Source organism: Poecile atricapillus, chromosome 23, assembly GCF_030490865.1.
Source record: "Poecile atricapillus isolate bPoeAtr1 chromosome 23, bPoeAtr1.hap1, whole genome shotgun sequence".
In the NCBI taxonomy this organism is placed as follows: domain Eukaryota; kingdom Metazoa; phylum Chordata; class Aves; order Passeriformes; family Paridae; genus Poecile; species Poecile atricapillus.
Genome location: NC_081271.1, coordinates 2,125,694 through 2,402,500, shown reverse-complemented (window position 1 = coordinate 2,402,500; position 276,807 = coordinate 2,125,694). Strand labels below are relative to the sequence as shown.

The following is a 276,807-nucleotide window of genomic DNA, read 5'->3' as shown; positions in this document are numbered from 1 at the left end:
GTTTTACAAACGTGCCACTGAGGGGGGTTTATAAATGGGTAACATTTCTTTAAATCCACTGCAAAGCTGATTTGCAATATTTTAATCACACACCTCATCTGTTTTCTAGCCTGCAGTACCTTTTGTACTGATTCAAGCTGCTTCTTGCAGCTCAGGAAGGGAAGAGACTCAAGTGAAAAAGCACAACCAGGTCCATGTCAGCCAAATTTCCCTATTTATCAGCTGGTACCAGATAACAGAGGATGCAATTTTTGATTTTAACCACCCAGCACAAGTGGAGCTGTAATCAAACACCTGATTTGGCCTCCAGCCAAGCTGGTATTCCTGGCAAACAGCCAAACAAGTAGCTGGGATTTAGCAACAAGTGCCTTTTGTTTGCACAAATTTATGTGGAGTTTGCCCTTGGCCTGTGAGAAACAAAGCAGAGATGGTATTTTGATTTTTGATTTTGCTGTGGATTGGTTATTTGTTTGTTTTTATTTTAGTCCTGCCGCCCAAAATAAAATATAAACATGAGTTTGCCCTCCTTTATAAGGGGCTGGAGATAAAGTTGCCATTTCCAGCCAAACTGGGATAATATCAATTTCCAAGTAATGCTTTGCCAAGGCATTTTCCAGGCCACCTTGCTCCAGCACAGCCCTTGTTGAAATTCAACAGGGAGATTACTCCTCCTTTGGAGGGATTAGAGGAATTGAAGAGTAAGTGCCATTCAATAATCCCATGTAAGTATCTAATCAACCATAATGTAATTACCAGAAAGTTTTAAAAGGTCAAAAAGGCCTCAGTGTGACGTTACTTAAAAAGGAGAAGATTCCTCCTCTGCTCAGGCAGTGACTTCAAAAAGAGAAGTCTAAGAGAAACAGAATGCAAAAGTGGAATATATTTTTAATTTTCCATTAAAAACTGAGGGCAGGAGAGAGGGAACAGCACAGATTTTGTTGTCCCAGAGAAATAATCCCCACAAAACCCTGCTGGAACAGGGCACAGGCACCCTGCTCCCCAGGTAACACATAACAAGATGCTGCTCCTTCAAGTGCGTCTTGAACATGAAATATTGCACATCAAACTTCACAATATTGAGCATTGTTCATTCTCCAACAGCCTAAATAAACTGCTTTTTATAGGGTTTTTTTTTTACACTTAAAGCAACAGACAGAAATGAAGAAATATCTGAACAATCCCTTCTCCCTTCTCCCTTCTCCAGGCCTTGCAAGAGCAGAAAGAACTCCCCAAGCTCAGGACAGGTTGCAGGGGGTGGGAGAAGGGGGCAGAGAAATAAATGGCTTTTTAAAGTGAAGATTTGCAATGATTCCACCAGGTGAAGCAGCAGATGTTGCAGCCATTGACAAACCCCTGCAGGGACCAGGCATCAGCCCTGAACAGCACTTTCAAAGCCTCCAGATCATGTTCCTTTAACTGCAAGAACAGAATCCTGACAGGAAAACCCTCCCACGCTGTCCCACCTTACTTCCCAGGTGGAAATCAAGGGGACAAGGCAAACAAAAGACACCTCAGCTGCATTTTCTCCTTTTCCCAGATAAGGACAATACATCCTTTTATTACCTAGCAGGAATTCTCCCTAATTTTTCTTTTACTTCTCCATGGCAGATAAAATTCTGTCTTTAAAGAGTTGCTCTTGACTCATGTTCAGAGCTGAAGAACTGGAAGGTTTCTGCTTATTTAATTAAATTTTCAACATCCATACAAAACCGTGGAGCAGACTAAGAGGAGAAAAAACACAAGCTTTAATTTAGACCAACAAATCTCAACTGGCCACACTGGGGAAAATGACTGAAGAAAATCAAAGGCAAGCCAAGCACAAAGAGGGGAAAAAAAAAATCCCCCAATAAATGGCTGTACCACGAGTAATGGCTGGAATGGTGTCTGAGAAGAAGCAAAGGGAAGTTCTGTGCTGGAGCACTCAGTTACCTTCTTGAAGAGGCGTCCTGAGTCCTCGCTGACCTGGACAAAGCGTGGGATGATGTTGTTGAGATAAATGTCACTGAGGGTGGTGTGGTCCCTGCTCTCCCTCTTCACCTGGTTGAGCAGCAGGTTCCAGCAGTTCACTGGGGACAGCACGTTCTGATCCTTCCTGCAAGGACACAAAACAGGAACAACTGGACAGGGCTCCACCACCATTCTGGAGCTGTAAATGCAGCTGTGGGGTGGGTGGGATGCTGAGGAGAAGACAGAAAATCCACCCTCAGCTCCCTTTCCCTACATTCCCATGAGCTTTTGTCATGCAACAAACGGATCCTGCAAACGCAAGCTGCACTGTGCCAAGCACAGGCTTTAATTTTTCCCTTTGAATCCAGGATTTTGTGCATAAATCAGAGCCTGAGGGAGGGAGGGCGATGGCTCCAGTGTCTGACAGAAGGTTTCACAGTCCTGTCTCAAGAATTTGGGTCTTAACCACAATAAAAAAAAGATTTCAAGCACCCAGTGAACCATACAGCATCTGCATAGGAAACAAAACGCTGTCTCCTGTGCAAAGCTCATTATGTGAAGGCTTCTCTATCTGTCCCCAGCCACAGACAGCAGCACTCCTAAAAGCAGCTTGATTTTCTCATCTTTGAACTTTCCCCACCTTCCTTCAAATCCAGGTGGAGCCTTAATGACAGCATTTACTTCTCTGCAGCTCTGTTTACCATTCATTTACAGCACAATAATATTTATCTAGAAAAGAGTAAAACCCGTGGTGCAAAGCCCCTGGAGTAAAAGACTCTATCAGATATCTTTCCTCCTAAAAGAAATGCAGTTTAATTTCCACTGGAAAGGGAATATTTTGCACTTGAAAGGACAACAATCTCTGCTGCAAAGAAACATTGGGAAAATGGGAAAACTGAGCCAGGGCAGAGTTTCATTAGCCTTGTCATGACACCAGCAGCTGGATTTGTGCTGCAATAGGGATAATTTTAGATAAAGAGTTTCAGAATAGCTGATCTTGATGATTTTTTTTTTTTTTTAATATTTTTTCTTTTCTTTAACAAAAAATAAATTGGAAAGCTCAGGGCTGATCCAGACTGCTTCACCCACTGACTCCATCTCTGCCCTCTGAAGCTGGCAGAGCTACAAATGAAAATTACCCAGCTACAATGACGAGTTTGAGGATGAAACACAGGAACAAAAAACCCTCAAGACTCTCCACCAAAACCCTGCCTGCAAACCCCTCAGAGCCCCATTCCTGCTCCATCACCAGCAGGAGCTGTGGCTGCAGGAAGCCACAGGGATTTTCCATGGAGGAAAGGGGAGCTGCAGGAGTTAAACACACCAAGCCCAGCTGTCCCAGCCACAGCATCCCCAGCTATTCCAAGGCAGCAAATAGCAGGAATACCAGGAAAGGCTGGCCAGGGAAGTGGCTGGTGGCTGCTGGCGCCACATGGGTTGTTGACACACGCGGTGTGGTTCCACATGAAAGGCCATCCTGCAGGAGAAAATCACCCCAAAGCCCACACGCTGCCAGGATTGTCACCTTTGGGATGCTCAAGCCACACACAGCCAGGTTCTCATTTGAAATTCCTTTAATTTCTTGCTGTCTCTTGGTTTCAGTAACCCCTTCAGTGCCTTGCTGGAACGGGCTCTTGCTTTTGTACAGATGCAGTGGCAGGGAAGGGAGGCAAAACATCTCCATTATTTGCTAGTGACGATTTTCCCAGCAAAAAGCAGATATTCAAGGCAGAAATTGAACAGAAAAGGAAAGAGTTGCTTCAAACCTCGCAGGCATCCTTTAAAACTCCACACACATTAACTTTTAAAGCACCTCTGGAACTGCAGCTTCTCCACGGGCGCAGTTTTCCCAACAGGGAGCAGGAATTGTACAACTGCTCACATTAAAACCTCTCCAATCCTCAGCACAGCAGATGGCAGGGAGCAAACTGGGATTGCCATTAACCATTTTAACCATTTTAACCATTTCAACCCTTGGAGGAGCTGCCAAAGGCACTCTGCTCCCATGTCACCACAGAGGAGGATGGAAAAGGGAAATGTCAACAGGGCCTGGTGGGTAGAACCATCCCAAACTCCATCCCCACACATTCTGCAGGGTGACAGAGTCCCTGTTCACCCTGGAGAGGTAAAACTGATGAAATCAACCCAAAAACTTTAGGATGTGAATATAAACTTTCCCAGAGTGTTGGTGCCTTCACATTGACAATTTTTTGACTCAAACTTCCCCCCAGAGCAGGGGGAGGAGGAAGAAGATGCCAAGATGCAGATTTACTCCAAGCACTGTTTCTCCTGGTGTAAAGATGGTGTATGATAGTGAGTGTGGAGAGTTTATTTAGGTTAGCCTAAATTACAGCAGATCACAGCACTGGGGGCTGGCTGGCAGCAGGAAGAGGAAGCTGTACACAGGTTTTTAGGGAACCACAAATGATGAAGCCCTGTGGTTTCTCGGGTCTCATCTTGATCAGGTCCTGTGCAACTTCCACTTCAAAGGTTTCAGCTGGGTCTCCAAAAGATCATAAGGGAAGATTGAGTCTCGAGTATCTTAATTAAATTACTCATTCATACAAGGGACTGGCAGACAATCCAAGATTGATCTGCTTCAAGGCAAGCAGGGGAGAGCGACAGAAGCCAGCAACACTGAGTTGGGATTGCAAGGAAATAGGAGAAAAGTCATCTTACAAAACAGATTCAAATAAAAAAATAATCACTAACAAAATGAATATTTTTTAAAAATAAATCTAAAACCACACCCACAAACCAGGAATAGGAACCCTGCATTTCCATAAGGAGCACAAGACGAAGGAATGAATCAGATGAGAATGAAAATTTTCATTCAAATGGAGAGAAAGGCCTTGTCCAATCTGGCCTTGGACACTTCCAGGCATGGGGCAGCCTCAGTTTCTCCAGGCAGCCTGTGCAGCCCTTCCCCTCCCTCCCAGGGAGGAATTCCTCCCCAATATCCCCAATATCTCACCTGAACCCATCCCTCCTTGTCCTGTCCTGATGAAGGCTCCAAGGGACATCCCACTGTCCATGGCAACAGAAAACTTCCCTGAGCATCCTTGCTGTGAATGAGGTCTTTAAAACAACACCTGAAGTCTCCTGTTTCACCTCCTCATCTCCCCAAAATATTCACATTTTCCCAAGATGTGTCCAGCAGGCTTTTCCAAGGCTGCTGCATTCCGGGACAGTCAACTCTGCAAACCCTCAGAGCTGGAGCCAGGCCAGAAGTGAGAGCAGAGATTTAATTGTTCCTCTGAATGCAGCCCTGTCTGAATTTTGTCCTCTGGCCACAATCACAGCAACGTGGTGTGAGACCAGCACCACTGAGATGATGAAAAACAGCACAAAAATCCTCCCTGAGGTTTTCCATCCATTTCTGCCGGTCGTGTATCCCCGGCTCTCTGCATTCAGGGAGGTCACTGAATCAATGAATGTTTAATGCTTACAAAAACCTTCCAAATGGGGAATTTTATTCTGACAGGCTCAGAATAAAACGTGCAGGACTTGGTTTCAGCAAAGAGAGCCACCAAAATAGCTTATGATAATGTTTATTAGTATTAATAATAATAATAATGTAAGTGGAGCCCACGTGACACAAATGCTTTTGTCAATTCCCCCCTCACAATCTGTATCATCCCTGCTTTACAGAAATCATTTTACTTTTAGGAAGATTAAAGCTGAACTTCTCTGCAAGCTGCTCATCCACATTTGATTTTCCCTGACACAGCTTGGTGTGAACTGTAAATTTTGAGAATTACAAGCATGGACATCCATGCTGCTCCCTGCCCTTCTCTTCCAAAAGATTCCAGTTATGAACATCTGTTGTTTACAAGTGCTCAGCCTGAAGGTTGCCAGACTTATTCTGCATCTTCTACTTCAAGGCAAAGGCTGCCAGAAAGCCATCTGAATTTCATGCTGGGATATCCTGGACATTCAGCTCTCCAGCTGACAATTGCTACTCAGGATCCTGCTTCCAAAGATTATCTTGATTTAAAATATGGCCTTAAAAATAGCATTGTCTTTTCTTTTTTGGTTTTATTTTTTTCCTTTTTTTTTTTTTTTTTTTCCATTTTCTGCCTCAAAAGCAATCACTCAAGATTTGCCATGGTTTTCATATTGTTAAATGATTATTTGAATAGGCAAATGCCTCCAGGACAAAAATCACATTAAATAGGAGAACTGAAGGCTGGGGTTGGAGGTCCCAGGGTCTGAGTGCAGTGGGACAGAGCCTTTTTGGGGGGCTGGAATTCACACTCAGCCCTGCAGGGAGCCTCAGACCCAAGAGCCAGCTGTGAGATGGCTGATTTACACCTGATTTACACCTGATTTACACCTGATTTACACCTGATTTACACCTGATGCTCTGATTTACACCTCAGGCACCACAGCTGGGACAAACAGGCTCCTGGAGCAACCACAGTTACAAGGCCTGGGCTTTGAAAGGGTATCAGGAATATATATAATATAAACACCAAATATTGTGTATGGCTATTCCCTTTAATAACCTCATTGAAAAAAAAACCCAACACTTTTTGAAAGAGAAGAGGCACAGTGAGGTCTAACAGCCATGGCAGAGAAGTTAAAATCAAGTAAAACCTGGGCTGTATCCAACTGCCATCAACTCCTGTGTCACCCTGGCTAAATCAATCTGTTCCCCTTCTTCAGAGACGTCAGATGAGGATAACACACACCTACCCCTGTAAATCATTTTAAGATGCTCCAGTGAAGCTTCAATCTGAGCCCCCTTTCAGCCCAGGCCCAGCCATCTCCAGCTCAAAACCCACCTGGAAAATTCTCCTGCAAGGAAGGGCTGAGAGCTGGGTTTGTGGAGGCTGAGGAAATTGGGCTGGCTGAGCCTGGAGAAAAGGAGCTTTGGGGTGACCCAGCTGTGCCCTCCCCATGCCTGAAGGAGCTGATGGAGAGAGATGATTTACAAAGGGCTGGAAGGACAAGAGGGATGGCTTCAAACTGACAGAGGGCAGCTTTAGAAGGGATATCAGCAAGAAATTCTTTCCTGTGAGAAACTGGCACAGCTTTCCCAGAGAAGCTGCAGCTGCCTCATCCCTGGAAGTGTCCAAGGCCGGGTTTGGAGCAACCTGGGGTAGTGGAAGTTGTCCAGGGACTGGGTGAGCTTTAGGGTCCCTTCCAACTCAAACCATTCCTGTGACTCAATGCAAACATGGCCACATCTAAGAAAAACAAACCTCGCTGGGCTTTGGGAAGCCCCACGCTGCTCTTTCCTTGAAACCTGTGCTTCTTCCCAGTGTGGAGGAATCCAAAAACTCCAATTTCAGGGGTCAGCACGAAGCCTCCTGCCCTGGAGAGCATTCCCTTGGACAAACCCAAATTCCATAATAGCTGCAGAGCAGGAAAGCACATGCAAATGACAGGGTGGCTGCCTGACAGATTTCCTCCCAGCCCCTGTGTCAGGAGATCTAAAAACGGGATGTGCCACAGGGAGCAGGCAGGGAATGATACGCTACCTTCCACATAATTAGCAGGTTGTGGGGAGAGCAGGTTATTATGGGGTATTTATAGGGTCAGAGGCAGGCAATTACAGAGCAGGCTCCTCTGGCAGATGTGGAATCCCGAGGAGCAGGGAGCTGATGATGGCTGCCTTTGATCAAATGGGGGCTCCCAATGGGATTCCAGCTCCAGCATCTCCACGAGAGATGCCAGCCACGATACTCACTGTGATTCAGCTGGGGACAGGTGGGTACAGCGGGAATTGCTCCCCTATGGATCCCTGTGGCAATCTGGAACTCTTCTGACTGGCAGAGCCGGCACAAAAATGAGCACAGAAATGCTGCATGGCCAGCCTGAGCTGTGCCACTGCTGACCACACACCCAGCAGCCTCAGACTTTGTGTTCTTTTTCTCTTATTCCAACTCTTGACCAAATTTATGTGTGTATTTAGGACTCAGACCTCGCAGGGATGCTGTATTCCAAGAGTAAGGTGTTTTTCTGGCAGGAGCAAGCTGCTGCTAAAGTGAAATCAGCAGCCCTTTCCCTGAAAATCCTGCAGAATTCCATTCAACTCTGGGCAAAAATTCCACATTATAAATTCATTCTAAATCCCCAAGCAGAAGTTCTACACAACTTTGTCAAGCCAAATACAAAAGTGTTTCTGATGGGATGTTTCATATCACGTAATATAAAGAAAATCCCCTCAATTTTCACCAGAAATAACAACAAAATCAACCGAAAACACTGATCATACTGCAAATGAAAATTGTAATTCTAGACACCATCTCTTTAGTGCCATCTTAAAGGCACGTGCAGGATGTGCACAGTTTACAGCTGCAAAAACACTTTCACTCCAAAGGAAAAGAAAAAAAATCCTTCAGATTCTGAGATGGATATGCAGAATAACCCTTCCCCAGTCTGTCAAACAGCTCTGCTCTGGAGCCAGCCTTTCCTGAGGAGGCAGCACAACGTGTGCTCTAAATGAGAACCCAAGTGAATGACATCAAAGCTGTGCAGACAGGAAACTAAAATGGTGCCTCCTTAATGGCTTCCACAAAGAGAGCTGCTGCTGGAAAGGGGAAGCTGCTGCTGTGTCCCCACATCCCCCCAAACACAGCAACAACACAAACACAGGGAGAACGTCCCGACCCAAACAATGCGAAAAGTGACGCCGCGCTTTGGGCGGGGGCAGCCCCAGATGGATCCTCTCAGCCCGAAATGTCCAAAGCAGAAATGATTCAGATCCCAAGGCTGCTGCTGCTGCTGCTGCTCTGTGTTTTTCCCCAGCTGCTGCCCTGACAACACAACCCAACAAGGCTGAGCAGTGCCCCGATGGGAGCCACGGGATGGGAGCCCCCTCCTCACCCACACAGCCCCTGCTCCTGGGAAAAGGGCCTCAGAAGAACCAGGAGGATGTAAACCCATGAAACCAAATTCCATCTGCATCAGTGTCCTGGTTTAGGGCAAATTTGGGAGAGAATTGTCACTCCAGGACAATCAGTCACCCCAAGGCAGAGAAAAGGGGAAGAACATCCAGGAACAAGCCCAGCAGCATGGCCAGACCCACCTGTAAATGATGTTTCAGGCAGGAGAGTCCAGAGATTGTCAGTAAGGACATGTTTAGATTTTAATTGAGTCCCAGCAGCTCGGTGTCCAGGGATTCCCCACCCACAGTGGCACAGCTCTCTTTGGAAGCGCTACTGGCCTTATTTCCCTGCTGTTTGAAGTGATAGTAGCAGAGCTGCAACACAACTCCCACACAGAGCGTGTGTGGGATCCCAAAAACAGAGAACTGACAGCAGGGAACAGATTGGGAACAGCTTCCCTTCAGAAAAGCAAAGCCATCGACACTGAAGGAAATCCTGGCTTTGTCCATCAAATGTGGCACACAGCTTTGCCCACATTTCCCTTTTGCACATTCTCACATCCCATTCCCTATTAACAGCACACATCCTACCAGGAGTTATTGACATCAATGAGCACCCAGAAACAGGGAATGGCTTCTGTGTCCAACACAAACTTGGGGAACGTTTGGCTCTGGAATTCAGAGCAGTGCTGGTGCCTGCATTCACTCTAACAACTCTCACTTCCATTCCTGTCCTGGCAATCAAATCTACAGCAGGGAAAAAAGGGCAGAAACAAAAGGCGAATACTCTACTTGAATTGCTGGTCTTTGGTGCTCCTAGTTTTAGCCAGGAATCTTTCAGCCAACTTCTCCAAATTCCTGGAGTAATCCATCTCAATCTCTGCCTTCTTGCGGAAGAAATCCTGCAAGTCCTGCAGTAACTGGACCCGAAGCTCACACTGCTGGTCAAGGCATTTCAGCTGCTCTACCAATTGGGCACGGATCTCTGCAACAAATAAAAGCACTGCAGATTAAACACAATCCCATCACAGAAAACACCACCAAAAAACACCACAGTTCTCCAGCAAATAATCATTAAAAAATATGTTTCCTCGTTAGTGTGTCAGCCAGGCTCCTTTGTGGTGATTAACTCTATCTGCAGGCAGAAAATGACTGGGGTTGCATCTTGGACACACCAATCCCATGAAATCCATCCCAAACCCCACAGTCTGGTGCACAGCAAAGCTCTGCTGCTGAAAAGTGCATCAGTTACAAGTGTCAAGTGCATTTTTGGCATGGGGAACGAGTGGTCACTGCCTAAAAATGTACTGAATCTCAGTCTGGAAAAAGGACTGAATGCTACAATCCCCCACGTCAGCTCTGCAGATCACTTCAGGGAATTTCTATCAAATTCCTCTGCAAACTTCTCCTGATGCAGAAACAAGACATTGCACATTCTGGGGCACTCCCTGAAGGCACCAAATTCAGATTATTCAGTTTGTTCCTGAGTCTCCAGCTGGGCAGCTCATTATAAACCCAGCCATGAAAGAGATGAAGAAACCCCTCTGGAGAGCCAACACCAGAGCACTTCCCAAAAGGGAATCATCTCCAGGAATAGGCTCCTTTTCCTTTTAAAATATCTGCAAGCAACATATCTCCATCTAAGGACCCCATAAAGCACACAGATATAGGTGTTAATATTATAATGAATTTTTAATATATATTCATAATAATCACAGCATGATTACTATGAATGTCTCTACGTTAACACAACGTTTTACAAACAGTTTTCAAACATTTTACAAACGTAAAAGCTTTTCCCATTAGCCATGTGCTCTCCTTATCCCACTGATCCTGAATTTAAGGGACAGAATAGTAAAATGACTCACTCACGGTCAAACAGGGCAAGAAAACACAGCAGAAGTGTGTCAGTCCCAGCCTAAAAATGCAGAAATATTCAGTGATGCCGCCAGCAAAGGCTATTTGGCTTTTACACAGGCAATAAACTCAACATGAAATCAATAAAATATGCCCTTTCATCTAAAGGTCTTTGAGCAGTCAAACTGTAGAGATTTGCCATGGCCTGACTGCGAGCGCTGCTCCCTCCAAAGCTTTCCTGACGTGTTGTTCCAGGCTGAACCCAGAACCAGCAATAAAATTTCAGGTTTTACAGCTTTCCTCACACCTCCACGCTGTGACTGCAGGCGCCCACGACTCCATCACCACAAGGGAAGGCGAGGAGGGAGCGTTCCCCAAATCCAATTTTTTTTAGGAATCGGCGACTTCACCGCTGATTCCTGAAATCCGGAAAATCACAGAGAGCAGCTTGGCTCCTCTGGGAGTTTGTCCCTTTGCCCAGGAAAAAAAAAAAGCAACAAACAAACATCTGGACCTCCATGGTTTAATTCCTGCCATGCACTCCCAGTATCAGTTTGCTCGGATCGTGCTCACGTCTGCGGGAATGGATTTAGGGAATCCGGGATTCGCCGTGAACAAAACCCCGTATCTTTATTTTAAGGACTCCAAAACCCAAACCACATGTATGAAAACACGGCTCCCAGTCAGGCTTGCCAGAAAGAGGGGAAAAAAAATAAAAAATCTGCACAAATGTGGGGTTTTCAAGCTTGAAGATGACCTGGATTAGCACCGAATTTGGTCGTTCCAAACTTCTCAGCCTGTGGTACCCAGGGGCTTTTGCTGCGAGGAGGAAAGGGAGGAGTCATCACTAATGTGGGGGCAAAGCTGGTCAGATCTCTTTTTTTTCCTCAGGAGAGAATCTTAAAAAACCAGAAAACCTGTGTTTCTTCACCAGGAAACACAGCTACAGGCAAATACATCAACCTGAGCTGTCTGTGCACCTCTGTAACCAAAACCACTCCAGCTCCATCGCTTTCCCAGGGATGCCCCAGCTCAGGTGGGAAGAGTGTGGGGTCACCCCAGGGAGGTCTCTGCACCCTCTAAGGGTGCTGAGGAGAGAAATCCATGAGGAACCTTGTCACTCTATTAGGAACGGTGAGAAGAACGACACAGACTCTCTCAGGAGTTGATCAGGAGAATTTCTCTCAGTTTATTACTTTAGGTCTTTTTTATAGACCAATATGTGGAAAGTACAGAAAATAAACTCTTATTGGTTAGTAAACTAACACATCACCATCATTGGTTAGTGGGACTCACCACCCCTCGACCTTCTCCTGCAAGAAAACAAGGAACAGACAAACAGCACCTGCAAGGCTGTTTTCTGTCTCTGAGGATTGTTTTAATTCCTTCTCATGATTTCCCAGGCAACTTTCTCAGGCAAGACTGAGAAAGCTGTGTGGCCTGCAATTTCCACACGCTCTCTGTTTCAGAGTTAGCATCCATAGAACCTGACCCTGGCTGTGCAGGGAAGCACAATCCACACCAGGTGAAACCTGCACGCTGCATTTACCACAGCCCTGGAGATCCCTTTGCTTCTGAGCTGCCTTTGTTGTTTGCTCCATCCCAGCTGGTGTTTCAGGACTGGCAGGGCCACGGGGATGCTCACACACATCAGACCTGCCAGCATTTATGGAAAACTTTGCTCAATGTGTGCTGCACACCCTCAGCTCGTGGGGCCACAAACCCACTCAAGGATTTGCAAGGCTCTGCACGAGTGACAGGTTTAACCAGGGAAATGCAAACCAGACACCCCCATCCCACCTGAGGCTTTGCCATTAAGACTTTTTAAAGCAAAGGAGGTGATAACAGCACCAAAATTGCCAGGAAGGTGGTGTTTCCTTGCTGCCATCACTCAGTTCTCCTGATCCTTAACCTGATACTCACCTGCAGGTCTGACATCCAAAAAGGAACATTCTTCAACACAAGAAGCATTAGAAAGCTCTTCCTCCCTTTGTGTTTTCTCCTCCACCCTTTCCTCACCAAAAGGGATGTTCCCAACACAGAAACAACTCTGCAACCTTTTCAGAAGCTACTGGACAAAAGACACTAATTTTACGAAGTTGAGGACTCACTGAAAGGGATCCCACCTGAGCAGATCTGGTGTTTTCTGCTAAATACATTAAGAAAGAGAGTCAGGATTCAAACACAGCAAATTTTGCCTGTGACGCTTTTATTTGTGCATTTAGGGACTGCTCATCTGCAATTTTTTGGAAGTCAGCAACCCTTTTAGCATGGATGAACAGCAGACACCTTGTTAGAGATGACTGGGGTAGGGATGGAAATAGCAGATTCAGGCAGACCGTGACCACCCACCCTCCTTGGTGCCTCAACTGATGGATTTGTTATGAGGGCAACAACCCAGCAAAACTGGATGTTCTTTGTTATAGTTACATATATTGTTGGCTTTTTGCAAATATTAAAATGAATATTATGTGTATAAGAATGGAAATTTTTGTTGTGTTAATGTAGTTTTCTTTATTTCTGTTATTGATGAAACTTAGGAATAGTGGTAGAATACATGTATGTTAAGCTATGACATAGCATTAAAACAAAAACTACTTTTGTCTGTATAACCCAAAGACTGAAAAAGATAGCTGGAGACACTTTCTTTTTCCTTTTGTAAATATCTTATCCAGATGAAGACAGCAGTGACCAGAACTCTGGGGGGGAGGAATTTATTGCATTTCTGGTATCAGAGAATGTAAATCTCAATGGTGCCAAGAAGATTGATCTATTGGGAAAGGGGCAAGAGAAAACTAAACAGAAGAACACCAAAGATCCTAAGAAGAATGTCTGAATATGTGTGAGAATTTATGGATATGTGGTAGGGTTCTGTTTTTAAGGGACAATCCTTTGTTAGTAAGGTGTGCTCTCTTGGCTGAATGCAGAGACACCCGGCCAGATCTGTATATTTTACTTTATTTTTTTCTCCTAATTGTTTTTTTTATTAAACTTTTAAATTCTATAAAAATTATGTGAACCTCGTTTTTCACGTTCTCAATTGGAAAACCACCTCCTGGAGCAAAAGGAGAACTACAAAGGAGCACTTCCAAAAAAACCAGCAGCTCTCAAGAACAAGATCAGCAGAGCACGAGTGTTTTAATTAGAAAATCACAACACAGCTCTTGGCTCTGGAGCTGGGACACTTCACACACAGCACCGAGAAGCAGCAACTTCTCCTTCAGTGTGAAATGCGATATCAGCACTTTTCTTTATAAATAAAGGCAGTGTTTTGGAGGGGAGCAGTGACAGCTGATCGTGCTCCCGAAGGGAACAATGAGCCATTCAGGCCTGGCTTATCGAGGCCGTGGCGCTGGGCCGGAGCGAGGCAACCTTGCTCATCTTTCAAACACACACCCCGCAGTCCTCCGCCACAAAATAAAATCAAGAATGCAGGAATTTCCTGAGGCTTTCCAGAGTATAAAGTGTCTGCTTGTTTTCCCACTGCTTACACAAGCAGAAGGTATTTTTTTCGGCCCTGCTCCGAGCACATCCCCTGGCGGAGTCGGGGCCGTGCGTGCTCTAACCCGGGGGTCACCGAATTACACGGGACCTTTTCATGTCTCCAGTCACAACAACCACTCCAGCCCTGAATCCACTGCTTCTGCATCTTTTAATTTGCACAGGTTATTAGGTTAACAGCCACTTTAAACACCAAAAAAAGCCTTTCCCTCTGCTTTCCTTTAGAGCTTGGCAATGCCACCCACGGCGGTCGATGAAGACAAGGAACAACCTCCTGAAAATTCTGCTCCAAGGGTGAATAAGCACACGTTGAATTCAAGGTCAAGATGCCGGTGGCAAAATTAGGATTAAACACCAGGTATTTTTATTGCAAGCCTTGCCCTGTATTGCTGAGTTCTGCCTATTGTATTTCAAGCTCACGTGGCTGACAGCTACATAACGCAAACACCCTCAGCGGCCACACAAAGTTTTCCATCCGCTTCAAACAAACCATTTATTCGTTTCCATCACCAGATTATAAAGTCACCTGGGTCACTGAGGGACAGATCATTGTGTAATTCTGGACAGCTGCATCACCTGACTTTTACCCATTCTGCAGCACCTTTTCAACATCCCATGGAGCATGCAGGAGGCAGGTCCAGCTCACAATGAATTCAGAGGGTAAGGAAGGATCTTCTGCCTTCCAGATTTTAGTCCCATTTGTCATTCCCCACCTAGAGCAGCTGTGGCTGCCCCATCCCTGGAAGTGTTCAAGGCTAGGTTGGATGGAGCTTGCAGCAAGCTGGAAGTGGCTGGAATGAGATGAGCTTTAAGGTCCCTTCCATCCCAAAGCATTCCATGATCCTCAGCATCCTCAAACTCCACCAAACACAACAGATTTCTGCAGAGCTCCTGGCAAGAATTTGTGTTTTCATCAAACAATTCCACCCGGGGCAGGGGGATATCCACAGCGACTGGGGCTCTGGTACAGCACCCAACATCCACCCTCTGAAAAACAATTTCCCAAACTCAACTTTTTAAGGCTTAAGCGTCCTATGAAGTTGGAATACGGAACCAAATCTTCTGTACCAACTTGTTCATTCTCCTACAGGTCACGCAGTGACCTCAGAGCCCAGAGCCCTCCTTCAGGGACTCTAAACAACGTTCCTGCTCCCAGCAGGACCATGTCCCTCCCTAGGAAGGGTTTCAGCTCTTCCCTGGGTAAGCTGGAACCGCTCTGGCTGGATGGCAGCAGGGTGAATCACAGGCTGCCAGCACAGGGCACCAGAGGAGGCACGAGCAGCCCCAGCTGCTGCTCAGTATCTCGCCCATCTCTGCATCCACACTGCGGCTTTCCCAAGGAGTCCCCGCCCCATCCCCAGTGCCACGCTGGATAAAAAGATGACAAGCTTGGGAAAGGAGTGGGATGGCAGCAAAACAGAACCACCAAGCGCCAGCTCCCGCCCAGATGAAACAGAGAGGCTCTCACCCACACGGATCTGCTGCCCTGGGCAGAGCCCAGCTCCAAACCCAGCTGTGCCTGGTGGTCCCGCACCCATCCCCATCCCTTGGCACTGCCACGGGACCTCAGCACAGGCAGGAGCCAGGGCACAGCCCAGGGACAGCAGGATCCAGCCAGGAATGGGAATGGGGATGGGAATGGGAACGGGAATGGGAACGGGAATGGGATTGGGAATGGGATTGGGAATGGGGATGGGAATGGGAACGGGAATGGGATTGGGAATGGGATTGGGAATGGGATTGGGAATGGGATTGAGATTGGGAATGAGATTGGGAATGGGAATGGGATTGGGAATGGGAATGGGATTGGGAATGGGATTGGGATTGGGAATGGGAATGGGATTGGGAATGGGATTGGGAATGGGATTGGGAATGGGATTGGGAATGGGAATGGGATTGGGAATGGGATTGGGAATGGGATTGGGAATGGAATTGGGAATGGAATTGGGAATGGGATTGGGAATGGGAATCCAGCACGGGGTGAGTGGCTCAGCCCTACGAAGGGACCACGCTAAGCTGCACACCCAGCCCAACGCAAACTCATATTTCAGCCCAACGCAAACTCATCTTCCAGCCTCCCCCCACAACACAGGAAAGGCAAGAAAAGCCAAAATGAATTACATCTCCACTTCAGACAAAGCTGGAAGAGTGGTTTTAGATCTTGTGCCTCATCCTTTTTCAATCCCCATCTCCTGGAAGCTGCCACACACTCGGGTGCTGAACATCAGAATGAGATGCCCAGGAATCCACCTCTGGAGACTCCATGGAAATCAAATTAAAGATTGCAGCTGAGTTTAAAGCCAACACCCCATTCACTTTCCAAAAGTTAAAACCATCCAACCCTACAACTTGTGAGTAAAAGCAATAACTGTTTAAATATACAAGTAACTTTCAGAGAATGTGCTGAATCACATATTTTGACATATTCTTACCACATCACTAAATTATTCACATTTCTCCTGCCATCACATATGAGAGGCTGTACTCCAAGAGTGAAGGACTTGGTACTTCTGACTATTTTTATTGTATTTTTATTGGTACATGATTACAAACAGGGCTGTGACTAATGACAGGCCCTGCCCAACAACCCCAACATGTCTGTGAGGTTTAATGACTTAGAAAAGCCTTTATATATTAACAGCCAGAATTCCAGGGAGCAAGCTGTGTGTCACCAGCCAAAAGCTGTTGATCATCACAGCCTTAAAAATCTCCCTGGTAATCTAAAAGCTCAGCTTTGAAGTGAAAATGATAGAAGAGGAGGAAATACAGCCTTTTGTTTAAGCCCAGAGCCAGGAGGGAGATTCAGGTTCACAACCACTGTAAGCCCTGGAAAAGGTAAATACTCTTTCTCCAGCCAGATATTCCATTTGAGAAGTAATAGCAACGGGTAACACAAACTGACAAGAATCCCTTTGTAGTTATAAATATATAAACAGAGCTGGAGGTGGTGGGAGCTGAAATTCTTTCCAACAGAGATTGATGAAATTGTTTGGAGGTGCAAGACGAGCGCTCGGAGATTTGCATTAATGAAGTGAAAGGAGAGGACGCCAGACGTGCTTAAAAGCAAAAATTAAGGCTGGTCTCGGTCTCAGGGAAGAACTGAGGACATTCAGCTTTTATTTCCTCGCCTACACCCTAAAATGTGTGCATCACTAATTACCTGGGGCTCCCAGCTTTGCCAGGCACCACACAAGGGCCACTCACAGGAGCATCTGCCCTGGGTGATGCCTCCAGCAGAGCTGGGACCTGGAAAAATTATAACTTTAAAGAATCCCACTGACCACAGCCAGCCTGGACACTGGTTTTCCATATCCACACCAAAAAAACCCAAACACACCACTCATCTGATATTCCCAAACTGATGGGAGGCTTCAGACCTGCAAAGCTTTTAAGCAGACTCAAAATTCTGCACTGAACCACGCAGACAAAGTTGCCAAGGTATTTAATCCATCCAGTATTCAAATTAAATAGTTCAATGTTGGTTTTTTTTTTTCTGTCTAATGAAGGTTCCCTTTGCTATCATCAAAACACAGCCCATGCTGTTGACTTTTGGGGAGGATGTTTAAAACCAGAACCCAGATTAAATTCCCCTGGGCAGGGATTCATGGCCCTAATTCCAACAGCAGAACGTGAGCAACTCCTCAAAACAAGCCTGATAAGAGTAACATGTTTGAGTACATCAGGTAATAACAGTCTATTTTTAGGTGCTACAACTGTTTATTCAAAAGAAATTAAAGTTTATCAATACACTTCAAATAGCCACGTGCAAACAGCAGGAGCACTGCAGCTCCTCCTCCCCAGGAAGTTTCACAGCTATTTTAGGATTGTCTGTACTCATTTAAAGGTTTTCCCCCAACTGACACCAAGCCAAAATATAAAAAATAAAACCTCAGGCAAAGCTTTGCTTATGCTTTCCCAATTTCTGAATGCTGGAAAAAACACCATGGGCAAGTAGTAAAACTACATTTTATCACTGTTTTGCAGCGTGGAATTACAGAATAAACAATTTAAAAGTCATTTTGACACATGGACTATTATTGCAATCAAAGACAACACACATACACATCCCCCAGTTCATATTTTCAAGATTCAGAGAATAATTTGAACTAAAAAAACTCTTTGTAACCTCCTGTAATGAGCACTCTGAATGTTGTGTGGCCCTGGGAGGCAGGAATTGCTTTGGGCCCACTAAACAACCTGAAATAATATGTTCTCCAAACAATTTTTTCATAGTTATTTCAATGGTTTCCTCTCCTGCAGGGTGACAAAGCCAGCACTGCACAGATAGCCAAAAATTTGGTGAATATTTTTAATATAAAGGGGTTTTTTTTCCCTGCTTTAGTTCCCTTTCTGCTTCTGACCCAGGGCAAACCAAATCTCCCTGAAGCACCAAACTCAGGTTATTTCCCATCAAACTCTCCTACTGCTCATTTACACCTTTCTCTCTGAAAGAAAATACTCTTCCCTCAAACCCTGCTGTGTTAATCATTAAAAAAAAAAAATTAAAAAATAAAAATAATTATAATTAAAAAAGGGTGTTATCAGTGCAAGGAGCTGGAGATGTGCTCCCAGTTATTCATAAAAACAGCAGTAAGGAGTGCAAGGAGTAAAACTAAGCATGTGCTGGACACATTTTCAAATCAAATTCCTCCTGATTTCTCACAAAACCAAGGCTGGTTATGACTAAAATGTAAAAATATGAAATGTTTCTGGATCCCTTCTGAGAGGGAGGGCAGGAGTGGGGATTTCCAGCGGGTGTTGCACAAGGATCACACTCCAAGGATGGGAAATTTAACTCCTGCTCCTCCACCAGCCCCTGGACCACCCTAACCCCAGCACCCTCCACTTCCAGCCCCTCTTAACTCTTTAACACCTTAAACAACACCAAAAAAAAGCCACCAAGGAACAGAACACCCAGTTTGGAGAAGGTTCCTGAGCACTGATCAACCCTGGGCCTCCCCACGGAGCATCGGAGTGCAAGAATGAATCCAAGTGCCCCAAAAGTGTGGGAAATGCAGGAACAGCCTGCAGGAAGCAAGGGTAATAATTCATTTACAAGCCATGAGCTGCCTGGGCGTGGGGAGGGATGGAGGGAGGGAGCCAGGGCTCTTCCCTTCAGAAGAGGATTTGAATGAAGAATGTGGTGTGCTCACAAAGCACCTCAGGTTCCTTTCTACAGGGAGAGGCTGCACTTGCTCTCGACAGAAATATCTGTTTATTCTAGAATGAACCCAGCAGGAAAAGGCAGCAGAACAGGTCCAGGAGACAAAAGCTGAGTTAAGATGCTGCTGACCCCGTGCAGCTCCAGCTCCTCTGCTCAGGAACGTCACAGGGGACAGCTCTGTGCAGGAGCTCCTGGAATCACCTGCAGCAGGAGCTCCTGGATCCATCTGCAGCTCCTGGATCCATCTGCAGCAGGAGCTCCTGGATCCACCTGCAGCTGGAGCTCCTGGATCCATCTGCAGCAGGAGCTCCTGGATCCATCTGCAGCTCGTGGATCCACCTGGAGCTCCTGGATCCACCTTGAGCTGGATCTCCTGGATCCATCTGCACCAGGAGCTCCAGGATCCACCTGCAGCTGGAGCTCCTGGATCCACCTGGAGCTCCTGGATCCATCTGCAGCTCCTGGATCCACCTGCAGCTGCAGCTCCTGGATCCACCCACAGCTGGAGCTCCTGGATCCACCTGGAGCTCCTGGATCCACCTGCAGCTGGATCTCCTGGATCCACCTGCAGCTGGAGCTCCTGGATCCACCTGCAGCTGGAGCTCCTGGATCCACCTGCAGCTGGAGCTCCTGGATCCATCTAAAGCAGGAGCTCCAGGATCCACCTGGAGCTGGAGCTCCTGGATCCACCTGCAGCTGGAGCTCCTGGATCCACCTGCAGCTGGAGCTCCAGGATCCACCTGGAGCTGGAGCTCCTGGATCCACCTGCAGCTCCTGGATCCACCCACAGCTGGAGCTCCTGGATCCACCTGCAGCTCCTGGATCCATCTGCAGCAGGAGCTCCTGGATCCACCTGCAGCTGGAGCTCCTGGAATCACCTGGAGCTCCTGGAATCACCTGCAGCTCCTGGATCCATCTGCACCTGGATCTCCTGGATCCATCTGCATCAGGAGGAGCTCCTGGATCCACCTGGAGCTCCTGGATCCACCTGCAGCTCCTGGACCCACCTGGAGCTCCTGGATCCATCTGCAGCTGGAGCTCCTGGATCCATCTGCAGCTCCTGGATCCACCTGCAGCTCCTGGATCCACCTGCAGCTCCTGGATCCACCTGCAGCTGTGTCAGGGGGGTTTGGATGGGTATCAGGACACAGTTCTTGCCCCACAGGCTGCTCAGGCACTTCCCTCTCTCCAAAACACATCCCTGGAGCAATGGGTGCCAAAACTCTTGGTAAAACAGCCCAGAAATACGTGGCTGTAGTTTTCTTTCCCCCCAAATCTCTGAAGCAGAAAAGTGGATTTTAGGGATATGGGAAAGGAAAAAAAAAAAATCCTTTCTTATTTTAAAACCAATTCTGGCACATTTCTCCCAACCCCTGCTTTTAGCAGCTTCTGCTGTGCTTTCCTGGCTTATTTTAGAGAGTTTGTGTTTGCAGCCCTTCACCTCTGCTCCACACTGTAGTAGCTGTTTAGTAGCCACAACTCCATCCTAAAACCTTACACACATCTTCCTCCTCAGCGTTAAGATTTCCTCTGCTGCTGCTGATTAAAACAGAAGTTAAACAAGGGCTCCTTTGGCCTTCCAAAATTTCTCCTCCAAGAGTTTCAGCTGTGCTGTGTCAAATATTGTGAGGGGTTTATTTTAACGGTGAAACAAGCCCTAAACTGAAGTGAATTATTCATCAGAAAGGTGTAATGTGATCATTATTTCTGGCACTTCCCATATGCTCTCAGTGCCTCAGTTCACTTCAGGAATCCCAATTTCAGCTCTCTGCACATCCCCAGAGTGCCACATTCCAGTGCTGCACACACAGACACATCCAGAGGCATCCACAGCAGCATCCACACACACACAGACAGATGAAATCCTCCACAGTCCTAATTATTTCTTCAGGAAAACAGTCCGGGGATGGATCAAATTCCCCAGACCCAATTCCCAGCTGCCTCTGCAAAAACTTAGTTAATTTGATATTATAATTTTTTATTTATCTGTCAAGGGTGCTCAAAGTTTGGAAGTGCTAAAGGAGCTGGGATGCAAGAACCCAGAAACAGCATTAATATGAAAAATCACTATTTCTTCCCAATTCACAAGACCTCAGAGTTACTGCCTTACACACCATTATTTCATGCAAAGTAACATCAAGCATATTTGTCAAATGAATAAAATTGCTGGAACAAAAGTGGCAATTTACAACTTACATGCCTTAATCTCTTCAATTAAAGGAAAATCCTTTGGTGAATTATGTCAGATATTTAGAGATACAAACAGAATGATTAATGCCGGTGTCTAATTGAATTTCACCTCAGGATTTCTTTGCCTCCCTCTCCTCTCTGGTACCTAACACGTTAACATGAATAAATGATTGAGAAAGAAATGAGGAGAGGAACAAAAGGGGACATGTAAACACTCCTCAAGCACAGCACAGCAAACTCAGTTTCAAAATCACTTCCAGCAAGCTGCCAAATTCCAGGGCTGTCTAAGACAGTGAGAGGAAAGTCAGACACACATGGGGTTGGTTTTTTAATCACATGGACAATTTTCATCCTTGCTCTGTGTTAAAAAGAACCAACACCAATTTACCTTGAATATTTCCTAAAGATGCAAAACAAAAAAAAAAAAAAAAAGGAGACTAGGATGAGGCTTCATTTTAAAATCCATTAATTCTATAAGAGTGAAAGATAACCTTGGGTTGATCCCACCATTCCAGAGGCACCCTGCAATGAAATCCTGGGAATGAAGACCCTTCCCTGGTGCCACCATCCCTTCCAGAGCAGGTGAACCCACCTGGTCGGTCCCGAGAGAGCCAGCCTGGGGCAGGCCAGCAGCCCCTGGAGCTGGAGAGCTGAACCATGAAGGATCTCCTGGGGCTCCTCCTGCCCTTCCTTCCCTCTGGAACAGCAGGAGAAGCTCTCAGTCCATGGAGGAGGAGGAGGAGGATGGTGACTGTCCCCAGGAGTCAACAGGGTGAGTCAAATAGAGCCGCCAGTGCCTCCCTGCCAGGCCCTGTGTGAGCCTTTCTGGGAGGTTTTCAGGGCTATTAATTAACCTGAGCATTCCAGGGGAGCTGAATAATGAGCATCATTACAGACACTTCCCAGCTGACTTGAACAACATCAAAAAGGCCCAGGTTATTTGCCCAGGGTACCAGTGGGCAATGATGACAGAGCTGGTTTCCTCCAGAGCAGCCTCTCATTTTCCCCACCAACACCTGCCATTAAAACACCCTGTAAAATCAAAGGAACTCCTCCTTCAGCCATGATAAATCAGTCTTAACTGTTTGCATAAGAAATCAAATTGGAGCATTGTTTTAATTCAGATATAACACACCTAAAAGCCAGACAGGAGCCTAATTGAAAACCACAAAACACATTTATGTTAAAAAAAAATAAAGCACTCCAGTCTCCCTGGTGCTCTCTGGCTCAGTCTGTTCACATTCCAAAGGAGTTTGCAGCAGGAATACTCAATAAAGCAAAGCCATCCCAAGCAGGATTTTCCTATCCAATCCACAGGACTAATTCCTTCAGGTATAAATATTCAGCTGTGTAAGTGCAGCACTGCTGTCTCAAAAGGAACTCACATTTTACTCCACAGCACCTCTTGTAAAGGAAGAAATGAATATTTGACAGAGCCTGCAAAGCTCAAATTATGTGAATCATCATTTTTCTATCAGTTCATTGTCAGCTCCAGCAACACCCATTAATCAGCACAGCTTAGACCAGAGCCAGAAGAAGGAGATGCTTATTTTTCATAAGCCTTTGTCAGAGAACAGACATTAAAATTCAGGTCCTCCCTTTTACACACACACACACGTGTGCTTTATCATTTAGAAACCATTTGAATTGCTCCAGCATTTACAATAAATGACTCAAGGTTCAATAAAAGACTTTACTACTGTTTGGAAGATACACAGAGTTCTGCCCAGTCTTTGCACAGTAGTAACTTCTACAATAAAATTAAAGTCTTCATCTGAATTTTTTTCTTTTCCTCTCTGATCCCATCCTAGTTCCCCTGGAGAAAAAAAAAATCACCTGGTTTCCAAAAAAAGCTTTTTCCAAAGAAACTGAGGTGCAACCCACCACACAAATTGCAGCCACGCACTGGGTGTCAAAGGGGAAAAAATCCCCGTGTTTTATACATATTTATATAAATGAAACTTAGAATAATTTGAAGCCAGAGTATGAGACACAGATCCAGGCATTAATCTGGATTCCCAGCATCAGCTGGATAACAGAGTTAACACAGTATTCCCTGAAATTAAGCACTGTGCACTGTATTTTCCATTCAGGCTGAGCCTGGCAGGAAAAGACTGCTTTGGGTCTCCTCTGCACAGGTCAAGCTTGACCTGAGCCCTGATTAATTCACTTCATTTTTCACTTGCTTGGTGTCACTACACCAGCACAGTCTGGTCCCTAAAAAACATCACTTAATAAAAAAAATAATTTATAAAAAATCCAAATTTCATAGAGTCACAGAACCCCAGGCTGGGGTGGAAGGGACCTTAAAGCCCATTCTTTTCATGGGCAGGATTAAATTGAGATTTCTCAAAGCCACTGGGACAGGAGGAAGCTGCAATGGGTGTGATTTATTTACCCTGAGCATTTTTGAAGCCCCAGCCATGGGGCAGAGCAGCCCCTGAAGGAGCTGGGGGCAAATTCAGGGGCAGCTTAGTGAGGGAACTTTCTCCATCCTCCTTGAGAAAAAAAACACTGAGGTAGAGAAAGGAAACTTCCTCCAGAGGTCCAACCAACCCTGCAATATCCATGTTTCTCAAGCTCATTAATACACCAAAAATAATGGAGCATTTTGTTTGGGTTTAGGGGTTTTGTTGGAAATATCTATACTTGGCAAAAGCCTGTGTCAGGGAGGTCTAAAAATATTATCTTAACAATACTGAACACACAAATAAATGGTGTAGTAAAACCACCATTGATAAAGTTACACGTGTAACTTTCAATAAAACTTATTTAAATTTGATTTATACACTGACAACATCTCGGATAACTTAGGAAATCCAGTTATTGGCATGGCTGAATTATGAATTATCAATACACGACATTTCATTAACTCTTATTACTCGTTAGGTGTATAAATCATTGATGCCATTAAGCTGTGATTGACATTTGTAAATTCTCATGGTGGAGGACCTTTACTGTGCAGAGACATTCCTGTGAAGAGCCAGGACAGATGGGTTTGTTATCACCATTTAAAATCCAACACTTTCACAGGAACATCAGAATAACTTACAGAGGGAAATGAGCAGTGAAAGCTTCAGCTGCTCTGCTCCTATTTTTGTTTTTTAAAAGCCTGAATGGTAATTTCCCATTAACATGAGAGATCTGTTTTTTCACTCCTATAAAGCCATCAACTCTCCAAACAGAGTAACCTTATCAAAGCAAGCCACTGCACCTTCCAGTCTGACTCACACTGAGACCATCTGGACAAAACATTCAGACAAGAGCTTTAAGAAAAAAAAAACAAAAAACCAGAATCTTGAAACAAATTGCCAGACAGGATTACACAAAACGATCTGCTGAACGTGTTAGAAAGAAAAAAAAAATATATATCTTTAAAAGCAGACAGAGGGGAGGAAATGTGGATCCTTCTGGGATCCACTTCTGGCTTATCTTTTCACCTTGCAGCTCCAGCCATAAAAACCAAGAGCAGAGAGTGCATGGAGGGGTTCCAGGCAGCCCTGAGGTGTCCCCAGGGATATCAGAGATATCAGAGATATCTCCAGAGATATCAAAGGATCACTGGCAGCTCTGGGAGCTGCTCCTGTCCCCTTCAGCCAGCTCTGGACCTGCCTGGCCCATCCACCAGTTGCTCCCAGTTACACCAGCAATCCCCCAGCACCCACAGCGTGCTGCTGTTCCCTGGGACCAACCAGAAAGCAAAAACCACTCAAATCTGGGTATTCTTGCTCATTTCTACCTCAATTTGCCCCGATAGCAATCAGCAATGGCTCCAGCTATTAAATAACCCCCCCAAATCTTGGACTTGATTATCCAGGGGAGTTTTTATCCTTTATCTGCCAAAGCAGACACGCTGATCCAGCCAAGGCACTGGATCCAGCTCGTTGCACATTTGCCTTTCCCATTAACGAGCCCAGAGGTCATTTGCCAAAGGACACACAGATAAAGCAGACGAACTTTCCACTACTCCCCGACAGCTTAATTACTACCCAGAATCTGGAGCAAGCCATGACAACTCTGCATTCGTTTCCACATTTCATTTTTATGGCGCTCCAACATCTGCAGAGGATGCTGTAATTAAAAAGGAATTAAATTATGGTTTAAAAAAGCACCAACAAACCCTGGACACAATCATTTGCCTGAAGAACGTGGATTACACAGCAAGTGCAGATGCTCTGCAGCAAGAGTCAGGGTGCAAGCTTTAAAGTCCTGAATTCCACACGCTGCAGCAGCCAGGGGAGACTAAAATGAATTTTCAGAAAAACCCCTGCATTTCACAGGGTACACTTGGCTGGAAGTGTGATCACTGCTGGACTGGGAATTAATGAGATAAGCATAAGGCATCCATCCTTGCAGCATTCCTGCATCCAAGTAACCCAGACAGAAAACCAGAGGGGTAAAACCTCCCTAGAACAGGATGTCCAGCTTTTCATCTCCTCAAGTGTAGCTAAGAAACCACTGCATGGGAAGGAAGTCAAGCCAATCAATCTGAAGCCAGCCTGATCCTCCCCAGTTCCCCAACCTGAAAATCTTCATTTTTAGGCACGGTGACACTGAGCAGCCTTGCAGATGATGGACAGAAGGACTGGGCTCACACAAACAGCTCCACACTTGCAGCTTGCATCAGCCACAGCTCTCAGAAATGCAAATTATCTCCCTCAAACTCGAACTCGAGAGGCTGAAGAGGAAGGAGTGGAGGTGCCTGGTGACAGCAGCTGCTTCCCCTGTGGCAGCCGCTGGAAGCAGAAGCATGTGGCAGCTTCCTCGCAGAAAGCTCTGCCCTTAAAAATAAAGCTGGAAGAGAAACTGCTTCTGCCACCTGTCCTTTGTAGGGAGGATTTCAGATATCGACAGGAGGGTTCCAACCCCAAAGCACACGATGGACGCGCTCCCCACACCACCACACACATCGATCCCTGCTGCAGCATCCACAAACACCTCAACATCCAGTTAATACCAGCTTGTGCTTTCCTTGATTTCACAACATGCTCAAAATAGAACGAACAGAAAATTCTTTCCTCAAGAGATTTCAGTTCCCTCTTCTCAAAACTGCGTCAGCGGCAGACGACAAGGCCGCTCCTCGTGTGCCACGCTGGGGTCTCCTCTCAGGAGCCATTTCCCTTCAGAACCTCCACTCTCCCCAGGAAAAGAGAAACAGTGAGAGGTCTCCAACAAGAGGAGAAGATCCTGGAGGAGCCGTGGCTCTGAGAATTAAAAACATCACAGCACACAATGGCCCCATCGCGCTGCAGCGGCCGCGGCTTTTCATTCCGGCCATTGTCCGCCAAGAATAGCCCAGAGCTCCACGGCCACATTGTGTGCTCCTGTCCACCTCCCTGCCAGAGCTATTTAAAGCCTAAACCAGCTTCTCCTTGGATGTCAGCTCCAGCTGGGAAGTGTGAGCCAAGGCAGCCTTGAGATTGTGGATTTTAAAGCGCTGCCCGCTCAGCACGGGGTGGAGTTTGTGATTAAAAACAACAGGAGAGGAAAACTTGGTGAGCTAAAAAAGCACCAGGCAGGTGTGGAGAGATGCACAGGACAAGCAGCAGGTCCATGAGGCAGCTCCTTCACAGGATTCAGCTTGGAAAAGACCTCCAGGACCATCGAGTCCGGGCTGTGACCATCCCCACCATGAAATGGCACCTTCCCAACACGATGTGACCTCCAGGCCAGCTCCATTTCCAGCCTGGGGAAGGTTTTAAAGGCAATCCCTGATAGACAAAGGCACAGGGATTTACAGAGATGCACAGTGAACTTATCCTCTCACAATAAATATATCCCAGTTATGCTGCTCCAAGTGTGGCTGCACCGAGCCACAATCCAGCGGTTTTCCACTGAATTACCTGAATTTTCCATTGAATTCCCTGTACAGAGGTGCATTCAGGTACCTGGGGCTGTACAGAGCTCGTTCAGGTGCTCCTCTGGCACACTCCTGGGGTTTGAAATAGTGAGGGTCAATTTTCCATTGGATTTCCTGAATTACCTTGAATTATGAAAATCCCACTGATCCAGCACCGTTCCTGATACAGACAACAGGTACTGCATGAATCACAAATCCCCAGGGCAAGGCAGCCCCAGGAGCTGAAATCAGCAGCCACTCTGCTTTCCAAGAACAAAACAACACCAGCTAACCTCTATCACTTGCAAAGAAATCCAAATATATCAAACCCAGTAGGCACATGCTGGGAATAAATGCCAATGCCCAGGGATGCTGCACATCTCAGCAGGACTTGGTAATTCTTTGTGAATGATATCCCATTGACAAAAAATAAAGCCATGGGCTCAGGCAATGCCTATAAACATTAATTGTTGTGATTTGTAATTGTCACACAAATATCAGCCTTCAAAAAAAACCATTTTACTCAAGCCTCGGGAGCCCCATCAGCACCTCGGTGTTCGTAAGACATCTGTAAATCCAAGGAAGGATTTCTCCTTCAATCTTCAGCTGCACACGGAGCAAAAAGCTCCTCCTGGCTCCAGTTTGGGTCCAAAAGGAGCAGAAAAGTGATTCATCCTCCCACTCTGCATATCCAGGCTCTCATTTCTCTGCCAGAGCCCACCACCTTTGGCAGCACCGAGGCAGGAGTCACCCCCAGCCCTCCCAACACTGGGAACATTTGGTGACATTTCCACTGCTACCAGCAGGGAAGGAATTTGAATCAGGACCTAGAAAAGATGAAGGTTGAGTCATCCACGCCGAGTTCTCGTGTGCCAAAGCGGGTTTTGCTTCTTCCCCTGTTTGCTGCATGTGAATGGTGTACTGAAGAAAATATAATTGAGGAACATCTCAGCAAGCAAAGGGAAAAAACAGCCTCAAAAATGAACCCAGTGATGAATTCTCTTCTACTTGCTGCGTTCACTGGACTTCTGACTTCATCTACAACAACCCTGCCAACAGGAGGAAACTGAAAACAGCCTCTATCCAAATCAAAATGACAGCAATTAAGCCATTAACAAGTGGCTTGATGAGTTCAAGCCATGAGCCTGGAGTATTAAATGGCATTTTAAGCCTTTCTAGGGAAGAACCAATCTTTGCTGTTACAACTCTCCAAAGGCTCGAATGGATGAACAGAACTGATGCTCACAAAATCTGCATCTTGTTGAGCAAGAGAACTAAAATTAACCCAAAAATAAAATCCCCACACCAGCAAGTTAATAGTAGGTGTAGAAAAAATATTAAGACACGCAGTCTGCAGTATTAATTTATTAAGAGTAACCACATTATTAACCAGTAATGGAAGTATCACCACCAGCACAGAACTCCCAGAAAAAGCTGGGATGAACAGCTTGACCTCAAACCAAGCACGTAGGAAATGAAATCACCACGGAACCAGGCACTCACTGAAATTTCAGCTTCAGCCTAATTACTGCCAAGGTAAAGAGGATTTCTATCTGCTCCTGCCACGCTTCTCCCCTTCCTCCAACACATCAAATTGTTCTGTGTGTTCTTCCTTGTGTGTTCTACAGCTCCTGCCCCTCCTCTGGCAAACAGCTCAGAAAGCAGGAGGGAATCCCAGCAGCAGGCACTAAAAATAAGGAGAATGTCTGTGCAGCACAAGGAATCCTCTGATTGCTCTGGCACAGCCCCTCTTCCTCACACACACCCCAAAAATCCATCCCCCAGGAATGGACACTCCAAGGAAACAAAGAAAGGAGCCCACAAATGCTTTGTTGTGCTTGTTCTACCCCCAAAAAAATACATTTAACAGTCACAAACTTCCTCCTGTTTAAATTAAAAATCTTCCCAAGGCTCAAGCTCGGCTGGCTCCAACACCAAGGGCTCCTCACAGATGTAGGGAAGTGGCAACACAATCCCAGCACAGGAGGTGGCAAAATGAGCACCCTTCAAATTCTCACCTGGCCTCTCTTCTTGGCAGCTTGAAACATTTTGAGATTTTAAAATATAAATTCCACATCCAGGACTGGCAAACTGGTATCTCTGCCAGCACTGAAGTTCACACAAGCCTTCCACTCCTAAAAATAAAACTTAAAGAAAACAGCCATTCAAACTCAATCCCAGTGGAGCAAAAAGAACTTTGGGAGAATCACAAAAAAACTGGCGCTTAAAAATAGCAAACCTGATTGTTTGTGTTGGGAGATTTCAGGGGAGTGTTTATTTCCTTCTTAATCCCCAAAACAGCGGGGATCAGAGAGAGGAAAAAAGGGGATGGAGAAAGGAATCAAAGGAAGGGATAACTGCAGACACATTTCAGCTTCCTGATAATCTGATTCCAGACTGCACAAAGTTCTGACTCATTCCTGGAGTTGTTTTTGATTGCTTTTTACAGTTTTATTTGTTTTATTTGAGGGATAAGCTGCATCCCCCTGTCCCTGTGTCCAGCTGATGCAGACTCATCCAACATCACCCTGGGATTTGTCCTTCTGTCCCCTCCAAAAAAACCCAAAGAGGAACAAAAACAAAACAAAACAAAAAATTTTTTAAATAAATTTAAAAATTAAATAATAATAATAAAATAATTAAATAATTAAATTAATAATAATAATTAAATTAAATTAATTTAAATAAATTAAATCTTATTAAATTATTAAATTACTAATTAAAGTATTAAAATTATTAAATTTTATTAAATTATTATTAAATAAAATAAACTAAATAATAATAATTTAATAATTAAATAAATTTTAAAATTAAAATAATTTAAAAATTAATTTTATTAAAAAAATAAAATAGCATGAAGTAAAAGAGCTGTGCAGTTATCTCCTCTGTCCAAGTAATTTTTCTTGAAAAGAAGAGGCACATCCTGTCCAGCCACGCAGGCTGCACTGCCAGACACACAAAATAAAAAAAAACAAGATAGAAAAAAGCTCAGCGTTCTCTCAACACGTTTCAAGATGTGTAACTCAATCCCATAAATCTCTCCAGAGACCTTGATTTAGGTCATTTGGAGTAATTCACTACCATTTAATCTCCTCACCTACTTTTGGGCTGCCTGGAACACAATGGCTGAGCAAGATGTGCTGAAAGCCCCAATTCAGGGACCCAGAGAACACAGACTCCCAAAAAAAAGATCTGGATCAAGGGCAGGAGGATCCCTGTCCTCAGCCAAGGCAAAAAACCAGCTCCCACAAAGCTCTGACAGCTGAAACAAAGACTGGTTTCAACTGGACACTCTTTCAATGATCAGAAATAATCTTTTCAAAATGAAAATGGATTTAATTTTGAAGGAAAACAGCAAATTTTTTTTGCATGCACAATACATATGCAGTTATACCCACGAATTATTTGATTATTTAGCTTTAAGGTAGGTGAGAAATGATGTTTATAAAGTTTAAAATGTGCTACAGGAAGTTTCAGAATCAGAATTCTCCAGAAGACAACCCTGGGTTTTGGGTTTCTTGGGTTTTTAGGGCATCAAAGATGCAAGAATTCTCAATTATAATTATTATATACAATATATAAACTCCTTCATTTACACTAAGAGGCAAGGGAGACCAAAATCTAAGCAGAGATGTTAAGTGAAATTTAGAAAGTGATGCAATAATAAAATATAAACTTCAAGAAATCTTGAATTTCATGATACAAAAGAGCTCTTTAGTGTATTGAAAAGAACATTGGGTTTGGGCTACTTCAAACAAATCCAGACAAATAAATACTTCATACACTGGTGGATAAAAACACAAAGCCAAAAATGCTTTCCCCCCACCTCTCTGGAAGAGAAATGAGGAATTGTGCTCTAAAAAAAGTCAATGGGCAACAAGTTTTGGGGTTATTGCCACAAGCAGGAGCGGTGAGACTTCAGGGGGATATTTATTTTATTAACAAAATCAGATTTTAGAAAGGCACACAGCAAGAAGAAATGAAAAAAAAAGGAGGTGGGAAGGAAAAGGAACCTGTTTTCCTTGTACTTCTCAAGAGCTGGATTTGTCTTATCGCTGTCAAAGACTCCAAGTTAATCTGCCAACACAGCACAACCTCCCCAGGCAGGGCTGGCTGGATGCTGATGGCTTTCATTTCAAAAATAATAATAATAATAATAATAAAAATCTACTTATTCTTCCCATCCCCTGCACTTTCCATGCAGGATCTCAAAGCAACCTCCCTCCTTGCAAGGAGAGGCATCGATATTTTGGGACTGATAAATGTGTTTAAACAGTCAACATCTAAATAATTTCCAGGATGCAGAATCCTTCAATTAAAGGTAACAGCAAATGAGCAGCACTTTCATCCCAACCATAGCAGCTGGTGGAGCTGCTCTGGGTTTGGGAGAGGGTGGGGTGAAATGGGAAATATTTGCATGAAGCCTAATCCTAAAACCACTGCAAATGATGTGAGGGAGCTGAAAAAGGCAACAGAGCTGGGAGAAAATTATAGCTGCTCCTCCAGCTCCCAAGCCAGTGTTTATTGTGGAATTCTGAGCTCTGGAGGAACCTCCAGCAGCACAAAAACAACTTCAGTTCTCATCCCTCCATATGGGATGTTGTGGAATTTCCCAAACCTCCATTTGGGTTTGTCTTGTTCCTCCCCAAAATACTGCTAGAGCCTTGAATCTCAGTTCTGAGCCTCTCATTTCAGGAAGGACAAGAAAATCAAGGAGCAGCCAAGCAGCAAATGGATAAATCACAGCAAGAACGCCCAACAGTTCCAGGGTGTTTACCAGAAAATAGCTTGGAGTTCCAGAACAAAATCAAACAAAAAAGGCCCAACAAAACCAAACCAAAACTCCCTTCCCTGCCAAAAGCTGTCACTGCTTTCAAGACATAAAAGATTGCTCTACCTGTAGGGATTTTCCAGAGGGGCCAGTGCCAGAATATTTTCCCAATTTAAATCTGAAACCAAACTGCTACCTGAATTTCCACAGACAGGTTGGGTGGGGAGATTTTTTAGCCAAGATTTTCAGGGAGAAAGTGTGAAAAGTGGAAATTAGTGGATGAAAGAAGCCCTTCCCAGCTGTAGTCGATGAAATTCATTGTGATGGGGGAAATAATTTGACATTAAGCCAAAATTAAGATTAATTTCTTAAGTATGAAGAGAGTGGTTATAAATGTGTTTGGCATTAGGCAACTGGCCTGAATAAAAGGACTTCTTTTATATTTTTGTGTAAATTAATTTATCATTACAGTCAGAAATTAAACATACAATGGAAGGTAACACCAACATATGGATTGATAAAAGTTCAAACCAACCTCAGAGCAATCCCAGGCAATCTGGATGGCATAAGGAGGGAGAAAAGGCAATTTAGCAGCCAGCAACAAACCTTCACACACACAGGAAACAGAATCAACACTCGAGGGGTCCAAAAGTTGGCTCCAAGGGGTGCTCAGCCTGAATTCTGAGTTTATCCGACAACCCTGGTCAGCACAGCAATCTCTGCCAACCCAAATTCCCTGCTAAGGAACCTCACAAAGACAAAATTTTGCCTTGCAAATAACCAGAAACCAATAATGTCCCAGCTCTGATGAACCTGGCAGAGCTCAGACTATTTAAGCCTCTCCCAGTTTGTCTGTGGGTGCTGTCCATCCTCTCTTTCTCCTTTTTTTTCAAATTTTTTTTTTCATTTTTACAGCATAACTCACAAGCACCAAAAAAAGAAAAGGCAAAAAAAAAAGAGAAAAAAAAGAAACAGAACAAGGAGTATCCAGAGTTTTTAGACAAGGAGGATCCAGAGTTTTTAGACAAGGAGGATCCAGAGTTTTTAAACAAGGAGGATCCAGAGTTCTTAAACAAGGAGGATCCAGAGTTTTTAGACAAGGAGGATCCAGAGTTTTTAGACAAGGAGGATCCAGAGTTTTTAGACAAGGAGGATCCAGAGTTTTTAGACATTCAGCTCCAGGGGGAAAACACGAGAGCACAACTTCATTCATAGCAATTTGAGTTTCCATCCAAACATCATCAGTGTATCCTGTGACCTTTGTAGTGCTGCATTTCTCCCTCCTCTCCCCCTCCCTTTTCCAGCTGCACACTTTAAAGTCCTTTACTGGCAAAGCCTTTTGTTCCTATTTCAGCATCTCTCTGCAGTGCTGGAGCTGGGACACACACGGGCACCAGCAGCAAATCCTGGAGCCTTACTGGGGTTTTATTAAAGGGTAACTGGGATGAAGCCTCCTCCTCCTTCACCAGATGGAGAGAAGAAAAGTTAGGAAGGGTTACACTCATTAAAGAGAGCAAAGCAAAGCCAGGCTGCTTTCCAAAACCACTTCACAGGGATGTTCATTTATTAAATTTCTGAGTGGCTGCTTATCGAACACTGGGGGAAAAAACCTCCCAGTGCTGCTCAGGGATCTGCACCTCCACACTCTGCTCTGTCACTGCCACTCATTCATCCATCCCCTGCACACATTAACCAAAATTGAGACTTTTTTCCTCCCCTTACAGCAACAATGGCTGCCTCTTATTGATGTGTTTTCCTCAGATTTTGACGTGTTTCACACCCATGATAATTTGCTTTATGAGTCACGGGTCTGAGTGTACATTGACCAATAACAAAAACAATATAAAGCTAAATTAATAAATTATTATTACTAAATTAATTCCTATTAATTTTAGCTATTAAATTAGTAGTTTTAGCTATTAAATAGGTAGTTAAATCCAACTTTGATAGTGGATTTGCCCAGTGCTGCAGCCAGGAAAGCAGCCCTGCCAGAGGGAAGGGATTGTCAGCATCTTGGCACATCCAAACAATTCCCTGACTCTGCTTTACAGGCACTGTAAAGACACAGACACAGCTCTGGCTCCCCAGGAAGGTGGAAGAGCATCAGCTCTGCAGCAAAATTCATTTCCACTCACGGATGGTTATTCACAGTGCCACGCATTGCCTGGGGAGGAGTTCACCCCTCACAGCTGTGATTTCCCAGGAAAAGCCTTGACACAGCCTCCTGCAGCCCTTCCCAGAGGATCTGGGCTGGAAGGAGGAGAATTGTCACACACCAGCTGCCCGTGGTTGTCACATCCCTGCCCAAACTGAGCAATCACACCTGGTGGATGAGTGGAAATTTCCTGGGTACATCATCCTATCCCAAAAAAACTCCCTGTGCTTTAACACAAACAATGAAATACCTGAATAACTCCTGGGTTTAGCTCTCCTAGAAGCAGCAGAATCACATAAAATGTGTTTGGGTACCACTCAGAGCAGCAGAACAGCAAGAGCCCTGCTCCAGGGTGTGAACTTGCATAAAGAAATGGATGTTGTGGAATTTCCCAGTTTTTCCCCACCTCAATTCACAAATTTAGAGCGTGTCCTGCAGTGGGACCAGACTGCTGGCCCAAGACACACTCAGAGACTCATTCCCAGGCAAAAACTGTCGTTATTTTAAGTAGGTTCAATTTGCAAGCACTCCCCATCTATAAATTGCATCGTTCCATGGTTTCCTCCCTGCAGGAACACCATCCTCCAATGACAGCAGTACAAAAACAAACCAAAAATCCTTCCCTGCTTGCAAGAAGCCAAGAAGCTCTTCCTGGAAAGTGATTTAAGGAAAAAAAAAAAACAAAAAACAACAAAACCAACATCAGATGGAGCAGGATCAACCAAGTGGCCCTTGCTGCAGCAGTTCAGGGCTGGAGATTGAAATCCACGCTGGGTTTGGAGCTAATCTGGTTATTTGGCTCCTTCTCAAGAATCAAAAAGCCAGGAGCTGCTCATGTGCCACAGGATAAGGCAGCTCCCCTGGCCTAATTCAGCCCATTTCACACAAAGCAATGTAAAGCATTGCTGGAAACCCTGAAACACCAAAGAATTTCCACAGCACCTTCAGAGAAGCTGTGATTAACTCTAAACTCAAAGCAAAACAACTGGGTCAGAAGACTTTAACAACAGCAAATAGTTACACTGACAGCAAAAAATTACAGTGTTTTAAATGGTTCCAGTCCATTTACAGCATCTTGATGGAGAAACACCAGTTGAGCTTCCTCACTTTACATCCCTGCGGTTTCTGACTTCACATGGAGAGTTTCAGTGACCAATATCCAGGGATTTCACAGAAAGAAGGCTGCTTTGCCTCCTGGAGTATTGCAATTTAGGAAGAAAATGGGACAGAGAAAGTAGAAATGGAGGCTGGTCTGTGCTGATGAATTATTGCCACGTCAAGACCCTTTCTCCCCTTTTCCTCCACACTTTCATCCCACAATAAATCCCATAACTGCATTTGCTTCCATCGCCTACAAAGCACTGACAGCATTCCAAGAAGCAAGACACCCGTGATGTTGTAGGAATTCTCAGAGAGAAACCATGAAATCTGTGAAAGTCGTACCAAAAAAATGAACTAAATAAAGTTGTGAGTAATGAATATCAACTGTGCATGGCACAGTGAAAGCCATTCAAGGGAACATGTGCTTGAACATACTTTCCATCTCAACAAAGGTTCAGATTTTTCACTCTTCATAACGACAGCTGAAAAAAAGTTGACCAGGCAAAGAGATTCTTCCAAGTAAATCCCCAAAATGGCCAAAAAAAAAAAAAAAAAAAAAATTAGCAAGGATTTAAAAAAAGAATAAAAGAGGAGTCGAGCCTTTTAACTGACGGGAAAAGGGAAAGATACTAATTTATAACCTCACCACGAAAGGAAATCATTTAGAGCTAAGGAAAAATGTCCTGTCCCTTAGCTGGGAGTCAGGGAAAACTGGCTATTACCAGTGAACTTTTTATAGAATCCTACTGGAGTTACACTGGCAATTCCTTCTGCTTCTGGAGGGAGCTGCAGCACTTCAGAGCATGGAGTGGCTTGGTCAGCTTTGGTCTCCAGCCTTCCAACACCTGATGAAACTGCAAAAAAAGGGATTTTGGAGCTGGAGAGGAAAGAAGGCAGACTCTGCATTCCTTCACCTCTTTCCATCCTCATTAATAATCCATTAGCAGGAGTTGGACACAAAAACACAAACTATTGCTGGAACATCAAGGCAGTCTCCCAACGCCCCCTTTCCCCCTTTTTTTGGCACCAAGGCTGCTTGGCTGGCCCAATCCAGCTCCAAAACTCAAGGGATTAACACTATCAGGAACTGCAGAAAACCAGATGATTCCACAGCAATTCCAGAGCCTGAGTTTGGAGCAAGTCATTGTTGCAAACAAATGGAATCACTTACAGGCACAGAGCTGTGATTAACTGCAAAAACCCCTTAAAAGGTAGTTTTACATTTTAAATGGGAACGTTAATCCAATGCGTGCAGAGTCAAAATATCAGAATTCGGGACTGTTTCACTCAACCACACTGGGGTGAGTGGCTGAAAAGTCTCTTTACAGGGTGTATTAAAAGCACCCAAGCAGTGCAAGGATCAGTCACAGTGTGTGGGGACCAACCTGGTGACCTGAACAGGTGAAGAACACAAAAGAAAAATCAACATTTATGTGTATCAACACCACAGAAAAATCCCAAAGTGCACGGGGTTCAGCAGTGAAATAAATGACAGCGATTTCAGCTCATTGATCTAAAAATCTGAAGACTATTCTGTAAAATAACCCTGCAAGCATTGAGAGAAATGCTCGTTTTTTGTTCAAATCATCACCAAAAGCATCACACTTCCCCTTCCAGCCCCCAAATTACAGCTGCTGACCCCGTCACAGCCACTTCTGCAATCCTTCACACCCAGAAGGGCTGGACCAGTCAGGAGAGTTCACCAGGATTAAATATGCCGAGCATCCCTCGGGAAGATGGACCATACAAATGAGATTTCCACACAGCATTTAAGGCAAAAAATCACCATCAGATCAAACACACTCTCAGATGTTCAACACGGAGAGGAAAAAGGGATTTATCCCAAATTTTTCAGCCATTTTGGGGAGGTTTAAGGGAAAATTTTAGACATTTCAGTAGCCTGAGTGTGATGGCAGCTGGGAGGTTGCCTGAAGTTGTTCTTATCAGGAATCTTCCCTTAGCAAAGACAAACTCGGCTCAGCAACCACGCAGCCACCTCTGGGCTCTGCTTGCTCCTGCTGTAAATTACCTCATCCATTTGTCATATTTTTAGCACTTTTTGGGCTGGGCTGCAAGATCTGCAAGAGCTGCATTTTAACCTTTGCTAGCGACTACTCAAGGACAGAAGTGGTTTATGAGCCCTCGCTGTGTAAAAAAATGTCAGTATTAAATTTCTGCAGCTCAAACCATGGAGCTATTTACTGAAGCTTTATACAAACTAATTAAATATAAGGCTCTCGTGGGACACGAGGAGAAAGAAAAGGAGAATTAAGAGATAAATCACTGGCTTTTCTTTCCTCAGCAAGTGTACACTCCAATTTAATATATTAAACCAAAAAACACCCTGACAGTGCTTGCTTGGGCACAGAGAGGCAGCATCCCAATCTCACACACAGCACAGCATAAATTAATTATCTCTGCCTCACCACAACTTGCACAAAGGAATTGGGAGAGACAATCCAGACAAGGGGATGAGCTTGAGATATCAAAGGCTCCATATGGAGCCCACGGAATCTCACTTTGCAGCTTCCCAGGGCTCCCAGGCTTTGTGAGCACTGAGGTATCAAAGCAGCTTCCCTCCCCTGCCCACCCCAGGTTGTCCTGGCAGGAGAATTCCGACTGCTTGACACGGATTCATGGCAGAGTTTCCTCAAAAAGAAGCTTGAAATCTTTTTCCCTGGAGACTCCAAGGAGTCTCTCCAGGAGCAGAGAGGACAAACCATGGAAGCAACGGAGAAAGGCTCGAGGTTGGCGCAGGTGATGGGGAAAATCAGCGTGTCTGAGCACCTCTGTGGGTTAATTCCCTTCTGCAGAAAGGAATCCCTTCTCCAGATGTTGGAACCCACTGGGCAGCCCAGCACATCCTCTGGTGGTCAGTTACAGGCTCAGAGCAGGAACTCAAGGCTGTGTCCAGCCTGGATCCAGATGGACCCAGCAGAGTGGCCAGGTCAGCAGGGAGGAAGCCCTCGTTCCCTCCACACCCCCGGATGTACTTTGCTGTACTTTGGTTAAAAAATCTTCAACTTCAGGGATTAATTTCATTCAAATGTTTATCTCCCCACGGGAAGAGCCACCTCCAACCCAAAAGATGCTGTTGGGAGACACCAAACACCTAAAGCTCACGGTTACAGGAGAACTGAAAGTTTCACTCATCCACATCCCATCCCTGGGAGTGTCCAAAGCCAGGTTGGACGGGGCTTGGAGCAGCCTGGGACAGTGGAAGGTGTCCCTGCCCTTGAGATGAGCTTTAATAACCTTCCCAACCCAAACCATTCCATGATCCTTTGTCCTGCTGCCCCTTTCTTCAATTAAAAACACCGAGCTCATTCAGCAACAGAAAATCAAAAATTTAGCATCGCGATGATCTATTAATCAAGCCATTCTTTAAATTGTTTCTGATTAACCACTTAAGGCTATTAAATTTTTAAACAAAGCTCCATCATTCCATTAGCAATCATTTAAAGTGCTTAAGGAGGTGTTTGTGGATTAAAGGTTTTAAACCAAGCCTCTAAACACGGTTCCCAGCGTGGAGCGAAGCACAAAAAATGCCGTAAGTTTCTAAATGCCAGCAAAAAATATCCGAGTTTTCTCACCAGAGGAGCAGATGCCACCTCACAGTTCGTGTAGCACGCCAACACGTGATTCATCTCACCCCCACAGCCACAGGAAAAAGATTTCAAACAGAGTTAACACCATTTCCACGCTGTTTCCACCAAAACCTTTCCATAATAACCTTGGCGTGTTTGGTGATGAGGCACCGCCACACTTGTGGATTTCAATGGGTTTAGCACCACCTCATCTTGTGATGGAGAGAGCTGCACACCCCTGGAATCAGAGCTGAGAGATTCCCCAAGGAATCACAGCAGTATCCAGCTCAGAGATGAGGATTCTGCGGGATGGTTTGTGGGGTTTTAAAAGGAGCAAAGCCTCCCCCCGGAGCTGGTACCCAAAGACAACGATTCCCACTGTGGGCAGCTCCTGAGAGCTCAGTGCTGGGTGGAAAAGGGGAGATCCTCTCTGAAATAAAGTGGGGAATGTGGGGCAGGGCTGTCCTGGGCATTTCTGAGCTGTCTGGCTCCTCTTCACCTCCCAGCCAAGGAGATGGAGCAGCGCCTCCATCCCCATTCCCACGCTGGGAGAGCCAAACTGGGACAGGGACGGGATGAGCATCCCGAGGAGAACTCATCGCTGCCCTCCCCTCTAATTCAGGAAGGAAACCTCCTTCTCCCAGCTCCTCCTGATCCCCTCACACGCTTCCGGCCTCCTTAACCTCCGGATCTGAGACAGCAATGTTGTACAAGGCCAAAAAAGCAATAAAAAATCTGTGTGCAAAAAATCACAACCAAAAAATCGCAACACAAAATTTTTTTTGTGTAAAAAATTACAACCCACTTTTGGGAGCACATTCCAGGATTATTTGACAGCCCCAGAGATGAGCTGACTTCTGGCAGCAAGAGTCTTCCCATTTTCTTCCTCTCTAGTGTGAAAAGGAAGGGAAGGATTTCTAATTCATGCGAGAGCTGAGAGGTGAGAGGATGCGCTTTGCTAATTCTAAAGCCTCGTTTCCGTGTTATTCCCAAATATTGTGACTGCGAGCTCGCATCTTTCAGGCACATTTTGATGGGGTAAATAATGAAAGAACCTGCAAGCCTCTAATTTTACACTGACTGCAATTCCCAGTTCCAAAGACAGCTCGAAAACAGGAATAGAAACTAAACCAGTAAAAGAGAAACACGCCCTTCTCCATTTCTAACTTTAAGAACCTGGATATTAAAAAAAAAATAAGTAATCAAAATAAACTCTTAACACAGCTTCATATTTGTTCAAATAAGCATTTTTTCAACAAAAGTACCCAAACTTCCTCCAGGTGCAGGGCACTGGGGTCAGGGTAGGACATACCTTGTAGGACAAGGTGTTTTAATGATTTACAACCAACAAGCAGAGTTCCCCCCCCTCCCCAGCAGGAAAAATAACCTAGCACCTAATTGCAAAACAATATCTTAATTGTCACTTTTAATCTAGGTTTCCTACTCAGATTTAAATCTGGCTGCTTTTTTTTTTTTCCAAATTGCATTGATTTAACTCAATCAACCCTGCCCGAAGGCCATCTTTCCTGCATGCTCTGAGCATACCAAGCAAGTTTTAACCAATTAGATAAATCACTGAATCTCAAAACTTCCTAACAGCCACCTATCAAGCCATGCACAAGCCCTAATTATGCTTTTAAATACGTTTTATCCTAAAAACTTGGCAAAAATAAGCAGCTCAGGGGGGTATTTCACCAACCTTTTTATTTTTTTTTTATTCTATATTTTTTTTAACCTAGGGCACATGATGGCCTGAAACCCAGCCAGCTGAATTCTGCAGGAGCCTTGCAGGGTCACTGCAAACCCCACTGTTTAAATGTGTTTATTATTCCCTGTGATGGTGGGAATAACGCTGCTGCAGGAGTTTTTATTCATTTCTGAGTGTGTGCATTTCTCTCTGTGTGTGTGTACACCCACACCCACACTGCAGCCTCGAGGTGTTACACTCCAGCAAGGAAAAACAGGGAATATTACGGACTCACCAAGCAAAAAAATCCTGAATAATGGAAGTTTCTAGCACAAATAGCTTTCCCAAGGAGCCTGGAGCACAGTCCCCCATCAGCAGCAGTGGAAATATGCTCCTCTGACACTGCACAGATTGTTCAAAGATTCCCATGACAGGCGGAGGATTAAAAAGCAATTCCCTGCCTCTCATATTTCACATGCAAAGCCGTCTCTCGGAACGGCAGGCAGGAAAAAGATGGATCTCCCCGAACTCAAAAAATGGGAGTATTCCATATAAAAAATAAAAAAAAAGCTCTCGCTGTGGTACCTTAAAAACAGCACCACCAAAGCAGGAATTACCCCATAGGGACAGACACAGCACAGCAAACCCGACCCAGCTTTGTATTCCCAAAAAAAACCCTGCAAATTCCAGGCAATCTGCAAATGATTTCCCTCTTCCCCACCCAAACATCCACTGCAAACTCCTACAATCGCCAGGCAGGCTCGCAATGAAGGGATGGAAATAAAACCCTTCCTTACCTTTAACTTGAGTGTCATATTCAGCTATGATCTCCTTATCCTTTTTGAATTTTGCTGGCGACGTCATGTTTTCTTTTCCAAAAAAAAGCTGAATAACCTCGAAAGGGATCCACCAGAACACGAGATATAAAAAGGCAATTTTTGCTCCTCTCAGCACGATGCCTTGGCTCTCCGCTCGTCCTTCCCTCCCCCCCCCCCCCGCAAATAGGGAAAAAAAAAAAAAGAAAATCAAAAAATCAGTCCATGGAGAGAGGGTGTGAGAGGGAGCACAGCAGCAGGAAAATGCAGATGTTGAGATCAGCGGATGGAAGAGGCAGCAGTTTTGTCTCCCTGCACCAAATCCTTGAGCAGCAGCATCAGCCTAGCGAGATCCTGCAGCCCCCAAAGGCTCTTCCTGATCCTCAATAGCACAGCCAGGGAGTGGAAGTCCTTCCGCACATGTTTTGTGTGGGTTTGGTTTGCCCTTTTTTTATTTTTTTTTCCTTTTTTTTTTTTTTCTCCTCTTCTCTTATTTATTTCTTTTAATGGGCTCAGAGATGATGCAAATCAAATCCCAAACGAGAGCAGCAGCAGAGGAGAAGCAGCTTTGGTTTGCTTTGCCTGCAAATACAAATAATAATAACAATAATAATAATAATATATATAGATTTATATATTTAGAAAACGACTGCTCGCAGCCCAAATTTGTGATGGGAAGCAAAGCTGCCCTGACACCCTGACATTGCAAATTGTCCTTTAATGAGCAGCAGCAGCAGCAGTGTGACTGCAGCCCGGCCAGGTGCCCGAGGGAACACGCCTACACCGGGGACCGGGGCACACACCGGGGACCGGGGCACACACCGGGGATAATTTGGGGTGCAGGTCCCGGGAAACCGGGGGGGAATGATTTAGGGAGCGAGTCCCGTGGGGTGATTCGGGGTGCGGCTCCCCGGGGATGCTTTGGGGAGCAGCGGCTCCTTTGGGATGCGGCTCCCGCGGGGTTAATTTGGGGGGCAGGTCCCGGGGGAGAATTTGGGGAGCGGCTCCCGGGGGGAACGGGGCTCCTTGGGGAAGCAGGGGCTCCTCGGGGAGCGGCTCCCGGGGGTCTGGGGGCTCCCGGGCCCCCCAGCATCCCCCGCTGACCGCGGGCTCGGCCCCGCAGCCCCGGGCACACCGGGCGCGCCCCCGCCGAGCGGCTCCGCCCGCAGCTTCTCCCTTTTCGCCTTTTTTTTATTATTTTTGGGGGGGGTGATTTAGGGTTTGTTCCATCGCCCGCTGTGCAGGGCGGGACACAACTTTTCCCCCGTCTTTTCTTTACAATTTGTATTTCTTCCCCGTTTTTTGGGGGAGGGGGGGAAGGAGGGTGGGCAGCGGCCGGAGCCCCCCGCGGAAGATGCGCCTATGGGAGGAAGAAATAAATAAACACGGCACCCGCCGGATCCGCATCCCGCCCGGGAAGAACAATGCGGGCGGCGGGGAAAGGAAGCGTGGGGGGGTCCCGGGGGGGGCCGGGGCAGGGGGGACGCGGCTCGGGGCGCCGGGGAGGCGGCGGGGCCGGCGGCGGAGGGCTGCCCGCGGCCCGCCGGGGGTGGCACGGGAGGGCCGGGGGTCGGGCGGCCGGGCGGGACGATTACCTGGGCACTGCGGAGCCGCCTCCCACAGCCGGGCGTCCTCCGGCCGCTGGCGCCCGCCGCCCGGTCCCCCGCACCGGCCCGCCGCCGCCCCGCCCCGCCCAGCGCCTCGGCCAATGGGCGCGGAGCGCTGAGCGTGAGCGACAGGCGCGATAACCAATCAGAGAGCGCAGTCACCAAGATGAGCCCGCCCTCTCTTCCCGCCGCTTGGCGCCCGTGACACCGCCCCGCCAGCCGAGCGCGGCGAAGGGGCGGGACGACAATGTGAGTGACAGCACATCCGACCAATAGCGGCGAGACAAGGCGCGCGTTTCCGCCAATAGCCAGACGGCAGGGGTGGTGCCACCGGATTTCTCAATGAGTGGGCGTGGCCTGCGGCGCCCAATGGGAGGGCGCGGTCGGGAATTCAAACTGACAGGTGGGAGCGTGGCCGTTGGAGCCGGACCCGGACCGGAACCGGGATCGGGATCGGCACCGGGATCGGGATCGGGACCGGGATCGGGACCGGGATCGGGATCGGGATCGGGATCGGGATCGGGACCGGGACCGGGACCGGCACAGGGACCGGCACAGGGACCGGCACAGCATCGGGACAGGATCGGGACCGGATCGGGACCGCGGTCCCACCCGCCATGTCCGCCACCGGCTGCACCTTCGAGGAGCGGTGTGTGAGCGTGCTGTGCTGCCGGTTCTGCCGGCAGGTGCTGAGCTGGCGGGGCATGCAGGCCGTGCTGCTGGCGGACACCGACACCCACCTCTACTCCACCGACATCCCGCCCTCGGGGTAAGCGCTGGGAACGGGGAAAGGGCGGATCCCAGCGGGGGACGGGTCCTGGCAGCCCCGGCGGTTCTCAGCATCACTGCAGAACCCGGTGTCACCGGGAGAACAGCCCCGCAGAACGCGGGTCACCCCATCCCTACAGCCCCAGCCCCGGGGAACCCGCAAAAAGCGAGGATGTCCCGTCCAGGGCAAATCCGATTTAATCCATCAATCGGGGTGACACCGGCTCGGCAGCCACGGGAAGCTCCTCCCGCTGCTTTCCGAAGCCAGGATTAGAATTTGAAATAAAGACCCGCAAACAGAACAAACCTGATCTGTCACTGCTGCCAGGACTCTCCCGCAGCTCGGCTCAGAGCTGCTTTCCCAGAGAGAGATTTGAATAGTAAGGAAATCAGGTTGTGAAATGACATGGTAATCAGAAAGGATGGGTTGGAGAGGAGATAAGGAATCAAAGGTTTGGGTTTAAACACCCCAGCCTCTGAGATATTGTTGTGTTTCTGAGCTGGGGTGATGTCCCTAATCAGGGTTCTGACAGTGCCACACTGAGCCCGAGAGCCTCTGAGTACCAAGGCAGGCTCTGCTTTTTTGGGCTGCTTTAAGGGGAATTTTGGTGCTTGTGCAATGTCACGTGGCTGTCTTATTAAAGTTTCCATATGAGCAGGGCTGAGAGTCAAAAGGAAAACAGAACCGAGTGGCCTCGGGAGGTTTAAACCACACAGGACCAGCGGCAGCATCGCTCTGCTGTGACTTCACCCCAGCGAGGCTGTGACCACCACAGCCCTAAAACTTCTGCTCATTTCCTTCCTCCAGAACCGTGGATTTCATCGGGAGCTGCTACTTCACAGAAATCTGCAAGTGCAAGCTGAAGAACATCGCCTGTTTGAAGTGGTGAGCGCGCAGCCGGTGCCACTGACGTGTCCCAGCCCCGTGTCCCCTCCTCGCTGTCACCTCCTGCAGCTCAGGAACGAGGGGATGGAGGAACAGATTGAGTTCCCTGGTGCACATTTTGTGCTGCTGGGGACAAACTCAGCCCCTCTGCTCCTGGGCGAGGCTGCCAGGGTATTTCTGGGCGAGTCCCCGCTGGAAATGTGACGATGTTGTCGGGAGGATGAGTCTCCTGAAGGCTTGGGAGCCACCTGCCCCATGAAATGTCTGCCTCAACACTGAGATATCTCTGTGAATAAAGCCCCAGCAAGAAGCAGTTACTCATATTCTAATTAATAGAACATCCTCTTGGCAGATCGGGTTGTTGGGAGCAGATGGAACATGCTGTCGCTGAAGTTCTCGGAGTTCTTTTATCCTCCTTATTAATGCCTGATATTTAAGGGTGAAAACAACAACTCTCAGATAGCTCACAGTTATCTGAGAGAATTCTTTCAGCTCCATAATCAAGATTTTTACCTTTCTTGGATTTGAACAATGTGGGGGGGTTTGTGATAGGGACACAATATATTGGTTTATAGACAGAAGCAGAGATATCTCATCAGAGCACATGAAAATGGATAAATTATTATGAATTCAGTCGAGGAGAGTTGATAAGGGTCAATAACCTGGCCCAGAGGAGCTGTGACTGCCCCTTCCCCATCCCTAAAGTGTCCAAGGCCAGGTTGGAGCACCCTGGGACAGTGGAAGATGTCCCTGCCCAGTGGAACTGGATGAGATTTAAGGTCCTTTCCAACCCAAACCATTCCATAATTCTCAGTTTCATCCCTCGTGCTGCTGGTACCCTCCTGTGCACGGTGTTTGTGTACAGGTGGATTTTAGGCATGAGGAACTCCTCTGCTGGTTGGAATCACCGGCCTCCCAAAGGAAAACAAATAAAGAAATCCACCAGCATTTTGTTGGTATGTAAACTAACCTGGCTTACACAATTTAAGTTACTAAACGCTTCTCTGCGTGCCAAAGATCTAAAACTCAGATATTCTGCAACTCCCAACAGATGTTCCCTAAATATTTAAGATACTTGTTTAACCCTGTTCCCTCAACTCTGTCAGGTTACTGGGGCTGGAAAAAGCCACCAAGATGCCCCTTTTCCCCAGGCTCACTCCTTCCCTTGCCTTTTCCAGTGGGAACATCGTTGGCTACCACGTGATTTGTCCCTGCAAGCCCTGCCTGCTGTCCTGCAACAACGGCCACCTCTGGATATTCCACAGCCAGGCCGTGTTTGGCATCAACAGGCTCGACCCTTCTGGTGAGGAACACCTTGGTCTCCTTCCCTTTCCCTAAAATCCCAACTCCCCACCTGTTGGAGTGTGAGATCCAGAGTGTGTGCTCTTGTTTCTAATACTTAGTTCTAGGATTCAAGGAAATATTCTATGAAATTCATGAAGTATTCTATGGAATTCATGAAATATTCAAGGAAATATTCTATGAAATTCATGAAATATTCTATGAAATTCATGAAATATTCTATGAAATTCATGAAATATTCAAGGAAATATTCTATGAAATTCATGAGCATGTTTTCATGGTGATACATGAAAACAAATATTAGATAGGAAAAGTGTCAGTGTGTAGATTAGAAAGTTTCTTAAATCACTGGGTGAAAAAGTAGTTTAGAGAACAAGAGACAAGATGGAGGTGTTGTCTCTTGTCCTTCTTCTTTCTTCTTCATGTTCTTCTCCTGGAGGTTTTTGGGTAGTAGTGAATGATTGGGTAAAAAATGCCTCAGTGCAGCACACAGGTGTTGCATAGATTTGTCACCCCATCGAGCAGCAAGAGGTTTTATTATTTAATATTATTCAATTTCTGTTCAATAAACAGCTTTTTCCACTTCTCTCCAAGGAATTTTTTTTTCCCTTTCCCAGACCAGTTGGTGGGGAGGGGGCATTTCCCTGGGGAAATCCCCATTTAGAGTTTTCCTCCCTAATTTGCCCTAAACTAGGACACATAGTTAGCATCTGTTAATTGGGTAAATGGATGTATAAAAGACCTTGAAGAGGATCTTTGTTGGCCATTTTACCCCTTTTCTATCATAGTGCACAGAGCTCCTTGTACCTTGTAATGCTGATAAGGAAAAAAATAAACAACTGAGACCCAACAAGAGAAAACTGCCTCCCTCTCATCAATCTTCAGTTCAAAGGGAAAAAGAACCCAAATCCAAAAGTCCTTAATGAGACTCCCACCCTGAGCAGGCTCCACATGGCCAAAGCCACATCCCCCAAAGAGGATGTGAATGAAATCCCTGATCTGCCAAACCACTCCTGGGGGAGGCAGTGAATGAAAATTTCAGTGTAAATCTCCCTCAAGCTCCCCCTCCACGCACATAAATCAGGATTTTCTGCACTAAGGCCACCACCAGTATAAACACAGGTTTATTTATAGTGCTGGGGATGGTTTTACTGGGCTGCCAGGCAGCTGTCCAGGGGCATCTCTTTATTTTGGGTGAGTCACATCATCACTTTGACCCTCCCTGAGCCCTCCTTAGCTGGAATTGCAGCTCCTCCATCCTGGTGGGAGGGATGCCAAGTGTCTGGCAGGGTTGGATCCTCAGGAATGCAGAATTCACCAGGGAAACTCCCTGCCCAAACCTTGCAGTGCCACCTGTGCCTCAGATCGATGCTGTTCACCAATAAATCATTCAGGAGGGGGGTTATCAACCTGAATCAGTTCTAGAAATATTTCTGTGGGCAGGGGTTTATCCTCTGAATTGGGCTGAAAAAAAAAAAATAAAAATAAACAGCAACATTCCCAAGATCACTTTGAAGTAAGATAGAAAATAGATTTATTCATCATGAACGTGACTTCCTGGGCTTTGCAGGGATTATTTTCTCTCAAAACAGACAGTTGTGCAACTTAAAAATAAGGTCAGAATCCAAAAATATCTTTTTTTTTCCCCCCTCCTTTGTCTCTTTCCCACCAGGTGTGAATGTATTGCTCTGGGGCGAGCTGCCAGATTTGGAGGAGAGCACAGAGGAAGAGACATCCTGCACCTCTGAGGAGGAGTACATCAGATAAACCTTCCCTGCAGCATCTTCCCTCTGCTGCTGGCCTGGCTCTTTGCATTGCATTCATTTCATTTTACCTGATGGCTTAAAAAAACAGGAAATCTCGGGGAAAAAAATCCAAAAAATCCAAAAAAAAATTTGAATTCTTCTTGCTCTTTCCCTATAACATTCCCTGGACTCCTGAATCTGCCTGGCATGCACTCCCTGAGCAGAGATACACCTTGGAAATACAAAATCCATTTACTGAGCTCTATTTTGCTTTTTATTCTTAACCCTCTCCAGCTGATAATCCTTTTCTTCTTCCCTAAAGCACTTTTCACAAAACAAAAACCTCTCAGCTGCTTTCAGTCCCCCCAAAAAAACCCTTCAGGAATAATCAGCCAGCTCAGGGGAGTTCTGGAAGAACTCAGCTCTGTGCTCAGCAGTGCCTCAAAGTTTTGCTGCTTTTTGGAGCTTTTGGAGCACCTGAGGTTCCTTGGATGCTCCTAAATGTGCACTGGGAAGCCTCTTAGAGCATTTTCATTTTTATTTTTGAATATTTTCAGCATTCTGTCTTTCCACAGAGATCAAGTTTATGATTTTTTATTCCCCCATAAAATGTAAATTCTGCAGTTCTTTAGTAGAACTTCAAGGCTACACTGGAATTTTTCGTCAGGGCAGCAATAAAACCCATCCACTTTCATATATATATATATATATATATATTCTCCAAAACAAAACTCAGTCATGAAATTTGGTTTTTTTAGAGAAACAAACAAAAAAAAAAGAGATCAGGTTAAATATTTGGTGCTCATTCCTCATTTCCCCTCCTGAGGTGCACAGACAATCTGGTTCCTGTAGGTAACGAATTCAAAGCTCATTTTCTGAGCTGTTAACGAACCATGATGTTTAATTTCTTGTCTGAAATTAATTATTAATTTAATTTCTGAACTGAAATTAATTACTGTCCCTTCAGCTACTCACCTGAAGGCCACCAATAACAAAATTCCAGGTAAATTTCCTATCAGAGAACACAGGACACTTAAATTTGGATTGATGCTGAATAAATCACTCTGCAGCCTCTTGTGATGCTTGAAAGGGGTGCAATGAAGACAGATCTGAATTGTCTCAGTATTTTTACTCATTATATATTTCTTAATTAATGGTACTACCTCTTCTGCACTGTTTAAATGTATATTGGTGTATATTTGTATGTGTGAGTCTTGTTTTGAGTTCCTGTGTTGTGTCTGCCCAGGAAATAAAAAGCTTTGGACTCTGGAGTCATAAATATGGATATATCAGATAATCAAAACAATGAAATAGCATCTTGGATTAAAAGAGTAGAATAATTAGGGTTTTAGTGTTATGAATTTGTTTTGGACAACCCAAAAATCAAATCACTTTTATTGTGATAAATAAAATGTCAGAATAAATATAAATGTCAGATAAATATAATGCCAGAAACCTGACAGTTTCTCAGTCTCAATTAACCCTTCCATAACCCAATATCCCAATTTTTGCCAGGTTTCTGTGATCAAGCTGCCAAGGTGACACCCCAAACATTTATTTTTTTTTTCCCAGCAGAATCCACGAGCTAAAAATACATCAGATTGTTTTTGCATGAGCAACACAATAATTCAAACCTAACTGTGCTTGGTGCCACTCCAGCACTTGTTGTTTGTAACCTTCACCCTTCTGAGTCAGCAGAGCTCCTCTCCCACAGGGAGGCAGAGGATGAATTCCTCCCCATCAAGTCCATAATTCTGTTTTAGTCCATAATTCAGTTTTAATCCATAATTCAGTTTCAATCCATAATTCTGTTTTAATCCATAATTCTGTTTTAATCCATAATTCTGTTTTAGTCCATAATTCTGTTTTAGTCCATAATTCTGTTTTTTTTGCTCCCCATCTGTCCACACAGAACTGGGAGTTTCACCACGAACTGGCTCAATCAGGCCTGTGCAATTAAAACACCTCATCAGCTGGAAATGAAGAATGAGGAAGATTTAAAGGAGTTCAGTCCTTTCTTGGTGACAATAAAGAAGTTTTATTTATTATGTACAAAATCAAACATCCCCTATTGCCCCAGCTGTCATGAATGTCACCAGGGTAATCAGTCATGTCCAGGGCTGCTCCTTTCTCTGAAATTAAAACAAAAAGAACTCAGCAGTTTGTGTTAAAGCCACAGCAGCTCACTCACAGAGCCCCAAAGTTTGGGGCTGAGTTTCCAAGGATCACCATAGATCCTTGGAAATCATAGATTTCCATAGATCACATATAGAAATCATAGATCACCATATATATAGATCACCATAGATCACTTATAGACAGATTGAACCCCAAAGTGGCACAAAACCACATCAATATTTTTATAAACACTCCCAGGTCCTTCACTCTACCCAAAGCTGTGCTTGGAATAAACAGCTCAGGTCTCTGCTTTGTTTTTTTCTCTGGTTTTTGACACATAAAATTACTGGAATCTGCCCTGGATCACTCAGAGGGGGCAGCTGGAAATAAAAACACAGCAGGACAGGTGATGGATGGATCCAGGATGGATCCACCAGCAGTGACAGATCCGTGCTCAGGCTGATCCAGGAGGAGCTGGGAGGGTGTTGCTCCTCTTGGAACAATCAGATTTGATTTCCAACAATCCTGGAAATGGGATTTGATCTCTGCTGTGCAGCCCCTGAATCACAAAAAAAAACCAAGAGCTACATCCTAAGGCTTTTCCTTCTGCTCATCAAGGCACAGAGCAATTAAAGTGTCTCTAATCAGATGTGCTTTGTTTAGGAGGGACTCAACACCAGGCAAAAGGTCCCAGATTTTAGACTCCAAGTCAGGGTTTCTGCAGGGCTCTGGAGTCTGCTGGCAGCGAGAGCTGAGATGGGCAAACCCATAGATCCTTGGAAATCATAGATTTCCATAGATCACATATAGAAATGATAGATCACCATATATATATCACTTTTAGACAGATTGAACCCCAAAGTGGCACAAAACCACATCAGTATTTTTATAAACACTCCCAGGTCCTTCACTCTACCCAAAGCTGTGCTTGGAATAAACAGCTCAGGTCTCTGCTTTGTTTTTTTCTCTGGTTTTTGACACATAAAATTACTGGAATCTGCCCTGGATCACTCAGAGGGGGCAGCTGGAAATAAAAACACAGCAGGAGAGGTGATGGATGGATCCAGGATGGATCCACCAGCAGTGACAGATCCATGCTCAGGCTGATCCAGGAGGAGCTGGGAGGGTGTTGCTCCTCTTGGAACAATCAGATTTGGTTTCCAGCAATCCTGGAAATGGGATTTGATCTCTGCTGTGCAGCCCCTGAATCACAAAAAAACCCCAAGAGCTGCATCCTAAGGCTTTTCCTTCTGCTCATCAAGGCACAGAGCAATTAAAGTGTCTCTAATCAGATGTGCTTTGTTTAGGAGGGACTCAACACCAGGCAAAAGGTCCCAGATTTTAGACTCCAAGTCAGGGTTTCTGCAGGGCTCTGGAGTCTGCTGGCAGCGAGAGCTGAGATGGGCAAACCCATAGATCCTTGGAAATCATAGATTTCCATAGATCACATATAGAAATCATAGATCACCATATATATAGATCACCATAGATCACTTATAGACAGACTGAACCCCAAAGTGGCACAAAACCACATCAGTATTTTTATAAACACTCCCAGGTCCTTCACTCTACCCAAAGCTGTGCTTGGAATAAACAGCTCAGGTCTCTGCTTTGTTTTTTTCTCTGGTTTTTGACACATAAAATTACTGGAATCTGCCTTGGGGGAGCTTCTGGAAATCCAGAGGGGGCAGCTGGAAATAAAAACACAGCAGGACAGGTGATGGATGGATCCAGGATGGATCCACCAGCAGTGACAGATCCGTGCTCAGGCTGATCCAGGAGGAGCTGGGAGGGTGTTGCTCCTCTTGGAACATTCAGATTTGATTTCCAGCAATCCTGGAAATGGGATTTGATCTCTGCTGTGCAGCCCCTGAATCACAAAAAAACCCCAAGAACCGCATCCTAAGGCTTTTCCTTCTGCTCATCAAGGCACAGAGCAATTAAAGTGTCTCTAATCAGATGTGCTTTGTTTAGGAGGGACTCAACACCAGGCAAAAGGTCCCAGATTTTAGACTCCAAGTCAGGGTTTCTGCTGGCAGCGAGAGCTGAGATGGGCAAACCCAGCCCTCTGAGCCACCCCAGAGCTCAGCCCAGCAGCATTTCACAGCTTGTGCAACACAGACTTGTAGGCTCAGGGTCACAGACTTGTTGGGATGGAAACTCTTGGAGCTGGAAATCCAAAAGGCGCTGATGATCTCTAAGTTTAATTTGATTTTTGAGTCATGGGGAGCTGTGTGATCGCTCTGTGATTGATTTTTTTTCTCTTGATCAAATTCAAAATTCAGAATTTTTTATTGATATCAAATTATTGATATTGTTATTGAGCCAACCATTTTCCAGGGGCAGGGGAAAGTCAGAGCAAGACAAATTGACACCCCTCCATATTAAACAAAACAGGGAGAAAAAGCACTTTGAAATCTTCTTTATTCCAGCACAGCCTAAAGCCTCATCACAAACTCACATTTCTGTTCCAGAGGCTTTACAAACAGGAATTCTCCTGGCCCTGGGCTGCAGAGCAGCTGCCTGGGATGGAGCTCAGCATCTCTGTGGGCACAAACTGATCCCTCTGGAGGAACCCTCTCTCTTCTCCCCCAGCAGGTGACAGATGTGTCCCCACTCCTGGGACACACCTGCAGTGCCAGGCTCTGGATCTGAGCAAGAGACAGAAATCACTGAGCTACTTTGGATTTTCTGCTCCTCTGCCTGGCCTGCCACGCTTTGGAGAGAGAAGGGAAATGGGAATTTACTCTAAAGCTTTATTTCATCAAGTTTGTGATGCGAGGATGCTGCTGGGTGGTTTCTGGAAGCAGCCTGTGCGTGGAGTAAACAACCTTTGTGTGCTGATATTTGGATTTTGGGAGTGTCCCCGGGCCAGCACAGCCACGGTGCTGTTGTGCAAGGAGCTGTGAGCACTTGGAGGCTGGAGAAAACAAAGCAGCCAAGGAGGAAAAGCACCAGGGAATGCTGGAGACCAGAGGTGAAGCCTCGAGAGGAGACTCCTGAGCTCCAGCACCACAAGAGACAACGGGGCCACGCTGGTTCCTGCAGCTGTGGATCCCTTCTCCCTGTTCCAACAGGAATTTCTGGGAGAAATCAGCTCTTCCAGCTCACAGACCCACACAAAGGTTTGGGAGGGATCCTGAAGATCATCTCAAGCTCAAACCACCTCGTACCTAAATCAAGGATCCTTCTGTTTGCCAGCGCTTTTGGATCTCCACTGCATCACTGCTTCTCCTCTTGCTCTAGTACACACAAAGCAAAATATCCATTGAAAAGCTACAAAAAAGCACCCCAGGTTATTCCAAACCTGTGCAGATGCAGGATGTGCAGAGCTGAGCTGTGATTTCAACTCATGCAGGACACAGTAGCAGCAGGAGGGCAAAGCTGGAATTAACTCCAAAATTCCACCTTCTCAACAGAGGAAATATCAACCACGCTGCTCTGCCGAGGAGCAGCAGCATTTCCAGAAAGTTCTTTATCCAGAGGGACATCCCAGCTGCCCTGCAGCCTCTCTTGTCACCTCTCCAGGGTGACACCAGCACTATGGATTCCTCATTAGAGAGCAGGAATCGCATCCTGGACACCAACAAAGCAGGGTTACAATAAAAAAATAACACAACAATAAAAAAAACCAAACCAAAAAACCCCAAAGTGAAGAAAGCTGCTCAAACAGAAGCCAACCCAGATCTCTGGTGCTTCTCTTCTGATGTCACCTGGGCTCTGCTGGCTCAGGGGTGATGCCACACGAGGACCCGAGCCCCAGAGCCCTCTCCATGCTCCTGCAGCGTGGCCACAGCTTTGTGCAGCCTCACAGAAAGCCAGGCTGAGGGAAAGAAACTCCTGATCCCTTGCATTTCTCTGCCTGCTCTCCTTTCCTGGAGGGAAGTGCTAATTAAAAGGAAGCCAGCATCGCTGCCGTGTGAGCGCAGCCACGCTGGGATCCCTCCCTGCTGAGCCACGGCTGAAGATGATGAGTTCATCCCTCTCCAGCATATGGCCTGCTTTGGAAGGGGAAATTTCCACTACAACAGGAGCTAACAGCAGAAATGCAGGTGTGCTGGGGCTCTCAGCCCGTTTTCCCCAAAGAAAAGCTGGTTTTGGTTGTGCTGCCAGCTCCTGGCACAAAGGACGGTTCATAGGAGTTAAATTTGAAAGAGGTTCACTTGATTTTGTGTTATCTGCCTTGTTCTCAGAGCCAGTGACAGGCTGGCCAGGCAGCAGAGGGGTTTGGGGACCAAACCACAGGGGGACAAAGCTCCCACCCCTTTTGTCAGCACCTTTCACTGGAGCTGTTCCTTCACCACTGATTTATTTGGTTTGGAGAAGCACAGATTTCATCCTGAGGCCAGCCAGGCTCCGACAGGAACCAGTCTGCTCTGTGATTCCTGCTGTGCTCGCAGAACTCACCCAGAAAGCTCCTCCTGGCAAGGGAAGAGCCAGGAGCTTGTGTGCCACAAGCTGCCTCGGATGTGAGCACTGCCAGCCCTGCTTGGCCACGCCAAAAGCAGAAAAAAACACCCAAAACCACCTGGAGACAGCAGAGATGGGATCAGTTCCCAAACCAGGGCTCAGGATGCACCTTCAAACCTCACATATTCCATCAAAAGTGCGTGTCCAGCTACTCCACCAAGCACAAACCCCTTAAATGGTTAAAATTTAAAATCTCTTTAGAGCTCTGAGCAATTCATTGATTCTCCTGCAGGTGGGCACAGAGCAGTGGATGGTTTTGCACCCCCAGAGCATCAAATCTGCAATAATTTTTCTCCCAGGGCGCTCCCCCAAAGCTGAGACCGTCAGAGAATGATTTGGTTAAAAGCACAGATGGAACAGAGCAGTCCCAGCTGAGGGGAGGTTGTGAAAGCTCCTGCAGGTTCAATCTCACATCCCCTCATGGCTGATGAGAGCCCAAAATGTTGGGAAAATAATTAAGCAATCAGCAATTGTGCAAAGCCCACAGCAAGACTTTCCTCAATGTTGCTCCATTCTTTCTTGGACCCCAGGATGGATGTGGATTTTACTCTGGAAAGTGGATTTTACTCTGAAAAGTGGATTTTACTCTGGAAAGTGGATTTTCCCCTGCTTCAAATTTTACCCAGAGTCCAAATTGCTTTCTTTGTAGCTGAGAATTTAAAATTCAGATGAATACGGTTTTTTTTCTCCTCTCTCCTGCTACCAGAAGGCAGCATTCCTAAGTGTCAGGAAGTCTTTATTCAGCAGAATATGTCCAATTTTTTAATTCCAGTCCTTATGGGAAATCAAAATTTTAAAACTGCTTGAAAGCAGCTGGCTCCATCCTTGATAAGAGCCCTTTTTGCTTTATGGACTGGATTGAATTTTGGTTTGATACAAACGTGAATTGCTGCTTTCCTTTGCTCCCCCCTGATGGCACAAATCCCTTCTCAGCAAACCGAGCTGAGAGTGAGCCACAAAACCCAGAGGATCCCTTCTCCTGCAGCTCCTGGAGCTTCTGGAGCCTCCTCCTGCAGCTCCTGGAGCTTCTGGAGAGCTTCTGGAGCCTTCTCCTGCAGCTCCTGGAGCTTCTGGAGCCTTCTCCTGCAGCTCCTGGAGCTTCTGGAGCTTCTGGAGCCTCCTCCTGCAGCTCATGGAACTTCTGGAGCCTTCTCCTGCAGCTCCTGGAGCTTCTGGAGCCTTCTCCTGCTCCTGGAGCTTCTGGAGCCTTCTCCTGCTCCTGGAGAGCTTCTGGAGCCTTCTCCTGCTCGTGGAGAGCTTCTGGAGCCTCCTCCTGCTCCTGGAGAGCTTCTGGAGCCTCCTCCTGCAGCTCCTGGAGCTTCTGGAGCCTTCTCCTGCTCCTGGAGAGCTTCTGGAGCCTTCTCCTGCTCCTGGAGAGCTTCTGGAGCCTTCTCCTGCTCCTGGAGCTTCTGGAGCCTCCTCCTGCAGCTCCTGGAGCTTCTGGAGCCTTCTCCTGCAGCTCCTGGAGAGCTTCTGGAGCCTCCTCCTGCTCCTGGAGAGCTTCTGGAGCCTCCTCCTGCTCCTGGAGAGCTTCTGGAGCCTTCTCCTGCAGCTCCTGGAGCTTCTGGAGCCTCCTCCTGCTCCTGCCAGGGGCTCACACCGTGGCTTTGGTGTCCCTGGCCATGGCAGGGGTGGCATGAGGTCATTTTTAAGATCTTTTTCCCACCCAAACCATCCTGGGATTGTCCAGCTGGAGCTCCTGCAGTCTGAGCAGGACACCCACAGCTCTCCAGGGCAGGAGGAGGCTGAAGCACCCAAAAAGGAGCAGCAAACCCATCCCTGAGCACATTCCAGGGGCATCCTGGACCTTTCCAGCTCCAGCTCTGACAGTCTGAGCAGGACACCTGCACCTCTCCAGGGCAGGAGGAGGGTGAAGCACCCAAAAAAGAGCAGCAAACCCATCCCTGAGCACATTCCAGGGGCATCCTGGACCTTTCCAGCTCCAGGTTCCACAGTCTGAGCAGGACACCCACAGCTCTCCAGGGCAGGAGGAAGGTGAAGCACCCAAAAAAGGAGCTGGGGGTGCAGCAAAGCCATCCCTGAGCACATTCCAGAGCAGGACACCTGCAGCTCTCCAGGGTAAGAGGAGCATGAAGCACCCAAAAAGGGATCAGCAATTCCACCCCTGTGCCCATTCCAGGGGCATCCTGAACCTTTCACCTCCAGCTCTCACAGTCTGAGCAGGGCAGGAGGAGGCTGAAGCACCCAAAAAAGGAGATGGGGGTGCAGCAAACCCATCCCTGTGCCCATTCCAGGGGCATCCTGGACCTTCCAGCTCCAGCTCTCAGCACAGGAGCTGCCCCCAGGCCATGGGTAAGAGACAGCAGCACCAACAAACCTGCAGGGATGGGGACACGAAACCCAGCTGGATTTACAACTTCAGGCAGCTGTGAGCACGGAAAGGCTCCCCAGGAGGGCACAGAGGGCTCCATCCTCTGCCAGAGGTGAAATGAAGGCAGCAGGGGAGGCAGCAGCTCCCCAGCAGCGGGGAGAGAGGAAGGGATGCTGATATTTTAAAGCATTCACCTTTAGGTTATAAGCAGCTTATCTCAGGCTGTTACATTTGTGGTCTCCTTGGGAACAGAGTCAGACAATAAATCAGATGTGCCAGCGAAGTTCCAAGCAGCCAAAATCATCAGCTCCCCTCGGAATGGCAAACGGGCCCGAGGCTCAGACACACCAGATTAAATTCCACATCAGAAACTCCAAATAAATGCTCACATTGCTGCTCCTCACTGCTCTGTCCTCCTGCGGCCACGGGCTCTGTCAGAACCTTCAGAAAAAGGCAAAAAAAAGAACAAAATCAAGCTGGCATTTATGGGCACACGGTGGCTGCACACATCAGGGCAGCATCTGCATATCGTGCCCAGTCAGCCACAAAAATAAGGCAACCCACCACAAAAATAAAGCAACCCACCACAAAAATAAAGCAACCCACCACAAAAATAAAACAACCCACCACAAAAATAAAACAACCCACTCTTCTCATAGTCTGGGGCATGCAGGAGATTATTCTTGTCTCAGTCTGAACAGAGAAAGGGGGGAAAAAAAGCAATATATGGGTAGAGTGGCTGTAGGAATAAAAACAGCTTGAGGAAAGTCAGCAAGATCAGTGCATGAATGTTCTCAAAGTGAAGAAATCCTGGCAGACACAGGGGGAAAAAAAAGAATCCAGACATTTCACATGTCAGGAATAAAAGCATCAAAATCAGGAATAAAAGCATCCCCACCAAAATCAGGAATAAAAACATCCTCACCAAACCTCGTTTTTAAATTGGTGGAAATTTCTCAACCAGTTCCAAAATGTTTCTGTGCTTTTTTTGGGACTGGAGGAATGTCATGGCAGGAATTGTGGGGATGAAGAGCTCGGTGTCACCCACAGGGGGTCTGGCCAGGGAAAAGCAGCAGCAGAGATGTCAGAGAGTCCCATTTATCCCAAAATCCTGACTCTGGTGGAGTCAGAGCCAGCTTGGGAGGAGATGGTGGGGGCAGAGCCGATGTCTGGGCACAGCTTCACTCGTGGCAGAGGAAAAATCACCTTTTCCTAAAAGGAGAAATGGCCTTTTCCTAAAAGGAGGAATCACCTTTTCCTAAAAGGAGGAATCACCTTTTCCTAAAAGGAGGAATCACCTTTTCCTAAAAGGAGGAATCACCTTTTCCTGAAAGGAGGAATCACCTTTTCCTGAAAGGAGAAATTGCCTTTTCCAAAAGGGGAAATCACCTTTTCCTAAAAGGAAAAATCACCTTTTCCCAAAAGGAGGAATCCCCTTTCACCTGAGCGCTGGGAATGGCTCAATCAATAAAAAAACCCCAAAAATGAAGTGTTTTACAGAGAGCTGGCCATGGGCTGGTGCTGGTGTTTGTGACAGCAGTGACATGTGCCACCCCAGCCTGGAGCCACCTCAGGGTCACCTCAGGCACAGGTGCTGCCCCCTCCCCATCCCTGCTGCCCCCCAAAACTGCCTGTGACCCCCTCCCCATCCCTGCTGCCCCCCAAAACTGCCCCTTCCTCATCCCTGCTGCCCCCCAAAACTGCCCCTTCCCCATCCCTGCTGCCCCCAAAACTGCCCCTTCCCCCTTCCTCATCCCTGCTGCCCCCCAAAACTGCCCCTTCCCCATCCCTGCTGCCCCCAAAACTGCCCCTTCCCCATTCCCCATCCCTGCTGCCCCCCAAAACTGCCCCTTCCCCATCCCTGCTGCCCCCCAAAACTGCCCCTTCCCCATCCCTGCTGCCCCCCAAAACTGCCTGTGACCCCCTCCCCATCCCTGCTGCCCCCAAAACTGCCCCTTCCCCTCTCCCCATCCCTGCTGCCCCCCAAAACTGCCCCTTCCCTCCTCCCCATCCCTACTGCCCCCCAAAACTGCCCCTTCCCCTCTCCCCATCCCTGCTGCCCCCCAAAACTGCCCCTTCCCCTCTCCCCATCCCTGCTGCTCCCAAAAACTGCCCCTTCCCCTCTCCCCATCCCTGCTGCTCCCAAAAACTGCCCCTTCCCCTCTCCCCATCCCTGCTGCCCCCCAAAACTGCCCCTTCCCTCCTCCCCATCCCTGCTGCCCCCCAAAACTGCCTGTGACCCCCTCCCCATCCCTGCTGCCCCCCAAAACTGCCCGTGACCCCCTCCCCATCCCTGCTGCCCCCCAAAACTGCCCGTGACCCCCTCCCCATCCCTGCTGCCCCCCAAAAACTGCCCCTTCCCCTCTCCCCATCCCTGCTGCCCCCCAAAAACTGCCCTTTCCCCCTCCCCATTCACAGCCAGACCCCAATACTGCCTGTGCCCCCGGCTGTCCCTGTGTCCCCCCATTCCCAGCCCATATCCCCCCGTGCCCCCCCATATCCCCCCCATACCCCCCAATCCCCCCATATCCTCCCCCCAAATCCCCCATATCCCTTCGATATCCCCCATATCCCCCCAAATCCTCCCATATCCCCCCATATCCCCCCAATCCCCCCATATCCCCTATATCCCCCCATATCCCTTCCATATCCCCCCCAAATCCTCCCATATCCCCCCATATCCCCCCATCTCCCCCCATATCCCCCCAATCCCCCCATATCCCTTCCATATCCCCCCATATCCTCATATCCCCCATATCCCCCCCATACCCCCCATTCCCCCCAAATCCCCCCAAATCCCCCCAAATCCCCCCCAAATCCTCCCATATCCCCCCATATCTCCCCCAATCCCCCCCAATCCCCCCATATCCCCCCATATCCCCCCATATCCCCCCATATCCCCCCCATATCCCCCCTATCCCCCCCCATATCCTCCCATATCACCTCCATATCCCCCCCAATCCCCCCATATCCCCCCAAATCCTCCCATATCCCCCCAAATCCTCCCATATCCCCCCATATCCCCCCATATCCCCCCATATCCCCCCATATCTCCCCCAATCCCCCCCATTCCCCCCATATCCCCCCCAAATCCTCCCCAATCCCCCCAAACCCCACCATCTCCCCCCATATCTCCCCATATCCCCCCATATCCCCCCATCTCCCCCCATCTCTCCCCATTTCCCCCCAAATCCCCCCCATATCCCCCCATCTCCCCCCATCTCCCCCGGTCCCCCCTCCCAGCTCTGCCGGATCCTCAGCGCCCTCTCCCGTCCCTGGGCTCTGCCTCATTAGAGCCGCCTTTAATTGCATTTTTTTCCTTTATTTCCCTCCCCTTCCTGCCAGTTTAGTTTGGTTTTTGGGGGGTTTTGTGTATTTTTTCCTAAACACCCCCGGCTTCCACATCCCAGCGATTTTCCTGCCCCAAACCCAGCCCCGGGCTCCCCGAATCCATCCCAGGCTCTCGGGGGACAATTCCTCATTTCCCTCTCCCCTTTTCTGATGGAATCGCAGCTCGGGCCCTTCTCAGCTCATTCCCCATCAGAGAAAAAGAAAAGCAGGGGGGAAATAACCGAGCACCAGAAATGGATCCTTTAAAACCTTCCCTGAAGTTTGTTGTTGGTATTTTCATCGAGTTTACAAAACTTTTTGCTGCTGTCTTTGAATTTTGTGGCTGTGGAATGATACCAATATCATAAAATCACCCCAGGAACAATAACTTTTCTGGTGATTTTTTTTTTTAGTTACTGATATAAAACCACAACATTTATTTGGTGCATTTGCAATCGAAATTGGCAAATCTGAACTACTACAAAAATCCTTCACCAAAACAGATTTAAAATACTGTAAATGCCGTGATCAGACCATCACTGGCCAAACCGGGAACCCCTGGAGAAGCCAATCTCTGGAATTTGGCTTCCCATTGGCAAAGCTCCGCTCTTGGTGTTTGTGCTGGATGCTTTACAGGCCTGTGCTCCTGCAGAAGTGGATAAAAGGTGATGAAAAGCCATTTAAATGCGATTAAAGAACTCATTTCCTACCTGGCTCTATGAAAACAATGAAGGAACAGCTCAGGGAAAGGGCGTTTAGCAGAGAGCACGGTGGGCACAGGGTTTCAGAGCACCCCAAAATGCTGAGAATTAAACAGAATTTAAACCTGCAGCCACGAGGGAGCTGATTCCCTTCGATTCCCTCCCTTAACAACCAACCCAAAGCCAGGAAAAACCCGGCAGATGAGGGCAAGGATGAGATTTTCAGAGTCAGCTCCTGTTCATTAACACTCAGGGAGCTCTAAACCTCTCCCAGCAGTGTCAGTGCTGCTCTTCCTCTCTCTCTGGTGACAGATTCTGCTGCTCCACTCCTCTCCAAGCTGAAATCCAAGACAAAACAGCAATAAAATCCTACACGGAGCCTCTCACAGCCTCCCAGCAGTGCCCACTTTGCTGGGACTTATTAACCAGCTCCCAGCTTGTTCCCTGAATAATCGCTTTGCACTTCAAAGCCTCTGCCAGCAGACACAGCTAAACGATGGTGTTCAGCTCAATCATGCATAAAATTAATTAGTTTGGGGGCAGGACGGTGGATATTGGTTGTCAAAAGTTGGGATATTAACACGGGATGGGGTTGCTCGGGGCTCTGGGGACCTTGAACTTCCCCAGCAAATCCTCGTGCTCTGATATTCTGGATGTGGGTGGGGAGAGAAGTGGTGGCTCCCTGCAGGGAACGTTCAGGAATGTCAGAATTATCCCTGGAGGAGCAGAAGGCTGTCCTGGTTCCCAGCAAAGGCAGAGGGATTGCTCCCACACTTGGATAAATGCACATTTGCAAAATTAGACACAGATTAGGTCATATATCAACAGATGCTGCAGAAAACCCCCAGCGTTATAAAATTCCAGAATTCCAGAATGGTTTGGCTTGGAAGGGACCTTAAAGCCCATCCAAGGGCAGGAACAGCTTCCACCATCCCAGATTGTCCAGCCTGGCCTTGGCCACTTCCACGGATGGGGCAGCCACAGCTTCCCTGGGCAAGCTGATAATAATTCCTGTTAATTCCCCTCAAAGAGCTGCTCTGCACCTCCAGCTGTGGCTGAAACATCTGGAAAAGGCATCTGGAAGCCAAGGTGACCAGAGGAGCCCCAGGCCTGGATCCTGCTCCCCTTGGATCAGCAGGAGGGAGAACATCATCTGCCTCATCCCCCAGTGCAGGTCACTCCAGGGAACGGCCCCTTGTCCCCAGCATCTCTGATTTTCTCCTGGGATAATCCTGTCCCAATTAGCTCCTGAGGATTTAAGAATTAATTTAATTATTTTCAAGTCTCCCCGGAGCTGAGGAGCGCCGGGGCCGCTTGGCTGAGCTCGAGGGCTTTAGCAGCGATTTTCACATCTCATCTTAATCCAACACCGAGCTGTAAATCTGTCCCTGGCCGGGGCAGGGCTGGATCTCACCCCGGTGTGACAGCAGCGAGCCCCGCGGTGGGATTTGGTGCCCTGGATGGATGGGGATGATCTGTGAGGAAGGGCAGCAGCTCCAGGTGATGTCCCAGGCTCGGGGCTGAGCTCTTTGGGGCTCTTTAGGGAGGGCAGAGCTCCCCAGGCACTGAATATCCACTAAAAACAGGGATCTGAACGGCAGAGCCACACACACAGCCCCATCCAGCCTGAAAACAGAGCTACGATCAGAACGGGCCGAGTTCTGGGGGTTTTGTTTGCCAATAAACCTCAAACACAAATAAAACCTAAACCCCCAAGCACTTCTCTCCCCCATCCCCACTAAAGCAGGCTGTGACTCCCCACTCTCCCCTCCCCAGGAGGATCCCAGGCTGCAGATGCCAGGATTTGGCTGCTCCCACAGCAATCCCCACACACAAATCACCCGTGGATGCTCCCCCAGCCGTGATTTTGTTCATTTTCCACTGGAGGAACCCCTGGGGTGAGGGAGGGATGCTCCAGCACAGCCACAAATTCAGGTGTGCAGCCCAGCTGAGCTACAGGTGACAGAACCGCGAGCTCGGCAGGCTCCAAAATGTCATTTTTCTGCGACACGGGGCAGCAATTCCCGATTGCAGCAGTGCTAAAAACATCCCCGAGGCCTCTCAGATGCGAACGCTCATGGAAATTGCTCGGAGAGATGCTCAGCAATTAACACCGCGAGTGCGGGGAGCCACAGACAAAGGCATTGTCTGGCGATGTTAAACGAATTTTTTAGAGGCACAGAACCGAGTGCCACAGCCTGATCCAGCCTTTGGCTAAAAGAATCCTCTCCATCTGTGATACACCCGGAGAAATGTGTTACGCTCCCCTTGGTTCAGCGTTATCAGGCGCTTAGAGGCACCGAGCCGGGTGGTTAAAATCAGATTTTTAGGAGGATTCAGCATTCCTGTTCCGAGCTGCTCGAATTTCTCGGCGGACAATGAGGATTTGGTTTTGTCAGAGCTCTTGACCGTCGGCTTTGCTGTCAAAGTCACCCTTCCCTCTTCTCCCAGCTGAGAAATCCTGGTCTGCAAGAGGCTCCTCGGTGATAAAATCCCGGTCATTCCCAAAAGAAATCAGACCTTCAGCATCAGAAGGAAAAGTTAAAAATGGAGATGCAAAGAGAATTCAGCTATTGGAAATTTTAAACGTGATTCCCCACAGAGCTGAGCTCCCGAGCAGGGTGAGGAACATCCCCGCCTGTCACATCAACATGAGCAGGAATTATCCCAAATTCCCACTGCAGCAGAGCCCGCTCAGCATCCCAGATGATGGGAATGGTGTCCAGGGGGACTTTAAACCTCCCAGATGATGGGAATGGTGTCCAGGGAGACTTTAAACCTCCCAGATGATGGGAATGGTGTCCAGGGAGACTTTAAACCTCCCAGATGATGGGAATGGTGTCCAGGGAGACTTTAAACCTCCCAGATGATGGGAATGGTGTCCAGGGAGACTTTAAACCTCCCAGATGATGGGAATGGTGTCCAGGGGGACTTTAAACCTCCCAGATGATGGGAATGGTGTCCAGGGAGACTTTAAACCTCCCAGATGATGGGAATGGTGTCCAGGGGGACTTTAAACCTCCCAGATGATGGGAATGGTGTCCAGGGGGACTTTAAACCTCCCAGGGCAGGGACAGCAGAGCTCAGAGCCAGGCACTGCCAGGGGCAGAATCCATCCCCAGGAGCTGGTCCCAGGTATTCCAAAAAAACCCGTGCTCCCAAAAGCCCTTCTCTTTTCCCAAAACCAATCCCAGGTGTTCCCAACCTGTTCCCTTTCCTAAAACTGGTCCCAGGTGTCCAAGTGTTCCAAAAAAAAGTGTTCCCAAAAGCCCTTCCCTCTTCCCAAAACCAGTCCCACGTGTTCCCAACCCCTTCCCTTTCCCAAAACTCGTCCCAGATGTCCAGGTGTTCAAAAAAAAAAGTGTTCCCAAAAGCTCTTCTCTTTTCCCAAAGCCGGTCCCAGGGGTTCCCAACCCCTTCCCTTTTCCCAAAATCGCTCTCACATGTTCCCAACCCCTTCCCTCTTCCCAAAACCAATCCCAGGTATTCCCAACCCCTTCCCTTTTCCCAAAACCAATCCCAGGTATTCCCAAACCCTTCCCTTTTCCCAAAACAAATCCCACATGTTCCAAACCCCTTCCCTTTTCCCAAAACCAATCCCAGGTGTTCCCAACCTGTTCCCTTTTCCCAAAACCAATCCCAGGTATTCCCAAACCCTTCCCTTTACCCAAAACCAATCCCAGGTATTCCCAAACCCCTTCCCTTTTCCCAAAACCGATCCCAGGTATTCCCAAACCCGTTCCCTTTTCCCAAAACCAATCCCAGGTATTCCCAAACCCTTCCCTTTTCCCAAAACCGATCCCAGGTATTCCCAAACCCTTCCCTTTTCCCAAAACCAATCCCAGGTATTCCCAAACCCTTCCCTTTCCCAAAGCCGGTCCCACACGTCCCTGACCCCCCCGGTTCCTCTCCCTGTGCCGTCCCCAGCCCCTCGGGACGCTCTGTGCCACCGCTGTGCTTTTGTCACCTTCTCCGGAGCCACCTCAGCCTGGCAGGGGATTAAGGAGCATTAAGTGCCCTTCCCGGGGCTGCCATCGCCTGTCAGAGAGCCCGGCCGGGAGCAGATTGGGGATTAACTCCTCTGGATCCCCCCAAAGGCCGAGGAGGGGCTGCGGGGAGCGGCTGGGAGCAGGGAAGGGCCCCCCAGGTTTGTGCAGGATCTGGGGGCCGGTGCCCATTTCCGAACAAATCCTTGGCACAGCAGCTTGCAGGGAGGGGGAGGATTTTTGGAGAGGGGTCACCTCTCGCCAAACCCACTGAGGTTCTCCAGAGGGCTCCCGGTTCCCTCCAGGGAGATCTGCTCCCCCAGAACGCGGCACTTTTGGGGTGCAGAGCTGTGGGGCTCTGGAGCCTCCACACCCCGGCAATCCCGGCCAAGAGAGCACGGTCAGAGCAAGGGAATGAACCCCGAGAGCCGGGAATGGGCCAGGAGAGCCGGGAATGGACCCCGGAGAGCTGGGAATGGGCCAGGAGAGCCGGGAATGATCCCGGAGAGCCGGGAATGAAACCCCGGAGAGCCGGGAATGAAACCCCGGAGAGCCGGGAATGGACCCCGGAGAGCCGGGAATGAACCCCGAGAGCCGGGAATGGACCCCGAGAGCCGGGAATGAAACCCCGGAGAGCCAGGAATGGACCCCGAGAGCCGGGAATGATCCCGGAGAGCCGGGAATGAACCCCGAGAGCCGGGAATGGACCCCGAGAGCCGGGAATGATCCCGGAGAGCCGGGAATGAACCCCGAGAGCCGGGAATGGGCCGGGAGAGCTGGGAATGAACCCCGAGAGCCGGGAATGATCCCGGAGAGCCGGGAATGGACCCCGGAGAGCTGGGAATGGACCCCGAGAGCCGGGAATGACCCCGGAGAGCTGGGAATGGACCCCGGAGAGCCGGGAATGGACCCCGAGAGCTGGGAATGAACCCCGAGAGCCGGGAATGACCCCGGAGAGCCGGGAATGGACCCCGAGAGCTGGGAATGGGCCAGGAGAGCTGGGAATGATCCCCGGAGAGCCGGGAATGACTCCGGAGAACCGGGAATGGACCCCGAGAGCCGGGAATGGACCCCGAGAGCCGGGAATGGACCCCCGGAGAGCTGGGAATGGACCCCGGAGAGCCGGGAATGGACCCCGGAGAGCCGGGAATGAACCCCGAGAGCCGGGAATGACCCCGGGGAACCGGGAATGAACCCTGGAGAGCCGGGAATGGGCCCCGGAGAGCCGGGAATGAACCCCGGAGAGCCGGGAATGAACCCCGGAGAGCCGGGAATGATCCCCGGAGAGCCGGGAATGAAATCCCGGAGGGTGGGGAATGGATCCCGGAGAGCCGGGAATGACTCCCTAAAGCCGGGAATAGAGCCCCGAATGGGCCCGAAGGGTCGGGAATGAACCCCCTAAAGCCGGGAATGACCCCGGGGAGCCGGGAATGGGCCCGGAGAGCCGGGAATGATCCCGGAGAGCCGGGAAAGGGCCCGGAGAGCCGGGAATGATCCCCCTAAAGCCGGGAATGAACCCCCTAAAGCCGGGAATGACCCCGGGGAGCCGGGAATGGACCCCCTAAAGCCGGGAATAGAGCCCCGAATGGGCCCGAAGGGTCGGGAATGAGCCCCCGAGAGCCGGGAATGACTCCGGAGAGCCGGGAATGGGCCCGGAGAGCCGGGAATGGACCCCGAGAGCTGTGAATGATCCCGGAGAGCCGGGAATGACTCCCTAAAGCCGGGAATGAACCCGGGGAGCCGGGAATCCCCAGGAAGGGCAGATCCCGGTGCCTCATCCCCAGCACCTCCTGCCCTCCGAGCCCCGCTCTCTGCTCCGCTCGGGGAAGCGCAGCCCAGGCAGCCGCCAGACCATCGCGGCTCTGTTTCCAAGGAGATTTTCACACTCTCTGATGGAAAGGAGGGAAGGAAAAACACAAACCCACCCGACACATTTCGTGCGAGCTGAAGGCGGCGATGCCGCTGGCACTTCTTATCTGGTGAGCTCGGCGAGCTGAATTACCAGTGGAGATACAATAACGAGGGTTGGTTAATTCGGTTTATTTTGTGCTGTTCTCTACAGAAAAAAAAACCCAAACAAAACCCCCAAAAAGAACAAATAGCAAGAAAAGCAAAGGAGTTGCTGAAATGGCTGAAGGGAAGCGACACTTCAGTGACCAAGCCCGGATTGTGTGAATTTATCTCTTAGCACCCTAAAATTCCTTGAATTGGCGCTCCGAAGGGATAAAAATATCAGGGCGGGTGTGGAATTCCCGGTGTTTGAATTGTTGAAGCCCCTCAGCAGGAGCTGCCGAGTTTGGCTGTGTTTTCCCTGGGCCCGAAAACAGGAGAGAACATTTCATCACCAAACCTTGAACTTTGCAGCAGATTCCCCACGATCCATCATCTCCTAACACATCGCCCCAAGCAGCTGCTCCTCTCCTCTCCTCTCGCAGCCCTGATTGATGCCTCTCCTACCTGCAGGGTGATGGGATCTGAATAACCACGGAATTTCCATCGGGGAAGGGGAGACAGAGCAGAGCTGAGGTCACGGCGAGGTTTTAATTCACTTCACCCCGCACTGAGATATTCAATTAATTCCTGTTTTAAATCCCGTGCCCTCCTTTGTCTGCACAAAGGTTCCCCTCCCAGGCCCCAGTGGGGTTATTCCAGCCCCAATTCCAGCTGCAGGTGCTGATCCCTGAAGCATCCTTGGAGCATCCCTGGAGCATCCTTGGAGCATCCCTGGAGCATCCCTGGAGCATCCCTGGAGCATCCCTGCCCCATGAGACTCAGCCCTGCCAAACTCATCCCCACACTCTGCACCAGAGAGTTCCCCCCTGCCACCAACCCCAATTCCCAAGCGAGGATTTATTAAAAATATTACAAACCAGCCCATCTCTTCGAGGTTTAGGGGTTGAAAATCTCTCTCACAAATCAAATTTTCACTGCATAAATCAATTTACAGGACCTAAGCAGCTTTTCCAGCCTGGCCACGTTGTAACGATGGGAATTCTGTCCCAGGTAAATCCTCCTTTCCCCTCTGTCTGTCCACACCCAACACACACAAATTCCCCCCGCAGCAGAGGACAGGAAAAAAACCCATTTGTTTCCAGCCTTGAAATGTAATTTTGGTTGTTGCTCTCTTTTTTTCATTATTGATTTGAAGGCTGTAAAGCTCTGGCCGTGTCTGGTTTTTAAATGCTAATGATGGTAAGAGCGAAAGGAGATGAGGGAGCAGGGGAGGAAATTGAAGCATTTCACAGCTACCAAAGTCTTTAAACATCCCTGGCCACACAAGGAAACCAACAGGGAGAGCTTAAGGATGATAAACAAGTAATTTGCTGTCTTGAACGCCTGTAGCTTCAATTTTACCTCTGGCAGTTTCCTCTCTTTAAGCAGCTTTCCACACATCTGGTTCAAAATGGGAAGGCACAGCAAAACGAGAAGGGAAAAAAGTAAATTCTGATGGAGTTATCAGCAGCAATAAGGGGCTGGGATTGGAATTGTTTTATTCAGCAGAAAGATCCTGGGAGGTTTTTCTGGACCAGCAGAGTGCCAAACCTCACTGCTGTGGGGTCAGTGGCATCCACCTGTGATTTTGGGGATGTTTTGGGGAGATTTGGGGTGTTTGAGTGCTCAGGGATGTCCCAGACATCATCATCATCATCAGCATCAGCATGGCCATGAGGGATGTTTTAAATCCCTCCAGCTCAGCTGATGTTCAGGGCAGCATTTTGGGCTCAGATCCTTGAAAACCTCGATCCTTTAGCACAACCCCCTCTGGTTTTGTTGCTCTGTTTGCCAGTTTTCACAAGGATTGACAAAAATTCCCAGGGATTTTTCCATGAAAATTCTCCTTTTGCCCAGCAGAGGCCCCGCTCTGGACACTCCCCTTGTGCTCAGCAGATTTATTGATGCTCTCTAATATTAATAAGGAGCAGAAGTTTTAATTAAGTGGGGAAAAACTCCAAATCTGAATGAGGGAAACGGGGGATAAGGAGAAGGTTTCACTTCTTTAAACGCTGGAAGCTCCTCTTCAGTCCCAGGTGAATATTTAGAGGAAATTTAACATTTTTGGGGCATTTCCTGAGGTTTTAGAATGGACCAGAAGTGGTTGGAATCCTTTCAGGTGCACTCGCATTCCCTGGTCCACAACCACCCTGCAGGGAAATTTGTTTTCCCCATACAGACGCCACGAAGTGAGAGAGTCACAAACAAAAATTAAAATGACATCAAGTTTTCAGCATCCAAATTGTCCAGATTTGAGGGGGGAAAAAAAAGACAAAAGACAGATCAAGAGCAATGAGGAAGTTGGGCTTTGAAATAAAAAGAAATATTAAAAAAAAATCAAATAAAAATCAGCAAATAAAAATATATAAATTTAATATAAATATAAATTTATGTATTTTTTTTTTTCAGGAGGAGCCTTTTCATGGCTTCATTTTGACAGAGAGCTGACATTGAATACAACAGGAGATCCCAGGAATTCCCAGCCCTCAGCCTTTCCAAGGATACAACCCCAGGATGCTCCCAAGCAATTGCAACACCATTAATTTTATGGCATCTGAACCAGCACAAAATGACCAAATCTGGCTTTTCCTGACCCGAACCAGAGAAAAAAACAATTTCAGTGATTAAATGCTAAAGACAGCCCAAGCCTGCTCCGTGCTGTCAGCAATAAAATTTAACAGCATCACATACCACAAATGAAATATTTGTGTTGAGGAGGCGGCCAGAGCAGCACATAAACCCCAGCCAGCACATTTATTTTATTTATTTTATTTATTTTATTTATTTTATTTATTTTATTTATCTTATTTATCTTATTTATTTTATTTTTAAAATTTATTTTATTTATTTTACTTATTTTATTTATCTTATTTATTTTATTTATCTTATTTATTTTATTTATTTTATTTTTTTAATTTATTTTATTTTTTTAATTTATTTTATTTTTTTAATTTATTTTATTTTATTTATCTTATTTATTTTATTTATTTTATTTTTTTAATTTATTTTATTTATTTTATTTATTTTATTTATCTTATTTATTTTATTTAGTTTATTTTTTTAATTTATTTTATTTATTTTACTTATTTTATTTATCTTATTTATTTTATTTATCTTATTTATTTTATTTAGTTTATTTATTTTTCATTCTTTAAAATTTATTTTATTTATTTTATTTATTTTATTTATTTTATTTATCTTATTTATTTTATTTAGTTTATTTTTTTAATTTATTTTATTTATTTTACTTATTTTATTTATCTTATTTATTTTATTTATCTAATTTATTTTATTTAGTTTATTTATTTTTTATTTTTTTAAAATTTATTTTATTTATTTTATTTATTTTATTTATTTAACCAGCAAGATACCCACAAAACAAAGTCACCAAATGATTCAGCGATCACAAAACCTCTGTCTGTGCTGCCAGCTGGGACAGGAGCAGCGTTTTCTGTGCTGTGCTTTGATCTAGAACTGCCAAAAATGAGAATTTTAATGCAGAATTATCCTGATAAAGCGAATTTAGGAGTTTAGAAATGCAGGGCTGTTATCCCTGAGGGGGAAGGGAGGGGTGCCACAGTTTAAATCTCATTTCAGGCCAGGAATATCCAGGAGCAGGGGGCTGAAATTGATCCCAACCCTGCCCAGGTTATTAAAAATTATTAAAAAAATTAAATTAAAAAGTTAAAAAGTTATTAAAAAACCCTGCCCCTCCCCGGATATTAAAAATTGTTTTACCCAAAATCTGTGGGGTTTTTATCATCCCACAGCTCCTCCAGGCTCTGCTGCCAAAGCCTGGCTTAAGGGAATGGCCTAAGCTGGGACCAGGCTGGGCTGGGCCCACCTGCAGCTCCTCAGCTTCCTCAGGCAGAAATTCCCTGCTGGAAATCCCAGCCCTGCTCTTGCTGAAGCCCAGGAGCTGCCCCAAAATCTTCAGCAAAGCCACAAATGAAAATCAGTTTATTTTAATAAAAATATAAAAATTTAATTATATAAATATAAAAATATTTATAAATTAATAATAATAAATAATAAATAATAATAAACAATAAATATTAATAATAAATACTAAACATAAATAATAATAAATAATAATAAAAATTTAATTATATAAATATAAAAATATTTATAAATTAATAATAATAAGTAATAATAAATAATAAACAATAAATATTAATAATAATAAATACTAAAAATAAATAATAATAAATAATAAAAAAATTTAATAATATAAATATAAAAAAAATTATAAAAATTATAAAAAAATATTATTTTTTACTCCATCTGCTCAAAAAAATATAATAATAAATTTCTTTCCTGTGGTGGCATGTCTCCCCCTAAAGAAAATTGAATTTTCAGGTTGCAAGGGTTGTGAATTAGCTCAATTTTCTTCTAAAAAAGAAAAGAAAAGAATTCTTATTGTAACTAAACTCAGGTAAATCTAAGTAAAAGCTCTGACTGCAAGGGAATTGCTCCCAAATCAAAATGATACCAGAAAAAATAAAACAACTTTGCCCTTAAAACTCTCTCAGTGTTTCTTTCTCTCTGCAGATTCTGCCCTTCCATCTCTGCCTTCATCTCAGCTTTTCATCCTTTTTAAGTTGTTTTTTTGTTCTTTTTGCACTGCCCTCTGTTAAATCTTCCTGAAAATCACAACCACAGAAAATGAAATTATCCACCAAAAGCACACACAGCTGATCAGAACCACAGAAAATGAAATTATCCACCAAAAACACACACAGGCGATCACAACCACAGAAAATGAAATTATCCACCAAAAGCACACACAGTTGATCAGAAACAGAGAAAATGAAATTATCCACCAAAAGCACACAGAGCTGATCAGAAACACAGAAAATGAAATTATCCACCAAAAGCACGCACAGCCGATCACAAATAGAGAAAATGAAATTATCCACCAAAAGCACACACAGCCGATCACAAACACAGAAAATGAAATTATCCACCAAAAGCACACACAGCTGATCACAAACACAGAAAATGAAATTATCCACCAAAACACACACAGCACCTCCAGCAGGAAATCTCTGATGGGCACTTTATATTAAATGTCTTTTAATTAGTCACAAATTGAGCTCATTTTGGGTTGTTAGAGGTGATCTGCAAATTTATTCAGTAAATAATAGTTTTTTTTAACAAGGAATTTCTGTGGAATGTCAGCAGCCAGAGAAGCAGAGCCGTGTCCAGCACACACCAGGTGAATTTTGGATCACTGCTGGCATCTTTTCCTTGTAGAAAAAGAAAAAAAAAGGCAGAAAATTGATGAATTTCACTTTTTCTTGCTATAATTTAGTGGCCAGTGAGGAAAACAAAGCCTGGGTGTTGCCAAACAGAAGTGGAATTGTGTGGACACAAATCCAGGGGTTTGTGCACAGGGGCACTGAAAATGATTTGGAATCACAGCCCTGCAGGAAAAGATGATCTAAACCCAAAAAAAAGTTGGGAAGGGAAGATGAGGAGGTGCCCAAACTCTCAGGAAGGTGAAATCCAAAAGTCTCTCAGCTCCAGACTCACCTGGATTTTCCCCGCTGGAAAAAAAAAATTCCCATTTCTCCACTGGAATAAATAAAAAAAAAAAAATAAAATGAAAAAATAGAATGAAAAATAAAATAAGTAAATAAAATTAAAATAAATAAATAAAATAAAAAATAAATAAAAGCAAAATAAATAAATAAAATAAAAATTAAATAAATGAAAGGAAAATTAAAATAAATAAATAAAATAAAAAATAAATAAAAGTAAAATAAATAAATAAAATAAAAATTAAATAAATAAAAGGAAGATTAAAATAAATAAATAAAATAAAAAATAAATAAAAGTAAAATAAATAAATTAAATAAAAATTAAATAAATAAAAGGAAAATTAAAATAAATAAATAAAATAAAAAATAAATAAAAGGAAAATAAATAAATAAAATAAAAATTAAATAAATAAAAGGAAAATTAAAATAAATAAATAAAATAAAAAATAAATAAAAAAAATAAAAATTAAATAAATAAAAGGAAAATTAAAATAAATAAATAAAATAAAAAATAAATAAAAGGAAAATAAATAAAATAAAAATTAAATAAATAAAAGGAAAAGTAAAATAAATAAATAAAATGAAAATTTAAATAAATAAAAGGAAAAGTAAAATAAATAAATAAAACGAAAAATTAAATAAATAAAAGGAAAAATAAAATAAGTAAAAACAAATAAAATAAATATTAAAAATTATATAAATATATGTAAATATATATAAATATAAAAAATAAATATAAAAATAAACAAAAATAAATCTAAAATAAAAATATTTTAATATTTATATAATTTATAATTTATAATGTAATAGAATTGTATAATATAATTTTAATAAAATATAATTTTATAATTTATATACATTATTTTTATATAAAAATAAATATAAAAATAAATATAAAAATAAAATAAATTTAGAAAAATAAAAAATAAATAATAATCCAACTTTTTCCAGCTTTTGCTGTGCCCTCCATCCCCCTGTCCAGCCTCTTTCCCTCAGCTCACAGTTTCTTGCACAGAATCTGGGACATCCCCAGCTCCCTTCTCCCTTTCCCATGGATTTTTTCCAGGTTTTGGGGAAGGTAACGGGGTGAATGCTGGCGCTCTGTGGCCGGGCAGAGCCTCACTGCCCATTTCTGGGGTGGTTTTGTTCCAGCTGGAGGAAAACAACAGAACTGAGGCTTCTGTCGCTTCCCAGGGACCATCCCCATCCCTTCCCGCGGAGAGGGGGAGGCACAGCGGATCAAAGGAGGCAGCCCCGGGCTGTTTATTTTATTTTATTTTATTTTATTTTATTTTTTTTTATATTTTATATTTTATTTTATATTTTATTTTATTTTTTATTTTTTATTTTTTATTTTTTATTTTATATTTTCTTTTATATTTTCTTTTATATTTTCTTTTATTTTCTTTTATATTTTCTTTTATATTTTCTTTTATTTTATATTTTATTTTATATTTTCTTTTATATTTTCTTTTATATTTTATATTTTATTTTATATTTTATTTTATATTTTGTATTTTATTTTATATTTTATTTTCTTTTAAATTTTATATTTTATTTTATTTTCTATTTTCTATTTTATTTTATATTTTATATTTTATATTTTATACTTTATATTTTATACTTTATATTTTATTTTATTTTTTATTTTATTTTTTATTTTATTTTTTATTTTATATTTTATTATTTTATTTTATTTATTCCGGTGACAATAAATGATGTTTTCTGTTGTTTGCAGACATTTCTCTGCGGGGCTGAGGCTCAGCTGCCCCAGCCGGGGGGGTCCGGCTCCTGCTGCGGGAGCATCCCCTGGTCCCCAGGCTCCGGGGACAGAGCCCGGGGCAGGGACGCTGCAAAGCGAGGGCAGATTGTCCCCGGCAGAGCAGGGGACACCGGGGATGAGCGCAGGACGGTTCCCATCCTTTGGAAATCCCATCTGGAAAAATCCCCCTGCCCAAAAACAGCGGGGGCAGCTCGGGGAGAGCTCCGGGGGGATCGGGGAGAGCTCCGGGGGGATCGGGGAGAGCTCCGGGGGGATCGGGGAGAGCTCCGGGGGGGCTCGGGGAGAGCTCCGGGGGGATCGGGGAGAGCTCCGGGGGGATCGGGGAGAGCTCCGGGGGGATCGGGGAGAGCTCCGGGGGGATCGGGGAGAGCTCCGGGGGGATCGGGGAGAGCTCCGGGGGGGATCGGGGCTCAGCTCGGGGAGAGCTCCGGGGGGATCGGGGCTCACCTGGGTGGGGCAGCGCTCGGCAGAGGAGCGGGGACACCGGGGAGGGACCCGCAGGGATCCAAAACCCGGCCCGGGGAGGGACCTGCCGGGGTCCAAAACCCCATTTGGAGAGGGACCTGCCGGGGTGTAAAAGCCAGCTTGGAGAGGGATCTGCTGGGGTTTAAAATCCAGCCTGAGGGGTGTAAAACCGAGCGTGGGGAGGGACCTGCAGGGATCCGAAATCCCATCTGGAGAGGGATCTGCTGGGGTGTAAAACCCAATTTAGAGAGGGATCTGCTGGCGTTTAAAACCCAGCCTGGGGAGGGACCCGCAGGGATGTAAAACCGAGCCTGGGGAGGGACCTGCCGGGGTCCAAAACCCAGCCTAAGGGGTGTAAAACCGAGCCCGGGAGGGGACCTGCCGGGATTTAAAACCCAGCCTGACGAGGGACATGCCAGGGTGTAAGACCCAATTTGGAGAGGGACCTGCAGGGATCCAAAACCCAAATTGGAGAGGGACCTGCCGGGGTGTAAAACCCAGCTTGGACAGGGACCTGACAGGCCATAAAACCCAGCCTGGGGAGGGATCTGTCAGGGTACAAACCCAGCTTGGGGAGGGATCTGTCAGGGTACAAACCCAGCTTGGGGAGGGATCTGTCAGGGTACAAACCCAGCCCGGGGAGGGACCTGCAGGGCTATAAAACCCAGCCCCGAGGACACCGAGAGAAGGGGCTGGGACACGCTCACCTGGATGCTCTCCTTGGGATGAAAACACCAAAGGGACGCAGCCTCTGCAGCCTTTCTGCTGCATTTAAGGAGAATTTCTCTTTCCCCTCGGATTTACCTGAGCAGAGGATGTAGAAGGCGAGCAGTGCAGGGAGAAACGGGGATTTGAGGATGTTCAGTGCAGAGGAGAGAGGTATCAAGGGGTGAGCCAGGGGCTCCTGCGCCTCTCTGCTCCACAGGAACATTTTCAGGCCAGGCAGAGGGGGAATTGCAGCTGCCTAACGCAGGGCTGGTGTGACAGGTGATAATAACCAGGCAGGGCAGAGGGGCTGGAGTTCGGGGACACAGGGAAGGGGACAACAGGACATCAGGAGCTCTGTGCTCCCGCAGAGCCTCCCGGAGAGATGGAGCCGGGCTGGGGCTGGAACAGCTCCCACCAGCGCCCACTTGAGCACGGCCAGGGGCTGCTGAGGCTGCCAGGGGACCCCAACCTGACGCTGCTGCACACCCGGGACGAGGAGCTGGCCAAGGCCGAGGTGGGGGTGCTGGGCACCATCCTGGCCGTGGCCACCGTGGGCAACCTGGGCGTGCTGCTGGCCATGTACCGGCTGAGGAGGAAGATGAGCCGCATGCACCTCTTCATCCTGCACCTGGGGCTGAGCGATCTGGGCGTGGCCCTGTTCCAGGTGCTTCCCCAGCTCCTCTGGAAGGTCACCTACCGCTTCCTGGGGCCCGACGCGCTCTGCAGGGCCGTCAAGTACCTGCAGGTGCTCAGCATGTTCGCCTCCACCTACATGCTGATGGTGATGACCCTGGACCGCTACCTGGCCGTGTGCCACCCGCTGCAGTCGCTGCAGCAGCCCAGCCGCCAGGCCTACGCCATGATCGGGGTCACCTGGCTGCTCAGCTGCCTGCTCAGCCTGCCCCAGGTATTCATCTTCTCTCTGCGGGAGGTGCGCCCGGGTTCGGGGGTGTTGGATTGCTGGGCGGATTTCGGGTACCCGTGGGCGGCCCGTGCCTACATCACCTGGACCACGCTGTGCATCTTCGTGCTGCCCGTGGGCGTCCTCAGCGTCTGCTACAGCCTCATCTGCCGCGAGATCTGCAAGAACCTCAAGGGTAAGACCCAGAGCGGAGCCCCAGCCCCGGGGGGAGCCTCGGTGGGCGCCGCTGCTGCCCCCGGAGCCGCGGGGAAGGGCGGGCAGCCGTCGCGGGTGAGCAGCGTGCGCACCATCTCCCGCGCCAAGATCCGCACGGTGAAGATGACCTTCGTCATCGTGGCCGCCTATGTCACCTGCTGGGCGCCCTTCTTCAGCGTGCAGATGTGGTCGGTGTGGGATGAGGATGCTCCTGATGATGGTGAGTGCTGGGGTGCAGAGCCCTGGGGACCCCAGGAGTGAGGTTGGGTTTGTAACGAGGAACAAATTGCCATTTAAATATAAAATAATCATGGGGAAGCTACAGGTTTCCTCCCTGGTAATGCTTAGAAAATACAATTTGCAGAGTCAATTTGTTCCTTTCAGCAGAAAAAAACACTGAGGAGTGATGATTTCTGGCCGTCATCCACAGGGGTGTGCAAAGACATCTTTGCCACGTGTCTTTTCTCTCCTCCGGGAATTTTCAGAGGTTTCAGAAATGGATTTCTGAGTTCATATGCTGAATTTTTTTCCCTGTAAATCTTCAGTAGTTTTCCTAACAGTAGAAGATTGAAAGTCCTCTGGGAGATGCTTTGGGCAGCAAAGAGGCTGAAGGAAAGCCCAGAAGCTGCTGGGTCTCACAGGATGTGCTGCGGCACATTGACACTGCAGAGCCTGAAGGGCAGAACTGCACCAGTGGGAATGAGAGCCAGGAGAGCCCCCAGGTCCTGCCCAGCCCCTGGGGATGTTTCACCTCTCCCTCTTGCCTTGCCAGAGTCCACCAACGTGGCTTTCAGCATCACCATGCTGCTGGCCAGCCTCAGCAGCTGCTGCAACCCCTGGATCTACCTGTTCTTCAGCGGGCACCTCCTGCAGGGCAGCGGGCGCTGCTGGGGCCGGCCCCGGGCCGGGCTGCGCAGACCCAACTCCAGCGGGAGCCTGTGCAGCAGGAAAACCACGATCCTGAGCCACAGCCAGCAGCCCGGGGTGCCACCGCACGGGGACAGCGCCAGGGAGCTGTACCCGCCCTGCCACGAGGCTGTGACGGAGTCGGGCACGCTCTAGGGTGTGACAGCGGCGGGTGTGACACTGCCACGGCCAGGTGTGACACTGCCACGGCCAGCTGTGACACTGGCGGGTGTGACACGGCCAGGTGTGACATTTCTGAGTGTGACACTGGCGGGTGTGACATTGCTGGGTGTGACACTGCTGGATGTGACACTGCCAGGTGTGACACTGCCACGGCGAGGTGTGACACGGCCAGGTGTGACACTGCCAGGTGTGACACTGCCAGGTGTGACACTGCCAGGTGTGACACTGCCATGGCCAGGTGTGACACTGGCGGGTGACATTGCTGGGTGTGACAAGGCCAGGTGTGACACCACCAGGTGTGACACTGCCACGGCCAGGTGTGCCACTGTCGGCTGTGCCACCGGCGGGTGTGACATTGCCAGGTGTGACACTGCCACGGCCAGGTGTGCCACTGTCGGCTGTGCCACCAGCGGGTGTGACACCGGTGGGTGTGACATTGCCAGGTGTGACACCGCCACTGCCAGGTGTGACACTGCCAGGTGTGACATTGCTGAGTGTGCCACTGCCGGGTGTGACATTGCCAGGTGTGACACCGCCACCGCCAGGTGTGACACCACCAGGTTTGACACCGCCAGGTGCGCCACCGTCACTCTGTCGCTGCAGAGCGCGGCTCTCCCCACCTGGTGGCATCGCCTTGTGCAGAAATCGGACTGTTCGGCCCGGGAAAGCATCACCATCCTCCACACCGCGTGTGCTGTGACCTCCGCGGGGTGGACATGGACAGGGCCACTCCGGCCACTGCCTGACCACAGCATCCACCCCACCTCGCGGTCAGGGAAACCTCCGGCTGCATCCCCCGGGAAGAGATCCTGCATCCTCCATCCCCGGGAAGGGATCCTGCATCCTCCATCCCCCGGGAAGGGATCCTGGATCTTCCGGGAAGGGATCCTGAATTCTCCATCCCCCGGGAAGGGATCCTGAATTCTCCATCCCCCGGGAAGGGATCCTGCATCCCCCGGGAAGGGATCCTGCATCCCCCGGGAAGGGATCCTGGATCCTGCATCCCCCGGGAAGGGATCCTGGATCTTCCGGGAAGGGATCCTGAATTCTCCATCCTCCGGGAAGGGATCCTGAATTCTCCATCCCCCGGGAAGGGATCCTGGATCCTCCGGGAAGGGATCCTGCATCCTCCATCCCCCGGGAAGGGATCCTGGATCCTGCATCCCCCGGGAAGGGATCCTGCATCCCCCGGGAAGGGATCCTGCATCCCCCGGGAAGAGGGGATGCTGCACCCGCAAAATCCTCCATGGAGGACTCGAATTTGGTGTTCCCAGCTGCCAGCAAAGCAGCCGGGGCACGGCAGGCGGCAACGCGGCTCCATCTGCTGCAGAGCTCACCGCCTCCTCCTCCTGTCGCATCCCCTGCTGGCCGAGCAGACAGCGGGGACAGAGCTGTCCCTCGCCCCGGGGCACAGAACGGGGCTGCAGAGCTGCTGTGCCCTGGAACTGTCCCTCTGCCACCTCTCCTGGGCCAGGGACAGGGCAGTGGAGTCCCCTGGTGCTGGGCACAGCTGTCCTGCACCGCGCTGTGCCAGCTGGAGCGCCCCAAATGCGGTGACAGCACCCCCGAGGAGCTGCTGGGAGCAGCCCTGGCCCTGCTCCAGCCCAGCTGGGCTCATCCCCACTCCCCCCGGGCCCTCTTTCCATCAGCTTTGCTCCCAGCCCCATCCCGAGTTCAACCCCTGCTGTGTCCCGGGCAGAGCTGCTCTCACCCTGCTGCTGCTTTCGGCTGATTTTGCCGGGATCAGCGGCCCAAAAGCACCCGGGGCTCGGGGAGCAGGGAGCTCGGTTCCCTCTGCAGACCCAGCCTGGCCCCTGCCCTGCTCCCAGGAGCTGCTTTGTGCAGGAATAAATCATGGATGAGGCAGGGAAGAGCCTCCATTAGCTCTGGCAGTCGAGCTCAAAAGCTGCTGAAGGTGATGTCCAGATGTCCCAGCGAAGGTTCCAAATCCCTGCGAACCACGGGCATTATTCCTTCCACTAGCACAGGCTAAAGATGTAAAAATAAGACATTAAGAGTAAAATATTTTGAAATTTTCAATATTTTCACTTTTTAATCGCCAGGCATTTGAATCAGATTTCTCAAAAGCTTCCACTCTCTGTTTTTTGCCTCATCCCCAGTTCTTTATTCACACCTCTCCTGGGTTTTCCAGCGTTATCCAGGAACTGTTGGGGTTTTTGGAACATTTTCCTTCATGTGCCCTTGGAGTTGGGCCAGATCTGCACCACAAGGTCATGCATGAAGCCAGGAGAGCCTGGCTCCCCCTGCCACTGATCGATCCCAAATCAATCATCTCACAACCTTTCATTAAATCACAGCTTTGCTGAGCCCGTTTAAAACGCATTTGGGGCAGCTCCAGCCCTGAGGAAGGGGGGCTGTGCTGGGAGGCAGCGGCTCCATCCCCCTCACAAAGCTCCCACTGGGGCACTATTCCCATTCCCAGGCACTTTGGGAGTTTATTTATTGAAAATTATGAAAAGTGAGGAGCAGGGGGATGGCCCAGGTGGGGAGAGACCGAGCCCAGCACCTGGAGAGGGGAAAAAACATGGAAAACAAAAGGTGGGAGACAGGGAGAGGGAAAATCCAGTGGGAAAACTGTATTTAAAAGGATTTTATGAGGCTGATGGGCAAAACAACATCACTGAGAAGAGCTCCCAGCCAGTTCAGAGGAGATTTTGAGGATCACTGCATCTCCCTCCCTGAACTGCCCATTCTGAGAGGCGAGGGGAGGATTTTCTTTTGTTTTCATGAAAACAGGGGGGGAAAGGCCATGACACAGAAGTGGAGAGCTGATGCCAGGCTGGCTCAGAGGGGCCCTCCCCTGCCCCAGCCCTCAGGAACAGAGCTGCCTTTAAGGAAAACGCCAAAGAAACGGTGCCTGCGGGTCGGGGTGGTACCAGCGGGGCAGCCCGTGCCAGGCGGTGCCCAGGGGAAGGGCACAGAGCTGTGCAGCTGCTGGGGGCTCTGGGCACCTCTGAGCAGCTTCACCCTGGTGTGATGGATTCATCCTGGTGTGATGGATTCACCCTGGTGTGATGGATTCACCCTGGTGTGATGGATTCACCCTGGTGTGATGGATTCATCCTGGTGGGATGGATTCATCCTGGTGGGATGGATTCATCCTGGTGGGATGGATTCACCCTGGTGTCACAGCTTCACCCTGGTGGGATGGATTCACCCTGGTGTGATGGATTCACCCTGGTGTGATGGATTCACCCTGGTGTGATGGATTCATCCTGGTGGGATGCATTCATCCTGGTGGGATGGATTCACCCTGGTGTCACAGCTTCACCCTGGTGGGATGGATTCACCCTGGTGTGATGGATTCATCCTGGTGTGATGGATTCACCCTGCTGGGATGGATTCACCCTGGTGTGATGGATTCACCCTGGTGTGATGGATTCACCCTGGTGTGATGGATTCATCCTGGTGTGATGGATTCATCCTGGTGTCACAGCTTCACCTCAGTGTCACAGCTTCATCCTGGTGTGATGGCTTCACCCTGGTGGGATGGCTTCATCCTGGTGTGATGGATTCATCCTGGTGTGATGGATTCATCCTGGTGGGATGGATTCACCCTGGTGGGATGGATTCACCCTGGTGGGATGGATTCACCTTGGTGTCACAGCTTCACCTCAGTGTCACAGCTTCACCCTGGTGTCACAGATTCATCCTGGTGTGATGGATTCACCCTGGTGGGATGGATTCACCCTGGTGGGATGGATTCACCCTGGTGTGACGGATTCACCCTGGTGGGATGGATTCACCCTGGTGTGATGGATTCACCTTGGTGTCACAGCTTCACCTCAGTGTCACAGCTTCACCCTGGTGTCACAGATTCATCCTGGTGTGATGGATTCATCCTGGTGTCGCAGCTTCACCCTGGTGGGATGGATTCATCCTGGTGTGATGGATTCACCCTGGTGGGATGGATTCATCCTGGTGTCACAGCTTCACCTTGGTGTCACAGCTTCACCCCGGTGTCACAGCTTCACCTCAGTGTCACAGCTTCATCCTGGTGTGATGGATTCACCCTGGTGTCACAGCTTCACCCAGGTGTCACAGCTTCACCCAGGTGTAATGGCTTTATCCTGGTGTCACAGCTTCATCCACGTGTCACAGCTTCACCCTGGTGTCACAGCTTCATCCAGGTGTCACAGCTTCACCTCAGTGTCACAGCTTCATCCAGGTGTCACAGCTTCACCTCAGTGTCACAGCTTCATCCAGGTGTCACAGCTTCACCCCAGTGTCACAGCTTCACCTCAGTGTCACAGCTTCACCCTGGTGTCACAGCTTCACCTCAGTGTCACAGCTTCACCCTGGTGTCACAGCTTCACCCTGGTGTCACAGCTTCACCTCAGTGTCACAGCTTCACCCAGGTGTCACAGCTTCACCCTGGTGTCACAGCTTCACCCTGGTGTCACAGCTTCACCCTGGTGTCACAGCTTCACCCTGGTGTCACAGCTTCACACTGGTGTGATGGCTTCACCTCAGTGTCACAGCTTCACCCTGGTGTGACGGATTCATCCTGGTGTGATGGATTCATCCTGGTGTCACAGCTTCACCTCGGTGTCACAGCTTCACCCTGGTGTCACAGCTTCACCCTGGTGTCACAGCTTCATCCAGGTGTCACAGCTTCATCCAGGTGTCACAGCTTCACCCTGGTGTGATGGATTCATCCTGGTGTGATGGATTCATCCTGGTGTGATGGATTCACCCTGGTGTCACAGCTTCACCCCAGTGTCACAGCTTCACCTCAGTGTCACAGCTTCACCTCAGTGTCACAGCTTCATCCAGGTGTGATGGCTTCACCCTGGTGTCACAGCTTCAGCTCAGTGTCACAGCTTCACCCTGGTGTCACAGATTCATCCAGGTGTGATGGCTTCACCCTGGTGTCACAGCTTCACCCTGGTGTCACAGCTTCACCTCGGTGTACTCCACACCCTTGGATCCCTCGGGGCTGGAGAATGGACAGAAATGTATTTTCCTCTCCTTTGGGTCCACGTTGACATAATCCATCGCAGACTTCACGTTCTTGTAGTCCTGGGCAGAGCCTGGCTGGTGGCCTTTCCCTGGGAACACCAGGGATGTGTAATGGATGTTTTCCTCTGAGCCAGGGCCCTGCAGGAGTAAAATGAACCCCAGGTCAGGCACCAGCAGCCACCAGGAGCCTTGGCCCTTGAAGCCATGCAGAAATTCAGGGAATCATGGAATGGGTTGGCTTGGACAGGACTTTAAACCCATCCCATTCCCCCTGCCATGGGCAGGGACACCTCCCACTGTCCCAGGGTGCCCCAAGCCCCGTCCAGCCTGGCCTTGGGCACTCCAGGGATCCAGGGACAGCCTCAGCTTCTCTGGGCACCTGTGCCAGGGCCTGCCCACCCTCAGAGAGAAGATTTTGTTTCCTCATTTTCCTAAAGTGCTCAGGGATGCTTCCCTCTGAATGGGGGACACTGGAACGCTGCGTGTGACAGAGGACAGCAACCACCCCAGCCCTTATTTCTGGAATTTCAGTGTGGTTTGATGGATTTTCCCCTCCTGATGCTGCTCTGGAGGTCTCGAGCTGGACACAGCTCCAGGTGGGCTGAGGATATTTTTTCCCGTGGTACCTGAGGGCAGGAAGGGTTGTCCGAGTCCTCCGAGGTGTCTGAAGATGTGTCACTGCTCCCTTCAAAACAGGAAACATTTACCACCCCAGCACTTCCCAGGGGGTTAAAGGGAAAAAAAGGATCAAGGGAGGAAAAGCAAAGGTGCTCAGGAGTGAAAATTCCAATGCACAAAGCATCAGTTGGATCCCTCCCAGCCTCAGCTCCCTGGGAGAAACGGGGCAAGGAGAGCCCAGCTGGGCGTGATGGGAAGAGGAGGCAGCTCCTGCTTGGCCCTTCACCCACCCCTTGTTCCACCCCCAAAGAGCCATCACACAAATTCCCAAAATTCCTGTGCCAGGACAGCTCCCCATGGCTGCAGCAGCCCCTTACCTGCATAGGCTGGTGATGGTTTTTGTGCTCTGGGATTTTGTGTCCTGTCCCCTGCTGGTGATGAAGCTGAGGCTGGGCTGGGCTGAGCCCTGGGATGATCCCCAGGGTTGCTGCTCGTCTCCATCCCATGGGAATGTTGGGCTGTGACCAAGAGGAGAGTGAGCCCTGGTTCCTGCTGTGCCCAGCCCACACCTGCTCCAGCAGCCCCTGTGCAAACCAGCACACCCCAAAATAAATATTGCTGTGCACTGGAGCAGCTCAAACCCATAAATTCAATTACTGAGATGAGCCAGGGCCCTGCTCTCCCACCAGGAGAGGCTCCAGTGACAAATCACAGTGTCAGAGCCTCTTCTTGCAAGTTTGGAATGATTTTGACCCAAAGCAGAGCTGGGCTTTGTGCAAGTGTCAGCAGCAGTTGGTGTGAAAGAACTCCCTGCTAGAAATTGCAGCTTCATCTGAATTAATACTCTGGGAGCTGATTCTTGGTATTTTTCCCAGCACTTTACTAAAAGAGCAATAGAAGAAAATGCTTTTGAAGCAACACAAGGTTGTCCAACCATCACTGATGTGTACAACCACAGCACCCACCTCTCACAGCCAGCCCTGAGCAGCTCAGCCCTGCCCCTTTCCCATCCCACACCCAACCCCAAGCCAGGAAATCACCAGGGAAAGCCATTCTTTAATTACCAATTTTCCTGCTGAGCATGATGTAAAGGAGCAGCAAGAGCAGAGCGTGGAGCACCAAGGTGCCAAGTGAGGTGACAGCAGGAATCCAGCTGAAGGAGAGAAAAACATTCATCCTCACGGAAATCACCAAATTCTTTGCATCTTCTTTGCAAATTCTTCTCCCCATGGCTTCAAGGCATGTTTGAGACTCAGGTTTGCTGGCAACTTTTGGTTTTGGCTTTTGTTTTTGGGGTGATGTGCCCCAAAGTGCGGGGCTTGGCTTTCAAGCTCGATTTGAGTTCCTTGCCCCTTTTTTTTGGGGGTTTTCAAAAGCCTCAGGGCCAGGGGGGGAATGTGGTGTTGGAGGGGAGAGAGACATGACAGGCGTGATGGAATTAGAGAATGCTGGAATTATGGAATGGGTTGGATGGGAAGGGACATCTGAAGGTCACCCCCTGCCATGAGCAGGGACATTTTCAGCCAGATGGAGTAGGGAAAAAAACATGGAAAACAAAAGGTGGGAGAGAGGGAGAGGGAAAATCCAGTGGGAAAACTGTATTTAAAAGGATTGATGAGGCTGATGAGCAAAACATCATCACTGAGAAGAGCTGCCAGCCAGTTCAGAGGAGATTTTGAGAATCACTGTGGCTCAGAGCCCCGTCCAGCCAGGCCTGGGATGGTCCCAGGGGTGCTGTGAAGGGCTCTGTGCCCCGGGGTGCTGCACTCACCATGCACAAGAGCTCATCCTCCTGCTGAGGTGTCTCCAGGGGGGACACAGAGAGGCAGCAAGACCTGCTGGAACCAAAAAAAAATGGTCCCACTGAGCCTCACGCTGCTCCACACGAGCTGGAGGTCAGGCTCAGCACCTGGAAGCAGCGGTTGGATGTTGCAGATGTGAAATAAAGGTTATTTATTTTATCCCAGCCTTCCCACTGTGAGAATTCCTCTGGTTCAGAGCCGCAGAGCTCTCCCTTATCACTGAATTAATGGTTTTATACATGGTCATATCTAAGACTTGTCTGGACTTTCTGGGCTCCACCACAACAGAATTGAAATTTATTCTTCTTGCTTTAATCCTCTCTCACGGTTCAGTTTTTTTTCCTTTTCTCTTTTTAATCCACAAAAACCAAACCAACAAACAAACAACCCAGAAAACTACAAGATGAAATAAAAATAAACCACCCAGGGTAGAATTAACCAAAGGAAGGTCATGGGTTGGTGTGAGACTCTTGGATCAGCCAAAGTCCAGACTGAAATATCAGAGGGCCTCCAACACCTCAGTGTCTGAAACACCTCAGATTTAATACTGGGAGAGCTTCAATCCCGCTGAATTTAAGAGGGTTTAAGGCAGAAAACCCAGCCCCAATGCCTGGAATGAGCCCCTTGGCTTGGGACTTCGGGCTGTAACACTCAAAAAGTTTATAACAACAAAAAAGAGCTGCTCATTGTGTAAAAATAGCAATGGGGTGAACTTTCACTGCAAAAAAAAGCACTTTAAATCTTCCCTCAGTGTTATACACTCACTATTTATAAATGGCTGATAGGGAGAGAGCTTCAGCTGAGGCTTTGATACAGTGATTAAAGCAGCCATGATAATTTGATTGATAGGTTGATGGATAAATTGATGGAGCAAAGGCATTATCCATCCTGTGGAGCAGATTCTATCATTTCCTCTATGACACATTTCTGAGCCTAATTCATCAAAAGCTTTCCTGATAACCACCAATCTCCTGTGAAATTCCACTCATGCAAACAGTTTGATGACTGCCAAGCTGAAAGTTCATTTTTTTTTTGCAGGAATTTTCCCCCTCCTTTACTGAAAATATCTGTCCTCAAGTATCCTCCTCAAAGGGCTGCCACTCTTAAAAGGCTCATTTCCTACCGTGGGGCAGGAGATGCTGCTGCAGCAGCAGATAAGGATCTGAAAAATGAGCTGCTCAAAAGGAAATTGCAAAATAAGCCCCAAATATCAGCAGCTTCTGCGCTGAGATGGGTACGGTGAGATGGAGGCGCTGATACAGGGTGGGTATCGAAAAATCAGACTTGAGACAGCAGCCAGTGAGAGCCTGGCACCAAATGGGATTTTTTGGGTGTCTCAGGGAAATTCTGTGAGCCTGAAACCCCCAGGATTTCTCAAGAAAATGCTGAAATCAAGGTTTGCAAGGAGCTGCTCCTTGGCTGGGCAGCCAGGGAGGCACCTGAGTTCTCCCAAAAATGAGTGAAAGCTCCAGAACGCCCCAAATTCTTTAAATTTAATTCTTTAAACTTTAAATTCTCTCACTTGAGCCAGGCCCAGCTGGCCACTGTGTAGGAGTTTAGAAATGCAGGGACGTTTCTCTATCTCTTCAATTCTTTAAAAAAATACATCAATCATATATAATATTGACAGAAAGGCTTCCAAATATCCCTGAGCAAGCCAAAGTTTGGAAGAAATTAAATAGAAAGTAGAGAAATGTTTCTTTGATCACTGAGAAATACAGATTTTAAGTGGGTTTCACACATAAAGATGGAGGAAAAAAGGTGTAGTTTTTAATCCTTCTTCTTCCTTTTTCTCCATGCTTCTGCAGTTTTTAGAAGCAGAAAGAATGATTGGTTTAGAATGTCACACTTTTAATTACGTGAGTAGATATAGAAAACTTATTTGTTGAGATATAATAACAATACAAGTGTCTGTAGTTAATGGGGTAAAAATTGGTATAAAGGTGAAAAGACAGCGTGGTTTGGGGTGGTTTTGTATCATCAGAAGGAAATGAGCCAGGCTGTGGTGATTTAGGCTTGTGCCAAGTTTTTGTAAGGATCCTTCAATAAACACCAGAAACCAGAATCTAATGAGCCCAGGAGTTTTCTTTGAATAATAAAGACTGAGATAAGTGAGACTCCCCATGAGAGAGGATCCCAGGGGAATTCAGCCCAAAAGAGGCTGAGAGAAAAGTAATATCCACAGAGAATTCAGCCCAAAGGAGGCAGAGAGAGAGAGAAAAGTTATATCCACAGGGAATTCAGCCCAAAGGAGGCTGAGAGAGAAAAGTTATATCCACTGAGAATTCAGCCCTAAGGAGGCTGAGAGAGAGAGAAAAGTTATATCCACTGAGAATTCAGCCCAAAGGAGGCTGAGAGAAAAGTTATATCCACTGAGAATTCAGCCCAAAGGAGGCAAAGAGATAAAAGTTCCACACTGGAGCTCAGGGTGGCACCAAGATGTGCCCAGGGGGATTCTCAGCCCAGTTCTCCTCCCGCTGTTCCCCCTCTGCCGCGACAGCACGGCGCCCAACGTGGATTTACCTGGGGGTCAGAGCTCTCCACACCGTCCCTTCCCCACGGCTCTGGGGCAGCTGGGGCCCTGCAGGCAGCAGGATTTGGGATTTGGGGTTGTGCAGGCAGCAGGATTTGGGATTTGGGGTTGTGCAGGCAGTAGGATTTGGGATTGTGCAGGCAGCAGGATTTGGGATTGTGCAGGAAGCAGGATTTGGGATTTGGGATTGTGCAGGCAGCAGGATTTGGGATTTGGGGCCCTGCAGGCAGCAGGATTTGGGATTTGGGGTTGTGCAGGCAGCAGGATTTGGGATTTGGGGTTGTGCAGGCAGCAGGATTTGGGATTTGGGATTGTGCAGGCAGAAGGATTTAGGGTTGTGCAGGCAGCAGGATTTGGGGTTGTGCAGGCAGCAGGATTTGGGATTTGGGGTTGTGCAGGCAGCAGGATTTGGGATTTGGGATTGTGCAGGCAGCAGGATTTGGGGTTGTGCAGGCAGCAGGATTTGGGATTTGGGGTTGTGCAGGCAGCAGGATTTGGGGTTGTGCAGGCAGCAGGATTTGGGATTGTGCAGGCAGCAGGATTTGGGATTTGGGGTTGTGCAGGCAGCAGGATTTGGGATTTGGGGTTGTGCAGGCAGCAGGATTTGGGGTTGTGCAGGCAGCAGGATTTGGGATTTGGGGTTGTGCAGGCAGCAGGATTTGGGATTTGGGGTTGTGCAGGCAGCAGGATTTGGGATTTGGGATTTGGGGTTGTGCAGGCAGAAGGATTTGGGATTTGGGGTTGTGCAGGCAGCAGGATTTGGGGTTGTGCAGGCAGAAGGATTTGGGATTTGGGGTTGTGCAGGCAGAAGGATTTAGGGCTGTTTCAGCAGCATTTTGGGCGCAGAGCGGGGTCCGGCGGTGCCGGATGCGGTCACGCTCTACGCCCAGGTCAGAGGCACCAAGGAGCGCACATGAGGTTCCATGACGCCTCCTCTTTGTCAGTGGGCTCATTTAAATATTTTGGGGTGTTTCTCTGCTGTTTTGCAGCTGTTTTGCTCCTGAACCCCTCCATCAATTCTTCCTCTTCCAGCGGCTTTGTCCCAAAACTCAGCTGAGCTTCCTTGGAGCCAAGCGGTGCCGAGGGAGCTGTGCCCAGCTCAACTCAGCTGCCACCCAAAACGAGCTCAGGGTGATTCCAAACAAACATTTTCCATGAGGATGAAGGATTTACAGCACCTGGCTCCGTGTCTGCTGGGGGAGGATGGGCCTCCACCTGCCCACACTCAGGACAACGTTCTGCAGCCTTTGGGGTGCGAGCAGCAGCCTGGCAAATCCCATCCTGAGAGTTGCCAGGAGGTTTGGGGAATCCTGGGCTGCTGGTTCATAAGAACTGTGGGGTTTGTAGCTCTGGAGGTGCCCTGCAGCGGCCCAGCCTCTTCCCTGGCAGAAAGAAACAAGAAATTGCCTTTTTTTCAAGGTCCCTGACTCTTGGTGACGGTGCCTGTTACGCCTTTAAACATCTCCACCAGCCCAAAGAATCCCTCTGGATTATTTAAAACAAAGATCTCAAAAATCATCACCTACCCCAGGAGCTGCACCACACATGGGGGTGACTTCCCAAATTCCTCTTCCTCCCTGGAACTGCTCCCAAAATCCACCAGCTCCATCAGCAGATGTTGGTCCTGCTCTCCTCACAGCTGCTGAGCCCCAGGTAAATATTTTGGGGTTTATTTAACCGAAACTCGCTTGTTTGTTGGGTTTTTTTTCAGGTGAGAGTTTGCTGCTGCAGCGCTTTCAAGTGCTGGGTGGTGGATAAACAGATTAACAGGTGGGAGAAGTGTTTGATAAAGGGACTAAAAAAGGGTTTTGTAGAAAACCCAGCTGGGGCACGATGGGGCAGGCAGTGGCTCCCCTAAAGGAAATGTGTGAAAGGAAATACAGATAACACATTTTTAGCCTGAGAACAGGTTTTTTAAAGGAGGAAAGTGCTTCACACAGAGCTGGTAAAAGATATATTTTTCACCCAAGGGGAAAAACTGATTTCTGATGCACCTAAGGGCAGGTGTGTGGCCCTTCAGGGGTGGGACACAGCTGGGGACAGCCCCTGCCTGGCAGAGGTCATTTCTTTCTTACCTGGAATATTCCAGGAGCTGGGGTCACCTTTCCTCAGTTTCCCCAGAGCAGCACAGGCTGGCCCTGCCAAGCTGAGGGACACTGAGGCTTGGAAATTGGGCATTTCTTACCTCTGCCTTCCACACATTGAGGTACAGCTGAAATATGTACAAAACAAAGCCTTTTTGACCCAATTTTCTGTGCAAATCCAGCCCAGTTGCTCCCAAAACATAGGGGAAAAAAACCCCACGTTGTTCTACTTGAAATAAAAATTTTGAAGTACCCCTAAGAGTTGAGCATTTAAAATTGCTTCTAAAATAACTCAAAAGTTGAAATAGATTTGCTTAGCTGCAAAAATTTCTAAATGAAAGGTCTGGCCTCGTTATGACTTTCATCTTCCTATTTTAATGCTGAATCCGCTGCCAGGAGTTTGCAGATTATGATGATCCAATTGGGGAATCTTTTCCACAAAATAAAGTATTTCACTTAAAGTGTTGGGCATGTCTGTGCTGCTGCTCACCCTCACATTTATCTCCAAAGCCCAGTGACCCTTCAGGCTGGGTTTTCTGATAGGATTTTTGAGTTATAAACCATGTCTGGAACAATCCACTTGCTGTTTTTGGCTGATCTGGCACTTGCTGCAGCTGCTTTTGTTTTAGGAAGTTTCTTTCTAATCCATGAATATGTGATTAGGACAAGGAGGGAGGATGGTACATTAAACTGCATCTCAAAAGGGGAAATAGAGAATAAATTTGAATAAAAGTCACTGGGTTAAAAAAGAAAATTGCAGCATGGGGGAATGCAGGGAATTTTCATTTGTTTAGGAAAAACAGCTTCATTTGCCATCGGCATCAACTGTGCTGTGCCCAACGTTTTCCTGTTCACATTGAGAAATATTTGATGGATTTTTTAAAGCTTAATCTGCCCACAAAGCTGGGAGTGGAGGGGCTTGGCAGCATCTCCAGGGATGGGGACACAAGATCCCGGTGACAGCAGGACGTGACTCAGCTGTCCCCAGCCACCCTTGCTACCTGTGTCTCATGGATTTAATTTCCTGGGCGAGGGCTTTAATTAGATAAAATTTAATTAGATAAAACAGGCTTGCTGGGACAAATAAAATATCGATTAGCACAGTGCTAAACCCCGTTAATCACAAGAATGGGGCTCACTGAGCAAAACACCCCCTTCAGCACCCGCCATTGGTTGTTTTAGTGCCAAAACCATGGAAAATAAGGAAAACTCAGCATCATCCCAGGCCTGGGAGATGCTGGCAGCAGGAAAAACCTCGCCTGCCCCCCACTCACTCCCCCTGTATCTGAAGGCTTTGTTTGTTCATCAGCATTTTCTATTTGCACTCACAGAGGCTTTAATGAGCCACCCGGCCTGGCTTAAACAAAACTCACAGGGGATGAGTCCATTAGAGCCTGCAGAGCACCAGGGAGATGTCTCCCATGGAAAGCTGCTCATTCCCAGCCTTGGGAAGGGAAAGCTGAGGATTCCCGAGCCGTTCATCAGCGCTAATTAGTCTTTGTCTTTTAAAATGAGGTCAATGGCTGATGGTACAAACACATCCCTGCAGCTGCTGGGGTTTGGGGCACCCCATGGCCATGGGGCTGTGGGGCCAAGGAGAAAGGAAATGTTCCCCTAAAGCATTTTGGGGGGTTTCCACTGCTGGATAAGGGGCTGGTGCTGGGATGGGGACCTCATCCTCCTCCCTCTGCGGGACCTCCACTGCCCCAAAATCAGCCCAAGCCGGTCCTGCTCAACTCCCACGGCTCCCCCAGCGCCGTCCTCACCCAGAAAAGCAAACGTGACCCCGGGGTGCCCGCTCAGCCTCGCCTGGGCCGTGGCCAGTGATTCATCGTGGCTGCCCGAGCCCGCTGTTGACTCTGGCAGGGCCGATATGGAGGTTGGCACCGCGGGTATAAGAGCGGCACCGCGGCGCTGCCGGCACGGGCACAGCCACCGAACCACGCCATGAGGCACCTGCTGCTGCTCGCCGCGCTCTGCCTCGGCCTCGCCGGAGCCCTGAGCAGGTAAAGGGGATCCAGGGTGCAGCCCGGGGTCTTGGGGTCTTGGGGATTCCTTTCCAGGGAATGGCAGAGCTCAGCCTGGGCACCCCGGGAGAGGTGGCACCGTGCTGGGATTTCTGGGGTCTCCATCCCTTTGGGCAGAGCCTGGCAGCAGCAGGAGGGGTCTGCAAAGGGGTCTGTGCAAGCAGGGAGGGCAGGAAAAACCAGCCTGGCCCTGCTCACCCTGCCCAGCATGAAGGGCCTTTCCCTCAGTGACAGAGCTGCCTGTCCTGTCTCTGCCAGGGCCTGGATGCCCTCCTGCCAGCTCTGCCCTTGATTTCCTGTCCCCTAAAACACGTCTAGTGCCCCTCTTCTGCTGTGCCTTGGCTGGAAATTGTTGCAGTGGGGGGATGTGGGCTCTGAACCTTCATTCTGGCTGTGCTGGGACCCTCAGGGTGGGCACAGAGACTGAAGGACAAGGGCAGCACCCACAGGAGTGACCAGAGCCCTCAGGGTGGGCACAGGACAAGGGCAGCACCCATGGGAGTGACCAGGACCTTCAGGGTGGGCACAAGGGCAGCACCCACAGCAGTGACCAGGGCCCTGAGGGTGGGCACAAGATGAGGGCAGCACCCACAGCAGTGACCAGGGCCCTCACAGAAGGCACAAGATGAGGGCAGCACCCACAGGAGTGATCAGGGCCCTGAGGGTGGGCACAAGATGAGGGCAGCACCCACAGGAGTGACCAGGGCCCTCACAGAAGGCACAAGATGAGGGCAGCACCCACAGCAGTGACCAGGGCCCTCACAGTGTCCACAAGGGCAGCACCCACAGGAGTGACCAGGGCCCTCACAGTGGGCACAAGATGAGGGCAGCACCCACAGCAGTGACCAGGGCCCTCACAGTGTCCACAAGGGCAGCACCCACAGGAGTGATCAGGGCCCTCACAGAGGGCACAAGATGAGGGCAGCACCCACAGGAGTGATCAGGGCCCTCACAGTGGGCACAAGGGCAGCACCCACAGCAGTGACCAGGGCCCTCACAGTGGGCACAAGGGCAGCACCCACAGCAGTGACCAGGGCCCTGAGGGTGGGCACAAGATGAGGGCAGCACCCACAGCAGTGACCAGGGCCCTCACAGAGGGCACAAGATGAGGGCAGCACCCACAGGAGTGATCAGGGCTCTGAGGGTGGGCACAGGACATGAACAGCACCCACAGCAGTGACCAGGGCTCTGAGGGTGGGCACAAGGGCAGCACCCACAGCAGTGACCAGGACCCTCAGAGTGTCCACAAGGGCAGCACCCACAGCAGTGACCAGAGACCTCACAGTGGGCACAAGGGCAGCACCCACAGCAGTGACCAGGGCCCTGAGGGTGGGCACAAGATGAGGGCAGCACCCACAGCAGTGACCAGGGCCCTCACAGAGGGCACAAGATGAGGGCAGCACCCACAGGAGTGATCAGGGCTCTGAGGGTGGGCACAGGACATGAACAGCACCCACAGCAGTGACCAGGGCCCTGGAGGTGTCCACAAGGGCAGCACCCACAGCAGTGACCAGGGCTCTGAGGGTGGGCACAAGGGCAGCACCCACAGCAGTGACCAGGACCCTCAGAGTGTCCACAAGGGCAGCACCCACAGCAGTGACCAGAGACCTCACAGTGTCCACAAGGGCAGCACCCACAGCAGTGACCAGGCCTGTTCTCGGCAGGGTGGCCCTGATCCGGCGCCGCTCCCTGCGGAAGGTGCTGCGGGAGCGGGGGCAGCTCTCGCACCTCTGGAGAGCCCAGGGAGAGCTGGACACGAGCAGCGAGGCCTGCGCCGCCTTCTTGGAGACCAACGAGCCCCTCATCAACTACCTGGATGTGAGCAGGGGGCACAGAGGGGTGGGAGCACCCTCGGTTTGTCCCAGCAGTGCCCAAACGCTTCCCACACATCCCACGGCTCCAGGCCATGCCAGGGCTCGTCGCCTGCCCGGCCCTTTGTCCCCGGGAATGGAGGATGAGGACAAGGGAGGGCATTCATGACAGGCACTGCCTGCCCCCTCCCTCCCTCCCTCCCTGCTGCGCTCTGCCCACCCCCCAGAGAGAGATTTACTCCAAAATTCAAGTTACACTGAACTTTTCCCCCTGCTTTTCAGGGCAGAGCCCACCACAGAGCAGAGGTGGAGGGATTTCCCCAGGAGAATCCCATTCCCCAATTCCCCTGTCCCTCAAAGCTCCTGCCTGGTGATGAGGGTCCCCTTGCCTTGCCAGGAAAAGGCAGGGACCTGTACCTGCCGTGCTGCCTTTTGTCCTCAGTTCCCATTGCTGTTCCTTAAATATTTGTCTCCTTTATTCCACCTGGCACGGCACAGACCAAACACTGAGCCCCATCTGTGCCCTGCAGACACCCCAGGCTCCGTTTTGCTGGCATTTCTGCCTGTGCTGGTGGCTCATGGTGCTCTGTTTGGCAGATGGAGTATTTTGGACAGATCTCCATCGGGACACCCCCCCAGAATTTCACCGTGGTGTTCGACACGGGCTCCTCCAACCTCTGGGTGCCCTCTGTCTACTGTGTCAGCAAAGCCTGTGGTGAGTGGGGACCCCCTGACCCCAGAAAGGCCACAGGCCACCAGCCCCAAGGCCTTGGGGACCCTCCTAACAGAGGTGACAGAAATGCAGGGGTGAAAGCAGGGGGTGACAGCCCAGCAGGGGACAAAGGTGGCTTTTTGGAGCTGTCAGTGATCAGCCAGCCCCAGAGAGCCCAGGCTGCTGCTGTGGGACCAGAGCAGCCCCAGAGCTGCCCCAGAGGCCAGCAGGAATTGGGACTGGATCCTGCAGGAATTGGGGAATGGGGCTGGATCCCACAGTGCCTGTGGGGCTGCTGCTGGCTGTACCCAGGAACAGCAGTGCTCATCTCGGGACTCATTAAATGCTGCTGATCCTGCTCCCCCTAACAGCCCTTGCACCCTTAATCAGATTAAAAAATGGGAGAGGTTTTCTCTCCCTCACAGCTCCAGCACGTCCCTCAGCAGAGCCCCCATAACCAGGAGTTTTGGTGACACCACGTTGCACCATATTTTTGCCTCACCGGGGGCTCCTGGCAGCTGTGGCCATGCAAAAAAACGACATTTCTGGTGACAGATCCCATCTCCTTCCCCAGCTGAGCACAACAGGTTCCAGCCAACCCAGTCCAGCACCTACCAGGTGATAGGGACCCCCTTCTCCATCCAGTACGGCACCGGGAGCCTGACTGGGATCATCGGATCCGACCAAGTATCCGTGAGTGACCTTTGGGTTCCCCTGCTCTGGGCAAAGAGCCTGGGACTTTCCCATGGGCTCAGCACCCCCATGGAACCCCCTCCTCCCTGCAGGTCGAGGGTCTGACCGTGAGCAACCAGCAGTTTGCAGAGAGCACCAGTGAGCCAGGAAAAGCCTTCCTGAATGCTGAGTTCGATGGGATCCTGGGGCTGGCTTATCCCTCCCTGGCCGTGGATGGGGTCACCCCTTTCTTCGACAACTTGATGGCCCAAAATCTGGTGGAGCTGCCCCTTTTCTCTGTCTACATGAGCTCGTACGGACATGGCTTTGCTCTGGGATGGTGCTCGGAGGCTGGAATTGCTTTAGGGAGCAGGAGGAGCTGCGAAAATACAGATATTGTACTGAGATAATGAAGGGGGTTTGGTACCAGATTGAGCATTGCAGACCTCTGGCCTCAGATCATTTGTGGGGAGAAAGGTGGGGTAAATCCATGCTAAATGGATAAAAACCCCTCATGTGTCCTCCTCCTCCTCCTCCCTGCAGGAACCCCGAGTCCCCCCAGGGAGGAGAGCTGCTTTTTGGGGGCTTTGACACCTCCCGCTTCACAGGGACCCTGAACTGGGTGCCGGTCACCCAGCAGGGGTACTGGCAGATCCAGCTGGACAAGTGAGTGGGGCTGGGCAGGCAGGGAGGGCAGGGCAGGGCTGGCAGAGCAGGATAAATCCCTCCTGCTCCTTCTCCCCTCTTCCAGCATCCAGCTGGGTGGGACGGTGACTTTCTGTGCCAACGGCTGCCAGGCCATCGTGGACACCGGGACGTCGCTCATCACAGGCCCCACCAAGGAGATCAAAGAACTGCAAAACCTAATTGGGGCTGTGTCTGTGGATGGAGAGGTGAGAGCCAGGGTGGGGACAGGAGGGGACAAAGCCCTGGGGACCCTTCTCTGCTGGAAGGGACCCCCTGGGCAGCCCTTGAGCCCCTGGCTGTGTTCCAGTACGCCGTGGAGTGCAGCAACCTCAACGAGATGCCTGACCTGACCTTCACCATCAACGGGCTGCCCTACACGCTCAGTGCCCAGGCTTACACCCTCATGGTATGGCTGTGGTTCTCTCAACCCCAAATCCCAGCTGCTCCAGTGGCAAAGGTGGCCCAGCCCCACGCCAGGAGCAGGCAGTGTGTCCCCAAGGGTGACAAACCCTGCTGGTTTCTGCTTCACCACCGTTCCTGGGTGTTCCCATGTGCACAAAGCTCACGGCTTCATCTCCAGCTTTCCTCTTCTCCTCCCCCAGGAGTACAGCGATGGCATGGCCTTCTGCACCAGCGGCTTCCAGGGGACAGATATCCCCCCTCCCACAGGACCCCTCTGGATTTTGGGTGATGTTTTCATCCGTCAGTTCTACGCTGTCTTTGACCGTGGGAATAACAGGGTGGGGTTGGCCCCTGCCGTCCCTTAGGGCTGTGACATCCGTGGGGCAGGAGAGGAACGGACCTTGGCAGGGCAGTGGATGTCACCACGTCCTCCTCGGTGTCCCCAGGGGGATGAAGACACCCAGGGGTGCAGCTGAAGAGCCCAGCAGAAGTTCAGTCCACACCAGGACACTGTGATATAGAAATGTCTCGAGCAGCTCTGTGATCTGCTCTGCACATTTTCTGTTTTTAAATCCTGAGCCAATAAAAAATTTAATAAACCCAAACTTCTCATGCTTCTGTGGGCAGCAGAAATCCTGCACATCTCAAAGGGCTGCGCTGGGGGTTAAATCCTCCTTGCCCATGTCCTGCCCTCCTCCCTGGGTGATCCATGGCACTGCCAGGGCTGCACTCCCAGCGTGGCCGGAGCTTCCCTGGGATTCCCACAGGGGCAGAAAGAAGAGGATGCTTTACCCAGGTAGAGCAGAAATCCCTGGAGGTGGCTGTGGCTATCCCTGAGCATCCCAGGGGCCTGTGGGCAGGGCAGGGGCCGAGGGAGCACTGGGAATGCACCTTTCCTCAGCTGGTGCTGGTAAACAAGAAGGTAACGGGGACTGGAAAGCCCCCGGGGCTCTTTCTGTGCCACAAAACTCCTGGAGCAACCGGTGATTTCCAATGAATTTCGCTTTGATTCCCCTGGGGAGTTTACCACGACAACAACGTGCTTGGTGGGTCCTGGAAGGGCAAAGCAGCCACTGAGCCCTGAGCTCAAAGCCTGGGGGGCTGCAGAGGGGCTCCTGGCCATGGGGGTCCCCGGGGTGTCACTGTGATACCCGTGCCTTGCTGACGGGAGTGTGACACTGCACGAGCAGCTGTGGCTCACGAGGGATGCACCCCAAGGCAGCCAGAAAGGGAAGCACAGAAAAAGGTTATTTTTATCCCAGCTTTTGCTCTGTTTTCCCCACTGACCCTGAAGCGAGGCCAGCAGTGCCAAGGCCGGGGTGCTGGAGTGTCCATGTCCCAGCCCAGGCTTGGTGGCTGCTCCATCCTTCCCAGAGCAGAGCAGCCTCCAGGGCTGGGTCTGGGAGCTCTGGAATATTCAGATCTGGTTGTAAACTTTGCAGTTGAGCCTTGTGGTTTGCAATAAAAGGAGATATCTGCCTTACCCAGAGGCACTGATTGTGCTGCTGACCAGTGTGGGCTCTGTGACGTTTCCTGTGTTGACTTCACCCCTGCTGCAGTCCCAGATAAGGTGCTGGGGCAGCTGGACAAAGGTCTCCTGTCCCTCTTCCACCTTAACCCTTAGCACACCAAGGTGCTGCTGAGCACGAGCCCGGGGGCTGGAGGGAGCATCCAGCTCCCCCAGCGTGACAGGGGCCACTCAAGTGTCCCCAGATGGCGGCTGGCAGTGAGAGCTGGAGTTGCCCAGGACTGCTCTGGTGTTGTATTTTTGGGATCTCAGAGCGTTCTTGACAGTTTTGGGGGGGAAGTTGCTCAAATAAATGTGAGCACCCCAATAAAGAGCGACCCTGCTGTCCCCCAAGGAGGCTGAATGGTGCAGGGAACACTTGGATGCTCTTTGCTTCCTTCCCTTTCCCTCATTCCCCCAGCCCTGCAGGGCACAGCCCATCCTCTCCTTGTCCCCCTCAGCCTTTCCCTGGCTGTGTCAGCGCCAGCCTGGGTTTCATCACCTTCCTCACAGTCACAGGCCACAAAACCCACGCCTTTTCCTCGGAAATGCTGACGTGGGGGAGCTGCCAGGACGGGGCTGAAGCTGTGGGGGCTGGAGCTGCTGAGAGACACCTTGGCCATCACCTCCTCCCCACCACTGCTCCCACTGCCTTCACCCAGGCAGAATCTCAGCCCAGAGGGGATTAGGAGAGCAGGAGCTTTGGGAAAATCCCTTTTCCTGTGAAATCAAACAAAAGCCAGAGCTGAGGCTGATGCACCCTGGTGGGTGCAGCCTCCCTGGCCGAAAGCAGAAGTGGCTGTGGGCATCAGCTGCAGTTTGGGATTGACCACAAACCCCAGCAGCGTGGAGAGGCTTTGATCATCTGACAGGGTGAGCAACCCCTGTCCCACCAGGGACACGCAAGAGGAACGAGGGCAGAAGTTGTTGCAGGGGGAGGCTGAACAATAAATTCTCTTTGTGAGAGCAAAGGTGAAGCAGGACGGTGAAAAAGGGCTGAAAACAGGGATTAGGAGAGAGCTGCTCTCTTTCCTATGGAAATGTCAGCTTTTTGCCCACCACTGGTGAGAACAGGCTCAGGTTCTCCTCCCTCAGCCCAGCTCCTCCCAGCACCTGCCCTCTGGGGGGGGAAAACAGATTTTTCTGGCCAGACAGGTCCTAAAATTACATCTGGAGAGGAGGGGGAGGAGGGTTTGTCCTGCTGAGTGCAGTGATCCTCCCTGAGATCCCATCAGGGTCTGTGAGGGGAAAGAAAAGTCTACAAAAATGCTGGAAGTGGAAAACCAAAGCCAGAAGTCTTGGAGGGATCCCAAAACCTGGGCATGGGGACCACCAGGAACTGGGGGGCTGCAGGTTTAGGATGGGGGAGGATTCAGAGATGGGGGACACCCCACTCTCACTGCAAACCCCAGATCCTACAGAATGCTTGGTAAAGGCGCAGGACCTGCCCTTGCACGTTGGAGAGCAGAGCTCAGCCTTTGCAGCCGTGGCCAAGCAGGTTTTCCCACTCCAAAGAGCCCTGGGCACCCGCCTGCTGCTGGGATTGCTCCACGGGGGCAGCTGAGGTCCCCAAAATCCCATTTACTGATTGAACACGTCCTCCTGCAGACGTCACCAGCTCTGTCCCCTCTTTTTGGGGTGTTTCTGGGGTGTCCGTGCTGCCTGTGGGTGTTGGCTGGGACCCCTGGGGGTGCAGGGATGTGGCACCGAGGGGCTGGAAGCGCTCCTGATTCCCACCCTGCCCCTCTCCTGCCTGGAAAAGGAGGCGAAGCCACACGGAGCTCTTCAGAGGGATCCCAGCCCCTCCTCACCCCTCCGCAGCTCCCAAATCCGCTTATCCCATCCCACATATCAGAGCAAAGTCCGGGATGGCTCCAGTGATGCTGCCCACAGCCCCGCCCGCCTTTTATCCTCATCCCTCAGTAATTCCACAGCGGGGAAGCAGATAAAGGGTCCCGGAGAGGTGGCAGAAAGGAAACGAAGGAATTCTGAGCCAGAGGAGAGGCCAAAAGTCAACCCCAAACTCCAGCGGAGGAGGAGAACCTTGTTCCCCTTCCCCATCGGATCCCGAGCCGGGGACAGCGGGCAGAGCCCCGGAATCGAGGGAAAATCCACGGACATCCCAGCGCCCGCCCGAGGCTCCTCGGGATCGCGGGATCTCGGCCCCTTTCTGCTGATGTCACGGAGCGGGGCCCCGGGAGGGCAGGGACCGGCCGCCCCTTCCCGGATCCTCCTCTCCCTCCTCTCCCCTCCCCGGGCCGGCTGAGCGGAGCCGGGAGCCGCGGATGCCCCGGCAGGTGAGCGCTCCGCAGGTGAGTCCCCGGGGGCAGCCGAGACCCGCCGAGCGAGGGGAAACTCCATTTTGAGTTTAAAAACGTCTGGCCTCCCAAAAAGCTGGCGAAAGGGCCGGGAAGTTTGTGTGAGCTGAGCCACGAGGCTCTGCCGGTGCCGAGGATGCTGGGCACGGGGGGCAGAGTGGGGCAGGGGGGGCTGGACCCCACAGCTGAGAGCTCCCCGCTGCTGTTCCAAGGGGGAATGGCGCAGGGCTGGCCAGCGCATCAGGGAAAAATGCAGGGATGAGGCTGCCAGGGTTTCCGTCTGTGCCTCGCCCGGCGGTGTCGGACGCTGCTGCGGGGTTGGGGCTGCTGGAGGATGCTGCTGCCGCCTGGGGAGGGGGTTTCGGGGGTCCTGGCAGGGCTCAGAGCATGTGGGGACGCTGGGACATAATGGGGACACATCTTGCGGGGAGATTTCGGGGTGCTCCTGGGCGGGGATACTCCCTGGGCTGTGCTTGAGGCACCAAGGAATTCCGCCTGGCTGGGGTCTTCTTTAATAAATTTAATTTTCAGCAGGACGTGTGTGCCAGGCCTAGGGGGAGGGACTGCGCTGGAGACGGGGTGGGAGAAGCAGGGAAGTGGCTCCTGGAAGTTTTGAATGGTGATGAACCGACGGGTCTGGGCGTGCTCCGGCTCCTCGGGAGGGACGTGGGCCGGGCTTGGCACGGGAGGTTTTCTGTCCCCACCATGCCTGGAACACAAGGGCTGGCATGGCACGGGGATGGTGACAGCACGGTGAGGACACAGCGACATCCGCGCTGGGAGCAGGGACAGCAGCACGGGCAGAGCCAGGAGCCAGAGCCATCCCCACTGCCCGCTGAGTCTCTCTCCTCCCACAGGGCCTGTCCATGGATGCCAGCAAGAAGGTGGATCTGAAGATCATCATCATCGGAGCTCTGGGGTAAGGAGCAGGCAGAAAAGCGCCCTGAGTGTGCTGGGTGTCCCCTGGCCCTGCCCACCCCCGGGTGCTGCAAAGCCTCACCAGTGTCCCTTTCCTGTCACCAGCGTGGGCAAGACCTCTCTGCTGCACCAGTACGTGCACAAGACGTTCTATGAGGATTACCGCACCACACTGGGTGCCAGCATCCTCACCAAGGTCCTGGCTGTGGACAACACCCCCCTGAAGCTGCAGGTGAGAGGGGTGAGCTGGCACTGCCCACCCTGACCCCTGATCCCAGGGCTGGGTGTGTCCCACCCCGGCCTGAGGTGCCCAAATGCCCACCGGGGCCATGAGGTGCAGGGCTGCATGTGCAGAGCCCGAATTTCAGAGCCCAAATTTCAGAGCCCGAATTTCAGAGCTGATTTTCAGAGCCCAACCTTCAAAGCTTTTCAGAGCCCAATTTCCAGAGCCCGAATTTCAGAGCCTGATTTTCAGAGCTGATTTTCAGAGCCCAACCTTCAGAGCTCAGTTTTCAGAGCCTGAATTTCAGAGTTCAGTTTTCAGAGCCCGAATTTCAGAGCTAATTTTCAGAGCCCAATTTTCAGAGCTCAGTTTTCAGAGCCTGATTTTCAGAGCCCAATTTCAGAGCCTGACTTTCAGAGCCTGATTTTCAGAGCCCAATTTTCAGAGCCTGACTTTCAGAGCCGAATTTCAGAACCCAATTTTCAGAGCCTGATTTTCAGAGCCAAATTTCAGAACCCAATTTTCAGAGCTCAGTTTTCAGAGCCTGATTTTCAGAGCCAAATTTCAGAACCCAATTTTCAGAGCTCAGTTTTCAGAACCCAATTTTCAGAGCCAAATTTTCAGAGCCTGATTTTCAGAACCCAGTTTTCAGAGCCCGACTTTCAGAGTCCAGTTTTCAGAGCCTGATTTTCACAGCCCGATTTTCAGAGCCTGATTTTCATCATCCATGAACTGCACTGGAATCCCATGGGAATTCTGGGGGCTCAGCACCCCCTGGAGCTGCTCCTCTGGGCTGCAGCCCCCACCCTGCCCGTGGGCTGTGTCCATCTGTGCCCTCCTCTTCCCTAGATCTGGGACACAGGCGGACAGGAGCGATTCCGGTCCATGGTGTCGACCTTTTACAAAGGCTCGGACGGCTGCATGCTGGCCTTCGATGTGACAGACAGGGAGTCCTTCGAGGCCCTGGATAACTGGAGAGATGATTTCCTGGAGAAGGTCATTCCCAGGGAACAGGATTTCCCCATGGTCGTGCTGGGGAACAAGATAGACCTCAGTGACCGGCAGGTAAGGGTGGAGGAGGGAGAGGGGGATGAGCAGCGCTGGGGGGATTTAAAAGTTGTACAGATGTGGCACTTGGGGACATCGTTTAGTGCTGGACTTGATGATCTTGAAGGACTTTTCCAACTTAAACAATTCTGTGATTGGGATTCTGGAGGCTTTGAGGACTGATCCTTCACCTCAGAACCAGCCTTTTCCCTGTCCTCACATGAAAACCAGAGCTCCAGGCTGCCACCCACCCCAGGATTCTTGCAGGGAATAAGCAACATCCTCCTGCTGCTCTTTGGGGACTGTCCCAGCAGAGGCAGCAGGAATGACAACCTCAGGCACTGCCAGCAGACGGCTGAGGAGGGTCCCCTGTCCCATCCCCGAGCTCTGGCTCCATCCTCCCGTCCCCAGGTGCCCAAGGAAACGGCCTCAGCCTGGTGCAAGGAGAAGGACATCCCGTATTTCGAGGTGAGCGCCAAGAACAACATCAACGTGGCCGAGGCTTTCGAGACGCTGGCGAAGCAGGCGCTGAGCACGGTGAGCATCCCCCGGTGAGCTGCGAGCGGTGCCGGGGGAGCATTCGGGAGGGAACCGAGGCTGCTCTGCCGGATCCTCCCGTGTGGAGCAGCTCCCGCTGCAGCGCAGAGCCCCGGGGATGAGAAACGCAGCGGTGTTTGATCCCAAATCGATAGGAAAAGGATGGGAATCGCCTTTTCCTGCAGTGCCGGGGAGCCGGCGAGTGGCACCCAGGGCGCGCCAGCACTGTCCTCTAGCGGCCGTGCCACGGGGACATCCGTGTCCCCAACCCTGCTCTAGGTGGCTTTTCCCTGGATTTTGCCTTTAATCCCAAGTCAGGGCTGAACCCCAGCGCTCCGCAGCTGCCTCTGAGCTGGGCTCGCTCATCCTTTCCCTTCTCCGTTTTGTTTTTCCAGTATAAAGGGATTTTTGAGAGTTATTTAACCGACTCCATCAAGCTCACCCCCAATGACAAGCCCAAGCAGAGCTGCTGCTGACCCCGGGGCTGCTGGACCCCTCGATGCCCACGGCTGGAGCCCTGCCCGGGGGTCCGAGCCCCCTGCCCACCCCGGCCTGGCCACGGGGACCGGCTGGACACAGCAGGACCTGCACATCCAGGGATCTGCTGCTTCCCATGGCTCTGGAGCTGCTCTCCCGAGCCTCCCAATATCTGGGTGTCACAGTGTCCCAATGTCTGGGTGTCACGGTGTCCCAAAGTCTGGGTGTCACAGTGTCCCAATGTCTGGGTGTCATGGTGTCCCAAAGCCTGGCTGTCACGGTGTCCCAATGTCTGGGTGTCATGGTGTCCCAAAGCCTGGGTGTCATGGTGTCCCAAAGCCTGGCTGTCACGGTGTCCCAATGTCTGGGTGTCACGGTGTCCCAAAGCCTGGCTGTCACAGTGTCCCAAGGCCTGGGTGTCACGGTGTCCCAAAGCCTGGCTGTCACGGTGTCCCAAAGCCTGGGTGTCATGGTGTCCCAATGTCTGGGTGTCATGGTGTCCCAAAGCCTGGGTGTCATGGTGTCCCAATGTCTGGGTGTCACAGTGTCCCAAAGCCTGGGTGTCACGGTGTCCCAAAGCCTGGGTGTCACGGTGGCCCAATGTCTGGGTGTCACGGTGTCCCAAAGCCTGGCTGTCACGGTGTCCCAAAGCCTGGGTGTCACAGTGTCCCAAAGCCTGGGTGTCACGGTGTCCCAAAGCCTGGCTGTCACGGTGTCCCAAAGCCTGGCTGTCACGGTGTCCCAAAGTCTGGGTGTCACGGTGTCCCAAAGCCTGGCTGTCACGGTGTCCCAAAGCCTGGCTGTCACGGTGTCCCAAAGCCTGGGTGTCACGGTGTCCCAATGTCTGGGTGTCACAGTGTCCCAATGTCTGGGTGTCACGGTGTCCCAAAGCCTGGCTGTCACGGTGTCCCAATGTCTGGGTGTCACGGTGTCCCAAAGCCTGGGTGTCACGGTGTCCCAAAGCCTGGGTGTCACGGTGTCCCAATGTCTGGGTGTCACGGTGTCCCAAAGCCTGGGTGTCACGGTGTCCCAAAGCCTGGGTGTCACGGTGTCCCAAAGCCTGGGTGTCACGGTGTCCCAAAGCTGTCAGGCTGTCACGGTGGCCCTGTCCCCGCTCGGTGGTGCTGCCATCGGGCACCCGATGTCCCTGCGGTGACGCTGCCAGGGATGCGGGCACAGCTCCTCGGCACCACCACGGGTGACCCTGCCCAGTGCACGGCCTGGTGGCCCCACGGCTCTCAGGGTGGGCACAGGCTGGCCTGGAGGGGACACTTGGGGCTGGTGGCTTGGGCACAGGGCCCTTCTATGGAGGCAACAATTCCATGCCTCAGTTTCCCCCTCCTCTCACGCATATCCCCCATCAAACACCTTCCCCCTCCCTCCTCACTGGGGAGGATTCTCAAAAAAAGCACTTTGTCAGGGGTTCTCTCTTTTTTTTTTTAACAAAAAAATAATTAAATATTTCATTTTTATTTATATTTATGTGTTGCAAAACGCTCCCCAGGTCCCGGCACAGGAAGGTGGGGAGGTGGGGGCTCCAGACTTTCCTCTCTGAGCGTGTTCAGCCTCTCAGGGCTGGGGGGGATGCATTTTGGGTCTGGGTTCTTTTTTCCCCAGTGCAGATTTTGGGTGAGGGGAGAGAGGAGGCTGTGCAGAGGTGGCCTGGGGGCGGCTGTCGGCAGAGGGAGCCCGCTGGGAGCGGAGCCCGGCTCCCGCTTCCCTTCCTGCATCCATCCCGCTCCGCTCCGGGCACCTTCCAGCAGCTGGGGCTGCCCGGGGACATCTGAAGCATCCTCCCGGCCGGGCTGGATGGATTCCGATTCCCAGGGAGCTCAGCAGGGACCCTCCACACCCCTGCAGCGCTCCCAAGAGCTTCCCGGAGGGTCGGTGGCATCCACGGGGACAGCACCCAGGGCTGGGGACACAGGACAGCGGCAGCGGCTGCCAGGAGAGCAGGAACGGTGGAAGCCGAGCCAGGGCTGGGCACGAGGGGCTGCCAGGAAAGCTCCAGAACGGTGAAAGCTGAGCCAGGGCTGGGCACGGGGGGCTGCCAGGAAAGCTCCAGAACGGTGAAAGCTGAGCCAGGGCTGGGCACGGGGGGCTGCAGAGCCGCGGCAGGGGCTGCCAGGAGAGCAGGAACGGTGAAAGCTGAGCCAGGGCTGGGCACGGGGGGCTGCCAGGAGAGCAGGAACGGTGAAAGCTGAGCCAGGGCTGGGCACGGGGGGCTGCCAGGAGAGCAGGAATGGTGAAAGCTGAGCCAGGGCTGGGCACGGGGGGCTGCCAGGAGAGCAGGAACGGTGAAAGCTGAGCGAGGGCTGGGCACGGGGGGCTGCAGAGCCGCGGCCGGACCGCCCGGAGAGGAACTGAGAGTTCCCACCCTGCTCCTTACGCAACGCTCCGCCTGTTTATTTGGGCACCGGGCCGGGGAGAGGATTTGTCCCTTCCTACTGGGAGGCGAGGGGCATTAACTATTTCCTCCCCACATTCTGCACGGCTTTTCCCCCACCCTGTGCCTGCCCGAGCCCCCCTCACACGCAGCATCCCCCAGCCCCATCCTGGCACGGGAGCGGGTGCTGAGCGCTGCCCGAATCGTTATTTCTGCTCACACCCTTCCCCCAGCAGCTCCCAGCGCTGGCAAACAAAAACCTGATCTGTTTTACCCCTGCAAGCAGCAGTTTGGGCTCCCGGGGCTGAGCGGGTCACACAAACACAGTCGGTGGAGCGGGTGCTCCCTGAGCCGGGGCTGGGCAGCCTCTGGCACAAAGCCAGGGCTGCTGTGGGTGCTGGAACCGGTGAGTGGCAGGAGCTGGAGCCAGGTGGGAGCTGCAGGTTTGGCTCAGGGTCCACCTGCAGCCCTGGGTGCTCCGGCCAGGGACAGGCAGGAGCTGGGCTCAGACCTTGAGACCTTGGGTGGGCTCTGAGGTGCTGGGCTCAAACTGAGCAGGGCCCAGCACTTTGTGCATCCACTCAACATCATTCCCGACACGGGAATTAGGACTGTGAAGGATGCTGCAGCCTCGGGAGCTGGCAGGATCTCCAGTGGCATCAGCACCCTGCAGAAACCCTGGCTGACACAGCTGGCAGATGTGGAGCCATCCAGCTTTTCCTCTGCCTCCATCCCTGCTGGGGAGGGTGTCCTGATGGCCTGGCAGGCTGGGGACAGGCAGGAGAGCAGGGCAGGGTGGCACAGTGCCAGGCAGGCTGGGGACAGCCAGGAGAGCAGGCAGGGTGGCACAGTGCCAGGGAGGATGGGGACAGGCAGGGTGTCCTGCTGGCCTGGCAGGCTGGGGACAGCCAGGAGAGCAGGGCAGGGTGTCCTGCTGGCCTGACAGCCCAGGGGACAGGCAGGAGAGCAGGGCAGGGTGGCACAGTGCCAGGCAGGATGGGGACAGGCAGGAGAGCAGGGCAGGGTGGCACAGTGCCAGGGAGGATGGGGACAGCCAGGAGAGCAGGGCAGGGTGGCACAGTGCCAGGCAGGATGGGGACAGGCCAGGAGAGCAGGGCAGGGTGGCACAGTGACAGGGAGGATGGGGACAGGCAGGAGAGCAGGGCAGGGTGGCACAGTGCCAGGCAGGATGGGGACAGGCAGGAGAGCAGGGCAGGGTGTCCTGATGGCCTGGCAGGCTGGGGACAGCCAGGAGAGCAGGGCAGGGTGGCACAGTGCCAGGCAGGATGGGGACAGCCAGGAGAGCAGGGCAGGGTGTCCTGCTGGCCAGGCAGCCCAGGGGACAGGCAGGAGTACAGGGCAGGGTGGCACAGTGCCAGGGAGGATGGGGACAGGCAGGAGAGCAGGGCAGGGTGGCACAGTGACAGGGAGGATGGGGACAGGCAGGAGAGCAGGGCAGGGTGGCACAGTGCCAGGCAGCCCAGGGGACAGGCCAGGAGAGCAGGGCAGGGTGGCACAGTGCCAGGGAGGATGGGGACAGGCAGGAGAGCAGGCAGGGTGGCACAGTGCCAGGGAGGATGGGGACAGGCAGGAGAGCAGGCAGGGTGGCACAGTGCCAGGGAGGATGGGGACAGGCAGGAGAGCAGGCAGGGTGGCACAGTGCCAGGGAGGATGGGGACAGCCAGGAGAGCAGGGCAGGGTGTCCTGCTGGCCAGGCAGACCAGGGGACAGGCCAGGAGAGCAGGGCAGGGTGGCACAGTGCCAGGCAGGATGGGGACAGGCAGGAGAGCAGGGCAGGGTGGCACAGTGCCAGGCAGGATGGGGACAGGCAGGAGAGCAGGGCAGGGTGGCACAGTGCCAGGGAGGATGGGGACAGGCCAGGAGAGCAGGGCAGGGTGGCACAGTGCCAGGCAGGATGCTGGCAGGAGCGGCCAGAGGTGCTGATCTGGTAACACTATCCCGCAGCCGAAACCCGATAAAGGACAGGGGGAGGTTTGCAACACGTGGGATTAACAAGGTCAGCTCAAGATTTTCTCAGGGTGAAAATCAAAGGGGAAAATATTTGTCTTGTGTGACTCAGTGAGTTCCTGAGCAGCCACCTGAGTTCCTGAGCTCGCCCTGGTGGAGAGCCCGGCCTGTGGCCGCTGCTGAGGAACCAAACCTGAGCTCTCCTGCCCACAGTTTAATAACCACAGACAGTTGATTATGCCCTGTTTAATAACCAGAGACTTCCCAGCTGCTCTGCTGTCCCTACAGGTCTTCATTCACCCATTGAAACAACAAAAATCAGTAAAATCCCACCCTGATGCTGGTCACCAAACAGGGACCATCCCAACCCTCCTGCAGAAGATCTGCCCTCACTATTTGAGGAATAAGCCCCCCAAATCCTCGACTCCCAGTTTGCTTCAGTGTTCTGAGGTTCAATTTCCCCTGAGAGCTGTTCACCACCCCTCATCCCACATGGAAACCCACCTGGAGCTGGGTGGGATTAAATTCTTTTATTGAAATGTGAGAATTTAAATAAAAGCAGTGGAAAATACCTTTAAAAGAATCAAAAACCCCCAAGTTTTTCAGTTTGGAAGCAGAAGCCCCATTAACCTGGAGCTGGGACTGGGAGTAACGCAGTGGCTTCAAAGCCGACCTGATAAACCCCAGAGGTTCAAAGTTCCAGGTAACCTTTCAAAGGCGTCAGATGTGAAAAACAAAGCCACGGCATCACGCAAAGCCTTATCTCTGTCCCCTGGTGCCACCGGGCCGCAGGGCAGTAAACACCTCCGGAGGTGTCACAGCGCTCTGCAGCCTCCCTGCGCCACCAGGGCCACTCCCGGTCCCTGTCACCCGCTAGCCAAGGGCTCGGGGTGCTGGCCTGGCCTGTGGCACACTGGGATTTCTTTCCAAGGGCACTCCCGGTGCTGGGAATTGTCTGAATTCTCCCTTTCCTCAATCGCTGCCCCGTTGTTCTGCCCACACTGAGGGGGTGACACCGATGGGGTCGGTGGGACTGTCCCCCCAAGGAGGGGCTGTCCCCAAAAGGGACACACAATCAGCCAGGTTTGGAGCACAAAATCCTCACTGCCCACACAAACACAGCAAATGTTGCTGCTTCTCCTTCATCCCCAGCCCAGGGGAGGTGTTGGTGCCGTGTCCCACCCCAGAGGACGCCAAGGTGTGGGGTCACAGGGCTGGGGACAGCGGGGTCTGGGGACACTGCAGGGCTGAGAGACAGCAGGTACAGAGGATGAGGGGCTGGGGACAGCAGGGGCTGGGGACACTGCAGGGCTGAGAGGCAGCAGGTACAGAGGATGAGGGGCTGGGGACAGCAGGGACTGGGGACACTGCAGGGCTGAGAGGCAGCAGGTACAGAGGATTAGGGGCTGGGGACAGCAGGGGCTGGGGACACTGCAGGGCTGAGAGGCAGCAGGTACAGAGGATTAGGGGCTGGGGACAGTCCACAGCCAGCTCTGGGACACTCTGGGACCAGCAGCAGCATCAGGGCTGAGCAGGGTGGCCCCAGCCAGGCCCCACTGTCCCACCCCTCCCTGCCGTCCCTTTGGTCCTGTAAAGCCCCACAGAGGTGCTGAGTGATGTCAGAGGATCCCAGAGAGGGAAAATCTCCTGGAGAAATCCATGAAGGACTGGTTTTATCAGGATGGGATGGTCCCTGTTCCAAGGGCCAAGGCAGGACCGAGGCACAGCTGGGCTCACACGGGAGGGCTGTGGCCCTTGGCACAGGGATGGACAGGATGGACAGACACCACCTTCCCTCGGGAATTCCAGCGTGGTTGGAACCTGGAGAACAGCAGCAGCATCCTGCTGCCTCAGGAGGAGCTCACTACCCCAAACCCCCCAGATTTAGGTTGGAGATAGGCTGGACTCTGTCCTGGGTGAATAAGCAGCTCCTCAGAGTGTGGGTAGACACAAACAATGAGGATCTGCAGCTCCACTCGTGCTGAGTGAAGGGAAAATGTGGATTTGCCTCCTCTCACCGCCCTGGCGGAGCTCCCGCAGGTCTGCAGTGATAAATAATACAGAGAATAGAATTCTTCAATTTTTTCTGAAGTTGCTGAATGGAGTTGAAAGATTAAATACTTCAAATTGTGTTAGAAAGTTTATTCTGGCCCATTTTGGTATCAGCAGCATCCCTGGGGATGGTGTGGACTGGACCAGGGCACCAACAGAGCCTCCCTCGAGCCCTGGGAGAAGCTCAGGGCAGCGAGTCCCTGTCCCACCAGATTCCACCTGGACACTGCCTCCCTCTGGCCCCAAATGCTTTTATTTAACTTTAATGCCCTTTAACCAGCGACTCTTTCAGGGCAGGCTGAGCTGTCCCCTGGCCTCACGCCACAGCTGCAGCACCAACACTCCTAAAACTCCTAAAAAAGGCAAAGCTTTCATCTCAAATCTGTCTGACCAGGGGCGACAGGACCTCCTCCAGGTCCTCACGTCCAGCACCTGAGCTCCTCTGCAGGCATTGACCTCAGAACAATGAGCAGCTTTAGCTCAGGCCTTATCTCCCTCCCATCCAAGCCTTTGGGCCTTAATGAGTTGCCCAAGGGCAAATAGCAGCAGTGATGGGACCCAGCAGCAGTGATGGGGCCAGGATCACTTTCCCCTCCTTGTCCCACCTTGGGGAAGCAAGGAGAAGCCACACGTTCTCCTTCCCACTTCTTTTTTTTTAGGGAAAATTCTTTTTTCTTTTTTTTTTTTTTTTCAGGTTGGAAAACCTCCCTTCTCAGGAATTCAAAGGTTTAAGTGAAAAAAACCTGGTTTGGGTTGATTCTGCTGGGTCAGAGTGGGCAGAAAGCCTTGAGGGTTGGCCTGGAGCCAGCCCCCAGCCTGAATTCCAGGAGAATGGGATGAACCCCTCAGCTTGGGGGCCCCCAATGCTTCAGGACTGCTCCAAGGGCAGGAATTTTTGATGCTGGGGCTGCTCCCAGCCCCAGGAGCTGCTCGTGTCCCTTGGGCAGACTTTGCTGAGCACATTTGGAGTTCCCCTGGAGAAGGCAGATATCTTACACCTATTTTACAAATAAGATAACAGCCCTTGCTCAAGGTGACCTGAGGTTTGTCCAGGGAGCACCGGCCGGTCCCAGGTGAGGACACACAGCTCGGTGCCAGGTGCTCTCTGTGGCCTGGCCAGGGTCATTTTGGGGGTGAGGATTTCTCTGGAGGTCCTTGTGGTGCTCCAGACAGAAATTTGGGTCGGTGGGGTTGGCTCTGAGCACCAGAACCTGCTCTGCTCCCCAGGCCAGGGGGTCCTGCCCCACAAACCCTTCAGTGTGGGGATGTGCCCGTGCCGGGGCTGTGCCGGGGCTGTGCCAGGGCTGACCCCACAGACACGGTCTCAGCAGAAGGGTGGCCCTTCCCTTGCCTCTGGAGATGTCCCCACAGGGCTCAGGCAGGCTGGGAAGGCCTCGAGCAGCTGTGACCCAGCGATTCCCGGGCAGACAAACCCCAAATCCCCAGAGCCTCTCCCCAGCCCCGAACGCCCACGGGCAGCTGAGCCACGGGGGCAGCTCTCGAAGCCGTCCTGCCTTGCAGCCTTCCCTTTGGTGCTGTAAATAATCCTGCTGCCTCCCTCTGGGACGTGGTGTTCCTCATTCCTGCCCGGATCAGGCCCCCGGGACAGCGGGTGACACCGAGCGGGGGTGGCAGCGCCAGCGGGTCCCTTTCAGGTGCCACCTGTGGCTCCAGCCCTGGCACCACACGGAGCCACAGGTGCCACCTCTGCCAGCGGGATGGTGGCATCCAGCCCGGGCCCTGCGTTCCTGGGTGAGCAGGAAATGGAGATAAGCAGCCCTGGGAAGCTCAGAGCTCCAGCCGGGCTCTGTGCGGTCACACACGGGGTGACAGTGACAGTGCCACCCCCTGCCCACCCTCGCAGCAGCTCCGAGCATCCTGCAGCGCTGGGTGTGTCCATCACCTGCTCCAGGAACGGCCACCTCATTCCTGTGGGGATCTGGCAGCCCAGATCTCTGCTTTCCCACCCGGCTGAGGGATTTCAAACGCTCCCGAAGGGACAGACAGACAGACAGACAGACAGGGAGGCAGGACACCCCGCCCTGGCTTCAGCTGTGCCCTGTGCGGGTGTCACAGTCACATCAGCCAGGAGGAAAAACTTCCCAACATCTCTCGACGTGTTCAGCACCTCCCAGATCCTCATGGAAGCCCCAGACTTCTCCAGAGGCTTCCTCGCTCCACCTGCAGCATCTCCATCCCCAATCCTGCCTCCTTCCCACTGCTCTGTTTCCTCGGCAAAACCACCCAAAAGCGAGGAGCAGCCCTGGCTGCAGGGCTGGGGATGGGAGAGGGAGAGAAGGAAGGAGGGAGGGGATGGGAGGCTCCCTGCAGGTCCCAGCATCTCCCAGGAACCGTTCCCCTCTGCCCCAGGGCATGGGCCGCTCGTCCCTGCTGCCCCTCGGGCTTCCACTGAATTATTGCCCCCATTAACTGCAGCGTATCTGCTAAAATTAATCATCTGCAAACAAATCCGCACATTCCAGCACATGGAATGCTGCTATCGGCCCCGGGAGATAACCAGCTCAGCACCCCAGGCTGACCTGGGGAGTCCCTGGGGTGTCTCTCCATGTCCTGCTGCTTCCCAGAGTCTCATCCGTGCCTTGCACACCGTCCTGGATGCTCTGCTGGTGGCCACATCCTCGGGCTGTGCACACCTGGAGAGTTTGGCCAGAGCAGAAAGAGGCAGAATGAGTTGTATTTATAATTACTGCAAATGGAATTTGACCAGGACTGCGCCTCCCACGCCAGAAATGCCCCAGGAGCATCGGTGGCTGCACAGGGCTGGGTTCTTTGTAGGGCAAGACCTCGTTTAATCCTGATCACACCCAGCAGGACTTTGGAATAGCAGCAGGAAACCAAAGGGAATCCGTCTGTGCAGGAGGGACACTGGGGCTGGGGACAGGGAGAGCCTGAAGCTCTTGTGGAATTCATTCCCTGTGGAAAAATTCCCTTGCACACGCTTGAGAACTCCACTGGGTTTTGCCAGTGCTGAGGGGACAAAAACCCAACCAGCATCCCAGTCCAAGCCCAGCAAGTGCAGCACTGAGTCCCTCTGGGGTGGTTTTGTGTCCCAGCGTGCCCACACAGCCCTTTCCTGCCTGTGCCAGGGCTCAGGGGCATTCCCAAGGACCTGGAATCCCGCTCCAGGACCTGCCCAGGGCCTGATGCACAGAGCAGGGCAGGGGATGAGCAGCACCAGCTGCTCCTGCTTCCCTCATGCCAGGAGCCAGCTCTGGACTTTCACCTTTTGTCTTTCTTTGGCGGAGCTTCACTAGGAAAAATGTCCTTTATTGATGGCAAAAGTCCCTTTCGGCACAAACATTCCAGCTAATTAACCCCGCACATTAGCCCTGGATGTTAATTAGCATCGTCTAGGATGCTGTTCCCTCTCTTCCCGCGGTGCAGGATCCCTGTGGATGCTGGAGCTCCGCGTTCCAGGGATTTTCCCTGCGACAGGAGCCTCTGGGAACACTCCTGGGCTGCCCTTCCAAAAACCCCCGCTCGATATGAGTTATTAATGATATTTACGGGATAACTGCTGGGCAATTATTGCCTGTGTCGGTCAGAGGATGATGAATCAGCCCCTTTCCCCGGCACCCTCCGGCAGGGTGTTCCTCTGGAGCACAATGATTGATTTGCACACCGTCAGCTTTCTTGGCAGTGGCTGCTGACACCTCGAGCATCGAGGTACCGGGAATTTTCACTCTGGGAGCGAGCAAAGGCCACACCGCTGCCTTCTCCCTTCTCCTCGCCCCAGCCCTGCCTTCCCTGCCCTTCTGTCTCTCTCTCCCCGCTTTTCCCATCATTTCCCAGCGCCCGGAGGTGGCAGCACATCCCGGTGCCACCCGGAGGAGGGAGGGCAGCAGAGCCACCCCCGTGAGCTCCCCGTGCCAAGCTGCCCTTGGGGACACCGGGAACACCAGAGATCAACTCCTCCACAACAAATAACCCCCTGCAGCTTCCTTCTGGTGGCCAATTCCCCTGGGGACGTGTCCCTGACCCATTCCTCGTCCCATTCCCTGCTGATGTCCCTGTCCATCCCATCACCTGCAGCACCTGGCTGGAACCTGGCTCCTGCACTCTCAAATCCCGCTGGGAGGAGAGGAGAGGAGTCCAGGAGCCTGGAGAGGAGATCAGGATCCTGGACAAGAAAGAGATGAGTCCAGGAGCCTGGAGAGGAGTTTGGGAGCCTGGAGAGGGGTCCAGGATCCTGGAGAGGGGTCCAGGAGCCTGGAGAAGAAAGAGAGGAGTCCAGGAGCCTGGACACAAGAGGAGATCAGGATCCTGGACAGGAGTCCAGGAGCCTGGAGAGGAATCCAGGATCCTGGAGAGGAGTCCAGGAGCCTGCAGAGGAGTCCAGGAGCCTGGAGAGGAATCCAGGATCCTGGAGAGGAGTCCAGGAGCCTGCAGAGGAGTCCAGGAGCCTGGAGAGGAATCCAGGATCCTGGAGAGATCAGGATCCTGGCCCCAGCTCGGCACAGCGGAGCTTCCATGGGTTGGACACCATGGCAGCACGGGATGAGCCTCGTCCCCTACTCTGAGCTCTCCCTGAGCTGTCACAGGAGCTTTTCCAGTTTCAGACGCTGCCTGTCCCCAACCCCTGGCAGCTCCCTGGCCGGGACATCGAGCAGCACCTCAGGGGTGGCTCCCAAGCCGCAGCTCCCGGCCCCTCCCGGCCCCTCCCGGCTCATCGCTGTCCCCTGCCAGGGGCGGCAGAAGAACCTGTCAAACCCTCTGCTGGTGGCCAGGTGTGGCTCCTGCCCGGGGCCCGTGGCTGCGGTTGCAGATAGAGCCCGAGAGCCCATCCCGAGCCTCCCGCACATCCCCGCACCGCATCCCCGCCCAGCCCAGCCCGCTCCGGTGGGCGCACAGCGGGGCTTCCCCTCTCCTCCCCGCTCCTCTCATCCCTTTGAAGCTGGAAACGAGAGACACTCCGCTTTCCGCCGCCGATCCCTTCTCGCAGGCCGGCTCGGCGGGGTCGGGCGCGGCCACAAAGCCCCCCATTGTCCCCCGGGGGCGGAGAGTCGGCCGGAGCTCAAAGGCCGGGCGGCCGCTGCCCACCGAGGCCAACAAAAGCATCTTCTGCACCCCCGGGCCGCGGCAGGGGAGGGAGGTGAATGTGGGTTATTGTCACCCTGAGCACCGAGGGACCCGCCGAGGGGATCAAACGGCCCAGGCCGGAGCGGGGTGAGGGGGGACATCCAAAAAAAGCTCTTCTCCCTCTTCAGATCTGCCTTTATCTCCCCTGGCTATCTCCTGGGCTTAGCCCGGGTGTACCTGCTCGCAATTACCTCCCCAAGCCAATCAGGCGCCGAGCACAGCCCTCGGTCCCCTTGACTGGGGTGATTTATAAATGACTCACTGGCTGCTCTGAGAGCAGACCTCTGCACACCTCCAGGGCAGCAGCTCCTGGGCAGCAGCTCCAGAGCAGCAGCTCCAGAGCAGCTCCTGGGCAGCAGTTCCAGGGCAGCAGCTCCAGAGCAGCTCCTGGGCAGCTCCTGGGCAGCTCCTCCTGGGCAGCAGTTCCAGGGCAGCAGTTCCAGGGCAGCAGCTCCAGAGCAGCTCCAGAGCAGCTCCTGGGCAGCTCCTGGGCAGCTCCAGGGCAGCTCCTCCTGGGCAGCAGTTCCAGGGCAGCTCCTCCTGGGCAGCTCCTCCAGGGCAGCTCCTCCAGGGCAGCTCCAGGGCAGCTCCTCCTGGGCAGCAGTTCCAGGGCAGCTCCTCCTGGGCAGCTCCTCCTGGGCAGCTCCTCCTGGGCAGCTCCTGGGCAGCTCCTCCTGGGCAGCTCCTGGGCAGCTCCTCCTGGGCAGCTCCTCCAGGGCAGCTCCTCCAGGGCAGCTCCTGGGCAGCTCCTCCTGGGCAGCTCCTCCAGGGCAGCTCCTCCAGGGCAGCTCCTGGGCAGCTCCTCCTGGGCAGCAGTTCCAGGGCAGCAGCTCCAGAGCAGCTCCTGGGCAGCTCCTCCTGGGCAGCTCCTCCTGCCACATCTGCGTCCCTCTCGCACCATCGGCCCTTCTCCCGAAGCGCAGGTAACTCCAACAATCGGCCTCTTTGTCTGGGTGGGCGTGGGGGATTTACACTCAGCTTGCACAGCCACTGGGTGTGAGGTGCAGTATTTGGAGAACTGCTACTTCTTCTTTCTTTTTTTCCTTTTTTTTCCCTTTTTTCCCCTTTTTTCCCCCTTTTTCCCCCCTTTTTTCCCCTTTTTTTTTCCTTGTTTTCCCTTTTTTCTCCCTTTTTATTTTTTTCCTTCTTTTTTTCTTTTTTTTCTTCTTTTTTTCTTTTTTTTTTTAATTTTAATTTTTTTCTCCCTTCTCCCCCCTTTCTCTTTTCCTCCCTCCTTCCTCCAAGGGGATTTACGGCAGCAGATTTACTCAGGAATTAGCAACACCAACCATCCAGCAGCTTGATTTATTATGAAGAGAGAGGCTGGAAGAGCCAAATATGCGAATTAATTATTGCTAGAATAAATCCTGCCGTCTTATCCCGCCTGGTTCCTGCTGAGACGTGTGGAGGGATTTACCTGATGCAGGACAGGCACCACTGATGGGAAACTCTCGCTTTCCAGAGCCTTGTTATGACCAGAACTTTCTGTGTGTGGGACTGTGGAAAGTGTCGCTGCCCTGAGGATGTTGCAGCCCAAATTGGGTGTTGCACATCCCGGGATAGAGGGAAGGGATGAGGAGCCCAGAGCCTGGAGGTTGGGAAGCACAGGAATCCAACCCAGGAAAGGGAATTTGGCTGTACAGGCAGGTTAGGAGGGAATTTTAAAGCTGGGAATGAGGAGTGCTCACAGACTGAGACCTGTCACACCGTGTGCAGGGTCTCCAGCTCCTCCAGTGCTGTTTCAAGGGATGTTTGGGTCCAATATGAGCAGGCTGCCTCGTGTATAAACAAGAGGAAATATCCCCTCAGTCTTGCTCCATGGTGGAAAACCTCAGCTCCCACAGCTGGGATGCTTTCTGCTCTGCCCTGATAAAATTTGTCCACACCTTATTTGTAAGCAGGCTGAGAGCTGGAGCTGGGGACCTGTCCTTCTTTCCCTCAGAGATAAGTCCCTGCGGTGACATTTGTCCTGGTCACGCAGTGTTTCTGCCCCGGGTCAGAGATTCCCGGTGCAGAAATGCCGTCCCATCCTCCACCTCCGGGACAGGATGGACGGGGTGACCCCAGAGGTGTTTTTCCTTCTCTGAGAGTGGATCCACCGGGGCAGGAGCATGTGGAGGAGTGAGATTTCAGCAGGCATCCCTGATCAGAGCTGCCAGGCGCTGCAGGAACGCTGCAAACTTTTTAATTCCTCTGGATTTGCGCTGCCCGCCTGCTCTTTGAAAGGTCTGTGTCAGAGACACGTGGAGAGCAGAGACTGTGGCGCTGAGGGACAACAAAATCTCATTTCTCCTTCCTTTAAATGCCCTTTCCAGTTCACTCCTGCCTTTTCCAGGGGAAGGGGATGGAGACAGCGCTTCCAGGGACTGGGCTGAGATGCTGGCACTGCTCTGGCACCCTCAGCCAGGGAGGACAGCAGGGCAGGGAAGCTTTTGGAGGAGCAGATGGGGTTTATGGCCATCCCAAAGCACAGCACCCCGGGCCATGTGCCCAATGCCTCGCCCCAGCCGAGCCCTCCCTCACGGAGCTGCGGCGCTGATGCGGCTCCAGCAGCAATGGAGGGTTGGGGTGGGGTTGGGGACGAGTGGGTAAATCAAACAAACCCCAGGAAAAGTGGGTCCAACCTGGGCTTTGTGCAGGGCAGATCCCCCGTGCCCACAGCAAAGCGCAGGAGCCGAGCTGCTGAATCAAAACATTTCACTTAATAAACACCCTGGGAGCCAAACACTTTGGCTTCACCCTCAGTAGCTGGCAGATGCCTGCAGATTTTATTATTCTGGTTCCCAGTCACAGAGCTAGTTTGGTTAGAAACTCGTGTGAAGTGGTACATCAAACATTGGCACCGGCCCAGCTCCCGCAGCACAAGAGCTCTGCCCGCTGCCTGCGCTGGGCTGGGTCACTCACAATGAGAACAGGGCCATCTGCCTTATGGAAATCACCTATTTAACACTCCAAATATGGGATCTGAACAGAAAGAAAACATTGATTTAGTGCCTGCTGTTCTGTGGGAATGGGGGAATGGGACGGCAGCTCCCGGGGGATGAGGGGCAGCTCAGGGCAGCGGGGTGGGAGGTGGGAGCTGGAGGGAAGCAGAGATGTCTCCTCCCGGTCCCTGTGGCACGGGATCCATCCCATGCCTGCCCAAAATCCATCAGAGCCCCCTAGCACCTCCTCTCACCCCCTTCTCCCTCTGGCTTTTATTCCACCAGCCATCACGGTGGTTCCTCGTGGAAAACCAAAGTTCTGACTGAACTTTATGGATTCTGGCATTTTGCCTTTTCTGAGGAGTGGATATTTTTCATTACTGATTCATATGCTCTTCTGGTGTCTTCCTCTTCTGTTTCTGATGGGTAAAGGTTAAGAAAAGGTTAAAGCCCAGGGACAAATGTGTGTGCCCAGTGCTCCACGACCCTTGCTCCCCTGACCCTGCTTCTTCCCCCTCCCCAGATTACTGGGAATGATTTTTTTCCCCCCAAAATACCAGGAATGTGGGACTGTGGATGTGTCTTTGTCACCGCCAGCTTTTCTTCCTGAATCACTTGTAGGTGAAGGCTGGGGCCATCCAGAGCCAAAGGTAAAACAAAACTAAATCAACCAAATTTTAAGTGTGGAAAAGAATTTGTGCCCAAATGGCCCGGCTGAAGCCCCTGGGGTCCCTTGGTGGTGAGTTCCTGGTGTTGTCCATCAGCTGGACTCGGTCCTGGCACGTTCCCAGTGCCAAGAGGTTGCAGGGAGTGACCGGGGAGGGCGGGGGCGAATCCGCCGGTGCCCGATGGCAGAGGTGAATTATACAACATCTCCTGAAATACCTGAGCTGAGGTGAATAATACAACATCTCCTGAAATACCTGAGCTGAGGTGAATAATACAACATCTCCTGAAATACCTGAGCTGAGGTGAATAATACAACATCTCCTGAAATACCTGAGCTGAGGGAGCCACAGCAGGAACCTCCCTCTCCTCCTGCCTGGGCGCTGGGGTGTGCGGCAGGAGGGTGAGGGACAGTTCAGTCCAGGGGAGCAGCCGGTGCCGCAGAGCCTGGCACGGCCACATCTGGCACTGCCACATCTGGCACTGCCACACCTGGTGCTGCAGAGCCTGGCACTGCCACATCTGGCACTGCCACATCTGGTGCTGCGGAGCCCGGCACTGCCACATCTGGCACCGCCACATCTGGCACTGCCACATCTGGTGCTGCGGAGCCCGGCACTGCCACATCTGGCACCGCCACATCTGGCACGGCCACATCTGGCACTGCCACACCTGGTGCTGCAGAGCCTGGCACGGCCACACCTGGCACCACCACACCTGGCACGGCCACACCTGGCACCTCCACATCTGGCACTGCCACATCTGGCACTGCCACACCTGGTGCTGCAGAGCCTGGCACTGCCACATCTGGCACTGCCACATCTGGCACTGCCACATCTGGCACCTCCACATCTGGCACGGCCACATCTGGCACGGCCACACCTGGTGCTGCAGAGCCTGGCACGGCCACACCTGGCACCACCACATCTGGCACTTCCACATCTGGCACGGCCACACCTGGCACGGCCACATCTGGCACTGCCACACCTGGCACCACAAGACCAGCACCTGTGCCATGCAGGTCTCAGGGAGGACCTGGTGGCTTCCCTGCTGACCTTGCAGGACCTGGGCCCTTTCCCCGCGTTGCCCCAGGGCTGCTGTGGCACCTGCGGCCGCAGCCGGGCCGATGTGGAGCTGAAGGCTCCGGTCCAGGGGCACAGGAGTCAAGACCTTGTCCTGGTGTTGCAACCAAACCCTTGCACCTGTGCCTGTGCTCTCCTGGTCCGGGGGATAGGGGGGAGCTGCTTTTATGGCCCTTTCTTGGGCAATGGTGCCGGGAGGGGGTGTTTTGGATGGAGATTCACACGGGATTGGGAAAAGGTTGGACCTCTGAACCCAGTGTTGAAGCAAACAGCACACAGGGCTGGGTGTGCCTTGCACAAGAGGAATGGGGATGGAGAGGGGCAGGCAAAGGTGGAAGCGTTATTTCATTCAAGAGCACTGATTTTTAATCCTTAAAATTCAGAAGCAGCTGGTTGAATGGGACATTCATTCCTTGAATCCAGTTTGGGATCAGTTTGGGGCCATGTATCACGCCTAAGGCAGGGATCAGATGGTTCTCTCACCAAATTTTGACTCATTCCTTGGACTGGAGCTCCTGTTCTGTGCCTACGTCAGCGCAGGAAAGTGGCTTTGTGCCCATGGCTCCTATCAGCCGCAGCCAGGAACCTCAATGTGACTTTCCTCTTCCCAAGCACAGCTATCACCAGCACGGGGACAGCAGATAAGAGCTCAGTGAGGGTGTTTGCAGGACGAACTCTGGGAGAAAAGGTCCGTGCCTGGCATGCACAGCCTGCTTTGGGACTGGCAGGGCTGGGATCAGCCAGGTCTGGACTGAGGGGACACTCGTGACCAACACTGGTCACCCACACCACCTTGCTGGAGCAGGGCAGTTCTGCTCTCATGTGCTCCAAGTATCACATCCCATTTGTGTACTCAGCAAGGTCAGATTGAACATTTCAGAGCATCACCCACTGCAGGAATGGGCTGCCTGAAAACCTGTGAGCACCTGGAGCTCCTCTCCCAGACCCTGTCCCTTATTTCCATGCTCACACTGGAGGACAGATGTTGAAGAACCTGGTCCCAGCAATGCAGCAGCTGGCTGGCACTCCGCTCTCCCCTCCTCACTCGGGGATTGCTCCGGGCTCCTGCCCCAGCTGCAGGGTTTAAAGCAGCTCTGCAGCTTGCCGTGGGCTCACCCCACCAGCTCCGGGCCAGCTGCCTTTGCCTTTTGTTCAAGGAGCAGCCACGCAGCTCCTCGTGCTCTTTAATTCCCAAATCTCAGAGGTTTAAGCTGCTGTTTGATCTAGGGCAAGGCCGTGATAAGCCAAGTCAAGAACTTGACTCTGTCCGAGACGCTGACATCACAGCCTGTTTGTTTAAGATGGAATTTAATCATGGGGATATTTTCTCCTCTATACCTGCTCTGTTTATTATTTTTTCCTGATTGCCAGCACTTTCTCTCAGCGGGGAAAATTCATTAAAGAGCTGGGATTTAATTGGTGGCAGAAGGATGGAGATCAGAGAGACCACCAGGAACTCGGGTGGGTTCATCAGCTCTCAGAGGCTGTTGCTGAGTCTGGACCTACAAAATACTCACCAGGCAGAACTGGAAATTTCAAGCAGAGCTGTGGGGCTGGGAGAAAGGCTGGGGACAGCCTGGGGAACACGGGAAATGTGGAAAAACCATCAGGGAAGAGCCCAGGACACCGATCAGTTCCATGATCCGAAGGCAAAGCTGGTCCTTGCTCTCGGAGGGGAATCTCCAGGGGAAAAGGAGCAGCAGGGATGCCCTGCAGAGGGCACTGGGTCAGGCACCTGGCACTGCAGGAAGAGGGATGGGTCTCCTCTCTGCTCCAAAGCCCTGGGCTGGGGTCTCTCCCGAGCCCTGGGTGTGCAGATCAGAGCTGGAATCACAAACAGCCCAGGGCCGGGGCAGTTTTACAGCAGAGTGCTCCAGATGGCCCCTGTGATCTCTAAAGGAGTGGGGTTGATGACCTCCCTTTCTCGACCCATTAGCTGCTATTTGCATAATGATGCTGCTGACCTAAATTCTCCCCAAAGTTTCGGCTCCCTGCATCATCCTTTCCTTCCTGCCCTGCTCTGCTACAATCTCCTGCTCTCCTCCGCCCCAAGGTGTCAGCCAGGGCTCTCTCCAGCCCTGTGGAAGGACATTTTGCTCGTCCCAGACTCGATGTCAAGGTGTGCCCTGACTTTCAGCAGCGCCCGGAGAGGGGAGGGGAGGTTCTGGCACGTTCAGATCAGCTCTCAGCAACCTGGATGTTGTTTCTGGATACATTCTCCTGCCTGAATCACCGGCTTTTTCCACCCCCTCTTCTCCTCCTGTGTTGGGCAATGACCCACTTAGATACACGCCAAAACACAAATAATTACCGAGATCCTCGTTTTATACCTGACCACTTCCTCCCTCCCCTCCCAGCCCGGCCAGTTCGGGGTGATTCTCCCCTCTCCCCAGGCATCTCTGGGCACGGTGAAAAAAGGGAGCTCATCTTCCTTTTGGTGAGACCCAGATACCGGGCAGGACTGGTCTGCCGGGATGTTTTGGCATCTTCATCACTGCCATGAGTTAGCAACAGTTATCTCCCCGAGCATCACTTCCTAGAGGAACCCGGGCGCTCACCCGCGGCCAGCGAGGATTGGGAATGCTGTGGAATTCTGGAGAGGATTGGGAATGCTGTGGAATTCTGGAGAGGATTGGGAATGCTGTGGGATGCTGGAGAGGCTGGGAATGCTGTGGGATGCTGTGGGATGCTGTGGAATGCTGGAGAGGATTGGGAATGCTGTGGAATTCTGGAGAGGATTGGGAATGCTGTGGAATTCTGGAGAGGATTGGGAATGCTGTGGAATGCTGGAGAGGATTGGGAATGCTGTGGAATTCTGGAGAGGATTGGGGATGCTGTGGGATGCTGGAGAGGTTGGGAATGCTGTGGAATTCTGGAGAGGTTGGGAATGCTGTGGGATGCTGGAGAGGTTGGGAATGATGTGGAATGCTGGAGAGGCTGGGAATGCTGTGGAATGCTGGAGAGGATTGGGAATGCTGTGGGATGCTGTGGGATGCTGGGAATGCTGTGGAATGCTGTGGAATTCTGGAGAGGCTGGGAATGCTGTGGGATGCTGGAGAGGCTGGGAATGATGTGGAATTCTGGAGAGGCTGGGAATGCTGTGGAATTCTGGAGAGGCTGGGAATGCTGTGGAATTCTGGAGAGGCTGGGAATGCTGTGGGATGCTGGAGAGGCTGGGAATGCTGTGGGATGCTGTGGGATGCTGGACAGGCTGGGAATGCTGTGGGATGCTGGAGAGGATTGGGAATGCTGTGGGATGCTGGACAGGCTGGGAATGCTGTGGGATGCTGGACAGGCTGGGAATGCTGTGGGATGCTGGAGAGGCTGGGACTGCCATGGGATGCTGGACAGGCTGGGAATGCTGTGGGATGCTGGAGAGGATTGGGAATGCTGTGGGATGCTGGACAGGCTGGGAATGCTGTGGGATGCTGGACAGGCTGGGAATGCTGTGGAAAGCTGGAGAGGCTGGGAATTGCGGCAGGAGCAGCTGCCATGGGATCCAGCCCTCCATCCCAGTATCAACCACCTTTCCCAGCCTGGCAGAGCCTTGCCAGCCCCACGGACGGTGAAACCCGGCCATGGGAAAGGTCAAGCGCCTCGCCCGAGGCTAAAAGGCACTCCCGGAGCCGGGATTAACCCCCCTGCCCGCCTGCCAGGCTATCCGGGTCCCTTGGCAGCGCTCATTAGCATCGCTCATTAGCATCGCTCATTAGCAGCATCACCTCGGAAGAGCTGGGAAAGCTCCCGGGGAGCCGCAGCAGCCCCTGGAGCTGGGAGAAGCCACTCCCAGGACCTGCCTCTCCGCCACGGGGAAACTATTTAGGGTGGAGAAGCTCGGGGAGGGCTCCAGACGCTGGAGGTGTCCGCTCTGTTATACCGCAGGTGGGGCCAACTCCAGCCACATTCTTGGCTTTGCTGTTTCTGTTCTTTTTTTTTTTTTAATTTATTACTTTTTTTTTTTATTATTTATTTTGGGAAAAATCCAAATGATCCAGAGATGAGCCAGGCCAGGCCTCGCTATGCCATCGAGCGTCCTGCCTACTCCGTCAGCCTCTTCGACGAGGAGTTCGAGAAGAAAACCAGAACTTATCCCATCGGGGAGAAACTGAGAAACCTCTTCAGGTACCAGGGAATGCTGTAGGACATAAACCAGGTTTAGTCGGGAATTGGGGGGTTATAATTGAGTTCTGGGAATACAGATCCCATTTTTATCCTGGGGAACCAGATCTTGGGGGGTTTGATGGATGAAAGGCGTGGGAGAAATGCAAATTGGGATGGAGAAAATGAAATTGGTGGCTCTTTCCTCAGCAGAACAGTTTGCACTGAGTGCAGCTGGGATTTGGGGTCCTGTTTTCTAAGGTTTCTTTTTTTTTTAATAGTGGAAAAAGCACAATTGATGATGTAGGGATGCGCGGATTATTTTTTTTTTAAGCTTTCCAGCTGGGATTTCCTTTTCTCAGCTTTCTGACTGAAACCAACAGCACCTTAAAGAAAGGCTTATAATTATGCAAATAAAGGTTAATAACCCTGCTGATCACTTTCTTGGAAATCTATCTCCATTCCTCAGAAAAAGGAAGGCAATAATAGGAAATAAGAGGAAAGAGAGGGCTCTGTGAGGGAGAAAGGTTGAGACATTCCTGGGAAGATCCTTCCTTACTTCATTTGCTTCTTTGCTTTTATTTTTTTATCTCTTCCAGATGTTCAGCCTCCAGGTTCAAGCTCACCCTCCTCTGCCTGTTCCCAATACTGGCCTGGCTTCCCAAGTACAAAATCAAGGATTACATCCTGCCCGATGTGCTCGGCGGGCTCAGTGCGGGGACAATCCAAGTGCCACAAGGTGAGGATCGTCACTCCCGGGGTGTCCAAGAGGGAATAACACCTCCCCAGCTGGGCTGAAGCTCTGCAGGTGATGCTGATGCCCAGCTGGGACGGGGTTTTGTGTTTTCCTGATCACCCCAAGCTCTGCCTCCAGCCTGGCGGTCTCTGGAATTCCCTGTTTGTGTTTTGCAGGGATGGCCTTCGCCCTCCTGGCCAATCTGCCTCCTGTCAACGGGCTCTACTCCTCCTTCTTCCCCCTGCTCCCCTACTTCTTCCTCGGGGGCATCCATCAGATGGTGCCAGGTGAGGAACTGTCTGCACAGGACAGTGAAACGCTGGCTGGCAATGCTGGCGTGTCCCAGAACGGGACGTTGGCTCTTTGTGGGATCGCTGATTCTGCAGGGTGTCACCCCAATGTCCCTGTGGGGCTGGGGCTGGGCTGAGGGACTGGTTCTGCACAGCCCAGGAGCCGTCCAGGCCAGGGCTCTCCCCAGAGGGAGCTCCTCACCTCCCTGTGCTGCCCGCAGGGACTTTTGCTGTCATCAGCATCATTGTTGGCAACGTCTGCAACGAGCTGGCCCCGGAGTCGGACTTCCAGTACTTCAACCACACCACCAACCAGACCAGTGTCAACACCAGGGCCCTGGAGGCGGCCAGGCTGGAGATCTCAGCCACCCTGGCCTGCCTGACAGCCGTCATACAGGTGAGGACTCTGCTGTGTCCCTGAGCCACGTGAGAGCCAAGCTCTCCCTGGAGCACAGATGTTGCTGGCAGGTGCTGGAAGAGGCCTCGCTTCTGGCTGGGTGATGCCTCAAAATAGAGATTTATTGATCTTGGGGTGGAATTCTCCATGTGGGCAATCCAGGAATGGCAGCCTCAGCCCTCCTGTCCCCATCCCTGCTGCGGGACACCCCTGCCATGGGTGGGAGAGCCCCCTCGGGGCTGGCACTGCTCTGACCAGCGCTCCTCTGTGCCACCCTAGCTGTGCCTGGGCTTCCTGCAGTTCGGCTTCGTGGCCATCTACCTGTCCGAGTCCTTCATCAGGGGCTTCATGACGGCGGCAGGGCTGCAGATCCTCATCTCCGTGCTCAAGTACGTCTTCGGCTTGACGGTCCCGTCTTACACCGGGCCCTTAGCTATCGTCTACGTAAGTGGGGGCTCTGCACAGCGACCTTCCCCCCCAGCACCGCCACCCTGCCGGGGAAACGGGCCCCAGGAGACCAGGGAAGGGTGGAGGGAAGGGGAATCCCCGCCCCAGCACAGCCAGGCTGCTGCTGTGCTCCCTGCCCGGCGTTATCTGAGCCCTGTCCGCGTGGTTTTAATGAGGAATCGTGAGATGGGAGCGGGATCTGGTGGGGGATGTGAGCTGTGGTGCTTTACAGCAAGAGTCTTGCAGAGCTGGTAGCAACAGGAACGTTTCCTCTGAGCAGGTTTGGCCATTCCTGGGATTTCCTGCATCTTCTGTGGATGCATCCTGTGCTGATGCAGCCAGAACTGCATCAAATCAGCAGCACAGGCCCAGGGCTGGGGGCTGATCCCTCAGCAGAGGGTTTTTAGCTCTGCTCACAGAGTGTTGATTGTGGTAACGAGTGCTGTCCGTTGTTCTGTCCTTGCTGTCCAGGCTTCCTGTGACCCCTTCCCCTCTTCTCTCCCCTCCAGACATTCATTGACATCTGTAAAGGTCTGCCCCAAACCAACCTGGCCTCCCTGGTCTACGCCTTGGCCAGTGCTGTGCTCCTGATCGTTGTCAAGGAGCTCAACCTCAAGTACATGAAGAAGATCCGGATGCCCATCCCGATGGAGATCATCATCGTAAGTGACACCTGGGCTGTCCCTGGAGCCTCCCCTCACCCCAGGACACCACACAGAGCATCTCCACGGCGAATGTGACGCGTGGTTTGGGCTCAGAAGCTGGGCCATGCCCGTGCTCATCCCTGCGCTGCAGCCTGGTGATGCTGAGGGTGAAGAACACAACCCCTGTTGTTCTGGGACTGTTCTGGCCTTCCCCAGCCCAAACTCGGTGCTGGTTTTACTCTCTCAGCCCAGCAGGGTTAATGCTCTGAGCCAGCTCAGCTCTTCCTGCTCTTTATTCCTTCAGGTGATCGTTGCCACCGCGGTCTCCGGCAGCTTCAACATGCCCGACAAGTACGGGATGCCAATAGTGGGGAAGATCAGCATGGGGTAAGTGCTTGTGCAGGTCTGATTCACCTTCCAGACGGTTTTCCTTCTTCCTCCTCCTCCTGCAGCCTGGAAAACACCTCACTCTTCCCTGCTGCACCAGAATCCCCTTCCAGGAGTGAGTGTTCCCTGTGACACAATCCCCTGGAGTGTGGGTGCGGATTCTGTCACTGCTGAATGCTCCAGCTCCCTGTCCCCCCGCCCCAGCCCCTGGCCAGCGCTGTCACAGCTCCTCTCCTGTGCTCTGAGTGCAGGTTCCCACAGCCCACCCTGCCCCTGGTGAGCAAGTGGAAGGACATGGTGGGCACGGCTTTCTCGCTGGCCATCGTGGGCTACGTGATCAACCTGGCCATGGGGAGGACCCTGGCAGCCAAGCACGGCTACGACGTGGACCCCAACCAGGTATGGCTGGGGCTGGGGCAGCCAGGGGCTGCTCCCTTTGCTCTCAGGCGTGAAGGGAAGAGCTCAGACGTGCTCGGCTCAAAGCGGACGTGCTGCTCCCGCGGAGGCTCCGTGGCTTTGTGCCATGTGGGGGGCGAAAGGAGGCGGCACAGCCCCGTCCCGTGGGCTGGAGAGGGGCTGGGAAAGGGAAAGGAGCTTTAGGCTGGGCTCTCTGCCTTGCTCCCCCTCCAGACTCAGTGTTTTGGCAGCTCGCTGAAGCACGGTGAGGTGCGTGCATGTCTCAGGGAGCAGAGAAAGACCTGGATTCCTGGTGTGTCACCTGGATACTGTGAGAGGCAGGACATGAAATAATCCTCTTTTGTCATCCCTGGCACAGTGGCAGCTTTCAACAGCAGCCACACATTCCACATGGAGCCCTGCCCTGAGTGTGTCAACAGATGACAACGTGTTTATGTGGAATTGTGCTTCCAGGTTTCCCTGCTGCACCAGAGCTTATCCCAGATCTTACTGGAAGGAAAGAGTCTGGGATGCACTGCAGGGGAGCCAGAGCCTGCCCTGGCCACACAAACCGGACTCAGAGCCCTGCCCTGTTGCCGTGTGTCAGCAGGAAGGGCAGCTGTCCTTTCTGATGGACATTCTCCACATCTCCACAGGAAATGCTGGCCCTGGGCTGCAGCAACTTCTTTGGATCTTTCTTCAAAATCCACGTGATCTGCTGTGCTCTCTCTGTCACCCTCGCCGTGGATGGGGCAGGAGCGAAATCCCAAGTTAGTTCCTCCTCCTCCTCCTCCTCCTCCTCCTCCTCCTCTTCCTCCTCCTCCTCTCCACATTCCCTCCGGAGCACAAGGTGCTGTAGCTGCCCCGTGCTGCCAGCCTGACTGTGCAGCTCTGGAGAAGTCTCACACACAAGTGCTTCAGGCTGCTGCTGCTGTTACAGCAGAATTTCCTCCCTCCCCAAGCCCGTTTTGGCCCCTGGTTTGGCTCTCTGGGCTGGGCACAGCAGCAGAGCTGTCGATCTGCACTCCCACTCTGGCTCCCGAGCAGCGAGGGGAGTTTGGGGTTATCTGTGAGATCTGCAAACCCCTGCCTGTTTTCAGAGGCAAACATCCTCTCCCATAAAACGCTGCAGTGCCCAGTCGTGCCCCTGGCTACACCCAGGCGAGCTTTGGGAAGCCCTGATATTTGCAGAAGTGACTCTCTTTCCTCTTTGCAGGTGGCGAGTTTCTTTGTGGCTCTGGTGGTCATGGTGACAATGCTGTCCCTGGGAATCTACCTGGAGCCTCTTCCAAAGGTAACACAAACATCTGTGCAGGCAGAGCCATTGCAACACCCGCTCTCCACACCCAAACACGGGCACAGCCTCGCTCCAAAAAACCCCGATGCAAACGGCAGCACGGGACGGTTTGTTCCTGGCCTGGGGACCTGTCTGCACGGGCTGTCTGCAGTCACAGAACCACAGAATTCCAGGCTGGTTTGGGTTGGAAAGGACCTTAAACCTCACCCCTGCCATGGGCAGTGATACCTTTCACTATTCCAGGCTGTCTGCAGTCACAGAATCACACAATTCCAGGCTGGTTTGGGTTGGAAAGGACCTCAAACCTCACCCCTGCCATGGGCAGTGATGTCTTTCACTATTCCAGGCTGTCTGCAGTCACAGAATCACACAATTCCAGGCTGGTTTGGGTTGGAAGGAACCTCAAACCTCACCCCTGCCATGGGCAGTGATACCTTTCACTATTCCAGGCTGTCTGCAGTCACAGAATCACAAAATTCCAGGCTGGACTGGGTTGGAAAGGACCTTAAATCTCACTCCTGCCATGGGCAGTGATGTCTTTCATTATTCCAGGCTGTCTGCAGTCACAGAATCACACAATTCCAGGCTGGTTTGGGTTGGAAAGGAACCTCAAACCTCACTCCTGCCATGGGCAGTGATGCCTTTCACTATTCCAGGCTGTCTGCAGTCACAGAATCACAGAATTCCAGGCTGGTTTGGGTTGGAAAGGACCTTAAACCTCACCCCTGCCATGGGCAGTGATGTCTTTCATTATTCCAGGCTGTCTGCAGTCACAGAATCACAGAATTCCAGGCTGGATTGGGATGGAAGGGACCTCAAACCTCACTCCTGCAGTGATACCTTTCATTTTTCCAGGTTGCTCCAAGCCCTGTCCAAGCTGGCCTTGGGCAGGGATGGAGCAGCCACAATTTCTCTGAGCAAATGTAAATTCCAGTGAAAGAATCACCCAAATGACCCTGCTCAGGTCCAAGTGAGATCTTTGTGAGCATCCCTCTTGTGATGGGACTGGCCCAAGGCAGGCAGAGGCTGCAGGAAAGCATCCACTGCCAAACGTGGCACATCCTGACCCCATTCCCTGTCCTCCACAGTCTGTGCTGGGAGCCCTCATCGCCGTGAACCTGAAAAACTCCCTCAAGCAGCTGGCTGACCCCTTCTACCTGTGGAAGAAGAGCAAACTGGACTGTGTGAGTGCCTGGGGTGGTGGGAGGCATCACCTGGCCAGGGCAGGATGAGCAGGACAAACCCCAAAAAATCTTTTGTGGGGTTTTGGGGGTGCAAGTCCCTTGCAGGTGCTGGGTTTGGCTCTCCTGGGGAGATGGTGCTCCTGTCCTGCCCAGCTGAGCACGCTGCTGCTCACAGCACATATCAGAGCAGCCTGAACTCTTACCTGCTGTGTTTAAATGCCAATCAAGTGCGGAGCCTGTTTGCCCAGAACTAGCCAAACCGGCCCTGCTCAATATCTGGGAGTCATGACTTAAAAACTCACACAATGGCCCTCCAGGGTGAGGAGAGCCCTTCGGCGTGATAAGGACTCCAGGCTCTGGTTGATGTATAAACCCAGGCAGGGGGTGGCGGGGGAGTGGGAACGGAATTTGGAAATGTCTGACACAAAAAGACGGTGTTTGAACAGGACTCCCACGGCTGAGTGCCGTGTGTGGACACTGAGCCAATATCCTGTCAGGGCCTGACAAACCCCCTTATCGGGGCAATCACGAGTCCAGAGGGGCTGGCCCGAGCTGGGAAGAGCTTTCCCAAAATCCTGCTCAAACAGGTGCTGGGGTTATCAATCTGGGCACATCTCTGCTGCTGTGGGGTGAGAGGGGAGGTCTGTGGGCTCTGGAAGTTCAGCTCAGGGCAGGGGAAGCTGCTGTCCCTTTACCAGAGCACAGATGGACCCCACAGGCTTCAGAGACCCCAAAAATCTGACATCTGAGCTTGGACTGAGTGGAGATGGATGGTGCTGCCCAAGGAACATCCTGGCAGATGCCAATGGTGTGAACGGGATTTCCCCTGACCTTAATCTCCTTGGAATCTGAACTAGATTCAATGTCCTGTCCCAAAATGGGGAGCACCATTCCTGGGTGATGTCAGACCATTGGTGTTCATCACCTGAATGCTGCTTGTGTTTCAGGACAGCTAATTCCAGCTAATTCTAACGAAGCCTGGAGGGATGGATGGATGATGGATGATGGATGATGGATGATGGATGATGGATGGATGATGGATGGATGGATGGATGATGGATGGATGATGGATGATGGATGATGGATGGATGGATGATGGATGGATGGATGATGGATGGATGATGGATGATGGATGATGGATGGATGATGGATGGATGGATGGATGATGGATGGATGGATGGATGATGGATGATGGATGGATGGATGATGGATGATGGATGGATGATGGATGGATGATGGATGATGGATGATGGATGGATGATGGATGGATGATGGATGATGGATGATGGATGGATGGATGATGGATGGATGGATGGATGGATGATGGATGGATGATGGATGATGGATGATGGATGATGGATGATGGATGGATGATGGATGATGGATGATGGATGGATGGATGGAGGGATGGATGGATGGATGGATGGATGGATGGATGATGGATGGATGATGGATGATGGATGGATGATGGATGGATGATGGATGGATGGATGATGGATGGATGATGGATGATGGATGGATGATGGATGGATGATGGATGATGGATGGATGATGGATGGATGATGGATGATGGATGGATGATGGATGGATGATGGATGGATGATGGATGGATGATGGATGATGGATGATGGATGATGGATGGATGATGGATGATGGATGATGGATGGATGATGGATGGATGGATGATGGATGATGGATGGATGATGGATGGATGATGGATGGATGATGGATGGATGATGGATGATGGATGGATGATGGATGGATGATGGATGGATGGATGATGGATGGATGGATGATGGATGATGGATGGATGATGGATGGATGATGGATGGATGGATGGATGATGGATGGATGATGGATGATGGATGGATGATGGATGGATGGATGATGGATGATGGATGATGGATGGATGATGGATGATGGATGATGGATGGATGATGGACGATGGATGATGGATGATGGATGGATGGATGGATGATGGATGGATGGATGGATGAATGGATGGATGATGGATGGATGATGGATGGATGATGGATGATGGATGATGGATGGATGATGGATGGATGATGGATGATGGATGATGGATGGATGATGGATGGATGGATGGATGGATGGATGGATGATGGATGATGGATGGATGGATGGATGATGGATGGATGATGGATGATGGATGATGGATGGATGATGGATGGATGATGGATGATGGATGATGGATGATGGATGGATGATGGATGGATGATGGATGGATGGATGGATGATGGATGATGGATGGATGATGGATGGATGATGGATGATGGATGATGGATGGATGATGGATGGATGGATGATGGATGGATGATGGATGGATGGATGGATGATGGATGATGGATGATGGATGATGGATGATGGATGATGGATGATGGATGGATGGATGATGGATGGATGCATGGATGCATGGATGCATGGATGGATGGATGGACGGATGGAAGCTCTTCCCTGCCATTTATACACAAAATCAATATAAATTAATATATTGAAGTCACCAAGTTACCTTTACCCATACACCCAAGGTCAAAGTTAATTTTTATTAATCTTGAGGACGGGATTAAAACAACCTGATACTGATTTTCACAGGGGATGTTTAAACTCAGGACTGATTTCACATGGAGTGAAATGTTTGAGTGCCAACACAAAAAATGACTCTGAGCTGGAGCGGGGCAGGTTTTGGTCTCCTCTGTCACACTTGGCCACCAAATCCTCTCTGTGTTCAGGCCGTTTCTAGCAGGTGCTCAGGCAGGATTCAGGGAGATGATTCCTGTTTTTTTCTGAGCTGCTCTGACTGACAGCAGGAGCTGCTCGTGGCGGGAGCAGGGAGCAGCAGGTGGTGGGATCTGCAGGAGCCCTTTCCTGACGAGCCAGGCCGATCCTTTTCGGATGGAACGAGCAGAGCGGGCGCTTGAGCAGCCGTGGAGAAACACTCCGGCTGCTCAGACGGCTGAAAAGAAACTGGGGCTCCTGGCAAACTCCCCAGCAAGGATGGCTCACTCTGAAACACGCAGCAAACTGCAGCATCACAACAGCTGCAGAATTCAGGCTTTGGCCTACTCATGTTGAGCCTGGGAGGGTTTGAGAGTCTGGGATAGGAGCACAGAGACATTTTTTCATCTGTTTTTTCCCATCCATTTCCCCATCCCTTTTTTTTCCCCCATCCCTTTTTTTTTCCCATCCCTTTTTTTTCCCATCCCTTTTTATCCCCATCCCTTTTTATCCCCATCCCTTTTTATCCCCATCCCCTTTTTTTCCCCATCCATTTTTTCCCCATCCATTTATTTTTTCCCATCCCCTTTTTTCCCATCCCTTTTTCCCATCCCCTTTTTTCCCCATCCCTTTTTTTCCCCATCCCTTTTTTTCCCCATCCATTTTTTTCCCCATCCATTTATTTTTTCCCATCACTTCTTTTTTCCCATCCCTTTTTTCCCATCCCCTTTTTTCCCCCATCCCTTTTTTTTCCCCATCCCTTTTTTTTCCCCATCCCTTTTTTCCATCCATTTTTCCCAATCCGCTTTTTGCATCTTTTTTTTCATCCGTGTTTTCCCATCCATGTTTCCCCATCCATTTTTTCCCATCCGTTTTTCCATCCATTTTTTCCCATCCATGTTTACCCATCCATTTTTTCCCCTCCATTTTTTTCCCTCCATTTTTTCCCCTCCCTTTTTCCATCCGCTTTTCCGGTTTTCCATCCATTTTCCCATCCGTTTTTCCCATCCCAGCCCTCCAGCCCATGTTTCTAGCCATGTTTCAAACCATCAGCCGCTCTCTTCTCTCCCCTCCTCTCCCTGCAGCTGGTCTGGCTCGTGAGTTTCCTCTCCGCTTTCTTCCTGAGCCTCCCCTACGGCGTGGCGGTGGGCGTGGGATTCTCCGTGCTCGTTGTGGTTTTCCACACCCAGTTGTAAGTACCTGACAGCCTGGAGAACCACGGGAGATCTCCCAGGGGCACAAGGAGGGACAGGTGATTTTTCCAGGAGCGACCTCTGGCCCGCGGAACGCGCGGCAGGAGCCCCGGGGAGCGCAGGTGTCCTGCCCGGAATGCGCAAACAGGAACGGCAGGCGCCGATTTCGCGCCCGCATTCCCGCTCTGTGCACATCCCAGGGCAAGGGGAAACCTCCAGGAATTTGCTTGGCCCCACACAGTTCCTGTTGGAGTCTGAGATACAGACTGTGTGCCCTTGTTTTTAGTGTTTAGTTCTGGGATTCAAGGGAACACTGAATTTCATATTATATGAAATTCATGAGCATGTTTTCATAGTGATACATGAAAACAAATGCTAAAGTTAGATAAGAAAGGTAGGTGTGTAAATTAGAAAGTTTCTTAAATCACTGGGTGAAGAAAATAGTTTAGAGAACAAGAGACAAGATGGAGGATTTAGGGTGTTGTCTCTTGTCTTTCTTCTTTCTTCTTCATGTTCTTCTCCTAAAGGTTTTTGGGTAATAGTGAGTGATTGGATAGAAAATGCCACAGCGCATCACAGAGGTGATGGGTCATTGGGTCATTAAGAAAAATAATATACGTGTCTATTGTTAATTGGGTAAAAATAAGTATAAAGATAAAAGAACTGCGTATTTCGGGGCCATTTTGTGTATCAGACATGAAGTGAGCCACAAGGCCTTGTTTGTACCATCAGAAGAAAGAAATGTTCCAAATTGCAAAGATTAACCTTGTAACCAGCCTGGAGAGACCTGGTAAGTTTTGTAAGGATCCTTCAATAAACACCAGAAACAAGATTCTAATGAGCTTGAGAGTTTACTTCGAATCATAAAGACTGAGATAAGTAGAACTCCCCACGAGGGAGGATCCCAGAAGAATTCAGCCCAGAGAAGGCTGGGAAACTAGAGAAAAGCTGTATCTACAGAGAATTCAGCCCAAAGAAGGCTGGGAGACTAGAGAAAAGTTGTATCTACAGAGAATTCAGCCCAGAGAAGGCTAGGAGACTAGAGAAAAGTTGTATCTACAGAGAATTCAGCCCAGAGAAGGCTAGGAGACTAGAGAAAAGTTGTATCTACAGAGAATTCAGCCCAAAGAAGGCTGGGAGACTAGAGAAAAGTTGTATTCACAGAGAACTGAGCCCAAAGGAAGCAAAGAAAAAGAAAGAGAGATTACAGTTCCCAGCACCAAGTCCTGCGAGCCCTGTCTGGGTGCTGGGCCCTGGTGTGAGGTCGTCACGCCGCTTTTAATCCATCAAAAGCCTTTATTGGTATTTCCCAGTCTGGCTCCTCAAAATACAAACCCTTTTTTAAATTTTTTTAAATTTTTTTTTGCCCTCTAGACTCTGCAGGGATGAAATGTAAGAGTTTTCACAAAGCAAATGTTCAGATCCTGGGATGGAATGTGAAGCAGTTTTCTTTCCCCTAATGCTGATCCCTTCTTTTCTGCAGCCGCAACGGCTCTGCCCTGGGCCAGGTGACTTCCACTGACATCTACAAGAACCCCAAAACATACAACAAGGTGAGCTGAAGATAAAACATCCTCAGAGAAAATGCTGTTCCTTGCCACCGGTGCCCAGGCTTGCTCTGAGCTCTTGTCTCTGGTGCAGGTCCATGAAATTAATGGGATTAAAATCGTCACCTACTGCTCGCCGCTGTATTTCGCCAACTCAGAGATATTCCGGGAGAAAATTATAGCCAAGGTGAGCAATTCTTTAATAAATCCCTGCCTGAAGCCAATCCCAAGCTGCCCTTGCTCTCTCCTGTGTTGCTGCAGGGGGGTAATTGAGCCGTGGGTGATCATGAACGATGGTCACATCCATCCTCTGCTCCTCAGTCCTCCTCTCCCTGATCCTCAGGGCTGTTTGCAGAGCTCATTTCAGAGGTTGTGCCCCAATCCTGGCAGCTTCCTCCTCCAAGCTCTGCCAAAACAGGGGCATTCTGCTGTTCCAAGTCTGTCCCTGCACGTTCCCCGAGTTCCAGGAGATGTTTGGATCAGGATCAGCCCACCCCAGAGCACAGCTGGGAAATTCCAGGGAAGGAACAGCAGCTCCTGACTCTTGGAATGGGATTTTTAAAGAAAAATCTCTCTTTCCCACAGACAGGGGTGGATCCTGGCAAGGTGTACTTGGCCAGGAGGAAGTTTGTGAAACAGCAGGCAAAGGGCACAGCACAACCACCAGCGAAGCTCCCGAAATTCCTGCTGAAGGAGAGCAAGGTAACTCAGCTCCCCAATTCCCAAAAATGTCCCCATATCCATGAGTACGACCCCGAGTCCCCATCAGACAGCTCCTCTTGATATGGGATTTTCTGCACTGTTTTGCTGGCCACAGGAAACACAGGAAACATTTCATTTCCCACCTCTCATCCCCTCTCCTCCCCACCTACGTCTCCATTCCTCCCCAAACTTTAAGGTGTAGGAAAACTGGGAAAATGGGAGCAGGGGAGCTGGAGAGGAGGCTGGAATGAACAATCTGCAGAAAGCAGCCAACTCTGGCCTCTTTCTGTGGGGATGTGTCAGCACTTCAGCCCCAAGGTGTCCTTTCAAAGCCCGTCTCAGTCACCCCGTTTGTTTTGCAATGCTGAGCAGTTTCAAAACAAACAGGTTATGTAAATTATCCTAAATCCAGCCCAAGGGACAGCCAGGCTGGAGTTAGTCCAGACTAAAACACTTCATGTCGGTGGGTAGAGGTGTAGTTACCTGCCAGGACCTCCCCTGTGCCCTGCCCTGACTCTGCCTCTCTGCTGTGCCGCAGACCTTGTCCTTGCAAGAGCTCCAGAAGGACTTTGAGAGCGCCTCTCCAACAGACACCAACAACAACCAGACCACTGCTAACGGTGCCAGCATCTCCTACATCACATTCCACCCTCCTGCCCAGGGGGCTGGGCTGGGGCAGAGCCCCGGGGAGCTGGGCAGCAGCAGCAGCACCTTCACCGACCCCGTGCTGACAGCACCGCCCTACATCAGCTTCCACACCATCATCCTGGACATGAGCGGGGTGTGTTTTGTGGACCTGATGGGCACAAAAGCGCTCAGCAAGGTTAGTTCTGTACTGCCAACGCTGCTGGGCAGCAGGGAGCTTCTGCTGTCTCACATAAAGGTGGTTTTGTGCCTCAGTTGTGTGGCTTTTCTCCTCCTGCGTGCCTGATTTTCTCCTTCAGCCCCAGCCCTGATAAAAGACTTTATGCATAAACACAAAGCTGGAGCAGCAGTGTTTTTAATCCTCTCTCTCCCATCTCATCCCTTCCAGTTGTGTTCCAGTTACCAGAAGATTGGGATTAAAGTCTTCTTGGCAAACGTGCATGGTAAGAATCCCCAAAAAAACACATTTCCATGGGTTCTTGCCCCATTTCTGAGCTCCTGATAAACAGCAGATCTTTTTCTGCTCTTTATTCAAACTGTGAGATGCCAATCCTTTGCTGGGCCAGGCCAGAACAGATAAAAGGAGAAAACAGAAGAAAGAAAAGAAAATCACTTTTCTCTGAGTGTGAAATCAGTGCTTTCATTTGGGAAGTGATAAGGCTGGAACATCTCCACACTCAGCATGCAGAAAAACCCCACACCCATTTCTGCTGCAAAGCTGCTTCTTCTGAGCCTTGCCTTAGCTCAGAGGACCCCAGCAGCCACAAACACCTCCAGAATTCCTCCTCTGCTTTCCTCCTCGTTCAGCTCTCTCCTTTCTCCAGCCCAGGTGTACAATGACATCAGCACAGGGGGAGTCTTTGAGGAAGGAGGCCTGGACCGAAGTCACATCTTCCTGACCATCCACGATGCTGTTTTGTTTGCACTGGCCAGCATCAGAGAATTTGTCCACCCTCCCATCTTGGAAGAGGTAAATTTGCCCCCCCAGCCCACAGGATTCTCCTGTTTGGCTTCCAGGTTGCATCAATGGAAGAATAACAAATTGCTACTGCACCTAATGAAGCTTCTTGTTTATCTCAAGTGGTAAACGTCTAAATCCTGCAAAATATTTAATATTCCAGTTGTCATGTACGGGCTGAGCACCTTGTGATGGAATGGAATTGTGATGGAATGGATTTCCATGGGAATTCATAAGTGTCAGTGTTTTACACACACCCTCAGCTGAGAGATGAGTGTTGTCCCAGCCTGGAGGAGCCAGAAGAGCTGTTCCAGCTCTGTGCCCTCAGTTTGGTGCTGGCTGAAACAGGCAAAGGCAGAGTTTGGCCCTCAGTGATGAAGAAAAGCTCAGCTGGAACAGCCCCGGCATCCAGGAATGCCCCATTGGTGGGAGGAGAAGAGGAGGAATTCTGAGGCTGGAGGCACAGTGTGGCTCTGGGAACAGGGGATGGTTTATTGTGTGCCAGCTGGAGCTGGCACCAGCAGCACCAGTTATCTCCCCAGGACCAGTTAAGGTATCTGCTATCAAAGCAGAGCGATAGGCAAACACCAGCCCAGTCACAGCAGATAAACTGTCCTAATCCTGGAGCAGGATTCCTTCTGTTCCTCTTCTCCTGGGCATTTCCCTCGGGGTGTGTGTCACCTTTTAGGCCTGGCTTAGTCATTGTTTTCATCCCTTTTGTCCCTGCTGATTTGTGGACTCGACTCTTCCCTGCACAGAGGCAGACCCAGACAGAGCTCTCCATCTATGATGAATCTGTGGACGAGAGCAGTGCAGAGTACAAGAACCTGGAGGAGGTGAGTTGTAGTTCCAGGGGTCCCTGCAGCCATGGGGAGGAGGCAGAAATCAGAATTTCCACTTGGAATTGCTTAGATGGGAAATCATCTGAAAGTAACTGCAGTGTTTGGGGAAGTTAACTGCAAATAAAATTATAAATCCCTGCCTTGAGGAGCTCTGGAAGGCATCGGGATGAGGAGCAGGTAGGTGACCCCACAGAGGAACCCTTCAATCGTTCTGCAGCTCAGGGTCAGTCACACCTGTGGGGAACTTGGAGAACCATGACTGAAAGAAAAGGAAATGGGTGAAGATTTTCAGCACAGGCTTTGTGAATGCTGCAGAGATTTTACAGCCTTGGGAGGAGCTGGGCTGGCCTTGCCCGTGCTGTCCGTGGCCAGCTGGAGACACGGAGGGCAAGCAGGGGCTGTGGGTGTGACAATGCCACCGAGCTGTGCCCTGCCACCAGCCCTGACCCCGCTCATCCTCTGTGCCCTTCAGGAGATGTTTGGAAGCATGTTCCACTCCGAGAGCCAGACAGCTCTGTGAGCACAGCCAGCAGCAGGAAAACCCTCCAGAACAGGCTCCTCTCTCCCACTGGAGACCTCTGCTTCTACCTGGGGATACACAGCGGCTCTGCAGAGAGGCCATCACCCTCCAGAGCTGCCAGATCCCTCTCTCCTCCCTGCTTTCCCTCGGAGCAGAGGGCTCTGGAGCAGGAGCAGCCTGGGGAAGCTCGGGAGATGCCATCTCAGGGACTGCAGAAGAGGAGCTCGGCTCAGGGGATGTTCAGCCACCCCTTCATCCCCCACCATCCTTCTGCCCACGCTGGAATTGCATCATCTGGGCATCCTGATCCCTCCCTTTCCCCGAGGAAGTGAAATTCAAAGCTGAAAAGCCTTTTTGGGGCTCGGCTCCACGAGGTGTAGCACTGCAGCTCTGCCAGGTGCTGCTGCTCTCTGCTGTGCACCCCGAATTTCTGCAGCCCTCTGCAGCCTCTGCCTCTCCTCTTCTGCATCCCAGCATCCCAAAAAACACTGCCTCGAACCAGAGCTCTATTTCTGACACCCCAAAGGCCTCAGGACTCTCTCAGCAGGGCTGAATTCTGAAATAACATGATTTTTTTTTCCTTACTAGGACAGGCTTGTACTCAGAAATAAGACTTCCTCTTTACATTCAGGTTGTCCTGCCTGCTTGGTGGGTTGAGCACATGAAAATAGACTTTTAAAATATTTGAAAATGCTGTTTCTATTTTAATACTCTAAAAAAAAATATTACAAATATATAAGCAAGCTTTAGTGTACGGTTTTGAAGTACACAGATATTATTGAGCTGATTGCTGAAGGCTTCCTGGGAAGAGAATGTGAGGCTTTCCTGCAGCTCCCAGATGTCTCATTTTTAAGGAAAATAGAACTTCTTCAACCATCCTTGCTAGACAGTCACTAAAGGAAACAACAGCAGCCCCCTGCCAGTTTGGTTTTATGTAACATCTCAATAACCAAGTCACCATTTCTCTACCTCAATTTCTGATTATGTGGTGCAGGAGAGAGTAATAAAACCAAAGGAGGGCAGAAAACCCCACTAGCTGATGCTTATTACTCATTTTAATATTAAACAACAGTGGTTTCTCCAGAAATCCCCGTGTATATCTTGTTTTACGAGGTAAAATCAAGAGATTAAGCCTCTTGAATTATCCTTGAGGGTGATTCCTCATGTCCTTTTGTAATGCCTGAGTGCTCCTCCTAAAAAGTGCTAATTTTGAAAGAAAGGCAAAACAGAGATAGGTGCAGAGCAACAAGAAACTGCCCTGATCAATATTTTTGCGTCTCACATTAAAAGAGGGAAGTTTTAATTCCCATCTCTTCAGGATTTGTTACAGGAGGTGGATTTCCCAGCCTGGGGTCTGAAATGGACCCCATGCAGAAATCCTCAGAGCAGAGGCATAAAGCAGATTGCATTTCCTGAATTTGCTACACGAAATGGGGTGGGATGTCACAAGAAATGGCTCGGAAACAGCAGCAGCAAATCATGACCCAGGCAGGAGGAAAACCACATTTCTGCAGCCAAATTCTGGCTCAGTTCTGGCAATAAATGTTAACACCAGCAGGCAAATGGCACTGCTGGAAGCACAAGGTGGCCAAAGTCATCATTCCCAAGTGCCTGAGCAGAGAATAAGGGGAGCTTAAAGTCGTGCTGGTGAAATATTTTCACTTCTGGTAAAAAATTCCCTTTATTGCTCTTAAGTAACGGTAAGGTTGATGTGTTTTGGCTCTGAAGCCTTACTCGGTAAATGCATGATGTATAATCCGCTCAGAAATGTTTGTAATTTATTTAATTTAATGTTGGTTTCGTTCTTTTTGTTTTTATAATAAAGAATGTGTGAACAATTCACCGTCATCTTCTGCTGACTCAAGGGCAGGATTTCCATGGCTGTTCCCAGCTGGTCTTTGGCATCCTGGGACAGTTTATGCCATGGGAATTTGGGATAAATCTTCACATTCAGTTCAGAACAGCTGTAAAGAAGGGAATGAGAACTGTTCTGTCGTGCTAGCTGGTGGAATCAAGGAAAGAAGTGATGTATTTTGAAAAGCAGATGGATTTTAAAGTCTATAAGGACTGGAGCTGCACAACACAGAGATTCCCTGGGCTGTCCCTTGGCCCAGTCCTGGCATCCTTCTGTGTCACTTGTGGCCTCAATGAGCCTGGGGATGGTTATTCCCCACAGGAACTCCTTTTATCCCCATCTTTTTTACAGCAGCATCCCAAGATATTCTTAAAAAATTCTTCCCTGTGGCAGTGCTGAGTCCTGGCAGAAGTTGCCCAGAGAAGCTGTGGCTGCCCCACCCCGGAATTGTCCAAGGGCAGGCTGGAAAGGGTTTGGAGCGCCCTGGGACAGTGGGAGGTATCCCTGACCATGGCAGGGGTGGAATAAAATGGGATTTTAGAGCTTTTCCAACACAAAACATTCCCTAACGCCGCACTTCCCCCGGCCGCCATATTCCCAGCAAACTACAGCTCCCAGCAGCACCCGCGAGAGGGGCGGGACCAATCCTCCCCTGCTCCAATCTCATTGGTCGCCATCCCGACAGGGCGAGCGGCGATTGGCTCCGGGCCACGCTCGTCAGGTGCGGGCGGGCGGCGGTCAGTGATGGCGGGCGGGCGGCGGGCGGCAGTGGCGGCGCTGCTGGCGCTGGGCTCGGTAGTGCTGGCGCTGGCGGCCGCCGTCCTGCTCCGAGCCTTCGTCCTGCGAGCCCCGGCCGGGGTCCCGCGGCTCTGGGCACGGAGCGCCGGCACCGCCGCCCTCAGCGCTGGCGAGCGGCGGGAGCTCAAGGAGGCGCTGCGAGGTGAGGGGGCCCGAGCGCTGTGAGCCCCCCTCGCCCCGGACTGGCCCCTCCTGAGGGGGGATCCAGGGCACGGGGGGACGGGAGTGCAGGCGGCCTCGCCCCAGGTGCTTTCCCTGGCAGGAACCGGGTGTTGGCTCCCGGCAGGACTAAGGAAGTGATTGAAAATTTCTGCTGGGCTCTGCTGAGGCCACACCTCGAGCGCCGAGTCCAGTTCTGGGCGCTGCAGTTCAGGAAGGGCTGGAGAATCCTGAGAGAGCTGGGAAGGGTTTGGAGAATCCTGAGGGAGGTGTGGAAGGGTTTGGAGAATCCTGAGGGAGCTGGGAAGGGTTTGGAGAATCCTGAGGGAGGTGTGGAAGCGTTTGGAGAATCCTGAGGGAACTGGGAAGGGTTTGGAGAATCCTGAGGGAGCTGGGAAGGGTTTGGAGAATCCTGAGGGAACTGGGAAGGGTTTGGAGAATCCTGAGGGAGCTGGGAAGGGTTTGGAGAATCCTGAGGGAGCTGGGAAGGCTCAGGCTGGAGAAAAGGAGGCTCAGGGGGAATTCCTGGCTCTGCACAAGTCCCTGCCAGGAGGGGACAGCCGGGGGGGATTTGGGATGTTATCGCAGGGAACAGGGACAGGAGGAGAGGGAACGGCCTCAGGCTGGGCCAGGGGAGGCTCAGCTTGGACAGCAGCAGGAATTTCCTCATGGAAAGGGCGGCCAGGCCTTGGAAGTGCCCAGGGAGGTTTGGAGTCCCCGTCCCTGGAGGTGGCAGCTGGAGGTGGCACTCAGGGCTCAGGGTGGGCATCGGGCACAGCTCGGACTCGCTGATCCCAGAGGGATTTTCCAGCCGCAGCCATCCTGGGGTTCTCCTGAGCCAACTCTTGCCCTGTGTTGTTTTTCTCCACCGTTTCCTGCTCCTACACACAGAACTTCACCAGACACCCGTGACGGTGTTTCCAGACATCCCTTTGTCCACTGGATAAGTCACTGTCAGGATTTTCTCCCTTTCTTGTTCTGGCTCAGCACTGCTGTGACCAGTCTGTGCTGTCTGACGTAGAAGATTTGAGGGGTTTAGCTCTCAGTAGGGCTGGCACTGTGCTGGAAACCACAATCTGGCACCAAGTGATAAAACCCTGTGTGTAAACCTCATACCTTGCTGGTTCGTAGGATTTATTGCCTAGCAGATCATGTTTGCATTCTTTTTTTAATGGGAAAATGAAGGCTCACAATAGATTTTTGTGTTAATTCATGAATCACACAACCTCAAAAGAATCCAAAACCCCTCCTGGCAGCTGCTGTTTGGAAAGGCAGCTGGGACTGAGTTATCCCCATATTCTGCAGCACAGGGACTGGATGTTGGAGAACCTGTTTAAATGACAGGGCAGACCAAAAGGGCCAACAAAAGCCCTGTCTGTTTATATAGATTAATTAATAGAGCAATATGGAGGTGTAATAACCATCACAACCTGCCTTACTCTTGAGAAAGAACCTTGGACTGCCAGCTCAGCTGCCTGTCCAGCTGCCAGAGGAGTCTGTGGCTCTGGGGAATCAGATCACCCAAGCAAATTGCAGCTGCTCCTGGACAGTAGCATTTCTAACAATATCATTCAACACTTCAGCATGAAAAGTGGAGTCAAATTATCTGGAGAGATACCTTGGCTGAGCTGTTAGGAAATGCTGGTGGCTGCATGTGCACGGCCCAGCTGAAGCACGTCAGTCTTTTTTTGGGTCGTGGCAGCTCGTGCTGTGCTGTGAAATAATGTTTAAAGCCTGGAAAAACACTCAGGAGCATAAATGTGCTTCCCCATTTGAAGTGCAATTTGAGCTTTGTTCCATTTCGGTGCTGAGTGATTCCTGTTCTGTGTTTCTTTGAAGGGGCCATTAAAATCCCAACTGTGTCCAGGTCTCCAGAGGATTTGAATACAACTGCCATGGCAGAATTTGGGAGTTACATTCAGAAAGGTACTGAACTTTCAGCCTTGGCAATCTCTGCTGCTGTATTTCATTTTCATAAACAAATTGAAGAGAGCATGGGTCGTTCCTGGATATAAGGGAAGAGATTTTTATATTTTTGCTGAAGAAAGGCCTGTCAGAAATGTCACACATGTGTCCCCTCTGCAACAGTGGCTTGGCCCCAAAAGGTTCAAAAGGCTTCTTGTAATGATGGGTTTTGGTGCTTGAGATGGTTAAATGCCATAAAAAAAATGAAAAGAGGATGACTGCTGCTGCTTCAGCCTAATTTCTTGGCAGTTCCATCATTGCTCCCTGCAAAAGAGCTGCAGCACTGCTGAACAAGAATTCTGGTTTTTTTTAGGAAAGTTTCAAACCCCAAGTGTGAGAACTTCTATTCTCTGCTATGTCTTATTTACAGTTCCCTCCCCAATGCTACCTAGGTGTGAACTCTGTGGAATAATGCTAAAATTGGCCATTATTGTTAATTTTTACTTTTACATGCGTCTTTAATTTTTTTTTTTTTTTTTTTCTTAACAGTCTTCCCAGCTGTATTTTCTTCAGCGTTCATCCAACATGAAATTGTTGGGAAATACAGCCACCTGTTTACAGTTCAGGGCTCTGCCCCTGGCCTGCTGCCCTACATGCTGCTGGCACACATGGATGTGGTGCCTGCTCCCCAGGAGGGCTGGGATTTCCCTCCTTTCTCGGCTGCAGAGCACCAAGGTTTCATCTACGGGCGAGGAACGCTGGATAACAAAAACTCTGCCATCGTACGTGTGCTTGGTAATGTCCTTCCACAGAGACACAGCCTGGCAAGGGCAGAGGGGAGCAATCCATCCTCTTGGAATTCACTCTGCTGTCTCTCTCACCCCTCTTTCTGTTAGGGATAAATTCCAGGTCCTGCAGTTTTCTCCCAGCTTTTCCTGGAGATGGAGCGGTGTGACCACTGTTACTGAAGAAAAGAGGGTTAAAACTCATGAAGAATCAGGAGAATCCCATTCACAGATGCAGATGAATTTGGTTAAATGCCAGTTTAAAGTTTTATGGCACAGGTGGCCACAGAAGCTGTGGCTGCCCCATCCCTGGGGGTGTCCAAGGCCGGGCTGGAGCAGCCTGGGATAGTGGAAATTTCCCTGCCTGTGGCACTGGATGAGTTTTAAGATCCCTTCCAACCCAAACCATTCCATAATTCTCTGTCAAATGCTGTGTTTGAGACCAGGGATAGATCTTTTCCTTTTTCCTAGGTGTCACAGAAGCACTCCAAGCCAAAACCGGCCCTTTGAAAAGGATTGAGTTTCAAATTAAACACTGTTTATTTAATAGGATAGGCAAACAACCCTGCATCTTTTATCCAGCCTGCGGCAGAACAAAGAGCTTTTGTACTAAACACATTTGGGAGGAGTGGATTCAGGAAAGATTGATCTGGGAAAGATTTCTCATTGGGAAAAGGTTGATGGAAAAATTAATAAGGAAATTGTCCCTTTGTGACTTTGATGATGACTTCCATGGCAGCCCTGCATTTAAATTTGAGCAGATGTTTAGTGTCACACAGGCCACACTCCTAGAAAGTTCCAGGATGTTTAATCATCCTAAACTTAAAAGTTTAGGTTGGTGCTTCATTCTGCTGTGAGCTGCACAAGTAACTCCACAAATGGCCAAAAAAAAAAATCAGCAATTTCAGTGAACATGGCAAAAAATGGGTGCTGACAATGTAGAGGTGTGATATGTGAAAAATTGAGTAATTTAAATTGAAGAAGAGAGATGGAATAATAAAGAAAATGTTTTTTTTAAAATATATATATTGCCCTAGCAAATGGTAGATTTAATTTCTCATTCTTCAGATTAAGTTTCTTGTTCTGTTTCTGTCATCTTGGCACTTCTTGTACAAAACATTCTTCTCCTTAAACTCCCTGGGTTTGGTAGCTCCAGTGAGAGCCAGTCTGGGTGTGTGAGAGGCACTTCAGGGAACAGTGAATTCCTTGGATAATTCTGACTCTGTGGGCTCCCTGTGCCGTTTGTTTGAACCAGCTGCTCTGTGTTTCACCTCCCTACCCTGACACTGGCACCTGTCAGAGCATTGTGATCAAAACCACTGCAGTGTCTTTTCCAAGGAATGGGAATATCCTCAGTGGGAGCTGTAGGAATCAAGGCTTAGCTGTGAGCAGCACAAGGGCTGTGAAAGCATCACTGTTCTCTTCCATCACTCTGCATTCTGTTGCATTTATTCTCCTTATTGCCACACAGGATGGTTCAGCACGTTCTGCTCTTCCTGCAGGGCATCCTGCAAGCTCTGGAATTTCTGCTGAGGAGGAATTACAGACCCCGCCGCTCGTTCTACGTTGGCATTGGCCACGATGAGGAGGTATTTTCTTTCCTTTCCTTGAAACAACAACCTGTTCACATTGTTCCTGTAGGTAACAAAGCTTAATTTTGAAACATTGTTTAGCTGGAAGGTCTTTCCTGTTTTTCTTGGTTCTGTGGGGAGATACTATGTCAGGCCCCAGGTCACAGTTATGGATTGGTTGCTTGGCTTGGAGTGACATTCACAAAGGCTTTGGTGTGATGAGCAAAGAGAAAAGAACACCGGAGGGTGTCACTTCGAATTCTTTTCTGCAAGGAAGGTGCAGCAGGAATCCAATTTTGGAGACAGGAAAAGCTGGGTTGAGATTCACACAGCTGTGCCAAATGTTCAGGAGGAACTGGCAAAAATGTTCCAGTGGTACAGAGAGACAGGGGAGGTGGGTTTGGTTGTCAAAATATAAAGACAAAGAGTTATTAATAGTTGAAATAAATAGGTCTGCAATTGCTAATCTGTGGAGTTTATAGCTCTGAGATATCAAAATGAAAGCAGCAGTCAGTGACTCATCAATGAGAGCACTCCTCATCATGCATATAAATTCATCTGCTCTCAGGCCATTAACAATCTGCAGTTAATTTTCCTGGAGGAATCTTTCATGGTTGCTCTGGAGCCGTTCCCCAGGGCATTTTGTGCATTCCTTGTGCTGTAGCCAACAGCAAGATGTTTTCCAGTTTTCCTCCCAATGTTCTGGCTGGATCTGATCAGTTCCTCTGCCTGGATTCCACAGGTGTCTGGTCTGAAGGGAGCAAGGAAAATTGCAGCTCTGCTGGAAGCCCGAGGAGTGAAACTCTCCTTCCTGCTGGACGAGGGGAGTGCGGTGCTGGATGGGATCATTGCAGGGGTGAAGAAGCCAGTGGCTATGTAAGAATGGACCACCATGATTAATTTTCAGTCATTAATTAGTGATAAATGACATTGTTGATGTCATTACAGAGTGTTTCCAAGACGTGTGGCTGTGCTGCTGGAGCTGCAGCAGTGGCACAAAGTGCAGGGCAGGGACCTTCAGCCTCTGCCTGCTGTCCATCACAGCCGTGCTAACAGAGGCACAGTGTTCCACTGAGCATTTTAATTCCATGCTCTACAGCTCTGCTCACTGGAGAAGCAACCCAGGCATCAGTCCTGCAGAGATCTAAATACTATGTTAATGATTTGTTGTTGCTGCTGGAGTGGTTTTTATCATACTAAAACTATGCAGAGTAATTATTTTTATCTACAGTCTGTTGCGTGTGTGTTTGGAATTGCGTTAGTCATTTATTTGTTAATTCATTGATTAATTTATCATTGTCCAGGATTGCTGTCACAGAAAAAGGTTCAATGACACTGAACTTCACTGTGGAAAAAGAGCCAGGACATTCATCCTTTCCTCCTAAGGAGACAAGTATTGGCATTCTGGCAGCAGCCATGTCCAGGTGAGAGCTTCCCTGTCACCCAGTGTCAAACACAGTCAAAAAAACTTCTAAATCACTGATAGGTGACTTTAAATATTTGTGTTTGGAGTCTTTTTCAAATTGCTGTTCTATATTTGAAATTGCAAGTTTGTAGCTCACTTGAAAGGGCAGAAATGCAATTCCCAGCCAAGGAACAATTGCCAGGTGTCTGCAGAGTCTCTGCACTTCAGCTGTACCAAGTGTCAGCCACTTCTCTAAAAGCAAGACAAGTGCTGTCTGCCCTAATTTACTCTGTAGCAGCAGAGATTCCTTTGTTTGGGTGGCAGGGTTTCTCTGGAATTCGTTCCTGCACATCCCTGCTACCTCAGCTGGGAATTCTCCAAGCCAGTGAACATGGAATAGTCATAATGTGACTGCAGAAATCATCTCTTTACATCTCTGTGTGGATACCAAATTGGGAAAGAAATAGATATTTTAGAAAAACTGAGTATGTGCAGACATGGTGAGATTTGTGTGCTATTTTTCTGGTTTTCCATGTATTTATAGGGGCCAGGCTTTGGGATTTTTTTCAGCTGTTTCTCCAAGGAAATCTTTGCACGTGACTGGAATGCCCAGAAATCTGCAGAGCTGTGCTTGCACATTTACTTACCAGGAGAGCAGAGTGTGATTGCATCTCCAATAACAGGGATACATTTCACAAATCAAATTCCTGGCATCCTTCTGGAGCAATAACAGCCAGAGAATTGGTTTTTTACCTTTTGAATGTTGATTTGTTTTGTAGGCTGGAGCAGAATCCCTTGCGCAACCTGTTTGGCTACGGACCAGAGCTCATGACTATGGAGCACCTCGCAGCAGAGGTGAGGAGAGAAGCAGGATTTCATTCCCAAATTTCCCTAAGAGTAACCCAGTGAAGAATTTAGAGCACAATTATATAGAAAGGATAAAAAAAGCTGGTTTTTCTCCCAGATTATTGTTTCTGCTGGAATTGTTTTGTCCATATTCAAGTGACTCCACTGCGCTCTCAACAAATAAAAACTTTCTGATTCATGGTTTTTTTTTCCCCTTAGTTCAAGTTTCCCCTCAACATCATCATGAGCAATTTGTGGCTGTTCTCACCTATTGTCAGCAGGTAAGAAAAGAGATCTTTGATAAACATTCCCAGCCTCTCACCCTTAAAAGATGGTTTTCCAATCTTCCCAGGAAATCAGTTATTTTATAGTTCAGATAATTGGGTGGTTTCCTGTTAATAACCACTTCATTAATTGAATAAACCATCAATCAGCTTATTGCCTGTAGAATTATAGTGCTTATTTTTTAGCAATATTCAACTTATTTGAAAAATTCTGTTTGTTTGTTTTTATTTTTGTAGAGTCCTTGCCTGGAAACCTTCCACCAATGCCTTGATCCGAACGACCACTGCAGTCACCCTGTTTAATGCAGGAATCAAGGTACTTCGGGATTTTTCTCCAAGTAATTATGATGAGAAGATCAGGACATTTAATTTCCATCTATTTATATCCAGTTATAAGATCAGTGAGGGCCCTGTGTGGTGCCACAGTCTCATTCTTACCCCAGATGTGGCTTGGATTTGGCTGCAGTTGCAAACCACTTCCTTTCAGAAGCAGCTGGCCTCTGTCCACCACTGTTCAAATTGTTAATATTTTAGAATGTTAATATTTTAGAAACACAAGAAAACGTGGTTTCTGCATAATCCTGCAAAGTATCAAAGGCAATATTTGAAACTGTCACAGTCACAAACACTTCCCTGGCCCAGACATTTGTAGCAGGGGTCTGGGGTTTGCCCCAGGCGGGTTAAATGTGCACCTTGGACTGAGAGATAACAGCCAGATCCTGCCCTGATAAGGAACTGGAGCTGTCCAAAAATGCTGGAGCCCTGGCAAATAAACAGGCTGTGTTTGGTGTGTCCCTGAAAGAATCTGTGTCTGAAAAGCATCACTGGACAGGAAAAGATGCAGTGGCTGAACAGTGACACGGAGTGGCCAGGAGAGAAGTGACACCCTGGTTTCTTGGGGTTTTTTCTAAAGATTACACACAATTTTGTTTAACAAAGTTGTAAATATTCAGTCTGTAGATAGGAAGAGTTACACATTCAATAAAAATCATTTGTTAAGTGACTTACATTTACCCAAGTATGAAGCATGTAATGTGACAATGAAAGAAAAATATCACTTAAAAAAAAAAAAAAGCCCAGAGTTTTAGAATTTCTCAGTATAAGTTTTCTGCAGGGAGAGAAAAACTTCAATGTAAGTAACAACTAACTTCATTTTTATTTATTTAACGAATATTTCTTTGTGTATTTATCTGCATTTTAGATAAGATTTACGGTGTTTTAACACAGGAGTCATCACACGTGGAGGAAACAGTGGTGCATCTGAGGCTTGCAGTTGTTTGAGCAGTTCTGAGTTTGCAGTTGGAGTTTTATTCTGGTTTTCACTGCCTTTTAAACTTTGTCCCTTCCTTTTTTCCAGGTGAATGTCATCCCTTCCTCTGCGAGAGCCACGGTGAACTTCAGGATCCACTCAGCCGAGACAGCTGCTGAGGTATCTCCAATCTCCTCATGCCAAAGAGCACGTGGATCATCTGTGATGCTGAATGGGAGCCTTGGCTTTGTGACCTGGCAGAGTTTGGGGATCTTGCACATTTCAGGAGGTCTGACAGGCCTGGCCAGCCCAGGGCAGCTGTGAAACATTCTCAGTGCAAATCTTCCCTCCCCAAGCCTTTGCTGGAAGTTTCTCTCCCTGAAAGCTTTTTCTGGAGTATTTGATGCCATAATTTCCAAGAGCAGCAGGCTGAGCACTTGCCCTTCAGGGCTGAAGCAGTTCAGGAGTGCCTTGAGACAATGATGTGCATCTGGTAAAAAATTCAACTGAAGCATCAGCCATGCACTCAGAAGAGGAAGAGAGACTGACACACCTTCAGTCTGTTTGCAGCCACAACTGACAGTTCACAGACAGATGTCTTCTGGAAAGCTGAACATCTGCTGATGTCTCTAAGGGCTGCTTTCTCATTTCTTGTGCTCATTTTGTCTCTGTGTTTCACCCACAGGTGCTGGAGGCAGTCAGGAACACCATTGCTGATGACAGGGTGAAGATTGATGTGGTGGAGGCCTTTGACCCCCTGCCCATCAGTCCTTGGGATGAGCAGACATTTGCAATCCATATTTTTCAAAAAACCATCCTGGACACTTTCCCAGATGTTGACAGTGTAGTCCCAGGTGACAGCAGGCACATGATGATTATTGTTTCCTCTTCTGCTTTTCCCTCCCCCAGCACTGCCTTGTTTCCATTTGCTGTGTACTCCTCCACCCCAGCTGTTAACTACTGGAAACAGCTGTTTTTTCCTCTTTTTATTCCGTTCCCTCTTTATGCTTTAAAAGTTTTGATGTTGTTTTTTACTAGTGGAAGCAAAAAAGCAAACAGGAAGCTGACAGAAACAATGAGCCTTGACTTGGGCTCTCTGCACATACAAAGAAATCTCTTCAGGGAAGAAAGGAATTGTGAGGGAGAGGAGGAGGTCTTGCTTTAGCTTCTTCTTTTATTGTTTTCATAGCTGGCAAAGCCATTCCTGCTTTTCTGTATTGTTCCTCATGATCCCAGCCCCTTCCCCCTTTTTTTGCAGCTCCTTCCTAGCTCTGTAGTTGTTGGATTGAAGTTTGAAGCTTAAATTTTTGGGGAGGCTGAGTGTCAAGGCTGTTGTTAGGGTGAGTTGTGTGTTCAGCTCTATTCCTGAGGCAGAGAATGTTCAGCAATCCATGTTTTCAGTGATGCTTGTGGTGCAGGCAGTGCAGGACTCTCATCATTTGCTTTTCCTCTCTCCTGGGGAAAAGTGGGTCACTTTTTAACCTTCAGTTGTTCCTCTCCCGCAGAACAAACCTGAGGTTTGTTTTCCAGGCACGTGCATCGGAAACACGGACAGCAGGCACTTCACCAACATCACCAAGGCCATTTACAGGTTCAACCCTCTGCTCCTGAAACAGGATGATCTCCCCAGGTACTGAGCACGTGGGTAGCTCTTGGGGTGGGCCCACAGAAACAGAAGATCCATGAGCAGAGGGCAGGAGGAAACCCAGCCTTGAGTACCTTGGCCTCAGACGCTGTCAGGCCACCCATTTCCTGCAGATTTGGGTGCTGGGAGTGGAAATCACCCTGGGATAGTGTCAGCCCTGGCTCCTTGTTCCTTCAAATGCAGGCAGGACCCATTTGGTGCTTGATTCAGTGGTGCTGAGCAGATCCTTTGTGTGCTGCAGCAGTGTGAGAGGTGGTGGTGTGGTGGCTGGCCTTGTCCTGCAGATTTATCCACATATTTGGACACTTGCCACTCTGAATTGATTTGAAATTTCCTACAGTTACGTGATAACAACATCATCATGCAAGGGATTGTTTGCTTATTTAGATTTCCCGTTTTATTGAGGTGCAGATGATGCAGGAGTTGAGTGTCCTGGCTGTACAGGACAGTGACAGAAATGGCCAAGAAATGGGCCATGAGGATTATTTCCAGATTAGAGTTCTAGATTCTTTTCCAGACCTAGATGTTGGGCTCTGAGCCTTTGAATCAGTGAATTTGGGTTGGTTACAGTGCAGTTTTCAGTCTGTATCGCTGAGTTTTTCTGTTGTGCACTGCTTTATGAAGTCAACAGCCAAGCAGGGTGCTGGGTGTGTGCACTTGGGTCAGAAATTCCCCCTGCACTGAAAAATGTCCTTCTTCTTTTAGGATCCATGGGTTGAATGAGAGAATCTCCATTGAGAATTACGAGAAGCAGGTGGAGTTCCTCTTTCAGCTGATCAAGAACTGTGACATCGAGACACTTCCAGAACCCCACGCCAACTCCCACGAGCTCTGAGAGACTCCTGGGAGGAGCAGCTGCAGGTGGACTCAGGGACAGAGGGGGTTGAAGATCCATTTGTGTTCTGTGTATTGAGCTACAGCTGGAATTTGGGGGTTTTTTTATATTGTGGTTTACATACAGGTGGGAACCTGGCAAACCCCAACAAATAACCCTGATTTCTGCTCTCCGGGGTCTGATGTGCAGCCATTAACCTGACACTAATTATTTTTCAGCACTTTAAGCCTCTGAAATTTGTAATCACTAAAATCTAAGGTATAACCAGCAGTCACTCAGCACCAGGTGAATCATCCTGTGTGCTTCTGACAAACTCATTTTTTATGGTGAGTGGATCTTTCTCAGGTGAGGTGTCTGCCAGGAGCTCACGGGGAGGATTTGTGACTTGGTGACAGGGTTCCTCTCACTGGTACAGCCACACTGACAGGTTCTGGCACTGCTGCTGGGCATGGGCTGCTTCCCAGGGGATTTTCCCAGGGGATTCTCCCAAATTACTTCCCAGGGAATGCTCTCACCAGCATCCCTGGCACTCTGAGCCAATGCCAGTGTTCACTCCCATGGCTGCACTGATTTCTGACTCTAATTTCAGGTACTCCAGAGCTTGTATGTTGTTGTAACTGAGGAGGTGCTGAAAACTTTCCTTCCCATCATTTTGGTGATTATTTTTTCCCTCCCTGACTCGTGGTGTGGCTCAGGGTGTCTTGTGCAACTGGGTGTCAGAATAAGGGATTGCAGCTTTAAATTAGAAACTCAGTCCCTGTTGTCTGCTCGTCTCTTTTCTCACTGAATCAGTTTAAGCTTCTCCTTTGCTCTTCTGAGAACCTGATTGTGAAAGATGGGAAGCCCTTCAATTTCTTCCAGGTCAGAGGGGTCAGAGGTTTGTTCCTTCACTGTCAGTGCAAGCCATTTCCATTTTCCTGCTCAGTTTTTTGGGAATCCTGGGATAGGCAGGCCATGGATGTTGACTCTGCTTCATCTTGCTCTTCTTGCCTACCTGTGACAGCACTAAAGTGTTCAGCATTCTTTTGGCCTTGACAGCTGGGGTTACCAGTATTAATTAGACAAGTAATTTATTTAATCAGTTAATTAAATTAATTCTATCAGTAAATAGTTAACAATGTGGTGTTAGCCAAAGAAAAGCCTGAAAGCTGCTGTGTGACAGTGCTGCAGGGACCAGCACAGCTCCTCCTGCTGCACAGATGTATCTGTTGTTCAGAACTTAAATTATGCACTGGAATGGGTGGATGTTCTGCTCTAAATTCATACTGTGAAATCTGCTGGAATGTACAGGAAATACCCTGAAATGTATCCTGAAAAACACTGATGGAACTGTGATTCCAATTCTTTCCGTTCACCGTTCTCTTATTTATTTGTAGTCTGATCTTATCACTGTGGCCAGAGGGCTCCAACTGTATCAGCCACTGAATAATTGAAACAAAACTGACAGTTTCATCTAATAAAATGAGGAATGTGAATTCTTTTCTGATGATTATTTAGTCTTTTTATGTAGCTGTGTAATTGCAGTGAAGTCATTCCCACACCTGAGCAATCCATAAAGTTTCCATCAAAACAAACCCACCTATTTTCCAGCCAGCTTTAATCTTTGCTCCCTTTTCTGCACAAAAATCAGCTCACCCTGGCCAGGCATTGTTGGGCAGTAAATAGTTTGCATCTTTTCTGGTTTGCTGCACTTTGTGATTTGTTCAGCCACGTGTCTGTGGCTCTTTTGTGGAGGTGTCACTGCTCCTGTGAACTCCTGTGTGCAGGCACAGCAAAAGTGATGTGTGGGCACAGCACTGAATGGAGCACAGCCCTGGCAGTGGGAGGTGCAGAGAAGGGGTTGTTGTTGTTGCTTTTTCTCTGGCAAATCTCTGTAAAACTGAATTTAAAGCCTTTGCTTTGGCTGTGGCTGTATGGGGTCAATGTTGTTTAACAGCCAATGGTTGTGCTGCCAGTCAGAGGGACTGGAAAAATGGGAAAACAGGGAGAAAATGGGAAAAGTCTCATGAGAGAGCACAGGTTATGGAAATCCTGACCTGGATCACGCTGTTGTGGTGTGGAAGGAGGGATTTGTTACCTGTTGTACCAGCAAATGTGTCCTAAAGACATAAAGCATCCTTTATATTCTGTAATCTTCCCCCAAGCAAAAACCCCCTCACCTCTGTCCTGGTGAGGATTGTTTCTTTACAGGAAGAAGATTCATTTTGCTGCTGAAGGAAAAGTGAAGGGCAGAGGGTGCTGGGAAGGCAGGGCTGGGTTTGGCAGCTCCTGAGTCAATGTGTGCCATGAGATTTGGCTGGGGCTGCTCCTTGCAGAGCTCATTAAGTGCTGCTCATCATCCAGGGCTGGGATTTCACAGTGCCTCTGCACTGGGGACGTGCTCAGCAGAGCTTTGCTGCAACCTCAGAGGCCACTAAAATGCATTTTCCCAGTCACTTCTGAATATCTGTTCTTTTTCCGTGGGGCAGCTTTGCCTTCGTGTTCTTAAGCCTCTTCATTTTATCACATTTGCTGCCAAATCGTTTGACACAATTCCAGGGAGTCACTCAATGTTTGGTGTGTGCACTCCTGTCAGGACAAATCTCTTCCTACCCCATTTCACTGTCCCAGATGTTCCTGAGGATGTCACTTGTCCTAAGCAGGGTGTAAAATTCACATAAATAATAAGAACAATATGAATGATGCCTTTTCTGTTAAGGTCACCTCCAGCCTTGCATGGTGTGAGCAGTTACTGGAGAATGCCAAGCACATGATGAAAACACAGATTAACGACTCCGGGGCTATTCTTTTTGTGTTGTAGTGAGTCACTGTGCCTCGAGCAGGGAGAGCAATTACCTCTGACTCACAGAAGGAAGGAAGAGCCTGATTTTCTGCTCTGAATTCAGGTAACTCAGTCATATTGACAGCTACATTTGAGCACTGTGTTAACCCAGTTCCAGTGTGTGTTACATCCACAGCAACTTCCTTTTTCCCCTGCTTTTCCCCAAGTCTGCAGCGCTGATGTTTTTGTGCCAGCAGTGACTCAAGGGGAGGTGTTGCAGTTGTCAGACTGCTGTGGGCCAGCTGAGCTGGGCCTGCTACAGCCTGGAGAAAAGGTCACATCCCACACCTGCATTTTCTAAAGAAAGCTCTGTTGCTGGGCTCTCTTTAATAGAGCTTGGTTTATTTTCAGCCCCAAGTGGCCGTGGGGAGTTCAGGCTCAGAGCTGGAGGAACAAGGTGTTTACAGAGTTGTTTCCTCCAGCTTTGCATTTGACACTGCATTCTTGGCTCCTCTTTTGCTGTTTCGTTTGATATGCCATGGAGCTGCTGAAATCCATTTTCTCCAGCAGGTGCTGTGAAAATTTCCCTGGATCAGTGCTGTGGAGTGAGACATCCACTGAGAATCTGGAGGCTGCTCAGCCTCAGTGGTGCCCTTTGCTGTTAGAGAGGAGCATTCCTCACCTGCAGCTCAGCTTGTAACCCTGAACTCTCTGCTTTTCAGTTCTCTTCACCCTGCTGCTTCAACCCTGCACAAATTCTTGCCAATTTATTCAGTCCTTGCTGGTGCTCTGGAAGTTTCACAGAATTTTTGTCCCTTCAGTTCCAAATTCAGGCTCTTGAATCAACCATTTAGAGATGTGCTGCTGTGAGGTCTGTGCAGCGTTGGCAGCTCTGTGCCACCATCCCAGGGCCTGCAGTGGGGCAGAAATGCTGCCCAGGGGATGATTTTCCTGGCTGAGCAGCTCGGGGAGGGCTGTGTGACGCTGGAGCAGGGGCTTGGCTCGGCTTTCCGCTCCCACAGCTTCCCGGGGCAGCGGGAGGCAGAGATAAAGGGCTCAGCGTGGTGGGGAAGGGAGGGCCCTGCTCCCTGCAGATCCCTCTGCTGATTGCAGAGCTGATCTCAGAGCTGTGGTGGGGGGCCCAGAGGAAGCTGCAGTCACTTCTCAGCAGGAAGGAAAATGACCACATGGCAGGGTGGTTAGAGCAGGGGGTAGGGGACAAAGGGAAAATGCTGTTTGGCACTCAGGGATTTGCCCTGGGGCAGGGGGTCTTTACAAGCCACATTCAAATCATGCAGCTTTTCCCAGGGTGCTTTTCATGCCTCTTTTAATTAATATTTTTAACCCAGCACAATGGTGTGGTTTATTGCAGCCCTGTAAATACTCAGATCATTTGAAGGCTGTGCCTGGCCTTGATGCTCCTGTGGAGGGGCCTGGGTCAGATATTCCAGATCTGATATCTTCCCACTTGGATTTTTAGATGTTGGTACCGCAGGACTGCCTTCTTGTATGCAAACATGTTAATCCAAAATCCTCTTTGGGATTTTGGGAAGTGAGAGGGTCTTCATGGAGCAGGAAATAGGAGAGAATTAAGAGATTATCATGTGTTTTTTCTTATCATCACTCTCTGGTCTGGCCAGCCTTGTGGTATCAGTGTTTTCTTCAGCCTAATTGTGACTGTAAATGAATTCCCTGACAGCCTATAACTGGAACAAAGCTGACATGTGAGGCACATCCCCGGTGGCTCCATGACAGGTGTCCCTGTCCCTGCTGTCCCACCGGATCCTCTGCCCTTGTGGAACACAGGAAAGCCAGGCCCAGGTGCTCTCACGTGGGAGGGACCTGCCAGGGGCTGCCCTGTGTTTGTCACAGCAGGCCCAGCACGTGGGGGACACAGGAACACAGCTGGGACCTTGGAAAAAAGGATGGAGATGGGTTTGTTTGCTTCCAGGCTGGCAAAACAGAACTTCCTGGATGTGCACTTCTCCCCCAGTTCAGGGCCAGCTGCTGGCGTTGTGTCCTGCCCTCGTGAGCCGCCTGTGCCCTGCAGTGACATCTGAAGGGACAAATCCTGCTCCATAACCTGCTCAGGGTTGTTTTCCTGCTGAGATTCCTGCCTGTAAGGGATGAAGAGCCCTGTTCCTTCAGGATCCTGGCTCAGAAGCAGCTGGGGCTCCGTTAGGATCTGTGACAGGCAGTGGTGGAGCCAGGACAGGGAGCAAAGGCACCTCTCAGGGCACTGACATTTCTGTATCAGGACTTTTTGAGTGACTTTGGCCAAACCTTTTGATTCTGTTGGATTCTCCTGTGAAAGGGCCTCTTGAGGCTATTCCTGAGTGCTGGCCCAGAGCTGGGCAGTTCAGTAGTGCCAGGATCACGTGGCTGCTGTAAAACACATGGGCACGACATTCCATGAGACATTCCATGAGACATTCCAGGATCCAGCACAGCTCAGTGCTCAACTCCTTCCTTTCCAAACATTTTTGTTGCTTTTGCTACCTGCTCCCTGCAATTGGAAACCCAATTTCCTGCCCTTTCATCCTCTGCTTTTTTGATCTCAGCCTCGCTGGTGGGGGTTTTTATCTATTTCTGTTTTCTTGTCTCAGGCAGCTTTTGTCCCCACACTTCCACTTCCTGAGCCTGCAGCTGGGCAGCAGTGAGGTCACATTGGGGTGCACGTTGTTTTTGGGGAGGTGAGGGAAGAATGGAGGCTCCATCCTGGGGGAGGGATGGGTTTTCCGAGTCAGGAAGGAAAGATGAAGGTGGAAGTAGAGCCTTGCAGCCAGGTTTGTGTGGACAAAGGAGAATGGAGGCAGGGTTTGGAGCTCCAGTCCCAGCTGGAGATTGGGAGTTGGCTGTGGCTGGAGTCGAGATGTGTCTCTGGGTGTCTCAAGTTTTCCATGAGGTTTCTTTGCTGGTAGAGGTCCTGAGAATGAGTGAAATGACCCCAAAGGCTCCTCATCCCTTAAAATCCCAGAATCCCAAGATGGTTTGGGTTGGGAAGGGACTTGAACTCATCTATTCCACCCCTGCCATGGGCAGGGACACCTTCCACTGCTGCTCCAAGCCCTGTCCAGCCTGGCCTTGGGCACTTCCAGGGATCCAGGGGCAGCCACAGCTGCTCTGGGCACCTGTGCCAGGGCCTGCCCACCCTCCCAGGGAGGAATTTCTTCCCAAGATCCCATCCAGCCCTGCCCTCTGCCAGTTTAAAGCCCACTCTGCCCATATAAAAAGTCCCTTATCAGTGCTGCTTTCTCTGATCTCTCTCTAATCTCATCTCTCCTGTTCTGCTCCACATGTTCCAATCATCCTCTTCTCCAAAAGCACCAAATCTCCCAGGAAAACACCTGGCTGTGCCCAGCTCCTGATGGGAGCAGGCAGAACTGAAGCAGCAGAGCCCACAGCACTGGCCACAATGGATCCCTGCCCACAACTGCTGGGGTTTCCTTAAGGGACGGAGTCAGCAGCTCCAGGCACGCCTGAGTCCTGTATCCATGTGGGAATGAGGCTCCCGTGCTGCCCTCCCCTTTCCCCCCCACATTCCCATGTCCCAGCCACCCTTATTGGCCCAGAACGTGTCTCCAAGGCCTGGAGCTGTGCTCACATCATCACCCTGAGCAATAACTCGCTGCTGACTGTTTCCTGGGAGGAAAGGAAAGGCAGGAAGGAAAAACAACTGCTCAAAATTTCCACTCATGACAAGAAAAAAAAAAAAAAGGCATAAATAAAAGGAAAGCGTGAATCAGAGGAGCTGGTTCATTCAGGAACACAGAATTCTACAGAGCAACCAGGAGCTGACCTCTGGAGCAGGAGTTTTTTGTGCTATTTATTTGCTGTGGGACAGTTTGGCATGAACAGAGGTAGGGTACGTGACAAGATTCGTGACCTTTTGTTCTGAGCCTGGCAGGAGCCTGAGATCCAGTGGGATCTGCTGAGCACCTTGGTGCTCCTTCCCTGGATCCAGCCGGGTTTCCCTGGATCTGGGGGGGTCTGTGGGATCTGTGGGAGCACCCCTGGGAGCCCCCTGGGAGGGGGAACAGCCAGGCTGCCCCAGAGAGGGATCCCTGCACAGCCCAGGTGAGAGCAGGTAAAGCCATGGGGGGATGGATGGATGATGGATGATGGATGGATGATGGATGATGGATGATGGATGATGGATGGATGATGGATGGATGGATGATGGATGGATGGATGATGGATGATGGATGATGGATGGATGATGGATGGATGGATGATGGATGGATGGATGATGGATGATGGATGGATGATGGATGATGGATGATGGATGGATGATGGATGGATGGATGATGGATGGATGGATGATGGATGATGGATGGATGATGGATGGATGATGGATGATGGATGGATGATGGATGATGGATGGATGATGGATGATGGATGGATGATGGATGGATGATGGATGATGGATGATGGATGGATGGATGATGGATGATGGATGATGGATGATGGATGGATGATGGATGATGGATGATGGATGGATGGATGATGGATGATGGATGATGGATGGATGATGGATGGATGATGGATGAATGACGGATGGATGGATGATGGATGGATGATGGATGATGGATGGATGATGGATGGATGATGGATGGATGGATGGATGGATGGATGGAATCCATGGATGGATGGAATCAAGAGACGGCAGGATGGACAAATGGATGGACAGCAGGACAGGTGGATGATGAAGGGATGGATGGACAGACAGACGGATGCATGGATAGCACGATGGACAGATGGAGGGATGGACAGCAGGATGGACAGACAGAGGGATGGACAGATGGACGCATGGACAGGAGGATGGACGGACAGAGGGATGGACAACAGGGCGGACAGATGGACGCAAGGACAGCAGGATGGACGGACGGCAGGATGGACAGACAGAGGGACGGACAGACAGACTGACCGTTCCCGCCCGGTGCCGGCTCAGCCGCACGTGACCTCAGGCCCCGCCCCCCGCGCAGCCAAAGGGGCGTGGCCTCGCTGCTCCGGGGGCCCGCTCCGCGCCGGGGGGCGGGGCCAGACGTGACGCCACGCGCGCCGGACCAATGGGAACGCGGCGCGGCGGGGCGGGCGCGGCCGCCATTGGCCGGCGGTGATGTCAGGGCGGCGCGGGGCGGGGCCCGGCGGGGCAGAGCGCGGAGCAGCCGCGGGCGCGGAGCGAGCGGCACCGGGCGGTACCGGCACCGCGGGGACACCGCGGGGACACCGCGGGGACACGGCAGCGGCACCGCGGGGACACGGCCGCTCGCAGCGGGTCCGGCTCCGCTCCGCGCATCCCCGCGGGGAGATCCGCTCTGGAGGTGGCGGCTCGCGGGGCTCTGCGGGCGCTGCGGCAGCTCCGGCGCTGCGGCAGCGGGAGGCGGGAGGAGCCCCGGCCGCGGGGATCGCCCTGCGGCTCCGAGCCGGGTGCCCCTTGCAGAGGGCGGCTCTGCCCCCGCATCCCCCGGCCCAGCCCCTGAGGGTGCCCGGGGAGAGCAGCCGAGGGGCGGCCGGGCGAAGGTTGGAGGAAACGGATCGAGCCGCCGCCGCGGGACCCCGGCGAATATCGCCTTTCCTCCCATGTGTTTCAGGTGAAAGACGAGTTCTTGGATAACCACGTTAAATCCCAGGCTCTCCAAATGCCAGCCCCCACCCGGCAGCCTGCCCAGCCCCGTGAGTAACCTTCACCGGGGAGCCGCTGCTGCTCTGAGCGAGAGCTGCTGGGTGAGAAATCCTTCTGGGGGAGGAGGAGGAGGACGGCGGTGACACTCGAAGCCTGCTGGAATCGCTGGCTGTTGTGGCAGAGAGCCGGCAGGAGCCTCCAGACTGGAATTCTGCAGAGGGACAGTGCCACCGGAGGAAGTGGCAAAGCCCTGGTAGCAAGAAGAGCCTGAGTGGGACCATCTCTAAAAGCCAGTCCTCTCCTCTGGTGTTCCTTTAAGCTTCTGCGTCCTTCACTTCATCTGGTTTTCCCTCTGCCCCGCCACATCTGCTGGAAAAAAGCTGGGAGAAGATGCGCTAAGGCATCCCACATCAAGGGAGGAGAGCTTGGCTCGGTGGCTGCTGGGGCACACAGCGCTGGAGAGGAGCAGAGCCGCGGGGAATTGCTGCCATTCCCAGCTCCTGCCGTGTCCCCTGCCCTGCTCGGTGTCCCCTGGGCGCTGCTTGATGGGGATCTCTGCTGCAGGAGCAGGCTCTGCACTCCGGGCCGGGCGAGCAGGGCTGGCACAGCTCACCCCTAGATGCTGGAGAGGCCGTGTGGATAAGCTGCTGGCAGAAGATCCCTTCTGGAGCAGCTGCTGGCTGTAGGCCCACCGAGCCAAGGGTCAGGAGAGCCTGTCCTGCAGCATGACTTCCAAGCTGGAGCAGAAGGAGACCCCCCAGGCCAACGGGGCCGCGCTGCCCGGTGTGCCCGGGGACAGCCTGGCCAGCCCGGAGCGCTCCCAGGATTTCCTGGGGCCCGATGGCTCCGCGGTGGAGGTGGTGGTGCTGGAGTCCCGTGCCAACGCCAAAGGGGTGAGGGAGGAGGATGCCCTGCTGGAAAACGGCAGCCAGAGCAATGAGAGCGATGACACCAGCACGGACCGGGGTCCTGAGCCCGCCTCGCCCCTCAAGGAAACCTCGTTTTCCATCGGGCTGCAGGTCCTCTTCCCCTTCCTGCTGGCAGGCTTTGGCACGGTCGCGGCTGGAATGGTGCTGGACATTGTGCAGGTAGGATTGGTGCTCCCCTGGCGCTGGGCTCTGGGTCCTGGAATAGTGGAATGCCAAGGTTTGGCAGCAGGGAGGGGAGGAAAACCAGATCCCGGTGTGCTGGGGACATGGGGAGCCTGTCCTGTACACCCTGGCTCTGGAAATGAAGCTCAGTTAATTGCAGGAGATGGGAGGGAAGTGTGGAATGAAGGAAGGAGAAGGCACCGTGGCTCAGAGCAGAAGGTGAAGCTGAAGCTGGGAGCTGAGAGCACTCTGTGCATCACAGCTGGAGATAAATCCCTTCCCTGCTGACATCCCAGCCCCAGCTCGGTGTCCCTTCCCCACCTCGCTGTGCTGCTCCAGGCTCGTGCCAGCCAGGTTAATGTTTGTCTCAGTGTGTGCCAGACCGTGTGGATCATTCCAGAGCTTCCTGCACCGATTCCTCGTGCTCTGGAGGCCTCCAGGGCTGACAGGGCGGATGGATTGTCCCTCCTGAGACGGCTGGGGAGGTGACTTTTAGGAAAAGGCAGCAGGGAGCTGGCAGTCGGCTCTGGATGAAAACCAAGGTGTTCCCCGTGGCAGGTGACGCCGTGGGAACGTGCCAGCCTGCTTGTGTTTCCATGTGGGAATGCTGCCTTTGCAAACTGAGGCTCCTGTGCTGTCTCCTCCACGTTTCCCAAGCGTGCCTGGCAGCAGATCAGCTCCTCCTTTGCCCTGAACGCCGGGCTGGGCAGAGCCTCCCGTCCCTGGGGCACAAAAACCGAGCTCATCCGTGGCTTTGTGGCTCTCCTGGGATGAGCAGGGAGCTGTGGGCAGCCAGAAATGCTCCGGAGCTGCTGGGCTGAGGCAAACAAACCCTGCTGCTGTGGGCAGAGAGAGGCTCCAGCGCCTGCCCCGTGTGCTGCTGGCAGCTGGGATCAGCCTGGAGCCGGGAAGCCAGAGGGGTTTTTTTGGGATTTGTGGGTGGTCAGGCAGACACTGCTCGTGCTGTCCTGCCCAGAGCAGCAATTTCCCTGCGTGCCTTTGCACTCTGGTCATCCCTGTGGCCTCTCTTGGTGGAACCTGCCGGGAGAGCTGGGAAGTGACTCCAAACAGGAAAGGCTGGACGGGGTAAATTAATCCGGGAGAGATTTACTGGAATCGTTTTCTGAAAAATAAGGACGTTTCAAGCATGTTTTCCCTTCATGAGGTCCCTGCAAGCTCGTGCCTGGCTCTTCTGGAAGGTCTCCAAAGTGATTTGAACCCAACCTAAAGTTTTTCCTGGAGCAGGCACAGCCCTTGTGGCCAGGCAGGGCTGGGAGAAAGTGGCTCAGCCTTATGTTCCCCTGCCTTGATTTTTATGGCCTTTAGGAGTAAAACTTTGTAATTCCTGTGTCCCACAGCAGCTCAGTGCATGGCTGTGCTGCCAACAGCTCCAACTCCCTTTAGCCTTGGGATTAAATGAGCCATGGAAATACCACAGGGTGGGGAATTCTTCCAGAACCTCCAGCAGACCCAGGTCCAGTTCACCCCTCCAGTGCTGCCTGGGAGATACTGGGATCCTGGGCAGATCCTGTGCAGATCCTGTCTGCTGTGTTTGCCTCCCTAAAAACAGCTTATTTCCGTATTTCTGTGCTTCTCAGAGGGGCTGTTGCAGGGATTTTAACAGCTCCATATCCTGAACCAAAATTCTTATTTCCTCTTCTCTTTCCTTTTTTTTTTTTTTTTTTTGGCCTTTTTTTAGTCTGGGTTTTATGTTGTTTTTTTCCCCCAGCAGCCTGGCTGTGGTTGTTCTCGTGGAGCCACTGTGGGCACTCCTCTGCACAGGGAGCTTTGTTCCCTGCAGGAGCCACCACGGCCTTGGAGCCCCACAGACTCCCAGTGTTGTATAACATTTTATATTAAGAAAGCTGGCAGGAGCCCACGGGTCCTGCTCTTTGCAGCTGCTGAGCTCTGCAGAAATCTCCTTGTTTTCCCTCCCCAAAGATGGCTTTTCTCCCTTTCCCCTGTCCTGCTCAGGGAGCTGCTGCAGCTCCAGCCTGCAGAGGAGCCTCTCCTAAAGCTTCATTTACAAAGCCAGGCTTGGCACAAGGTGATGGAGAGCTTGAGCTGGTGCCTGATCCTGCCCCTGGGAGCTCTGGAAGCTCTGGAGCCAGGAAAGCTGTGCACAGCCAATAATGACAATTGTTGGGTGGCTCTGGTGACACCCAGCTCGTCCTGGGGGCAGTGGCAGCGTGGTGCTCGCTGCTGGAGCCCTGGCTGGTGCCAAGGGGAGCTGGAGTGAGGGATTGACCCACTGCAAACGCAGCAAAACCACCCCAGAGTCTCCTAAAAATAGACTGGGAGAACCGAGCTCAGCTGCTCCTGGAGGTGCCTTAAAGGAGGCACAGCCTGAGCTGGGTGAGGAACTGCAGGTTCTTCTCTCAGCAGTGAGCACTGAGCTCAAATCACACAGAATCCCAGAGTTTAGGCTGGAAAATCCTTCCAGGATTGTCGAGTCCCAGCTGTGCCCCATCCCCACCTTGTCCCAGCCCAGAGTGCCACGTCCTGGGGCACCTGCAGGGATGGGGACCCCAAATATCCCTGGGTAACCTCAGCAGCCTCATCCTGCAGAGAAATGGTTGTGAAATAGCTGAGAGACCTTACCTGTGTCCCTGAGAGTCAGCTGGGCAGAAAATCCCAGAGGGTTTGGGTTGGAGGGACCTTAAATCTCATCCCATGCCACGGCAGAGGCACCTTTCTTCATCCAGGGTGCTCCAAGCTCAGTCCAGCCTGACCTTGGGCACTCCCAGGGATGGGGAGTCCAAAACCTCTCAGGAAAACCTGTGCCAGGGCCTCCTTGCCCTCACCAAGCTGTCAGAAACATCAGGGGGTTTTTATTGCTGGAAAACAGCTTTTCCTTCTGAGAAAAAACAATCCCAGTCCATCCAGCTCGAGTTTGCCTCCCCCTTTTTTTGTTTGTTTGTTTGTTTCCAATGATTTTTCAAGAGCATCTCAAATTTGGTCTTGCAAAGCACCAGGAAACTGCAGCTTGTTGGCTCAGAGGTGAAGCGTGGAAAAACAAACACAAAATAATCCAAATCCTTCCTGGCAGGAAGCTGTTAGGCAGGCAGGTAGATTGATATTTACTGATTGATATTTACTATTTTCCTTGTCCTGGAGAGAAATCCGTGTCCCTGGTGAGCCTGGCAGGGCCAAGGACAGCTCTGTCAGGGCTGGAGCCTCGCCCAGGTGACGTTTGCAGGTGACATTTGCAGGTGACATTTGCAGGCAGAAGCTGCAGAGTGAATTTCAGCATGTCCCCAGCTGGGATTCCTGAGCTCTCACTGCCCTGCAGGGTGGGAAACAGGAGGGGTTTTGGGTACTGGCCATAAAAACGGGGCTGTGAGGTTTGGGTAGCTCACAGGGGTGATTCTGCAGTGGTTTTGTGTTTTCAGCTGCTTACCCTGCAATTACTCTTTGTTTTTTTCCTAAATAACCGTGGCTGCCTTTGTCCCTCACCCCAGGGCAGCTGGAGGGGCAGAGGAGTTAGGAAATGCCTGAGTTAACACAGGTAGCAGGGAAAGGAGGCCTCAGTGGGCTGGGATTTGGATCAAAAAATAAATATATATATTTATATTTGCAAGACACACACATAGGAAAGGCTCTGAGCCGAGACTGACCAAACTTCAGCACTCAAATCTGCCAAAAACTGCAAGGATTGGGCAAAACCTCTCCATCTTTCCCTGACTTGGCCTCTGGGTGTGTAAACATTTTGTCACTGGTGACTCTTTGGGGGATTTTTGCACTGAAAGTTGCTGGCTCAGAGCGGTTTTTTCAGCCCAGCAGGATCATGTGGTCACTGCTACAGAAGTCAGGAGTGGGAAAAGCCCTGCAGAATCCCAGATGTGGCAGCAGGGAGGGCACTGGGTGCCAGCTCAGGTGGCAGAGGTGACGATGAGCGGGTGACACTGAGCCCAGAGCGAAGCTCGGTGTCAACCACGGTTGTATTTAATGGTTTTTATTTAATTTTGCAGCACTGGGACGTCTTCAAATACGTGACTGAGGTGTTTATCTTGGTTCCTGCTTTGCTGGGCCTGAAGGGGAACCTGGAGATGACCCTGGCATCCCGCCTGTCCACAGCTGTGAGTGCCCAGGGAGCAGAGGAGGGAGCAGGATACCTGATCTGGGAGGGGTTGTGTGGGCAGGTGGAATTCCCAAAATTCCCTGTGGGAATGACAGCAGGCAGCAGAGCCTGGGGTTCAGCTGGGGAGGTGTTTTCACCCCGCTGGGCTGATGGGATTTGAAGGATTAATGCTCCTTAAGCTTTGCTGACAGCTCGCTTCCTCCTGCTGGCTGCTGGGGGCTCAGGCTGGCAGCTGGCTGGGATCCAGCTTTTCCACCAGGAACTGGGTGCAGGAATGTCACCAGAGCAGGCTGGCAGGAGCCAGGGGAGGAGGGGGCCTGGGGACAGCTGTGAAACAGAGGGGAGAGTGGAGAGGGCTCACAGGGGGACTGACAGGCTCTCCAAGGGATGGAGATCACAGCTGGGCGTTTGTCTGGCTGGAATTCACTCTGGTCCCTGTTCCCTGAGCATCCCTGAGCATCTCTGAGCATCCCTGCACATCCCTGAGCATCCCTAAACATCCCTGAGCATCCCTGCACATCCCTGAGCATCCCTGAATATCCCTGAGCATCCCTGAACATCCCTGAGCATCCCTGAACATCCCTGAGCATCCCTGAACATCCCTGAGCATCCCTGAGCATCCCTGAACATCCCTGAGCATCCCTGCACATCCCTGAACATCCCTGAACATCCCTGTGCATCCCTGAACATCTCTGAGCATCCCTGAACATTCCTGAGCATCCCTGAGCATCCCTGAACATCTCTGAGCATCCCTGAACAACCCTGAACATCCCTGAGCATCCCTGAACATCCCTGAACATCCCTGAGCATCCCTGAGCATCCCTGAACATTCCTGAGCATCCCTGAGCATCCCTGAACATTCCTGAGCATCCCTGAGCATCCCTGAGCATCCCTGAACATCCCTGAGCATCTCTGAACATCCCTGAACATCTCTGAGCATCCCTGAACATCCCTGAACATCTCTGAGCATCCCTGTGCATCCCTGAACATCCCTGAACATCTCTGAACATTCCTGAGCATCCCTGAGCATCCCTGAACATTCCTGAGCATCTCTGAACATCCCTGATCCTCCCTGAGCATCCCTGAGCATCCCTGAACATCCCTGAACATTCCTGAGCATCCCTGAACATTCCTGAGCATCCCTGAGCATCCCTGAACATTCCTGAACATCCCTGAGCATCCCTGAGCATCCCTGAACATCCCTGAACATTCCTGAACATTCCTGAGCATCCCTGAGCATCCCTGAACATCCCTGAACATTCCTGAACATCCCTGAGCATCCCTGAACATCCCTGAACATCCCTGAACATTCCTGAGCATCCCTGAGCATCCCTGAACATCCCTGAGCATCCCTGAACATTCCTGAGCATCTCTGAACATCCCTGAACATCCCTGAGCATCCCTGAGCATCCCTGAGCATCTCTGAACATCCCTGAGCATCCCTGAACATTCCTGAGCATTCCTGAGCATCCCTGAACATCCCTGAACATCCCTGAACATTCCTGAGCATCCCTGAGCATCCCTGCACATCCCTGAGCATCCCTGAACATCCCTGAGCATCCCTGAACATCCCTGAGCATCCCTGAATATCCCTGAGCATCCCTGAGCATCCCTGAACATCCCTGAACATCCCTGAACATTCCTGAACATCCCTGAACATCCCTGAGCATCCCTGAGCATCCCTGAGCATCCCTGAGCCCCAGGACAGGCTCTGGCAGCTCCTCAGAGCCCTGTGTGAGCCCATGAATTGCTCTGTGTTCTCTCCTGGAGCTGAGCAGGGCTGCAGAGGGACCCAAACCCTCTCCTGGCAGGGACAGGGACAAGGACAGGGACAAGGATGGGGACAAGGACAGTCCCTCCCTCTGTAAAGCATCTCTGATGTCCCTGTGTCCCCATGGTGGGATCTTCCCCCTGCAAGGTGTTCTCTGCCTGCTGCCAACTCCCCTGGGATGGGAATTCCCGAGGGGAGCCCTGGCAGGAGGCAGCCTGGTCCTGGCCCTGGCAGGGCTGAGGTTCCTCGGCCCGAGGAGCTGCTTGGGAAGCCCTCAGTGAGGTGGAGGGATGGAGAACAAATTCAGCTTGGCTCATTCCCTTCCTCCCAGCCCTGTCTTTGAAGGAGAAGGCACAGCAGAGCTGCACAGGTTCCTCCCTGGATCCTCTCCTGTCCTGTGGTGATGGCTGCTGTGGCTCCTCTGCCCAGGCTCTGTGGGACAGAGCCTGAGCTTTGTTCACCCCCTGGCTCTGGGAAACAAATCCCTTTGTTTGAGTCCCTCTGCATTGTTGGGACCAGGACAGGATCCTTGCTGTCCCAGCCTCTCCTCCCAGGCTGCTCAGGGGGACAAAGGCAGCGCTGGCACTTGTGTGTCCCCTCCTGGGGCTGGCAGGAGCAGCTTTGGGGCAGCTTTGGCAGGGGAAGGAGGCTGTGCAAAGTCAGGAATGCTGAACTTTGCCCAGGCTGTGGCTGCAGGAGGGTGACAGGGACAGCAGCTCCCATCCTGGGCTGGCTCCAGCCAGGCTTTCCCTCTCCCTCCTGTCCCTCCTTAAAACCATGGGATCATTAAGGCTGCAGAACATCTCCAGGATCACCCAGGAGCCTCCCAGTGCTGCTGGGACAGGAGGATCTCTGCTCCCAGGCCTGTGTAGGGAGATCCTGGGGTGGATCCCGAGCTCTCTCCACAGGGAAGCAGCCTGGAGTTCTTTCTCAGACTTTGGGTTTCTAATTAGTGCTGCTTTAAGGCACCTCAGAAATTTCTTTCACAATTAAGAGGCAAAACTCCCCCATTAGTTAAAGGATTAAAATCCAGTTGCCCCTGACTACAGCGAGGTTATGTTAATCCCAGCCTAATTTCCATGTGGCTGGAATTTTAAGGTCAGGCTTCATATGGAGCTCAAATTTCTGTGCTGGATGTGCTGCTCCATCATGTCAGCTTTTTGTTTTCCCTCCTCTCTGCCCAGAATGATTTGCCCCAGAGATGGGGGAATCTCAGTAAAATGAGCTGGCAGCTCTCAAGCACATCCAGCAAGGAGAGCAGGGGGATTAATTAATCAGTGATTTCTGGCTTTCTTGTTTTCTTTTCCACCTGGGAGGAGGAAATGGCTGCTGTGCTGTTGTGCCTGAGTTTGGGGCTGTCAGGCAGCACCTCCAATGTGCAATTCCAGTGTTTGAGCCTCTCCCTTGTTTCCTGAACTCATCAGCTTCTAACGATGCAAACTGGATATAAACCTCCCCATTCTTCCCATGAACACCCTGGAGGTGGCAGGGAGGAGCAGGGCTCTGGGTTATTTTGCAGGGTTCCCCAGGAATTAAAGCCATTTCCATCTCCTGCTTCCCCTGTGCCAGGGCTGTGTGTTTGCTCAGCTTCCAGCAGGAGCAGGAGGGTTTTCTGCCAGCTCTGCCCCACGTGCAGGGAGCTCTGCAGCCTGGCCTGAGGGGCAGCTTGACCCTCTGGGCTGCAGCCAGGCGTGGCTGGGTCAGTGTGGAGCCAGGGAAATGCTCCAGCCAGGGAAATGCTCCAGCCAGGGAAATGCAGCGTGGGACCGCGGGGAGATCGCTGCTCTCGCCACTTCCACGTCAGATTGTTGCTGGATGTCGATTCCCCTCCACTCTCCCTTTTCTGCTGAGTTATTCTCCTGGAGGAGCTGAGGGTTTGAGGTGCTCTCCTGCTCCTGGCACACAGGAATTTGGCTGTCAGGCTTTAATTTGTCTCCTTTGCTCTTACAGGCTAATATTGGCCAAATGGATACACCCAAAGAGCTCTGGAAGATGATTACAGGGAACATGGCTCTGATACAGGTAAGGAGAGAGGGAAGGGGAATATTTATACCAAATTTTGGCAGGTGTGGCAGCTTTAAATGCCCGGGTTTTGCTGTTTGCTGTCAATATTCTGTGTCTGATGGGAGGCAAGTGGTGCCTTTGTGGCCCTGCAGGTTGGGCTGGGTGTTTCCATGCTGGATTCTGATCCCCCTGGATGGGGGAATCATGGAATAAAATCATGGAATGGTTTGGCTTGGAAGGGCCCTTAAAGCTCATCCATTTCCCATGGGCAGGGACACCTTCCCCTATCCCAGGGATGAGGCAGCCACAGCTTCCCTTGGCTCTGCCCACACTTGGTGCTGTTTTTGGTGTCTTGGTGACCCTCTGCTTTCCATCCCCAGGTCCAGGCCACCGTGGTTGGCTTCCTGGCCTCGATTGCAGCCGTGGTGTTTGGCTGGATCCCAGATGGGCACTTCAGCCTGGCCCACGCTGTCCTGCTGTGTGCCAGCAGCGTGGCCACCGCCTTCATCGCTTCCCTCGTCCTGGGTGAGAGTCACCCCCTCTGGCCCCCTCCTCCTGAAATATCAACCTCCCCTCGGCCTTACCCTGGTTTTTCTCCCTCTTTCTGGCTGCAGGCATGATCATGATTGGGGTGATCATCGGCTCCAGGAAGATGGGGATCAATCCTGACAACGTGGCCACGCCGATCGCTGCCAGCCTGGGGGACCTCATCACGCTGGCCCTGCTGTCAGGGATCAGCTGGGGCTTGTACAAGGAGCTGGGTGAGGAGCAACAAAAGGCTTTTTGTGTCTCCTTCTCGTTTCATCCCTCTCCTGTGCCCTGTCTCCTCCTGGGGTGTGTGGGGTTCCTGCTCTGGAGCTCCCCCAGCGAGGCCTAGCCCAGGTTAGGGGAGGGAATGGAGCCTCTCCCTGCCTTGTGCTCCTCCTCCTCCTCCTCTCCAGGGCTCAGGGACAGGTTGGCCCCTTCCAGGTGCTTGGCTGGGGTTGGAGCAGTGGGAGAAGGGAGATTTGGATTCCATCTGCTGAACTGTCAGCTCCAGCTGGGGATCCTCAGGGCAGGGCTGCAGCTGGAGACTCCAAATTCCCTCCTCCTCCTTCCTCCTCCTCCTCCTCCTTCCTTCCCTGGGGGCTGTGACTCAGCCAGGTTCACCCAGGGGTGAAGGAAGCAGCACTGGGGAGATCCTGCCCAGGAGTGGGAGGTGGGGATGAGCAGCTGGAATTGAGGAGATTTCACTCAGATCTGCTGCTAAACAGATGCCAGGGTTTGTGTAAAACAGATCCCAGTGAAACAGATCCCAATGTTTCTGTAAAACAGATCCCAGTAAAACAGATCCCAGTGAAACAGATCCCAGTGTTTGTGTAAAACAGATCCCAGTAAAACAGATCCCAGTGAAACAGATCCCAGGGTTTGTGTAAAACAGATCCCAGTGAAACAGATCCCAGTAAAACACATCCCAGTGTTTGTGTAAAACAGATCCCAGTAAAACAGATCCCAGTGTTTCTGTAAAACAGATCCCAGTAAAACAGATCCCAGTGGTTGTGTAAAAACAGATCCCAGTAAAACAGATCCCAGTGTTTGGCTGTGTAAAACACATCCCAGTGTTTGTGTAAAACAGATCCCAGTAAAACACATCCCAGTGTTTGTGTAAAACAGATCCAAATGTTTGTGTAAAACAGATCCCAGTGTTTGAGCAAAACAGATCCCAGTAAAACACATCCCAGTGTTTGCATAAAACAGATCCCAGTAAAACAGATCCCAGTGTTGGTGTAAAACAGATCCCAGTAAAACAGATCCCAGTAAAACAGATCCCAGTGTTTATGTAAAAACAGATCCCAGTAAAACAGATCCCAGTGTTCACAGCTCACCCCTGTGACCAGGAGCCACCACGTCCTGCAGAGTCCAGGCTGGCCTGGACTTTCCCTGCCCTTCCTGGAGCTCCTGAGGGGCCTGGCCTTGATTTCTCTGCTTCTTCCTCCTCCTCTCTGCCCTGCCCAGAGAGCAAAGCCTACGTGAACCCCTTGGTGTGCGCCTTCTTCATCTCCCTGCTGCCCATCTGGATCATCATTGCCAAGAGGAATTCTGCCACGAGGGAGGTGCTGTACTCGGGCTGGGAGCCCGTCATCATCGCCATGGCCATCAGCAGGTGGGCCTGGCCCTGTCCCCTGTCCTTGTCCCTGTCCCTGATCCTGTTCCTGGCCCTGGCCCTGATCCTGTCCCTGATCCTGTCCCTGTCCCTGATCCCACCCCTGTCCCTGTCCCTGATCCTGTCCCTGTCCCCTATCCCTGTCCCTGATCCTGTCCCTGTCCCTGATCCTGTTCCTGGCCCTGGCCCTGTCCTTGTCCCTGATCCTGTTCCTGTTCCTGTCCCTGTCCCTGTCCCCTGTCCCCATCCCTGTTCCAGTCCCTGTCCCTGTCCCTGATCCTGTCCCCTGTCCCTCATCCTGTCCCCTGTCCCTGTCCCAGTCCCAGTCCCTGTCCCCTGTCCCCTGTCCCATCCCTGTCCCAGTCCCTGTCCTCGTCCCTGCCCCTGTCCCCTGTCCCCATCCCCATCCCTGTCCCCTGTCCCTGATCCTGATCCTGTCCCCTGTCCCCTGTCCCCTGTCCCTGATCCTGTCCCCTGTCCCCTGTCCCCTGTCCCTGTCCCTGATCCTGATCCTGTCCCCTGTCCCCTGTCCCCTGTCCCTGTCCCCTGTCCCTGATCCTGTCCCCTGTCCCCTGTCCCCTGTCCCTGTCCCTGATCCTGATCCTGTCCCCTGTCCCCTGTCCCTGTCCCTGTCCCCATCCCTGTCCTGTCCCTGTCCCCGTCCCCATCCCCATCCCCATCCCTGTCCCCTGTCCCTGATCCTGTCCCTGTCCCTGTCCCCTGTCCCTGTCCCTGTCCCCACAGCCTCCCTGCTGGGTTTATTCCATCCCTGACCCCGCTGTGTCCCCCTGCAGTGTCGGGGGGCTGATCCTGGACCGGACGGTGTCGGATCCCAACTTTGCTGGGATGGCCGTGTTCACTCCCGTCATCAACGGTGAGTCCTGCCCCATCCCCAGCCCGGCCTGCAGCTCCTGCCAAACTGCAACTGCAGGACAAAAATCCTCTTTTGGGGTGCCACAGGTGCTATTCCCTAAAAAAAACCACATTTCTGGGGACTTCTTCATTTCCTTATTCCTCCTTTCTGGTGGAACACCCCCATCTTCCAAAATATTTGCCTTGTGGCAACACAAAGATTTGTATTTGTGCCCTGGAGTCAGGAAATCTGATTGATTCTGGTGTAAAGTTTTCACCTCATTTCTGCCTGATGAACCAGGAAAACTCATTTTTTAATTGCTTTTTGCAATAGGTGAAGTTAACTCTGAGCCAGTGCATCTTGTGCTGGTGGCTTTCACAGGTTCCTGTGAAAAATAATCCTTTTCAACTTCCTGTGTCTGTTTTGGTGCTCAAGTCATTGCTTTTGTTTCACTTATTTCTTCCACCCTGAGCTGCAGTAACAGAACTGCTTCAGCTTTACTCGGGGAAAGCTTTATCCCATCTCACATCCTGTAAAAGTCGATTTGAGATCAAAAATAAGACTGTCCTACATAATCCCAGGCGCTTCCAGTTCTGCTGGAACTTTTCAATTTCAGGAGCTGAGGGGAGCTCCTGGAAGCATCTGGGACATGTCCTGAGTGCTGTTTGTGCCCTGAGAGCTGTTTGTGTCCTGAGTGCTGTTTGTGCCCTGACTGTTGTTTGTTTGTGCCCTGAGTGTTGTTTGTGCCCTGACTGCTGTTTTTCTGTGCCCTGAGTGTTGTTTCTTTGTGTCCTGAGTGCTGTTTTTTTGTGTCCTGAGTGTTGTTTGTGTCCTGAGTGTTGTTTGTTTGTGTCCTGAGTGCTGTTTGTTTGTGTCCTGAGTGCTGTTTTTTTGTGTCCTGAGTGTTGTTTGTGCCCTGAGTGCTGTTTTTCTGTGCCCTGAGTGCTGTTTGTGCCCTGACTGTTGTTTTTTGTGTCCTGAGTGCTGTTTTTTTGTGCCCTGAGTGCTGTTTGTGCCCTGAGTGCTGTTTGTGCCCTGACTGTTGTTGTTTTGTGTCCTGAGTGCTGTTTGTGCCCTGAGTGCTGTTTGTTTGTGCCCTGAGTGCTGTTTGTGTCCTGACTGTTGTTTTTTGTGCCCTGACTGTTGTTTTTCTGTGCCCTGAGTGCTGTTTGTGCCCTGAGTGTTGTGTCCTGAGTGCTGTTTGTGCCCTGACTGTTGTTTTTTGTGCCCTGACTGTTGTTTTTCTGTGCCCTGAGTGCTGTTTGTGCCCTGACTGTTGTTTTTTTGTGCCCTGACTGTTGTTTTTTTGTGCCCTGAGTGCTGTTTGTGCCCTGACTGGTGTTTTTCTGTGTCCTGAGTGTCGTTTGTGCCCTGACTGTTGTTTTTTTGTGTCCTGAGTGCTGTTTGTGCCCTGACTGTTGTTTTTTTGTGCCCTGAGTGCTGTTTGTGCCCTGCAGGTGTGGGTGGTAACCTGGTGGCAGTGCAGGCCAGCCGCATCTCCACCTACCTGCACATGAGTGGGGAGCCCGGAGACAGCCCTGGGACAGCCCCTCGGAGGTGCCCCAGCCCCTGCAGCACCTTCTTCAGCCCAGGTAGAGCCCTGGGGTGCAGGGTTTGGTGCCTGGCACAGCAGAGGGGGCTCAGGGTGGCTCTGGTGTGGGGCTGCTGCTTCCCTGCCCTCTGCAGATGGCTCTGCTGGGTGGGGGAATGGGGGTGTGGAATGTTCTGGATCATCCAGTGCAGCTCCAGGCCCTGCTCAGACACCCCAAAATCCCTGCCAGCTCACAGGTTTGGGTGGTGGGATCACAGGATGGGACATCTCATGGGCAGGGACACCCTCCAGGAGCCCCAGGCTGCTCCCAGGCTCTGCCCATCCTGTCCTTGGACACTTGCAGGGTGTAAATGTGGGTGTGGAATGTTCTGGATCATCCAGTGCAGCTCCAGGCCCTGCCAGCACGCAGGTTTGGGTGGTGGGATCACAGGATGGGACATCTCATGGACAGGGACACCCTCCAGGAGCCCCAGGCTGCTCCCAAGCTCTGCCCAAGCTGCCCTTGGACACTTGCAGGGTGTAAGTGTGGGGAAATGTGGGTGTGGAATGTTCTGGATCATCCAGTGCAGCTCCAGGCCCTTCACAGACATCCCAAAATCCCTTCCAGCACACAGGTTTGGGTGGTGGGATCATGGGATGGGTCTGGTGGGAAGGGACATCTCATAGGACCCTCTCCACGAGCCCCAGGCTGCTCCCAAGCTCTGCCCAATCTGCCCCTGGACACTTGCAGGGTGTAAATGTGGGTGTGGAATGTTCTGGATCATCCAGTGCAGCTCCAGGCCCTGCCAGCTCGCAGGTTTGGGTGGTGGGATCACGGGATGGGACATCTCATGGGCAGGGACACCCTCCAGGCTGCTCCCAAGCTCTGCCCAAGCTGCCCCTGGACACTTGCAGGGTGTAAATGTGGGGAAATGTGGGTGTGGAATGTTCTGGATCATCCAGTGCAGCTCCAGGCCTTTCACAGACATCCCAAAATCCCTGCCAGCTCACAGGTTTGGGTGGTGGGATCATGGGATGGGTCTGGTGGGAAGGGACATCTCATGGGACCCTCTCCACGAGCCCCAGGCTGCTGCCAAGCTCTGCCCAAGCTGCCCTTGGACACTTGCAGGGTGTAAATGTGGGGAAATGTGGGTGTGGAATGTTCTGGATCATCCAGTGCAGCTCCAGGCCCTGCCAGCTCACAGGTTTGGGTGGTGGGATCATGGAATGGGTCTGGTGGGAAGGGACATCTCATGGGACCCTCTCCACGAGCCCCAGGCTGCTGCCAAGCTCTGCCCAACCTGCCCTTGGACACTTGCAGGGTGTAAATGTGGGTGTGGAATGTTCTGGATCATCCAGTGCAGCTCCAGGCCCTGCCAGCTCGCAGGTTTGGGTGGTGGGATCATGGGATGGGACATCTCATGGGCAGGGACACCCTCCAGGAGCCCCAGGCTGCTCCCAAGCTGCCCCTGGACACTTGCAGGGTGTAAATTTGGCTGATGTTCCCTTTGCAGATGTGAATTCCCGCTCTGCCCGCGTGCTCTTCCTCCTGGTGGTGCCAGGACACCTGGTTTTCCTCTACACCATCCACTCCATGCAGGGGGGACACACCACGCTCACCCTCATCTTCATCATCTTCTACATGACCGCAGCGCTGCTCCAGGTGAGCTGGGGCTGGCTCTGGGGACACAGGTGTCACCTGCACTGGGGACCTGCCCAGGTGGCAGAGCCCATCCCTGCCCAGGACATTTGGGATGCAGGGGGATCCCAGCTGGAGCTCAGTAACTCCTCCCTGGACACACCATTTCTCCATCCTGCCATTCTTGCCAGCCTTTTGTCTCTCTGAAGTCCTTTTGGTAGCCAAAATGTTCCCCTCCCAGCCCATCCTGGGGTGATTTGGTGATTTGAAAAGGCCTGGGGAGGAAAAGAGGGTGTGGAATTTGCAGGGAATGTGTTCCCTGTGCTGCTCTTCCCCCTGGAATTTCCTGGGAAATTCCACATTTGTCTTGTGAGGGACACACAAAACCAAAACCCTGAGAGGATCCACTGCAGATTTTGTCTGTCTCTAAATATCAACATGAGCTTCTCACTGCACTGGAGCAGATGGAGGAGAAAATCCCACTTTGGCAGTGCCAAAGGTATTCCTTTAAATAACTGAAATTAATACTTTATAAAATACTTTAAAATTTAAGTACTTTAAATAACTGAAAAGTTATTCCTTTAGAAAAGTTAGTTTTTCCTTTAGAAAAGCTAGTTATTCTTTAGAAAAGTTACTTACTCATTTAGAAAAGTTATTTCTTTAGAAAATCTAGTTATTCCTTTAGGAAAGCTAGTTATTCCTTTAGAAAAGCTGGTTATTCCTTTAGAAAAGCTGGTTATTCCTTTAGAAAAGTTATTCCTTTAGAAAAGCTAGTTATTAATTTAGAAAAGCTGGTTATTCCTTTAGAAAAGCTGGTTATTCCTTTAGAAAAGCTAGTTATTCCTTTAGAAAAGCTAGTTATTCCTTTAGAAAAGCTGGTTATTCCTTTAGAAAAGTTATTCCTTTAGAAAAGCTAGTTATTAATTTAGAAAAGCTGGTTATTCCTTTAGAAAAGCTAGTTATTCCTTTAGAAAAGTTAATTATTCCTTTAGAAAAGCTAGTTATTCCTTTAGAAAAGCTATTCCTTTAGAAAAGTTAGTTATGCCTTTAGAAAAGCTAGTTATTAATTTAGAAAAGCTGGTTATTCCTTTAGAAAAGTTAGTTATTCCTTTAGAAAAGCCAGTTATTCCTTTAGAAAAGTTAGTTATTCCTTTAGAAAAGCTAGTTATTCCTTTAGAAAAGTTATTCCTTTAGAAAAGCTAGTTATTAATTTAGAAAAGCTGGTTATTCCTTTAGAAAAGCTGGTTATTCCTTTAGAAAAGTTAATTATTCCTTTAGAAAAGCTAGTTATTCCTTTAGAAAAGCTAATTATTCCTTTAGAAAAGCTGGTTATTCCTTTAGAAAAGTTAATTATTCCTTTAGGAAAGCTGGTTATTCCTTTAGAAAAGCTAGTCCTTTAGAAAAGTTTGTTATTCCTTTAGAGAAACTAGTTATTCCTTTAGAAAAGTTAGTTATTCCTTTAGAAAAGTTAGTTATTCCTTTAGAAAAACTAGTTATTCCTTTTAAAAAGCTAGTTATTAATTTGGAAAAGTTATTCCTTTAGAAAAGCTAATTATTCCTTTATAAAAGTTAGTTATTCCTTTAGAAAAGTTAGTATTTTAGAAGTTATTCTTTATAAAAGTTAGTTATTCCTTTAGAAAAGTTAGTATTTTAGAAGTTATTATTTAGAAAATTTAGTTATTCCTTTAGGAAAGTTATTCTTTTAGAAGTTATTCTTTAGAAAAGTTAGTTATTCCTTTAGGAAAGTTTTTCCTTTAGAAAACTTGTTGAAATTCCTCTGAAAAACCGAAAGTTTCTCTTTTATTTCTGGACGCTGGGTGTTGCTGGCCCTGCCTGAGCAGTCCCCTGGTTAGAGCTGAAAATTCAGGTGCACAACTGAGACTTTTTGGTGGTGAGGCGCCAGTTTGAGCCCAGATTGGGTGGTGAGAGGAAGCTGAAGGAGGTCAGGCAGAGGCTGTGAAGGACACAGAGGGTTTGGGATGCTCAGGGATGCTCTCCATCTCCTATTTGAGCTGTGCTGAGGGGATGCAGCTGCGTTTTTTGGGATGTGCAGAGCTGAGCTGGGGCTGCAGGGCTCGGTGGTTGTGGCTCTCCCCAGGTATTGGAGTGTAAAAAACGCTGGCTGGCGGTGAGAGACTTCTCCAGGGTCAAGCTGTTCAAGTAGAAACAATTTATTCTAAGGGTAAAAGGAGGGGAGTGGAATTTCTTTCTCTTTGCTTTTTTTGGGTTCAATTCTCTGTGGATATAACTTTTCTCTAGTCTCTCAGCCTCTTTTGGGCTGAATTCTTCTGGGATCCTCCCTCGTGGGGAGTTCCACTTATCTCAGTCTTTATGATTGGAAGGAAACTCCTGAGCTCGTTAGAATCTTGTTTCTGGTGTTTATTAACAGGTGATCACAAAACTTAACAGCTCTCTCCAGGCTGGTTACAAGGTTAATCTTTGCAATTTGGAACATTTCTTTCTTCTGATGGTACAAACAAGGCCTTGTGGCTCACTTCGTGTCTGATACACAAAATGGCCCCGAAATACGCAGTTCTTTTATCTTTATACCTATTTTTACTTAATTAACAACAGACACATATATTATTTCTCTTAATGACTCTATGACCCATCACCTCTGTGATGCACTGCGGCATTTTCTATTTAATCACTCACTATTACCCAAAAACCTCCAGGAGAAGAACATGAAGAAGAAAGAAGAAGGGACAAGGGACAACACCCTAAATCCTCTATATTGTCTCCTGTTCTCTAAACTATTTTTTCACTCAGTGATTTAAGAAACTTTCTAATCTACACACTTACTTTTCTTATCTAACTTTAGCATTTGTTTTCATGTATCACTATGAAAACATGCTCATGAATTTCATATTCTGTGAAATTCAGTGTTTCTTTGAATCTTAGAACTAAATATTAAAAACAAGGGCACACAGTTTGTATCTCAGACTCCAGCAGGGAGACCCGTGTCCACCACCAGCCTCGGCATCCACGTGGTCCTGGGGAGGGGAGAGAGCACAGGTAGAGCAGGGGAGGTGAGGTTGGATGGGGGAGGGAGGGAGGAAGAGAGACAGAGGGAAAGAGGGGAAAAAGCAGAGGGAAAGAGGGAAAAAGCAGAGGGAAAGAGGGAAAAAGCAGAGGGAAAGAGGGAAAAAGCAGAGGGAAAGAGGGAAAAAGCAGAGGGAAAGAGGGAAAAAGCAGAGGGAAAGAGGGAAAAAGCAGAGGGAAGGAGGGAAAAAGCAGAGGGAAAGAGGGAAAAAGCAGAGGGAAAGAGGGAAAAAGCAGAGGGAAGGAGGGAAAAAGCAGAGGGAAAGAGGGAAAAAGCAGAGGGAAAGAGGGAAAAAGGAGAGGGAAAGAGGGAAAAAGGAGAGGGAAAGAGGGAAAAAGGAGAGGGAAAGAGGGAAAAAGCAGAGGGAAAGAGGGAAAAAGCAGAGGGAAAAAGGGAAAAAGGAGAGGGAAAGAGGGAAAAAGGAGAGGGAAAGAGGGAAAAAGCAGAGGGAAAGAGGGAAAAAGCAGAGGGAAAGAGGGAAAAAGCAGAGGGAAAGAGGGAAAAAGGAGAGGGAAAGAGGGAAAAAGGAGAGGGAAAGAGGGAAAAAGGAGAGGGAAAGAGGGAAAAAGCAGAGGGAAAGAGGGAAAAAGCAGAGGGAGAGAGCAGGGAAGAAGAGAGGGGTAGGAGCAGGGAGAGGGGGCTGAGAGTTAGGAGTGGGGGAGAGGGGTAAAGGGGTAAGAGGGAAAGGCTAAGGGGTCAGAGTTAAGAGTTAAGAGTTAAGAGAGCGAAATTCTTGTTACAATCCAATATATCTTTTTCTATCGTGAATATTCTAATTCTTAGTAACCAATCACCATGAGACACACCCACTAAAGAATTTACATCCAGCCCATGTGCTTCCCTATATTAACACACAGTGTTGCATTTTAGATTCTACAAAACCTTACAAGTTCTTTCCTTGCTTCTTGACCTTTGGACTTTTCTATCAGCAGAAGGACATTGTTTTATCAACAGGGATTCTCCTTTAGCTGGCTAGGCTATTGTTCTTTGGTTAACCAGTACTCAGTATCCTAGGACTCAAAGCAGGCTTTCATTGCTATTTTGATTCTAGCCTTCATATTTTCAGCATCTTTTGTTAAACAATCACATTCACAAGGTTTCCCTGTTTCACCTTCCCCAACACCCAGGTGCTGATCTTGCTCTACATCGCTGACTGGATGGTGCACTGGATGTGGGGCAGGCACCTGGACCCCGACAACTTCTCCATCCCCTACCTGACAGCTCTGGGGGACCTGATTGGGACGGGGCTCCTGGCCCTGAGCTTCCACGTGCTCTGGCTCATCGGTGACCGGGACTCTGATGTTGGGGATTAACTCTGCCCCTCCCTTCCCACAGCTCTCCTTCCATCTGCTGCTCCTTTGCTTCCTCCTCCTCCTCCTCCTCCTCCTCCTCCCACCCCCTCGAGACTTCATCTTTGATACTGGATTCTCATTATTTTCAATGGGAATTTTACGTGGTTTATATTTCGAGCCGAGTTTGTACAGAAAATCTATCTAGTTTTAGGGAGGACAAACAAACAAACAAACAAACAAAAGTGTAACGAGACAATCACTAAGTGCAATTTTCCTGGCAGTTATGTCTGAACCAAGGTTCCAGTGAAGTTCCTGCTCGGTCAGATGATGCAGGGAGCCCCCCCTGCCCACCCCCTCGAGGTGAAGGGCTGCTTTTTTCGCTTCATAAGCGTTTTAAACCCTGCAGGTCGAGCTCAGGTGTGTTTTGCTGGCACCTTCCAGCCAGGTTCAACCCCATGGCTGAGGGCAGGGGGTGCCCCTGCCTTGGCCAGCCTGGGCCCACATCCAAAAATGGGGAGTGTCTGCGAGGGGGGATGAGGAGGATGGTGAGGAAGGCTCCTGTGTTCACCCCAGGAACGTGGGTGGGGTGGTCTGAGAGCCCCAGCCCCTGGCTGGGCTCTGCTGGCAGCTTTGGGCTCCCTTTTGCCGCCCACCCCAGGCTGCAGCGCCTGCTTCTGCCTCAGTGAGCCGAGTTCAGCTGCTCTGAGCTTCACCCAGAGGGGCTGGCAGCTCTCCCCACCCATCATCTCCCCTTCCACCTGCCAGAAATCCTCTGCAGCATCTGCTGGAGCCCTCCTGGACGCTGTCTCCTTGTGCTGCTCCTTTTTCGTGGCTCTGCTCAGTGCAGCTGACTTTCCCAGAGGGGTGGGTGGACAAACAGCTCCTGGATTTTGTGTCCAGGTTTCCTTTGGGTTGCTGAGTGCCAAAAGTGTACTGAATGAACTGGGTGGGGGGGTTCTGATCTGGGGAGGAGCATTTTGCTCTGTTAGGAAAGGATGTCCATGGGATCCAGGGGATTTCTCACTCTGCATAGGTGCCAGCTGGAAAACAGCTGGAAATGCAGGCACAGCTGGATCGCTGGAGCCCTGGCTCTTGGTGCAGCTCAGGAACCCTGGGATTGGGGTTCAGCCCTGGCTGAGTGCTGCCAGTGCAGGGTTCTTCCTCTGCTGCTTCCCCTCCTGCTTTTTGTGCTCTTCAGGTCAGGCCTGGCTGGAATTCCTCCTCTTCCCGTTAGGCCATGCTGGGAGGGCAGCAAAAAACCAGAGGGACTGCACCCAGATGGGCAATTCAAGACCAAAGTTAGTCCAGGCTCATTGTCCCAGCCCAGGATCTGGGTGCAGAGCTGGGCCTCGCTCCAGAGGAGCTGCTGGAAAAGAGGGTCAGGATTAAGGAGCTCTGGAAATCCAGGAATTAAGAAGCTCTGGAAATCTGGAAATCTGGCAGGTGGAGCCAGACCAGGGCTCTTGGAGTTGTGGAAACCATTCCCTGCTGCTGGGGGTGTGCAGGAGGCTGAGGTGGGCTCCAGGCTGCTCCTTCTCAGCCCCTCAGAAGAGCAGGTGTTGTATTTTTGAGATGATTTCCCATTTTTTCCCCTTGCTAATCCAACATCAGGCTCACTGCCCCTGCTCCTCGATGCTCCATGTCCTGTGTGGGAGCAGCTCTGCTCCTCTCTCCACTCTGGTGACATTTCACAAATCTCCTTGGGCCAAAGCTGTGCTCAAAGTGGGAAAACCCAACCACAAAACAAACCCTGTCCCTGCTGTGCTGAGCTCTCAGCCCAGGGACTTCTGGAATATTTTCTGGAATATTCTCAGCTGCTCACCTGATTCCTCTGCCTGATGTTGAGGAATAAATGCAAGACTTTCTTCCATTAACACTTCAGCTTTTATGGATATAGAGAGAAACTCTGCTGGCCTTTCCTGGTGTCACATCACCACTTAATCCCCCAGGAAAAGATTCCCTAGAGGAGGAATCTGCCTCTCCTGGTCAGGGGTGGTGGGGCTGGGGGGGTCTGTACATTAAATATGGTCAAAGGTGTGCTTGGGGAATGGTCAGGGAAGAATCTAATTTAAATCTGAGGAATATTGATGGAAAAAAAAACAAACCACCTCTTCCCACTGGTTGCACTCCAATGCATGCCTACTCTACAGCTGCCTGCTGATCCTGGTTTACTCTTTTATTAAAGGAAAAAGACTGTCTTAATTATTTATAGTTCCTATAACTGACAGATGTCGACCTAATGGATAAATTATATTTGATTAAATAAAGATGACATTTATTTATGTGGACTGTGGTGGGTTTTTTTTCCTTCGTGTTGAAGGCCCCTCTCAGGTTTTGGAGCTTATTTGAGCTCAGGCTGATGTTCTTTTGATAGGAGAGTTACGAAAATCAAATAAATTGCTGGGCACGAAGCAAACTGGGATTATTGTGAGTGCCAGGTGACCTCGGCCGTGGCCTTGGTCAGGTCCTGGCAGCTCCTGGGGGCTCCCAGCAGGAATCCAGGTGTTTGTTCTGGCCCTCCCTGGATGCAGAATCCAGGCTTTGCTAACACGTGGCCTCTGCCCGTCTCTGCTGATTTCATGGAACAAAAGGGTTCTGCGCCTCCTGGGATGCAGAAAAGGCCCTGGGTTTGCAGGAATTGGTGTTTCCCTGCAGGGCTGTGCCTCCAGCTCGCCCAGAGCAGGGTCTTGGTGCAGAATCCCAAAACAAATCCCAAAACAGATCCTCCCAGATCCTGCTGGCTTCACACCTTGGGGTGAATATTGGTGCACAGAACAGGATCTGGGGGTGCACAGAGCAGGATCTGGGGGTGCACAGAGCAGGATCTGGGGGTGCACAGAACAGGATCTGGGGACACACAAGATGCACAGAGCAGGATCTGGGGGTGCACAGAGCAGGATCTGGGGGTGCACAGAGCAGGATCTGGGGACACACAAGATGCACAGAGCAGGATCTGGGGACACACAAGATGCACAGAGCAGGATCTGCTGACACACACGATGCACAGAGCAGGATCCGGGGGTGCACAAAGAAGGATCTGGGGGTGCAGAGAGCAGAATCCGGGGGTGCACAGAGCAGGATCTGGGGGTGCACAGAGCAGGATCTGGGGGTGCACAGAGCAGGATCTGCTGACACACAAGATGCACAGAGCAGGATCTGGGGACACACAAGATGCACAGAGCAGGATCTGGGGGTGCACAGAGCAGGATCCGGGGGTGCACAGAGCAGGATCTGGGGGTGCACAGAACAGGATCTGGGGGTGCACAGAGCAGGATCTGGGGGTGCACAGAGCAGGATCTGGGGGTGCACAGAGCAGGATCTGCTGACACACACGATGCACAGAGCAGGATCTGGGGACACACAAGATGCACAGAGCAGGATCTGGGGTGCACAGAGCAGGATCTGGGGGTGCACAGAGCAGGATCTGGGGTGCACAGAGCAGGATCTGCTGACACACAAGATGCACAGAGCAGGATCTGGGGACACACAAGATGCACAGAGCAGGACCTGCTGACACACACGATGCGCAGAGCAGGATCCGGGGGTGCACAGAGCAGGATCTGGGGTGCACAGAGCAGGATCTGGGGGTACACAGAGCAGGGTCTGGGGGTGCACAGAGAAGGATCTGGGGGTGCACAGAGCAGGATCTGCTGACACACAAGATGCACAGAGCAGGATCTGCTGACACACAAGATGCACAGAGCAGGATCTGCTGACACACACGATGCACAGAGCAGGATCTGGGGACACACAAGATGCACAGAGCAGGATCTGGGGACACACAAGATGCACAGAGCAGGATCTGCTGACACACACGATGCACAGAGCAGGATAAGGCGATGCCCGGGGCTGGGTTCCGGCGGAAGGCAGCGAACTACAGATCCCAGCAGCCCCGGGAGGCTCCGCCGCTGTCCCAGCTGACCCGCACATGACCGAGCGGGGCCGGGCCGGGCCGGGATGGGGCAGCGCGATCGGATGTTCAAGGTGCTGGTGGTGGGGGACGCCACGGTGGGCAAAACCTCGCTGGTTCAGCGCTACGCCAACGACAGCTTCAACCGGCACTACAAATCCACCGTGGGAGGTGAGCCCGGGGGGTTCCTGAGTTCCCGGGGGGTTCTCGGGGGGTTTCCTGGGGGTTTCATGGGCTGCGGCACCGCGCCCATCCCGGTGCGCATCCCGAGCCGCGCCCTGCCCGGAGCGCCCCCAACTCGCCCCAGCTCCCGGGGGAACTCGCCCCTCTCTCCCCCCGTCCTCCCCTGCCTGTGGGGTTGGGGATTTGGGGTAGAACAGCCGTGCATCATCCGTGGTTTATGGGGTATCAAGTCCCAGATCTTCATCCCTGAGCCCCCGGGGGATTCTGTGGCTCATTTGGGGTGCCCCATCCTTCTCCCACCCTTTGGAATGACCACCCCAGGAGCTGTGAGATGGACAGACTGGGGTTGTAGGTTCAGGTCATCCCAGTGAAACCAGCAGCAGCGCTGGTTTGGCATTAATTGAACAGCCCTGAGCCCCCAGGAGCTTCTGTGGCTCTGTCTGGCTCATTTGGGGTGCCCCATCCTTGGAATAACCCCCCCAGAAGCTGTAAACTGTGTAGTCTGAGGGTACAGGCTCAGCTCATCCCAGTAAAACCAGCAGCAGCGCTGGTTTGGCATTAATTGAACAGCCTGGCCTCGCTGCTGAGGGGTCAGCAGTGCTTGGGAACATCTGTGAAGGGGAGGCTGGGAGTGGGGCTGAGCAGGATTTTGGTTCTTTGTGTAAATGAATAACCTGGGAGGAGCAGGAGCTGCCAAGGGTTTACCCAAGAAATCTCCCCAAGGACCCAAAATCGTGGGGCTTGAGCACAGTTGTTTAAATCTCCTTATTCCTGACCTGAGAGGGGATGGATTAGAGGTGGAAAACTCTGGGGAGCCATGGAGCTGCGGGCTGTGCCCGTGGTCTCTCGCAGCAGGAAATGCTGCAGACTGGTTTCTGGTACTTTCTTCTGTACTTTGTTCCTGGTTTTGGTCAGTCCCAGCCCGGCTGGGTCTGGCTGCCAGTAAAGCAGGGCAGGTTTTGCCCTGCAGTGAAACCCTGACACATCTGAGAACAACACAGGGCTTCCCCTTTTGACTCACCAGCCTCCTTATGGCAAATACGGGGTGATTCAGGTTGGAAGGGACCTCACATCTCCTCTCACCCCATGGGCTGGGACACCTTTCCCTATCCCAGGTTGCTCCAAGCCCTGTTCAGCCTGGAATTGTGCACGGGGTGATGACCCTGATCCAGGATTCTGAAAGGTTGGAGCTGGGTTGGTGCTCTCGGAGATGGGGAGAGGCTGTGGAAGAATGAGCCCCGTGGTGCAGAATAGCCCTGGTCAGGTTTCCTTTCTGCTTTTTTTGGGAATTCTCCAGTGGATTTTGCGCTGAAGGTGGTTCAGTGGTCGGAGTCAGAGACGGTTCGGCTGCAGCTCTGGGACATTGCAGGTATTTTGAAGGGTTTTTTTAAAGTTCTCAATGTTTTGGCCTTTTTTGCCTTCTTCTTCCTCTTTCTCTGCTTCCCTTCCCTTCCCTTCCCTTCCCTTCTTCCCTTCCCTTCCCTTCCCTTCCCTTCCCTTCCCTTCCCTTCCCTTCCCTTCCCTTCCCTTCCCTTCCCTTCCCTTCCCTTCCCTTCCCTTCCCTTCCCTTCCCTTCCCTTCCCTTCCCTTCCCTTCCCTTCCCTTCCCTTCCCTTCCCTTCCCTTCCCTTCCCTTCCCCTTTGCTCCTCCTTTTTCTTCCTTTTCCTTCTCCTCCCAAAATAAATCCCAGGAGCCAGTGAATTCCAGGGGCAGGACTGCTCTGCTTTCCTGCCTCAAGCCTCTGATACTTAATTTAAATATTTAATTAAAAATCCACCTGCAAGGAATGCCCACAGTAATTCCTGCCAAGCCTTTTCTTTCTGTTCCGGAGCCAGAGCAGAGGGAATGTGGAACTGGCTGGATATGAGGCTGCTCAACTCCAAATCTTGTGTTAAAATGCAAATTTCTGGCATGAGACGCACTCTGAGGGACAGAATTAGGCGATCTGGAGTGAAATGAGGAGCTCCTGCTCCTTGGAGAGGGGCAGAGAAATGAATTTCCCAAATTCCCTGGCACCAGGAGAGGCCTGGGGCAGCAGCATCTCTAAAATGGCACCTCTGGATGTGGAACAGGGAGGAAAAACAGGGCTGTGGTTTCCTCTGGTTTTGCTGCTCGGGTGCCTGGAATCCTTAAAGAGGCAACAGGAAGGAGAAGCTGGAGGAGTGAGCAATGCTGCAAGAAGCTGATTTCAGTTTCGGCCCCAAAAAGGAGTTTGAGTTTGGGGAGCAGAGGGGCCACGCTGGCACTGTGCCCTTGTGGCACCCAGGGTGGCTGCAGGGGACTGGGAATAATGCAAATATTGGGCCTGCCCCATCCCTGGAAGCATCCCAGACCACTTGGAGCACCCTGGGATAGGGGAAGGTGTCCCTGCCCATGACACTGAGTGATCTTTGCTCCCTTTTAACCCAAACAAACCCAGAATTTCACCATTCCATGACCTGAGACCTACCCAACACAGCAACACCCAAGGCAGAACACATCCAGTCCCTGAACTCCCACATCAATTAACCAGAGCTCATTAGCGCCAGCTGCAAAAATAACACATAAACACATCATTTACACGAACAAACCCCAAAACAGCAACTGGGGGGGGGTGTTTTTTTATGGTTTGGACTCCTCAGGGCAGGAACGCTTCACGTCCATGACCCGGCTGTACTACAGGGAGGCCTCGGCCTGTGTGATCATGTTCGATGTCACCAACACCAGCACCTTCAGCAACAGCCAGAAGTGGAAGCAGGACTTGGACAGCAAACTGCTGCTGCCAGATGGGAGCCCTGTGCCCTGCCTGCTGCTGGCCAACAAGGTGGGCAGGGGGATTTTCTGGGTTTTTGTGAGGTTTGTGTGGGGTTTTGTGTGGGGTTTGTGTGGGTTTGTGTGTGGGGCGTGTGTGGGGTTTTATGTGGGGTTTGTGTGGGTTTCTGTGTGTGTTTTTGTGGGGGTTTGTGTGGGGTTTTATGTGGGGTTTGTGTGGGGTTTGTGTGGGGTTTGTGTGGGTTCTTGTGGGGGGTTTGTGTGGGTTTTTGAGGGGGGTTTGTGTGGAGTTTTATGTGGGGTTTGTGTGGGTTTCTGTGTGCGTTTTTGTGGGGTTTGTGTGGGGTTTGTGTGGGTTCTTGTGGGGGGTTGGTGTGTGTTTTTGTGGGGGGTTTGTGTGGGGTTTTATGTGGGGTTTGTGTGGGGGGTTTGTGTGTGTTTGTGTGTGGGGTTTCTGTGGGTTTGTGTGGGGGGTTTCTGTGGGTTTTTGAGTGGGGTTTGTGTGAGGTTTGTGTGGGTTTGTGTGGGTTTGTGTGTGGGTTTTTGTGGGGGTTTGTGTGGGGTTTTGTGGGGGGTTTGTATGGGTTTGTGTGGGGGGTTTGTGTGGGTTTGTGTGTGTGGTTTGTGTGTGTTTTTGTGGGGGGTTTGTGTGGGGTTTGTGTGGGTTTGTGTGTGGGGTTTGTGTGGGGAGTTTGTGTGGGGTTTGTGTGAGTTTGTGTGTAGGGTTTGTGTGGGATTTTGTGTGGGATTTTGTGTGGGGTTTGTGTGTGGGGTTTGTGTGGGGTTTTGTGTGGGGTTTGTGTGTGTTTGTGTGTGGGGTTTGTGTGGGTTTGTGTGTAGGGTTTGTGTGGGGTTGTGTGTGGGGTTTGTGTGGGTTTTTGTGTGGGGTTTGTGTGGGTTTGTGTGGGGTTTGTGTGTGTTTCTGTGTGGGGTTTGTGTGTGTTTCTGTGTGGGGTTTGTGTGGGTTTCTGTGTGGGGTTTTTGTGTGGGGTTTTGTGTGGGGTTTGTGTGGGGTTTGTGTGTGTTTCTGTGTGGGGTTTGTGTGGGTTTGTGTGTGGGGTTTGTGTGGGGGTTTGTGTGGGGTTTTATGTGGGTTTGTGTGTGGGTTTGTGTGTGTGGTTTGTGTGTGTTTTTATGGGGGGTTTGTGTGGGGTTTTATGTGGGGTTTGTGTGTGGGTTTGTGTGGGGTTTGTGTGGGTTTGTGTGTGTGGTTTGTGTGGGTTTCTGTGTGTGTTTTTGTGGGGGTTTGTGTAGGGTTTTATGTTGGTTTGTGTGTGGGGTTTGTGTGTGTGGTTTGTGTGTGTTTTTATGGGGGGTTTGTGTGGGGTTTTATGTGGGGTTTTGTGTGGGGTTTGTGTGGGGTTTGTGTGTTTCTCAGTGGGGTTTGTGTGGGTTTTTGTGGGGGTTTGTGTGGGGTTTTATGTGGGGTTTGTGTGGGGTTTGTGTGTTTCTCTGCGGGGGTTTGTGTGGGTTTCTGTGTGGGGTTTGTGTGGGTTTCTGTGTGGGGTTTGTGTGTATTTCTGTGTGTGTTTCTCTGTGGGATTTGTGTGGGGTTGTGGGTTTTTGTGTGAGGTTTGTGTGTAGGGTTTGTGTGGGGTTGTGAGTTTTTGTGTGGGGTTTGTGTGGGTTTCTGTGTAGGATTGTGGGTTTTTGTATGGTGTTTTTGTATGGGGTTTGTGTGTGTTTCTGTGTGTGATTCTGTGTGAGATTTGTGTGTTTCTGTGTGGGGTTGTGTGTGTCTGTGCAGGTTTTGTGTGTTTCTGTGTGGGTTTTGTGTGTGTTTCTCTGTGTGTTTCTGTGTTTCTGTATGTGTTCCTGTGTTTTTCTCTTTGGGTGTATTTCACCGTTTTTGTGTTTCTCTGGGTGTTTCTGTTTATTTCTGCATTTTTCTCTGTGTGCACAGCAGGGAACACCTTCAGCACTCACCCTTTCCTGGAGTTATCCCACAGCCTGTCACCTTTAAACCTTTCCAGACCCCTCCTGGAATTTTCCACCTCTCCCAAGGATTCTTCTCCATAGCCCTGCTTTACAACCCTTGAAGAAATTTCTCCTAAAATCCATCACAAACCCCCTCTGGTGCAACCTGGTGCTGTTTCCTCCCCTCCCCTCCCTGTCCCCTGGGCAGGCTGTGTCACCTCAGTGTCACCCTGAGGCACAGCTCCTGTGAAAATCTCTGCTTTCCATGTGGATCCAGCGCCAGGTTTCACTCTCTGCGTTGGTTTCTGCCTTTTAATGATGTATTTTCCCTTCATTTCCAAACCTCCTTTATGTTCTCCCTGTGCCAGCGCTGGCTCAGGAGCCCTTTCCAAATTCAGTTTGAGACTTGCCTGCTTTGGGAGAGCCTAAAACTGCAGATGACTCAAAAATGGGGTGGGTGGGCAGGAGAGTGGCTTTTCTTACCCACTTCTCCACAAATTGCACTTCAGTAATCCCTGATAGGAGATAAATAATAAACTCCCTGATGGGAGGGAGCAGCCAGGGGGATTTGGGATGTTATCCCAGGGACAGGAGGAGAGGGAACGGCCTCAGGCTGGGCCAGGGGAGGCTCAGCTTGGACAGCAGCAGGAATTTCCTCATGGAAAGGGCGGCCAGGCCTTGGAAGTGCCCAGGGAGGTTTGGAGTCCCCGTCCCTGGAGGTGGCAGCTGGAGGTGGCACTCAGGGCTCAGGGTGGGCATCGGGCACAGCTCGGACTCGCTGATCCCAGAGGGATTTTCCAGCCTCAGCCATCCTGGGGTTCTGTTTTGAGGCAACAGCTCTGCCAGGATCAGGGAGCCTGGGTGGCTGCACCCACGAGCTCTGGGCCAGGCTCCCTCTCTGCCTCCGTGTCCATCCTGTTGGCATCAGTGCCACCACACCTGTGCCACCTTTCCCCTGAGAGCCTGTGCAGATTGGGGATAAGGGACAACGTTGGAAGCTCCATTCCAGGCGTGCTTGACTGAGGTGTGTCAGTAACTGAGATATCAGATGAAGAAGTTGCTGCTTGCAACATCCCAGTGAGAGCCTTGCCCCAAGATCTGGGAGCTGCGAGGGCTGAGCTGCCTCACACAGCCACTGAATGGCCCTTCCAGCTTCAAAATTAGGGAGAAATTCCTCCCTGTGAGGGTGGGGAGGCCCTGGCACAGATTATCCAAAGAAATGGGGCTGCCCCTGGATCACTGGAAGTGTCTCAGGCCAGGCTGGAGCAGCCTGGGACAGTGGAAATGTCCCTGCCCATGGCAGGGGTGGAATTTTAAGGTCCCCTCCAACCAAAACCATTCTGGGATTGTGTGACTCTGAAATGCCTCATTCCTGCTTTGCAGTGTGACCTTTCCCCGTGGGCAGTGACCAGGGAAGAAATCGATCGGTTCAGCAAAGAAAATGGATTTTCAGGATGGGTGGAGACGTCTGTGAAGGAAAACAAGAACATCAATGAGTCCATGAGGTAGGAGCAGAGCCTGGTGATGTGTCCAAGAGTTAATTCCCTGCCCAGAGCTGTCCCTGCATCCCTGAGGTATCCAAGGCCAGGCTGGACAGGGCTTGGAGCAGCCTGGGACAGAGGAAGGTGTCCCTGCCCAAGTCCAGCTGCCAGTGCTGTCACATTCCTTAACCTGAATTTTTAGTCATTTCCTGTGGTTTATGTCCTTCTGAGCTTTGCTTGTTATTTTTCACTTCTTTTCTGCACTGCCCAACACTGCTGGTTATTAAAAAAACCCCAAAAAACCAACCCACAGAGCAAACTCAGGAATGTTTTTCTCCCAGGGTTCTGATTGAGAAGATGATGTCCTCATCCACGGGAGATGGAAGCTCCTCCTCTGCTGGGAGTGGGGATTACATCAACATCAAGGAGACCTCCCCTCCAGGCTGGGCCTGCTGCTAAAGCCACTGACACTCCATCCCCTCAGCTCCAGCTCTGACGGGCTTCTCATCACCATCACCATCATCATCATCACCTTTCCCTAAACTCTCACTGGTTTGGGGTTTTTCCCACTATGATTTTGAGCTTGCCTCCTGTTCAGTGACTCTTTCCCCAGCAGAGCGCTGCTGCAGTGACTTGGAGTGAGGAATGGAAGGAAGAGGAGTGGGAAGATTCCTCTTTTTCCCAGTGGGAGCTCTGCTGCTCTGATGCAGCACAATCCATGTCCAAGCAGTGCCTTGGATTGCATTGATTTTTTTAATAATTTTGAGCACTTCCTCCTCTGGCAGTGCTGGCCTGTCCCAGCCTGGGCTGTCAGAGGGAATTTTTAAATTTTCTGCACCTTTTCCCCCTCCCCACCAAAACTTTTGGGGACACACCCTGAGCTCTGGTGGTGCCTGTGGGTTCCCAGCTGTGGGATTACAGCAAACTCCTCCCTCCCTGCTGAGCAGTGATGGATCCATGTCCTGGAGGGACCAGCACGTCCCATCAGTGCCACCAAATGTCCCGAGGACGCGGAGCTGGATCCGCAGTGGGAAATTCTGGGGGTGAATTCGGGAGCTGGAGCAGCACAACCCTCGCTCCCTGTGGAGCAGAGACCCCAAAACTGGGTCAGGAATTCCTCCTCACCCCCTGTGTGGGGCACAGCCCCTTTCTCCCCCTTTATTGGGGCAGGGGGGTGAGGAGGGGGCTGTAAACCCCCTTTGTGTGGCCCCACAAGGGCCCTTTGCACTTTTGGGACAGCCTCCACCCCTCACCCCAAACTGCTTTTGGCAACTGCTGCTGAATTGCCTTCCCACCATTCCCCTGCAGCCAGGAGGGAATTTGGGGTAGGAAACAGCTCCCTGAAAAACCCCCCCTGCTGTTTTAGTGGGGCTGGGGAAGAGGAGGAGGAGGAGGAGGAGGAAGAGACTTTGTGGGATAAAAGGAAAGGAAAGAACCACTCCCCAATTCCCTTTGGTGGCACTTTCTCCCCCACACATCCCAGGTATTTGTGGTGGAGGGCAGTTCTGGACAAAAAATTGGTACAAATTGAGGAGAATTTATAGGAAACTCACACTTCAGGGCTGGAGTTCTGTGTGTTTAATTCTGGATTTGCTATTCCATGATTCTCTGATGGTACAGAATCACCCTGCTCCTGTTTTGGGTTTGGATTTCAGCAAAAGACCTTCAGTAATTGGGGTTTTTTTACCTCCTTGGGTGGTTTAACTGAAAATTGCTGTGTCCTGGTTCCTGGTGAATTAGGACTGCTTTGCTCTGGCAAATTATTCCTCCTGCCTGTCTTATTTAGAGGGGGGAGCTGGTAAAACAGGCACTCATCACCTTCACTAAAAAATCTGAGTTTTCATTCTCTGTACCTGAAAAGAATTTAAACAGTGAAGGTTAAGAAATTTAGAATTACTTGTGCTCCACTGTTTTAATGAAAAGCTGAAATACCTGGGCTAGAGTTCTCCCATGCAAATACTGCCAAATTTGGGGTTAGAAGTGCTTAAAAATACCCTTTTCTGCACCCTTGGTTTTAGAAACAGGGAGAACTGATTAGGAAGAAAATTGAAGTGCCTTGCTGAATTTTACTTCATTGTCTTAAAGAAAAAAAAAAAGAAAAAAATGGCTTTTAATCCTATAAATATTTAATCCTATAAATATTTCTAGTTCTTTGTAGAACATGAGAGAAGTACCTAATTTTTTAAAGGAGCTGTCACGAAACCCCTTAAGATTCAGGTGTTATTTATTGACTTTTGTACTTGCACCTTAAAGTGTTTCAGCAAAGAGCTCTCCTTAGAGCTGGAAAATCCTGCCCAGGCCCCACTCCCTGCTCAGAGCAGCAGAAAATTCCCAATTCCTGCTCCATCCTATTATAGAATCTTGGAGTGGTTTGGGTGGGAAGGGCTTTAAAGATCCCCCAGGGACATTTCCACTGTCCCAGGCTGCTCCAGCCTGGCCTTGGACACTTCCAAGGATCCAGGGGCAGCCCCATTTCTTTGGATAATCTGGAATTCCTGGGAATTTTGCAGGAAAACCTCTTCCATCATCACTTTGATACCTCCCAGTGCCTCTTTGGTGCCTGCACCTCTCACCCTGCGCCTCTTCCTCCAGAAGTGCCTCGAAGAATCAACCAAAAATCCAAAGGAATTTTTGGTAAAAATCTCTTTCACAGCATTTCTTGATTTCCAGCCCCTCTGTGTGTGCCTCGGGGAGTTTTCCCCCCCCACATTTACTGTCGGTTAACATCTGGAAAAAATGTCAAATAAAACCCCCCCACAAGCTGCACAAAAGGAAGAGTCGTTACTTGAGCTGGGTGTAAAACCCCGAGCAGACAGGAAAAGGATTTCCCTGGGCAGCTGTGAGTGTTTGTGAGTGTTTTGCTTAAAAAAAGCCAAACAAACCTCCAAAAAAACTGCTCTTTGATTAAAGCAGGTCCCAAATCCCCATCCAGGGGCAGCGTGGGAGGAATGGGGTGAAATAATTCTGGTTTTTAAAACAACTGCAAGGGGAAAGCCAAGAAATATCTTAAGTTTTGTTGATGTCAGTGGGTAAAAACTTGAAATTTTAGAATAGGAATCGGAAAATTGTCTTTATTCTCTTTTATTTGTGGCCTGATTAGGAGTGAGCAACTTGGGGGAAATGAAGGAATTTATTTTTCTCTGCTTTCACTCTGTGCCCTCTGCGTGACTCTGGGCCAACTGTTCCCGTTTCCTTTTCATTTCTCCTTCCTGGAAATTCAATTTGTGGCCCTGAGACTCAAAAACCACACGAATTTCAAGGTGTATTTTGTGAATTGGTGGCTGCACTCTGTGGGACCACACAGCTGGAGGGTTTTACTGCAGCCTCAGTAAGTCAACAATATCAAAATTTGGCTTTTTTATTTTTAATTCCTTGCTGTTATGCAGAAGGATTTTAAAGGCAGGGTCCTGACCATTGTAAAATTCAGTATTATGGTTGTGTAAAGAGGAAAAACGGGATTTTAATCCACATCAATCAGTCACTGGTGCAGCTTTGCAGAGGTTTGAAATAAAAATTTGACATTGCTCGGCTGGTAGTTGTTGTTTTCCTGTCTCAACAGTCCCAAGAAATGAGTTTACAAATTGAAATTAGGAATAAAAACAACAAAAATGTCCAAAACACACGGTGTGAGCTGCCCTGGATTGCCAGCAAAAGAAAATCCCCTGAAATATCCTCAATTATTGTGTTTTTATTGGGCTCCAAAAAACTTGTGCATCTCAGCCCCAGTGGGATTTAATCCAATATTCCCAACAAAGAATTCCTTGATGTGGTTTCTGCACCTTCTTCCTCAGGACTCCTTAATTCAGTTTATTTTGGGCCTCTTTATTCCAAGATTTCAGATTTTCATGAGGATTGATTGAGGGACAGGGATGGAGCAGGAGAATTCCAAAGGAATTCCAAGCAGGGCATGAAATGAACCCAAATTATCCTAAAATTGTAATTATTCCTATAAATCTGACTGTATTTGTATCATCAAACCATCTTCTCACCGTTCCCAAATGTATAAAAATAAGATTTATGTGCTGTTTTTTGCTAAAATGGAGGGATGAACCTCCAAAGACCAAAATGCAAAGCAAAAGTGAGAAGCTGCCATTTTAATGTGGAATATTTTTAATTTTTCCATGATTAAAGCATCTCCTTTTCTAATTAAATTTTGGGGGTTTAGAGGGAATTTAAAGTGTAAAATATTTTCAGTGAGCTTTGCACGAATTGTCCTGATTAGCACCGGGAAAGTGGTGCTGGTGAATCCAGAATAATCTGCTTGGGAAATGATAAAATTCATGATAAAAATGAATTTAATGACACCAGGGCTGAGTGGTGAGGATAGGAAATTATGGGGATTTATTAAAAATTTAATTTAATGACCAAATCCAGCTTGATTTGGGGGTACAGGAGGGAATAATGGGGAAAATCCTTTGGAATTCTGTGTTTGATCCCGACTCGGTGTGGATTCCTGGGGGGAATGACAATGACAATTCCATGACAAAGGGACAGCAGGGCTGGAATGGCCCCAGGCTGGCACTGCCCTGCCCTAACCTCGGCTGCCTAAGTCGCGATAGGCGCGACAGGGAGGGGACAAAACACGGGAAAAACAAACAAAAGAAAAAGAAAAAAAAAACCACACAAAAGGGAAAAGAAACAAAAAAAACCCCAAAACCCCCCCCCAAAAAAACAATAAAAAGCCAAAAAAATTCCAAATAAACACCCCAAAAAACCCCACCAAGCCAAATAAAACAAACAAAAAAATTAAATGCAAAAAAAAATTTAAATAAATCCCAAATACACACCCCAAATAAAATCCTTCAAATAAACTAAACTATAAAAAACCCCTCAAAACCCAAAGAAAAACCAAATGAACACGCTGAAATATCTTCAATTGTTGCGTTTTTATTGGGCTACAGGCGGGACATAAACATGCAAAACTTGTGTATTTCTGAGTCAGCCCCAGTGGGGTTTAATCCAATATTCCCAAGAAAGAATTCCTTGATGTGGTTTCTTCACCTTCCTCCTCGGGGCTCCTTAATTCAGTTTATTTTGGGATTGGCAGATGCTCCAAGGGCCTCTTTTTACCAAGATCAGCCGGATTTTCCTGAGGATTGATTGGCACCAAAGGACAGGGATGGAGCAGAATTCCAAAGGAATTCCAATGAAGCTCAAGCAGGGCATGGTATGAACCCAAATTATCCTGAAATTGTAATTATTCCTATAAATCTGACCATATTTGTATCGTCAAATCAGTCTCCATAGTGAAGCCAATGTATAAAAATAAGATTTAAGTGCTGTTTTTTGCTAAAATGGAGGGATGAACCTCCAAAGACCCAAGTGCAAAGCAAAACTGAGTTGCTGTGGCAGAAGCTGCCATTTTAATGACTGTGGAATACTTTTAATTTTTCTATGGTTAAAGCATCCCCTTTTCTAACCCAAATGAATCATTTTGACATCTCTGGGCAATTTAAAGCGGAAAAAAAATCTAAAATCTTCATTGGACTTTGTATAAATCGTGTATGTCCTTAACTGCTGACTAGCAGGGGGAGAAGTGGGGGTGGTGACATCAGTGCTGGTGTCAAAATCTGCCGCTGACACCAATTTTTGACATTTCTTCATAATAAAAATTAATGACACTGAACCCGCGCCCGGGGCCGCGTTTTCCCTCCAAAACCGCGCCGGGCCCGCGCGGCGAATCTGCGGCTCGGGCCTTGAGGCCTCGCAGCGCCCCGAAAGGCTCCCGGAGAAACGGGAAAAAATTGCAGCGTGGTGCCGGTGAGGGAGGGAGGCGGCGGGAGCGGCGGGAGGGGCGGGACGGGGCGCGGAGGAGCCGCGGTAGCACCGGGAGCCCGTGGCGAATCTGCGGCCCGAGCTCCGCCGCGTGCGGGCCGCGCTGCCCGCCCTCCCCGCGGGGACAGTGGGCGGGCCCTGCGCGCCGTGATGGTTCGAACGAGCCAATGGGACGCGGGCTCTCGCGGCCTCTGACCAATCGGCGGGCGATGGGGGCGTGGCCAGCGGGGTCGGCGGCACCGCCCCCCCGCTCGCATCCTCTCGGCGGGGCGAGCGCGACCATTTTGCGGGGGGGAGCGGCGGCAGCGGGACCGGCACCGACACCGGCACCGGGATCAGGGAGCGACACCGGGATCGGCGCCGGGATCGGGATCGGGGAGCGGCACCGGGGGCGGCGGCGGCGCCTGACGGGGGAGCGGCGGCTCCGCAGGCGCGGCCTGAGGCGCTGGGCCCAGCGCTCCCGCTCGCTCCGGGCGGCCTCAGCGGCCCCGGCGGCCTCAGCGTCCCCGTTCGCTCCGCGCCCAGCCCCGGGCGGCCCGAACCGCGGGGAAGATGTCGCGGCCCGTCAGGTGAGTCCCGGCGGCGCCGCTCCCGCCGCTGCTGCCGGGCCGGCCCCGCGCAGGGCAGGCCGCGCTGAGGCCGAGCCCATTTCTCCTCTATTTCCCCTTGTTTCCCCCCTGCTAACTTGGCACGGCCACCGCCATAAACACCGCATTTCACACTGCGCCGCTCGCCCGGGCCCGGGGGCCGCGGCGGGGCGGCCCTGCGGGCGCTGTCCCACATTTTGTAACGGGGAAAAGCGAAAAATTTTTCGCCGCCGCCGTGACCCACTTGGCGCAGGGCGGGCGCTGCTCTGGCCGCGATCCGCGGCGCCCCCCGGGCCCGCTCCGGGCGGCGGGGCCGAGCCCTGCACGCTGCCGGGGGAGGGGACGCGGTGCCATCCGGCGAGGGTCCGGGGCACGGGGGCTGTGCATGGGGAACCACGCGTAGGGGAGGAGCCGCCAGGAGCCGCCCCCTCGGTGCGAGCGCCGCTGCCACACGCCCTGCTCCGCCCGCCCGCCCGGCCGGCCGCGGGCTGCGCGCTCCGGGCTCGCCTTCCTGCTCCTCTTTTCCACCCCCTCCTTCCCCTTCCCTTCCCGGCTGCTTGGCAGGAGGGTTGTGCGGGCACGGAGGTGGGTCTGGGCTCGGTGGATTGGGTTGAGCGGTGTTGGAGCGCTGGGTGGGCTCGGGTGGAGCGGGGTGGCTTTGGGGATCGGCGGCGCAGGGAAGTGATGCCCGAGGGAAGGGCTGGAGCTGTGTCAGGGGTGGATGTTTGGGAAAGGTTTTACCCCAGAGGGTGCCGAGGCATTGCCGGGGAATGGGCACGGCCCTGAGGCTGCCAGAGCTCCAGGAGTGTTTGGACAGCGCTCCAGGGATGCCCAGGGTGGGATTTTGGGGTGTCTGTGCAAGGCCAGGAGCTGGACTGGATGATCCTTGTGAGTCCTTCCCAGCTCAGGATATTCTGCGAGTCCCTTGTGTCTCAAAGCTTTACCAAGGAGGTGGCAAAAGAATGAACTCGTGATTTGTCTTTATAGCAAAGGTGTGAGGTTTCCCACGGTGTTCTGATGCTCTGGAATTTCTTCATTCTCAAGTAACTGGTTGTAGTTTTATTCCCAGTGAGCCTGTATTAAATACAAATTAATTGTGACTATGATGCATCTATACATTTAGAGATGGCAGCGTTGGTATTTAAGTAATACCTCTCATCTGCAGAATTTAAAAAATATAAATGCAACCCATGACTGCTTTGCTAAGTAGGGGAGTGGCTCAGTCATGGGTGGGCTGCCCAAATTATTGGTGATGTGACTCTGCTGCTTGAGAGGACACTTCAGTGTTGGTCATTCAGCTCTGGAGATTTGCTCCAGGTAAGGAAAAGGTGCTGTTTTAAAAGCAGAGCCTCTGAGCTTGCTGGAACTAAGGATTTTTACAAAATTAATTAAAATAAACCACCTCTGTCTAGTCCTGCAGTGTTGTGAGAGGTGTGCCTGGTCTCAGGCTCAGCTGGCAGGCTCTGCTCTGCAGGAAAACTGAAGCACCAAAGTCCAGCAGGTTGTTAGGAGCACAAAACCTCCTGCCATGTGGCAGGATAGATGCAGCAGTCTCTTATCTCTATTATTTAATAGCCCTTCCAGGGGAAAAAAAAAAGGTAAATATTCAATGGTTGCTATATTGTTTTGCTCTGCTAACTAGAGAACTCTGCCAATAGATTTAAATCCATTAATAAATTAATGCTGGAATGAAGTTTTTGCTGCCTGTCTTAGCTGGTTTTTGGTAAAATGGAAGCCTGGTGAAAGATTCTTCATCAGAGTGAGGTTTAGTGGTGGGAGAGTTTCCCTCTAGTCAGTGTTCTTGGAATTAACTGGTGATGTCTGCTGGTTTCTGGTGAAAATGTGTGCACCTAAAGCAGTGAACTTCATAAAATCCATCCTATATCCCAAGTTTTTATGCCACTTGTTGAGAAAATTGACCTAAGGCTGAGTCTGGCTGTTGAAATCAGTTATTTAAAATTCAGTAGTAATAAAACCCTGGTATTTATAGGCTTCATGTGCTGGCACTGAGAGCCAGGTACTTCCTGCACGATTCCATTGCTCCTGGGTGGATAATGATGGGCTTTTCAGTGTTGTTAGAAAAAGGCAAGCAGTAAAAACTGAAGGAACTTGAAATTACTGAACTTCTGCATCTCTTGTGTAACTCTCTTGAAGTTCTGCAGAAAAAGCTGGGGCTGCTTATGGGATAAAATAAAATACTTTGAGCCACTATTTTTTTTTTAATATATATATACACAATATACATATTATATTTTTATAGATATGTATATATATAGCATCAATTAATGTGTTTTAAGTCAGAATTTTGACTTTTGGTGCAGCCTTTCATCTGCTTTTTCTCACTGGTCACTTGCTGGTCCTCTCCTGCAGGCTTTGCAGATGGAGATTTTGTGGACAGTGTTTTTTTTTGGTCATTCATTTTAAGCTTAAAACCAGTTATTAATTTATCTCAGGGCTTCAAGGCTTCCCATCCTTTTTCTGGATTTGAATCCCAGCCTGGTGTTGGCTCTACAGTGGAAGGGTGAAATTTTACTTACAGGAAAAAAGGTATCTCTTAAATATAACTTGTTGCCAGTTTTGTAATGGGCAATGTAAAATAGAAATATTTGGATTGTGGAAAAGCTTCCATGGGATTGCAGGAGAGCAACAGTTCCTTGGGGATTGGCACTTAATCAAATTGAGTGGTTGGTGCTGTGTGGTTCAGAGATGGATGAATTAAAAGAGGTGGAGGTACAAGAAAATTCAAAATCTCAAGGTGAAGAAATGAGCTGGGTGTTTGGGTTTGGTTCCCCTCCTGCCCTGCATCATTTCTGTGGTAACATCTCAATTAGAGTCAAATAGAGAAGGAGCACAAAACTGATTTAATTATTGCTGCAGAAATCCTTGAATTGTTTGATGGAATTCCAAGTGGTGTGGATCCCTGGAAATCCTGCAGACTCTGAGCTCTGTAGTGGGACCCTCTCAGTGGTGAGTCCTGAGCCCGGTTTTTCCCCAGATTAACCCCAAAATCTCAGCTTTAAGTCCCTGAGTGTCACCAGGTGCCCTGTGCCACCTTCTGGTGGTGGTTTTAAATCACTGCTCATGGAAAGCCCAAATCCAGCTCTGCACATTTGCTTTGCACAGCTCTGAAAATCCCTGCAGGAAACACTTCTGGCTGGAATTTGTATTTTCTGTCTATAAAAAAGGCACCAAAAAGTGCTTTTAATGTCAATATTTGTTGATAATATTGGTCTCAGAGGGGACATCTTTACCTGAAAGTGAAACCCGAGTGCTGAGCCAGCCCTGAGGGTCAGGGAGGGGCTGGAGCTTTGCTCAAAAATGCTGAGGGTTGTGGTGAAAAAACCATCCAGAAATCTCAATAACCATTTAACCTCCTTGCCTTTGTTCTATTGGATTGAGGATAGGTGATTGTCATTTGACCTAAACATTCCTTTTCAGTGCCTGGATTTTTTGAAGACTTCTTTTAGCATTGCTTTTCAGGATTATGTGTCATGGTTTTTTGTAGTTTTTTTTTTAATGTGGATTTTATCATTGTTTTTTAATGCTTGTACAAATATCTGGGAACCTGTACATTCTTTTTAATAAAAACCCCAAAACTTCTCTCCCTGACTGAAGGGCTGTGCTGATACTGGTTTAAAGGCTGAGGGTTTAGGGACTAAATTGAAGATGAGGTATGAAATCCTTTCTCAGTTTTATAGGCATTTAGTGATCCTTTTGACATGTTGATGTTGCTTTTCATAACTCCAAAATTGCACTTTGGCAGGCATCAAGTTGCAGTTTCTGAGCTGTAGTTAAATTACTGGAGAATTCCTTTGCTGAGTGCTTCCATCCTAAAATGTCAGTGAGTTAATGTTTATTCCAAAAATATTGGACTGACAGCTGTTATTAAAAACTTGTGCTGTTCAACCTCTCTCTCTGAACTTTTACCATACACACTTGGTGTTAATCAGAATTAGCAAGGAAATTACATTCAAATTTCAGTTTATCATTTAAACCAAACAATTCCCATCCCAGCCTATCCCATGCCTCTCTTTTTACGCTCAGCCTAAGTGGATTTAGCAGAGAGTTTATTTTTATGTCTTGCCTTAACATCTCCCAGCAAAGAGAAGCTCTTCACTGCCACCACCAGCTCCCTTTTTTCTGGCTCTTAACTCCAGTGATCTCTCAGAGAGTGTTTTTATCACCTTGGTGTAGTAAACACCGCGGGCTCTCTCTGCACACCCTCACTTCTCATTGCTGCTGACTAAACTTCTAAATAAAGCTGGAAAAATAAAACTTGTCTGGGCTAAAAGAGGTGAACCATGAGTTTGGAGTGAGGGGAAGGGCAGGTGCCAGGAGCAGGTTTGGTTCTTCCTCATCCTCTGAGCTTCTTCTTTATCAGCTTTTTTATCTTGGGTGATCTCAGGGCAGAGATTCCTTCTTTACTCCGCCCTTCTTGCCCTGCCAGATAAGAAAATGCAAGGAAACAGCTTTGATTTTGGTTTCTTCTGAAACAATGATTTTTAATTTATTATTTTAAAATACAAATAGCACTTTCTGTTCACCATGTGAGGAAAACTGAGCAGGGTTTAGTCCCTGGCTGAAAAGCCAGAGATTGGTGCTTGTGGAAAAGATGTTTGCCATAAGAATGATATTTTTGTTAAAGGATATTTTTTTGTTAATTATTTTTTTGTTAATTTTTTGGGGGTTTTTTTGTTAATTTTTTGTTAATTTTTTGTTAATTTTTTTGTTAATATTTTTTTTTTGTTATTTTTTTGTCAATTTTTTGTTATTTTTTGTTATTTTTTGGGTTTTTTTGAGGTTTTTTGTTAATTGTTTTTTTGTTAATTGTTTTTTTGTTAATTGTTTTTTTAATTGTTTTTCTTGTTAATTTTTCTTGTTAATTTTTCTTGTTAATTTTTCTTGTTAATTTTTCTTGTTAATTTTTCTTGTTAATTTTTCTTGTTAATTTTTCTTGTTAATTTTTCTTGTTAATTTTTCTTGTTAATTTTTCTTGTTAATTTTTCTTGTTAATTTTTCTTGTTAATTTTTCTTGTTAATTTTTCTTGTTAATTTTTCTTGTTAATTTTTCTTGTTAATTTTTCTTGTTAATTTTTCTTGTTAATTTTTCTTGTTAATTTTTCTTGTTAATTTTTCTTGTTAATTTTTCTTGTTAATTTTTCTTGTTAATTTTTCTTGTTAATTTTTCTTGTTAATTTTTCTTGTTAATTTTTCTTGTTAATTTTTCTTGTTAATTTTTCTTGTTAATTTTTCTTGTTAATTTTTCTTGTTAATTTTTCTTGTTAATTTTTCTTTTTTTGTTAATGTTTTTATTAATTCTGTAGCTGCCACTGCCACATTTCCAGAACCTGATTTAACCTGTCTCTGAAGGAAGCAAGGTGGAAAAACTGCCATTTCCATCTTGTTTGGTAGCTCAGTGAAGTCTAAAAGTGTTATTTATATGTAGAAATTCTATTTTTCTCACCCTGTTTATGCTTTCACAGGAAAAAAACCCAATAATTTATACATGAAATCAGATTTATTTAATAACTTAATTGTTCTTCTCTTGCTTATCAGAATAAAATCCTTATTTTCACTCATGAGATGGATCAGGATGCAACCTTCAGGAAGGCTCCTTGTTGGAATAGGAATATAAATCCAAATTTGCCAATAATTGTGTCCCTGAACTGGTATTTTACCCCACTCAGACTGGGAGGGAGTGACCTGTTGTACTTTGTTCCACTCACATGTGCTCCAAAGCTTGGCTGGGATTCAACCTGTACAAATCTTAGCTTTCATTTGCCTTTTTGGGGTGTTTTTTGAGGGTTTGGTTTAATTTTTTGGGTTTTTTTTTATTTCTTTCAGAGATTTGGGTTAAATAAAACAATTTTGCATCCTTCTGTAGGCCATGAATTAGAGGTGCTTGTAGAGGAGAGCAACTTAAATTTGATTTCAGATGGATCAGCAGTGATGGCTTTGGGGTGTCTTTGAACTGACCAGGTTTATCAGCAATTAATTAGTGATAATTAATTAATTGACAGCTAATGCAGCTCAGTTTGGGGAGCTCAGTGTGAATTGTGCTGAGAGCAGGAGAGGGGAAGGAGGAGAAGGAAGGATCCATGTGCTGGGTGGAGTTTTCCAGCTGTGGAACTGAGCTCAAAATCAGATTTATCCTTGGCTTTGGGCCAAAAGGACTGGAAAAAAAAAGGGTTTTTGGGATTATCTCTAATTCCAGCTCCTCCCAGCCCCTGTCAGTCCTTCCAGGAGGTGTTTGGAGTCTGAGTTTGAGGCATTATCAGCTGAAATTTAATTGAATTATTGGCTGTCCTGATTCCCTCTGGTTGCTGTTTTACAGGGAAGTTAATTTGTCAATAAAACAGTTGGGATTTGATTGACAGGATGCTGATAAAACAACCAACAATTCCATTTTGGAGGTTTCACTAAGTTAAAGAAGCAAATTTGATTTTGTTGACTTCCAGATGAGTTTAACTCATTCAGAAAGCTCCTGGAAACCCCAGTGAAAATTTTAAATGCTCTAAAAACAGGGATCATATGGGAAAATAAAAATTGGAGGAGAAGGTGAGCTGTGAGAAGCAGAAATTCCAAAAGGAGCAGTTCAGAAACGTTTGATTCATAATCTTTGTGTATTTATCAAAAATAACACTCAGATTCTGAGAGTGTAATCCAGATTGTTGTAAAACCTCCTCAGGAAAATGCTGTTTATGCTTTAATATACTTAATATACTGATATATATACTGACTGCAGAGGTGGAGGTGGCTGAATTATGAATTAATTCACCCTTTGAATTATCAAAGTTTTCCTGGGATGTTTTTGGGCTACAAATCCAGCACTGGAAGCAAGGACGTGGCTCCTCTTATTCCTTGAAGCTTTTGTAGCTCTGAAATGATGAATTCCTAATTTTTTTCTTCTTTTTAACAGGAACAGGAAGGTGGTGGATTACTCCCAGTTTCAGGAATCAGATGATGCTGGTAAATGATTTTTTTTTCTTTATTCTCCTTGGGCAGGAGCAGCTCATTATTGCCATGCATATTAATTTTTCTGCTTCTAATCACATCTTCAACTCCATTTCTAAGGAGTTTCTGTTCTTCACAGCCTGAACTGTTAATAAGTATTTGAAAATATAATGATTCTCATATGTTTTATATTAAACAAACAATGGTGATAGAAATCTTATTATTTAATGCTGGGTATTGTTGTAGTGCCTTGAGGCTGTTGGCAGCAATTCCTTCCTTGCTCTGTGTTATTTTCTTGGGCAGAGGCTCCTTGATGCCACTTTTTTCCACAGGAAAAGATGTTTTCCATTTATTTTATGGCTCCAGTTGAGCCCACATTATCAGCCTCATATTTAGAGGGGATTGCAGCTAAAAGAAAAAACATAATCGGTGTGAATTAACAAAATATTGGTGGATCACTTCTAGAAAAAATGTAGTCTCTGAATTAACAGAACATTTCTAAAAAAAAATATAATCTGTGTGAATTAACAGAAAATTTCTGGAATGTGATTTGAGTTAGAAGATGAACTCAATGCTAGGGTTAATTAAAATGAGACAAATATGAATAATTCTTAATTAGAATTCTTTTATTCATTAAATAAGGTGTTGTCTAAGAGTTGTAAGGAGTTCTGTAAACTATTTAATGACCTCCTTTATCCCATCACAGGACAGTAAATAGTGTGTGCTGTTAGAATCATGCAGAAATCCATATAGATGTGAATTTTTAATAGGTTTATATAATACCTAAATGTAAAATGAGATCCTGTGTCCTCTTGTGAGGTTTTTTGTGTTTCCCTGGGTGATGTACAGAGCATTTTCATGGGGCTGATGGCAGAAGAAAAGGTAAAATCAGTGGTTTAAACCAGGACTTGGCTTCCACCAAAGTTTTTTTGAAGCTTTGTGATGTTTTTCTTTTTGGTGTGGGTGAAATGATCAGTTTGAGTTGTAGCTGAGGAGAGAGCTTTGCTGGGAATGAGTTTGATTCAATCCCATTTTGTCCCATCCAGATGACGATTATGGAAGAGATTCAGGTCCCCCATCCAAGAAAATCCGTTCGTCTCCCCGAGAGGCTAAAAACAAGAGGAGATCTGGGAAGAATTCTCAGGAGGACAGGTAAAATCAGCTTTTCATCTCTTGGGAACATTTCTCAGAGCCTTGTCCTGTGTGTGGGGAGCAGCATTTTCCAACTGCAGCTGGAATTCCAGCGAGCTTGGGCTGAGCCACTGAGGTGCTTTCTTCCTGATGGGAATAGACAGAGAAATCATGTGTGAAACACTTGTCAGGAGTGCTCCATCATTCCAGCAGCTCCAGAGGCAGCTGGAATGGCAGGGAATGTGATCCAGGCAGGAGTGCTCCATCATTCCAGCAGCTCCAGAGGCAGCTGGAATGGCAGGGAATGTGATCCAGGCAGGAGTGCTCCATCATTCCAGCAGCTCCAGAGGCAGCTGGAATGGCAGGGAATGTGATCCAGGCAGGAGGATTGGCAACTGCTGCATGCTCAGGTGAGGCAGGGCGAGCTGCAGCTCCTGTCCCCTGTGCTGTCAGGGATGTTTGGGAGTTCTTTGGCTCTTTGTTCCACCTTCTGGGTAATCCATAAACACAGAACTTGGTTTGGGAGCTGAGCTGCTCCAGCAGCCTCAGTGCTGCCCTACTGAAAAGGAAAATTTTCCATTTTGCAGTCCCCAAATGATTGCCATGAGACCTTGGAAATAATTTATTTTATTTTCACGACAGATTTCGGCTTCAGGGATGGAGGTTCTGCCAGCTGGTTCTTGTTCTATCACCCCAAAATGTCTTTTATTTTCCAAATCAATCAAATTATCAGATCATTTGGGAAAGCTTAGGCCAGTTAAGAGCAGCATGCACAGAATGGAATCTAAACAATGACATAAAGACAAGTGCTGTCTAAGAATCTACCTTTATTTCATTTATAGACTGCATATAAACCATCAGAATTGTAACTAAAATGGAAGCTGTGTGGACTGTGGGTTGGTTCACCTCAATCTGATTATTTCCTGCCTGGTTTCAGTTCACCTGTGATTCAGAGTTTTGAACATTATCTTCCCAACCATGATAACTCCACAGACAGCTGAGTAATCCTGAAAGTACATCCAGGAAAAGTAAAAATTCTCAGCCTAGACATCAGTTTAAAAACTGATTTAACTGATCTTTAAAAACTGTTAATTTCCACACAAGAGTGACTGAAATCAAAGTTGAGACAAGCACTCAGACTTTATCTCTCTCTCATTTGCAGTGAGGATTCAGAAGACAAAGATGTGAAGACTAAGAAAGATGATTCACACTCAGCAGGTAACTGATAGCATTGTACCCATTGTGTATCTTTAAACTGTGTCTCCTCACACCTGTGAGAGTTGCAGGAGTAGAATTGGAGACAGAAAAGAAATAATTCTGATTTATTTTGAGTCAGATGCTGCCTCTGCTGCTGTTACTTCCCACCCTGGTTTGGGATAATGAGTTTTTTCTTGTGTAATGTGATGCTCCTATCAAATTTGTCCTCACAAGTGGATAGACCTGGTGATCCCTGCAGATTTTATTGAAAATGAGATGAGAAACTTCATCTTGGTGCCTTTTCCTTGCAGATGAAGATTTTGGCAGCGAGGACGATGACGTAGGAGCTGACGATGGCAAAGCCGACAGCGACTACGAGAGCTCTCAAAAAAGCAAAAAAGGCAAGAAGGCTAAACCAGACAAGAACAAGAGAGCAGCCTCCAAATCCAGGAAAAGGCCTGCAGGTAAAAAAATAAAGAGAGGAAAAAAAAAGTGGTTATTTTGCAGTGAAAAATACAACAGAGGAGCTTTGTTGGGTGAGTAAGGAAGGAGTTGAATTGTCCAATAATAATAATAATAATAATAATAATAATAAGTAACTCAGTGAGTGTTTTAACCCCTGCCTCGAGGCAGGAGCTCTGTGCTCACCACACTTTGGGGCATTTTGCTGCAGAGGACAGCGAGGATGAGAAGGAAGATCACAAAAACGTCCGTCAGCAGCGGCAGGCGGCGTCCAAAGCAGCCTCCAAACAACGGGAGATGCTCATGGATGATGTGGGGAGTGAGGAGGAAGAGCAAGAGGATGATGAGGCACAGTTCCAGGAGAGTGAGTAAACGGGATTGGGAAAAAAGGGACACAGTTTGCTTTTTGGCTGGGACAATCAGAACATCAATTGTGCTCCTCAGTAACTTCATTTTTACTGTGTATCTGTCCAAGTTGGGTTTTCACAGCTGGAATTTGTGTTCCAAGTTTGCAGCAAAGGTTTGTGTGTGTCTGCAGAATTCATCTTTACAAATGGATGGATGTGTTGATCTGATCCCTGCAGTTTTTTATCCAGAATGAGACAAGAAACTTCATCTTGGTGCCTTTTCCTTGCAGATGAAGATTTTTTTTTCCCCCCAAAATCTGCTTCCCAAAGATGTGTCTGTGTGTTTCCCAAAGATGTGTGTGTGTGTTTCCCAAAGATCTATTTTCTTTGTAAGCAGCCCTAAAAGATAATTACAAACTTCTCAATGCTTTTTTTTTTCTTGCTGCTTCTTGCTGTCCCTGTGGCATTGCTGATTTAAAAAAACCCAGTCAGATTTTGTACCACAGCAGATAAATGGAAGCCCACAAGGTCTCAGAGTCTGTGTCCCAAATTTAACTGGCAGATCTCAGCTTTTCCTTCCTTTTTTTCTTCTTTTTTCCCCCCCCCAAAAAAATGGAATTTCCTTACGCTTCCAGCAGATTCAGGAAGCGATGAAGACTTCCTCATGGAAGATGATGATGACAGTGACTATGGCAGTTCAAAAAAGAAAAATAAGAAGGTCTCCAAGAAATCCAAGCCAGAGAGGAAAGAAAAGAAAATGCCCAAGCCCAGGCTAAAGGCTACAGGTGGGTCTGTGCAGTGAAAGTTTCTCACTTTAAAACCCAGGTTTTCTTTTTGCTGCAGAAGGCTTGGGAAAAATCTTGGGGGTCACAGACATCCACAAAAATGTTGAAGGGCCAAAATGGCACGATTTAAAGCAGCAGTGTGGAATAATGAGCTGGATTTAATTCTTCCTTTAGGAGTTGAATTGGTATCTGTGTCTTGATGGTAAAAATGTCCAAGTATTGAAAACCTTCCCTGCTGAGGTGCTGCATTCTGACTTTGTGTCTCACAACCAAATAATAACAATTTTTGGCTTTGTTTGGGACTTTGTGATGTTGTCAGGGTGGGGAAAGGTGAACCAAAGGTGAACTGGATGCATTTCTGCAGGGAGTTTCAAATGATAACAGCAGTGTGAGTTCTGCTTTGACAATAGCTGTGTCCATTTATGATGTCACATCCAGCAATTAGCCAGGACTTGTAATTAAACAGCTTTTAAATCTCGTTAGTTTGCTCTTCACCTCAACTTTACTAATTGGGAGTGCTAAAAACACTGTGGGTATGGTCAAACTGCTGCTGAATGACTTGAAATCCCATTTACTGTGATTTTTTTCCTGCTTTTGCTGCTGAGTTTTACAAGGTTTTTCTTTTTCCAGTGACCCCCAGCCCAGTGAAAGGCAAAGGGAAGGCAGGTCGCCCCACAGCTTCCAAGGCAACAAAAGAAAAGACCCCATCCCCCAAAGAAGAGGATGAAGAGCCTGAAAGTCCCCCAGAAAAGAAAAAATCAGCCAGCCCTCCACCAGAAAAGTCAGGGGATGAGGGATCCGAAGATGAAGCACCCTCTGGTGAAGATTAAAAATGGCAGTTGAGGAAAATTCTTTGTTTAAAAAAAAAAAGAGGAAAAAAAAAAAAAGAAAAAGGAAAAGAAAACAATACTTAGGGGTAGAACACGGTTTTGGCTGTGGCTTGACTCATGGGCTTTGAATGCTGTCTTTACTTTCAGCTGTTTAATACAGTGTGTCCTTTTTTAATAAGAGGAAACCCTTCTACAGTAATATTTTGAAGTCAATGTTCTCTGTTGGCCATTCCGTTCTCCCTCCCCTGCCAAATCTGAAAAGCCATTTGAGACAAATTTAACAGACCATTCAATATTTCATTTTTTTTTTTCAAGGGATACTGCAGTTGTGAAGCAATAAGGTTTGAGACTGATCTGTGGAAACCATACTTAAAAAACCTTAAGTAGAATAGATTTTCCCAGTGCTGGTAAGAGCTGTTTAAAACTATTATCCTGTATTTGGAATATATGGAAAAAAAAAAATAACGAACCTCTGCTTTAATAGACTTTGAGATGAGTTTTCTCACAGCAAAAATGTAGTTGATCTAATTCCAGTGGAGGAGGATGGAACTTGGGGAGGAATCCTGTGTTTCTTGGATTCAGGCACATTTTTCATGGAAAGCAATCAAGAAACTCGGAGATGCTCCAGTGTCTTTGATTTAGAAAAGACCCTCCAGTCAGGATGGGAGATCTTTTGTCTCTGCTGTAGGCAAATTGCAGCCCATTCCAGATAAATTCACATCTTAAACCTACAGCCTTCCCATGTCCATTCACCCTTATTTTATTCCTTCTGTAGAGGGGCAGAACAGGGAAGAGAAATTGCAAAATCATTTTTAAAACTGCTTTCCTTTGGGTATGGTGGAAACTGTTTTTATTACAGATTTTTCCAAGGAAAAAAAACCCCAAATTAACGAATAATGGGAAATTAAATTCTTCCTCTTCTGGAGCGAGGGATGTCCTTTTGTGGCTGTGAGGAAAGGATTCCTGTGGTGCTCTGAGATCACTTGAGATCCCAGGGGTCAGCCTGGAGTGTTTCTCTTCCCTTCCCCTGCCCTCAGCAGAGCTCCAGGGGTCCCTGGCAGAGGGGGCACAGCGGGCACAGAGCAGCTCTGGGGCCTCATCCCTGTCCCCACTTGGGATCTGTGGGATCAGCTCCCCTCCTTCCTCTGGGATCTGTGGGATCAGCTCCCCATCCTGCCTGTGGGATCAGCTCTGGGGCCTCATCCCTGTCCCCACTTGGGATCTGTGGGATCAGCTCCCCTCCTTCCTCTGGGATCTGTGGGATCAGCTCCGGGGCCTCATCCCTGTCCCCACTTGGGATCTGTGGGATCAGCTCCAGGGCCTCATCCTTCCTCTGGGATCTGTAGGATCAGCTCCCCATCCTGCCTGTGGGATCTGTGGGATCAGCTCCCCACCTCTGGGATCTGTGGGATCAGCTCCTCCCCATCCTTCCTCTGGGATCAGCGGGATCAGCTCCTCCCCATCGTTCCTCTGGGATCTGTGGGATCAGCTCCTCATCCTGTCTGTGGGACTTGTGGGATCAGTTCCCCTCCTGCCTGTGGGATCTGTGGGATCAGCTCCCCATCCTTCATGTGGGATCAGCTCCCCATCCTTCCTCTAGGATCTGTGGGATCTGTGGGATCAGCTCCTCCCCATCCTTCCCCTGGATTCTGAGGGATCAGCTCCTCCCCATCCTGCCTCTGGGATCTGTGGGATCAGCTCCCCTCCTGTCTGTGGGATCTGTGGGATCAGCTCCCCACCTCTGGGATCTGTGGGATCAGCTCCTCCCCTCCTGCCTGTGGGATCAGCTCCTCCCTTCCTGCCTGTGGGATCTGTGGGATCAGCTCCCCACCTCTGGGATCTGTGGGATCAGCTCCTCCCCTCCTATCTGTGGGATCAGCTCCTCCCTTTCTGCCTGTGGGATCAGTGGGATCAGCTCCCTCCTGCCTGTGGGATCAGTTCCCATCCTTCCCCTTGGATCTGTGTGATCAGTTCCCTCCTGCCTGTGGGATCAGTTCCCATCCTTCCCCTGGGATTTGTGGGATCAGTTCCCATCCTTCCCCTGGGATCAGTGGGATCAGTTCCCATCCTTCCCCTGGGATCTGTGGGATCAGTGGGATCAGTTCCCATCCTTCCCCTGGGATCTGTGGGATCAGTGGGATCAGCTCCCCTCCTGCTGTGCCCCCTGAGCTGGGTGTGCAGTGTGGGGCCCTGTGGCTGGAGTTGGGATTTCCCTGTCAGAGCAGGACACTCGAGGTGTGTGCTGGCATTTTAATGTGCTTTTATCCAAGCAGCCATATCCTTTCTTCCCTTTTTTAATTTCCTAAACTTCATTAAACTCCCCAAACCTTGGTTTTCACACCCTCAGACAGAGTTTTCTGCCACATTTGTTGGTGGAAACATTAAAAACTGGACCTGCCATTTTTATTTTTGTTTTTTTTTTTTCCCTTAAACCCTCTGTGCTTGTGTCTGTTGCTGACATTCTCTTCCAGCTGATGAGCTTTGCATCCTTCTCCTATTTTTGCTTTTTATTTTATTTTTTTTTTATCACAGAACTCCCCATTTTGTAACCAGCCAGAAGGTGACATAAAGGCAGCTAATGAATAAGTTGGGATTTCTGGTGCAGATCTTGAATCCTGTTTGGGATTTTGGAGAGTTCTCAGATGTTGTGATACACTAAACATGATCAGGAGTCTGAATCCGTAGGGAGCTGAGGATGCTGAGCACAGGTGGGGAATGGAATATTGTCCTGTGTAATTCCCTAAAGCCTGGATTTTATTGAGGCTGGTAAATCCCTTTCCCTTATAAAAATTGAAGTTCTCTAACGTTCATGACTCTCATGGAACTACTGTTGCCATTACAATAAAGATGATGTTGTTTCATTGTAAATCCAATTTTATTTTTTAAAGTGGTTTGATTATTTTATTTTTATTTTTTTTTATTTTTTTTTTTCCAGAACAGCTTCATGCTGCAGGGAAATTTCAGTCTTGATAAAGAAAATGTAACCCCCTTCTCCTCTCCCACACCTCTTCCCACCTGCTGGATTTCTGGGAGAGCAGAAATTCCCTCAACTTCTTGGGTAATTCTGGGAAAATAAACAGCCACATTTTAAAAATAAAAAACCATTTTGGGGGTAGCAAACACTTCATCTGCAAATCTCTGGTTCCCAGAGCTGTTCCCAGACTGTCTCAAGCCACTCTCCACTGGCTTCTTAGGGGTTTTTTTTTTGAAATTCAAATATACAATGAAAATTCCAGGTGATCTGGTTCTTCACCAGATGTTTTTTGAAGTGTATTTTATGAATCTCACCTAAAATACATTTTTGGTTGGTTTATTTTTCCTAACACAGTTAAGAAAAGGCTGTGAAATATCATTTTTCTGTTGTTTCAGTTCAGCTTTTGGATTGTTTTGTCCTGGCAAGTTTGGCCCTTTATTTTACAGAACTGTTCTGCTTTCTCACACCTTTATTCCTGATGTGTTGGAGGCTGCCTGATGCTTTCTGAGTGTCTCACAACCCAAATGCTATAAAAATCCCAGATGTTGAGGATTTTGTAACTTTTTCTAACCCTGTTTTGCTGATGGATGCAAACACTAAGCCCTCTGTTAGAAATACAGCAATTTCACATCTTTACAGACAGGAAAAAATAGTCAAGGTGAATATTTTTATTATTTTAAATCTATTTATTTTAACATCATTTTTCAGCAGCAGCAGACTTTTCACCTTTTTAAATGCACATAGGAATTAATTTGTATTAAACATTCTGGAAGGAAAGCTGGGAAAATGCCTTTCTTTAGCAGCACAAAGAGATTTTGGTGGAGCAGAAAGTTTCATTCACAGGAGGAGGAGGCTTTGAAAAGATTCTGTGTCCCACACCTGTATTTCTAGAGCCTTTGCAGAGAGGTAAAATGGATTTATTCCTAAATTCACTCAGTCTCCAGCCCTGGGCTTGCTCTTAAAATTCCAGCCTAGAGTTTTCATCCTGTCCTTGAATCCACAGCGCCACATCCAGCCCTGGTTTGTGCCAAAATCCTGCCTTGGACTTGTCAAAATCAGTCAAAATCTGCAATTTCAGCTGGAGTTTTGTGCTAAAGATGCTTTGGTTCAGTTCCAGGGGGGTCAGGATGGGTTTAAAAACAGCAGCTGAGGAGTTTTTAATCAATTTTAATTTCCTCAAGGCAGAGAGAAGCGAGGGGAGAGAGCTGAAGCAGCACCACCAGGGCAGTGGCACAAATCCTGAATTCCTGTTTTTTTTCCCTTTTTTTTCCTTTTTTTCCCCCCTTTTTTTATTTAATATTCCCTCCACTGAGGTCACAAAGGTACAAGAGGCAGGTGAGGGAGGGAGGGAAGGAATCTGAACCATGCTGGAAGCTTTTTTTGGAGCTGTACAAAACCGGTGCTTTGCTTTTCTGTCCTTTCTTCGTGAGGTTGTTTTTATTTTTTCCTAACAGATCCTAGCGTTGAACACACGGTTCCTAAAAGCTACAAAAAACAGATCCAGGAGTTTAATATTTGATTAAAAATTTAGTATTGAATTAATCTGTTGGAGGGGGGAGGAAACAGAGCAGTTTTGAAGGGAAATTGTCACGGAGTAGTTGGTGGCATTTAAGATTTGTGAATTTTTGGGGGGGTTGCTGTCACATCTATGTGTGAAAATGATAAATTCTGTGTGTATTTGACCAAACAGAGCATTTCCCCTCAGCTTTAAGTGTTTCCCTGCAGTTTTAGGAGGCTTAAATCCAAGTGCTGATGGAACAGAAGCAACACTAACACTTCATTCTGGCTGTCCAGAGCAGGGAGAGCCAACAGTGAGATAAAAAAAAACCACCTTTTTATTTCAAATTATTTCAATTTATTTCAATTTATTTCAGTTTATTCCCAGAGCTCCCCAAGCCCAGCCTAGCTGGAAATCAACTCCCAAACTGAGTAGCTGAATGTTTTTTGATGGAATTCTTGCTGTCAAAGCAGGGATATTCCCTGTTGGTGGTGGCCAGCATGCTCAGTGTGACTGCAAAGCACCCGTGTGCAAGCGCTTTGTACAGTGGGGCCAGGGTTTTTTATATATATATTTTGGGATTTGGGGGAGGGAGGGGAGGGTGGAGATCCTAAAATCAGCTTAAGCCAGACTTAAATGTGTGTAAAAACCCCCGAAATTTCAGTGTGTGAGTGCGGGAGCGTCTGACATCCCCATTCCCTTTTGTGTTCTCGGCATTTGTGAGGTTTTATTTTCTTTTTTCTTCTTTTTTTTTTCCCCTCTTCCCTTCCTGCAGAAGCAATTGTTACAAAAAAAAAACAAAAAAAAGAATTGTAAATAAGAGCTACGTAATTTTTTTTGTCGTTGTTGTCGTTTGCCATCGTGTCACAGCAAACCCTGAGTGAGGAGTGTGAAGGTGGAGGAGGAGACTTGGCAGCAATTTTCTGGTATGCAATGAATATTTTGTCTCGAGTATCTGCAATCCCCTGGTGAGCTTTTTTTTTTGGGGGGGGAAAAAAAAAAGAAATATTAAACAAAAAATTAAAATCAGGCTCTTTGCAGTTCCCCTCCTTATCCTTTTTAATTTTTATTATTATTATTGTTGGGTTTTTTTATTATTTTTAATTTTAAAAGCAGAAAAAAGGGGCAGCTGCAAACAGTCAAACTGTGGGGTTGGGAACTCTGGACAACACTGAGATCTAGCATGGTACTAGGAGTTAAGTCTGAATGTAACATTAATGCTTTATTTAAAATTAAAAACAAAACACTTTTGGTTTTTTGTTGGTTTTTTTTTTGTTTTTAAGGGGTTGAAGTGAACATGACCGTTGACCATGTTGGTGAATTTTTAGATGCAAACATTCATGGGTAGAATTTGTGTGATGGTCTTTTGTGCTAATTAATTTGAAATATTCCCAATCTCTGTATGTACCTGCAAAGAAAGAAAAAAAACCACAAAAAAAAACAAAACAAAAAAAAAAATTAATAATAATAAAAATAACAAAAACCCTGCTTTGCTTTGATTAAAAAAGGGTTCCCAGGATTGCATACCTGCTCCTGAGCTCTGTTTTAAATATGTGTATCCTTTGCTTGTATTTTGTATTAAAAAAAAAAAGAACCAAGAGGAAAAAACAAAAAAATCCCTTTATTGTTCAGCATGTTGGAATTGTGTCCCCCCCCTCTTTTATTTTTCTCCTTTTTTGGAATATATTAAGCAACTCATTCTTCTGTATCTTTTATTTTCTTTTGTAAACTTTTTGGTTTTGTTTAAAAATGGCTTTATAAAAGGGCTTTTATAACCCATGAGCACGACTTGTGTCGTTTTTTCTGCTGCTCTAAAGGGATTATCCCGTGAAAATGTGGAATTTTGTTCATCTTCCAGAGTTTTGGGGTGAATTCCTTGGAATTCTCGGAGGAGAGGGAAGAGCTTTGGGCCGGGTGTGACTTTCTCATCATCACCTGAGTGGGAGAATTCAACAATTCAGAGAATTTTGCTTTTCTCAGCCTCTTCCTGGAGCTGAAAATTGAGATTTTAAACGTCAAAAGCAATTTGAGGGAGAGATGAGAGGAGGGAAAAAGCCTTGGAATGTCACCTCTCCCTCCAGGAGCTTCCCTTGGTGTGTCCTGGCTGTGCCAGCAGATCCAGGGAAAAATTCATCGGGAATTTGGGGTAGAATTAATTGGGAATTTGGGATAGAATTAATTGGGAATTTGGGATAGAATTCATGGGGAATTTGTGGTAGAATTCATTGGGAATTTGGGATAGAATTAATCAGGAATTTGGAATAAAATTCATTGGGAATTTGGGATGGAATTAATCAGGAATTTGTGGTAGAATTAATCGGGAATTTGGGATAGAATTAATCGGGAATTTGGGATAAAATTAATCAGGAATTTGGGATAAAATTCGTCGGGAATTTGGGATAGAATTAATCAGGAATTTGGAATAAAATTCATCGGGAATTTGGGATGGAATTAATCAGGAATTTGGGGTAGAATTAATCAGGAACTTGGGGTAGAATTAATGGGGAATTTGTGGTAGAATTCGTCGGGAATTTGGGATAGAATTCATTGGGAATTTGGGATAAAATTTGTCGGGAATTTGGGATAGAATTAATCGGGAATTTGGGATAAAATCGGGAATTTGGGATAGAATTAATCGGGAATTTGGGATAGAATTCATGGGGAATTTGTAGTAGAATTCATCAGGAATTTGGGAGAGAATTAATCAGGAATTTGGGATAAAATTCGTTGGGAATTTGGGATAGAATTCATGGGGAATTTGGGGTAGAATTCATGGGGAATTTAGGATAGAATTAATTGGAAATTTGGGATAGAATTCATCGAGAATTTGGGATAGAATTAATCGGGAATTTGGGATAAAATTCGTCGGGAATTTGGGATAGAATTAATCGGGAATTTGGGATAAAATTTATCGGGAATTTGGAATAAAATTAATCAGGAATTTGGGATAGAATTAATCGGGAATTTGGGATAGAATTAATCAAGAATTTGGGATAAAATTCGTCGGGAATTTGGGGTAAAATTAATCGGCAATTTGGGATAAAATTCATTGGGAATTTGGGATAGAATTAATCAGGAATTGGGTAGAATTAATCGGGAATTTGGGATAGAATTAATCAGGAACTTGGGGTAGAATTAATCAGGAATTTGGGATAAAATTAATCAGGAATTTGGGATAAAATTCGTTGGGAATTTGGGATGGAATTCATTGGGAATTTGGGATAAAATTAATCGGGAGTTTGGGATAGAATTCATGGGGAATTTGGGATAAATTCATCAGGAATTTGGGATAAAATCATCCTTGGCCGTTGTCACGGTAACCGCGGGCAGGGAGTGGCCGGGTCCCAGATTCTCTGGGAATTTTTGTTTAATTTAATGCTCCGGGAATTTTTGTTTAATTTAATTCTCTGGGAATTTTTATTTAATTTAATGCTCTGGGAATTTTTATTTAATTTAATGCTCCGGGAATTTTTGTTTAATTTAATTCTCCGGGAATTTGAACAAATCCCTTGGAGCAGATTCCATCCTTTTCCCGCAATTGGAATTTTCCCGATTTGGGCTCATTTTGAAGCCAGCAGGAGGCGCCCTCATCCCGCTCCCTGAAGGATGAAAATTCCCAAATTCCTCTGGAATTCCACCCAAAAACGGCGCTTTTGGACACCTGGAATTGTTTGTTCCTCTGGAATTAGGCTGGAGCTGCTCCTAGGATGGGATGGGGATATTTTCCAATGGAAAAACATCCTTGTGACCCTCTGGAATGAGTGATTCACCTCAATTTTTAACTCAATTTAGCTCCGTTTTAACTCAATTAACCCCAAAATTCTCTTTGCAGTTCTGTGTGAGGGAAAAAATCCCTGCCCAGCCCCTCCTCCTCTTCCTCATTTACCCTCCAAAAATTCAATTTTCCTTCCTACCCAAGAGTTCCTTTTATTCACTGGGAATTTGTGAATCTCGACGAGGAGCTGGGATTTAATTGGAATTATTGAATTATTTCAATTGAATTCTTTTCTTTCAGGTTTGAAATCTTTTCAGGTCACATTTCCTGTCTCACCCTCTCCTTCCTCTGTTTCCAGCTCAGCTCTTGGCCCTGGGAGAAGATTTTGGGAGAAGATTTTGAGGTTTTTTTTGTTATCAAAAAACAAAATGTGCTTCCTCTAACCACAGGTGGTTTTGTTCGTTAAAACCCTTTCCAGATAAATTTGATTAATTGCTGTGGTTTAAGCCTGAGAAATTCTGTTTTCCTCCTCTCATCAAACCACTACTGATATTTTATTTTTTTTTATTATTTTTAAAGTCTCTGCTCAGAATTCTGGGGGTTTTTTTGGTGGTTTTTTTCTTATCCTAAACGATTTTCTGAGTATTTTCTGAAGGTGAAATTATTGTGGTGTTTCTGCTTTGCTTCCTGAGAAATGAGTGAAGGAATAATTTATCCTTCCTATAATTATATATATTATATATAATATATATATAATGTATTATATATATTATATATATATAATATTTTATTTATTTAAATATTTACATATTTATATATATTTATATTATATATTATATATTATATACTATACATATAAAATAAAATATAATTATAAATATAATATCTATAATATGTAATATATTATATTATATTATATTATATTATATTATATTATATTATATTATATTATATTATATTATATATAATAATTAATTTAATTTAACATAAAATAACATTTATAATATAATATAACAATTATAATATATTATATTATATTATATTATATTATATTATATTATATTATATATAATAATTAATTTAATATAACATAAATAACAATTATAATATAATATAGCAATTATAATATAATATAATATAATATAATATAATATATAATAATATAATATATAATAATATATATTATATAATTATAATAATCCTATAATTAATCCAATTTACCACACAGATCTGTCATTACTTTTTCCCTAAATCCCATTTTATTTATTTTTATTTTTAAATTTCACTGCTGATTGTGACACTGGGTTTGAAGCAACTTCTGTTCCCACAAACAGCATAAATTTATTAATTTTAAATAAATAACACATTTCTCAGAGGCAGAGCAGGTCTCACCTTTGGAAGAAAGTTCTTTAATTCTCATTAAACTGGTTTTACACCTTTAAACAAAACCACTTAAATGACTTGGAAACATTTTCCCCATTTCCTTCTTTTGGGCAGCAAAATGCCAGAAGGAAAAAAAAAAAAGAAAATTTGAGTGCAAATTCTCATTTTCACTCTTGAATTTCCTTTTTTTTCCACCCCACCAAGGGATTTTAAATCCTTAAATCCCTAAAAAAGACCAAGTTGGGGAGTTGAAGAAGCTCTGATATTGGATTTTCCCAAGTGAGTTAAATTTGGGAATGTTCCTGAAGGGCCTGGATCAGCCTGGCAAAGGCAGATTATGAAATTATTGTTATTTTGGCTCAAATCTCAGGGATTTGATTTCCTGCTGGAAATTTGTTTATTTCCAGAAATTTCTCCTTGGATTCAGGGATTCCATCTGAGCTGGGACAGGGATCTGTGAAATCTCCTGGGAGAGGGGTCCCAAAATCCTGGAATGATTTGGGAATTATGAGGAGCCTTAAAAATCCCTTCTCCCACAGTCCCAGGCTGCTCCAACCCGGCCCTGGGCACTCCCAGGGATTCCTGGGAATTTTGAAGCTGGGAATGAGTCAGGAATGCTGAAATTGGGGATTTTTCTATGGAATCATGGAATGGTTTTTGTTGGAAGATCTTAAGGATCATCCCATTCCCACTCCTGCCATGGGCTGGGACATTTTCCATGATCCAGGACTCCCAGGGAAGGGGCAGCCAGGGATTCCTGGGAATTTTCAATCTGGGAATGGGTCAGGAATGCTGAAATTGGGGATTTTTTTATGGAATCATGGAATGGGCTGGGACATTTTCCATGATCCCAGGTTGTTCCAAGCCCCATCCAACCTTGGGGACTCCCAGGGAAGGGGCAGCCACGGATTCCTGGGAATTTTCAAGCTGGGAATGCTGAAATTGGGGATTTTTTTATGGAATCATGGAATGGGCTGGGACATTTTCCATGATCCAGGACTCCCAGGGATGGAGCAGCCAGGGATTCTCTGGGAAATCAGTTCTGGGAGAGATTCTGGGGAGGAAAATCCACTGCCCTGAGCCCTGGCTGGAGGAGAATTCCCAACCTCAGCGTTGCCTCCCCAGGGCAGGGAAGAGCAGCGTGGGAATTCGGGAATTTGGGAATCCCTCCCTCCTCACCTCCAGTTCAAACCCAACCAGGAAGAGGCCAGGCCTGTGATCTGCACTAATTAAACAAAAATTCCCAAGGTTTTCAGTGCCGGGAGGTGCCGCTGCCACCAAAACAAAGAGCCAGGATTTACTGGTGGAGCTGGCAGCGTTGGCAGAGCCACTGCTGCCATAACAGAGATGAAAAATAAATCAAAATTAAAGCTGCAACCTCCTTTTCCTCGCTGATCCTGCAGGATTTCTCTAAACTGCCTTTCATACCCAGATTTTTCTTGGAAAAACAACAAGGAAAGGGCTGGGAAATGGCAGCTCCAGGCTGGTGTTGCTTCCCCAGAGCAGGCTGAAAACTTGGGAGTGTGGATAAAGTTTGTCCTGGAGAGGTTTGATAATAAATTCAGGCTCAACCTGCTTAATTACAGCACATTTGGAATATATATTTGGGATATATCTGAGCAGAAAAATAGGGAAAGGCCATTTGAAGCCAATTCCTGGTGTCCTTGGGAAGCTTCTCCCTCTGGCTGAGGAGCAGATTCGATGTCTCAGGGCCCTGCAGCCCTTCCTCAGCTCTCTGCGGGGGAAAAGCTGAGAAATGTGGTACAAAACTCAGGAAAATGGGATAAAAACCCTCCAGGATCCTCATCCTCCTGAGGCTGACCCTGAGTGGCTCCGTGCCTGGAGCACAGGGAGGTTCCTGCAGGATTTCAGGGATTTTGGGGCTCATCAGCTGAGGATTGGGAGCTGCAGAGGAACGAATCCATTCATCCTGTGCAGAATTAACTCTGCTCCCTGCAGCTCCAGTGAAAAACCCTCCTAAAAAACCCAGATTGGAGCCAAATCCTCTCCAGAAGTGGCTCCTTGAGGATGAGGAGGGGGATGAGGAGGGGCTGATCCCGTGGTGCCTCCTCAGGTCACATCCCAGGCTGGGAAAGGGGGGATCATTCCTGGCCCCACTGCTGGGCAGGGCTGTTCCAGCATCCAAAAGGGCAATTCCTCCTTTCTTCCCTCCTTAATCCAGGGATTTCTGGGATTCCAGTGTGCCCCAGAGCTGGAATCAGGAATATCTGGGAGGGTTCATCTCACCTGTGGGGTTAAAGTCACCCCTGGGGGTTGAGATTGGGCTGATGAAGAGAATTAATTAATCAAATTAATCACAAAGTGACCAGCGCATCCCTGCCGGGGATATTTTGGGTTTGGGAATGGCAGGAGCAGAGGAGATGGCTCTAGGACATCTCCTGCCCTGCTCCTGCTGCTGGAATTGCAACAAAAATTCCAAAGGAGTGTGGCAGGAAGGAAAATAACTTTTAGGGAGCTGAAAGGGAGAGAAGGGAAGACACAGAAACCTGGGGATGACGATGATCAAATGAGATAAAATCATAAAATCGCTTTTGCCCTGTCCTGTCACTGTGAGATTTAATGGGAAACTCTCTCATTACTCTTTTGCTGACCTTTTCTTTTAATTAATGAAATAGAATTAAGGTTCTAAAGGATCCCTCTCAGGGCAGACAGGTGGATGGCCTCATCCTCCTCCACCTCCAACACTTCAGCAACTCCAAGGCAGGATTTATCCTCCAAAAAAAAATACAGATTTTATCCAACAGCTCTGCAAATTCCAAATTCCAAGCCTGTGGAAAGGAGCAGGGCTGGGGTGTCCTTATTCAGCAATCTCTTCCTGCCTGCAGAGAACAAGGCCTGCAGAATAAACACGCTGGGAAATGTTTGCTCTGTGGCCCATAAACAGAGCTGTGCTGTTTACCTGCAGCAAATATCGCCCTGGCAGAATAAAACAGGCAGGAAAGGAGAAAAGGAACCATTTTAATCCTCTGGAGTTTCACAGAGAATTGTTCCTGATCGACTGGTTTGACCAGAAATGCCTTTTCCAGCAGATGGGACTGCGGTGGTTTCTGTAAATGTTTTATTGTTCTTTGTTGGTTTGGGTTTCCTGCTTCACCCAGGACCTTGGGATGGCTCTGGGGACACCTCAGAACTGTGGGACAGCCACGGCTTTGGGACAGCCACAGCTTTGGGGACACCTCAGAACTGTAGGACAGCCACAGCTTTGGGGACACCTCAGATCCCTGGGACAGCCACGGTTTTGGGACAGCCACAGCTTTGGGGACACCTCAGACCCCTGGGACAGCCACGGTTTTGGGGACACCTCAGCTTTGGGGACAGCCATGGCTTTGGGGACACCTCAGATCCCTGGGACAGCCACGGTTTTGGGGACACCTCAGCTTTGGGGACAGCCATGATTTTGGGGACACCTCAGATCCCTGGGACAGCCACAGCTTTGGGGACACCTCAGAGCTCTGGGACAGCCACGGATCTGGGGACACCTCAGAGCTTTGGGACAGCCACAGCTCTGGGGACACCTCAGATCCCTGGGACAGCCATGGCTTTGGGGACACCTCAGAACTGTGGGACAGCCACAGGTTTGGGACAGCCACAGATCTGGGGACACCTCAAATCCTTGGAACAGCCACAGCTTTGGGGACACCTCAGAGCTTTGGGACAACCACAGTTTTGGGGACACCTCAGACCCCTGGGACAGCCACGGATCTGGGGACACCTCAGAACTGTGGGACTGCCACTGTTTTGGGACAGCCACAGATCTGGGGGCACCTCAGAGCTTTGGGACAGCCACAGCTTTGGGGACACCACGACTTTGGGGGACACCACGGCTTTGGGGACACCACGGCTCTGGGGACACCTCAGATCCCTGGGACAGCCACAGCTCTGGGGACACCTCAGCTTTGGGGACAGCCATGATTTTGGGGACACCTCAGAGCTCTGGGACAGCCACGGCTCTGGGGACACCTCAGAACTGTGGGACTGACACTGTTTTGGGACAGCCACGGCTTTGGGGACACCTCAGATCCCTGGGACAGCCACAGCTTTGGGGACAGCCATGATTTTGGGGACACCTCAGAACTGTGGGACAGCCACGGCTTTGGGACAGCCACAGCTTTGGGGACACCTCAGAACTGTGGGACAGCCACAGCTCTGGGGACACCTCAGATCCTTGGGATGGCCACAGCTTTGGGGACACCTGAGAACTAGGACAGCCACGGCTTTGGGGACACCTCAAATCCTTGGGACAGCCACAGCTTCGGGGACACCGCGGCTTTGGGGACACTGCGGCTTTGGGGACACCATGGTTTTGGGGACACTTCAGAGCTTTGGGACAGCCACAGTTTTGGGGACACCTCAGAACTGTGGGACAACCACGGCTTTGGGGACACCTCAGATCCCTGGGACAGCCACAGTTTTGGGGACACCTCAGAGCTTTGGGACAGCCACAGCTTTGGGGACACCTCAGATCCCTGGGACAGCCACGGTTTTGGGGACACCTCAGCTTTGGGGACAGCCATGATTTTGGGGACACCTCAGAACTGTGGGACAGCCACAGGTTTGAGACAGCCATGGCTCTGGGGACACCTCAAATCCTTGGGACAGCCACAACTTTGGGGACACCGCGGCTTTGGGGACACCACAACTTTGGGGACACCACGACTTTGGGGACACCACGACTTTGGGGACACCTCAAGTCCTTGGGACAGCCACAACTTTGGGGACACCTCAGAGCTCTGGGACAGCCACAGCTTTGGGGACACCACAACTTTGGGGACACCATGGTTTTGGGGACACTTCAGAGCTTTGGGACAGCCACGGCTCTGGGGACACCACGGCTTTGGGGACACCGTGGTTTTGGCGACACCTCAGAACTGTGGGACAGCCACAGCTTTGGGGACACCTCAAATCCTTGGGACAGCCATGATTTTGGGGACACCTCAGAACTGTGGGACTGCCACTGTTTTGGGACAGCCACAGATCTGGGGGCACCTCAGAGCTCTGGGACAGCCACGGCTTTGGGGACACCACAACTTTGGGGACACCATGGTTTTGGGGACACCTCAGAACTGTGGGACAGCCACAGCTTTGGGGACAGCCACAGGTTTGGGACAGCCACAGTTTTGGGACAGCTATGGTTTTGGGGACACCACAACTTTGGGGACAGCCACTGTTTTGGGACAGCCACAGTTTTGAGGACACCATGGTTTTGGGGACACCTCAGAGCTTTGGGACAGCCATGGTTTTGGGGACACCACAGTTTTGGGGACACCTCAGATCCCTGGACACCTCCCCAGAGCCCGCTGGGAGCAGAGCAGGGGGGGCTGTGCTGGGGACAGGCAGAGGAGCCGGGGAGCAGAGGGGGACGCTGAGATTTTCTTTGTTTTGTTTGTCCTGCTCTCTGCAAATAGAGCAGAAATTCCCAGATTTCAGGGCTGGTTCCAGCACCCAGAGCTCGCTCCTCTCTGCAGGTGCTGGACACAGAGCCAGGCCAGGATCAATGAGGATTTTGCAGCTTTGTTTGCTTGGTTTGCAGAGGCCTTGGGAGTCCAGTGAGTGACCCCACCAAACAAGAAAAAAAAAGCTTTGCAAAATCTCAGAATCCTGAGCTTGTTGAAGTCTTGAGGCTCCCAGTTGATAATAAATAAATAAACAAACAAATTGCTCCCTGGGTTTGGCAGTTTCTGGCCAGTCGTGGTTCCAAAGCTTTCCTCCACAACCAAAACACCGACATTTTTAAAAAAGAAAAATAAATTTTAAAGGAAGGAGAAAACCCTCGTTGAATCCACGACTCCAAGAGCTGGAAACTCAAATATTGTGAAACTTTGGGGCAAAAGTGGTGGAATTAAAAATTCTGCAAGCTCAGATCCACTGCAGCCCCATCCAGGGAAAAGCAATTAGCTTTAGCAATTAGGGTGATGATGAGGAAGGAGACGCTGGAGCTGGGGGATGCTGCAGCTTTGCTCTGATCTCAGAGAGGCAGAAAAAACACCCTTGGATCATCAGGAGCCAGCGGCTTCCATGGGAATTGTGGAAGCCCAGGATGGTTTGGGTGGGGAAGGATCTGGAAGCTCAGCCAGTTCCACCCCCTTTCCCCCCCGAAAATGCAGCTCCTGCCCTGGGTTCAGCGATTGTGGCTCTTTATCCTGCACAGGATCTGCTCCCATCGCTCCCATCCCATCCCAATTGTCCCTGGGAGGTTCCTCCATGGATCCCCCAGCACCTCCCCGCTGGATTTTGGCAGCCCAGGCTCTGAACGGTGGAGCCTGGTGGCTTCTCCTGCAGTGCTGAGACAAAAATACATTTCCTGTTTAGACAGAGAGTGAAATCAGCCCTGAAGTGCTCGGGCTGCAAACAGCCTGCACTGCTGGGAGCTGCTGCAGCTCCTTCCACCGCCTTCTCCCTCCTTCTAAAGCTGCTCCAGGCACAATTAAACAAAGCCCAGCATCACTCCTGACTCCACAAAGGATTTTTAGCCACCAGCTCATCAGGGCAGATCCTTCCAGAAGCCCCAGTGGGAATTCCCACCTTGGTACCCGAGGCAGCAGCACTGGACACCCCCCAAAGTTGTTTTGTTTTGCTTTTCTCTGCCACTTTTCCACCTTGGGATGTGAAAGTTTGGTAAATGCTCCCTGGGAGGGGTGCTGAGGTCAGGTTGGTGCTCTCTGCCTGCAGAAAGGTTTGGGCTGTGAGTCAGCAGCCAAGGTCAGGGTTACACTCTCTGTAACCAGGCACAAAATGGGTTTAGAGACACCTCAGACACCCAGAACGAACCAGAGCCCCCCAAAATCGCCGTGTGGAGCTGCAGCAGGGGAATCTGAGCTGCCACAGCTCATCCTGTGCCCGGGGTGAAGCTGAGGATCCTCCTGGATCCTCGATTTCTCCTCCACGTGTGAGGCTGCCTGAGCCCTGGAAATATTCTGCTCCATGCCATGAGCCTGGCTGGGCTGGATCCATCTGATTTAGATAAGAACAGAAATCCCTGATTTAGATAAGAACAGAGATCCCTGTTTTAGATAAGAGCAGAGATCCCTGTTTTAGATAAGAGAAGAGATCCCTGTTTTAGATAAGAGCAGAGATCCCTGTTTTAGATAAGAACAGAGATCCCTGTTTTAGATAAGAGCAGGGATCCCTGTTTTAGATAAGAACAGAGATCCCTGTTTTAGATAAGAACAGAGATCCCTGTTTTAGATAAGAGCAGAGATCCCTGTTTTAGATAAGAGCAGGGATCTCTGCTGGGATCTAATCAGGCAGGAGCAGCTGAGGCCTCTGTGTTTCCTCTGCTTGATAAATAATTCTGCTTTGCAGAGTCCCATGATGGCTCAATCCTGGCCCTGCTGCACAAAATTGATCCATTTTTAAGCCCAGGACTGGATTTGGTTAAACAATCAGTGGAAATGAGGCCAGGCTCTTGTTTGGGTGGCCAAATTTAGGCTCCCTGCACTCAGAGTTCCTCATGGAGCCAGCCCTGCACAGCAGAACAGAGGAGATAAAGGTCTAAGAGTGAAAATTCCTCTCTGGAGAGGGAGAACAGAGCTGCAGCTCCCACCCACGGCTGATTTCTGGGGAGGGATGGAGTGCCTGGCTGGAATTTCAGGGGATTTTTCCCTGATAAAGATTCCTTTATCAACAAGTTCCCCCCAGAGTTTGGGTCTGCATCGCAGGGAAAATGAAATCAGGGCTGGGAAGGTTCTGCTCCCAGGAAAAAGGGGACAGGAAAGGGGGAAACAGCCTCAGAGGTTGAGCAGGAATTTCCTGATGGAAAGGGTGGCCTGGCCTTGGAGCTGCCCAGGGGGGTTTGGAGTGTCCAGGGAATTCCTGGAGGTGCCACTGGGGATGGGGCACAGCTCGAATTTGGTCACAGAGGGATTTCCCCACCTAAACAATTCTGTGACAAACCCACTGTAAGAGATTTCAGTCTTCTCTACTGCTACAAACTCATAAATATTCATTTATCTCGTGACTTTTGAGAGAAACGAGGCTTTCTGTGACCTCCCTCCCCACGTCCTGCTGCTGGTGAGGATGACCCTGGAGCTGTCACTCCCTCTCAGGGACATCCAGGAGCGCCCAGCCCCACCCCAGGCTGTAATTTCTGCTTCCAGACTGCCCCAACCATCATCACCCAGTGACTCAGAGCCCGGAATAGAAGACTGGAAACTGGAATTCACTCTGACTGCTGAGCCCTGCGGTGCCCAGCTCCGTGTGGGCACATTTGGGAATCCACCTTGGCAGAGTCATTTGCTCCAGTGCTGAAGAGGGAGGAAAACAGAAGGAAAAAAATACAAAAAAAAAAAAAATAAAACCCAAACCAGCACTAATAGCTGTTTAATTGCTTCTGAACTTCTCTGACTAAAAAAACAGGGGCAGCTCTCCCCACCCAAATTTGGATTCTGGCTCTTTCCCAGCTGAAGTCATAACCCAGCTCTCCAGTGGTTTTTTTTGTTTTTTTGGTTAGGTTTGGGGTTTTTTTTATTACTGAGTTCCTCCTATCTGCATCTGGACTGCCAAAAACGCCTTTTTTTCCCCCTCACCAGGAAACAGCAGTGTCCTTTCTCCTCCTCAGCCACCCCAGAGAGCTCTCATCAGCTCAAGTGACAACAAATGCAGGTGCTCCTCTGCTTTTTTCTGTGCTGGGCGAGTCCTTCCAGCAAACTTTGGGAGGGAACAGCTGTTTCCAGTGAAAAAACCACCATCCTGCTGACCCAAGCTGAAATGGGACGTGGAAATGGGATTTTTTTTTGACCTTGGGAGCTACAAAGTTGCTCCAAAGGAGGGACCCTGTGAAGATTAAAAATAACTAATCTCTGTAATGCTTCTGGAGCTCAGAGAGCTGCGTGAATTCATCCATCACAAAACAAAGGGCCAAAGATTTAAATAGCACCAAAAAAAAAAAAGGGGTTTTGATGATTTTTCGAAGTCTTCTGCTGAAGATCTCGTCCCAGCACTCTCAAACATTCATTTAGGAACAGCTGGCTTTCTCCACTGCATTCTTGTCTCATTTTCCCTCTCATTTTGTTCACACACACACACAAAAAATAAAATATTTGTTGCTGCAGATGTTTAGGGGAGGCTGCTCTGTCGGAGGGTTCTCATCCCAAAGGCTGTGTGGATGAACAGAATGTTGATTTTTCCTCAATTTGGGGTTCAGTTTTGCTCCTGTTCCTGGAGTTAGGTGCTGATACAATGTCCAGATCTCTCTCTGTATAAATGGATGTATTTCTGTATAAATGGATGTATTTCTGTATAAATGGATGTATTTCTGTATAAATGGATGTATTTCTGTATAAATGGATGTATTTTGTGTCGCTCTCCCTCGCACACCATGTGGGTTTAAGCACTCACCCACCATGAATAATGTCCAGGGCCAGGTCACAAACTTCCCATAGCAGGGGCCCTATTGACATCCAATCCAGGCCATTGCAGGGAAGCACCAGCTCAGAAACCCCAAACAAACCCAGAAACTGCTCCTGCTGCGGGCCCTGCTCGAGAGGAAATGGGGAGAGAGAAAGGGATGAGAGAAAAAGGGGATTTAAAAAAAAAAAAAAAAAAAAAAAAAGAAAGAAAGGCCGGATATTTGGGGATATTTGGGGATATTTGGGGATATTTGGGGATATTTGGGGATATTTGGGGATATTTGGGGATATTTGGGGATATTTGGGAGCGGCTGATGGGGCTGATGGCAGTGCTGGGGGCTCGGGGATGGGGCTGCTGTGCCGGAGGGGTTTGGCCCCAGGGATGGGGGATCGGGATTGCAGGGATGGGATTGCAGGGATGGGATTGCGGGATGGGATTGCGGGGATGGGATTGCAGGGATGGGATTGCAGGGATGGGATTGCGGGATGGGATTGCGGGGATGGGATTGCGGGGATGGGATTGCGGGGATGGGATTGTGGGATCGGGATTGCAGGATCGGGATTGCGGGGATGGGATTGCGGGGATGGGATTGTGGGATTGGGATTGAGGGATCGGGACTGAGGGATCGGGACTGAGGGATCGGGACTGAGGGATCGGGATTGCGGGATCGGGATTGCGGGGATGGGATTGAGGGATCGGGATTGCAGGATCGGGATTGCGATTGAGGGATCGGGATTGCGGGATCGGGATTGAGGGATCGGGATTGCGGGATCGGGATTGAGGGATCGGGATTGCAGGGATGGGATTGCAGGGATGGGATTGCAGGGATGGGATTGCGGGATCGGGATTGCAGGATCGGGATTGCAGGATCGGGACTGAGGGATCGGGATTGCAGGATCGGGATTGAGGGATCGGGATTGCAGGATCGGGATTGAGGGATCGGGATTGCAGGGATGGGATTGCAGGGATGGGATTGCAGGATCGGGATTGCGGGATGGGATTGCAGGGATGGGATTGCGGGGATGGGATTGCGGGATCGGGATTGCAGGATCGGGATTGAGGGATCGGGATTGCAGGGATGGGATTGCGGGATGGGATTGCAGGGATGGGATTGCGGGATGGGATTGCAGGATCGGGATTGCAGGATCGGAATTGCAGGATCGGGATTGCAGGGATGGGGCCGGGGGACTGGAGCTGTTTTCCCTGCGGGATCGGGATTGCAGGGATGGGATTGCGGGGATGGGGCTCTTCTCCCTGCGGGGATGCGGGGACCGGGAGCGCAGGACCGGGGCCACAATCCCTGCGGGGATCGGGACTTCGGGATCGGGAATGCGGGATCGGGAACGCGGGACCGGGGCTGTTCTCCAGGAGGGGATGCGGGGCTCGGGAATGCGGGGCCGGTGTCGCTGTCCCTGCGGGGATCGGGACTTCGGGATCGGGAATGCGGGACCGGGGCTGTTCTCCCGGCGAGGATTGAGGTCCCGGGGCCGTTGTCCCTGCGGGGATCGGGAGTGCGGAGATGGGGATGCTCTTCCAGCCAGGATCGCGGTCCCGGTGTTCCTGTCCCCGCCGGTACCGGGGATGCTCTCCCAGCCAGGATTTGGGTCCCGGTGCCGCTGTCCCCGCCGGTACCGGGGATGCTCGTCCGGCGGAGCCCGGCGGGGCGGGAGGGGCGGCCGGGGGGGCTCCGCCCGCGGCAGCGCATGCTCCCTGCCGGCACAACCTGCCCTTTTAAACTGCGGCGGAGGCGCGGGCTGGGCTCAGCCCCGGCTGCCGCACAGGTACGGCCGGGCACGGGCACCGGGAACCGGCACCGGGCACCGGGAACCGGCACCGAGCCCCGGGAACCGGCACCGGGCCGGGGGCGATGCTTGGGCGCGGGGGGTTCCGGGGACATCGGGGGGGCTTTAGGGGGTCCCAGGCGCAGCCAGCACCGAGCGCTGCCCGGAGGAGGAGGAGGAGGAGGAGGAGGAGGAGGAGGAGGAGGAGGAGGAGGAGGCGCTCCGGGTCTGATGCTCCTACGCTGGAGCTGCCGCGGGGAAACAACAAAAATAAACCAAAAATAAAGCGAAAGCCGCATGTCGGGAAGCGGAGAGGGAGCAGGTGGGGCTGTGGGAGGGGGTCCTGCCCTCCCCGAGCTCCCCAGGACAGAGCCCGGAGCTCTTCCCAAATTTCCCAAATTTCCCAAACTTGCCGTTCTCGCAGGGACACCCGCGGTGACCGCGCTGCTCCGGAGATTCCCGAACGGGCGGAGAGTTTGGGGAGCGGGATGGAGCCCCAGAAATCCTGAAGGATTGCAGGTCAGTGAACCCTTAGGACACAAGGAAAGGGGAGTTTTCTTTACCTGGCTGTAGGTTCTGTTTGGGTTTGGTGCCTCAAGAGCCGTCCCTAAATGGGGATAATTCCAGGGATTCCTGGCTTCGGCAGGACTCGAGATTCCGCTGGTGAAACTCTGTAGTTGTTTATGATAAACATAAACTACCAGACTCATTTGTCTTCCCGCCGATGACAGCTTTAGGAGGAAGGGAAGAGCAATAAAATAAACTTATTAATCTTGTGCTGGAGATGGCCTGACCTGGCAAGATGCTCCATTTCCATTTTTAATGTTTCAAACAAACGCAAAATTGCAAGGGAAACACATCAGGAACAGCTTTCCTGGTGCTCACCTGGACCTGCTTTTGTCACAGCGAAAGTGGCCAGGCTCCAAATCCCATTTTTGATTTCTGTTCTGGATGTGGCTCAGGAGAGTCAGCCTTTACCTGTGTAACATGAGAATATCTCCAAACTTATAGAAATAGAACATGAGTAAGAACTTCAAAAGTACCCAAATGACCTGGGCACTGAAGTCATGCAGACACTCCTGAAAAACATGTACCAGCCTCGAAACCTTTTCTATTATTCGCCCCACCTGCAATTTTCGTTTTGTCTTTTTTGTTTTGTTTTGTTTTTAAATATGTGATGCTACCTGGATTTTCTGGCATCATCCAGAGCTGTTTCCTCCCGTGGGGAGTGGTGCTGGAGCCAGCCCTGGCATTCCAGGCTGTGCCTAAAACTCTGGATTTTGTTGCCACCGAGCTCCGTGGAAGCCAAGAGCGCTTGGATGATGGGATTTGGGATTGGGGGAGAGGGGAAAAAAAAAAGGATTAGAAATTTGATATGGATAACAAGAATCTCCAGAATTAACAGCAAATTAAATGAGAGCTTTACAGGGGATTTAAATCCCTGTATCTCGGGGTATAAACCGATTTGGGGGTTTAGGGGAGTTCTCCTTGCTGTGGCTGCTTTGGGGATGTTTTGGGGATGTTCCCCTACAAACAGGGAGTTGTGTGGGTGCTGTGTCCTCTCCACGAGGTCCCAGTGGAAGCTCCTGAGCCTCCAGGTGTCCCCCAGCACCAGGAGGCTGCTGGAATGTGCAGAACCAGCACCGTGAGTTTCATCATCCCCGGAGTAAAGCTGTTGTAGGCACCTCTGTGCGCTCCAGACAAACCCCACCAGCGTTTTGAAGGAGCTAAAACCAGTTTTAATCAGATTTTTGTTGATCTCCGTGCTGCATCCACGGTGGGAGAGGCTGGAATCACTGGGCTGATCCCTGAGTTTAAAAATACAACCCTGGCTCTACTTCATCCCCTCCAGAGTCCCTCGGAAATGATGTTTAGCGTAAACTCTTGGTAACCTTTCCCCCAAACTGTTTATTTCTCTGGAGCACTCCAGTGGCAGTGCTGGGGAGGGGAGGAGGGCTGATTTGGGGTTTTTTTTTCTCCCTGAGTTCCATCTCTTTCCTCCCCAGCCAAAGCCTCAGCTCGGAGCTCGGGGTTTTGGCTGGGCTCTGGTGGCTGCTGATGGCGTTGGGAGCTCAGACTCCTCAAAATAATTTAAAAAATCACCTCAGTGCTGTGCTCAGGGTCTGTTTTCCTCCTCTGATTCACTCATTTCGGTGCTTTTGGCACGGTGGGGGTGGCTGAGGAGCTCTGGGTTTGTGTTCATCCCCCAGGAGGGGCTGCTTGAGGTGATCTTTGAGGTCTTGCTGCCCCCTCGACTTGGCTGAGGCAACATCAAAGCAAAGCTTCACCCGCTGGCTGAAATCTGGGGAGGTTTTGGATGGATTTGGGGCAGTTTTGGATGGATTTGGGGCGGTTTTGGATGGATCTGGGGCGGTTTTGAATGGATTTGGGGCATTTTTGGATGGATTTGGGGAGGTTTTAGATGGGTTTGGGGCATTTTTGGATGGATTTGGGGTGGTTTTGGATGGATTTGGGGCATTTTAGGATGGATTTGGGGCATTTTAGGATGGATTTGGGGCAGTTTTGGATGGATTTGGGGCAGTTTTGGATGGGTTTGGGGCAGTTTTGGATGGATTTGGGGCAGTTTTGGATGGATTTGGGGCGGTTTTTGGATGGATTTGGGGTGGTTTTGGATGGATTTGGGGCATTTTTTTATGGATTTGGGGCATTTTAGGATGGATTTGGGGCATTTTAGGATGGATTTGGGGCGTTTTTGGATGGATTTGGGGCAGTTTTGGATGGGTTTGGGGCAGTTTTGGATGGGTTTGGGGCATTTTTGGATGGATTTGGGGCGGTTTTGGATGGATTTGGGGCGGTTTTAGATGGATCTGGGGCGTTTTGGGATGGATTTGGGGCGGTTTTGGATGGATTTGGGGCGGTTTTGGATGGATTTGGGGCGTTTTTGGATGGATTTGGGGCAGTTTTGGATGGATTTGGGGCAGTTTTGGATGGATCTGGGGTGGTTTTGGATGGATCTGGGGCGGTTTTGGATGGATTTGGGGCGGTTTTGGATGGATTTGGGGCAGTTTTGGATGGATTTGGGGCGGTTTTGGATGGATTTGGGGCGTTTTTGGACGGATCTGGGGCGTTTTTGGATGGATCTGGGGCGTTTTTGGATGGATCTGGGGCGTTTTTGGATGGATCTGGGGCGTTTTTGGATGGATCTGGGGCGGTTTTGGATGGATCTGGGGCGTTTTTGGATGGATCTGGGGCGTTTTTGGATGGATCTGGGGCGTTTTTGGATGGATTTGGGGCGTTTTTGGATGGATCTGGGGCATTTTTGGATGGATTTGGGGCATTTTTGGATGGATCTGGGGCGTTTTTGGATGGATCTGGGGCGGGTTTGGATGGATCTGGGGCATTTTTAGATGGATTTGGGGCAGTTTTGGATGGATCTGGGGCGTTTTGGATGGATCTGGGGCATTTTTGGATGGATTTGGGGCGTTTTTGGATGGATTTGGGGCGTTTTTGGATGGATTTGGGGCGTTTTTGGATGGATCTGGGGCATTTTTGGATGGATTTGGGGCGTTTTTGGATGGATTTGGGGCGTTTTTGGATGGATTTGGGGCATTTTTGGATGGATTTGGGGCAGTTTTGGATGGATTTGGGGCTCTGAGGGAGCCAGGAGGGAAAGGAGCAGAGGGGTGGGAGGTGGTGCTTGGGGTGAGCAGGGAATTGCAGGAGCAGGGAGACACAGAAACCCCAAAGGGGCTGAATTTCCTCTTTTTGGGAAAAAATCCCATCAGGTGATGGTGGCTCATGGCCTAGGACATGGGCTGAGCTAAAACCCAGCCCAAACCAGCTAAAACCCAGCCCCAGATCAGCTAAAACCCAGTCCAAAACCAGCTAAAACCCAGCCCTAAATCAGATAAAACCCAGTCCAAAACCAGCTAAAACCCAGCACAAAAACCAGCTAAAACCCAGCCCAAAAACCAGCTAAAACCCAGCTAAAACCCAGCTAAAACCCAGCCCAAACCCAGCTAAAACCCAGTCCAAACCCAGCCCCAGATCAGCTAAAAGCCAGCCCAAACCCAGGTAAAACCCAGCCCAAAAATCAGCTAAATCCCAGCCCTAAATCAGCTAAAACCCAGCCCAAAAACCAGCTAAAACCCAGCCCAAAAACCAGCTAAAACCCAGCCCAAAACCAGCCCCAAAACCAGCTAAAACCCAGCCCCAAAACCAGCTAAAACCCAGCCCAAACCCAGCTAAAACCCAGCCCAAAAACCAGCTAAAACCCAGTCCAAACCCAGCCCAAAAATCAGCTAAATCCCAGTCCAAAAATCAGCTAAATCCCAGTCCAAAAATCAGCTAAAACCCAGCCCTAAATCAGCTAAAATCCAGCCCAAAAATCAGCTAAAACCCAGTCCAAACCCAGCCCCAGATCAGCTAAAACCCAGCCCAAGCCCAGCTTAAACCCTGGCCAGTCCTGTGACCCCCCAGGCCGGTTGAAGCCGTGATTAAAGCTGAGTGTGGAGTCACGAGGAGCTCGTGAGCAGCTCTCAGCTCTTCCCAGGGCTGATTTCTCCGTTTCTGATTGTTCAATATCACAGCTCCAGCCTGTCCGGGTGAGATCAGGGCATGGAAACCATCAGGGAGCAACCCTGGCTTTTAAAAACCAGCAGAGGGAAGTTTTAAAGGTAATCAAACGTAGATCTGCACGATCTCACCATAAAGAAGGGGGAAAATGGTAAAATACAGAGTTTTTTCAGAGTTCTGTGCCCCAGCTCTGGGTTTTCTGAGGGTGGTGATGTGAAACCTGTCCTGTTCCTTGTGCTGATTCCATCTCATGGAGCTGCAAAAGTTGCTGGTGTGCCCAACCCTCTGAGCTGTGGAGTTGCTTGCTCAGAAAACAAAGCCCAGTGGAACTCTGAGGCCACCATTCCGTTCCTGTTTGTCCTCCTGGTGCTCCTCGGAGGTTCCCCCTCATTTGTGCCCTTTCCTCCTTGTTTTCATACCCTAAAATGTCAGTTCCTCTTGCCGTTCCCAAATATTTGCTCAACGTTTTTGCCAGCCTGCAGAAGAGGAGAAACAGACCCCTGTGAATATTGTCTGGCAAAATAAGGAGGAATTTGGTCCCAAAGGCGCCTTTGTCTGGGGGGCTGGAACACACACAGCAAGGAGCAGGTGCCTGATTTGCAGCTCTGGATGCTTTTTCCTCCTCTCTGAGCGAAAAGAAAATGATCTCAGTCCACATCCCAAGGACTGGCCCCGTCCTTCATCCAGGGAAACCTTGGGGGTTGTTGGTCTGGGGATTTCAGAGCCAACTTTTGGTGACTGGCAGAGGAATTCTGATCCTGGCCAGGGCTGGAATTCAGGATGGCCTCTGGCAAAGCCGTGAGGTTTATTTGAAAATAGCAACTTTAAACAATGCCAGGCGCTGGGGTTGCTTTGTGAGGTGTGAAAGTTTTTCCCTTCATTCGAGGGAGCTGCTCTGAGGATTTTTTTTTTTTTTTCCCCCACCTTTGTTTTGTTGGGAGCTGAAGTTCTCCGTGGTGGTTTGTCTGCAGGAGCTGGGATTTCAGGAGAAGCAGGAATATAATGAGTGCAGTGACTCCAATCCGTGCAGGTTGTCAGCACTTGGGAGATGTTCATGTTCTCTTTTCCTGGAAAAACGTGCACAGAGTTGTGGGGCAGCACGGAAATCCTGCTTTAGATTTATGGCTTGAGACTTCGGGTGAAATGGGGCCAGAAAATCCCTGGATCACTCTTTCCTTCCCAAACATTAAGAGTGAATCCCTGGATCAGATTTTCCTTCCCAAACATTAGCAGTGAATCCCTGGATCACATTTTCCTTCCCAAACATGAGCAGTGAATCCCTGGATCACATTTTCCTTCCCAAACATGAGCAGTGAATCCCTGGATCACATTTTCCTTCCCAAACATTAGCAGTGAATCCCTGGATCACATTTTCCTTCCCAAACATTAGCAGTGAATCCCTGGATCACATTTTCCTTCCCAAATACTAGAAGTGAATCCCTGGATTAGATTTTCCTTCCCAAACATTAGGAGGGAATCCCTGGATCACTCTTTCCTTCCCAAACTTTAAGAGTGAATCCCTGGATCACATTTTCCTTCCCAAATATTAGAAGTGAATCCCTGGATCAGATTTTCCTTCCCAAACATTAGGAGTGAATCCCTGGATCACTCTTTCCTTCCCAAACATGAGCAGTGAATCCCTGGATCAGATTTTCCTTCCCAAACATTAGCAGTGAATCCCTGGATCACATTTTCCTTCCCAAACATTAGCAGTGAATCCCTGGATCACATTTTCCTTCCCAAACATTAGGAGTGAATCCTGCTGGGATCTGCATGAAGAAGCTGAGGATCAGAGCTCTGAATCCCAATTCCCTGTTTTTAATTCAGGATTAATGAGCAGAGCTGGCTCTTGGGTGGGATTTGAGGGGGATGTGACCAAACCTTGACTGGACCCTGTGGGTGTTTTTATCCCTGCTGGTGATTTGGTGCCTTTCCCATCAGTCTGGGAAGGTTGGATCTGCCTCTGGAGAAGGACCCACCACTGCTCCAGGGTGTTTTCCTGTCCCTTCCCCTCTGCCAGGGCTGTGGGGTCACTTCAGTCTGGAGAGGAGAGCCCAGAGTGGTTTTTGGTCACCTGCAGGCGCTGAGGAGCATCCTGCCAGCGCTGTCACTGCGCTACCTCGCTCCGGATCCTGGCACCAATTCCCAAATTCCCCCTCTGGAGCCGGCAAAGAGAATAAAGGATTGTTGTGGTCACAGGGCCAGCGCTTCCCTGGAGCTCTGCAGCGGCTCAGAAATCCTGAGAGCACAAAGGGACCAGGAGGTGACAGTGGCAGCGGCCGTGGTGCCAGGTACCGGCTCGGGGAGTGACAGGGGACGGCTTTGTGTGGCCTCTGCTCCAGAGCTGCCTTTGGGAATGCTGGGGACAAACAATTCCTGGGGAAAAACCATTCCTGTGCCTTTGGGAATGCTGGGGACGAACAATTCCTGGGGAAAAACCATTCCTGTGCCTTTGGGAATGCTGGGGACGAACAATTCCTGGGGAAAAACCATTCCTGTGCCTTTGGGAATGCTGGGGACCATTCCTGTGCCTTTGGGAATGCTGGGGAAAAACCATTCCTGTGCCTTTGGGAATGCTGGGAACCATTCCTGTGCCTTTGGGAATGCTGGGGAAAAACCATTCCTGTGCCTTTGGGAATGCTGGGGACAAACAATTCCTGGGGAAAAACCATTCCTGTGCCTTTGGGAATGTTTGGGACCATTCCTGTGCCTTTGGGAATACTGGGGAAAAACCATTCCTGTGCCTTTGGGAATGCTGGGGACCATTCCTGTGCCTTTGGGAATGTTTGGGACCTTCGGGAATGTTTGGGCCAAGCCATTCCTGTGTGCTGGAGCAGCTGGAACAAAAAGCTGCTGTGCCCTGGCCAAGGCCCACGGAGCAATTAACGGGCCTGGAAGGGTGGCTGTTCCTGGGGATTGACTGGAGCTGGGCTGGGAGAGAGGCTGGAGCATGGAAATCAGCAGGAATGACACTGGGGATGGCTGGAGCATGGAAATCAGCAGGAATGACACTGGGGATGGCTGGAGCATGGAAATCAGCAGGAATGACACTGGGAATGGCTGGAGCTGGGCTGGGAGAGAGGCTGGAGCATGGAAATCAGCAGGAATGACACTGGGAATGGCTGGAGCATGGAAATCAGCAGGAATGACACTGGGGATGGCTGGAGCATGGAAATCAGCAGGAATGACACTGGGGATGGCCGGAGGGAGGGAGGGAAGGACAGACAGACACTTCCCAGCTCTTAAATCTCCCTGGGATATTGTTCCAGGGGGAATTCCTGCAGCCTCAGCGCTTGAGGTGCCTCCATCCAGGCTGGAGGATGAGCAGATGATTCCACAGGGCCTTTTCCATCTGGGATTTCTGGGAACAGGCTGTGCTTGTGCTGCTCGTGGCAGAGGATGAGCCTTTGGGGCAGGCAGGGAGTGCTGGTGCCCCTCTGGAAGGTTCTGGAAGGTTCTGGAAGGTGCACAGCCCATGCCAGGTGCCCTGCAACACAAATATCAGAGCCCTCTCTGCTTCCTCTGTGTCCCTCTGGACTTTACCCCAGCAAATAACGGCAGGAGGAAATCCTGCCCCTGCTCAATCCCTGACACACAAATCCCTGCTCTTTAATTTCAGTTTTCACAGCTCCTGTGCCACAAAACCCCTCAGCAGCCCTGCTCAGGGGGTTTTTCTGCAAAACCCAGCCAGCTTTCAACTTGACCCCCGTGCCTAATGAGTGAAAAGCTGATAATTTAGGGCTGATGTTCTTTCCAGGACTCAAAATAGAAGTGAGGTTCCTGTTTGGGTGGGGAGTGAGGGGGTGGTAAAAATGTCTTGCTCCTGTAGAAATGGCAGCTTTGAGCCTCGTGGTTTTGGTTTTTTTTTTTATTTAAAAAAAAGTGGAAAATTTCCCTTCCAGATATTCCTCACTGCTCTATTTTTATTTTTTTTTTGGTGAATGTTAAATCCCTGCCTGTTGTGAGCCCCTAATTCCTTCAGCTGATAGTGAGAAGGTGGAAAGGAAAATAAAAACAACAAAACTTCTGAAGTTCTCTGTCAAGACCTTCCAGCGAAAGGAAGCCATTTATTTAGGAAATAAAAATCGGATTGCTCCTTATCTTTGCAATTATCAGGCAGAAATAAAATCGTGGAATCTCCTGTTTTCAGGCCCAGTCCTTGTAGCTGTTCTGCCACGATAAGGAGAAGTCTCCCCTTGCTCCAGCAGTGATCTGAGAGCTCTCATTAACCCCGAGGGGTTGATGTGCTGCAGGCAGAGCCTGGGCAGATTTCCTGCCCCAGGCACAGAAAACTGCTTTTTTTAAAACAGCTCTGATCTGTGGATTTGGCCCTTAAAACACGGCAGAAAATTCACATTATTCCCTGCACACCTCCCCCTCTGGCAGGGGGTGCTGATGTGACAGAAAATCCCTCGGAAATTTGGAATAAACCCCCCTCCACTGCCAGGGGGGCGACTGGGAGGGTGAAAACGGGGTGGGGGACAAGGAGATCTGAGAGCAAGTCCCAGTTTAAAAACATTTAGATTTTTAGATCTGTAAATTTTTAGATTTTTTTTTCATTCCCTGTTTTTTTTTTTGCCCGTTCCCAGTGCCAAGGACAGCAGGGGAGTGTGGGGATCCCTGAGCTGTGAGTGATGGGGGCTCAGCTCTCGCAGCTGTCCCGGGGCTATTCCTCACCCTGCAAAGGCTCTTTTGTCTCCTTCAAAGCCGTGACCTCATTTTCCAGACAGAAAACAGCCAGGGAGAAACCCCCCAACCTGCCGGGGGAGGCCAGAGGGGCCCGGCTCAGAGATCTCTCAGCATCCAGCTTCTCCAAAATAACCGGGATTGTGGAACACAAAATATCCATGGAGAGATGGCCCGAGGAGCGTGGGGACCTGGTGGCTCTGTGTGCGTGTCCAGGGCTCCAAGGGTCTCCTTTGAGGAAGAACTCCAGGTCAGGCTCCCAAAATTTGCAGCCAGAGGGGTCCAGATGCATCCTCATCCCTGAGGATGTGAGGAGTTTGGGTTGTTCCCTTTTTCCCCCAGGAACAGGTTGGGGTTCAGTGGTGGGTGCTGGGGTGAAATTTGTCTGCTCTGGGCACAGTTTGGGGTCAGGGACACCCCTCATCCCTCCTGGGCACAGTTTGGGGTCAGGGACATCCCTCCTGGGCACAGTTTGGGGTCAGGAACACCCCTCATCCATCCCGGGCACAGTTTGGGGTCAGGGACATCCCTCATCCGTCCTGGGCACAGTTTGGGGTCAGGGACACCCCTCATCCCTCCCGGGAACAGTTTGGGGTCAGGGACACCCCTCATCCCTCCTGGGCACAGTTTGGGGTCAGGGACACCCCTCATCCCTCCTGGGCACAGTTTGGGGTCAGGGACACCCCTCATCCCTCCTGGGCACAGTTTGGGGTCAGGGACACCCCTCATCCCTCCTGGGCACAGTTTGGGGTCAGGGACACCCCTCATCTGTCCTGGGCACAGTTTGGGGTCAGGGACACCTCTCATCCATCCCGGGCACAGTTTGGGGTCAGGGACACCCCTCATCCCTCCTGGGCACAGTTTGGGGTCAGGGACACCCCTCATCCCTCCTGGGCACAGTTTGGGGTCAGGGACACCCCTCATCCATCCTGGGCACAGTTTGGGGTCAGGGACACCCCTCATCCCTCCTGGGCACAGTTTGGGGTCAGGGACACCCCTCATCCATCCTGGGCACAGTTTGGGGTCAGGGACACCCCTCATCCCTCCCGGGCACAGTTTGGGGTCAGGGACACCCCTCATCTGTCCTGGGCACAGTTTGGGGTCAGGGACACCTCTCATCCCTCCTAAACTCCACAATTTGTTCCTGCCCTGCTCCAGCTGCTCCAGGATTTGGATTTCCAGCCTGGTGCCCAGCCTTGGCCTCTGCTCAGACACCAGAATTGTCCTTCCCACCCCAAAACCTGGGACTCCTCTGCTCCCGTGGCTGTCACAGGGTTTGTCACAGCAAACCACAACTTCCAGTTTCTCTTCCCATTTTCCAGGGGCTGCTGGCTCCCTGTGACAGAGGGGAAAACATTGGCTGCTTCTAACTCAGAAATTCTGTGTCAGGGTTTGGGTTTGCTCCTCTCTTTCCCAGCCCTGCTTTGTTGGGGTGAACAATTTGTGATCAGCATTTGTGATCCCTGCTCCGCTGAGGATTCTCCCCAAAAATCCCAGCAGTGGGAGCCCAGGAAATCCCTGCCCAGGAGAGGGAGGGTTCAGCCCTCGAAACAGGGGCTGAGGAGCAATTCAGGGATCTGCAGTGGAAGGAAAAGCAGATTCCGAGTGTTCCCGGGGTTTTGGTGAAGGTTTTGGTGAGGGTTTTGGTGAGGGTTTTCTGAGGGTTTTGGTGAAGGTTTTAATGAGGGTTTTAATGAAGGTTTTCTGAGGGTTTTCTGAGGGTTTTGGTGAGCATTTTCTGAGGGTTTTGGTGAAGGTTTGGTGAGGGTTTTGGTGAGGGTTTTCTGAGGCTTTTGGTGAGGGTTTTGGTGAAGGTTTTAATGAGGGTTTTGGTGAAGGTTTTAATGAGGGTTTTGGTGAAGGTTTGGTGTGGGTTTTCTGAGGCTTTTGGTGAGGGTTTTGGTGAGGGTTTTGGTGAGGGTTTTGGTGAGGGTTTTGGTGAGGGTTTTCTGAGGGTTTTCTGAGGGTTTTAATGAGGGTTTTGGTGAGGGTTTTGGTGAGGGTTTTGGTGAGGGTTTTGGTGAAGGTTTTGGTGAGGGTTTTGGTGAAGGTTTGGTGAGCGTTTTCTGAGGGTTTTGGTGAAGGTTTTAATGAGGGTTTTGGTGAGGGTTTTCTGAGGCTTTTGGTGAGGGTTTTAATGAGGGTTTTGGTGAGGGTTTTGGTGAAGGTTTTAATGAGGGTTTTGGTGAGGGTTTTGGTGAAGGTTTTAATGAGGGTTTTGGTGAGGGTTTTCCGAGGGTTTGGTGAGGTTTTAATGAGGGTTTTAATGAGGGTTTTGGTGAGGGTTTGGTGAAGGTTTTGGTGAAGGTTTTGGTGAGGGTTTTCTGAGGGTTTTGTGAAGGTTTTAATGAGGGTTTTGGTGAGGGTTTTGGTGAGGGTTTTGGTGAGGGTTTTAATGAGGGTTTTGGTGAGGGTTTTCCGAGGGTTTGGTGAAGGTTTTGGTGAGGGTTTTGGCTCTGCTTTGCCGTGGAGATGCCCAGGGCAGTGCTGCTGTTTGTGCTGGGGGTTTGGGGACGGTGGAATCCATCTGCATTCCCTGCAGGGACCCTTTGGATGCTCCCCTACAGGTGCAAACCTTCACAAGCCTCACCTCTGCTGAGGATGCATCCGTGGGGCCAGCAGGGCACGGCAAACCCATCCCAGAGCCCCAAATTCCCTCTCTGTAAAAAAACTGTATTTGTCCTAGTTTAGGGCAAATTAAGGAGGAAAACTCCAAATGGGGATTTCCACAGGGAAATGACCCCTCCCCACCAACTGGTCCGGGAAAGGGAAAAAAAATTCCTTGGAGAGAAGTGGAAAAAGCTGTTTATTGAACAGAAATTGAATAATATTAAATAATAAAACCTCTTGCTGTTGGATGGGATGGCAAGTCTAGGAAGAAAAGTCCTTTCCATGTGGTGTAGCTCGGTTCACTCAGGTTCTTATCAGTCCCTCTGGTGCTGGAAAGTTCCGGGGCCCAGGCCCCGGTGGGCCACAGGCGTGAGCTCCCGGGGTTTGGCTCCTGGGGTGTTCAGTCCAGAGCAGGCTTGCACAGATCCAAAAAAAGGAGAAAATAAAGGTCCAGGGAACTCCTCTGCCTCAGCTAGCTAAAACTAACTAAAAACCAGAGAGAAGCTCTGTCCTGCTGTCTGTCCGTGCTGCAGACACCACAGTCCAGCAGCGAGATGTGTGGCAGTGATGTTTTTTTTCTTTAACACAAACTGCAGCTTCTTCTTCCCCCTCTCTTGCTCTCAGAGCCAGTTTTAAAGGTGCAGAACTGGGGGTGACTGGGATGCCCAACATCTCTGCAGGCTCTGGGGAAAGGGGGGCTCTGAGCCACCTGTTGGCTCCAGCCCTGGGGACGCCGCTGCCCTTTTTAAGTGTCCGTCTCTTTTTCCTTGCTCCTCACTTCCCGGGATTCCCTTTACAACCAGCCCATTGTGCTGCGGGCTCCAGCAGCTGGGTGGAGTGTTTCAGGCTCAAGTGTAATTTCAGTGCCTTTAAAAGCTTTTGGAGGGCTTTTTTTTCTTTTTTTTTTCCCTTTTTTTTTTTTTCCCCCTGAAGAGGACAGCAACGCCAACAAGGGATAATTTGATGGATTACTCTGCGGGGCTGAGGGGCTCTCCTTAATCCCCTTTGTGGGGCTGTTTGAGGAGACGCTGAGCAGAAGCCCCCAGCCCCAGGCAGAGAAAAGGCAGCTCAGCAGGGTGGGTTTTACACTCTGACACATAAATACAGGCCCTGGTCATGTGCTGCCGGATATAATCTGTGCCCGTCCCCACGCCGGGGAGAAGGGGGCACCTGGAGGGGGCTGGTTTTATTCCCCCTTTCCAGTTCAATTTACATTTTGATTCTTCTGCTGAAAAAAAAAAAAAAAAAAATGAAAATTATAATAAGTGGAGAAGAAAGGCCGGGGGAGAGGTTGATTTGGATCAAGTGCCAGGGGTGATGGGCACCGTCTCGAAACAGCAGAAATGAGTGAAAAGCAGAAGCAGATCATCTCATTTCCCCTCCCGCCCCGGAACGGGGGCTCCTCTCATGAATAAAAGCAAGAGCTTGGGTCGTGCAGCAGCAAAACAAAGCTGGGGCTCTGCCCTGGAGCCAGCCAAGCTTGTCTGGAGCTCTGGAGCTGCCTGCAGCAGAGCTGACACCGGCGCAGGGGAGCGTGACCGGCCGGGCTGGGGCTCTCAGGGCTGCAGAGCTTTTGGCTGTGTGGGTTGGTCTGGGTGTGTTGAGGAGTTGGGGAGGCTTTGATGGGTGAAGTTTGGTGAGTCCTGAGCGGGGGAAGCGCAGCACAAACCCCAGAGTGGCTCCTCCAGCCTGGGCTGGGGTGATCAGGACTGATCCAGGCTGGACTGGGGTGATCAGAACTGATCCAGGCTGGGTTGGGGTGATCAGAACTGATCCAACCCGGGGGTGATCAGGATTGATCCAGCCCGGGTTGGGGTGATCGGAACTGATCCGGGCTGGGGGTGATCGGGACAGATCCAGCCTGGGCTGGGGTGATCAGGGCTGATCCAGGCTGGGCTGGGGTGATCAGGACTGATCCAGCCCGGGCTGGGGTGATCAGGACTGATCCAGCCTGGGCTGGGGTGATCAGGATTGATCCAGCCTGGGGGTGATCAGGACTGATCCAGCCCGGGCTGGGGTGATCAGGACTGATCCAGCCTGGGCTGGGGTGATCAGGACTGATCCAGCCTGGGCTGGGGTGATCAGGATTGATCCGGGCTGGGCTGATCAGGACTGATCCAGCCTGGGGTGATCAGAACTGATCCAGGCTGGGCTGGGGTGATCAGGATTGATCCAGCCCGGGCTGGGGTGATCAGAACTGATCCAGCCCGGGCTGGGGTGATCAGAACTGATCCAGCCCGGGGGTGATCAGGACTGATCCAGCCCGGGCTGGGGTGATCAGGACTGATCCAGCCCGGGCTGGGGTGATCAGGACTGATCCAGCCCGGGTTGGAGTGATCAGGACTGATCCAGCCTGGGGGTGATCAGGACTGATCCAGCCTGGGCTGGGGTGATCAGGGCTGATCTGGCCTGGGGGTGATCAGGGCTGATCCAGCCCGGGCTGGGGTGATCAGGATTGATCCAGCCCGGGTTGGGGTGATCAGAACTCATCCAGCCTGGGCTGGGGTGATCAGAACTGATCCAGCCCGGGCTGGGGTGATCGGGACAGATCCAGCCTGGGCTGGGGTGATCGGGACAGATCCAGCCTGGGCTGGGGTGATCAGGATTGATCCAGGCTGGGCTGGGGTGATCAGAACTGATCCAGCCCGGGGGTGATCAGGACTGATCCAGCCCAGGCTGGGGTGATCAGGATTGATCCAGCCCGGGTTGGGGTGATCAGGGCTGATCCAGCCCGGGTTGGGGTGATCAGGATTGATCCAGGCTGGGCTGGGGTGATCAGGATTGATCCAGCCCCGGTTGGGGTGATCAGGGCTGATCCAGCCTGGGCTGGGGATCCCTTTGCAGCTGAGCTGGGCTTCACTGGGGCTCAATGCCCAGCAGCGCCGAGCTGAGCTCGTCTGTGGGGTACCCCTGATGAACTGAGGGTCACCCCAACCAGCCCTGGCCCCTGCTGGACTCGGGGTGTCCAGTTCCAGGTGTGCCCCCAGCTCCAGCTGTGCCCCCAACCCCAGGTGTTCTCAGCTCCAGCTGTGCTTCCAGCTCCAGCTGTTCCCCCAGCTCCAGCTGTGCTTCCAGCTCCAGCTGTTCCCCCAGCTCCAGCTGTTCCCAGCTGTGCTCCCAGCTGGCCCGGGCAGCCGCGGGGGAAGCCCAGGGATGCTCTGTCGTGGCCCTGGGCTCCCGTCTGTCCCTCACAGCTCCACGGGTGTCACTGCGGCCTCTGCTGGGGCAGGAGGGGGAGGAGGAGGAGGAGGAGGAAGAGGAGGCCTGGCTGGATGTGGGAGGAAGGCTCTGGCAGGAGCAGCTGTTGGCCAGAGGAGGGTGCAGGCTGTGGGGCAGAGCTGTGCTGTGTGTGATGTTCTCTGGGATCAGGTTAAAGCATCCCTGGAGCTGTTGGCTCGGCTCCCCAAAGCAGTGGGAGGTACCTGGGTGAAGGACAGGCAGCACAGAGCTGCCTCCACCCTGGCAAACATTCCCAAATGGAATTGCTCTCGGCTGCCTGTGCCAGGGATCCCTCCGTGCCTCAGAAGGGCCTGGAGAGCTCGGGATTTTAGCCCTGGGAGCAGCAGGATCCCCTTGGAGGGGCGAGGCAGGAGAGAGCTGCCCCCCAGCCCCGGCAAATCCAAGGTTTCCCAGTGTGGAATTTGGAGTTGCCATCGGGAACGGCCCTTCCCGTGGCTCTGGGAGCTCCTGCAGCATCTCCATGGATTGAGAGATCCCGGCTGCCCTGGGCCACCAGGGAGGGAATCCCAAAGCCACGGGAGGGAATCCCAAAGCCGAGGGAGGGAATCCCAAACCCAGGGGAGGGAATCCCAAAGCCGAGGGAGGGAATCCCAAAGCCAGGGGAGGGAATCCCAAACCCGAGGGAGGGAATCCCAAAGCCACGGGAGGGAATCCCAAACCCGAGGGAGGGAATCTCGAACCCAAGGGAGGGAATCCCAAAGCCAGGGGAGGGAATCCCAAAGCCAGGGGAGGGAATCCCAAAGCCAGGGGAGGGAATCCCAAAGCCAGGGGAGGGAATCCCAAAGCCAGGGGAGGGAATCCCAAAGCCAGGGGAGGGAATCCCAAAGCCGAGGGAGGGAATCCCAAAGCCAAGGGAGGGAATCCCAAACCCACGGAGGGAATCCCAAACCCGAGGGAGGGAATCCCAAAGCCAAGGGAGGGAATCCCAAAGCCAAGGGAGGGAATCCCAAACCCACGGGAGGGAATCCCAAAGCCAAGGGAGGGAATCCCAAAGCCAGGGGAGGGAATCCCAAACCTGAGGGAGGGAATCCCAAAGCCGAGGGAGGGAATCCCAAACCCAGGGGAGGGAATCCCAAAGCCAAGGGAGGGAATCCCAAAGCCAAGGGAGGGAATCCCAAAGCCAAGGGAGGGAATCCCAAAGCCAAGGGAGGGAATCCCAAAGCCAGGGGAGGGAATCCCAAACCCGAGGGAGGGAATCCCAAAGCCAAGGGAGGGAATCCCAAACCCGAGGGAGGGAATCCCAAAGCCAGGGGAGGGAATCCCAAACCCACGGGAGGGAATCCCAAAGCCAGGGGAGGGAATCCCAAACCCGAGGGAGGGAATCCCAAACCCGAGGGAGGGAATCCCAAACCCGAGGGAGGGAATCCCAAAGCCAAGGGAGGGAATCCCAAAGCCATGGGAGGGAATCCCAAAGCCAGGGGAGGGAATCCCAAACCTGAGGGAGGGAATCCGAAAGCCAAGGGAGGGAATCCCAAAGCCAAGGGAGGGAATCCCAAACCTGAGGGAGGGAATCCCAAACCCGAGGGAGGGAATCCCAAACCCAGGGGAGGGAATCCCAAACCCGAGGGAGGGAATCCCAAACCCAGGGGAGGGAATCCCAAAGCCAGGGGAGGGAATCCCAAACCCGAGGGAGGGAATCCCAAAGCCAGGGGAGGGAATCCCAAACCCGAGGGAGGGAACCCGAAAGCCAAGGGAGGGAATCCCAAACCCGAGGGAGGGAATCCCAAACCCACGGGAGGGAATCCCAAACCTGAGGGAGGGAATCCCAAACCTGAGGGAGGGAATCCCAAACCCACGGGAGGGAATCCCAAAGCCAAGGGAGGGAATCCCAAAGCCAAGGGAGGGAATCCCAAAGCCAGGGGAGGGAATCCCAAAGCCAAGGGAGGGAATCCCAAACCCAGGGGAGAGAATCCCAAACCCGAGGGAGGGAATCCCAAACCCGAGGGAGGGAATCCCAAACCCACGGGAGGGAATCCCAAACCCACCGGGGTCTGCTCTCCCCGGAGAGGATCTCCAGCAGTTGCTGCTCTTTCCCCAAGGGTGGAAACGTGGAGTTAATTCAGAGAGCCCAAATAACTCACCCCTCTCCCCTCCCTCTCCCCGTGAATGGGGTCAAGGAGATTTGGGAGGGGAGGGGGTCAGGAGAGGTCAGGTGGGTTTTCCATGGCATCCCGAGGAGCCTGCCAGAGCTATTCTCCATGGTGCATTTCCCTTTCAGCGCCGCTGAATGAGCGCTGAGAGCTGTGAAAGCTCCCCCAGCTCGCTCCCCTTCAGCTCTCCCCCACCCCTTCTCCCAGAGGGCTCCCAGGGAATTCACAAAGAGCCCCTGGGAAGGTTGGAGATGGAATGTTTGGGGTTGTGAGAGGGAAGATTTTGCCTTTCCCTCTCTCTGGGTGCCAAACCTGGCGTGGGCAGGGAAGGGGAGGATCAGTGCTGGGGGTTGGAGCAGCCCCACCTGAGCCAAGGGATTTCCTTTCCTAAGGGAAAGAGGCAGCACTGACAGGTCAGAAATATTTAATAATATTTAAAAATATTAATTATTAAATATTTAAAAATATTTAATAATAAAACCATATAAAAATATTTAATAATAAATACCATAAATACCATATTTAATAAATATTTAATATTTATAATATTTAATATTTTATTTAATAATTATATTATATTTTATATATTTATATATAATATATTATATATATATTATATATTATATTTATTTAATAATATTTAATAATAAAACCATCAAGTGGTTTGGGTCGGAAGAGGTTTAAAATCTCATTTTGTTCCACTCCCATGCCACGTGCACCATCACCTTCCACCATCCCAGGATGTTCCAGCCTGGGCTTGGGCACTTCCAGGGGTGGGGGTCGCCAAATTTTCTCTGGGAAACTCATTCCAGTGCCTCAGCAGGACATGGATTCCTCCAGGAATAAATCAGTTTTTTCTCTGCCATGTAATTTTAATTTTGAAATAGCCAGCCCTCACTCTTCACTCTAAGCACTGCTGAGATGTGATTTCCTCTAGGACCCTGTGCTGGGAAGATTTAGGAGATTGGGAGGAGGAGAATCCTCTTTGTGTGTGTCCATCAATGCCCTGCACCTTTTCCAGGTGTTTTGGGGTTGTTTTTTTCCTAAAATCTTCCCTGGCTTCATCCTCTCCTCTGCCTTTGTCCAGCACCGCTCTGCTCCTGCCCTGGACCCGCCCTCCCACCTGGCTGCCAGGTGAGGCAGCCTCCAGGAGTTGATCTCCTGTTTCTCTGCAGGGAAAGGGGAGGAAAAGTTGTGTTTGTGAGCTTTAAAAACAACCCAGGAGGCCCTGGAGATGCTTTGGTTTCCCCCAGGGAGGGAGAAGGAAGAGCAGCTGATGTCCCGTGGCACGCCAGCTCCAGGAAAAGCCCCACATGTGGCTCCCTTCTGCTCCCAAGTGCAGGAAACATCCAAAAATCCCTTTTTTTAGGGGCTGCTGTTGTCTTTGTCAAGGTGCTCCTTGAGCAGCAAAGGACAAATTCTGTTCCTGATGTGGGAATTTGGGGAAACTGAGGCTGGAGGGGAGAAGTGCCAGGGTCACCTGGACCTGTGAAACATCTCCAAAATCCCTCTGGGATGGGCAGGGAGCTGCTGGAATCTCCCAGCTGGGGATGGATTTTCCTGACTCCTTCCATGCCAGAAACAGATAAATCCCCCTGGGAAAGGTTGGATTTGGGGTTTGAGGAAAGGCTGTGTGACCTTGCTGGGGCTGTCACTCAGGGCCAGCCTGTCACCTGCAGAGCTGCAGGGACCTGGTGTTGGTTTAAAAAGAAAACACCAACCCCTCGTCCTGAATCTGCACCACAGCCCAGCGAGGGAGGGTGATAAATACAAAATCAGGGTTTTTTTGGGGGGTAGAAGTCAGGTGTGAGCCCAGAGCTGGGGTTTCCTCAGGGCAGCTCCCTTTGAGGGGGTGCCAGCAGCGTTTGCTCAGCCCTGAGCGAGGGGCCCGGCTGTGTGGTGTCAATAACTCCGCTGTTATCAGCAAAAAGGGAGGGCCCTGAAACCAAACCTGTGCTGGGTTCCACCTCTGCTGCCCTGCAAACACTCAGCTGTGTGCACCTGCCAGGAACCAGGTGAGTCCTGGCTCCCTGAGCCTCCCAAACCTCCCTTCTCCAGCCCCTCTGTCCCCACAAATCAGCAGTTCAGGTGATTTTCCTGCTCAGCGCTTTTCTGTGTCGCTCTTCTGTGGGAAAAATTCAGAGTAATTAATGGGTATTGGGATAAAGTTCATGATCTGCTGCGATTTTAGCCGCAGCTTTATTGCAGTTGAGACTTCTCTGGCTGTTTGTGATTATTGCTCCAGGGATTTATTTTCTCGTTAAAGCCCTCTGAGGGTGTGGAGAGGGAGGAGAGGTCTGCTCTGGGAAATCCAGCTCTGCCTCCACACTGGAATCCTCAGGCAGGTGAACAGATCCCTGCTGCCTCCCCAGTGCTCTGGCACAGCACTAAAAGGGAAAAAAAACCAATTTTTAATCTGTGTGAAGCAACTTTTGGGGTTTATTTGGGGATAACTCCCCCTCTCTTACAGCGGACACTGCATCCCCCGCCGAGGGCCGGCTCTGAGCCGTGGTGGCTCGGTTCATTTTGTGACTCTGGGTTTGTGCTGCTGGGGCTGGAATTCCTCCTCCCAGGGCTGGGATGCAGCTGGGCACCCTCCTGAGGGAGCCAGGCTGACACATCCTGTGTGTGAGCCACATCTGGGCAAGGTGGAGGGATGCTCCGGAGGGATGCTCAGCCCTCCTGTGGCTCCCGAGCCTTCAAAGCCTCTGGTGCTTGAAGCAAAATCGTTGCTGTTCCCCCTCTGTTTGACCTTGGGCAAGGCGTTTAAATGTGGAAAAGAGGGATCTCCTGTGAGGTGAAGGGTCCCAAAAAGGGAATAATTGGAATTTATCGAGCAGCACCGGCAGCTCCCGAGCTCAGCAGTGGCATTTCTCCACAGCAGCAAGAGGCAGGGAGCGATGGCTGAGCCTCATCCCCACCCTGCCAGCCTCCCCCAGCCACCCCCTGGAGGGTTATCAGCTGATGGTGACACGGGGAGAGAGAGAAAAGTGACAAAACCGCCCGGTCTGTACCTGCCAGCACACACCGGGGGGCTCGGGGTGTCACCAGGCCACTGCCCCAGGAGCTGGGAGCAGACCCTGCTGGGCTGGCTGCTGGGGACCCCCGAGCTCCTGCTCCCTCCTGCCTCAGCCCCTGCCCCGTCCCCTGGCCTCTCCCCTCCGGAGAAGCCGGAGAGAAGCGAGCAGGGCAAATAAATGACTCAGTCTAATGAGTAAGGTAATTGCCATTCGCTGTTAGATGAGGCTAAAGTGGGTCAGGTTTGTTTGTGAAACTCCACGGAGGCACCATCTGCTCCCTGTGCCCCATCCCGGGGGCTGGGGGTGGGATTTGGGTGGAATTGCTTCCCTGGGAGCCTGGGGAGCAGCGCTGGGGGTTGTGGTGGGCTCTGGGGATGGCCCCGTGTGGCTGCAGGCGCTCCCCTCATCCTTGCAGGGGGCTCTGAAATGATTTCCCTGGGAGAGGAGACCCCCAAATCCTTTCTGCCATCTGGGAGAGGTGGCTGGACAGGATGGAGAGGTCATCAACCCTCCAAACCCTGTCACAAAGCCTTGTGAAGACAAACCTGGCACCGACGGAGCTTTCACCCTTTAACCTGCCCCTCTCCCAGAGCCCGTTGGGACGGGGACTGTCCCTTCCAGCAGTGACACATCCCTGTGGCCCCTGGATTTCCCCCGTTCCTCACTGTGTTTAACGCTCTCTCCCCACAGCCTGTGAGCAGCAGGGGAAGCCTGCAGCAGGATCCCTGCCCGGGCTCCCCACATCCCACCAGAAGAGGAAGAGGAAAAGACGGTTCCTTCGCTGTTGATAAAATGGGAAGCAGCATCTCGCCAGCACCCCGCGAAGGGAAGCTCCAATCCTTGCCTGGGGGGCATCCCTGGGATCTGTGCAGCTGGCAGGACACGGCCCTGTGCCACTGAGGGGTGGGGACAGCGTGGCTGGGGACAGCATGTCCTTCCAGAGCCGCCGGAGCCAGCTGCTGCTGGTCAACTCGCTGACCTTCGGGCTGGAGGTGTGCCTGGCCGCCGGCATCACCTACGTGCCCCCGCTGCTGCTGGAGGTGGGCGTGGAGGAGAAGTTCATGACCATGGTTTTGGGTAGGCAGCTTTGCTCACCTCTCTGAGGTGTTTGTGGGGTTTTTTTTTTGTATTCCAAACCTTGCGGTCTGGAGGGTGGGGGTGAGGAAGGGCGGGGAGAGCTGCTCCCTGCAGGGGACCCACTGAAACCTCCCAAATTCCCGGAACATCCCGTTTTTGGGGGCGCAGGCAGACCAGCCGTGTCCTTGTGACATCCCGTGTCTCTTTCCCAGGGATAGGCCCTGTCCTCGGGCTGGTTTTTGTGCCTCTGATCGGCTCTGCCAGCGACCACTGGCGCAGCAGCTACGGCCGGAGGAGACCTTTCATCTGGCTGCTGAGCCTGGGCGTGCTGCTCAGCCTCTTCCTCATCCCCCACGCCAGCAGCCTGGCCAGCCTGTGTGCCCTCAACCCCCGGCCTCTGGAGATCGCCTTCCTCATCCTGGGCATCGGGCTGCTGGATTTCTGCGGCCAGGTGTGCTTCACCCCGCTGGAGGCCCTGCTCTCCGACCTCTTCCAGGAGCCGGACAATTGCCGCCAGGCCTTCTCCGTGTACGCCTTCATGATCAGCCTGGGGGGCTGCATCGGCTACCTGCTGCCCGCCATCGACTGGGCCTTCCTGGCGCCCTACCTGGGAGGCCAGCAGAGCTGCCTCTTCAGCCTGCTGGCCCTCATCTTCCTCGCCTGCGTGCTGGCCACGCTGTTTGTGGCGGAGGAGGCGGCTCAGGGGGATGTCCCAGAGGGGCCAGCGCTCAAGGACGCGTCCCCCAAGGTGTCCCTGCCGTGCAGGTGCTGCGGGCTGGCGCGGGGGTCGTGGCTGCTGCAGGGCAGGCAGGTGCTGCGGGCGGCCAGGAACGTGTGCGCGCTGCTGCCGCGGCTGCACGGCCTCTGCTGCCGCATCCCCAGGGTCATCCGCCGCCTCTTCGTGGCCGAGCTCTGCAGCTGGATGGCTCTCATGACTTTCATGCTGTTCTACACGGATTTTGTCGGGGAAGGGCTGTACCACGGCGTGCCCAGGGCCAAGCCGGGCACGGAGGCCAGGCGCCGCTACGATGAAGGTGAGAAGCGAGCCGGGTGTTGTTGCCGCTGAAGATGAACAGGTCGAGGTGTGGTGAAAAGAAGGGAAAGTTTATTTTTCCCCCCAGGATTTATAGGCTCCTGACCACGGCCAGGGATTGGATGGTCAGGATAACACTTTCTCACTGCACTGGCCATGAGAGATGCCCATCACAAGACGTGGAACAGAAAGAATGTACACATATCTATGTTTACAGTTACTGTCCTGGGAAAGTCTTTAGAAAAACTCAGAAGCTGAGTTTTTAGGGTGACAGGGTGTTCCCTGGGATGGAAACATTTACTGGGAGCTCGGGATGGGGCTCAGCTCTGTTGGTAATGCAAAAAACAACGAAAAAAAAGCTGCAGCAAGCTTGGCTTTCTGTGGAGAGGTCGGGCAAGAACGTTTTCCTGTGGCTCCCAGAGCTTGGGAAACATCTCCTGGTTCTTCCCAGCACGGATCTGGCAGGGCAGCCTGGCTGGGGCTGGGCTGTTGGGTGGCAGAAGCAGCAGGAGCAGGATGGAGCTGCCTCTGACACTCCTGGCTCTGCTCTCGCCTCCTTTCCCAGCGAGGGCTGAGGGTGCTCCCCATCCTGGGGGTGCGGATGGTGGGGAGCAGAACCGGGCTGTGCTCTGGAGCGGTGAGCTGGGATTTGGTTCTGGTTCTGGGAGCTCTCCAGCAGCTTTCCCAGCTCTCAGCCCCCTCTCCATTGCTTTAGTGCTGCCACATCTGCCCCAGCAGCCCTTCACCTGCTCACAGGTGTTACCTGCAGTCCCCTTTTGGCTGCTGCCTTGTGCCAGAGCCTCGCCTCCTTGCCAAACCACCCCTTCCCTCTCCCTAATCCATATCCTTTATCCTGGAGGCACCTTCCTGGCCCTCCTCCTGCAGTTTTCCACTCGGAGGGCCCTGCAGCACACTGCCCCTTTGTGCTGGGTGTCTGTTTAACTTCGAGGCAGCTTAATTATTATTTAACACTTGCACTGTTTAGCTGCCGGCAGGTCAGCCCTCCATTGTGCCTCCCGTCATAGAAACATGTGTTGAGTAATGATCCCCGCTCCAAAGAGTTAATGGCTTTAATTCCCTGAAATCTGAGCGATCTTTGGGAAGGGGTAAGGTCCGGATCGCTGCCGGATACGCAGTTCAGAGCATGTTCTGTACTTTACCTTGGCCCGAGCACAATTCCCCGCTGCCTTTGTTCTGCTGCTGCTGCCTTTGGCATCAGATAACGACAGGTCCTGGTTCAGCAGCAGGTGACAGGTCCTGGGGCCAGAGCGGTGACTTCCAGGGGTGGCATTTCCCACCTCCCACAGGGGAGGGAGGGAGGGAGGGAGCTGGGGGGTGGCTGCTGCAATCCTGGAATTTGTTGGGTGATGCTGCTCTGCTTCCTGAGCCGGCCCAGGCTGGCAGGGCTGGCAGTGCCTCAGTCTCTGCTCGGGACTGAAGCAGGGGAAGGACGTTATGGGGTTAGGGACTGACAGGGACATTATGGGGTTAGGGACTGACAGGGACGTTTTTGGGGTTAGAGACTGACAGGGACGTTATGGGGTCAGGGACTGACAGGGATGTTTTTGGGGTTAGGATTGACAGGGATGTTTTTGGGGTTAGGACTGACAGGGATGTTATGGGGTTAGGGACTCTCAGGGATGTTTTTGAGGTTAGGGACTGAGAGGGATCTTTTTGGGGTTAGGATTGACAGGGAAGGATATTTTTTGAGTTAGGGACTGACAGGGATGTTTCTTGGGTTAGGGACTGAAGGAGAGGGAAGGATTTTTTTGGGGTTAGGGACTGACAGAGAGGGAAGGATTTTTTTGGGATTTGGGACTAAGAGCAGGATTTTTTGGGGTTAGGGATTGACAGGGATATTTTTGGGGTTAGGGACTGACAGAGAGGGAAGAATATTTTGGGGATTTGTGACTGAGGGAAGGATTTTTTGGGGTTAGGGACTGACAGAGAGGGAAGAATATTTTGGGGATTTGTGACTGAGGGAAGGATTTTTTGGGGTTAGGGACTGAGGGAAGGATGTTTTTGGGGTTAGGGACTGAGGGAAGGACTTTTTGGGGTTAGGGACTGAGGGAAGGATTTTTTGGGGTTAGGGACTGACAGAGAGGGAAGGATGCTTTTGGGGTATGGGACTGAGGCAAGGATTTTTTGGGGTTAGGGACTGAGGGAAGGATTTTTTGGGGTTAGGGACTGACAGAGAGGGAAGGATGTTTTTTGGGGTTAGGGACTGACAGAGAGGGAAGGATGTTTTTGGGGGTATGGGATTGACAGAGAGGGAAGGATATTTGGGGATTTGGGATGAAGAGCAGGATATTTTTGGGGTTTGGGACCGAGGGCAGGATGCTTGGCCGTGTTTACCCGGGGGGCAGCCAGGGCAGCGTCCACCACCCCTCTCCACCCACAGGTGTCCGGATGGGCAGCTTGGGCCTCTTCCTGCAGTGCATCACCTCCATCTTCTTCTCGACAATCATGGACCGGCTGGTGAAGCGCTTTGGGACGCGGGCAGTGTACCTGGCCAGCGTGGTGTTCTTCCCCGGGGCCGCCTCTGTCATGTGCCTGTCCCACAGTGTCACCGTGGTCACCATCTCCGCTGCCCTGACTGGATTCACCTTCTCCGCCCTCCAGATCCTGCCCTACACGCTGGCATCCCTCTACCACCACGACAAACAGGTGGGGATCTGCTCCAGGGCAGCCAGAACTTGCAGGTTTTTATATTTTTCCCATGTTTTAGGGAAACTGGTCTGGTTTAGTTGTCCCCGTGCGAATTCTTCAACTCTGCCAGCCTGAGGTGCTGCAAAACTCGAGGATTTTCAGCCCTCACAGGTGCTGCTTTCCAGTTTTCATCCCCAGCGCCACAATCAATAAAATGAAAAGCAAAGCTCATCCTATTCCCCCAGCTCCAAGAAAAATAAACAAATAAACCTTGTGCAGCTTGTGACAGCAGCACAAAAGCTCGTAACGCTGTCCCACAGATGTTATCCTTGTGGAGAAGTCCTAGGAGGTTCCTGAGCTGCACGCTGGATTAATGGGAGTTTCTCTTGTGCTGCAAATGCAGAATTAATTTGTGGTTTGAGAGCAGCTCTTTCATCCCCAGGGCAGCGGTTGGCAGTGCCGTGCAGTGAGTGGGAGCTGTTACCACAGGAATCCAGATGTTCCCATTGAAGGAACCCTCTGGAACAGCCCAGCCTAACTGGCACCAGGAATCCTGTCGGGGTAGGGGGGTGAGGGAATGTTCAGCTTGGCAGGAGCTGCAGCTTGGCTGGGATCTCCCCGTGGATGTTTTATCAATGGAATGAAACCCAAACTCCACGGGCTGGGAAGGGGAAGGCCGCATTCCCAGGGCTTTGCCAAAGGCTGGGAGTGCAGAGAGGGAGGGCACAGCTGCCTTTGGTCTCTCCTGCCCGTGCTGTGTTGCTGTTAACAAATGCTCTGTGGGAATGCTCCAGAGACCTCACAGCGTGAGCAGAGCGAGGCAAAAGAGAGTGAGAAGGGAAAGATTTGGCTTCCCTCTGCTCCCCTTTTCCTGGCTGGAGCGAGGAGGATCTGGGCAGGCAGATGAGGCGGCTTGGCTGAGGTTTGCTGCAGAGCTGAGAAAAGAGCCCTTCCCTGAGTTCCCAGGACTGTTGTGTCCCAGCTGGTGGCACTTTTAAACATCCCAGATGAGAAGAAGTGGCTGCTCATCCCGGGCTCTGGGCTTGGGTTCCCAGTCAGCCACCCCACAAACCCTGAACCCTGCTGCTCGCGGTGCCCTGGGTGTCTGACACCCCACAAACCCCAAACCCTGCTGCTCGTGGTGCCCTGGGTGTCTGACACCCCACAAACCCCAAACCCTGCTGCTCGCGGTGCCCTGGGTGTCTGACACCCCACAAACCCCAAACCCTGCTGCTCACGGTGCCCTGGGTGTCTGACACCCCACAAACCCCAAACCCTGCTGCTCGCGGTGCCCTGGGTGTCTGACACCCCACAAACCCCAAACCCTGCTGCTCACGGTGCCCTGGGTGTCTGACACCCCACAAACCCCAAACCCTGCTGCTCGCGGTGCCCTGGGTGTCTGACACCCCACAAACCCCAAACCCTGCTGCTCGCGGTGCCCTGGGTGTCTGACACCCCACAAACCCCAAACCCTGCTGCTCACGGTGCCCTGGGTGTCTGACACCCCACAAACCCCAAACCCTGCTGCTCGCGGTGCCCTGGGTGTCTGACACCCCACAAACCCCAAACCCTGCTGCTCGCGGTGCCCTGGGTGTCTGACACCCCACAAACCCCAAACCCTGCTGCTCGCGGTGCCCTGGGTGTCTGACACCCCACAAACCCCAAACCCTGCTGCTCGCGGTGCCCTGGGTGTCTGACACCCCACAAACCCCAAACCCTGCTGCTCGCGGTGCCCTGGGTGTCTGACACCCCACAAACCCCAAACCCTGCTGCTCGCGGTGCCCTGGGTGTCTGACACCCCACAAACCCCAAACCCTGCTGCTCACGGTGCCCTGGGTGTCTGACACCCCACAAACCCCAAACCCTGCTGCTCACGGTGCCCTGGGTGTCTGACACCCCACAAACCCCAAACCCTGCTGCTCGCGGTGCCCTGGGTGTCTGACACCCCACAAACCCCAAACCCTGCTGCTCGCGGTGCCCTGGGTGTCTGACACCCCACAAACCCCAAACCCTGCTGCTCACGGTGCCCTGGGTGTCTGACACCCCACAAACCCCAAACCCTGCTGCTCGCGGTGCCCTGGGTGTCTGACACCCCACAAACCCCAAACCCTGCTGCTCGCGGTGCCCTGGGTGTCTGACACCCCACACACCCCAAACCCTGCTGCTCGCGGTGCCCTGGGTGTCTGACACCCCACAAACCCCAAACCCTGCTGCTCGCGGTGCCCTGGGTGTCTGACACCCCACAGCTCTTCACTCCTGCCCTGCTCAGGTGATTCCAGGATGGGCTCAGCTTCCTCCTCCAGTGAGGAGGTGACACAAGCACGAGATGTCCCCAGGCTGGCTTTGGGCTGTTGAGCCCCAGAGCACGGCCCAGGCCCCGCTTGGCCGGGTTCCCCCGGTGAGTCAGGGCTGCTTTGGATCCTGTGCCAGCCGGGAAGAGCCAGCCTGGCTCCTGGAAGCCACCTCACGTGGGCCAGGCTTAGGCTGGCACTCCCCTGAACGCACACAAAGCTCTGGTTTTGCTCTCCTGCACAAAAACAAGGCCCCCTCAGAGTCCCAGCTCCTTCCTCACGCTCCTCCCTCCTTCCCGCAGGTATTTCTGCACAAATACAAGAGGAAAGAGGAGGAAGATGCCGCTCTGCTGGACAAAAAATCAGCTTTCTCCAAGGGGCTGCTCTCCAGCCAGAAGCTTCCTTACCAGAATGGCCACACTGGGAACCTCTTCTCCTCCTCCTCCTCCTCCTCTTCCTCCTCCTCCTCCTCCTCCTCCTCCCCTCCGGCCGTGTCCAGCTCTGCTCTGTGCGTCAGCTCCTCCTGCGACGTCTCCCTGCGGATGGTGGTGGGAGAGCCGGAGCCGGGGGCTCCTGGCCGGGGGATCTGCCTGGACCTGGCCATCCTGGACAGCGCCTTCCTCCTGTCCCAGGTGGTGCCCTCGCTCTTCATGGGCTCCATCGTGCAGTTCACGCAGTCGGTCACCGCCTACATGGTGTCTGCTGCTGGATTCGGCCTGGTGGCCATCTACTTCGCAACCAAAGTCGTCTTCGACAAGGGTGACATGGCCAAGTGCTCCGTGTGACACCGGGGGTGGCAGCAGGTGGCAGAGCGGACTGTGTGTGTCCCCAGGGTCTGGAACCAGCCGTGTGTGTGTGCCCAGGGTCTGGAACTGGTCATGTGTGTCCCCAGGGATGTCACCAGCTGTGTGTGTCCCCAGGGATGTCACCAGCCGTGTGTGTCCCCAGGGATGTCACTGGCCGTGTGTGTCCCCAGGGTCTGGCACCAGCCATGTGTGTCCCCAGTGATGTCACCAGCTGTGTGTGTCCCCAGGGATGTCACCAGCTGTGTGTGTGTCCCCAGGGATGTCACTGGCCATGTGTGTGTCCCCAGGGATGTCACCAGCCGTGTGTGTCCCCAGGGATGTCACTGGCCATGTGTGTCCCCAGGGATGTCACCGGCCGTGTGTGTCCCCAGGGATGTCACCAGCTGTGTGTCCCCAGGGATGTCACTGGCCATGTGTGTCCCCAGGGTCTGGAACTGGCCATGTGTGTGTCCCCAGGGATGTCACCAGCTGTGTGTGTCCCCAGGGATGTCACTGGCTGTGTGTGTCCCCAGGGATGTCACTGGCTGTGTGTGTCCCCAGGGATGTCACCAGCCATGTGTGTCCCCAGGGATGTCACCAGCTGTGTGTGTGTCCCCAGGGTCTGTCACCAGCCATGTGTGTCCCCAGGGATGTCACCAGCTGTGTGTGTCCCCAGGGATGTCACCAGCCATGTGTGTCCCCAGGGATGTCACTGGCCATGTGTGTCCCCAGGGATGTCACCAGCTGTGTGTCCCCAGGGATGTCACCAGCTGTGTGTGTGTCCCCAGGGATGTCACTGGCTGTGTGTGTCCCCAGGGTCTGGAACTGGCCATGTGTGTCCCCAGGGATGTCACCGGCTGTGTGTGTGTCCCCAGGGATGTCACTGGCTGTGTGTGTCCCCAGGGATGTCACTGGCCATGTGTGTGTCCCCAGGGTCTGGCACCAGCCGTGTGTGTCCCCAGGGTCTGTCACCAGCCATGCCCCAGCTGCTGCTGTCACCCCGGGGGTGGCTGTGGGGCTGCGGGCAGCACGGGGTTAATCTCAGGTGTAAATCAGAGGCTTTGGGGCGGTGTCCTCAGGGCCAGAGGTGCTTTCCAGAGGTGCCTTTAGCAGAGGGAAGCGCGGCACAGCAGCACCAAAGGGTTTCTCCAGGGGGGAAAAGGGGAATTGTGTCCCCCCGGTAACGGGTCGTGCTCCTGAGCAGGAGCTGCACAGCGAGGGGATCCATCCTTGCCTCTCCTCCACCTCCAGCTGACTCCTCTCCCCCTGCTTGCTGTAGTTTTACCCAACTTCTTGAGCAATAATTCAGCAAATGGGATGCGGGGAGGAGATTTCCTGGGGAAAAAAAGCAGCGGGGAGGCCGAGGTTTGGCTGTGGGGCTGAAGGGGTGCCCAGGTGTTCACCCACATTTCTGCCCTCCTCTCCTTCCCCTCCTCCATCCAAAACCATCCAGGAGAAAACTTAGCGTGCCTTGTTTTGGGAAAAACAAGGAACATCCCATTAGGACCGGTTCCAAAAGGTGACTTAACCTTTACCTGTGTACAGGCTTGCATCAGATAGGGAGAACTTCTGAGCTTTTATTTATTTTATTTTATTTTAATGATTGTTTTTACCTTTCTTCACATGGTTCTCAGTCACTCTGACCTCTCACTCCTCACCTCAGTGCCTGAGCCTGCATTTTCTCTCTCCCCTCATGGATCCAGACTGTTCTGCCTCTTCCTTCCACTCACAGCCCCTGGAAGATGCTGCCATTCCCAGATTCCCAGAGGGAAATCCGCTCCCAGAGGGGTTTTCAGTGCTGTGGCAGTGATGCAGAGCAGGAAAAGCTCTCCTGGATGGGTTAAACTCAGACCTGCAGCTGGTCCCGTGGCTGTCTGGGCTTTCTTAAAATGTATTTTATTTCCAGTCAGGAGTTCTCACTGACAGAAAGCCCCTCCTGCCGCCCTCACCCAGGGCACAAACCCTCCAGGGATGTCCAGGTTGTTTTGGCCACCAGCTCTGAGTCACTTCCCTCTGGCAGCAGAGCCCGATTCCCCCTGCCCAGAACCATTCCCTGTCCCCAGTGACCCAGCTGGGACAATTCTGCTGCTGGCAGATTCCTGCAGGAGCTCCCCACACTCCGAGGAGGAGCTCAGGAGGAGCTCAGGAGTCAGGAATGATCCGAAATGCCAAGGAAAAGCTGAGATTGGTGCTGTGAGCACACAAACCCCAGCCATCCTCGGCTCTGCCTGGGCTGAACCAGGCAAAAAACCAACGTTTGTGACTAATTTTTATTTTTTGAGGTGTGTGGGCAGCCAGAGGCACTTGTGAGGTTGGGCTGGAGGGTGAAATGTTGCTATTTTGGCAGAGTTTTGTCAGCCTGTTCTTTGGCAGGGAGGCCGGGTGACTCCCCTGCTGTCTGAGCCGGGCCCTCAAAGGTTTGGAATCGTCCCTTTCCCGTCAGGGGTCACTGTTTTTGTTTTAGTTCTTCTCAAATTATAGCCTGCCAGCCTCCCTTTCCCACAGCAAGGGCTGTGCTGACACGCAGCTGCTTTGGGGATGGATTTGGCAGTGCTCAAACCACTTCCAGAAACAGTTTTGGGGTCTGTCCTACCCTGGGCTCTGTCCAGTCCAGGCTGCAGCAGGAAGGATCTGAGACAAAATCCCATTGCTAGAGTTGGGATAATAAATTCCCTGAATAAATTCCTCGACCCAAGGCTGGAAACCCCTTTATTTTTAATATTTCTTATGTAAATGTGAGGAACTTCCCCTGCACAGAGGCTGCTCTGATGCTCAAGTGCTTTTGATCATTTAAGTGCCTAAAGTGCTTCCACACTGAGCTTCAGGGGACGGGGTTTGGTGGGAAAGGCCTTAAATTGTTCTTTTCAAACCCCAGGGTCAGAGGGGCGCAGAGCTGGGGATTAAACCAGGAGATGAGGGAGTAGGAGGATGAGGAAATCTTCACAAAATTGGCTTTTTTTGGCTTCTTCTGAGAAAATTTCTGCATCAGCATCGTGTGAAAGAGCAGCAATGGGTGTTGTAGTCTGGGTAAAAGCATCCCTGCTGTTACTGATATTTCCTGTGTGACCACGGAATTCCTCTAGGATTTGCTCCTGCCTGGCCACAGGTTTGGGGAGGAGCTCCTCAGAGCTTTTCTCCTCCAGGTATGAGGTGGATTCTCTTCCTCACAGGTGAATCCTGCCCCACCTTTCCTTTGTGGAGTTTGGAATGGGGAGGAGGGAGAGCTGCTGTGGGAATTCCCTGCTGTGGATCCCTGGGATGGGGAAGGGCTGGGGGGGATGGATGGATGGAATCCATGAATGGATGATGGATGATGGATGGAATCCATGGATGGATGATGGATGGATGATGGATGATGGATGATGGATGGATGATGGATGATGGATGGAATCCATGGATGGATGGATGGATGATGGATGGATGGATGGAATCCATGAATGGATGATGGATGGATGATGGATGGATGATGGATGGAATCCATGGATGGATGATGGATGATGGATGGAATCCATGGATGGATGATGGATGGATGGATGGATGGATGGATGGATGGATGGATGGATGGATGATGGATGGATGGATGATGGATGGATGGATGGATGGATGGATGGATGGATGATGGATGGATGATGGATGATGGATGGATGGATGATGGATGGATGATGGATGATGGATGATGGATGGATGGATGGATGGATGAGGAAGGATGATGGATGATGGATGGATGGATGGATGATGGATGATGGATGGATGATGGATGGATGAGGAAGGATGATGGATGATGGATGGATGGATGGATGATGGATGGATGATGGATGGATGGATGGATGATGGATGGATGGATGGATGGATGATGGATGGATGGATGGATGGATGGATGGATGGATGATGGATGGATGATGGATGGATGAGGAAGGATGATGGATGGATGGATGGATGGATGGATGATGGATGGATGGATGGATGGATGATGGATGGATGGATGGATGGATGGATGGATGGATGATGGATGATGGATGGATGATGGATGGATGATGGATGGATGGATGATGGATGGATGATGGATCCATGGATGATGGATGATGGATCCATGGATGGATGCTGCTTTCCCTTTCTGAGGTCACATCCTGTCCGCCAGACGTTCATGTTTTATTTATTGGGTAGAGTGAATATTTTGTATACAGCACCAGAGGAAAGCTTTTATGATAAATTTTTATGGAAAAATATGGGGGGAAATAAAAAGATGTGGAAAAAGGGAAAAATGCCTGAGCCAGCCACGAGGGGGCGCCACCAGGGTGAGGGGCGTGGTCAGGGAATGACTGACGTGAAGGGGGCGTGGCCAAACAATGACAAATGGCGTTGGGGGCGTGGCCAAGGAATGACGGACGTGGCGGGGACGTGGCCAATTAATGAGAAATTACATTTGGGGCGTGGCCAAGGAATGACTGATGTGCAGGGGACATGGCCATAAAAATGACAGACGTGGCGGGGACGTGGCCATAAAAATGACAGACGTGGCGGGGACGTGGCTAATTAATGAGAAATGAGATTTGGGGTGTGGCCAATGGATGACTGATGTGCAGGGGGCGTGACCAGAAATTGACGGACGTGGCGGGAACGTGGTTAATTAATGACAAATGAGATTCGGAGCGTGGCCAATTAATGACTGACGTGCAGGGGCGGGGTCATTTATCGCGGGTGTGGATTGGGGCGTGGCCAGAAAATGACGGACGTGGCCAATTAATGAGAAATGAGGTTCGGGGCGTGGCCAAGGAATGACGGACGTGGCCAGGGTGTGGTGAATGGATGGGGGTGGGGTTGAGCGCGTGGGCGTGGCCGAGGGGCGTGGCCTGGGTGTCATTTTGGGGTGGGGACATGGGGGGCGGGGCATGAGCGGGGTGGAGGGGGGGCTTTGATAGGGGAGGGGTCAATGGGGCGGGGATTGGGGCGTGGCAAAGGTGGGGTCAGTGACAGGGAGGGGACATGGGCGTGACCACGGGGCAGGGGCGGGGTTGGTGTTTTTATGGCACAATGGGCACGGCCAGGGGCGTTCCTGGGCGCGATGTCCCGGCTCCGAGTGCCACCGGTGTCCCCGGGCCAAGGGACGGGCTTTTCCCCGCACAGCAGCTCCGTTTTTCCCCCAAAAAGCTCCGGTCCCGCTCGCCCCAGCGGGTGCGGTACAAACCCCGAGCAGGAAAAAAATCCCGGGAAAAACATCCCGGGAAAATCCCAGGAATTTTGTGTAAATCAAAGCGTGATTGAACCATCGCTGCCTGAGGATTCGGAGGAGCTGAGACCTCCCCAACCCCTCCAAGCCCATGAATAAGTATTATTAATTATCATCGATACTTCTCTGATGCGCGTTCCCGGCAGCGACGCTCAGCACTGCGAGGCTGTGACAGGGGTGGGTGACACACGGTGACACTCGGGGAACAGCCCCGGGCCGCCCTCTCCGTGCCCCTTCAGCGCTGGGCTCTTTATTTTTCATTTCGCTTTGGTTTTTATACATTTGAAACCTTCCCCCGGGCCGGGTGTTTTGTTCTGGCCCCAAATCTCGCTTTTCTCCCCGAGCGGAGGGGCTCGGTGAGGTTTGGTGGAGCTCAGCCCAAAGCCACCCCCAGGGACCCCAAAGCCACCCCCAGGGACCCCAAAGCCATCACAAGGACAGAGCTCGCTCCTGGCCCCATCAGCAGCATCCGAGCGCTGCCCAAAACCTCCCGCACACCTGGATCCTCCTGGATCCCCCTGGATCCACCGGGATTCTCCTGGATCCACCCGCGACCTGCAGGGACTCGCCTCCTTTTCCCGAAACGCCGGGGAGACCTGGAGCGCTTCCAGTGTCACCGAGCAGCGGGAGGAAACAGCGGCGGGGCCGCGGGAGCTGCTCCAGAGCCTCGCAGGGACGGAGCCGGGACATCCCGGTGTCCCTCCCGGACCCCCTCCCGGTGTCCATCCCGGTGCCCCTCCCGGTGCCCCTCCCGGTGTCCCTCCCGGAGCCCCTCCCGGTGCCCCTCCCGGTGTCCCTCCCGGAGCCCCTCCCGGTGTCCCTCCCGGAGCCCCTCCCGGTGTCTCTCCCGGTGTCCATCCCTGTGTCCTTCCCGGTGCCCCTCCCGGTGCCCGTTCCCGTGTCCCTCCCGGTGTCCCTCCCGGTGTCCCTCCCGGTGTCGCTCCCGGTGTCTCTCCCGGTGTCCCTCCCGGTGTCCCTCCCGGTGCCCCTCCCGGTGTCCCTCCCGGTGCCCCTCCCGGCTCGCTGTTCCAATGGGATCGGCGGCGGCGGCCGAGCCCTCGGCGGGGCGGGGCGGGCCGGGAGCCGCCCCCGGCGGAGCCGCGGGACCCGCGGGCAGCGGAGCGGGGTAAGGGGCGCTGGGGGGCTCGGGGGTCCCGCCGGCAGCGCTCCCCGGGGCACGGGGGAGGGGGGGATTGGCAGCACCGGGCTCGGTGTCACCGGCTCCGCTCCGAGCCCCGCCGGGGCTGGGGGGCTGCGCTGGAACCGGAGCCTCCGCTCGTCCTTGGGCATCGCTTTGCTCCGGGACATCGGCACCGGCTGGCGAGCCCCAAAAGCGGCGAGCCCCGGTTCTGCACGGCCGCCGTGCGAGCCCCGGCTCCGGGAGGTTCCAGGAGGTTCACTCGGTCACCGGAGGGGAGCCGTGACCCTCGGCTGCGTTCCCAGCTCCTGTTGGCTGACCTTGGGCCGGTCTGGCTCTCCATGTGCTCGGGCTGCACATGTGCTGCTCTCCAGCCGCGGCTCCCGGGGAAAAGCGGAGGAGCAGAAATGCCAAGTGAGGCTCGGGAAGGACGCTGCCCTCGCAGTGAGGGACAGAGCCAGGGCTCCGTTTCCCTGCGGTGGCTTTGGGGTGACAGCACTGGTGGCATTTGCGCTAAATTGGGTTGACAGGGCAGTGGCACCAGTCTTGCCCCACAGCGCTGCTCTGCCAGCTGGGTCATCACCGCTGCCCCAAATCAGGGAAACTGAGGAGCAGAGCGCTCCAAGAACTTCCCCAAGGCTGCCCTGCTCAGATCTCCTCGGTGCTGAGCCAGCAGCTCCATCTCTGCACCTTCCTGCCCTCTGGCCGTGCTTTTATTCCTGCTGTCAGCCCGGCAGCAGGGCTGTGCTCCGTGAGGAGTGAAGAGTTTAATTCAGCTCTCCTGAATGGGGATGGAGATCCCCGAGCTGCTCTGCAGGAGCTGCTTGGAAAATCAGGTTTAAGGACACTCTGGGAGAGGTAAACAGGAGCCTTCGGTAGCCAGAGGGGGGAGGCTTTCCCCGCAGAAAGAGGAGATGCAGAAGAAAAGACAAAAGATCCTAAAACTGATGTGAAAGAGGGTGTGGAACTGCCTGGAAGGGGTTGTTCAGAGCACAGATTTGGGCTGTGATGAAAATTCCAAGCCTGGAGGCTGAGATTGGCCTGAACACCTCTTTACCTCTGGTGTGAGCAGTGACAGTCCCTGCTCACTGTGACTCGCTGGGCTGGACACACCGGGAGGGCCCCTGCATCTTGTTCCTGGCAGGTTTGGGAGCCATTTCCTAAGGAGAAGAGCATTTATATGGCATCCAGAGTGCTCAAAAATTCCCTCTGGCAGCTCTCAGGACCCTGGGGAGCGCTGATAACAAGGACTGGCCCGACTGGTTTGCAGCTCCACAGAAATCTGATGGAAAAGGCTCTTAAGGGGCTTTGACAAAGGTTTTCTTTCCTCTGGAAACTCCATTTCTGCATTAAATACAAACAGATCCCTGCACCCCGGGTGCAGAGCAGGATGGGGACAGGGACAACTGTGTGGCAGCTCTGGGGGTCCTTGGGCACCTCCCTCCCACCCCCTGAGCCCCAGCAGGGCCTGGGGGCTCTGTGACAGCGACCCCCGAGCGCACCCAGCTCCTCCTGGACACGCCGTGCTCTGTCCCAGCTGTCTGCAAACGCTGTTTGTGTCCTCAGGAGCCCCGGAGCTGACCCTGGCCAGGCTCTCTGAGCTGTGCCTGAGGCTGGGACAGACCTGCCCGGACAGAACCGGGGCGTGTTGGGGCTCCCAGCGCTGCTGAGCATCCCCAGGCGGGGCAGCAGCACCTGGGAGCTGGCTCCTTCTTACCTGTGCAGGTGGGGAGATTTAACCCAGCCCCGTGGCTGTGCCAGGGCCTGCCCAAATTCACAGCGTGGAGAAGCCACAGAATCCTCTCCCGGATCACAACGAGCCCCTGGCTAACCCGGACTCATCCCCTGCGCCACCCAGCAGCGCAGAGCTGCCCTCCGGCACAGGGAGGGATGAAGGGTTTCTCTGGGTGTGTTTTTACCCCCACAAACTCCCCAGAGAAGTTGGTTTTGGGGGGGAATCTGAGGAAAACGGCCAGCCCGTGTTTTTTCTCTTTAAAAACAAAGGCCCTGCCAGGTTCTGCTGTTTTCTTTTTTTGTTAAAAGGTTGAGGTTTGCGTGTTTGGAAATAACCTCGCTGTGCCGTTCCCTTGCAGATGAACGGAGAATTGCCCAGCTGAGCTCTCCCGAGCCAGGAGCTGCCTGTGGGGAGGCACCAAATGGTCTCTGTGAGCTGCCAGGACCTGCTGCCCTCCCTGAGCAGCCCTGCCCTGCAGTGCAGGATGCCACCGTCCCTCCTGCCAGGACACGGCGGTGACCCGGAGGGCTCTGGCCACGTCCTGGCGAGCAGCACCGGGGGTGCCAAGGGCGAGCCCCCCAAAGCCCAGCTCAGCGAGGCTCAGCTCAGGCTGCCCGACTTCTGCCTCTCCCAGAACTTCATCCCCACGCTGGAGGAGATCGAGGAGTTCCTCAGGGAGAAGGCAGAGCTCCCCAGGGATGAAGCAGGAGATCCTCACCCCGCGGGGTGGAATGTGGAGAGCGAAGCTGAGCGCGGCTCCGGGACACACGGAGGAGGAGGAGGAGGAGGAGGAGGAGGAGGAGGAGGAGGACAGGTCCCAAACGCTGCGGGGACAGCTGCTGGTGACCCGGCAGTTCCCGTTATCCTGCAGCTCCAGCCTCTCCCGACGGACAGTGTCACCCCTGGGGGTGTCAGGGTGGCCCAGCTGCTGATCAGCCTGCAGACCCCAAACCCACCCCTCCTCCCTCAGCTCCAGCCCCCCGGCACCACCCTGGACCAAAAATACGTCCGAATCGCCCCTCTGCCGGTGGCCCCGGGGCCGGGGGATGCTCAGGAGGCCGAGGCAGCCCCCGGGTGCCAGCAGGGTCCCCCATCCCTGCTCCGCATCCACCGCTGCTCCCACCCGGGCTGCGGGAAGGTTTATTCCAAGAGCTCCCATCTGAAGGCTCATTTCCGCCGGCACACGGGGGAGAAACCCTACACCTGTGGCTGGCCCGACTGCGGCTGGAGGTGAGTGAGGGTCCCCCGGGGTGGAATCTCCAGGGGGAATCCACAGCCCCAAGGAAAACGAGCCTTCCCTCCCCGGCCCCGCTGCTCCGGGCTGGATGTGGAGCTCCAGGAAAGCATTCCCACCCAGGCTCCTGGCCCCTGGCCACTGCCAGCCTGAGCTCTTTTCCCAAAAAAACCAATTCCAGTGCCTGGGCCGGAAGGTTCCAGCAAGGGAAAACAAATGGAGGAAGTAGGTGGACAGCGTCCTTTGAGAGCAAGGGAAAGAAATTCAGGTCTCAGTGGGTGAATTCTTTCCCATTTCCAAATCCTTGGAGGGGTCGATCTCGGGAGCTCTGGAAGTGACCCAGGAGGCTGTGCCGGGGTCACTGGATCCAGCATTCCCAATTTCCCTGCAGGTTCTCCCGCTCGGATGAGCTCTCCCGCCACAAGCGCTCCCACTCCGGCCTCAAGCCCTACCAGTGCACAGCCTGTGAGAAGAAATTTGCCCGCAGTGACCACTTGGCCAAGCACCTGAAGATCCACCGGGCCAGCCCTGCAGCCCACGGACGCTTCCAGGGGGGAGCAGGAGTTAATTCCTGCTGCTCATCCCTGCCAGCGAGGCCGGGAGGTGCCAGAAGCTGAGGGAGGAGGGAGAAGTGAGCCCTGAACAAACCACAGGAGATTTGGTTGTCCCTCCTTTCACCGGTGATGAAATTCCCGAGCTGTTTCTGGCGCTCTTTGAAATACAAGTGATGGAAATCGGCCTGGATTTGGGATGTGTGTGGGAAAGTCAGGCTGGAAAAGTGGGATCAGGCGTTTCAGAATCCCAGAATCCCAGCGTGGTTTGGGTCGGGAGGGACCTTAGAGCTCATCCCATGGGCAGGGACACCCTCCCACCATCCCAGGCTGCTCCAGCTTGGCCTTGGACACTTCCAGGGATGGGGCAGCCACGGATTCTCTGGGAATTCCATCCCAGCCCCTCCTGACCCTCACAGGGAGGGATTTATTCCCAATATCCCATCCAACCCTGCCCTCTGGCCGTGGGGAGCCATTCCCTGCGTGCTGTCCCTGCATCCCTGCTGGATCAGGGATGGATGGGGGTCTGTGGGGGCTGGAAACTTTCCAGTGTGATTATTTTGTCCCTAAATCTGCTTCATTTTGCTGCTGGGGGGTCTCCCAGCTGGCTGGCTCCCTCCGTGGCATCCTCTGCGTGCTTGAGAGGGACAGGAGATGGATTTTGTGGAGGGATCAGGAGAACAGAAAGCAGCGCCAGCAGAGCCCTTTCCAGCACAGAAGGACATTCCCAAGGAGAGACGGGAGCGTGAGGAGCCCGGAGGAGCTGAGAGCTCCTGCCAGGGGAGCAGAGCAGGCTGCTGACGTCCTCCTCCTCCTCCTCCTCCTCCTCCTATTTGCCTTTTGGTTAATTAAAGGCCAGCTCCTCGCCTCGGTGCCAGCTCCCCGAGCTTCTGCAAACATCTGGGAGGGAACGAGGTGCTTGTACAAACACGGGATGGGCGTCAGGAGCTGATTTCCACGGGGCTGGGCTGGATTTTGGTGCCTGCAGGCTCTGGGCTCTGCTCTGCTGCCCCAAGGAGCTGCCCTTGAGCTGCTGTGGTGGAGAGTTGTACCCAGAAGAGGTCGGGGAGATGGGCTCAGCCCTTCTCTGGAGGGCAGGGGGTGTTCCCTGTTGGGACAAGGGACAAGCTTGGAGGTGCTCCAAGGGTGGGGAGAAGCAGCTCCTTCCTTCCTTCCTTCCTTCCTTCCTTCCTTCCTTCCTTCCTTCTTCCTTCCTTCCTTCCTTCCTTCCTTCCTTCCTTCCTTCCTTCCTTCCTTCCTTCCTTCCTTCCTTCCTTCCTTCCTTCCTTCCTTCCTTCCTTCCTTCCTTCCTTCCTTCCTTCCTTCCTTCCTTCCTTCCTTCCTTCCTTCCTTCCTTCCTTCCTTCCTTCCTTCCTTCCTTCCTTCCTTCCTTCCTTCCTTCCTTCCTTCCTTCCTTCCTTCCTTCCTTCCTTCCTTCCTTCCTTCCTTCCTCCCTCCCTCCCTCCCTCCCTCCCTCCCTCCCTCCCTCCCTCCCTCCCTCCCTCCCTCCCTCCCTTTTTTCCCCCTAATAAACTCAGGACACCAAAGTTCTGGCTGGGAAGGGATCCTTGGGATGGAGCTGGAGATGTTGGTGTTGGTGTCCCAGCAGTGTGATGAGGGGGAAGATGAGGCAGCTGAAAATCATTGATTCATTAAAGATTTTTACTCTGAAATATCTGGGGGGGGCTCAGGCAGCCCCTGGGGGAGCTGGAGATGGACGGGGCAGGGCCCTGCCCGCCTCTGAGGCTGTGCTGAGGTGTCACCATCCCACCATGTCCTGGATTCTCCTGCACTCTGTCACTGCAGGGGGCCCAGTCCAGCCTGGGGTGTGTCTGGGTGTGTCTGGGTGTGCCCCAGGTGTACCCAGATGTGCCCCAGGTGTGCCCAGGTGTGCTCAGGTGTGCTCAGATGTGCCTAGGTGTACCCAGATGTGCCCCAGGTGTGCCCCAGGTGTGTCCAGGTGTACCCAGATGTGTCCAGGTGTGTCTGGGTGTGCCCAGGTGTGCTCAGGTGTGCCCCAGGTGTGTCCAGGTGTACCCAGATGTGTCCAGATGTGTCCAGATGTGTCTGGGTGTGCCCCAGGTGTGCCCAGGTGTGCCCCAGGTGTGCTCAGGTGTGCCTAGGTGTACCCAGGTGTGCCCCAGGTGTGCCCCAGGTGTGCCTTAGGTGTGTCCAGGTGTACCCAGATGTGTCCAGGTGCGTCTGGGTGTGCCCAGGTGTGTCCCAGGTGTGTCCAGGTGTGCCCCAGGTGTGTCCAGGTGTGCCCAGGTGTGCTCAGGTGTACCCAGCTGTACCCAGATGTGCCCAGCTGTGCCCAGGTGTGCTCAGGTGTACCCAGCTGTGCCCAGCTGTGCCCCAGCTGTACCAGGTGTGCCCCAGGTGTACCCAGCTGTGCCCAGCTGTGCCCCAGCTGTACCCAGATGCACTCAGGTGTGCCCAGCTGTACCCAGATGTGCCCAGATGTGCCCAGGTGTGCCCAGGTGTGCCCAGCTGTGCCCAGCTGTACCCAGGTGTGCCCAGGTGTACCCAGCTGTGCCCAGATGTGCCCAGCTATGCCCCAGATGTGCCCAGCTGTGCCCAGATGTACCCAGCTGTGCCCCAGATGTGCCCAGCTGTGCCCCAGGTGTACCCAGGTATGCCCAGCTGTGCCCAGCTGCCAGCCAGGAGCCCAGCCCAGCTCGGGGTGCTGCTGCAGGAGGAGCAGGCAGCTCTGTCCCAGCCCATTTTGGGGCTGCCTTTTGTTCCAGTGCCTTTTCTCCTGCCCAGGCTCGGCTCCGTGCCCCCTTTGCCGCGGGGCTCTGCTCACAGGCCCCGTGCCAGCCTGACTCACGCCCGTCTCGTGCTTTTACCTGTCCCCCTGCGCTCCTCTTCCTCGCCCCACACTCTCCCAGCCCTCCCTGCTCACCCTGGGCCTGCCCTGTCCTGCCTCCCTCTGCTCCCAGCCACAGGCAAACAGGAGCTGGAGGAGTTTCCAGATTTTGGAGTGAGAAGATTCGGGTCTCGTCCTCAATCCAATCCATCTCAGTTCTCCAGAGGGTCCCTGCTGCTCCTGGGGTGGCTCTGCTGTGGAAGAGGGGTCTGGGAGAGCTGGGAGAAGCTCCCAGAGCGCCCCTGGTTTGTTTTGCCGTCCCTTCCACAAAGGGAGAGGAGATATTTTTATCAAATAAACCACGCTAGATCCGTATCTCTCGTGTGATGCCTGCTGGAGTCTCACCTGCCTCCCTCGGGGGATGCCTCAGAAGCTTTGCTGAGGGCTCTGAAATCACCTCTCCTCTGCTCCTGGATCTGCTCCACAGGAATATTCCCGGTGGCAGCAGCAGGGATGGGGCTCCCACGGCTCCAGGGCTGCCGGGAGGTGACACAAGTGTCACCGTGCTCACCGGGCCCTGGGCTGGCTCTGGGTTCCCTGCTGGAGGAGCGGGAATGAGAGGAGGGGAATGGAATGGAATGGGATGGAATGGAATGGAATGGGATGGAATGGGATGGAATGGAATGGAATGGAATGGGATGGGATGGGATGGGATGGGATGGGATGGGATGGAATGGAATGGAATGGGATGGAATGGAATGGAATGGAATGGAATGGAATGGAATGGAATGGAATGGGATGGAATGGGATGGAATGGAATGGAATGGAATGGAATGGGATGGAATGGGATGGAATGGAATGGAATGGGATGGGATGGAATGGAATGGAATGGAATGGGATGGGATGGAATGGAATGGCAGGAGTGGGAATGAGAGGAGGGGAATGGAATGGAAGAAGCAGGAATGGCAGGAGTGGGAATGGCAGGAGGGGAATAGCGGGATGAAGGTGGAATGGCAGGAGGGGAAAGGAATGATAGGAAGGGAAAGGAATGGCAGGAGTGGGAATGCAATGGCAGGAACAGGGATGGGAGGAGCAGGGATGGCAGGAGCAGGGATGGCAGGAGGGGAATGGAATGGCAGGAGTGAGGATGGAATGACAAGAGGGGACTGGCAGGAACAGGGATGGAAGGAGGGGACTGGAATGACTGCCAGGAGCAGGGATGGAAGGAGCAGGGATGGCAGGAGGGGACTGGAATGGCAGGAGGGGACTGGCAGGAGCAGGGATGGCAGGAGTGAGGTTGGAATGTCAGGAATAGGGATGGAAGGAGCAGGGATGGCAGGAGGGGACTGGAATGGCAGGAGCAGGGATGGAAGGAGCAGGAATGGCAGGAGGGGACTGGTATGACAAGAGGGGACTGCCAGGAGCCGGGATGGAAGGAGCAGGGATGGCAGGAGCAGGGATGGCAGGAGCAGGGATGGCAGGAGGGGACTGGAATGGCAGGAGCAGGGATGGCAGGAGCAGGGATGGCAGGAGCAGGGATGACAGAAGGGGACTGCCAGGAGCAGGGATGGCAGAAGGGGACTGCCAGGAGCCAGCTCTCAGCTCTGCAGCCCGCAGGCTGCCAGGTTGCTAAGCAGAGCTTTTGAAGAACCACACGCAGGCAGCCGGGAGTTGTGGCAGGGCAGGACGTGGGAGAGCACAAAGAGAAGCTCAGGAGCTGTTGCTAAATTTGCAGCTGGGGAAAGCAGGAGCAGCAGAGCCCTCGCAGTGACAGCAGTGACATCCCTGGGCTGCCCACGTGCAGCTCGTGCTGGCTGCTCATCCTGCAGGGCCGCTGCAAATCCTGCCTTAAAACCCTGTGCAAATACAGCCCTGAGATGGATCACAGCATTAGAGGCTCCTTCCTTCCTTCCTTCCTTCCTTCCTTCCTTCCTTCCTTCCTTCCTTCCTTCCTTCCTTCCTTCCTTCCTTCCTTCCTTCCTTCCTTCCTTCCTTCCTTCCTTCCTTCCTTCCTTCCTTCCTTCCTTCCTTCCTTCCTTCCTTCCTTCCTTCCTTCCTTCCTTCCTTCCTTCCTTCCTTCCTTCCTTCCTTCCTTCCTTCCTTCCTTCCTTCCTTCCTTCCTTCCTTCCTTCCTTCCTTCCTTCCTTCCTTCCTTCCTTCCTTCCTTCCTTCCTTCCTTCCTTCCTTCCTTCCTTCCTTCCTTCCTTCCTTCCTTCCTTCCTTCCTTCCTTCCTTCCTTCCTTCCTTCCTCCCCTCCTTCCCTCCTCCCTCCTTCCCTCCCTTTTTTCCCCCTAATAAACTCAGAACTGGATTTTCATTAATGATTCTCCCTTCCAGGTTTGAGTTTTATTTGGGGGAAATGCAGTTCTTGGAGGGGCTCAGCAGCAGAATTTGGCTCCAGGCGGGGAGAAAATGGGAGCTTGGGTTTTCCTGGAAGAGCAGGGAAGGGTTTTTGTGGGAATGGGATGTGAAAATCAGAGAGGGACAAAACTCAGAGAGCTCCTGGCCCTGAGTGACAAAAAGTGGGAGCTGGTGGTGGGAAACCCCTGGAGAAGCTTTGGAATGGGAAGGAAAAGGGACAGGAGCCCCTTTTTGGGTCACACACACCCCAGGAGAAAGCCCAAGCTCTCCTGGAGCCATCCCTGAGTGTAAAACACCACAAAATTTGGGTTTATCCTGGCCTGGAGCTGCAGGAGCTCCCACCTGAGGCTAATGAACACTGGGGTTAATGAAGTGGGGTTAATGAACACTGGGGTTAATGAACAGTGGGGTTAATGAAGTGGGGTTAATGAACACTGGGGTTAATGAACAATGGGGGTTGGGGGAATGATTCCCTGATCAATAATTCCCAATATTTCCCAAATCATCTTGGGGCAGGGAAGGAACATCTGGGTTTAGGCCAGGCCTGAAGAGCCACTTTTGTCCCTGCCAGGGGTGACCCCAGAGCTCATCCTCAGCTGCATTTGGGATCCACCTTTCCTGGGAGCTGCCCTCCAGCACAGCTAAAACACTTTTCTTTCCCAAGATTTAGCCCAAAATGCCTTTCCTGGGGGGAAAATTGCTGTGGAGGAGGATGAGGATGATGAGGCCTGCTCAGGTTCATCCTTCCCAGAAAATCCCAAATAAAGCCTCTCTTAACATGGTGGGAATCAGAGCCGTGATTCCACATCCCCAGATCTGTTTCTCTTTTGGAAATGTTATTTTTTTTTCCCCTCTCTGTGAATGAATTCCCCCGAATTCCACCCAAGCACAGTTTCACACCTCGGCTATTTCAGGCCTGGGGTTGTTTGCACAAACAGCAGGCTCTGAAATGAGATTATTTTATTTTATTTTATTTTATTTTATTTTATTTTATTTTATTTTATTTTATTTTATTTTATTTTATTTTATTTTATTTTGTTTTGTTTTGTTTTGTTTTATTTTATTTTTATTTTATTTTATTTTATTTTACTTTATTTTATTTTATTTTATTTTATTTTATTTTATTTTATTTTATTTTATTTTATTTTATATTTTATTTTATTTTATTTTATTTTATTTTATTTTATTTTATTTTATTTTATATTTTTATTTTATTTTATTTTATTTTATTTTATTTTATTTTATTTTATTTTATTTTATTTTATTTTATTTTATTTTATATTTTATTTTATTTTATTTTATTTTATTTTATTTTATATTTTATTTTATTTTATTTTATTTTATTTTATTTTATTTTATTTTATTTGTCATTTCCATGTGGTTTCCAGCTGGTCAGGTGAGGAGAAGAAGGCAGGTTAGGAATTCCAATTGGGATGTGGGAATTTCAGGAGGGGGGAATTGTGCATTTAGCAGGAGATGTAACACAGTGGGAACGAATTTGTGTAAAAACCAAAATTCCAGAGCTCAAAACACCTCTGAGCTGGGCTGAGGCAGAGGAGAGGAAATTCTGGAAGAAATTCCAGCTTTTCTCCTGCTCCTCACGGTGTGCTGGAGTTCCCATGGGACTGGGTGATATCCTGGTTTTTCCTGAAGTGAAATTTGGAGCGTGATCTGGGCATCACCAAGTGCTGCTTGGTGAAATATTTAATTTTGGAGATTTTATTCCATCTCCCACTGGCTGCTGGGGAGATTTGGAGTTGTCCCATTGGGTGGGGATGGAGGTTTTTGGATTGGAATTATCCCCCTGTTGTGGATGCTGAATTTCCTTTCTCCCTCTTATCTGAATCACAGGAGCTGGGAGCTTTTTTCTGGAGGAAAATATTCAGAAATAAAGGTTTGAAACCAGGCTTCTGGAGAGCAGGAAACACAGAGAAATGGGGGGGGAAAAAACAGCGCAAAAAAGGCTTTATTGGGTCTGAAAAATCAGAGATTTTGGGCATGGAAGGGAACACAGGGATGGGAACTGATTTATTTCTCCTGGCACTTCAAGGTGCTCCTGAAATCAAAAGCTGCCGGTGTTTGTGGGTCCCTCAGAGCTCTGGAATATTCCATGGGCATCCAGCAGAATCTTTGGGATGTTGGAGGGGTGATGATTTCCCCTGTGAGGATCCCAAAACTGGGAATTGAGATCTTGGTGAGCCTGCTGGAGTTGTCCCTGGGGTGGGAATGGGATCAGATTTTAATATTTAATATTTAATATTTAATATTTAATATTCCCTCCAACCCAAAGCAGGCTGGAATTCTGGATCGGGGGGCTCACGGGGGGTTCCGAGGTTCGGTACCGCGAACCCCCCGCAAACCGCGGCTCCTGGAGGAGGGGAGTCCCCGGTTCTGGGGTGTCCCCCCCGGTTCTGGGGTGTCTCCCCGGTTCTGGGGTGTCTCCCCGGTTCTGGGGTATCCCCCCGGTTCTGGGGTGTCCCCCCGGTTCTGGGGTATCCCCCCGGTTCTGGGGTGTCCCCCCGGTTCTGGGGTATCCCCCCGGTTCTGGGGTGTCCCCCCGGATTCTGGGGTATCCCCCCGGTTCTGGGGTGTCCCCCCGGGTTCTGGGGTGTCCCCCCGGTTCTGGGGTGTCCCCCCGGATTCTGGGGTGTCCCCCCGGGCTCTGGGGTGTCCCGGGTTCTGGGGTATCCCCCCGGGTTCTGGGGTGCTCCTGAAATCAAAAGCTGCCGGTGTTTGTGGGTCCCTCAGAGCTCTGGAATATTCCATGGGCATCCAGCAGAATCTTTGGGATGTTGGAGGGGTGATGATTTCCCCTGTGAGGATCCCAAAACTGGGAATTGAGATCTTGGTGAGCCTGCTGGAGCTGTCCCTGGGGTGGGAATGGGATCAGATTTTAATATTTAATATTTAATATTTAATATTCCCTCCAACCCAAAGCAGGCTGGAATTCTGAATAAAGAACACAGAATTCCTTGGAATATGAAAATCCCTGAGAGAGCAGCAACTTTTCCTCATGAAATTCCCAAACCCAACCAAACCCTTCCCCTGACCCAAAGGCTTTTCCTGCCCCAGGGACACAAAATCTCCCGGAGCTGCTCCGTTCATTCCGTGGATTTTGGATTCCTGGTGCTTGGAGCTGGATTAAAATAAAATCTCCAGTGCTGGGCAGGCTCTGCTCAGCTGCTTCATCACATCCTGGATTTTCCCTCTGCTCCCCATTCCCTCCTGGCAGGAGAATCCTGGGGAAGCCTTTGGAGAAGTTTTGGAATTCTCTGCCTGCCCTGAGTTTTCCTGGGGGTTCCACCACTCTCACAAAAGCCATTTTCCACCTCGCTTAACATTCACCAGAAATCCCCAATTATATATATTTATTTTATATTTATATATATAAATATATCTTTTTATATTTATATATATAAATATATCTTTTTATATTTATATATATAAATATATATTTTTATATTTATATATATAAATATATATTTTTATATTTATATATATAAATATATATTTTTATATTTATATATATAAATATATATTTTTATATTTATATATAAATATATCTTTTTATATTTATATATAAATATATATTTTATATATATAAAAATATATATTTATATATATAAATATATATTTTATATTTATATATATAAATATATCTTTTTATATTTATATATAAATATATATTTTTATATTTATATATATAAATATATATTTTATATATATTTATATATATAAATATATATTTTATATTTATATATATAAATATATATTTATATATATAAAATATATATTTTATATATATATAAATATATATTTATATATAAATATATATTTTATATTTATATATATATATATTTATATTTATATATACAAATATATATTTTATAGATATATATTTTATCCCCAAATATATTTATTTTCCCCTTTTCTGCTGCTTCTTCCCCATTAAAACATTATTTATGATGATTTTTATTATTTATCATTTATCATTTATATTATTTATCATATTATTATTATGAGCTATTTACACAGGAGCTGCTTTCCTAAAACCTCTTTCCACATCAGCTTTTATCCTTTTTTATTTTCTCCCCCTCCCAAACCCTGCTTGATTTTTATTCCATCCCTTTGTCTGTCCTATATATATATTTTATTTTTTTTCCCCCTGGCTGATGCTGTCTAAGATAGGAACAAGCCCACGTTGAATTGCAAACACCCAGCAGTGGGAGCAGAACAAAATGGGAGTTGAAGTAGGAAATTTCTTATCCCCTAAAAAATAAAAAAAATAAAATGAAAAAGAAGAAGTCGATTGTCACTGGAGCCACCCCCGTGATGCAGCTTTGGGGTTGATTTTTGGGTTCTGCCCCTCTCTGTGTTGGTTTTTTTTGGGTTTTTTTTGGATTCAGCTCCTGCAATTTTTTTTCCCCGAGTGCCAAAATTTTGGGGGGTGCCAAATTTTGCCGGTGGGGAGTGGAGACAAAGCCAGGGGAGGATGTGGAGTGGTGGAGCTGTGCCCTTTGCACCCCCAAAGGAGAATTTTTCATCCCCAAGGAGACTTTTCCATCCCCAAAAGTGATTTTTCCATCCCCAAGGGAGGCTTTTCCACCCCCAAAGGAGATTTTTTTATCCCCAAAGGAGATTTTTTTATCCCCAAAGGAGATTTTTTCATCCCCAAGGGAGATTTTTCCATCCTCAAAGGAGATTTTTCAATCCCCAAAGGAGATTTTTCCATCCCCAAAGGAGACTTTTCCATCCCCAAAAGTGATTTTTCTATCCCCAAAGAAGATTTTTTTATCCCCAAAGGAGATTTTTCCATCCCCAAGGAGATTTTTCCATCCCCAAAGGACTTTTCCATCCTTAAAGGAGATTTTTCCATCCCCAAAAGTGATTTTTCATCCCCAAAAGTGATTTTTCCATCCCCAAAAGTGATTTTTCCATCCCCAAAAGTGATTTTTCCATCCCCAAAAGTGATTTTTCCATCCCCAAAGGAGATTTTTTTATCCCCAAAGGAGATTTTTCAGTCCCCAAAGGAGATTTTCCATCCCCAAAGGAGATTTTCCATCCCCAAAGGAGATTTTTCCATCCCCAAAGGAGATTTTTCCATCCCCAAAGGAGATTTTTTTATCCCCAAAGGAGACTTTTCCATCCCCAAAAGTGATTTTTCATCCCCAAAAGTGATTTTTCCATCCCCAAGGGAGGCTTTTCCATCCCCAAAGGAGACTTTCCCATCTTCCTCAAATCCCAAACTCTCTGGTTTTCCTTGTTTTTATCTCCCTCCTGATTTTTATTTTATTTTATTTTATTTTATTTTATTTTATTTTATTTTATTTTATTTTATTTTATTTTATTTTATTTTATTTTATTTTATTTCATTTCATTTTATTTCATTTCATTTCATTTCATTTCATTTCATTTCATTTTAGTAGAGAAAGTTCTGATGAAGGAGAGCTGGAGAGGAGCTCTGGATAAGGGCCTGGACACAGGGAATGGAATAAATGGGATTTTTGGGAAGGAATTTCCTGGCTGAGAGGAGCTGGGATGGAATTCCCATCCTCTGGAAGTGTCCCAGGAGCTTTAATGAGCTGCT

At 50.5% G+C, this 276,807-nt stretch overlaps 13 protein-coding genes and 1 long non-coding RNA gene across 29 annotated transcripts in view; 11 read left to right on the top strand and 3 right to left on the bottom strand.

The window, feature by feature from the left end:
* Window positions 1-43,127, bottom strand: part of SRGAP2 (SLIT-ROBO Rho GTPase activating protein 2) — a 104,644-nt gene extending 61,517 nt beyond the window's left edge. For 3 of the 4 annotated variants that reach the window (XM_058855682.1, XM_058855683.1, XM_058855685.1), the window contains exons 1-4: window positions 43,045-43,127; window positions 41,432-42,031; window positions 9,575-9,767; window positions 1,930-2,092 (exon numbers count right to left, since the gene is read on the bottom strand). In XM_058855682.1, coding sequence (XP_058711665.1) covers window positions 1,930-2,092; window positions 9,575-9,767; window positions 41,432-41,498 — 423 coding nt within the window. In that variant the 5' untranslated portion in view covers window positions 41,499-42,031; window positions 43,045-43,127. Of the gene's footprint in view, window positions 1-1,929; window positions 2,093-9,574; window positions 9,768-41,431; window positions 42,032-43,044 lie in introns of those variants that run through there. The other variant, XM_058855684.1, reaches the window with a different exon arrangement.
* A 390-nt stretch (window positions 43,128-43,517) lies between these two features.
* FAM72A (family with sequence similarity 72 member A) lies at window positions 43,518-47,779 on the top strand. Its single transcript, XM_058855695.1, has 4 exons — window positions 43,518-43,825; window positions 44,633-44,710; window positions 45,889-46,013; window positions 47,685-47,779. The coding sequence occupies exons 1-4, from the start codon at window positions 43,674-43,676 to the stop codon at window positions 47,777-47,779; spliced, it is 450 nt and encodes a 149-aa protein (XP_058711678.1). The 5' UTR covers window positions 43,518-43,673.
* A 27,788-nt stretch (window positions 47,780-75,567) lies between these two features.
* Window positions 75,568-77,364, top strand: AVPR1B (arginine vasopressin receptor 1B). The gene is made up of 2 exons (XM_058855691.1): window positions 75,568-76,522; window positions 77,075-77,364. The coding sequence occupies exons 1-2, from the start codon at window positions 75,568-75,570 to the stop codon at window positions 77,362-77,364; spliced, it is 1,245 nt and encodes a 414-aa protein (XP_058711674.1).
* Window positions 77,365-82,305: 4,941 nt separating this feature from the next.
* Window positions 82,306-87,367, bottom strand: RHEX (regulator of hemoglobinization and erythroid cell expansion). Its single transcript, XM_058855572.1, has 6 exons — window positions 87,318-87,367; window positions 84,764-84,827; window positions 84,057-84,145; window positions 83,370-83,510; window positions 82,977-83,059; window positions 82,306-82,497 (listed from the first exon to the last, which is right to left on the bottom strand). The coding sequence occupies exons 2-6, from the start codon at window positions 84,778-84,780 to the stop codon at window positions 82,306-82,308; spliced, it is 522 nt and encodes a 173-aa protein (XP_058711555.1). The 5' UTR covers window positions 84,781-84,827; window positions 87,318-87,367.
* A 3,979-nt stretch (window positions 87,368-91,346) lies between these two features.
* Window positions 91,347-96,293, top strand: CTSE (cathepsin E). The gene is made up of 9 exons (XM_058855696.1): window positions 91,347-91,417; window positions 93,103-93,256; window positions 93,847-93,964; window positions 94,536-94,654; window positions 94,747-94,946; window positions 95,177-95,299; window positions 95,385-95,526; window positions 95,628-95,726; window positions 95,923-96,293. Exons 1-9 carry the CDS (start codon window positions 91,359-91,361, stop codon window positions 96,085-96,087), a joined length of 1,179 nt encoding a protein of 392 aa, XP_058711679.1. The 5' UTR covers window positions 91,347-91,358; the 3' UTR covers window positions 96,088-96,293.
* Window positions 96,294-99,356: 3,063 nt separating this feature from the next.
* Window positions 99,357-103,078, top strand: RAB7B (RAB7B, member RAS oncogene family). Of its 2 annotated transcripts, none has more exons than XM_058855693.1 (6): window positions 99,357-99,526; window positions 100,405-100,466; window positions 100,571-100,697; window positions 101,538-101,753; window positions 102,147-102,272; window positions 102,668-103,078. In XM_058855693.1, exons 1-6 carry the CDS (start codon window positions 99,515-99,517, stop codon window positions 102,746-102,748), a joined length of 624 nt encoding a protein of 207 aa, XP_058711676.1. In that variant the 5' UTR covers window positions 99,357-99,514; the 3' UTR covers window positions 102,749-103,078. The 2 variants fall into 2 exon arrangements, with proteins under 2 accessions (XP_058711676.1, XP_058711675.1); XM_058855692.1 differs by having other exon boundaries at window positions 99,357-99,541.
* A 12,032-nt stretch (window positions 103,079-115,110) lies between these two features.
* Window positions 115,111-139,195, top strand: SLC26A9 (solute carrier family 26 member 9). Of its 3 annotated transcripts, none has more exons than XM_058855687.1 (21): window positions 115,111-115,178; window positions 122,923-123,049; window positions 123,625-123,764; window positions 123,938-124,048; window positions 124,273-124,448; window positions 124,728-124,892; window positions 125,405-125,557; window positions 125,844-125,926; window positions 126,178-126,325; window positions 126,979-127,092; window positions 127,539-127,616; window positions 128,708-128,803; window positions 132,625-132,731; window positions 134,216-134,285; window positions 134,374-134,466; window positions 134,865-134,981; window positions 135,520-135,804; window positions 136,015-136,069; window positions 136,451-136,596; window positions 137,343-137,420; window positions 137,899-139,195. In XM_058855687.1, exons 2-21 carry the CDS (start codon window positions 122,925-122,927, stop codon window positions 137,944-137,946), a joined length of 2,388 nt encoding a protein of 795 aa, XP_058711670.1. In that variant the 5' UTR covers window positions 115,111-115,178; window positions 122,923-122,924; the 3' UTR covers window positions 137,947-139,195. The 3 variants fall into 3 exon arrangements, with proteins under 3 accessions (XP_058711670.1, XP_058711669.1, XP_058711671.1); XM_058855686.1 differs by lacking the exon at window positions 115,111-115,178 and adding an exon at window positions 122,767-122,809; XM_058855688.1 differs by lacking the exon at window positions 115,111-115,178 and having other exon boundaries at window positions 122,911-123,049; window positions 124,728-124,837.
* Window positions 139,196-140,530: 1,335 nt separating this feature from the next.
* Window positions 140,531-152,758, top strand: PM20D1 (peptidase M20 domain containing 1). Its single transcript, XM_058856059.1, has 13 exons — window positions 140,531-140,741; window positions 142,598-142,684; window positions 143,213-143,445; window positions 144,951-145,037; window positions 145,762-145,895; window positions 146,324-146,443; window positions 147,204-147,279; window positions 147,490-147,551; window positions 147,792-147,870; window positions 148,912-148,983; window positions 149,489-149,657; window positions 150,334-150,433; window positions 151,154-152,758. Exons 1-13 carry the CDS (start codon window positions 140,546-140,548, stop codon window positions 151,281-151,283), a joined length of 1,545 nt encoding a protein of 514 aa, XP_058712042.1. The 5' UTR covers window positions 140,531-140,545; the 3' UTR covers window positions 151,284-152,758.
* Window positions 152,759-159,229: 6,471 nt separating this feature from the next.
* On the top strand, window positions 159,230-181,400 carry SLC41A1 (solute carrier family 41 member 1). Of its 2 annotated transcripts, XM_058855834.1 has the most exons (11): window positions 159,230-159,368; window positions 159,639-160,758; window positions 164,733-164,840; window positions 168,564-168,635; window positions 168,998-169,142; window positions 169,232-169,378; window positions 170,613-170,760; window positions 171,555-171,634; window positions 173,071-173,205; window positions 174,659-174,807; window positions 178,954-181,400. In XM_058855834.1, exons 2-11 carry the CDS (start codon window positions 160,396-160,398, stop codon window positions 179,137-179,139), a joined length of 1,533 nt encoding a protein of 510 aa, XP_058711817.1. In that variant the 5' UTR covers window positions 159,230-159,368; window positions 159,639-160,395; the 3' UTR covers window positions 179,140-181,400. The 2 variants fall into 2 exon arrangements, with proteins under 2 accessions (XP_058711817.1, XP_058711818.1); XM_058855835.1 differs by lacking the exons at window positions 159,230-159,368; window positions 159,639-160,758 and adding an exon at window positions 160,787-161,115.
* A 1,638-nt stretch (window positions 181,401-183,038) lies between these two features.
* On the top strand, window positions 183,039-192,922 carry RAB29 (RAB29, member RAS oncogene family). Its single transcript, XM_058856039.1, has 5 exons — window positions 183,039-183,199; window positions 184,509-184,580; window positions 185,833-186,014; window positions 189,263-189,384; window positions 189,702-192,922. Exons 1-5 carry the CDS (start codon window positions 183,076-183,078, stop codon window positions 189,817-189,819), a joined length of 618 nt encoding a protein of 205 aa, XP_058712022.1. The 5' UTR covers window positions 183,039-183,075; the 3' UTR covers window positions 189,820-192,922.
* A 2,490-nt stretch (window positions 192,923-195,412) lies between these two features.
* On the top strand, window positions 195,413-207,491 carry NUCKS1 (nuclear casein kinase and cyclin dependent kinase substrate 1). Of its 2 annotated transcripts, none has more exons than XM_058855894.1 (8): window positions 195,413-195,704; window positions 202,642-202,691; window positions 203,723-203,828; window positions 204,970-205,025; window positions 205,316-205,468; window positions 205,678-205,830; window positions 206,449-206,598; window positions 207,229-207,491. In XM_058855894.1, the coding sequence occupies exons 1-8, from the start codon at window positions 195,688-195,690 to the stop codon at window positions 207,426-207,428; spliced, it is 885 nt and encodes a 294-aa protein (XP_058711877.1). In that variant the 5' UTR covers window positions 195,413-195,687; the 3' UTR covers window positions 207,429-207,491. The 2 variants fall into 2 exon arrangements, with proteins under 2 accessions (XP_058711877.1, XP_058711878.1); XM_058855895.1 differs by having other exon boundaries at window positions 195,416-195,704; window positions 206,452-206,598.
* Window positions 207,492-207,536: 45 nt separating this feature from the next.
* LOC131587715 (uncharacterized) lies at window positions 207,537-214,506 on the bottom strand. Its single transcript, XR_009279412.1, has 2 exons — window positions 208,644-214,506; window positions 207,537-208,573 (listed from the first exon to the last, which is right to left on the bottom strand). It is a non-coding gene; the product is annotated as an uncharacterized LOC131587715 (long non-coding RNA).
* A 13,593-nt stretch (window positions 214,507-228,099) lies between these two features.
* SLC45A3 (solute carrier family 45 member 3) lies at window positions 228,100-259,472 on the top strand. Of its 8 annotated transcripts, none has more exons than XR_009279428.1 (8): window positions 228,101-228,148; window positions 228,573-228,667; window positions 249,021-249,407; window positions 249,620-250,441; window positions 252,842-253,107; window positions 255,683-256,227; window positions 256,570-256,612; window positions 257,128-259,472. XR_009279428.1 is itself a non-coding variant. In XM_058856081.1 (7 exons), the coding sequence occupies exons 3-6, from the start codon at window positions 249,260-249,262 to the stop codon at window positions 256,163-256,165; spliced, it is 1,719 nt and encodes a 572-aa protein (XP_058712064.1). In that variant the 5' UTR covers window positions 228,100-228,148; window positions 228,573-228,667; window positions 249,021-249,259; the 3' UTR covers window positions 256,166-256,213; window positions 256,671-256,722. The 8 variants fall into 8 exon arrangements, 1 of the variants encoding a protein (XP_058712064.1); XR_009279432.1 differs by lacking the exons at window positions 228,101-228,148; window positions 256,570-256,612; window positions 257,128-259,472 and adding exons at window positions 228,337-228,470; window positions 234,884-234,975; window positions 256,655-256,707; XR_009279430.1 differs by lacking the exon at window positions 257,128-259,472 and having other exon boundaries at window positions 228,100-228,148; window positions 255,683-256,229; window positions 256,570-256,590.
* Window positions 259,473-262,375: 2,903 nt separating this feature from the next.
* LOC131587819 (Krueppel-like factor 15) lies at window positions 262,376-266,235 on the top strand. The gene is given in 4 exon segments (XM_058856089.1): window positions 262,376-262,518; window positions 264,624-265,495; window positions 265,891-266,015; window positions 266,018-266,235. Coding segments are annotated over 3 exon segments (984 nt in total). The 5' UTR covers window positions 262,376-262,518; window positions 264,624-264,686; the 3' UTR covers window positions 266,068-266,235.
* Window positions 266,236-276,807: the final 10,572 nt, after the last annotated feature.

Coding starts and splice junctions, on each gene's coding strand:
- FAM72A (XM_058855695.1), top strand. CDS start 43,674: ATGTCCGCCACCGGCTGCACCTTCGAGGAGCGGTGTGTGAGCGTGCTG. Junction 43,826..44,632: donor ACCGACATCCCGCCCTCGGG/GTAAGCGCTGGG, acceptor TCCTTCCTCCAG/AACCGTGGATTTCATCGGGA. Junction 44,711..45,888: donor AACATCGCCTGTTTGAAGTG/GTGAGCGCGCAG, acceptor TGCCTTTTCCAG/TGGGAACATCGTTGGCTACC.
- AVPR1B (XM_058855691.1), top strand. CDS start 75,568: ATGGAGCCGGGCTGGGGCTGGAACAGCTCCCACCAGCGCCCACTTGAG. Junction 76,523..77,074: donor TGAGGATGCTCCTGATGATG/GTGAGTGCTGGG, acceptor TTGCCTTGCCAG/AGTCCACCAACGTGGCTTTC.
- RHEX (XM_058855572.1), bottom strand. Junction 83,060..83,369: donor ACCATCACCAGCCTATGCAG/GTAAGGGGCTGC, acceptor CCTGTTTTGAAG/GGAGCAGTGACACATCTTCA. Junction 82,498..82,976: donor CACGGGAAAAAATATCCTCA/GCCCACCTGGAG, acceptor CCTGGCTCAGAG/GAAAACATCCATTACACATC.
- CTSE (XM_058855696.1), top strand. CDS start 91,359: ATGAGGCACCTGCTGCTGCTCGCCGCGCTCTGCCTCGGCCTCGCCGGA. Junction 93,257..93,846: donor CCCTCATCAACTACCTGGAT/GTGAGCAGGGGG, acceptor TCTGTTTGGCAG/ATGGAGTATTTTGGACAGAT. Junction 94,947..95,176: donor TTCTCTGTCTACATGAGCTC/GTACGGACATGG, acceptor TCCTCCCTGCAG/GAACCCCGAGTCCCCCCAGG.
- RAB7B (XM_058855692.1), top strand. CDS start 99,515: ATGCCCCGGCAGGTGAGCGCTCCGCAG. Junction 99,542..100,404: donor GGCAGGTGAGCGCTCCGCAG/GTGAGTCCCCGG, acceptor CTCCTCCCACAG/GGCCTGTCCATGGATGCCAG. Junction 102,273..102,667: donor CGAAGCAGGCGCTGAGCACG/GTGAGCATCCCC, acceptor TTGTTTTTCCAG/TATAAAGGGATTTTTGAGAG.
- SLC26A9 (XM_058855687.1), top strand. CDS start 122,925: ATGAGCCAGGCCAGGCCTCGCTATGCCATCGAGCGTCCTGCCTACTCC. Junction 123,050..123,624: donor AAACTGAGAAACCTCTTCAG/GTACCAGGGAAT, acceptor TATCTCTTCCAG/ATGTTCAGCCTCCAGGTTCA. Junction 124,449..124,727: donor GCCTGACAGCCGTCATACAG/GTGAGGACTCTG, acceptor GTGCCACCCTAG/CTGTGCCTGGGCTTCCTGCA.
- PM20D1 (XM_058856059.1), top strand. CDS start 140,546: ATGGCGGGCGGGCGGCGGGCGGCAGTGGCGGCGCTGCTGGCGCTGGGC. Junction 143,446..144,950: donor ATAACAAAAACTCTGCCATC/GTACGTGTGCTT, acceptor CTCTTCCTGCAG/GGCATCCTGCAAGCTCTGGA. Junction 145,896..146,323: donor GTGAAGAAGCCAGTGGCTAT/GTAAGAATGGAC, acceptor ATCATTGTCCAG/GATTGCTGTCACAGAAAAAG.
- SLC41A1 (XM_058855834.1), top strand. CDS start 160,396: ATGACTTCCAAGCTGGAGCAGAAGGAGACCCCCCAGGCCAACGGGGCC. Junction 164,841..168,563: donor CATCCCGCCTGTCCACAGCT/GTGAGTGCCCAG, acceptor TTGCTCTTACAG/GCTAATATTGGCCAAATGGA. Junction 170,761..171,554: donor ATCGCCATGGCCATCAGCAG/GTGGGCCTGGCC, acceptor GTCCCCCTGCAG/TGTCGGGGGGCTGATCCTGG.
- RAB29 (XM_058856039.1), top strand. CDS start 183,076: ATGGGGCAGCGCGATCGGATGTTCAAGGTGCTGGTGGTGGGGGACGCC. Junction 184,581..185,832: donor GCAGCTCTGGGACATTGCAG/GTATTTTGAAGG, acceptor TGGACTCCTCAG/GGCAGGAACGCTTCACGTCC. Junction 189,385..189,701: donor AACATCAATGAGTCCATGAG/GTAGGAGCAGAG, acceptor TTTTTCTCCCAG/GGTTCTGATTGAGAAGATGA.
- NUCKS1 (XM_058855894.1), top strand. Junction 205,026..205,315: donor AGATGATTCACACTCAGCAG/GTAACTGATAGC, acceptor TTTTCCTTGCAG/ATGAAGATTTTGGCAGCGAG. Junction 206,599..207,228: donor GCCCAGGCTAAAGGCTACAG/GTGGGTCTGTGC, acceptor TTCTTTTTCCAG/TGACCCCCAGCCCAGTGAAA.
- SLC45A3 (XM_058856081.1), top strand. CDS start 249,260: ATGTCCTTCCAGAGCCGCCGGAGCCAGCTGCTGCTGGTCAACTCGCTG. Junction 249,408..249,619: donor GTTCATGACCATGGTTTTGG/GTAGGCAGCTTT, acceptor TCTCTTTCCCAG/GGATAGGCCCTGTCCTCGGG. Junction 253,108..255,682: donor TCTACCACCACGACAAACAG/GTGGGGATCTGC, acceptor TCCTTCCCGCAG/GTATTTCTGCACAAATACAA.